The 282,094-nt window shown below is 30.1% G+C and overlaps 30 protein-coding genes and 5 long non-coding RNA genes across 44 annotated transcripts; 22 read left to right on the forward strand and 13 right to left on the reverse strand.

Moving 5' to 3' along the window:
• The first annotated feature begins 7,836 nt into the window (after positions 1-7,836).
• Positions 7,837-12,242, forward strand: LOC101248989 (probable receptor-like protein kinase At2g42960). The gene is made up of 8 exons (XM_004243160.5): positions 7,837-8,477; positions 8,888-9,600; positions 9,693-9,797; positions 9,944-10,066; positions 10,344-10,514; positions 10,626-10,755; positions 10,835-11,044; positions 11,755-12,242. The coding sequence occupies exons 2-8, from the start codon at positions 8,948-8,950 to the stop codon at positions 11,887-11,889; spliced, it is 1,527 nt and encodes a 508-aa protein (XP_004243208.1). The 5' UTR covers positions 7,837-8,477; positions 8,888-8,947; the 3' UTR covers positions 11,890-12,242.
• Positions 12,243-19,862: 7,620 nt separating this feature from the next.
• On the forward strand, positions 19,863-22,242 carry LOC101248692 (WRKY transcription factor 30). The gene is made up of 3 exons (NM_001279337.2): positions 19,863-20,326; positions 21,002-21,148; positions 21,885-22,242. Exons 1-3 carry the CDS (start codon positions 19,863-19,865, stop codon positions 22,240-22,242), a joined length of 969 nt encoding a protein of 322 aa, NP_001266266.1.
• A 7,238-nt stretch (positions 22,243-29,480) lies between these two features.
• On the forward strand, positions 29,481-33,317 carry LOC101249384 (exopolygalacturonase-like). The gene is made up of 4 exons (XM_069287127.1): positions 29,481-29,759; positions 29,837-30,145; positions 32,360-32,875; positions 32,963-33,317. Exons 1-4 carry the CDS (start codon positions 29,613-29,615, stop codon positions 33,194-33,196), a joined length of 1,206 nt encoding a protein of 401 aa, XP_069143228.1. The 5' UTR covers positions 29,481-29,612; the 3' UTR covers positions 33,197-33,317.
• A 108-nt stretch (positions 33,318-33,425) lies between these two features.
• LOC101248406 (AT-hook motif nuclear-localized protein 16) lies at positions 33,426-34,372 on the reverse strand. Its single transcript, XM_004243158.5, has one exon. It carries the CDS (start codon positions 34,302-34,304, stop codon positions 33,549-33,551), a length of 756 nt encoding a protein of 251 aa, XP_004243206.1. The 5' UTR covers positions 34,305-34,372; the 3' UTR covers positions 33,426-33,548.
• A 4,575-nt stretch (positions 34,373-38,947) lies between these two features.
• On the forward strand, positions 38,948-41,689 carry LOC101248119 (carbohydrate-binding X8 domain-containing protein). The gene is made up of 4 exons (XM_004243157.5): positions 38,948-39,577; positions 40,475-40,945; positions 41,027-41,057; positions 41,217-41,689. Exons 1-4 carry the CDS (start codon positions 39,511-39,513, stop codon positions 41,389-41,391), a joined length of 744 nt encoding a protein of 247 aa, XP_004243205.1. The 5' UTR covers positions 38,948-39,510; the 3' UTR covers positions 41,392-41,689.
• A 7,905-nt stretch (positions 41,690-49,594) lies between these two features.
• Positions 49,595-53,694, reverse strand: LOC101247838 (glycerol-3-phosphate acyltransferase 1). The gene is made up of 3 exons (XM_004243156.5): positions 52,641-53,694; positions 50,686-51,166; positions 49,595-50,369 (listed from the first exon to the last, which is right to left on the reverse strand). Exons 1-3 carry the CDS (start codon positions 53,388-53,390, stop codon positions 49,960-49,962), a joined length of 1,641 nt encoding a protein of 546 aa, XP_004243204.1. The 5' UTR covers positions 53,391-53,694; the 3' UTR covers positions 49,595-49,959.
• A 16,703-nt stretch (positions 53,695-70,397) lies between these two features.
• On the reverse strand, positions 70,398-71,549 carry LOC138337148 (uncharacterized). Its single transcript, XR_011210576.1, has 3 exons — positions 71,496-71,549; positions 70,992-71,132; positions 70,398-70,851 (listed from the first exon to the last, which is right to left on the reverse strand). It is a non-coding gene; the product is annotated as an uncharacterized lncRNA (long non-coding RNA).
• A 14,073-nt stretch (positions 71,550-85,622) lies between these two features.
• Positions 85,623-89,476, forward strand: LOC101247538 (ribose-phosphate pyrophosphokinase 4-like). Of its 3 annotated transcripts, none has more exons than XM_004243155.5 (7): positions 85,623-86,199; positions 87,320-87,635; positions 87,877-87,972; positions 88,088-88,156; positions 88,242-88,370; positions 89,022-89,121; positions 89,209-89,476. In XM_004243155.5, exons 1-7 carry the CDS (start codon positions 86,078-86,080, stop codon positions 89,337-89,339), a joined length of 963 nt encoding a protein of 320 aa, XP_004243203.1. In that variant the 5' UTR covers positions 85,623-86,077; the 3' UTR covers positions 89,340-89,476. The 3 variants fall into 3 exon arrangements, with proteins under 3 accessions (XP_004243203.1, XP_010323627.1, XP_010323628.1); XM_010325325.4 differs by having other exon boundaries at positions 85,950-86,199; positions 89,215-89,476; XM_010325326.4 differs by having other exon boundaries at positions 85,950-86,199; positions 89,245-89,476.
• Positions 89,477-89,599: 123 nt separating this feature from the next.
• LOC101247235 (protein MEI2-like 2) lies at positions 89,600-96,348 on the reverse strand. The gene is made up of 14 exons (XM_004243154.5): positions 96,091-96,348; positions 95,921-95,978; positions 94,377-94,430; positions 94,142-94,270; positions 93,599-94,062; positions 93,220-93,378; positions 93,010-93,126; positions 92,760-92,911; positions 92,001-92,089; positions 91,023-91,911; positions 90,849-90,933; positions 90,690-90,758; positions 90,375-90,554; positions 89,600-90,216 (listed from the first exon to the last, which is right to left on the reverse strand). Exons 3-14 carry the CDS (start codon positions 94,417-94,419, stop codon positions 90,100-90,102), a joined length of 2,493 nt encoding a protein of 830 aa, XP_004243202.1. The 5' UTR covers positions 94,420-94,430; positions 95,921-95,978; positions 96,091-96,348; the 3' UTR covers positions 89,600-90,099.
• Positions 96,349-107,882: 11,534 nt separating this feature from the next.
• On the forward strand, positions 107,883-113,994 carry MAPK12 (mitogen-activated protein kinase 12). Of its 2 annotated transcripts, none has more exons than XM_010325293.4 (10): positions 107,883-108,550; positions 109,594-110,002; positions 110,222-110,349; positions 110,491-110,550; positions 111,477-111,626; positions 111,713-111,868; positions 111,981-112,192; positions 112,276-112,377; positions 113,030-113,199; positions 113,307-113,994. In XM_010325293.4, exons 1-10 carry the CDS (start codon positions 108,527-108,529, stop codon positions 113,756-113,758), a joined length of 1,863 nt encoding a protein of 620 aa, XP_010323595.1. In that variant the 5' UTR covers positions 107,883-108,526; the 3' UTR covers positions 113,759-113,994. The 2 variants fall into 2 exon arrangements, with proteins under 2 accessions (XP_010323595.1, NP_001234664.1); NM_001247735.1 differs by having other exon boundaries at positions 108,362-108,550; positions 113,304-113,895.
• A 4,346-nt stretch (positions 113,995-118,340) lies between these two features.
• Positions 118,341-120,081, forward strand: LOC104648378 (transcription factor PAR1). Its single transcript, XM_010325324.4, has one exon. It carries the CDS (start codon positions 119,432-119,434, stop codon positions 119,744-119,746), a length of 315 nt encoding a protein of 104 aa, XP_010323626.1. The 5' UTR covers positions 118,341-119,431; the 3' UTR covers positions 119,747-120,081.
• Positions 120,082-120,234: 153 nt separating this feature from the next.
• Positions 120,235-124,384, forward strand: LOC104644312 (peroxisomal and mitochondrial division factor 2). Its single transcript, XM_069287523.1, has one exon. The coding sequence runs from the start codon at positions 123,252-123,254 to the stop codon at positions 124,134-124,136; it is 885 nt and encodes a 294-aa protein (XP_069143624.1). The 5' UTR covers positions 120,235-123,251; the 3' UTR covers positions 124,137-124,384.
• A 1,974-nt stretch (positions 124,385-126,358) lies between these two features.
• LOC138337592 (uncharacterized) lies at positions 126,359-127,415 on the forward strand. Its single transcript, XR_011210894.1, has 2 exons — positions 126,359-126,569; positions 127,082-127,415. It is a non-coding gene; the product is annotated as an uncharacterized lncRNA (long non-coding RNA).
• A 3,794-nt stretch (positions 127,416-131,209) lies between these two features.
• On the reverse strand, positions 131,210-136,764 carry LOC101246644 (endoplasmic reticulum oxidoreductin-1). Of its 2 annotated transcripts, XM_004243152.5 has the most exons (10): positions 136,330-136,764; positions 135,440-135,571; positions 134,727-134,982; positions 134,319-134,429; positions 133,986-134,104; positions 133,715-133,819; positions 133,411-133,613; positions 132,880-133,003; positions 132,582-132,766; positions 131,210-131,527 (listed from the first exon to the last, which is right to left on the reverse strand). In XM_004243152.5, the coding sequence occupies exons 1-10, from the start codon at positions 136,495-136,497 to the stop codon at positions 131,509-131,511; spliced, it is 1,422 nt and encodes a 473-aa protein (XP_004243200.1). In that variant the 5' UTR covers positions 136,498-136,764; the 3' UTR covers positions 131,210-131,508. The 2 variants fall into 2 exon arrangements, with proteins under 2 accessions (XP_004243200.1, XP_069143229.1); XM_069287128.1 differs by lacking the exon at positions 131,210-131,527 and having other exon boundaries at positions 132,578-132,766; positions 136,330-136,743.
• Positions 136,765-144,345: 7,581 nt separating this feature from the next.
• LOC101246359 (serine/threonine-protein kinase WAG2-like) lies at positions 144,346-149,632 on the forward strand. Its single transcript, XM_069287129.1, has one exon. The coding sequence runs from the start codon at positions 147,966-147,968 to the stop codon at positions 149,415-149,417; it is 1,452 nt and encodes a 483-aa protein (XP_069143230.1). The 5' UTR covers positions 144,346-147,965; the 3' UTR covers positions 149,418-149,632.
• Positions 149,633-151,161: 1,529 nt separating this feature from the next.
• On the reverse strand, positions 151,162-156,389 carry LOC101246069 (leucine-rich repeat receptor-like serine/threonine-protein kinase At1g17230). 2 transcript variants are annotated; one of them, XM_010325322.4, is made up of 4 exons: positions 153,281-156,342; positions 152,541-153,187; positions 152,060-152,443; positions 151,162-151,446 (listed from the first exon to the last, which is right to left on the reverse strand). In XM_010325322.4, the coding sequence occupies exons 1-4, from the start codon at positions 155,473-155,475 to the stop codon at positions 151,436-151,438; spliced, it is 3,237 nt and encodes a 1,078-aa protein (XP_010323624.1). In that variant the 5' UTR covers positions 155,476-156,342; the 3' UTR covers positions 151,162-151,435. The 2 variants fall into 2 exon arrangements, with proteins under 2 accessions (XP_010323624.1, XP_004243198.1); XM_004243150.5 differs by having other exon boundaries at positions 152,541-156,389.
• Positions 156,390-161,023: 4,634 nt separating this feature from the next.
• LOC543836 (glutathione S-transferase-like protein) lies at positions 161,024-162,779 on the forward strand. The gene is made up of 2 exons (NM_001247228.3): positions 161,024-161,493; positions 162,287-162,779. The coding sequence occupies exons 1-2, from the start codon at positions 161,176-161,178 to the stop codon at positions 162,629-162,631; spliced, it is 663 nt and encodes a 220-aa protein (NP_001234157.2). The 5' UTR covers positions 161,024-161,175; the 3' UTR covers positions 162,632-162,779.
• Positions 162,780-165,810: 3,031 nt separating this feature from the next.
• Positions 165,811-167,800, forward strand: LOC101245473 (probable glutathione S-transferase parC). Its single transcript, XM_004243149.5, has 2 exons — positions 165,811-166,676; positions 167,231-167,800. Exons 1-2 carry the CDS (start codon positions 166,500-166,502, stop codon positions 167,570-167,572), a joined length of 519 nt encoding a protein of 172 aa, XP_004243197.1. The 5' UTR covers positions 165,811-166,499; the 3' UTR covers positions 167,573-167,800.
• Positions 167,801-169,724: 1,924 nt separating this feature from the next.
• Positions 169,725-171,771, forward strand: LOC101244886 (probable glutathione S-transferase). The gene is made up of 2 exons (XM_004243147.5): positions 169,725-170,421; positions 171,133-171,771. Exons 1-2 carry the CDS (start codon positions 170,098-170,100, stop codon positions 171,475-171,477), a joined length of 669 nt encoding a protein of 222 aa, XP_004243195.2. The 5' UTR covers positions 169,725-170,097; the 3' UTR covers positions 171,478-171,771.
• A 1,803-nt stretch (positions 171,772-173,574) lies between these two features.
• LOC101245775 (probable glutathione S-transferase) lies at positions 173,575-175,319 on the forward strand. Its single transcript, XM_010325321.4, has 2 exons — positions 173,575-174,002; positions 174,956-175,319. Exons 1-2 carry the CDS (start codon positions 173,685-173,687, stop codon positions 175,055-175,057), a joined length of 420 nt encoding a protein of 139 aa, XP_010323623.1. The 5' UTR covers positions 173,575-173,684; the 3' UTR covers positions 175,058-175,319.
• Positions 175,320-175,663: 344 nt separating this feature from the next.
• Positions 175,664-177,393, forward strand: LOC101244597 (probable glutathione S-transferase). Its single transcript, XM_004243146.5, has 2 exons — positions 175,664-176,100; positions 176,844-177,393. The coding sequence occupies exons 1-2, from the start codon at positions 175,783-175,785 to the stop codon at positions 177,186-177,188; spliced, it is 663 nt and encodes a 220-aa protein (XP_004243194.1). The 5' UTR covers positions 175,664-175,782; the 3' UTR covers positions 177,189-177,393.
• Positions 177,394-178,815: 1,422 nt separating this feature from the next.
• Positions 178,816-180,618, forward strand: LOC101245181 (probable glutathione S-transferase). Its single transcript, XM_004243148.4, has 2 exons — positions 178,816-179,345; positions 180,042-180,618. Exons 1-2 carry the CDS (start codon positions 178,965-178,967, stop codon positions 180,384-180,386), a joined length of 726 nt encoding a protein of 241 aa, XP_004243196.1. The 5' UTR covers positions 178,816-178,964; the 3' UTR covers positions 180,387-180,618.
• Positions 180,619-182,016: 1,398 nt separating this feature from the next.
• On the forward strand, positions 182,017-182,963 carry BI-GST/GPX (glutathione S-transferase/peroxidase). The gene is made up of 2 exons (NM_001247450.2): positions 182,017-182,383; positions 182,457-182,963. Exons 1-2 carry the CDS (start codon positions 182,066-182,068, stop codon positions 182,799-182,801), a joined length of 663 nt encoding a protein of 220 aa, NP_001234379.2. The 5' UTR covers positions 182,017-182,065; the 3' UTR covers positions 182,802-182,963.
• Positions 182,964-183,082: 119 nt separating this feature from the next.
• LOC101244013 (probable glutathione S-transferase) lies at positions 183,083-184,761 on the reverse strand. Its single transcript, XM_004243144.5, has 2 exons — positions 184,342-184,761; positions 183,083-183,741 (listed from the first exon to the last, which is right to left on the reverse strand). Exons 1-2 carry the CDS (start codon positions 184,654-184,656, stop codon positions 183,397-183,399), a joined length of 660 nt encoding a protein of 219 aa, XP_004243192.1. The 5' UTR covers positions 184,657-184,761; the 3' UTR covers positions 183,083-183,396.
• Positions 184,762-187,889: 3,128 nt separating this feature from the next.
• Positions 187,890-188,881, reverse strand: LOC543817 (uncharacterized). The gene is made up of 2 exons (NM_001247165.2): positions 188,506-188,881; positions 187,890-188,348 (listed from the first exon to the last, which is right to left on the reverse strand). The coding sequence occupies exons 1-2, from the start codon at positions 188,821-188,823 to the stop codon at positions 188,004-188,006; spliced, it is 663 nt and encodes a 220-aa protein (NP_001234094.1). The 5' UTR covers positions 188,824-188,881; the 3' UTR covers positions 187,890-188,003.
• A 2,367-nt stretch (positions 188,882-191,248) lies between these two features.
• Positions 191,249-192,971, reverse strand: LOC101244300 (probable glutathione S-transferase parA). Its single transcript, XM_004243145.5, has 2 exons — positions 192,264-192,971; positions 191,249-191,801 (listed from the first exon to the last, which is right to left on the reverse strand). The coding sequence occupies exons 1-2, from the start codon at positions 192,576-192,578 to the stop codon at positions 191,457-191,459; spliced, it is 660 nt and encodes a 219-aa protein (XP_004243193.1). The 5' UTR covers positions 192,579-192,971; the 3' UTR covers positions 191,249-191,456.
• A 74-nt stretch (positions 192,972-193,045) lies between these two features.
• Positions 193,046-203,756, reverse strand: LOC101243726 (ubiquitin carboxyl-terminal hydrolase 25). 3 transcript variants are annotated; one of them, XR_742375.4, is made up of 9 exons: positions 203,240-203,756; positions 202,306-202,792; positions 202,123-202,198; positions 201,952-202,044; positions 200,681-200,767; positions 199,458-200,350; positions 198,696-198,821; positions 193,556-193,729; positions 193,046-193,470 (listed from the first exon to the last, which is right to left on the reverse strand). XR_742375.4 is itself a non-coding variant. In XM_010325320.4 (9 exons), the coding sequence occupies exons 1-8, from the start codon at positions 203,415-203,417 to the stop codon at positions 193,609-193,611; spliced, it is 2,061 nt and encodes a 686-aa protein (XP_010323622.1). In that variant the 5' UTR covers positions 203,418-203,749; the 3' UTR covers positions 193,046-193,470; positions 193,594-193,608. The 3 variants fall into 3 exon arrangements, 2 of the variants coding, with proteins under 2 accessions (XP_010323622.1, XP_010323621.1); XM_010325320.4 differs by having other exon boundaries at positions 193,594-193,729; positions 203,240-203,749; XM_010325319.4 differs by having other exon boundaries at positions 193,046-193,516; positions 193,594-193,729; positions 203,240-203,749.
• A 1,074-nt stretch (positions 203,757-204,830) lies between these two features.
• On the reverse strand, positions 204,831-205,372 carry LOC138337593 (uncharacterized). Its single transcript, XR_011210895.1, has 2 exons — positions 205,254-205,372; positions 204,831-205,067 (listed from the first exon to the last, which is right to left on the reverse strand). It is a non-coding gene; the product is annotated as an uncharacterized lncRNA (long non-coding RNA).
• Positions 205,373-205,491: 119 nt separating this feature from the next.
• LOC101268700 (probable sugar phosphate/phosphate translocator At3g14410) lies at positions 205,492-210,383 on the reverse strand. Its single transcript, XM_004243142.5, has 7 exons — positions 210,057-210,383; positions 208,655-208,762; positions 208,542-208,576; positions 207,723-207,835; positions 207,253-207,514; positions 206,883-207,151; positions 205,492-206,048 (listed from the first exon to the last, which is right to left on the reverse strand). Exons 1-7 carry the CDS (start codon positions 210,156-210,158, stop codon positions 205,924-205,926), a joined length of 1,014 nt encoding a protein of 337 aa, XP_004243190.1. The 5' UTR covers positions 210,159-210,383; the 3' UTR covers positions 205,492-205,923.
• Positions 210,384-212,666: 2,283 nt separating this feature from the next.
• LOC544106 (peroxisomal (S)-2-hydroxy-acid oxidase GLO1) lies at positions 212,667-217,631 on the forward strand. Of its 3 annotated transcripts, none has more exons than XM_004243141.4 (12): positions 212,667-213,213; positions 214,089-214,269; positions 214,370-214,494; positions 214,871-214,917; positions 215,662-215,739; positions 215,827-215,951; positions 216,064-216,130; positions 216,223-216,285; positions 216,638-216,707; positions 216,809-216,909; positions 217,028-217,132; positions 217,212-217,631. In XM_004243141.4, exons 2-12 carry the CDS (start codon positions 214,130-214,132, stop codon positions 217,404-217,406), a joined length of 1,116 nt encoding a protein of 371 aa, XP_004243189.1. In that variant the 5' UTR covers positions 212,667-213,213; positions 214,089-214,129; the 3' UTR covers positions 217,407-217,631. The 3 variants fall into 3 exon arrangements, with proteins under 3 accessions (XP_004243189.1, XP_010323620.1, NP_001294871.1); XM_010325318.4 differs by having other exon boundaries at positions 214,099-214,269; NM_001307942.1 differs by having other exon boundaries at positions 213,054-213,213; positions 214,095-214,269.
• Positions 217,632-218,904: 1,273 nt separating this feature from the next.
• Positions 218,905-224,134, forward strand: LOC101267909 (bystin-like protein). Its single transcript, NM_001347599.1, has 12 exons — positions 218,905-219,075; positions 219,171-219,377; positions 219,829-219,964; positions 220,157-220,205; positions 220,286-220,613; positions 221,410-221,489; positions 221,750-221,797; positions 222,211-222,357; positions 222,961-223,033; positions 223,125-223,200; positions 223,637-223,741; positions 223,841-224,134. Exons 1-11 carry the CDS (start codon positions 218,956-218,958, stop codon positions 223,714-223,716), a joined length of 1,344 nt encoding a protein of 447 aa, NP_001334528.1. The 5' UTR covers positions 218,905-218,955; the 3' UTR covers positions 223,717-223,741; positions 223,841-224,134.
• Positions 224,135-224,617: 483 nt separating this feature from the next.
• On the forward strand, positions 224,618-227,423 carry LOC104648377 (uncharacterized). The gene is made up of 2 exons (XR_742374.4): positions 224,618-225,039; positions 227,138-227,423. It is a non-coding gene; the product is annotated as an uncharacterized lncRNA (long non-coding RNA).
• A 16,418-nt stretch (positions 227,424-243,841) lies between these two features.
• Positions 243,842-246,007, reverse strand: NCED1 (9-cis-epoxycarotenoid dioxygenase). The gene has a single exon (NM_001247526.2). It carries the CDS (start codon positions 245,928-245,930, stop codon positions 244,113-244,115), a length of 1,818 nt encoding a protein of 605 aa, NP_001234455.1. The 5' UTR covers positions 245,931-246,007; the 3' UTR covers positions 243,842-244,112.
• Positions 246,008-265,988: 19,981 nt separating this feature from the next.
• Positions 265,989-267,328, forward strand: LOC138337594 (uncharacterized). The gene is made up of 2 exons (XR_011210896.1): positions 265,989-266,072; positions 267,030-267,328. It is a non-coding gene; the product is annotated as an uncharacterized lncRNA (long non-coding RNA).
• Positions 267,329-272,404: 5,076 nt separating this feature from the next.
• Positions 272,405-278,821, forward strand: ETR2 (ethylene receptor ETR2). The gene is given in 7 exon segments (NM_001247224.2): positions 272,405-272,460; positions 272,802-273,746; positions 275,238-275,606; positions 276,128-276,394; positions 276,527-276,654; positions 276,847-277,044; positions 278,136-278,821. Coding segments are annotated over 6 exon segments (2,211 nt in total). The 5' UTR covers positions 272,405-272,460; positions 272,802-272,846; the 3' UTR covers positions 278,485-278,821.
• Positions 278,822-282,094: the final 3,273 nt, after the last annotated feature.

The following is a 282,094-nucleotide window of genomic DNA, read 5'->3' on the forward strand; positions in this document are numbered from 1 at the left end:
AGCTTAATAGTAGGTCCATATCTTGACATTTGTATAACACAAATATGATTATTTTGTGCCCCTACTTAAGTTCTGATCACGATTTAAAAAATCTAAAAAAATTAAATTTATTTTTATTAAGATTTGAAACTCGTAAACTTAAAATATAATAGAAAGTTATTATGAATAGTTTGTGAAGTTCAAAATTATAGGTAAAGGTTTGCCACAAGTCCTTTCGAATAATAAACTATTCACAAATTTTAATAGAATATTAACTTGTCTAAAAAAAATTATTGATATATTTTATATTTTAAAATGGATCTATGTTGGTCAAAATCAATTCCAAGTGACTTCAAACTTATTATCAAATTTTCTAATATTAATCTAACAAGTTCACAGTATATTGACAATACCCACTTTTTATTTTTATTTTTTATAACAATACCTATTTTGTTTTCTTCATTAAGGCTTTCTTTTTTCGAAATCCAATAATAATTAAAGGTGTTTTTCTATTTTCAAGTTTTAATGGAGAAGAATGAGAAGGAATTTACCCACTCATTAGTCACTATAAAAAGGCCTGTATGGCCACGTGATTTAAAATTATAATATAAAATTATATTGATAAAAGCTAAATTTTATTAATTAATTATAAATTTTATGTTAGTAATTTTTTTCCATAAAATGAAAACTCATAAACTGTGAAAGGTTAAAATATATCATAATTTCGCCAATTAATTCTTATACAATTTCATTAAATAAGCAAATTATAAATAGATATCAAATTATTTTAATGTGTCATATTAATAACTCACATATCTCCGAGTTTCTTTGTTGATTAGAAATTTTCAAATGCATATAATTTCGTATAAATTATCTATCACCGACACTAATGATATTATTTAATATAATTCTTTATTATTTCAACAAAATTTAATTTTAAGGTCATTTAAATGGTTGCTTCCTTTTTAAGTGTAGTCTTAATAGTTAAATTGACGATTAAATTATAAAATAATTTTGAGCAGACTTTCTACTCGAACTAGCTTAGTGGAATGATTTTTATCATTATAAAGAAAAAGTAAAAAAAAAAAGAAAAAAAAGGAGTACGTACGTACTAAATACTAATTACTAGTAGCGCCTATAGATTTTTTTGTACTGTAAAATATGAACGTACAAATAATATGTACCTAAAACAATAATTCAAAAATATCTCCCACAATATATATAACTTACAAGTAAAAATAATAATTCATTTTTAATTAAAAAAGAAACGAGTAAAAAATAAATAAAGAGAGCAATATATATATATAATATATGTGTTAATTTAATTTAGCTGGACCTTTCTGATTTGAATTTAAGACAAATTCAATGAACTTTTAAAAGCTCAAAATTGTATGAAGCTCAATAAAATTGAAAAATTTGAATCCGTGCTTTGCAAAATTAATGAAAAAGTTGGTGAAATCCATGTGACGTGACTACTATTTACTGTTTGTCATGAGTTTCAATTTATTTGGTACTGGGTAATTTTACAGCGTTAAAAAAAAATATATGTTTCAGGCCTTTGAATTTAAGGAGCTTTATTTTTTTATAATAATAGGTTATAAGTTATTATTTTTTAATAAATATTGAATACTATTTATAGAAAAAGTAAACATTTCATAATAAATGAAAGAATTATTAGAAGAAATTTGACATATTTGGAGTACTATATCTAATAAAAAATAATTTAAAATAAGAATGGTTATATTATATGATGAAAACTAGAAGAAATAAATTTATATAAAAGTTATTAACAATTTAAATTTAAGGCCCCATTTGATTTTTGCATTAGGCTATTAATACACTTGAGCAGATCCTGATTACGTGAAATATATCTGAATTTTAGGCTATATCATTCTATTAGTTTTATTTTACTTGATTTTATTACTAAATAATAATAATTTTATAAATTGTATAATATTTTTTTAATTTTATAGTACACTGATCGTTTAACACATTTAAGTATGATCAGTTGTTAATTTAAATTAATTGACAACTTAACTCAATTTAATCGTGAACTTCAATCTACTTTATATAACACTAAATCTGTAGTTTAACTCAAATAATTTTTCTTATATTTAATTGGATCAAGCCGAATTCGAGTCAAGAAAAATCACAGGCCTCATATTAGATTCGAGTCTTAGATCAGGATTAACGCTAGAGTCTCAAGTTTATGGTTCAGAGTCAAGTTGAATATTAAGTTACTTCTATGAGAGGGGTGAGTCTCACGTCGAAATCAAAGTTCAAGTCCTATTAGTTAGGAGCGATTTTGTGTTGAGTGTTGGGTTAGAAACAAGTCTCAACTCCCGACTGTAGATTGAGGTCGAGCCTCGTGTTGTGAGCAAGAATTAGGCCCTGAAATTTGGGATTGAATTGAATCTCAATCATCAATTCTCTGTATTTATATTTACTATTAATTCATCGAAAGGAATATTATTATCATTATTTACCTAGAGAAGTTAGACATTTTTATATATAGTAATATAAAGCGAAAGTTTTGTATTTTTTATGTTAAACAAAATAGTTATATATGTGACTTTAATAACAAGAAAGTAATAATTATATGGTTTTTTTAATAAAAGAATGATAGTAGGTTATGTATGGTTGTGGTTTTATAACATGTAATCCAATAAGAATATTCATGAATAACCAAAAACAAATAGCAAAACTCCAACCAACTCTTTTGTTCACAACGGATTTTAAAAAAATATATATATTTATTGAGTGGTGTTAAATTAAAATCTTATTAATGGAAAAGTGCTCAAACTTTATTTTAGTGTCGAATTTTGTCAACATATAACCGTTACACGCGTCCTATTTTTTCTATGGTTTTTATTTATAAAATAATATATATGTTCTTTATTTAAATTTCTAGCCGTACTGCTCTCCTAAAATTAAATAATAATTTTATTTACTGTCTCAGAATTTATTTGACTTTTTTAATCTATATTTAATATGATCAATAAAAAAATTCATAATCATTTATTGAATAATTTAATATCACAATATTAATATTAACAACAATGATATCTCCTAACATAATGCAGATCTAGAAAAAATAAATATACGTAAACCTTATTTTTATCTAATAAAAGTAAAAATAATGCTTTTTAAAAACTATTAATAAGTAATTTTCTTTGTATATACCATATCAAAAATTATTCATAATTTATAAATGCTTAGATTCATGACTTCTTTATTGGTTTATTTTTTTTATATTTTGAATTTTGTGAGAATATTACTGGTAACTTGTTAGATTTAATTAGTTCTCATTATTCAAAAAATTGAATCTCAATTTGCTGATTTTTAATTAATTAAAAATAAAGAGTGTGTCATTAGAATTGCCTTTTCCTCTTATGCTTTTTATTATCCAAACAAATTGCAAATCACAGAGTCAGATGCAACTGACACTGACTAACTGAGAAGGCCCATTACTTGTTAATTATTTTATTAATAAAATTTACTTGTTAATTATTTTATTAATAAAAATTTAATTACCCCACAAAACTAAAACACAAAGAATGAACTACATTTAAATAAGCAATACACAATTTTATTCCTCTATTATAAGGATTTTAAAAAAAAATATCCTCTTTTATGTTATTTGTATAAAATACTTTGAACGTTATCTAAAGTGGTCATGATAACTAGAGTTGACAGTGACAGATTTAGAATTTTAAAATTGTGGGTGGTATTTAAGTCAAAAATATAAAAAAAGACATGCTAAAAGTGAGACTCGAACTCGAGTTAGATTATTTGATCATTGAGTGTTTTATGTTAATTTTATATAAATACATTTTAATTTTTACACATATATATATATATTTCCAGACGAGATTAATGGATGGTCCATGAGTAAAGGTACAAGTAGAGTGAAAAAAGAAGTAAAGAGAATGAGGTAAAATGAGTTGGATGGTGACATGGATATGCTACGTGACTTTCATCTCATTAAATAACAATTTCACATAAAATTGTCTTATATATTTTGAGACGAGATTAATAAGTGCTCGAACACTCGTCCGTGAGTGAAGGTATAAATAGAGTGAAAAAAGAAGTGAAGCAAATAAGGTAAGATGAGTTAGGATGGTGATATGATATGCTACATTACTTTCATCTTATTAAATAACAATTTAACATGAAGTTATCTATTTAATATTAATTTTGAACAATTTTAACAAAAAAGAGGTATAGTTAAACTATTTGGATAATGTCGATGAGTTTTATATAAATAATATAGTAAAGGATAAAATAAATTATTTTCATACCAATTCTTTTTTATAAAAAAAAGACATTTTGACTATATATTTTCATTTATACCAATTATTGCATAATGAGTTGGATTCCATCGTATATTTATTTGGTATCAAAGAAGAATTTAATTTGGTAAAGTAAATAATAACTTCTCTTAATTTAATTTGGCGACAATATGTAAAATATAAAAGGCAAAAAGCGTATTTATTTCTTTTTACTCCTGGCAAATACAGACACCTTATTATAAGATTTTTGTTTATATATACAGCACCGATTATCGGAATAATCCACTACTCATATGGCCAAATAATATTTAGTTGTAAAGCCTCGATTATATTACCTTATTCATAAGAATAATGAGCTATATAAATCTCAATAGTTAAATACATCAATAATATGTCAAAAGGTGCGTAAATCTTCTCTTATTGAAATTTTTTGATTACGTTCATGGCTGGTCATGGCATCATCTCACAATGACGATGTTTGCTTCACATTTTAATTTGTCGTTATTGTTCATTGCTTGTTGTACTTAGATTCAACTAGCCTCCGTCACATTTACAGAAAATTGGACATGAACGCTCTCCAGTTAGGCCTTTCAACCTCTTAATTGCCTCTGTCGTTGATGCGATCTTCGAATAGTAATAATTTGAAAACGAAAAGTTATAGATTAATTATATGAATATATATTGATACTTAATATGAATATAGATAACTTTTAGTTGATTTCGGTAGAAATGATTTTAGGAGTAAAAATCTTGATGAAATGTCAATCCTAATTTTAAGTGACGTGAGTTCTTTTATTGTATGTTTAAAATATATAGTATAAAATATTAAAAGTGATAATATATGTAATTATTTGATAGTAGAAGTAAAATTAATGTATATGATAATGATATAATAAACCATACTATGGATATCTAATGCTATCATGACACATTTTTAAGATATCTAGATGTTTCTCGTAAGATAGAGTGTTCATCTAACACAATAAAAATGCGTTAAACTGACTATATATCCATATACAACAAGACTTAATTCCACGTGGCGAACATTGTGGTGCACGTGCAAGGTTTTGTTATTGTGCAACAAGGTTATGAGGGTATCCTACTTTCCCATGTGAGATGCAATAGATTGGACGGCTAAGGATTGAGGATCACCCATTTGGGTCGGGTTGGGTCATGTTCCGGGTCGGGTTTAAGAATAAAAAACCAAAGTGGAGTTGGGGCCCATCTGTGGCAACTTTAATTAGTATAAACACATACCACATTCACTTAATTAATCTAAGGTTAAAGTATGAAAAGATAGATTAGAAAGGATTTGTCTGGAACATACTTTAATAAATAAAAGTTTATGCTTCAAATCGAAGCCTATGTTCCTCCTCTAATAGTGCCATAATCATATTTAACAAAAGTCACATCGATTAGAAGGTATAAAAAGTTCTGATCGAACAACTAATCGTATAACTCTCTTCTTTACGAAGTAATAATTTACGTTGTTCATATTAATTTACAAAGTAATTTACTAAATACATCGACATGTTTTTTTATTTAAATTTTTGTCACTTGAATTATGAATATAGTTGAACAGGAGAGTCTTGAAGCACAAAAATTATTATTTTCATATAATTTACAAGTTACTAATTTAAATCACAAAATCACTTACCAATACTTGTATTGAGGTAATCTGACTGTATTATATCTCAGCGCAATATTTTCATGTATTTTTTATTCTTTTATTACTTGTAGTTAATTACTAATTTATACACTTACTTTATTTATTTAATTGTGTAAAAATGAGATAAATTAATAATATTTCTGCAGTCTTGGGGTTGCTTTATTTTGGGTGGGTGAGTGTTTCTTTTTATTTTATAATTTCTGTTTGAGGTTAATCTAACTGTAATTTAATAACTGAAATTACCAATTTACCCTTCCGAGCCGTTGTAACGAATAATTTAAATATACATGTTTTGGTCAAAAGGCTCATGACATCAAATAATAAATTTACATAAGTTTGACAAATCGTTCATATTCTTACGAAATACTGCAATTATAATAGAATATTATATTATATACTCTAAAAAGAAACAAAAAAGATCTAGAAAGATTTTTTAAATTGACTAGGGAATATAGTGGAATAATTAGAAATTATTTCTCTATTGGAAAAAACAAATCAAATCCATCAAAATTACAAATCTAGTAATATGGCAGATAAATTTTCTATAAGAAAAACTATAATAAAATTAGAACAAACTGTATTTGCAACTTTCAATATTTGTTTCATGATTGTAAAAATGAGCTAATTTTGACATTCTTAATAGCATGTTTAATTAGAATGAGCTATATTGAACTAATAATTCCCTTGACCAAAAATTAAAAAAAAGAACTGTTACATTTTCTTTCTTTTTAATTTTCTGCGTCATGATTTTAATGGTGAGATGAAGTTAAAAATTACGATTACGTCATCTATGCGGTCATTATTTTTCTTTTCGTATCAATATGTGTAAAATTGCATGTGTCTTTAAACTATTAAAACGCGCGTTGAAAATAATACTGTCTTTTACTAATCGTAACGGCACCGAAAGAAACAAAATATTTGGTCAATTCATCTCATAAGTCATATTTTTATTTTGTATTTGCTGTAAAAATTAAGATGACTTAAATAACCCTTAATTGTGACCTCATTGGGAGGAGGAAAAAAGTCTTTGAAGTAGTAGTAGCTTTATAGCTTGTGTAGGTTGCTTAAGTAGAGTAATTGCCAGCCATGCTTTGGGTGTAAAGGTTCGTTTTCAGTGTTAAATTATTGAATCGATCTCTAATTTTATACTCAATATATATAAATTATGTAATTTTTTATCGAAGAATTCAAATATAACCCTATAGATCATCTCATTTGTTGCCTAATAATTTCTACTTTTTTTGATAGCATCAACTGTGAAAAGGTAAAATGTAATGTGTATGTATATATCATTAATAATGACAGAAAAAGAGAACTTCTTTTTTCAGACTAAAGGGTAATAAAGTAAATACACATTGATTATTACATTAAGCCTTAATTATAGATTTAGACTTATCACTTTCCTCCTCCTGTTGAGTTGACTCACTTCCCCAAAAGAAAAAGCCTTTCATTCTTTCACATTATTATGCAATAATAATAATAATAATAATAATACGAGTATTAGCTATTTTATTTTGTATAAATTAAGATATAAACATTCTTTTAAAATATTAGTTATGTGTGTTGAAAAAGAAGGAATTTAACGATTGGAACATGTCGCAGGAACAAGTTCAGCGAAGTTGACGGATGAGTTTACAACATTGTTGTAAATACGTCAGTCAACTGCGTTAGACCTGTTCTTTTGACATGTTCGAATCGCCAACTTCCTTCTTCTTCAACAATATAAGCACTTTTAAATTATAAATTAAACAACTAACTTTAAAACTAGCTATCAAACATTACATAACTTATACAGAAATTAGTGTACAAAAAAATTATTTCTTTAGTAGCTACCAAACGATAGCTTGAAACTTAATTGATATTATATATATATGCTATTAGTTGTAAGTATTTTTTACATGACTTGGAAAAAATAATATATGTATAAAAACATTATACAATATGGTTTTTATTTTTCTTCTAGAAATTGTTGCCTATCCAACCCATTAATGCATTTCTCTTCTATTGTACTCATTTTTTGCTTTTCCTTTACTATTCTTTTTTTTTTCCTTCTCTACTAACACCACCCACCCCAAATCAAGAACCTCACCTCTTTATCTCTCTCTCTCTCTCTCTAGCATAGATTTCCTCCATTGCAAACAAAGCTTCCACCTTTACAGCTTTTTAAGGTCCATATTGCCTCTACATTCACATTACCCACCAACCATTTTGTTTAACCCACCATTAAAATAAAGTTTTTCTAGTTTTTCTTCACAAAGATTGGATTTTTGTCTGGTTTTCTTTGAACAGTTGCTTTAGCTTCTGTTTTTTTTTTCACTGTTTCTTTTTGACCCATTTCAGCTGACATCCTTCTTCTTCTGAACTGTTAGCTTTCTTGGCTTTTGTGGGGTTCTTTTGGTTTTCACTTCTGCATTGGCTTATCTATGTGTTTTGGGTTTCTGTTTGAGCAAAAAGAGAAACTTTCTTTGCTTCTTTGGGTTCTTAAGGAAGAAGATCAAGGGGGTTAAGTTTGGTTTCTGTAGATCACTGGTGTAAAGGTAACAACTTTTTTTTTTTTTTTAACTTCTGTATGAAGTCATTCTTTTCTTGATTTTGTGCCCATTTTGAACAGATTTAAGTTAGTTTTTTTTGTTGGAAGTAGTGATTTTTATTGTTCATATGGATTCTTGATTTGCTGAATCAGGAAGGGTAAGTGTTTTAGTTTTTGTGCTTACTGTTCTGAATCTAACCGCTATTTGATTTACTGGAAATTCTGGAATAGTTGTATTGTGATGTCAGCTGCCCATAGTTTAGTTGATTTGTCAATGTCTAAACTTTAACTTATTGTACTTGAAAATTTAATACTCCTAATTTAGACAGGACCATCTACTTTGTTTCATTAAAAATGTACTATTGCAAGCCACAATTGTAGAAATGTTAAATCTTAAATTATTTGTGGAATTCACAGGGGGCAATGGAGTAAATCTGAGTCTGGAATTTTGATTTCTTTTAATCTGCTGTGCTGGAAATGTCTTCTGGGGACTTGAAAAGTGATTTGTCTAGGAAGACATCATTTTTGGGTCTCAAACTATGGGTTGTAATGGGGTTATGTGTTGGTGTATTTATCGTTGGGATACTATGTATGTTGTCGATATGGGTAACGTGTAGGAGAAAATCTAGAAGGACGTTGGACGGGTATTCCCATTGCCAAATACCCCATGTTTCTAAGGATATTAAGGTTGATAGAGTAGGTGCTGCGAATGTACATGATCATCCTGAAAGCTTGTTTCTAACTATTCACGATAAACCAAATGAAACAACGTCGGAGAAGATGTTAGTCCATTTGGGTAGGAGCAAATCAAGTGATGCTGATAACATCAGCCAATGTAGTTCAATATATCATCATGAAAGGGGCTTTAGTTCACAGTCAGGGGAAGAGGGAAGTTCAGGAACAGTGCGAAAACAACCATCCTATGGTATTGCAATGCCTTCTCCTTTGATTGGCTTGCCAGAAGTCTCACAGCTCGGGTGGGGCCATTGGTTCACGCTTAGAGATCTTGAACTTGCAACAAATCGTTTCTCTGCTGAGAATGTGCTTGGCGAAGGTGGATATGGTGTGGTTTACAAAGGAAGGTTGATCAATGGTACAGAAGTTGCTGTAAAGAAGCTCCTAAATAATCTGTGAGTATGATTTTGAAGTGCTTATACAGGTTCTGTACATACATCTCCATGAGTGACTATTATTTATGATCTAATGATAAATTGCTCCACAGTGGCCAAGCTGAGAAAGAGTTTCGGGTTGAAGTAGAGGCAATTGGTCATGTTAGACACAAGAATCTAGTGCGTCTTCTTGGTTATTGCATTGAAGGCGTTCACAGGTATTCTCTTTTTTCATTTTAAATCATGGCAGTTCTTTCAGTATGTTAAGTTTTGTGTGTGATGACTCTTTATTCACAATGTCAACCACCATGATTTCAATTTAGTTATACTTCCGTTAACAATTTGCTTTGTTTTGGCTATAAAGGATGCTGGTTTATGAGTATGTCAATAATGGAAACTTGGAGCAGTGGCTGCATGGAGCTATGAGACATCACGGTACACTTACATGGGAAGCCCGTGTGAAGGTTCTCCTTGGTACTGCAAAAGCGTAAGTTTCCCTGATAAAAACCGATTGACAACTTTAGTTCTGTTATTTCACTTGACATTCCGTTTTTGTGAATGACCTATTTCTGCTGCACAGTCTCTTTTAACTCATCGTAAGCTAAGTCATTGCCTTGATTTAGGCAGGTTTTTACTCCTATGATGCTATAAGCCTTTGCATTTCTGACTACTTTCTTACTGCGCTTTCTATTGTTTTAGTATGAAAAGAGATAAATGACAACTAGGTTTATTATACACTAATATGGAACTTGTTCCATTTGCAGGCTTGCTTACTTGCATGAAGCCATAGAACCTAAAGTAATCCACCGAGACATTAAGTCTAGTAATATCTTGATTGATGACGCGTTCAATGCCAAGGTCTCTGATTTTGGATTGGCAAAACTATTAGACTCAGGAGAGAGCCACATCACCACCCGAGTCATGGGTACATTTGGGTACGAACTTCTCTGTCTAAAGATGTTTCATTCCTACCCTTGTCCACCTTTGCACTTGATGAGGTGTTTCTATTATGAAATACTCAGATTTCTTTCTCATTTGAATTCCAGATATGTGGCTCCAGAATATGCTAATACTGGATTGTTAAATGAGAAGAGCGATATTTACAGTTTTGGTGTTCTAGTGCTAGAAGCAGTGACTGGTAGAGATCCTGTGGACTACAGCCGTTCTGCTAATGAGGTACCTAGAGTTAGTGATGTGATGCTTATTAATGTGTAATTTCCTTACTAACTGCACTACCCTATATTAATTTTTGAAGGTTAATCTTGTTGAATGGCTCAAAATGATGGTTGGAAATCGAAGGGCCGAGGAAGTTGTGGATTCTGATATTGAAGTTAGGCCTAGTACTCGTGCTCTGAAACGGGCACTTCTGGTTGCACTTAGATGTGTTGATCCTGATTCAGAAAAACGACCCCGGATGAGCCAAGTAGTTAGAATGCTTGAAACTGAAGAAGTTCCATATCGCGAGGTACAGTCCATTCCTGACTTCCATATCTCCCCACTCAATATGATTTCGTCTTTTCCTCTTTCTTCATTTTGGCTACAACTTTAACTTCCTTTTAAACAACATGAACCCAACCCCTGTGGATGTTTTGAAGTTACATATAGTATTCCAAACATTTGTTCATATGAAACACTTTAAGCTTTTCTAGCTCTGCCTATCCATAAAGGAGTACAATCTCTTAATTAATTGAAAAAGAATATTGGGTAATGTGGAAGTTCTGTTTTTTATGGTGAATAGTACTGCTCTTGTATTTGGTCCATGTGAACTGCTGACATAGCCTCAATAAGGTTTCATAATACCTCTCTCACTCTGCACTATGTCCAAATTTTATCTTTTTTCGTTCGAATCACTAGGCATAAGGACATTTTGTTTAGTGCACAGTCTAAATGTTTGAATACTTTAATATCCAGGTACAACTTTACCTCAACTCCAACCAAAGTTGATGTCTGTTATATGAAATCCCTCGGCCTGTGTCACCCTTTTAAGCTCATTTTACATGGTTGGACATAACATTCTATGTTTTTTGGTTCTTCCACGGGGTAGTCATAGAAAGCGGTTCTTGATCAAATAGATTTTTAACAAAGAGTTGAATCTCTGTGGATCGTGGTAGTAAGACCACTCTGTCATTTACAATACCTTGTCGCGTATGAAACCATTGTTTGATGTTTGTACAGGATCGACGAAACAGGAGAAGTAGAACAGCCAGCATGGAGATAGAATCAGTAAAGGAAAGTTGCAGCAGCTCAGCTGATGTGGAAAGCAAGGTGGGGAGAGCAGATAGCAGCACATCTGATACAATTCTTGGATAGGGACTCTGACACACATGCACATGACTCCAAGTGGAATGTATAATTGCATCATATTCCCCCCCCCCCCCCCCCCAAACCCACACCAACCCCTCCATTGAGATTTAAAAGCTTTCAGTAACCCAATGAAGGATATTTCCAAGTTGGTTTTCTGAAAAGATTCCTCTGAATGACAGAATGGTAATTGAAGCATTGGCTCTTCTTTCAGTGCTTCTGTTGGCAGGTAGTGCATGGAAATGAGGACTTATTGCTATGTCATACTAGGAAAGAGAGTAATAGGAGAGATTGTTTATGTACAGATATGTCTTGAGGATTATGTGTTATTATTGTCCTTTCTAAATACAATTTGATCATCATTCTTGTCTCTATTCTAGGTCAGAGTAGAAAACTTCTTCACAACAGTTTCCTCCATGTGTTCTTGTAAAATATTTTTGTTAAACAAGTGTGTCTCGTTAGCATTCAAGGGGGTGGCCTAATGGTCCATAAAGTGTGTCTCCACGATCCAAGCTTATGACATATATCGTCTATTTTGATCCAACAAGCCTCGCAAATTTGTCCCATGGGAGCCGTGTCATCGTCAAGCCCAATTGTGTGCTTATTGCACACTATGTGAGCTTGTGTTAAGTCTTATTGAACTTTGTACTTTCTTTCATTGTGATGTTGGGTTCGCTTAAGGTATTATATCCACTATTTTTCAAGCTTAAAAGCCTAGAAATTTTAACTATGAGGTTCCCTAGCAAGGCAAAAACTACTATACGGATTTTTTTTCATCTGCCTAAGACTTAGTCGCTCTTAAATTAATCAAGATCCACGTAAGTTGGCCAAAACAAAAACTACTATAAAAATAAGAAGGAATTATGTGATGGAAGATTAGATTTTTCCATGATTAGTGAAAGTTATTCCCCTTTTTATGGTTACAATTCAAGGTAATCTAAAATGATTACATATGGTTAATTTTTCTGATCATTGTACTTAAAGAAACAAACTTTGCAATTATCACATATCCCTATTGTAACAGATTAAAGAAAGATGGTCCATTGTACAAGTGAAGCTGGAGTTTGTTTTTCTCTTTATTGGTCCCCTCTTTTGGGAAAATCAATCAAATCACTAGTAGAATTTTTCTTTAACTTGTATCCACAAATAATATCTTTGATTCACAATGATTGAGATAGAAGAGAGTTTATCACATGTAGTTGATTGTGTATATTGCTTTAACAATATTTGTCCTTTTGGTTGTGTGGGGCACTCCTAAAGATAAGCCCAAAAACCAAATCTTTTAAGTATAACTATAGTACCTACTATTCCGTTACATGCGCGCAAAATCGACGTAGCCGATTCATCGCGGCCTAAAAATTCACAAATAATCACTTTTCAGAGAGTTCGAAACTTCACAAATACATAATCACTTTTCCGTTACTGATATTCACGTCATGATGTTGTACTTGTAGAATTCGAAACTTCACAAATAATCACTTTTCAGTTACTGATATTCACGTCATGATTTTGATTTCGTAGAATTCAAAACTTCATGGCATTGACCTTTTTCTTAATACAGGATCGAAAAGTGGTTAGTGAATGTTATTTCCCTAAGAGAAAAGGACCTAATAACCCCTCAACTTTGTGATTTAGACATAATATACGCGTTGGACAAAAAACCTATATATGGACCATTTATGTAACTCTACGAGTATATCTGAGTTATTTTTGTAACGAGGTACAATATATTAGCAAAGTTGAAGAGTATATCAGAGCCTTTTGCTTTTCTCTAATTTTGTGTAGGCTTGAGTTGGATCCTTTACATAGACTAATTTTTAAAAGTTATTTAAATTAACTTTCGATAAATTAATATATTGGATCAATTGATACAAACTCATTAGAACAATTGGGCAATCTAACTAATTGAGAATTGGTATTATTATTTTTTTTCTAAAAGAAAATTAATGCTAAACTATTTACATATTTTCTCTTTACAAGACTTAGTCAATTAAGCCTCACAAGTTTTAGTCAGCAATATACAAAATTAACATGACAGTTTAAAGTAAATTTGACAACGTTAATCTTGTTGATGCTGACAAACATTGTTCCTTAAGATGAAATTTTCAATTCGTTGAAAAAATATATGTTAAATTGTGATTAGTTTGAGATTTTAGAGTTTGAAAACTTTGTTTCACCATAAAAATATTCTAAAGTAATATTAGACAAGGACATAGCATGTCTGGTTAGGTTACTTCATGAAAACATTGTAAAAAGAAAACATAAAAATAACATTTATTATATAATATTGAGTTAATAAAGTATCACATTATTGTTATAGTTTGAAAAAAAATTATGTTGTATATAATTAAGGCGGATGATATTTTTAATGATGTAAGACCTTTTGAAAAAAAAATCATGCAAGTTTAGTGTATAATTTGGATTGTTGTTATGTATTGTTTTGATCGTATTGTTTTAATGAACACAAATATTTAAGTAGATTGTATCATTTTTCGTCATTATATAATGTCACATATTTATAATTGGAATTACAAACCTATGAAACTATAGGATACATTGTAGAATTACTATGAAAATTAAGGTAGGGTAAATGAAAAATAAAACTATTAAATAATAAATAAAAACAAAATGAGAAGGAAATATTAAGATAACGATGAAATATTACAAAATCAGTCGTTACGTAAAATAAGTCTTTTTGTCATCATCCAACGGTAGATTTAATATGATATAATAGAGTTGAAGTAACTAACAATCACAAAGAAACATTATAATTAAACTAATAGTACAATATAATACAATACAACGAGTAACGAAAATTATTTAAAGAAAATGTGTAGACGATATATTACACTGTATTAAGAATATTTTAGAACTATTTTAGTCCAATAATTTTTTTCATGATCATTACTTATTTGAATATATATATATATACCACGAAGATCACTCATTACAAGTACGGTTTAATTTTTCAACTATATTCACTAATTCAAACCTAGCTGTGTGTCCGTGTGATTCTTCATCTTCTTCTTTTTCTTTAATTTTTTTTGTCGTCTTTTATAATTCTTTATATATTATAATATTAAAATCTTAATACGCAAAGTCTGAATTTTCTTTAAATATATATATAAAAAATAAATTTAAAAAGAAAATTCAATTTCTACTATACATACATAAAATATATATTCATATTTTTTCAGCCTACGTATAAATGTTTTATTATTATAAGGTTAATAAAATACCACGTTAGATATATACTGACCTTTGCAACTTGCAATATATAGTTCCATATGAACTTTAGCTTTGTACCACTATAAATAGATATTAGGATGAAGTTCAAACGTGCCTATTTATTATTTTATTATTTTTATTGTTATTATAATAATAATATTAATAATAATAATAATAAATAACTAAATAGAAGTTGTACCAGAAGTAACCAGAAAGTTAAGAAAAAAAAAACTAATTAAGAGGTTTGAACATATTAATCAAACAAGTCTGCTCAAGTTAATTAAACTTTCTAGGATAATCATTTTTCTTGATTAGCTCTAATTAATTCCCACACACAAATAAATAATCAAATTATTAAAATTTTAAATTCGTCTCTGCTTTTTTCGATCTAAATTATATATAATTATTATATTTAACATGATTTTGCATGGAGAGAACATTGAATCATTGTTTTAACTAAAAGTCATGAATTTTAGGGACAATGTGTGCGTCTTTACCATTCTCTAAGGAATAAAGTTAACATTAAAAATTTGTATAATTTGCTTTATTTTCTCCGTATATATAGGCAATAATGTAATGCAACTGTCTCAAAATAAATAAAGGTAAAAGTGTTACGGCCCGAAGATTTCGTCTATATATATATAAAAATAAAAATAAAAGCTTAGGTACTTATGAACAAAAATTGACATTTTTTAAAATTTAGGATATATTTGGTGGGACGACTTTTTATTTTTTTATTTTAGGAAAATTGACAGAAATATTTAAGAAGTTTATTAATGAGATATTTTAAATAATTTTATTTTTGTCTCTTTTTTAAGGCTCGTTTTGTACGAAGGATAAAAATAGATAATTTTGAGATGAAAAAGAATAAAATTTGGTGATAAGTATCTGAAAAATAGCTCAATTTTAATTGAATTTGTTGTTGAGATATTAAACTTTCATGAGGACCTATTAGCTCCCTGAACTATTTAATAGTGTACTATTTTTAACTATTGGACTATTTAATAGTGTATTCTAAAAATATATATATTTATCCACGTCGAAACATTACTATTTAATTTTTATGCTCATGTGGGCAAATATACATGTTTAAAGGAGATAATTTTTAGGGTCTAAAAAAATATTTTAATTTTGATTAAATTTATTATTGCGATACTATTTCAAAATAACTCGTTTACGACCAAATTGATACTCGTCAGAGAGAAATAGTTATATTTTATTTTCAAATAGAATAAAGAATAAAATTACTTGTATTAACAGCATGGAAGTACGCCGCAAAGTTCGGGATGACGTGGGAAGAATCTATCAACAGAAGTACATTAAAATATTAATCTTATTTTTTTTAGTAATTGAAAAAATTGTATTTGTATGTATACTTCCTATTCTAATTTATTTCTCTTATTTTTTTTAAAAAAAAAATCCATTAAAAAAAATCTTTCTTCTATTTTGGTATTTCAATATTTCATGATTGCAGGTTAAAATATTGTAGTCAAGGGTAGGCTAGGTGTGATTCGTAAATTCAGAAATTCATTCATTTTCCTATAAATTATGTATTTAGATTAAAAAATTAATTAAATATATGTATATGTATTAACCTATAAACCCTAACAAGATTAATGGACCATATAGTGATCCCATTATCAACAATAGAATATTTTTCATTAAATATCACGTTAACATAAATAACTTATTGACGTAATGAAGTCTTAAGAAACTACGTAAGTTTATTATTATATTTTTATTTGTGATTTTATTTGAAGTCAAGTTTCAATAATTTTACAAAAATTGAATTATTTTAATTAAATAAATTGATCAATAAATATGATTTAATCTTTTAGCTTTCATGTGTTGGTCAAATTTATACTTTAGAGGACTAATAACTTTTAAGGATAAAATAGGAAGAATAATTTTATTTATAAATTGATTTGTGAAATAACAAGTATACTCTATGTTCATTTTTACTTGTCATTGTTTAACTTGGTATACATATTAATATATTTATTTTATCATACTATCCCTATTAACTGACGTTTAGTATTAGGTCCCAAAAAATAAGTATTTATTACTGATAATAAATCGTAGAAAAAAATACTTATCTTTTAATAACAAATAAAAATGAACGATGAAGTACACCCTCCATTTTGATCTTAATTTAATTTTTGTTTCATCCTTCAAATTAACATATTATTACTCAATTCTCAAAACTACTTTTAAGTATTTTTCGATTTTACCTTTCATTAGTTAATATTAAAATTAATAATTAATTAATATTTAATATAATTAAATATTATTTATTTTTAATAAGTACGATGTATAAATGAGAACAGACGGAATCGAAAGTATAAGTTTTTTTTTTTTTTTTTGACATAAGGCGTGGAAAACGAAAATTTGTCCCACGTGACAAGTGTGTTTATGTTTACGGGTCAAATGGCGGTGCCCGTTTCGTGACACGTGTGAAGAAATTGATTGATTACTTTACAACCAAACAGACCGTAATTCCGGAGGCGTTTGAGTTTGACCACAATTTCCACGTCGGCAACCTTTCATTTTTTTTTAATTATTATTATTATTATTTTTCAAATTGTACCAAAATTATTAGGTTAGTATCCTATCATTTCACTTGATTTCTACACTCCTTGTTATGTTTTTTCTTGTTCAAAAATACAAATTAAAAATATCAGTAACAGTAAAGTATTCGTTTATCTTGAAACTTTTGAAGGTCTTTGAAAATGACATTTTTATTATTTTTAAAAAAGTATATAAAAAGTGGAATAAGTCATAATATTTATAATTAAGATTCTAGAATACGCAAAGAGAAAAAAAAAATTACTCTAGACTATGTGGATTGAAATATTTTTCCCTCGTTTAAAAATATTTCATTTTTATATGTGTTGTTTAACCGAAAGTGTTTGAATTACAACAATAACAAGTCTATGTATTTAGAAGCCAATGAAATGTTTTATATATATATATACACATATATAATTGGAAGCTAAGGTTAAGGTTGAATCTTTTCTAATTTTTCTTCTTGATTTATAACACTCGAGATCTTGAAAGAATTATTTTATTTTATTTTTAAAAAGTATAAAATATTTAATAGATTTCTTAATTCTTACTCCAAAATTTATGGTTCATGTGATGTAGTAGTAGATGACAGAGGATTAGCCACGAGTGATAAATACTTGATTAATTTCCTCTGTATTATTAAATTATCTATTTTATAAATTAATTTATTATATTTGGACCATTTGTAAGTGTATTTCCCTATTGAAAACATGACATTTTTAGTAAGATTATTTAATTAACGGGTTCACAAGAGAAATTCTCGTGACCTAATCCCACTAAAAATCAATTAAATCTTTATTAAAAACCTTGCTTATTAATGGACTTATGTGCTCATAGGCAGCTAATTCACTGAGATTAATTAAATACGATTAATGCAAGTTGAGCTATATAGTTTGCTGTTGTAGTAATACAGATAAGTTTCAACCAAAAAAATTAAATTAAAATAGTAATTGTCCTTCATTTGTTAAAAAGAAAAAATTACTGCAACATGTTTTTTCACCGCATGTATTACTACCTTCCTTAAAAAAAAAAAGGACATAATTTGACTTAATAAGCAGTTTAAGAAAAGAATTTTTTTTTAATTTTGTAGTTTTAAATTAAAATATCAAATGTATCAAAATGCTTTTTAATTTTGTGGCGTGAATTCAAAGAAGAAAAATCATAACAAACGAATTTACTGAACGTCCTCAAATTTGAAGCGATTACTATATTTAAGTATGAAAGACCTCGTTCATCTAATAGATTAAAATTTTAGATTGGACTCGATCTAAATTTTTTTTTAATGTATACAACAGTTTTATTTTGGGAAAATGTACAAGTACCCCTTCCAATTTATGTCCGAAATCTCAGAGACACACTTATACTATACTAAAGTCCTATTATCCCCAGAACTTATTTTATAAGTAGTTTTTTACCCTTTTTCGGCCTACGTGGCACTTGTTTGAAAAAAAATCAATCAGCATTTCGCCCACAAGATAGTGCCACGTAGGCCGAATAGGGATAGAAAATTATTAATAAAATAATTTCAGGGGATAATAGCACCTTAGTATAGTATAAGTGTATCTATGAAATTTCGGGCATAGATTGAAGAAATACTTGTGCATTACCCTTTTTATTTTTAATGATAGAACTAATTTTTAATTCCGCAAAACCACAACCTCATATATCCATATTCATACTTGTAAAAAATGACAAAAAATGTTTATTATATTTATACACCAAATTGTGAAATGATGACAAAAAAGTTGTGATCCTATTCAACTATACATGTACCAAATTAATGGAATTCCCTTTGATTAAAGTATATTATGTTCCATTAAAAGGTAATCCATAAAGACTATATCTTAGTACACACACATTAAGTGGGCTTTATGGTCATTTGTTACACACTATATAGCTTGTTGTGTACCTCAATATCCCATTATTCTTGTTGAGCAAGAACCATTCATTTCTATTTTCCCTAAACAAGTTACTTTCTCTTTTTCCACTCTAAACTATAGTAATACATACACACTTCCCAACTCCCAAGAAAAGAAAAAAAAAAGAAAATTCAAGAATCAATAGCTCTTGTTAATATTGCATAAATTCAAGAATCTTGAGTTATTTTCTCTTCATCATTTTGTTCAAGACTCTTTTTTGTGTTTTAGATCCCAACAACAAAAAAGAAAACCCCCTTTTTTTGCTTCTCTATGTCTGATAATAACCCTTTTAATCATGATTATGCATTTCCTTTCTTTGGTGAAAATCCCTCAATTTATGGTAATCAAGCCAATAACACACAAAACCCTCATCATAATCATCATGATTTTGACTATTCTTCATCTTATATGAGTAATCTCACAGAGTGTTTACATGGAGGGTCAATGGATCATTACAACACTTTGTCAAGTGCTTTTGGGATGAATAATTGTTCATCATCCTCTGAAGTTGTTTGTCCACAACCATCAATAGATCATCATCAAGAATGTTCTAGAAAGAATATTAATAGTGTTGATAATCAAATTCCATTAACACCTAATTCATTAATCTCTTCATCTTCTAATAGTGAGGTTGGTGGATGTCATGAAGAAGATTCTTCAAAAATCAAGAAAGATGATGATCAGTGTGAATTAGATGGAGATGATGATGATGATGATAATAAGTCTAAGAAAGTGTAAGTCATTTTTTTCTTTGGTCCTATAGTACTAGTATAAAAGTATAGCCACATCTTTAAATTGTGAGGAAGTTTCTTACTTAATTAATAGATTAGGTTATTGACCACTATAGTCTTAATTTATTAGATTATTAATTGGCTAGACTTTTCTTCCTAGTTTTGCAAGCTTATTATTCTTCTACTGATTTTTTGGAAAATTAAAAATATCTAATGTCTACCCTTTTCCTTAGTTAAGTCTTCTTCCCCCTTTTTTAAGCTATGTAAGCCAAGAAAACCCTAATTTTATTTACCCAAAGTCTCAAAAAACATCAATATAACAAGGATGTAACCCCACATATAGGGTCTAGGGAGAGTAGTGTGTACGCAGATTCTAGGGATAGTAGAGTGTAGTCGGAGCTTATCCTAGCTATCAGGCGGAGGTAGAGATCAGACTTTTTTTTGAAAGACTCTGACTCAAGTGCATCAAAATGAAATAGTTATGTATAATAAAAAACAATAATGAAGAAATTAAAACATGGCAATTAGTCTAATTTTATTTATATACTATTCCTAATTTGATTTGTGCTTAGCTTATTTGGAAATCTTGTGTACATGCATAATGTTGTTGAGTGTTAAGATGGACTATTTTTTTAAAAAAATTATTGCATAAATTAAAGTTTGTGCTAATTATTTTAGGGGGAAATTGGCAAAGAAGAAAGGAGAAAAGAAACAAAAGGAACCAAGATTTGCATTTATGACCAAGAGTGAGATTGATAATCTTGAAGATGGCTATAGATGGAGAAAATATGGTCAGAAGGCAGTGAAGAACAGTCCTTTTCCAAGGTATATTTTCTTTAGAATCACACTCTTTTCTAAATTACTATTAGAAATGGATTAACAAGCTTAATTAATAGTACTAGCACTTAATTGCTTCAAAAGTTTACTTAAGTTTTCATCTCTATTATACATAGTTTTAAGGAAAGAGTACTAGTATAATAGAGATGAATTGCACTAAAAGAATAATGCATATATGTCATAAAAATTGCATAGGTAAATTGCACTAGAAGAATGCATATATATATACATATATCATAAATTCAAAACTGTAATTTGTTAATTCTCAAACCAGTTTAACTTCTATATACTGCCTTTCGAATTAATTATATTGATCATTGTTATCTTATTTTAGAAGATAACTACACATAATTATCCATAAAAAAAAATATGAGACTAGTTATAACCTAGCTAGAGAAATAATTAAACTTCTTTCAAATGGTCTAGTTTTAGTGTTTGGTTTTACAATAATGAGGTGATTAGATATTTAGGAACACAAAAGCTTGTTTCACGCAATCAAAATATGAGTTGTTAATAATTATATACACCTTGCTTTACACTATTAAGTTGGTCCAAGGTTTACAAATACCCTTTGTTGTTATTATCTAGGACTGAACTAGCTCATTGATAACTGGTTCAACAGAATTCAATAATTTTTGTATAGAATAGAACTGAATAACTTACTCTGAATCTATAAATTTTAAATTCTGACACTCTGCCGTTTGTACGATTATTATTGTTGTAGGAGTTATTATAGGTGCACAAGTCAAAAGTGTAGTGTGAAGAAACGTGTTGAAAGATCATATGAAGACCCATCAATTGTGATCACTACATATGAAGGCCAACATAACCATCATTGTCCAGCTACTCTTAGAGGAAATGCTGCTGCTGCTTTATTATCTCCATCCTTTTTATCCTCCACACAACAACAATTATATCATAATCCAAATGAACAACAAATTTTCTATAATCCAAATATTCCTATAAATAATTCCTTCTATAATAATAATTATCATCAACAACAACCTCAATTAGGCCCTGACTATCAATATGGACTATTTCAAGATATGGTTGCATCATTGATCAACAAAAGAGAGCCATGAGCATTTAGTGAAGTACTAAAACATTTAATGCAATTTTATGACTTTATATGTATTGATTATGATGATGTTTTAATTTATTCTTGTGTAATTAAAAACTGTGTAGCTAATTAACTAGAACTATATATAGTCTAGTGTCTTAAGTATGGAGCAACGATAATATTGTATTTTTGTAGTATATATGTCACAGGTTCGAGTGATATATATATATATATATATATATATATAGATTTAGGTGACTCTTTCTCGAACCTTACATAAACGGGATGTTTTATGTACTGAACTGGACTGAATATTTTTTTTTTGTGTGTGTGTTGCGTGTCATAGTTTGGAGGAGATGGGTTGAAGGATATATGGTTTTATTTTTAGTTATTTGCATGTGGGATGATTAACCATTTATATTAAATGAAGATGCTTATTTTTTGATGAGTTTTATGCGTCTATGTAATTTGGGGTTTTTATTATTTGAAGATATTTAATTAATTCTAGGTAAGGTGAATTGTTTATTAGTCGTATCAATTTCGTAATTATTTATGTGAATTGAATACTAATGTTATATTCTTTTCTTCTTTCTTCTTGCTTACGCATTTGATTGTTTATATTATTGCTGCTTGTTTTACACTACCATTATTGTTTCTAATATTCAAGAATATCTTTGATATGCTGAAAACGACATATACCGATTATTGTAAGATGGATAAGATTTTTTATTTTTAATAGATATTTTGTTTCTGAGTTTTCAATTTCTTTTTGTTAGAGAGTGCTTCCTCCTTAAATGAATTTTACACAATATAAATCTAAATTAATTAAAAAGCTCTAATATGAATATCTGACATAGATAAAAAATCGAATAAAGAGAAAAATAAATATGGAAACAAGAAAATATTATAATATGGTTCTTTCTGTTTAGGTTATGAAAAAAATAGTCCCTTAAATACTACTGTATTAAGCAATATTGGTTCTTTACATTTTTTTTAAAAGTGAGATATTCGATCTTCTCGAATAAATTTAACTACAAATATCAAGAAAATCTCATTGAATTCTAAAAAGTGCAACACCTAAACTGTTTCAGATATCATAAATAAATTAAAAAAAATAGCACAAATTGCAAAATTTACACCTCTAAAAGTGAGATATTGTTTTCAATGCTCATTAAATCTAACTTCCAAGGTTCATTTATGTTTGATGAAGATAAATATCCTCATATTTGACAAATTTTAAAGGACCAAATCTGCTTAAAGGTGAATATAACTAAGAACTATTTTAAACCTATTCTAAACTAATGGAACCTGTTTGTCATTTTATTTTTTTGAAAAGATTGTAAATTTCTAATGATTTTACATTCGTGTCTTGCGTGTTTTCTTTTTCTTTCTTGGAATATTTACACCATCAATTAATATAAAATTTCATTAAATTACTTAATCATGATAAATTTATGGAATTTGATAATATTTTACCCTTTAAAGAGGTCGTCTTCTGGAAGGATTTTCCCCCCCAATTACTATTCAGCATTTGTCGTAAAATTTGATTAAATTTAAATCACACATTATAGTATCTATTCGGGGACACTATCCTATCAAAATTTTCTTTATTTACAAAGCTCAAAACATGAATCATCCGATCAAGAATAAAGGGTGCTGGTGCAATACACCACAAATACAATAAATTACTATTGAAAATAAAATGTCAAAAATGAATAAACAAATCTTTAGGCTGACAAAGAAAATCTCACTTTCTTTAAAGAGATTCAAGCCACAACAACATAATCTACACCGATTTAACAGTATTACTCTTAACTTGTTTCCTCTAAAATACAACAATCCAACAACATGTACAACTTAAATAATACACCAATAAAAAGATATAACTATCTCACCATAACATACATCGATGTAAATTAACTAATTCAAAAAATTAATCACATGAAAATAATTATTGATATATCATTCTCTGCATCAAATATTTATCAAGTCAAAAATAAAAAAAAACAATATAAAGTATTATTATCTGACTAAACACTCAATGAATTGTTGCTGCCTGAACCATATAAGGTCCATTATAATTCCACATAAACTTTCCAGAATGTTACCGTTTAAGGAAACTGGAAAATAACAACTCTAAATTAAAATAATATATCTTAGTAGAAAAATTGTGCATTATTGGAATCATATTCTAAAAAAATTCAAACACGTTAAGTATTGGCTCTAGGGTCGTATTCAAATGATAGCTAGTCATTTTCCTCCTTGTATAATTAGTCGATAAATTCAATAATTTTTACTAAAATTCTATATACACATTTAGAAGCATTTAATTATAAATCCAATCACATTATCTTAAAATAGTTAGATAAATTTACGATAAAAATTATAAATTCTGAATCTGACTCGATTTTTTATGCTATTATAATTGTGGAAATAAGAAGGCTAGGAAGGAGCACATGCAATTATAATGATAGGAGCATGACATTGTTGACCTTTTATGGCCTATAAATATATAGTATTATAGGCACAAGTGTCACTAAAAATTAGTAGGTTATATATTGTTAGGTTCTGAAAACATTAAGACTCAACAATTTCGATAAGGACTACTCTTAAAAAGAAGTTTGATCGACAACATATATATATAATTTTATAAGACAAGGTTCGAAGACGTAGAAAAGAAGTGTGTACATGAAGTTTTATCACTAACTTATAAAGGCAGAAGTCGGAGAAATTGTTGAACAATTGAAAGATATTATGATAAAACATAGTCTCTGAATCAGTCAAATATTTTAATTTTTACGTGAAAAAATATTTTGTATGTTTATCGAAGATATTATGTATGTTTTTTGTTTGGAAACATGAGAATACCACGAATAATTCCTAATCATAAATTCGATGCTTAAATATATTATATAGTTATGTGTAATATATGTATATAGTTACTTTGAAGTTTGCATAATGAGAACACTTATCATGTTAGGTAAAGAGTTTCTCAAATCTACATACGTAGCTCACCTACTTTAATTTTATTTTTTTTTAGGAATGGAACAAAATACTTTTGGATTTTTCTACAAAGAATATATATATAGTCAAATGTTGCATAAATGTTTGGCAAATAATTTTTAATATTACGGCTAATATTTTAAAAATCCTTGTGAAACTTGTCTCCATTCATTTTGACCAAAACCTAAATTTTAAAAATATATATATAGAAATTTAGCCTAAATTTTGCAGCCTTAGAATATACAGATAATAATTAAATCATCTAAACACATGTTTACTTTATACGTATCTCGTGGAACATATATCCTTTGTTACAATTATTTGTTCAACGCAAATCCCCCCCTCCTCACCCCACCCCACCCACATTGCAATTTAATGGAAAAGATATCCAAACTTTTTAGTTTTGACTTGAAATACCCCTTGGTAGGAATGACAATAAAGCGGGGCGTTTGCGGGACAAATTTTAGGCTATACAGAGTCAATTTCTAAGCGGTATATATAGGAAAATCGTTATTTAAGAAAATGACTTGATACTTTACATTAATTGTGATATTCTAGACGGCGCCCTCAACCACATAGTCTCATTCCGACCATTCACACCTCTGACATTTTATGTTATTTATCTGAATTATATATAAATATTTTTTTAATTAATATTTTTATGTTTATGAATCAAACACGAAAAAATCTTTCAAAGAGTCACGACCCTTTATCTCTTTTTACTTTCTCTACAAAATAATTACCTATAAAGATTATGAAAATATCGTGTAACCTAAATCGTTCATGATTGTGCTTTTTTCTTTATTAGTCCAAAAAAAAAAACAAGTAAAATAATCATGATATTTTTTTGAGAAAGACTTTATGTTAGATGATTTAATGTTAAAGAAAATAGTTCATCTGCTCCACCAATGAATATATATAAAGTTATTTTATCCTGAAAAAAGATGAAAGGGAAAGATTAGACATTTTTAATGGCATATTAGTTAAATGTTTATGTTAATTATGACCAAAAAAGGATTGGTACACAAATTGACCTGTCCTTGTGGGTCTAATCTAATTTCTACATAATTAGTCCTTGGCTTACCAAGTCAAAATGCATTTAATTTTATATTCGTTCAACAATATTTAAGCCTTTATGTTTTTCCAATTTTTGTAAATTCTTTTTGCTAAATGATTGGTGAAGAAAGAAAAAAGTTATATGTATATATCATAGAAAGATCTTAGTTAAATTGGACAAAATGTTGAAAGTAGTTATTTAATTAGTGTGGAAGTCTTTAAATACTAACTAATTTTATGTTACAATTAACAACTTTTTTTTCCTTTTCGGTGTTTGATACTCATATTGAAGTCCGACTAAATTCAGATTCGCGCAAATAAATTTCACAGTGAAGGTAAAATGCTTCTTAATAAAGGTGATTCTGTACTCAGGGAAACTCGAATTCAAGACTGCATTAAGAATAAATACGTACTTATCACTTCACCACAGTCCTTGTTGATAAATTACGAAAAATTTAACTAAATTTTACATAACTAATTTTTGTACGAAAAAAAGTAGTAACATAGATTTCTTCGTAACTAATCTTTATATCATTAATACCTATATAACTCTGATCAACTACCGATCGAATGATGCAACCTATCTAGTCAAACTTTGAATGATGAGTTACTAATTTATAAGACCTTTTTCATGAGTAGGATATATTAGTTATAGTGCCAGTTGAAGGAACAATTTTCTGGTAAGAGAGGGACAGTTATCTATATGAAAGTATGTAAACAAAAAAAACTTTATTTTAAAAGATTGAAAATTGATTAGATATTATCAACATCATGGAGTGAAGTCTTCTTGAATGTCATGTCTATGTGGGCTCAAAATTTTGAGGGTCACATTTATATTTAAAAACCCAAGATTTGAAGAGATTGGAATATAAAATTATCTGTTGAAAATTTTAATCACATAATAAGCAAAACACATATAAAAAAAATAATATTGTCATCGACTCTGCTTTTTTGTTGAACATTTTATAATGACTACTCTGTGATAATCTATTTACGATATAATAATTTACATACCATATAAAAAATACAAATTGTATTAAATAAATTCTATGTAACGAGCTCATAACTAAATAGAAGACGGAGCTGGAGACCCACAAAGAAGGAGTTTATTACAATTGACAATAACCTTAGATTCTGTATGCCACTGACTGTTCATGACAAAAAATAAGGTTAAAAGATTAATTCAATGAACCTGTCATATTCTGAGTTGTTCTGTCACCCTATCTTTCTATAGAAAAAATACAACTACTTGATGCGGAGTACCATTTTTAGGCCAATAAACAGATGGAGAAGGTACTGTTTGATAATTTATTTCCATCAATATGTTTTATCATAGATTTTGAATTATATTTGAAAAATAGTTCTCGTAAAACATTTAAAGTTTCAAAAACTCACCAAGACCAATTTTTAGGTCCTTAAAATATCTTTTTATTTTTATTCGATGTTCGATACTTATATTAGTGTCTGACTAATTCAGATTCGCATCACGTAGGACCATATTCTGGGGAGGAAGTTTTAAAACTTATACTTACAAAATATCAATTTTTTGAAGTAAAATATATGTTCTAATATGACTTTAAATTTCAAAAACTAGAAATTAAAAGGTCAGATTTCAATTTTAAAATATATGATCAAGCGCGATATTTGAAGCCTTTCAACCGTTTCTTGGATTATCAGATTTTTCAGGGGTTTAATTGTTGTTTTGTGATGTAAATTGGGTTAATTTAAAAATTGCCACTAACTACTAGAAAATGGGAATCTTTGATGTAATTTAAGGAAAATTAATTTGTTGGAAACATTTAAAATAAAATTTTCATTATATTCTTCTAATAAAATGTTCATCGATTTTTCACATTTTAGTAACTAAATATCATGTCTATATAAATATTGCAATTGCCTCCAACCTTTTCATTCTAATCATTATAGATAGTAATTTAATTTTGCCATTTAATCCTTTACATTTGCGTGACAATTTCTTGAAAAATATCACTTAATTTTCTTTAATAACACTATTTATGAAATTTCTCAATAAAAAATGCAAAGCCAAATTCATCTACTCTTTTTTTTTTTGGCGTTATGGCCTTGTAAATTAATCCAACTCTCTCTAGCCCAATTTTTAATGAGGCTTAAAGCCCATTTCTTTTGTCCATTTTAAGACAATCATTTTGCATGATTTACACATATATTCATTTTAGACTATCACTTAAATTTTGTCCTTTTTTAAAAACTTATGTGAATAAGTCTTCGAAAAATTATCCTTCCAGACCGATAGCCTAGGGTATTGACTACACGAAATTTTTTTTTATCGACTACGTAGTTGACAATGTATACAATTTTTAATTGTTCGTCTAATATTTTCTCATAAGATTATCAATTTTTTTCAAAAAGAACTTTAAGGTCTTCGTCTAACGGATTCATAAGTCACAAAGAAAAATAAAAAAAAAATATTATTTACTAAATAATTATTTAAAAAAAACGATCGATCGAAAATTTCAGCGTCAACTATCCAACTCTTTTCGGTATATGGCCCGGCCCAATCAAGCAATTAGCTCTAAACTATGAGGAGCCCAATCTTCAATTGTGGTTTAAAGCCCACTTCTTTTGTCCATTTTAAAGACTTATATAACAAAATTTCAACTAAAAGATAATAATAGTAACAAAATTGTGTTTTTTCGATTTAGTAATTTTATTTATACAGAAACAATAACTAGGTTAAAAATATAGGCTAAAGTCGAAGGTTGAGAACAATATTTTTCTCTAATAAATGTAAATAAATTGAAAAACTCGTTTCAGAAACTGAATAAATTGTTTACCAAAATAAGAAAAGGTAAAAAAAACAGAAGTTAAACTTTCTTATTAATTTAGTTATTAAAAGTCAGTAATAAATTATTCCAACCAAAAATAAATGGAATTTTTATCCCAAATATTAAATCCTTGAGAATACATTAATGTTGGTGACAAATAAAAGAAACAAGTCCTTGAAAGTTAAATGGTACAAATATCGGTATAAATATATATATTTTTAATTATTTTACTTAATAGGAGATATAGTTACCTCCTAAAACAAAAATGTATTAGTATTTTTTATTTACAATAATTATCAGTGGCTTAATGGTAAAATTGCGTCTTTTTGGTAAGTAATCATGAAAAGGCCAAAAAGAAATCATGTATAAATCCAAAAATGGAAATAAGTCCAAAAAAGAGGTAAACACATCAATTTAGCTAAAAAGGTGTCTTGACTGTATCATTTTACTAAAATCCAATATTTGAACCTCATTTCATTTATATATAATCTTGGTTTTTCAGAGAGATTAGAGCAAATTAAAATAAAAAATGGTTACATTAGCTTATGGAATTTTTGGTTTGTGTTTTCTAGTATTCTTTAGTATAGCAAATGCTAAATATTATCATTCACAATTGAAGTATTTTAATGTCAAGGATTATGGTGCTGTTGCTGATGACAAGAGAGATAACAGTGAGGTTTGTGTTTCTTGTTTGTATCGATCGTCAGTATTTGATTTTAAGCCACTAATTTTATTGAGATGTTTTTGCTACAGGCGTTTTTGAGGGCGTGGTACGATGGTTGTAGATGGGGAGGAAGGAGTGTGATTTATATTCCATATGGAACTTATAAATTGAGTGAAGTTTCATTTGAAGGTCCATGTAATGATATGATGATATTTGTAATAAAAGGTGTTCTAAAAGCTCCAACACATATATCATTGTTTAGTACAAATACTTGGATTGGTTTTCGTTACATAGATAGGTTAGTTGTTAAAGGTGGTGGCTATTTGGATGGACAAGGTGCTGTTGCTTGGCCATACAATGATTGTTCAATAAACCCCAAATGCATGCCTCTTCCTGTGGTAAGTTTTCTCCCTTTTCGAGTGTTTCGTAGAATTATTCGGTATCTGTGTTTGAAGATAATAAGTACTTTCTAGAATTAATTGAAATACTCACAAGCTTGTGAGCGGATGCTTTCTAGATTTTATCGGAACACTCACAAGCTTGTTAGTGGACACTTTGTAGAATTAATCGAAACACTCACAAGCTTGTTAATGGATATTTTGTAGAATTAATTGAAACACTTACAAGCTTGTTTGTGAATACTTCGTAGAATTAATCGAAATACTTACAAGCTTGTTAGTGGATACTTTGTTGAATTGATCGAAACACTCACAAGCTTGTTAGTGGTAACTTCATAGAATTCATCGAAACACTCACAACTTCATAGAATTCATCGAAACACTCAACACCTTGTTAGTGGATACTTCATAGATTTAATCGAAACACCCACGAAATTGTAAGTGAATACTTTGTAGAATTAATCGAAACACTCAGAAATATGTTCCTACATCATGATTATCAAAAATAAATTTCTTTCATTTTCGTAAGTGGTGAGTTGATTTTGAATTGAACGAATTCTTGCATAATTTTTATTTTTCTTAAAATATTTGGAAGTATATATCTTAGTTTCATGATATTTAGCTCGAGCGTCCGTTTGGATTAGTAATTAGTTTGAAGCACTGAAATTAGTTTTATAAATTAACTTTTTGTAAATATAAAAAAATTTAATAAATAAAAGTTAAAAGAATGAACGACGGATATGAACAGAAAAGAAAAGCAAATTAGTTTCGAAAAATATATTTTGAGAATTAAATAAATTATTTAAAATAAATAGTAAAGATTTTTATCAAAATAAAAGTATCTATAAATTAGGAATTAACATAAATAATCTTTATTAACTTATAAGCTTAGTCAAACATATCTTAGAATTGAGAATTATGTCTACTCTTAATATCAAATGATAATTTAGAGGGTTTCATTTTTAAGTCTTTAAATCAATTTATTTTTTTTCTCCTTAAATTTAGTTTACCTTGTTAGCACTAATATCTTTTTGTAATTGCGATTCTATAAAATCCCACAAAACATGCTACTACATTATTATGTCTCTTATTTCAAAAGTGTTTTTAAGGTAAGGTTATAAACTAAACATGGTATTTAATGATTATGTTTCTTATTAAGAAAATGTTTTAAGGTAAAGTTCTAATTACCAAATAGTTGTTATCTTCCTTATAGTTATTTCTTTCTTTTACAATTTTGAAATGTTTTTTAGAACCAAGGATCTATCGAAACCGTCTCTTTACTAAGGTAGTGGGAAAGTTTATATATACACTATCCTCTTTAGATCCTACTGTGTGAAATTACATTGGATGTTGATGTTGTTGTTGTTATTGAGTCCTGATCAAATCAGGGGTCACTCAATGTCTTGAAAAATGACGCATATGTTTTAGGCCTCCAAAATCAAAGGGCCTACTTTTTTAGTAATAATAAAATTATATTAAGTTTTTGTCAACCAACAAAAATAAAAATAAAGAATGTTTTAATTTGTTTCGAAACATTAAAGAATGTTTTTTTTATGGATCAATTTTTAAATTTAACTTCCACATGATATGTTTAAGACCACAAGATTAAACAATATTTTTGATATATATATATATATATATCTTTAGTTTAAGATCATAAAAAATAAAACTTTTTTAATTAAAAAAAAAATTGAATCTCAATTATAAAAAAAAATTAAAAAAATTTAAGTCTTCCATTTATTTTTGGCTTTAAGCCACTAATTAGCTTGAGCTGCCACTAGATTTTATATTCTCAAGTTTCACTTCATGTGAAAATTCTATTACTAGTAATTTTTAAAAAAATTTAATGTATAAATTTTTTTTAGTGTATATAACTATATGTTCTCTTACCCCAACCTACCAAAAAAAAATAATAACATTACTTTGAAATGATTGTACCTGAAGATTCGATTCTAACACCTAGTAATTGCCTTTCTCATTTCTTTTTTCTAAAAAAACAAAATATCAATTTTTGCGGGGAGAGTTACTCGTTTCACGTTTCATATGCTTGTTGGAGGTAACATGTAGTAGTTGTGATAATTTAGGTGTGCTCAAGCTGACACGTCTCTATATACCTATCCTACAAGCTACTTGTTTCAATTGTCTTTCTTATTTTAGATGTTTCATATTTGTTACAATTCTGATGTTTCATCTTTGTGTAATGTACTAAACTAGACAATGAGATTTGATTTCGTGACGAATTCAAGAATCCATCATTTGAGATCAATCAACAGCAAGAACTCCCACATAAACCTCTTTGCTTGTGAGAATGTAAACATAAGCTTTGTACGATTAACAGCTCCAGATGAAAGCCCTAACACGGATGGCATTCACATAGGATTATCAACCAACATCAAAATTTCAAGAACCGTCATTCAGACAGGCGATGATTGTATTGCAATGGTTACTGGAAGCAAAGACATCGATATCTCCAATGTTACGTGTGGACCTGGACATGGAATCAGCATTGGTAGTCTAGGTAGAACCCTTGGAGAAGTTGTTACAGCGATAAACGTGCGAAATTGCACATTTATTGGTTCTCAAAATGGTGCAAGGATCAAAACTTGGGCACCTTCTTTGTCTAGTGTTGCTTCTAATATATTTTTTGGTGATATCTACATGGAAAATGTCCATAATCCGATATTAATCGATCAACAATACTGTCCAACTCCATCTTGCAGTGATCAGCTGGTACGTCTGATCAATACATTTCATATAACCAATATTCATCTACAGCTGAATTACTGAACCAGTGTTGTTTTTTCAATGTTGTGTTAGGGACAGGATAACTCGAAAGTACAAATAAGCAACGTGACATTCAGTAATATATGGGGTACGTCTAGTTCAAAAGTTGCAGTCACATTAAAATGTAGCAAACTGGTGCCCTGTAAGAATGTGCAGCTTGACAATATCAACTTGAAATACCACGGACGAGGAGGACCAGCTACGTCTTCATGTTTGAACGTGATTGGTGATTCGTATGGAAGACAATCTCCTCCTAGCTGTTTATGATCGAGTTTTATCTTTGTGCATTTCATTTTCCTTCGTTGTACTTTGTTAAAAAATAAACTCAGGATGTATAAACTAGTATCAATGTTCCATAGGAAAAGAAACAGAATTCTGTTCTCCAAAATGTGATTTAGTTTTCTTCCTTGCAAACAGGGGAAACCCTGTTTTTAGCCAAATTCAGTAAGTTTGGCTTACTCGTTAAAACTAAGTCATATAACTAAAAGAACATTCGTAACGAGTGACAATACTATTGAACTTTATAAAATTGAGTACTAGTACAATAAAATATCAAATGTCAACGTATTATGATGCCTTTATTATTATTTTTTCAACTTCAAACTCTTTAACTAAAAATCTAGGACTTTGATAGAGTTCTCCCAGGTGCCCATGAATAAACCTCAGGATGTAAAGCCCCATTAGTAATTACACTCTGTGGCAAGCCATAGATATCCGGGACATCGACCTGATGACGTTGTTGAGTCTTCTGGTAATGTTGGTTTTGAGCAGCAGTGGAAGCAACGAGATCATCATCGTCTAATGGCAAACGATCAAACGTTGCATTCATGAAAGTTGCAGCCATGATGATGACTGGTCCTGAGGCTATGAGTGCACCCACCACACCCCCACCAATTACCTGCCCCTGAGCCCCAGCTAAGTAAATTGTGAGCCCTGTTACCCCTGGTGGAGCAGGTGGTGGTAGGACTGACCCGAGTATCGAGAGGATTTCAAATCGTCCATGTAATGTCACAATGGACCCTGATGTAGCTGGTTGACGCAATGTCACGTTTGTCACACACCCTGTTGCACTCAGCACGCATATACCACGTTGCTTCCTCCTCGCGAAATTCACTAGGCTTTCGTTCACATCACACCCTGAATTTACCTCCATCGCGTGTGCTCTCAGGGCGTTAGCACTGTCCCTTGTGATTATGATTGGTGGTTTCGGCTTGTTCTTCGAGCCAGCTGGTCTGCCACGTGGACGTCTCACGGAGTCCCCATCGCGTACTTTTGGTAATTTAGCAGCCAACATTAAGCCACTTGTATCAACTCCAAGATTGTTGTTATCAATTTCTTGATTTTGGTTTATGGTCTCTTTGGTTATACAAGCCATTTTTTTTTTACTTCTACTATTTGATTGATTAAACAGAAATTCAAGAGAATACAAAGATTTGGATTAAGAATCTGTGTTTATGTAGGGGATTTTGTGGGATATAATTAATTGAAGAACCAAAAAGAATGACTAAAGATTAGGAGATAGTTAAGTAAAGCCAATCAATATTAGTATAAATCATTGGTATTTTAGTTTATTAATCCAATTCCTAATTCTCAACAGATTACCCTTTCATGTTGATTGCCTTCACAAACATTACAACCAATATTTGCCTTAATTATACTCTACATTGCAGAAATTAAGTGTAACAGAATTCATACAACTGCAAAGTTGATTTGCCATACTTTTTTCTCACAAAGTCAGTTATATATTTTGGGTGGACACAAATATAAATACACGTAGTTATCAAAATGTCATGATTTCACGTTGACTAAGTCCATGTCAATAAATAATTCGAAATATCTATGATTTTTCTTAAAACAAGTCAAAATTAAATTGCAATGATTTGAAGTACTTTTTTTATACTAATTCAAAACGACAAAAAACTCGAGATATGTAAAGCACATTATTTTCATTTCTAGTCGAATAGGGGGGAAACAGATATATTCAATTTAAAGTTAAGTAAACAAAATTTAATATTCAATCTTCGAGTCAACAATATTTTCTATCTTGATATTTTATACACATCACTTATGAACCTTTTATTTTGGGTACAAAAAATATAATTTCATAAATTGTCGAACTTAATTATCAAATAAGTAACAAATAATTAATAGTTAATCAAAGCATAGAACAGTCATTCGAATACTAATCAATCTAGGATGGCATTTAGTAACATTATTTAAGACTGCTAGTGAGATTCGAAAATGAGAGCACTAGCTCATTTGAAATCCATTCAAGGTGTCTCAAACTGTTGCCTCACGATATTTTGTTATGTCAAGGGTGTTCAAATATATTATCTAATCATTTCGTGTATTATAATTTTACTTGTATATATGGTATTTTTTTTAACGAATATGCATGTGGCTCCACCCCTGCTTAGATACACTCTCGATCTCCTACATAACAAAGCAAATGATCTCAATCTCTTGTAAGAACATAATGCTCTTAATAAAAGTCGAGAGAAGTGTTGAAAACATCTCTATACTTAACGAGGATCAAAAGATATATTTCACTCATTTTGCTAGATCGAAAATTAATATAAGTTCATTTAATCAAGTAAAATTTTTTTTTAAAACTGTCAATAATTTGAAAATAAAACTGATAATTCATAATATTTTTCTCTTAATTTTTTAATAATTATAATCTTTATTAGCGTAACACTTTTTTAAAAAAAATAAAATCTATGTCTTTAGGCAAAAGGAATCTTTTTGAGCCATAATGTCAAACAATGGCCTCAAATTTTTCACATATTCATTGACCTTTAAGAAGCATAAAAGTCTTCATGATAAATTCACCTTTATACCCAATTTTCTTTTGGCTCAAACCTCGAAATATTTTGCCTGCCCATTTTCATGTTGTTGTGATAAAAAGAGTAAGAAGGTGGTAGAAACGGCGGTATTATTAATTATTACTATTATTTTATATAATATAGTCACTAACCACTATAACTCTATAGTCATTTGTAGTCTACATCAAATGCTTACCTCAAATTAAAATAATCAAATCCAAAGAAACAACCCAAGAATTCACTTTATTTGCACATTATTAAAAAAAGCCTAAAAAAATATATTCTTACTAGTTTTTTTTTTTAAAAAAAAAGACCCCTAAGAACTTTGAATCAATTGGTCAAAAGTATATCCTTAGACTAGGATACTAAGAGATACTTGTGATCAACTTTAAATAGTTTAATTTACTGTGGGAGCAGTTGAATATTTGTGATTTTCCCTCCAGTTTACAATAAGCTTACTAAGAATTATATCCATTCGATTTGATTTATTTATCTTAATTTTTTAAATTTTTTAAATTTTTTTTATATTGATAATTTTTAATTTTAATTTTTCACGTGATATTTTAAAACTTAAAAATTTTAGTAATTTAATTAGTTGGTTTTCTAAACTGTTTCCTTGTTGGTGAGAGTTTGATTCCCCACGTTATAATTTTTTTTCTCACCCCTATTTTTGTTGTAAAAAAAGATATGTTTATAAATATAAATTAAAGAATATTTTAACGGAGAAACTATCTAAACACAAGCATTTATATCATTTTTAATAATATTCCTATGATTTGAAATAATTGCATTATATCCTACTTATTAATAATATCATATCATATTTCAAGTAACACACATCTAGATACATTTTTTTGGGAGAGAGGCGAGCTAAAATAGAAAGGGAGACGAACAAAATTTGTCTATAAACTCAAATACATATGAATTTACTTTAATATTGTGTCTTTAGAACAAATTATATATAATTTTGACCTCGTATATGCCAAAAAATACGACACAACAAAATCTAGTAAGATTCGTAATATTGTAAACTTGTATGTATCTACGTAATTAACTACTAACTTAATTGAAATTTTGTTACTTTTTTTTAATTATATGTTTTACTTATTTTTATTTTAATGATAAGATGTAATTTTCTTTTTACCTAAATTAAAATTTGAACAATAAATTAAAATAAGCTTAAATTAAAGCCACAAATATTGCCGCAATTATAGTAAAAAGTACATATTTAGCATCTTTTCTTTTCTGCTCTAATAGAATTGTAGATAAAGTCCTTCAAATTCAACAAGACATGCATGCTTGCAAAGGATTTTTCTCTCTTTTTTATAAATTTTAAAATAATAATTTAGCTATTATTAAATTCTTTCACTATCAAGAATTTAATGCTACCACTCATCAATTCTCAAATCTCAATTAGCATGAAGTAACAAAGGGCCAAAAATCCCCCCCCCCCCCCCCCCGCCCCAAATGCCATCCAAAATTGTCATTCCCTACACCTTTGACACTCTACTGGGCAGTTAACAAATTATTATACTAAGGTCCTAATATCCTTCAATTTTTATTATCTTTCAATTTATTTTATAAGTAATTTTCTACTCTTTTTCGACCTACATGACACTAATTTAAAAAAAAAAGTCAATTAGCGTTGGCCTCACAAGATAGTGTCACGTAGATGAAAAGGGGATAAAAAATTATTAATAAAATAAGTTCAAGGGTGATAAGACCTTAGTATAGTATAAGTGTATCTCTGAGATTTTTGACATAGGTTGAGGAGTACTTGTGCGTATCTCTAAAAAAAAAAATTACCACTTCAACATCTTATTTATAGTTTAAAACTATCTTGTGTTGGAGCTCCTTAGGGGAATTAAGGGCAAAAATATGATTTTTTTTTTCTAACGGTAAAAGGACAAATTGGACATAGCTACGAAATTTATTGGTAATTCCTAGTTAATCCGTAGCTTAATAGAATTAACACGTACTAATTTTTATTATTTATTTATGAAATTTTGTCCGTCAATCATTTCATTTAGTTTTTTCAAGTGTTGTAACTTCTTAGTAATTGTCAATTTTAAGCAAAAGATAAAGTGCAATTTCAATTTCAAACACTAACTTGTGGTTCATTGCAACAAAATTTGCATTAATGTAGATAGATAAAACTATATGACAAAAAAAGTTTATGTATTTTATGGATATTCAGTTAGCAAAAGTGGGCCTATCTATTGCGTGAGAAAGCAAGAACTAGTGGGGTTTAATACTGAAAAATTTAAGTGTCCTACCTACAATAACTCTGAGAGGAAGAAAATAAAGTAACATATTACCAACTTTGTACTAGTTGTGTAATTGCTTTGGAGACATGAATATTTCAGACCATGTGGCCTTAAATATAGATATTATTATTATTTCTTCCTAAGTCTTAATCTTTAAGGAAAAAAAAACCATAACAATTGATAAGACACCTTGGCTAAAAGATGTGAAGAAATAGAAAGATTAGATAATTATGTTACGTATGTATACCATGTAGTTGGTGTTTCAATGATCATTACAACAACCCAACCAAGAAAATAGATGTAATGGGATGATTATTGTGATGTGTTGTATACTTTATGTATTAGTCCCCACTTTTTAGTCATGTAACTGTTGCGTTCGCCTCCTTCTTTTTAGTTATTAATAATAGAGTATTAGTAGTAATTATTTCAGATAATCATGTTTTTAACTATGCAGATGTGAAATGGATAAGAATCAGACCTTTTTGGGTAAATTATCCAAATCGTGACTATATAAGAAAATAATATCCTATATATGGATAGTTACTACGCCTTTTGTGTTTAGCTAAGTTCAGAGAGCACTTTTACATTGATAGTTGTTCGTTCAGTTGTTTCGCGTAGCAATTGGTTCAAATACTAATTAACGATATAACAATCTCATGTTCAAGCTGAAAACTTCATTTGATGTATTGAAAAGAGTTAAACATTTATGATTTAAAAATTCTTAGAATTCGTCATGATCACAGTTGATTCTTAGCAATGAAAATCTCCTGCTCTAATAATAACTACGATTTTTATCTTTATCGATCCCGATAAGGTAACGCATTATTTCTCTCTTGTCTCTTGTAAATTATGGTTGAGTAAGGGCATATTTGGAAGAGGGTAATCAACACAAAGACATTGAAAGGAGACCACAACTCCATAAGAGCACATGACACAATAATAAGTGAGAGCCATAGAAGCATGCATCATCACTTGGTTGGCCTTCCACCAAGTATGGCTAATTGATCATTGGCTACTATAATTTTTTTTTTATAGTCCCATTGAAATAGTATAAAGTTCCAAAATCCAAATCACCAAACAACAAACAAAAAAAAAAAAGTTAAAAATTTGAACATATCATCATCATCATTACTTTCATCACTACTTCAACACCCCCACACTTTAAAAAAAAATTTCCAAACAATTCCCTCTTCTTTTCTTATACTCCTTCCACTTCCCTCTCCCCCCCTTTTTGTACCTTTTTCTTCTTCCTTCCCCTTGTTATGTCTCAACTTCCCTTTACTCAACTCTCTCACCTAAAATCTCTTTCTCTCTCTCTTTTATTTGTATTTCTCTCTCACTACACAAACCTCTTCAAAAGAAAAAAGGGATTGTAGTAATAGTTCTACTCAATATTGATATAAACATATACATATATGCACAAAAGTATTATTATGATTCGTTATCGTGAGAGCGAATTTTGAAATCGCAACATAGAAATTTCAGCACAATGAGTAGGAGGATTCTCAGGAGTTTTTACATATTCATCCAAATTTGTTGTCTTCTTATATGTTCAGGTAACAATCTTTTTTTTATCTTCTTATGATAGTGATGCATACTAATAGATGAATTGTCAGCTTTCTGAGATAATAACTATTAGTTGAATGAATAACTGTTCGAAAAAAAATCAAAATCTTATGCTTTTTTTTTTTTTTTTGTCGTTATAGGTATCTTATTCTCTCTGTTTTTATGAGGCAAAATGATTCTATTTCTTGTAGAGTACTTCTATAGGGTGTTAATTTTTTTGCCCATTTCCATTTGAGTACTATCTTAAAGAACATTGATGTTTTAGTCATAATTATTGAAATTATATTTTAGTTTGCATGTGAATGAAGTTTTGATTTTGAATTCACTGTTTGAATTATTATACAGAGATCAAGTGATTGACTATTACACTTTCCCCTTTTTTGAAAAAAGATAATGATTATTAATTTCATCTTTTTTTGACTCTCCCATCCATCTTTTACCTTTGCTCATTATGTTCCTTTCAAATTTAAATGTCTATAGTGCCCATTTTTCCCTTGTCTAATCAAATTCTTTGGGACAAACGATTTCATATCTAGAGCTCAAACAGAAGTCTAATGTTTCCACGTTTTGATCGAGGAAGCATAAAGGGTAGAAAGTAGTAATAATTACATGAACAGAAATAATTTCATTCCAATTGGTAAAAGTTATATAGGATGTCACTTTCATTACAGGTAAGTAATACTTTTCTTTTAAGCTGTTTACATAATTGCAGTTAAAGTGTCCCTAACTTAAGTTTTTTCGTTCATTACTTTTATCTGATGAAACAGTTACTATCTCATCTAAAAACTTAAACTGTTAATAAAGAACATATTTTTAGTTAAACTCGATAACATATTGAAGTGTGTGCTCATAACACACTTTTATATTATTGTTTTGTAACTTTGCAGGTTCAAATGCTACACATACAGGACATAATTCCAAGTCCATTTCCAGTAACCAAAAGGACATAACAACTCCAATAACAACAGTTCCAACTGGAACTCCTCTCACCACTACTCCCACTATAACTACTCCAGTACTGAATCCAACAATCTCTGATCCCGATTCGACCTCTAACGGTCCTTCCAATCCTGTACTGACACCATCTGTAACCAATTCCCCAACATATTCATCAGGATCAAGCAGCTGGTGCGTGGCGAGTCAAGCTGCCTCACAAACAACCCTGCAAGTCGCTTTAGACTATGCTTGTGGATATGGTGGCGCTGATTGCTCTGCCATTCAGACTGGTGGCACTTGCTACAATCCCAATACGCTTCGCGCCCACGCGTCCTTTGCATTCAATAGTTACTATCAGAAAAATCCAATTCCTAATAGCTGCAATTTTGCTGGTGCAGCTGTTACTACAAACACTGATCCTAGTAAGTCCAAAATCAAAATCGAAAAATTCACTCTGTTACATGTTAGTAATCCAAATTTCCTCATTTAATTCGCGTGTGCAGGTACTGGCTCATGTCAATATCCATCAACAAGGTGAATAAATTTGTATTACTTTTTGCTGTCGCGAACCTACAATCTCAGGATTGGAGGTGAAGAGTGCTTACCATCTGAGCAACACGCTACTGTCTATTCTTTCGTTCAAATTAGCCTTATAATACTGCAATATTTTCTTATAAATCTTGTGAATTGCAGCACAAGTGCATCCATTTTGAATACGACGAATTCAAGTGGTTCAACAGTATTTGGCGCTGGGCCAATTACGCCTACTACTTCAGCAGCTGTCTCACCAAATATCATCCTGAATTATTACCATCACATTTTTATTCATCTCGTGATACTGCTAGCAGACTGTCATAACATCCTCTGAAGCCGAATTTTTTCATGGCAATTGTGGAGGACAACATACTGCTGCTCGATTTACGACATTGAGTTAACAGAAATGGTGTGATCAGTGATGTCAAATTGGTAACAAGCTGTTGCTTTTTTTCAAATCAATTTGCTGAAATGACATGTTGATGTTGCTGGATTTGTAGTGTAGCTACTTTGTTAGCTAGAAACTAAAGGTTTCTTATAAGTTTTGTAAAAGCATATAGGACTAATAAATGTAGTTATGTGGATAAAAGAATATGATACACATTGCTTTTTGTTTTGCTAAACCGAAGAAATAGTGACAGAGTCAAAATTTTTATTTTCTGAATAATTTTAAATGTACGAATATATTTATAGGTTGCTTAGACAACAGAATCTAACTTGGGAAATTGTGTAAAAAGTAAGAAGTTTCCACTGACAGATTGTGAATAGCTGATGAGTAGATGTGAGAGTTGCAATCTGAAAAAAATAAAAGCAAAAGAAAGAGAGGATAAGAAAAGCAAAAGGGAGAAAGAAAACAGAACTTAAATGATTTGTGATTTAAATTTGAGTTTATTTAGAGTATATTCAAGTTTCACAGATGGAAAATTCAATGATAAAACTCATTCAAATTACAAGTATTAGTTAATAATACGTACATTCTATCCTTTTCAGATCGTCATTAAATTTGATTTTGCTCTCAATTTTTCGAAAGGTCCAAATCTGCTCTTTATCTATTGAAATTAAAATAGAAGTCGTTTTTTGGCGACCCTCAATTTCTACAGGAGGAATTACAATTTCATTGATGGTGAGGGTTAAATTGGTTCCTATTTTGGGCATTCTCACCTCTTAAACTAGCTTTTAAGATTGAAGTAAATTAATTATGGCTAGGTATTTAACAGGGTACTTTACATTGGTATATTTAAAGAGTGATACAATGTGTATTTATGTATCTATGTTTCAGTTTCAAAGCTAATATGTATATATGTGTAGGGTGGTAATTGAGCCGGTTGAGTTAAATTTTGGCGGATCAAATGGGTCAAGATAATAAACGGGTAAAGACCCATCCCAATCAAAATTTGTTTGGGCCAAAATGGATTGGGTCAAAACGAGTTAGTAATGGATCATAACCCAATCCGTTTAATAGCATTATTTGTTATTTTACAAGTTTTTAGTACCTAATTAATATTTTTTTACTGTAACTATATATAACATATAAAATAATATAAAAATTAAAAATATTTTGATAAGATTTCTCAAAAATCAATTAGGCTTACATATCAATCTAGTTTTAATGAGTGGATATGGATTGGGTTGAAATGATTGAGCTAAAATTGGACGGTCAATAAACAATCCAAACCTAACTGGATTGGGACGATTTGAGTTTGATTTTGTCACTCCTATTTGTGTGTTTGTGTGCGAGATTGGGAGAGAGGAGATTGTGTATATACGATATGAGTATCTCAATTACAATTGTGATACAAGTTTCATTTGAGATATGGTGTGTTGTCTCTCTCATATATCTCTTCTGATCTCACTCGCTCGCCTCTCTCCTCTTTAAGACTAATGCAATTAATTGTAATAGACACTTAGATAATAATGATCCAAACTATAGCTATTTATGAAAAAACCCAGGACCAGAAGAGCAAGCCCATAGTCTGGACCTGGTGGATGACCACAGCCCACATATAAGAGTGGGCCGAACAGTATCACAAATTCCAAAAATCATCTCTGTGATACCACAACTATGTTCATAAAATATTGTGTCAAGAGAAGGCCTTATCTTTAATTGGCTTTAGAATTAGTGTATTCCCACCATCTAATTGAGAGGCTAAGGTACTGAACTCAACAGCTATACATGTATAATGATGTATTCTCACCGTCTATGTTTATTTGTTCAGGTTTGATTTAACATATGTACTCTTTTAAGAAGTAAGAAATAAAATGGTAATTTACTATATTACTCCTAATTACACCATTATAAGTCATTTAAATGTTTAAAATAATTAATAAAAGTAAAAGAAAAGGTAATAAAATAATAAATTAATTATCTCTTAATTTGAAAATTTTTCAAATTAAATAAATAAAAATGAACGAATGAAGCAATATACAAAGATAGTCAAACAGGTGGATGTCTGAGAACACTGAATAAAAAAACTATGGAGCATGACACAACTACAGCTAGTAAAGAAATATTACGTCATTCGCACCTCAAGACTTGGGCAAGGCATCGAAATATGCAGGGTGCACCTCCTTTGATAGAAAATTATGTTATTCATACGAGTTGAATTTCTTAATTTTTTCATGTGTTTATTTCTTTTTATATTGAATTTTCTTAGCGAAAGATTTTCAAATAATATTTGACTCAGATTTCTAAGAAATTATTACTCCATCGTCTATTCGATTTAAGGTGTGTTGGTCAAATATTGACTTGAATGACTTCTTGTTCAGAGGAGGACCAACTCTCGTTAAAAGATTCGTTCGAAAATTACGTTGTATATATAGATCAATTTTTTAATATATATGTATTGACACTCTTTGAAACAAGTTAAAGGTTTAGTTTTCTCGTTAGATGGTTGCAAAATTTCTATGAGGTAATTCTGTATTCAAGCCTTGCTATCCTCATTTTAATTTATTTTACTACAACCATTGACACCCCATGATGAAAATTCTGAATCCACCACTAACTGTACAATGTTGCATGTTTTGACTTGCATGGGGCCGATAATTGTTCCCTCTATCTTTATCAAAGCGGAATAAGACTCGCATATAGTACATTTCTTTAAACATTATTAGTAAGATTACGCTGAATATGTCGTACTCTTATGCAAACATTATTTGTAAAATTACCCTCATTGTTACTTTAAAGCTACAAATATCTAAAACTAATAATGATACGTATACCCCTGATAATAATTATTTTAAAAAATATGTCTCATAAGTCTTCATCTACCTAAATTTCAACAGTCCTACGTCAGAATATTTAAGTTCGTGTACGTTATGGTTTCATAAACCTAAACGTAAAAACTAGTAATATAAAGCCATGTGCACCGAATGGGTGTATATCATATGATAATATAAATATTCGTATTAATTGGTATATAGTATCAGCACTCAATTGATTTGAAAAACAATTTAGTGAGTAGTTAATGATAAGGGTAATATATGAAAGAAGTGAAAAAAAATATTTTTTTTTTAAAAATAGATAATTAAATTTTGAAATTTTATTTTTATTGTAGCGGAAAAGTAAAAATATATCGAAAAGAACTATACCGTTTTGTTATCTTCTCCAAAACAAATAAGTATGAAATATTATGGTATGGGTGTTTTAGTTGTTTACTTATTTTGCTCAGACGTACATACGAAGGCAATGGACGTATCATATCATTGATGCATGCACTCTCAAGATGCCTTGTCTTTTCGTTTGGTGTCGATTATTTGTATTGGAGTCTGAAACCTTACCGTGAGTGAAAAACGCTCCCTATAATGATAATGTCATACTTGAAAGAATTAATCAACTTCGAATGAATTATTTAAATAAAAAAATAAGATCATATATAATTAGATAGTTGACGATTTAAAAATGAATTAAATATCAATATCCATTTTATGGTGAGAAGCAATTGTTTCTTTTACGTTTATTAATCTACTATAATTATATGATATTTACTTTTTACGAATTACTGTGTTTATCAATTAATATTTACTTGTCAACTTATTATTTTTTATATATATGTTCTTGTTTTATGAAAATCTAAATCTATTTTGATTTTTATAAACGAATTTAATATTTCATTTATTTTTGTTAATATTCGATCTGATTCGCTCATCTATGTTTTCTTGATCTTTCACAGACTATATATAATCAAGTACTCCTATATTTTTTATTTTTTTGGGAGCTAATATTATACTCCACAAGATGTACTATATATGAGGTTGTGTAGACTACATTTATTAATAATGATAAATATTTTCAGAAGAGGAAAATACGAGTCAGGGAAATCAGACTACGTACTCTGTGAATAATTAGGCGTTAAGTAGGTGCGGAGCTAACTTAAGACTAAGGAATTTGGAAAAATTATATTATTTATAAATAGTTGAAAATATTTTTTGTCTATATATTATAAGTGTTAAATTCTCTTTGTTAGTTCGTGTGATTAGTATTACTCTATATTTTGATTTCTTTAATGAAAATTATGACTCTATTAATATATTTTTAAACGTGTAAAGGGGCATGCAATTAGATTGATCGTATTGAAATAGATATATTTTGTACGATCCGGCTCCTCTCCATTTCTTTTATTTCCATTTTTTCCAAGTTCCTATTTGGATTAATGACACGTGTCATAGATTAAAATAAATGGTTAAGATTTTATTTTTTTAAAGTTAACCTCTAATCATGATTTAGTTAATAAATACATTATATATTAATATTAAATATTAAAAAATATTATAATATAACTATCTGCATATTATCTTGTCCATAAATATAGGGGGAAAAATTTTCTTCCTAAATTTCTTTTATATGTAAGATTTTTTTTAAATTTTTTTTAATAAAAATTTCTTTTAAATAATTTTTTTAATTTATTAACTAAATAGAAGTATAGAAACTCTAATTAACTATCGTATGTACTGTATTTGTAATCTTATTTTGAAATTGAAATTAGTTTGTTAAAATGGTTTAATTATCTCTAGGTAATTTATTAATCACGGATTAATATGCTTTTAACAAAAGATTACAATAAAAAATATTATATAAATGAAGAAAAAAAAGATCCTACGGAAAAAAAAAAGAAGAAAACTTTTCTTTTCTATATTTATGGACAAGATAATATCTTGCTAAGATTGTGAAATTATAATAATTTTAATACTTGATATATAATGTACTTATTAACTAAATCATAATTAGATGTTAACTTTGAGAAATTAAATTTTAATCATTTATTTAACCAATAACACGTGTTATTAATCCAAATAGAAACTTGAAAAAAAAATGGAAAGGAACCGAATCCTATTTTGTACATGCTCATTTTAATGTACTAATGCTGAATGTACAAGACTAGTCAATTAATATATATAGACAAACAAAAACTAGCTGGAGAAGTTTTTTTCTTCTCTCTCTCTTTTTTTTTTTCCTTGCTTATATTGGCTTAATATAAGGAAGAATTAATCATAATATAATTTCTTCAACTACCAGCAGCAGTATGATGACCCTATTTCTTTTAAATTTTATTGATGACACATTTTCAAAAAGCAGTCCAGTACAATCAAATTATTAACAAGACTGATCACAATCATTCAATATTTACAATCAAAATGTAAAAAAATAAACGCTGTGGATGGAAGCAGAGGCCGAGCTAGGTAGAGGACGAAAGATAATCTCAATAATTTATGTGATATTAGGATCAGATTTATCTCAAATCATTGTTCACTAGGGTTAGATATCGTCTATGTTGTACTGTTTATGGTCCAGTTAATAAGGTTTGGATGTGCGAGAATTTTAAAAAGCCTCACATTGGAAAAGAGAAGAGAAATTGATTTTTTTTATAGACTTGGACAATTTTTTCTTCATACACTAACTTTTGCGATTAAGTTAGATTCAAGATACTTTTTTATCGATTGAAAAGAAAAAAATAATTTATATATCCTTTAACTTTTTCGTATATTTGTCTTTTTATATTTTTGATTAATCAATAAAAATTTTGTATCAATTACTTTCGAACTAAATGACGATGGTTCTGTTTTAGGGAATCCAAAGAATTGTGTGGGATCGGATAGATTTATGTTTATGCCCTACATTGACAAATTTCACATTTTAGTTTTTATGTTTTTGTCCTATTTTTTCTTATTGTATTTTTTGTTATTTTATTATTTAAAATTAATTTAATTTATTTTAATTTTATTCATAAGTGAGTGATGTTTCAATTATAACATGACTAATACGTTTTATTGATTATTTTTTTTTATAAAGGAAGGTAAATTCTAAAATAGGATTAAAAAAATAATAAATCTTAAAGAATTGTGACTCTTTTATCGTTGGTCATTTTTTTTAAAAAAAAATTACAAATGTATTTCTTATAATTTTTGTATCATTATACTATTTTACTACATTACAAATTAAAAAAAAAGATTTATGGGACCGTTTGATAACTGACTAGAGTAATGTAGGTGTTCATATTAAAACATTGCTTGAAAGAAATTTGATACATGTTCAACCCTAAGGAATCGTTTGATAACTGACTAGAGTAACGTAGGTATTCATATTAATATTATTGTGATATATTAGGTATGACAATATATATGTGTATGTTTTTTTAATCAGTAATAATAATTTAGTATTAACTACTTCATCTTTTATCCTACATGAATAACTTACATTTTATTAACCTATGAAATATATAAATATTAGTTATACAGAATTTAATATCGATATAACTCACCTCGAAATCAATTATTAAACGACCCGTAATCAATTTTTTGTCTATATTTTTGACATATAATGGCTAAACTTAGGAACCATAACATCAACAACAAACTCAGCAAACATGATGACCCTATTTTTATTATTTTTTTGAAGTGTCATGTTTTCAATAAGTGCCGTTGAGTACGATCAAATTAATTACAAGTCTGATAACAATCATTCAAATTTTACTATTAATGTGAAATGGGAACCTTAGACAAAGGCACATTCAAATTAAATAAAGATAGTTCTGTTTTTGGGTACCCTATGATATAGGATAATTATTTACTTATTAAGAATAATTTAATAATTGAATTATTGCGAATTTGACTCTTTTGCATACTTTGTTTTTATTTATATTAGAAAAAGATACACGTACCACACGTATTTAAATCAATACCAACTCATACAATACGGCACCAGCAAATAATCTGGACCTTCAAATAAATGACTTTTAAATCGAATTAATTTGGACCAAATAACGGTGGGGTCAAAAATTAGTTTACTTTCCTTCCAGTTATACCCTTAGTTCGCCATGGACGTTTTGAAAAGTCTGAGGACATATCAAGGAATTTTTAATTTCTTTTTTTTTGGGATATATAAGGAGAGCAAGTTATGATAGTTAAATAACTTACATAAACTGTATTTAAATTTTAATGGGGTAATTTTCTAATGATATAATTATACTGTAAAGGAAAAAGACTCAAATATATCGAACTTATGAAAATCATTAAAGAAAATACTCATTCATGTCATTATTTTTTAATTGTGGTTTTAAAAAATCATTTTTTACACGTGGCCAATTATAATTTGGTCACGTCATCAATTTTCAATAAGAAAATCCATAATTCTGAAGAAAAAAAAAGAATTAATTTTTTTTGATTTTTTAATTAAGTAAAGTAATGACATGGTCAAATCATTGTTTGTCACATCATCAATTTCTTTTAATAAAAAAAATTAAAATTCTGAATAAAATTTATTTATTTTTTGTTTTTTTATGATATGGCCTAATTATAATTGACCACGTGTCAAAAATGGTTTTGCAAAATCACCGTTAAAAAATAATGGCACAGATGAGCCTTTTCTTTAGCGGTAATAGCATAAATGAGTCAAACTTTTAACTGATGACATAAATGAGCCTTTTCTGAAAGTTCAATGGTATATTTGAGTCTTTTCTCCACTGTAAATGATAACAATTTACTAACGAAAATAATACCCTTCTCTCCCTGATTATTTGTCCACTTTTGAATTGACAGTTATATTGAGAAAACAATAATTGACATAGTGAGTTTGTCATTTTACCCCTATTAGTTATGAAGTGGGTTAATAAAAAATTTAAGATTTTGAAGAATATTTTTTTTATATTAATAATTGAAAATATAATAGGTAAAAATAATTTATTTTTTCTTGATTTGTCAAAGTGAACAAATAATCAAAAATAATTAAAAAAACTAAACAATTAATTAGAGACGGAGAAAATATAGAATTAGTATTCCAATTGCATTTACTTGTGAAAGATATGTGTGAGATGTCTAATTATACAATACATTCCTAAACATCATTTTATTAAAGTCGTACATAATTTTTTTTTTTAAAAAAAGAATAATATTACTCCATTAATGAGGATGGAAAAAATTACATATATTACCATTTTAAGACCATAAAAACAAAATTAGTATCTAATCGCATTTACTTGTGATAGATGTCTCAATTACTCATTTTCAATCCATTTTTAAATATCATTTAATTAAGGTCCCACATGAATATTCAAAATAAAATAATATTACTACATTTATCAAGATGGAAAAAATTACATAAATTACCAATTTTAGATCATAAGAATGGAATTAGTATCCAATGCAATTACACTTTCCCATTCATTTTTTAATATTATTTAATTAAGGTCCCACGTAAATATATTATTATTTTTTTTAAAAAAAGAATATTATTATTCCATTAATCAAATGAGTACTAAGATAGAAAAAAATTACATACATTACCACTAATCGCATAATAAACATATACTCACAATTATATATGTGCTACTCAATAAAGTGAATATAACAAAGAAAGATGTTTTTTTTTTTAAAAAAAAACACTAACCCTATATACTCCTTAATAATTAAATTAATTAGAGGTATTTATTGTTGAATTATGATCTTCAACTACCCCTTCATTACCAGCAAGCATTAAATATTTGTCCCTTCTTGTAAGATTAGTACACTCAAATCCCAATGCAGCACCTAATTGTCTTTGTATATAATTAGCCACTTCATGACTTGATTTTCCACCAGCACACGTCAATTCTTTTGGTAATTTGCCTAATATTTCAACAGTGTAACAAGGCCTTGGATTCATCAAGAAGAAAATTGGGTCCAAACATTTAAGCCCACTAGCTGTTGTACCATAAAACATGCTAACATTTGTGTTCATAGCCACTGGTACTATTTCATCTGCTAATTCTGCAAATAGTGAACTGAACCTTAATAGATATGGCTCCCTACATGTTGTTCCTTCTGGACATACCACTAAGTCACCTATAAGAAAAATTGAAAATTGTAAGTTTAAAGTTATATATAACGAAAAAATAAGAATATTTTTTTGACATAACCTTCACAAAATGAATTTTTGATGTTTAGTAACAAAAGTTATTAGTTTATACACATAGAAAATAGAAAATTGTATGTCTGGTCAAATACTTTCACGTTGAATAAAAAAAAAAGACAGAAGTAAGAAATCATTATGAGTTTTTTATGTTTAGCGACAGAAGTAGTCCACATAGAAAAAATTATTATATGTGTAGTGAAATATTTTTACGTAGAACGAAATAAAATATGAGTATTGTGACATTACCTTCACTAAGCAATCTTTGCATGGCCTCTCCATCTTTTTGTCTTGATCTTGTCAATCTCACAGTTTTAATAGGAGCAAGAATTTCAGACATTTTGCTTAAACTATAAGTCACTGCTGTTAAAGGTTTTCCCAAAGAAGTGCTAAGAAAGACAGGGTCCAAAAGTGTTCTATGAGTGCAAACATATAGGACTCCTTTGTCATTTTCAGATCTTGGAGGGTCAGTACCTTTAACTCTAAGTCTTATACCACTTAATTTTCCCAACAAAACAGCTACTTTGTATGGCAAACATATGCCAATTAAGATTCTAAAAATAGCTAGTGGAATTCCAATTGGTAGCCACATAAACATGGCTAATGTTGCAAGAGGTGTAGGTAAAAATGCTAGCCTTCCATCATGAAAAATTAATGGCTTTGGGTATTTTTCTCTTGGTAATATTGAACTTGTAGTAGTAGCATCCTCTTTGCTCACCACATAAGCTTCCTGTATCAAACGCGAAATTAGAATTTCAACTTTATGTATCGTTATGTATTCAGACTAAAATTTTCATGATTGTTTGAGCAATAACTAATGAATTTGACTGAATAGCTTAAAATTAAATTATTTCACTCTGATGATAAGAATATTGAACATAAATAGCCAATGACATGACATGTGAAATGAATGACAAGTTTTGATGTTTACGAAGTTGTGTAACAAAATGTTGATGAATTTAATTCTATTTTATTTTTTTTGTATAATGAAATATTCAAAAAACTAAATGCAGAATAATTATATGCCTTGAAAGTGTCAAGTCACTACAAAGTACTAAATAAATAAACATCTGGAGAATAATGGGACCAGATTTAGTTGAAGGTCTTTTTCATTAGCAGAAACTTTCTTAAATACCCTGGCAAACGAATACAACTGTAATTAATTAGTGTAAGACTTGATAAATGAAAAGTGAGGTGGATGGAAAATTTATATTTCCCCTGTCTAATTCAATAATATCGGAGTTTGATTGTATATAAAGTTTTTTTAAAAATAAATAAATATATTTGTACATTTCTACAGAAATAGCGTGAGAGTGTCGGCTACAAGATTTATCTTGAAAAGTCTACTGAATATGTAGATATTATTGATTTAAGAGTAACTTCAATAATTATAAAAAATAAATAATTGATGATCCCTCCTCTGCATACCTATAAGGAAGGAGGGAGATTACGATGAATTCAGCCAAACTAAATAGCCTTAATTTAAAATATAGTATTTGACTTAAAAGTTCATTGAATAAATATATATAATAAACTTAAAATTTTAAACTCTAGAACTCATAAATTTCAGAGACATAACTATAATAATTCGTATTAGTTTGAAAGAAATTCAATAACTTTTGCTAAAAACTTGTGTTTATATTAGAAATTTCATTAAATTTGTATAAATTTTTAAGTGTGAACACCATAACCAAAAAAAAGTCATTAATTTAATCGCATATTTAGGATACATAAAGTTCGAGATCTAGCTACACCTATTCATACCAACCAACATCCTTAAAATTTATAATTTATTCCTATCATAATATTTCTATAATTATTAATTATCATAATATTTCTATAATTATTAAGATCATATCACTAAAAGTAAAACAAAAAAATCAAAATTTAAAATAAGAAATCACAAAAATATATATATATCAAACATCAAAAGAGCATCATCAAAAGTTGTGATGGAGTGATACGAAATAGTATTTGATAAGAAATATTTTACCGCTTAAAACGAGAAGTTCAGGCACAAACATGAATAATTAGTAACTCAAAACAGATGTCAAACACCAAATTGAGTTACGATGGATTGATAGAAATTATAAGCGTTTTACCGCTCAATACGAGTTTTTCATGCACAAACACAAATAACTCTATCTCAAAACAGATATCGAACGCCAAAAAAAAAAAAACAGAGGAAGGACTGAAGAACATACCTTGCAAAGTGAGATAAACAAATGATCATGAAAACTTGAATTTCCAATACCAATATCTGGTTTTTTCTCACCAACAACTTCCATTAAAGCTCTATGCTTACTCAAAATCCCAGAAGATGAAACAAATCCACTAAAATAATTCCCAAAACAATGCAACTCAGTTCCTTTAACACAATCAACACTCAAATAATCCTTCAGAAAACCTTCCACCATAACTCTAGGAACACTCGTAAAAACCATTCTTTCCCCTGCAGATTTCATCAACTCGTAAACACGAACATTCAAATTTTCAAGATAAAATTTAGGCAAGACAGCTCTACCAACACATTCAACATCCTTAATTTTCATCCCACAGAAAGATATGAACACCATAACTCTCAGTTTAGCTTCGAAATCAAGAACGAATAACAGGGGACTCGATAGAAGTAGAAACAGAGCTCTTAATATACCACCACCTTCGAAAGCAATTAACATGAAATACGGAAAAAATGATTCAGATCTAAGTAATGTAGATTGAATATCACATACAACTGTTTCAGATTTTCTTGAATTTTTACATTTTGAAATATTGGGATGAATCGGAATTTGATGAGATGATCGGAAAGAAGAAGAATTCTTGAAAAAAATTCGCGAATTTTTAACTTCCATTGCTGCTTTATAACATGAATTTGCAAGGAGTTTGTAGACAAACCATTCTGCTAGTTTAAGTAAAATCATTGGAAAAACTGTGTTTTTTACTGCAAATGTCATTTGTGAGATTGTAATTAATATTATTATTTTTTTTGAAGAGAAAAGTTGTAAAGGTTTTTGATGAAAATAAGAACAGAGGAAGAAGGAATTTATAGGGGAAAAAAAATTTAAGAACGTTGACTCTTTGCATTTACTTGCCGCCCAAATTAAAAAATGGTTACTTTCTTTGATATTTCGTTTTTTTTAAAATAATATTTTATGAGAATTTTTTTTATATATAAAATAATTGGTATTTTTATACCTAGGTGATCTAATTTATTTATTTTTTTGTTATATTTGGTTAGCAACATTTGGGTAGGTTAGAGTGTTGGTGACCGTCTACCTAGTTTTCTGTTTTTGTTTGAAAATATTATAGAGCTTTTTCTTCTTTTTTTTTGCTAGTTTTGGAAAACAGCACACTTGCCCACTTCTTTACCCTAATCATGGTTGAATTTTTATATTAAATTATATTAATTTGTTAAGAGAAAGTTTAAATGAAAATTAGTATTGACTAAGTATGGTATAAGAGTAGGATTGAATGTAAGCTCCAAGAAAATTAGACGGTAGTTGAGTGGAGATATATTTTGTTGGTAAATGTGTGTGTGACGAAAAGGTATTGTCTTTTATATTTTTTTAAAAACGACGATTAATTTATGGTTTTAAAAGTTAGAAGGTAATTTTAGGATTTACGACTAGACTCTTTCGACAACCAGCCAAACTTTTGCGGCTACTCTAAAGTCCAACCAATACATATTTCTTCTTTTCTTCTTCAAAATTCTTCTTTCTCCGTTTCTTTTTCCTTCTTGTTGGATTTCTATATACTATCTATTTTTAATTTTTGAGTTAAAATATTTATTGATATGTAGTTGCTCTCTTGAACTGTTGATTATTTACATAGGGAGTTGAAGTATTTCAATTTTTGATAATAATTGGTGATGCATTTCAAAAAGGCGGACGCCTCACCGCTCGCCTCATCTTGTGGCGAGGTAGACTCTTATCGTCTTTTGCCATCTAAAACACTTGTTTGAATTAGTGCTCCTCCCTTGACATTAACTTTTAGAGTGAAACTAATACCTAAAGCCTTATTTGATATGGTATCAAAGTCAATATTTTAAGTCCCTCCTCCCTTTGATCTTATTTGAAGTCTGAGTTATGTTCAGATAAAATTTGATAATATTAAATTATAAACTCATAATTTCAATAATGCAAGTGAGTGTTGATTAGAATGATCCTCATCGGAGTAGGAAAAGAAAGTTAGGCTTCTTATAAAGTTTAGGTAATCTTTCTTTTTATGAACTTATGTTTTTTATTCTTCTATAAGCTAAGCCTTGAATCAAATTTTTAATAATATTAAATTCTGAATTCAGATCAAGTAAAAATATAAAAAATGAATTCCTCATTTACATATGTGCTTACCTATAGATGTCCTAACATTAATATTACGATGTTAAAAATTAACGATATATATGACTTAAACTCGTATGATATGATGTAAACATCAAAGTAACATTTCCTTTTTCGTCTCCATCTTTCTTGTTTGACTTTTCTTTGCATGAATAGGTCGTGTGTTGAAGTGTGTGCAATATATATTGGTATGTATACCCTTTTGGGGCCCTACAATTACCAATATCCAGATAAATATAAATAGAAATGACCATCATTAATTCCCTCTGAATTCAATAAATCTATATCAGAAAAAAAAAGAACAATTAATTAACAAACTTTCTTAAGCAATCCAGTTAATTTATTAATTATTTAACCATTTTGAACTTATTCTTTTTTATTTTATTTTATATATAACTCAAAAGAAAACACGTCTATTAACACGACATGCAGTTAAATTACAACCATAAACTACCCCATAGTTGACTTTATTACTGCTATATTAATTAATTAAATTGTAAAAAGATATTTAAAATTAAAATTAGTTTTTGTCAATTCTATTTTCCTTTTCGGTTGGATGTATTCAATTAATGTAAGTTTGAATATTGAATGATATCTGCTAGTGTATCTTGATAAGTATATAGTTATCACCATCCATAATTTAATTCTATAGAATATTTTTGTATGTGAATGGCCTAGATTTTCGTTTTTAGTATTTCATGTCGAGATGTGATTATTTAAAGTAAATTTAATTTTTTTTAATATATATCATAATGTAACGAAAGATAATGAAATAATTAAAGATTGATTTTTGAAGTTTCATCTAGTAAAACATTTAAGGATGTCACTTCGAACGAGTTTTTAGAGGGAAAGACCCTCAAGAATCAGTATATTATCACGGGAGAGATATTTTTTTGAAAAAATTTCATATCTTCTCTCGAATCTCGATTCAAGACTGAGGAATCAATTTCGAGTCCTTCACACATATACAAGTTCCTGCTCATTTACGTTTGAATTCAAGATCCCATCATAATATATTTAATTTATTGACTTTTGTTGTTTTATAAAGAGGTCACTAAACTATCGAAAATAAGTTTATAAAGTCAATTTTTTACTTTTGTATAAAAGAAAAAATAACATATATTTTGTTATTTCACTTTATATACAACCTATTATCTGATCAAAATTCCACTATACCTCGCCTCTACAATATCTTTATGCGCCTACAAATGCCTAAAAGCGACTACGGAGCTAAAATTTCAATTAAAAGGCGTTAAAATAAAAAAAATCGTAATCATATAAAAATTGTAGAGCGTATGATTAAATAATATTTTTATTTAATTATATCGTTATAATTTTTTGATGAAGGATATATATGGCTATCGCATCTGTTGACACCCTCAACTATGTCCGGCTCTGTTGCTGCCTAAAAGATGTGAATATATACATTTATCTATTTTACTAAAGCTAACACTTATTTTAAAACGAATAAAATGATTATATTAAGTTTGATAAATCCATAAAATACGCATTTGCATTCAGCCCTATATTCATATACGTATTTAATTTGGCCACCTTTAAAGAGAACAATGCGTTTATTGAGATCCTAAGGTGCACTAAATTAATATATTTTTAGAGTGATAGATTTGCAATTTTCCAAGACGATTGTATTGTCCAATTTGGGTAATTTTGTCAGACTGAAACTTGGACTTCATGTTACTACTGCATATAATGAAATAAAATAATATGAATTAGATTGTGTGACTTACACTTTTTCAAATCTGGAGCAGGTACACATGTATAGGCTTATTCAAATTTAAAAGTTTATACATTAAAAAATATTATCATTCGATCAACTAATTTATTAATATGGTCTAAATATACACAACTTATATTATCGATGTATTTGTTGTGTATAGGTTTCTATAGTATATGTATACACTTTATGCTTAGTTCCATTTGTTGATTTGATCCTTCTACTTATGAATTTGTCAACTGAAATCCTAAATTCACCAGAACACAATAATTTAATCTTAAAATACATGAGTCTACCAGATTACAAATAGAGACAAGTATATAAGAGTCAAATTGACCAAAGTGTGTAGGGGCGTAATTAAACCTAAAAATACGTATGAAAAGAGTAGAAATAACAAGTTTAAATTTAATTGATCAAATGGATTGTATTATACGAAAATTTGAAACGCGAACTTGTTAAGTTTAATTTTTGAATCTGAATTTGTTCGGATTGTGGGGGGGGGGGGGGGGGAGGGATAATTTAACTTGGATATATTCTTGATTGATAAAAGTAGTTAGGATCATGCAATTCCAGTTAGAAGTTTGGTAAAGTTTCAATCATTTGGTTTGAATGTTTTGATTTTTTCACTTTGCATAAGATTTGTATGTATTCTAAGAAAGTTTGAATAGTCTGTCCACACTATACTCATTTTCTATTTATTTCAAATGATCTTTAGAACATGCATATATAGCCACTAATTAATCTGAAGTACTAATAAAACTATAGAACATTAATTAATAGTATAATATACGTTTTATGCAATTCGGTGACATGCCCAAATATTGTGACGTATTAATTCTTTAGTCCATTTTTGTGATAAATGAAAAACTAGTAAAGATGTGTGGTTAATTACTGCAACAAAAATGTTATGACTAAGGTTTAAATTTGATTAATACTCATACGTTTATCATGATATTTCATATTTGGTGTATCACGGCAAGAGTAAAATTTATGTCAATGTAGTAGTTATTCTCTTCCACTCAAATTATTTATCAGTTTAGTAATTAAAAAATGTTTTAATTCTTTGTCTATGCTAAAAATGGAAGCTGTCAAATCAAATTATATCGAATTTAACCAAGTATGAAAGAAAAGAATTATTAGTGAGACTATAAAACGCTCATTTATTTAAAAGCTTAATACGTAATTGCGTGTTTAGGTAGCCCTAACGAAGCTACTGCGGTTCCCTTTCAACTAATATAGTGATCAAGATTGAAAATTAAACATATTTAAATTATCGATTGATCAAATGATAACTTAAAAGTTACATAGACATCTTAATAACTTAATTATGTAACTTTTATCTGAGTTTGACTTTTATTGGTTACGATTTGATTTTTCACTAAATAATTTTCTCACCCTTTTCCTCTCACAACCCCATGTTTGTAGAATTAAAGGCTATACCATTATTACCACCAAATAATTACCTTTAAAGGTGTAGACAAATTAAGAATAATAAATAACAAATTGACAGTGTTAACGAAATTTGAGTAATATATTAAAGTCTAATAATATTCCATATTTAAGTGTTTGGGAGAGAATTAGTTTTTAAACACCATTTACAATTATTATTTCTTTAATATATATATATATATATATTTTTACACATAAGATATCAGGGAAAAGATATTTCTTCTCACCAGTTTGTAAAAAGGCCAAGGGATCTTAGTTTCTTGTTAACTAGTTGGAGGGGATAATACGAAGTTAGAAAGTTATTGGAAAAAAAAATTTGATGTTTAAGTTTATCTGAAGATTTATTATATATCATATTTCATCATTCGAGTATTTCACAATATACATACCTAAGAACTATGAGTAAAGATATACTTCATTTATTTTATATTAAGGGAGTTTTTGAGATATCGCATCTATATTTTAAAAATTATTTTTTTTGAGACATTACAACTTTGCTTTACCTTGGTGGATATATTCCAAGAACTAAAATAAGGAAAGGACAAAATAGGTGGGTCTATTTCTATCATTAAATTAAAGTGATATTAACTATTACCATATATTTTGGATATATATATATATATATATTGGATGCATGTTTTTAGACTCACACCGTGTTGGCCCAAAGAGCTCAATTACTGAAATGTTCACCCTATGTACAAACCTAGAAACTACGATAAATAAGGGGTATTTGAACTTTTACTCGTATATTGTATTGGTCTTCGATTATTTACTCGTTCAAGCTAAATATTTTTTTTCTGATAGGTTTCGATGGCTATATACTTTAGAAATGCATAAATTTTTAATTTTAACTTCGCAAAATGTCTTACATTGAGAATCCCTCAAATACAAATGCACGCGTGAACAACTAGACATATTTAAGAGAGGAATGGGAAACAAACATATAGCATGCTACTATAGAATATAAAAGAAACTCAGTTGACTACATATATATATATATTTTTATTTTGTATTCTTCTATATTGCCATGCACTTGCTTTTAATGTTTGTTAGTACATTAACATGATACATTGGTACTAGACTTTGTACATTTGTTTCAATTTTTTTATCCTTTTCCCCAAAATATAGAAATCATAGAAACAGTGAACACTGAAGAAACAGACGAGTCTATTTCTATTATGATTTTAATTTAATATGGTGCCACAGACCATGCATGCAATATTTATAGTAAAGTATTGTTTTCCATGTCCATTTTTGGAAGTTAAATTGGTAGGCCATCTTTATATATAGAATTTTTGAAAAAACTAACTCATTATATAAAGCAATTTACCAAAGTATTACATTATTTTAAAATTTTACAGAACTAGTATAAATGTATTTCACGGTAACATTTTAGGGTATATTTTATTTTTTAAAAACGAACAGTGTTAGGTTGATATACGTTACTGTAAGTAACGTTTACTCCTAAAACGTTATTTTCAGTAACATTTTACTCCTAAAATGTTATTGTGAGTAACGTTTTAGGAGTAAAACGTTACTGTGAGTAACGTATATCAATCTAACGATGCCAGCTTTTAAAAAATAAAATATACCCTAAAACGTTACTGTGAAATACGTTTATACTAGTTTTGTAAAATTTTAGAAAAACATATTATTTTGGTGAATTGCTTTATATAATGACTTAGTTTGGTTAAAAATTCCACTATTTAGAGTATCCAACATCTTATAAATAGATATTTCTTTTATTTTATATTTATGATTGTGATGTTTAAAGCAAAATTTCACGTTTTTTAATTAATTTCATCAGACATATACGTGTCACTTCCCATCAACAGAACAGTTAAATTGTATCAAGTTGAGTCCATTAGAGAAAACTTGTGAATAATTGAACAATAGTTTACACTTCGTTATCCACTTTGTATCACTTGCATAGATGTTGGTAAATATTATCTGATGTGTTAGAAAATCTATATATATGCTGTCAAAGGTCGCCAGCAGTACTCATTTCGCGTTCTAACGCGTTGCTTAATTAGTACTTGACTAATTCAAGAGGAAGTAGATGGGCGTTAAATGAGAGTTGATTTATACTTTACCAATAATATATATGGGCAACTTTCACATATAACAAATAAAAAATTTATATTTGTATGCTATAGCAAAGTTTGCATAATTGTGCTCCATAGCAAACATAGAAATTGTATAATTAGCTATACATAAACAGTTGAAGCAAATTGTATAAAACGAAGTGTATAAAACAAGAAAGAGAAAGACACTTGAGCAGAGAACTGTATAAAAATGAAGTGTATAAAACGAATTGTATTATTATAAGTGTATAGAACGATTATATACAATTTGAATTTGTATAAATGAGAAAGAGAGAGAGACAAAAGAGACTTGACAAAGAATATACAATTGAATCGAATTGTATAAAACGAGAAAGAGAGAAATTAGATACAATTTGAAAATTGTATAAAATGAGAAAGAGAAAAAGGCAAAAGAAACTGGGCAGGGGAGTACTTTTATTATATAATTACAAGTGTATAGGATGAAAATATATGTAATTGTATGTGTATATACAATTTTCTCACACTTTATACAAACAAAAACACAATTTATACATTTCGCTTTTGTTTGTATAAGTGAGAAAGGCGAGGGTGGCGACCGAGATTGGGAGAGTGGCGAGCGAGATCTGAAAGAGGAGAGAGAGGAGAACAAAAATGTATATATTTATACAATTTTCTCTGCTTTATACAATTAGAAACAATTTTTATACACTTGTGTTTGTATAAAAAGTGAGGAAGCAAGCGAGAGATTGGAGGAGAGTGGCGAGCGAGATATTTGAAAGAGAGGCGCCTGACAATTTTTTGCAAACGTTTGCTATGGAGCACAATTAAATCAAACCCTAACTACTCCATTTATTTTAGGTTATTAGTTTGTTATTATATACAATTTTTTCTAATATATATATAGAGAGCGCCATTTAGTATGAATTATTTTCGATAGAAAATTATATTATTTATATATGGTTAAAACAAATTTATATGTATATATAATAGATATCGAACCCCTTAAGCTATTTATTTTTATAAATTCGAATCCTCTTTTTGAAAATCGTAACTAAACCTTTATATATATGACGATAAATAATAATTTTAACATATTATGTCAGGGACAAGATAAGTAAACTGAAGATAGTATCAAGTTGTGACAGTCTAATGTCTAGCAAAATTAGTGAACAATTGAACACATGTGAGATTAGTCCGCCTACAAAAAATTGTGAACAATTCAACAAAGATAGATAGGAAAAAATACGTAGTATTAAATTGTAACCAACCAATATATATACTTATAAATAATTGACCAATACATACGAGATTTGTCATACACTTGCTTTTAAATTTTGATGTTCGTTAGTTCAATGCACTGGTACTAGACTTATATATACACTTGTTTGTTCTTTTATATTTTAGGATTATCTTTTTTTTTCTCATTTGGTCTCAAAAGTTTATAATGAAATTTTAATTAAATTTGAATCTCGCACTTTAAATTCATTTGAAGATGATACTTTCAAAATAATTTTTTTCATATCTAAAACTTGAATTTCAGAAACTTCTGATTTAGGTGGAGTATACCCTCCCCTCCCCCCCTCAAAAGAAAAACCCCATACCATAACATTGATAATTTTTAGGATATATATCTAAGTGTGAAGATTTTTTTAAAGTTCTGGATGGAAAAAACTTATCCCTACCGCATCAGATATTTACATAAAAACAATGCAATTTCTATTATCATGTGATTTACTAAAGTAAATACATATTAATTAATTATGATTAAGTAAAATAAACTATAAATTTAAACACATGACATGTATGTATATTGATTTCGTGTAAATTCTCAATGCAGGTGAGTTTTATCCGTTCTGGACAGTCGATCCTTTTTAGAATATCTTTAAGTCTATTTTCCATTATGGTTGTTATATGGTAACACAGACCATGCAATAATGTTTTCCATTATCCATTTTTTGAAGTTAAATTGGTAGGCCATCATTATAATGAATTTTATCAAGTGTGGCCAGCGCAAAAGTGGTGGAGGTCAAAAATTTTATACTAAAAAATAATTAAAAAAGACACATGAAAAATTAAGTGAAGTCAACCTTGAATTAATCAATCAATCAATTAGATTATTTGATTGAATATAATTCGAATTCAAAAAGTTTATCTTTCTTCCCCTCTTTTAAATTAGTGTAGAAATGTTTTTTTTTAATGTATGGGCATGAATCATGATAAATAAATATACCTTTTTTAATTTAGTTTTTGTTTTCATATATGTCTTTTAACTATGCGAGTGCAAAATTAGGGATCGCAGTGCTCGATCTAAATTTAGTCGGAGCTCTATTAAATATTAAGTAGAAAATTAAAAAAATATAAATATTTAAACTTGTATAAAGTTGTACAAGTATAGACATATATGTCTTTTGTAACATAATACACATAAAACGTTACATATGATGTCAAATTACACATAGGACGTCAAATAAAATATATATCTAATTGTTCAATTTAATAAAAATTTAAATATCTATTTATACATAATCAAAATTAAAAAATATATATATCAAATGAAAGAAAAATAAAAAAGATACGTTTATATATTACGTCTTGCCTTGCGTATCCAACTGATTCTTCTCTTTTCTCCAATGTAAGACAACATCTTTTCGTTTCATATTCACAACCTAACTCAAAGGTCACCAATTCAAAATCTCATTCACACCAAAAATACAATAATTTGTGCAAATTAAATTATACATCCAGCTACCACAGATAAAACTTTTCCTTCTTACCCTACCATGTCGACTGGAGACATTAATTTTATAAGATGTCACAAAAGCTTTACAGCTCAGCTATTTTCTCCGTCTCATATTACTTATCATTTTGTACGGTGCTTAAGAAATCATGAATGAAAAGATAATTTTATTTATTCACCCTTGGGAAATTTCTCGCAAATTTTATAAACAGATGTGGTCACTTTCAAAAAGAATTAATTATAAGAATAATATAAAAAAAATTAATTAATATTTTCTTAATTTAGTAAAATAGAAAATTAATATGAAACAACTATATTGTGATCAACTAATATAAAATAGAGGGAGTAACATTATATTAAACCTTCTCGATTTAAATGTTTTTAATGTTTGTAATCATTAATAACCTTACTAAATATTAAAAAATAATAATCTTTTTTTACATAGTTTATATTAAAGAAATAAGACACTTGAACTAGGATGGATGAATTATATATTATGAGTGTTGTGTCACATATTGTACTTTAATCTAATTATGATTAAAGTAGTACCGTTTGATATGCTAGGAAAATAATCCATTTTGTCAAAGGGATGAGCTTGACTAGTTCCAAAAGTAATTAAATGATTGGAGTATATATACTGACTTAAATAAGAGGTGAATGATTATTATCCAATTTATCAACCATAATTAAAATTTTGGACTAGTTGAATCATGTTTGTTGGGAAAGTATTACTTTTCAAAACTTTAAATTACATTAAATAAGGTGAGAAATTAAGGGCTTAAAAGAAATAACGATTGCTCCTCCATTTATATATGACAAATGTTTAATTGGATTATATTTATTTTTTTTAAAAGAATTTTGAAACTTATGAATTATAATTTTTTTATTTGTTGATTGTAAATATTTTTTTTAAAAAAATGAAGTATTAATTGAGTAATCATATAGAAATCAACTTTGATAAAGTGAAAATTAGGTACATAACATTTTTTTATAGTAATATTCTTAAGTTATAGCATTAGAGTCTGACTTTCAATATATAACATTTAACATCTCAAGTTATAACATATTATTAAAAAATAAAGGTTGATTTTAAATAATTGAAGATATTTGTTTTTAAAAAAAAAAAAAAAAGAAAAAAAATGTTTCTACGTTTAATTGGAAAGTAGCACGATTTATGAGGTTTAAGTTAATTTCAATTAATGATTGATAATTAACAAACTAATATATATTAAAAAATTCAAAAAAAATTAGAATTATTCAGTTTCCTTAAATGCTCATAATACATTTTGTGTTGTTTTTGTTTCATAACACGTTTTGATAGGTACCATACTTGCAACAATATGGTACATTATAGACGTTTCCTTTTTATTAATATTGAAAAATCGAGTAATATTTTTTTTCTAAAAAAATAAAATAAATGAATAATGTTGAGTTAATTTACTAGTAAAAAAAGTAAACGAAATTGATGTTACAGTCTGTTAAATAACGTGCAAGAAAAAATTATTTATAATTTTGACAAATTGTATGAAAAATGTTGTAAGATTGTATTTTTTTTGTTTCATAATTTATATTTTGTTATTTGTGGATATGTGTGATATTAATAGATTTTTTGGTATGAAAAATCGAATAAAGTTGGTAAACTTGATGATTGTTGTATGAATTTTGTATTAATAGGGTATGAAATATAAAATGTTAATTTGTTGTGTGAATTATAATCTGAAAAGCACTGTTTGTAATGTCTTTGGAATTTGTTATATGAAATGTTTATTAATTGGGTATGAAATGTGTAATAATTGGGCATGAAATGTCATATTATTTTGTTTTTATGAATTCTGAGTTGTATTAAATTTTTTGTATTTTTGTTGGTCATGTAATGCAGTTCTTAGAATATAGGAAATTGCATGAAGCAGATTTCTGTTCTGCTTTTTATAACTTGAAGAATTTCAAAGATGCATATATCATTCCTGTTGAACCTATCCCCTGCAAGAGTACATGAGATATATCAAGTTATATTTTAGAGCCTAAATTGATGTCATCGGGTCCAAAGAGATCAATGTGGAAAGACCGCAACTTTAACGCTGGAAGAGTTTTGCTGATGTGAAATTCAAAAGGTCAAAGATTACTTGTAATAGACGTCGTCAAGTTGGACACAACCAGAAGACATGTTCAAATTATTCTCTGCAAAAAAACTGATTTCTGTTTTTCACTTTTTGTTACACAATCTTTATGTTGTTTTGTCTGTTAGACATATGTTTTGTTTCATGAAGTGCATTTGGTGTCTTTAATATTTGAGTAATTGCGGATTCTGAATATTGTCTAACTATAAATAACGTTGAAACACTTTATATCAATTTTATTCAAGTTTTATTTCAATACTAACTTTATTTTATGTCAACCTTTTTCATACAAGTATTAATGAAAATACATACATAGTTCATAGAAAAATCATAAATAGTTCATACAAAGTTCATACATATGGATCCACTATTTTTAACATATCAATGGTACAATGAATAGCTAGTTAAAATATGTTTAAAATAGTGAATCCACATGGTATGAACTATGTATATTGAAAGTATCTTGAAAATAAAATAATCAACAATTGAAAATGTATATTCATACATATATTTTCAAAAAAGTATAGATTGAATGTATGATATTTTTCATACTAAAAAGATAATAAATCAAAAATATGATGTCATGTTCATACAAGTAGTAATCGGACTTCATACATATTTCATCCAAATAAGGGTACACTGACAGCCCATTCATATATGGTATCATGAAATTAAAATAATTAATAATTGAAGAGAGATCCATATATATTTTAATCATATTTGATACATATCTCATCAATTAAATTGTGCACTTTGAAATGAAAGTGATACTTTGAACTGTTGATGCAGATGTTATGATTTATGTATAAATACTAGTATCCCATAAATGACCTAAGTCATCTGTAGCCCCTTAATGTTGTCTGCATAATTCATTTAGACACCTTAACTAGGACCTATACCTATTGAACAACTCTACCCTCTAGAATTTGAACCATTAAAACACTTTATGCAGATGTGGCATAAGAAGTGTGATGCACGCTTGGTAAGCGCGTGAAATTGTAATTTTAACATTTTCCTTTTTATCTTTCAATTTTTTCTTTCTTTTTCCTTTTTATTTTTCTATATTTTCTTTTTCTCTCTCTCTCTTTTTTTTTTAAAAACAATCTTGTATTTTTGCAGAATACTGCCGTCATTTCTGTAGCCATTCTTGAAAACAATTTGATGTCACTTTTTTTCTTATATGAATTTCCATTTTTTTATTCTTAATTTTGTTTAATTTATTTTCTTATCATTATATTATTAATTCCGTAGATGTAGAAAGAGCTTTCCTTTTTTTCCGAAAAAATAAAGATCAATACCAGCGATTCTTTGCCGAAAAAAATGAAGATATAAATCTACATCTTCTTCGCTAAGAAAATGGAGACCAACAATTGTGAAGAAGGGTGAGTATTAGGAAAAGGAAGAAAGGGACATTGGAGTTGGGATGCAATGGGAGGTGGGTGAGAGGTGTATAATTTTTTTTTTAAAAAAAATAAGTTGGGAAACTTTTCTTTTTAATTTTTGACTTATTTATATTAAGAAATTATAATTATATTTTTTTTAAAATTAAAATGCCACGTGTCTTTATTTGATTTGCTATATTGACACATCATATGCATGTGTATCACACGCACTTTCTTTTTTTACCCAGTGTCAGAAAAATGTTCAATAGATATTTATTTTTTAAGATTGAAGTGTCTAATAGGAAATGTGGTCTGTTAAGGTGTCTAAATGAATTATGCGGACAACTTTAAGGGGCCTCACATGACTTCAGCCATCCATAAATTATATAAGTCAATCTGTAATTCATATGAAGATGGAATAATTGAAAAAAATATATATAATATTAAAAAAATAATAAAATACTTAAACATAAACGAATTGTTCAAGAATTAAAAAAAACATGTAGTCCAAAAAACAGTTTGAATTTCAAAATCTTCAACATTCTTCATAAAAACATCAAGTTTTTTCCTGGTCTCTTCTATAGTAACCTTAATAACATCTTCATCAATAGTAAATTCAACTTTCTTTAAGAGTGATCCAATCTCGATGCCAGTCGATCTATAATCATCTTGATACTGTCTAAATTCTTAATTGTGATAAAGTACCTACATGCATTGTATTGATTAATTCTTTCAGTCCTCTGACAACATTTTCATAGTTCTATCCATTTGCCTATTAAGCCTCTTATTAAGCTTGTTCTTTTTCTGATGCAGCTTTTAAAGCATCATCATTTGCTGTGTATAATCTTCGATTGACTTGTGATAGGGGTGGACTATGATTGGGGTACGAGTGATTGGGTAACGGTAAACAAGCAATATGATAAATTTAAATCCCTAAAAACATGGAAATTGAATATTTAGTTTTAAAAAGGTAACTGTAAAAATATATAGTTAATTAAAGTAAAAATTCAAAGAGGTGATTTTTAAAAAGGTAGTAAATTAAAAATTTAAACAGATTAATTAGTATTTAAATTAATTGATAATTGATTTTTAATTAAATATAATATTAATTGATATGCTATAACTCAAAAATAATCTGCTATAAGTAAGAATTTTTTAAAAGTATGCTTATAACACGATATATATAGCCTTAATTGTGCATATATTGTTATTTTTATGTTTAAGAATGAGGTCGCGTGTTTTAGCTCTGCTAGCCTCATAATTATTATTTTTATTACAGTCATTGATACCCCTTAATGAAAATCATGTCTCCACCATTGAGTGAAACCATGGAAATTACGAGGCCGAAATAGGGTTATTAGTATATACACTCTCATAATGAGAAGTAGTTATTAAAGCCTATCTAAATAGATCACATATGATTCATTTAGGATTAAGAATACAAGTAACTGAACTTACTTTTCACATATCTCTATTACGACCCTATTAATCTCTTTGAGTGAATCGAAAAATTGGTTTTGATTGTCAAATCTTTTTTATGATAAAACATATTAGGCTTTAGATTCTTCGAATAATCTAAATCGAAGCAATTATATGTACAACATTTGACTTGGGCCTATATACACGTTATTATTATATATAATGTACTTGTGTTATTATATATGAAAATCATTCATTATTAGAAGTTAATAAACTGTCGACGGAAAGTTATCATCGATTTGAAACTCAAAAAATATCAATCACATAAGAAGTAAGATCAATCCAAATTAAAAATTAAAAATTATAAAAACAAAAAAAACATTGATTTACTTTTTGACAGAAAAACTAGTTTTTCTTAGTTAGTTTTGTGAGTTATCATTTTTTTTTATAAAAAAAAATTACCCTATTTGAATTTGTTAAAAAATTATGGTATTTTAATTAGTTACCTATATTTTAGACGTTACTATAACTATTTCCTTAAATCAAAATTTAAATTTAGAAACATTGACATGTCTTCGTTTTTCTTTTATTTTTTTACAAATCTATTTCTTTGTAACTTTTACTTTTAAAAAATACCGTTTTCTTAAAAACATATGGAGTTTGTTATTTTGCTTTACAAAATAACTGTTTTGTTTTTTAAAATATTTATTATATAATATAACTACAAATAATTTATTTTAGTTATGTAGAAAATTGAAAGTCTGATGTTGATTTGAATTTTAAATAAGTACAATATTAATAAAATAGAGAAAAAAAGGAAAAAATTATATATTTATGTTTTAGTTGCAATAAATAAGGAGTATTTTTTTGTGTATAGTATAAAAAGTGATGTTAAAACTGTTTTAAATTAACAATGGATGATTTTTAATATTCAATTGTTGATTATTTATTGTTTAAAATTTTGAAAATTTATTGTGTCGACATAAATAATTTTTTATTCTCCTTTAATATATAGATAGAAGATTACTAATACTATTATTATTATTGTTATTTTTATTATTAGTATTATTATACTATAAATAACAAGGTTTGAGAAGACATAAAAATATTCTTAGAAAAAAAAAAGAAACTGCACATTCTTTCTCTCACACACACGTTACACATAACTATATTTAAAATAATTTTAAATATAAAATATTAATTATTATATTATTATATTGAATTTAGTTTTAATTATTTCAAAAATTCGTTTTTGTGATGCTGACATGTGGTGTTTTCACTTTTCCCATTCTATATAGATAGATTTATATATAGATAAAGATTATTATTATTATTATTATTATTATACTATAAATAACAAGGTTTGAGAAGACATAAAAATATTCTTAGAAAAAAAAAAGAAACTGCACATTCTTTCTCTCACACACACGTTACACATAACTATATTTAAAATAATTTTAAATATAAAATATTAATTATTATATTATTATATTGAATATGATTAGTTTTAATTATTTCAAAAATTCGTTTTTGTGATGCTGACATGTGGTGTTTTCACTTTTCCTAGAATATAGATAAAGATTATTATTATTGTTATTATTATTATTATTATATAAATAAGGAGGTTTGAGAAGACTTAAAATATTTCTTTAGGAAAAAAAAAAGGAACTGCACACTCTTTCTCACACACACGTTACATATAACTATATTTAAAATAATTCAAATTAGTAATTATTATATTATTATATTAAATATAATTAGTTTTAATTATTTAAGAAATTGTTTTTTTTTTTGGCGCTGATCACCTCTTCTAATATATATAGATAAATTTGAACATTTATTAAAAAATAATAACTCCTTCATTCTATAATAATTAAATTATTAAAATATTTTTATATATCAAACTAACTTAATTATCCGATCTTTAAAATTACTTTTAGAATATTTTTTTATTTTTATCTTTCATTTGGCATGAATTATTCTCGTAGTATGCTGAGATTTTTTAAAAAAATAATTAAAGTTTTATGGATAAAATTTACATATATCGAGTGATTACACAAAGTTAATACATACATGTCATGTAAACATATATGATAAATTAGTGCAATCACAATTTGTTAAGGTAAAAAAGTATGGATAAAACTTACATGTATCAAGTGTTTACACAAAGTTAATACATGCATGTCATGTAAACGCATATGATTAAATTAGTGCAACCATTAAGGTGAAAAAATATGTGAACTTATATAATTATTTTCTTAGTGAGTAAATTATCCTTAGTGAGTAATTATTGGTAAATATGAAAAAAATATCTTAAAATGAGAAATATAAATAGCAATTTTAGAAGAAAAACAAGTCGAATAGTAAATAGAATAATTAACAATTTTAGAAGAGAAAAGACGAGGAGGAGAAATGGATGAAAAATGTTGTAAAGAGTTCAAAAATAGAGTGATGTATTTGGTTAATTTGGCAAATATTTATTTGATTAGTTGGGCCAGGTTTGATTTTTCTAAGAAATACAGTAATTTCATAAAATTAAATTATTTTTGTTGATTTTTAGTTTTTCATCCAACTGAGGGATACAGACAAGTTTATAGATAACAAGAGTATAAATAACTCAATTTTAATGGTAATGGCAAGATAAATAAATAAATGAAAATTGAAAGGTATTTGTGATCATTTTTCTTTCTTTTCCTTTGCATTTCTTTGGAAGACAATATAACATTCAAATTAAAGGTGTACATAGAACAAATAGGAACAATTTTCTTCAACTTCTTTCATTATTTAGAAGATTTTCTTTTCTATTAAACATCTGTACTTTCACCCGGTCTCCCATAAATAAAAAAATATTTATTTTGTGTACCACGTGAAAGTAGTTTAAATTCACCCCTGTACGGATTATCGGTATGTGTGACTGTTGTATCTACTTCAATTATTTTTCCTTTCTCATTGACAATTGTAAGATCAGTGCAATAAGAATCATAGGAAGTGTTTTCAATAGGAAAATAGCTTGAGCCCATCGGAGGTTTTGGTATACCTGACGGACTATATACAACTCCTCCCCAATCGACATTCGTAGCAAAACTTTTCAAGTCAGTGAAGAGACTTTGTGGCTAGAAACCTACTCGCGTAAAGTCGTCTCTCAATAAAAACCACCAATTTCCGGACAAGTCCTTTATTCAAAAAAATAAAATAAAAATGATAATAAGTTGTCAATAACAATATTTATGTTATCCCCTAATTATAATTCCTATATCTGTATAAAACATTCAAAGACTCTAAATAAGAAAAATAAAGGCAATATAAAATGTACCCGTTCAATGTGTACAACCAAACCCCAAAGTTTTCCTCCACGTACTGAAATAGTATCATTGAGTGAATTATCAAGGGGTATGTCATGGTTTACTTGTACAAAGTCGGGACATAATGTATTGAAGCAACGAATTTCACCAGCCTACAAAAATAGATATGTCTAATTTAGGGATTGGGGATAAAGTTAAAAAATTATTTAAAATTAAAAAGTAAGATTGTTTTTTTGATGTGGAGGGTTGGGTACGAGTGCGGGGTAGGGTAAAAAATATTGTAATATTAGAATGAAGCAGGCTTTTGAAAAAAAAATTTCTTTATTTTTTAAGGAAAGTCATTTTCATAAATGTAAGAAAATTAAATTAATTTGGAAAACATTTAAGCCAATAGACAAGGAAAAATTAGAAAACATTTTCAATAAAATATTTTCCTTCACACTAAACAAACACTAAAAGATTTACTAGTTTAATGAACTCAAAAAGGAAATCACCATGGTACGAAAGATAGTTACCTGGAAATGTATAAACAATCTAGTGTTTGTATCCCCGTATAATGTTGGGTCCACCTAAAGCACGAAACAAAGATATTATATTATTGTTATTAAATATTCATCATTTGCTAACAAATTTTCTAATATACATCTTTAAAACACAAAATTCAATAGTTAACACACATCCTTCTTCCACAAACGATGGAATAATGGAATAAAAAATTGATATAAACTTACTCTCCAACCAACTTGTACGATATCTGATCCTTTATGAATTTTTAGTCGAGATCCACTGTGTTGTTATCCATTAACTTGAGGATTGTACACAGTAGTATCCATTCCAGCTCCCGCAAATTTATTATTGGGATTATATGAAATATGAGTTATTGCAACCTAAATAAATTTTTTTAATTGTTTTTAGTAAATCTTATAGAGAATCCAAATTAAACTAAGAATAATTTGTTTCTTTATTACTTCAAACCCAATTAAATAAAACATAAACATTGAAAAATAAATTTTATAGCCATATACCACCTTATATACTTGTGAAGATATGTATCTTCCATTTGGCCTACTATTATTGTTGCTCTGCATTAGAAAAGGAAATTATTTTTAGGTTTGAAATACGCAAGATACATAGAAGTAAATTGATATAAATTATCTTACAACATCATATTCATTGTCGAATGTGACATCCTCTGGAGGGGGCATACGATTTAATCTTATAAGATCATCTTTTGTAATTCTCTTAACAGGAATAGTTCCAAAAGGGCATCCTCCATCTTTTGACCATATTGTCGATGACCTATTAGTTGTTGATGAAAAAGTTGAATCTTGCTTGATTCTAGATAAAGTAGGTTTCATCTGTTCAATCAGATGTTTAATTGCATGTCAATAATATTACATTCAATATGAACAAAATGATAATGAAATGAAAATAGAGTAGAGATATGCCTTAGGATGAAAATTATGATCCTTCAACAATGGATGATCAAATGCACGTTGTTTGTAGAAATCTACACAATCGTATGTATCTCCATATTTAGTCTGTACCCAACCAAAATTAATAAAACAAGTAGACTAAGTTAGAACAAGATATACCTTTCAAAAACAAAACATACTCACGAGAACAATTCTTAGTAAATGGTAATACTACTACTTTGTTTTTCTTTAAAAAAAAGGAAGAATTTTTTTTTTCAAATATGTTATCAAACTTTGAGAAAAGACTTATCTAGGTCATTCGTTAGTATTTTATTCATTTATTCTACTTTCATTGAGAAAATGTTCATCTATGCCATTACATATTAATGAAAAATATTTCGATAGTTGTGTCCTAAGCCATTATTATACCCTTGACTCCAATTTTCAAGATCAAATGCAAAAATTGTGCTTAATCCGTTTTAGTTCATTTGTTTGATTGAATTTGATATGAAGTTTTAAAAAGTAATTTTGTTTTGAATCTTGTGATTTTAAAATAAATATATACAGAATATATCAAAGTGCTCTTAAATCTTGTTGTTTAAACATGTTATGGAAAAATTAGTATCAAATAGTTTTAAAAAATGGAAAAACATTTTTTCTCAAATCGAATTAAAAGAAAAAGTAAAACAAACAAATCGAAACAGTAACATGCTCAATATTCAACCACAACAAAGTTTACATTCAAAGAAGGAATTAAAGGGAATGTTCTCCATTTCCAGCGAATCATGTGACAAATAAATGTTTACTCTAATACAAAAGTGATATTATCAAATAAAATGTCTTTTGCGACTTAGAAGTATAATAAAATATTTTTTTTGAAAAAAAAATACCTTTACTGTTTTGACGGCTGGCTTGTTCAAATTTTTTAGTTGTTTCTCTAACTCCACATCCTCTAATTTGGATAGCTTTTTTTTGCCCTTCCACCCTATTATAACTTAACAAAAAATATAACATTAATAACGTTTTATGAATCGTTCTTTGATGTATCCTGAATTCATTTTTTTTTAATGACATGAATCTTAGGTGTTTTTGAAGAAATTAAACTAATTAATACAACATGAAAGCTCAATACTGAATTTTATTTGCTAGGTGTAAGTATTGATACCTCTGCTATTATAAGGAAGACATTGTTATATAGAGATGTAGAAAAGACTAAGTTGACTATTATGTACAAGATATTGACTTTTTGAAAGTTAAATAAATGTTGATTGGTCGTTTGTAATTAATAATCAAAATAATAATTAACTTCATTTGACCAAATCTAAAAAGACTTTGAATGCTTTTTTGTTGTTCATATCCACATAATAAAATATTTAAAAATATTTTTGACCATAGACCAAATATATTGTTTAGTCCGAAACCGAAATTAGATTATTTTTTAATTTTTTTTTTGAAAAATATAAAGTAATGTGCAAAAAAAAGATGCCAATGTAATATTTTGAACAAAGATATAATTTGAGGATAATTATAAACGATAATCGAAAGTTGAGGGGTGTTTTTTATTTTTGATAAATTTAAATAAAAATAAAAAAGGATGATTATACGTTCTTTGATCATAAATATTGTGTCAATATCTTTCGTTATATTTTAAGGTTGTATATGTCTTTACCTTCATTCTTTGGATTGTATATATCCTTGAATCTAACGGATCAACACGTGATATCATCTAAATGATTTGCTCGATTTTATTTATTTTTTTACTCAAAAATAAAAAAAAATTCACCCGACCCACAACCAAAATGGGTGGGACCAACATCCACTCTTCATTTTCATTAAAAAAAAAACCATCCTTTTTTTCTTCTCAACCCACCATAACCACAGAATCAAGAACACATCTTTCGAAGAAGAAGTTGACTAAACCTACTATTTTCTTCGCTTCCACTTTAAACATTGTTTCTTCCATATTCCAACCAGCTTCAACATGTAACATACCATACAAGTTATGTCAATATGTCTTTCGAATTTTTTAAAATAATGTGTAGCTTTATGCTTGCTAAAAATAAATCTTCATCTTCCTTTAGCACAGTAGAATCTAGTTTTATAGGTATCTTGTACATCATTTATTTCAAAAATAGTTTCGATGCATTTCAATTAGGGGTGTGCATTGATCGGTTCAGTTCGATTTTACTTGTTATTTGTTAAATATATCAATTTTTGATTTCCAAATAATTCAAATCAATAACCAACCCAATAACCTATTTCTAGTCGTTTTTAGTTAATCAATTTATGGTACTTAACGGTTCGATTTTCGATATAATCAATAAGAATATATATACATTTTATATATATATATATATATATATATATATATATATATATATAACCCATATGTTTTAGACACTGGACACATTCAAAGCAAAAAGTGTGAAAGTAACAAATGTTTTTCAGCAATTGACACATTCAAGTTAGAAGTGTGCTTGAAATTACAAAATGAAACAATAATTAGGATTTTAAGTTATAATGAGATTAAAGTAATAGGGTTTGTAAAATATTATATAATTAATTAGGGTTTACTGGTCTAGGAATAAAATAGTAAATTAGTATAGTGTTATTGGGTTATCGGTTTAACCATTAACAAAAATCATAAAATCGGAAATTGAACCAAGAATATTATTAAATCAATAGTGTTTTTTTCGATTCGATTTATTGGTTATATCAATTTTTGCACACCCCTAATGTGTATGCAGATCGTAGAGACTGTTTTGATAGATCCCAATAATTCAAATAGTAAACTATTATATGAAAGACGCATATTCGAAAAGGAGATACAATGATGAAGAAAGCACGATGATAATACTAGGAAAAACAAAACTAGCAATACAAATTATACGAAAACTGAAACAAATAAAATAACAAGGTAATAATAAGTGAAGAATAATATAATACGAGCGTAATGATAATATTTGTTTTATAGGAAAAAGGCATTTTTAATAAATTCTCGACTTTTTAGAGTCACCACTTCTATTTTGAGAAAAATTAAGAAAACCTTTATTTTCAAAAGACTTAAACAAATAAAATCATTTGAAAATATTTAAAAGGGTTCGGGGATTCTTATTAACGTCTTAAGAAGGTTTTGAAAGCACTTAAGACGTTCCGCTTAATGACGGCTATCCGACAACTAACTTTATATTTGGCTAAGACTTACAATTGCGATAAAAATACTCTTTAGAGTTGTTTGAAAAATTAAAGCCAAAAAATCATTACGGATTGCGTTTGAAAGAGAAAACTATTTATCTAAGTCAATTTTAACTTGTAAAATTTTTAGGCCTTTAACTCGATTTGATCGAGTCGTTAAAACCAAAAGTGGCGTTTTGCGGAGAACTGGATTTTTCTAACTTTTAAACTAACGACAAATAAAATAAACAAGTAATTAAAAGCAAGTAAAGAGAGACAGGAAAAGAGATTTGGTTCCAAATCCGGATTCTGTTCGCCTTGACCGTTTTTTGGACCCAATTATTTTGAGTTTTTGACCCATTTTCTTTTTGGGTTTCGACCCATTTTGTACATGTCCTAAACTAAATAAATAATTACACAAAAATAAATAAAGTAAAAGACGACAAGGACTTATTCCCGAAAATAAATACAATACGAAATGCGAGAAATAAAATGATCTAATCCATCTTCTCCGACTATCTTCAATTTTTAAAACTTCGGATCTGTACTTCAATTTTGGGGTGATTCGATGAAAAGAAATTGATTCTTAATGACTCTCTCATGTTGCAAAGGAGAAGGAGTTCATGACGAGCTCGGATAAGTTTCACATGTAACAAAATGATGGTAAAGATCAATATCAAAAAATAATAGGGTAATAATATGTGTAAGGCGAACAATGACAAGTACCAAAACTAATATGCAACCAAGGACTTGGCCAAACATTAGATACCTAGCAGAATATTACAACTCCAATCAAGCATGTTTATCCAACAATAGAACAATTACAGGATAAATGAAAAGGCTGAAATATATATATATATATATATATATATATATATATATATATATATATATATATATATATATATTGATATATAAAATTAATTATTTTAAATTGTTTAACTCGAGAAGATCGCTAGTTAATTATATCGAGGAGGTCAAAATTTGGGTGTCAACAATATTAATAGTGATAAGGAACTAGACAATATTGCTACTAATTTTCTATCTAATCATTGACCTCCATATCCTCCAATCTAATGTTATATCGTTCTCATTAAGTTGTAGGTCTGCGATCTCTTACTTAATTACTACTTCGACTTATCTCTACCTCTCCTTAGACCCACCATAGGCAACCTCTCACACTTTCTTATTGAGGCATTTGTGCATCTCCGATCTTCATGTAAAATATATTTTGATATATCTTTAGTTTAAATCACAAATTTCAAAAATATTTTTACTTAGAAAATTCAAACAAAGGAAGTAGTAGATGTTGGATAAATAGATGGCTAGCTCTCTTTGGTCCATACATGAAACTAACATTTATCATAATTATTATTTTTTACCCAATATTCGATATAAGTTTGATCAACTAGTTTAAATTCGTGCCTAATCTTTTTACCTTCTGAAATAAAATACTTTGTACTGAAAACAATTTTATAACCAAGTAGCTTATGAACTGAATCAAAGATTCAGACAAAACAATGAATAATTTGGGCCTGAGTAATTACGATCTGCTTGGGCTAGGCTAATGGATACATGTGCCTTGATCTATTGATTTATGGGAAAATTACATAGATAAAACAAATTTATATTATTTAATTATTCATCATAGTTATAGTTTGCTATAATTATCATTTGCGATTAACATTATACATTAATTACGTGGACTGGTTTCGAGTTTGTATAATTAACTACGTTTGTATATGTATAATTCGCCAGAATATACAAATACATATGTATAATATACAATTATTTAACATATATACATATACAATTCACCTCTCTTCTCTCTCTTGCTCGCCTCTCTCCTCCTTCTCTCAATCTCGCTAGCCTCTCTCCTCCCTTTCCCAGTGTCTTGCATATATACAAATGCATATGTATAATATATAGTTATATACAATTATATACCTACACAATTTACCTCTCTGCCCTCTCGAACTTCAAAAATACAAGTTTTTTAATAATTCGAATACATATCTACGTCATTTGATGGAGAATCTGTTAAACAATTTCTCCAAACTCTACGTATTGAATATCGTAGTTCATCTACGAAGAAGATGAGGCAACAACTTGTCAAATGACTTCAATCTTCCCAATAATACTTAGGATTGTGACCTATTTTGGCTATTTTAATTTGCTTTTCCCAATAGCCAAATTAAAATGACGTAGAATTTTTTTATTTAAAAAAAAAAAATCAAGCTACTTTTGTACTAATATTATTACCTTTATCACTTCATAAATCATAAGTACATAACTATAACACTCAAATCGAGCTTGCCTAATCTTTTTTCGAATAATAAACTATTTTTCTAAAATTTGCCTCAAGCAAGCCATCTAATTGTTCAAAGTCACATGATGAATTTATCGGATATAATTAAATGAAATTTGAGATTTGTAGAGAGTAACGTGTATTCAGATCTTACCTCTATCTTGTGAAGGTAGAAACTATTTTTTATAGATTTCAATTCAAATAATAGAGAATATGAAAGCAAATTTGGAAAGGAACAATAGTCAAGAAAGCACAATGAAAAATAAAGGGGGAAAAATAGCAACAATGAATAATACGATAACGGAAGAAAGTGAAATAGCAATATTATGGTTCATATTACTAGCTCTCTTTGGACAAGACACGAAACTAATATATATAATAAACCTTTCTTCACCTGATATTCGAATATTAATTTTGAAATCAACTAATTTCAATTTACACGACATTTCTTACCTTATAAAAATAAAACACTTCGTACTAAAAATAATTTGTCATACCCAAGTAGCTTATGAAACATTCAAATTTGTGTACCCAAAATTCATGTGGGCCTGAGTGCTTTACTATCTTCTGGGCCTGGGCTAATGGATACATTTGGAAAGCGAGCAACTTACAAAAATAATAGTCATAGGATTATTGAATTTTAATAGCTATAAGTATGATATTAACCAGAAAGAAAGAGAGGCAGCGTTAAATCGTAAAGAGGAATTATATGCTTGAATAAGATAATAATTTCAAATTTAATATTAAGGCAATTGAATATTAATGTGCAATTATAATTGTTATTGTTACTTTAATGTTGAATTGGAAAGAGCGAAACACGGAAAAAAAAACGAGTTGAATTGGAATGGGAATATAGAAGAAGGGGAAATTGGTTTATTTGCATAAAATAATTTTAAAAAGTGGTGTTAACATTAGTGGTCAATTATGATATCATGATAATGTAATTATGAGGTTATAATTAGGCAACAATAGGTTTATTGTTTAAGATATTTAGTGATTTATAAGGCGATAAAGTTGTGATACTGCAAATATAATTCCCAGTTAATGCACTGATGACTTCTTATTCTTCGGTGGTAGTTAATTATTTTTTATGGGATTCTTATTCTAATTATAACATTATAATTCAAGTTTTGTTTTATTGAAATGAGTAGTTAAATATTAAGGGTATTGTATTTTATGAATATTATTAATATTAGGTTATAGAATGAAGACTTAATCCTAAGCTTGAAACTTGGATAAATATGAAAGTTGACATCTAGCTAGTTGACATCAATATTAGGAATTTGATTATAGATTTGAGTGAGTTTTTGGGTTTAGGTTAGACTTATAGTAACATGATTGTTGTTATTTTTGAAATTTTATTGTGATTAATAATGTGAATAGATTGCTTTGAGTTGGAAGCACAACGAAAAGGAAAGACTCAAGTCTCATAGTGATTGTTCAACTATTTGATGCAAGTGGATTTCTAAACTCTTGCTAAGTGTACGAAATGCGTGTATTTCCTTGTGGTATATGTTTGGGAGTAATGAGATTTGATGATGGGTTGACTTGTCTACATTGATTAATTATAATGATAAAAAGGGGCAATAAAACACGATGTGATTAATTATTTGTATGCGATGTGTTAAGAATGGTATGAGTATTGGTGTTAAAATGTGAATGTTTACTACTATAGAATGCGGATTGTAATCCGAGAATGCCAAAGCATATGAGCTTTAACTGATGTATTATTTGATATCATATTGTGCACATGCATTGACATGAGATTGGGTATGAGTAAAGGTCTAGCACGTGGAGATCGTCGATGTAGAGATCGAGTTATGATTATTTGGGCATGTGGAGATCGTCCGTGCGATACAAAAGTTATGATTATGATTTGGGCACGTGGAGATCGTCCGTGCGAAATTTGTTTGATTTATGATGGTGCATTGAGATCGTCCGCACAAACACGTGGAGATCGTCCGTGTCGGTATATAGACCTCGCGAGTCCCCCATGGGTCATAAACTCTCGATGATTTCCGAGGAGTATTATGTATATACGGTTGAGAAAGAAATTGGTACTCTGAGACATATCACTTCATCGTGTCATATTGCATTGCATCCCATGAAATCCTTCATTCTTGATGATTATGTGTTTTATTGATAGTTGGAAAGCACTTGATATTTAGTTACCTGTATTGGACGAACTTGATCTTGTGTGTTGTTGATATTGTGAGCGCCTTTTTGTGAAAGTTATGATTGTTGAATATTGAGTTTGTAATTGAGGAGGTATAATTTGTTAAAATGATTTTGATGAGCTAGGTGCTACGAAAACTGTGAACTGTTAGGTTGGGCTGATTCTTATGCAGGTTGTAGTTGTGAAGGTTTGGTTGGTGTTTAAGGAATACTCGTATTTTATCCCCTTAGCTTGTGTTTAGAAGTTTACTTGTTGGGTACCGTGTGATTTCGTACTCACCCCTTGCTACTACAATTTTTTTGTAGGTTACTAGCCCGGATTTTGTGATATTTTTTTTCTCCTTGTCTGAGGCTTCTTGGAGATTTGTGAGGTAGCTGTTTCTCCATAGTTATGACCTTGTTTAATTCTAGAAACAAGTTCATTTGAGACTAGCAAAAGAAGCTTGGCAGGGGACTATTTTTATTGTATAATTACAAGTGTATAGGACGAAAAATATATGTACTTGTATGTGTATATACAATTTATTCACGCTTTATACAAACAGAAACACAATTTATATATTTCGCTTCTATTTGTATAAGTGAAAAAAGCGAGGGTGGCGAGCGAGATTTGGGAGAGTGGCGAGCGAGATCTGGAAGAGGGGAGAGAGGGGAACAAAAATATATGTATTTTTACAATTTTCTCTGCGTTATACAATTAGAAATAATTTTTATACACTTGTATTTGTATAAAAAGTGAGGAAGCGAGCGAGAGACTGGAGGAGAGTGGCGAGCGAGATATCTGGGAGAGACGCGCCTGACAATTTTATAGAAACGTTTGCTATGGAGCCAATTAAATCAAACTCTAACTATTCCATTTATTTTAGGTTATTAGTTTGCTATTATGTACAGTTTTTCCTTAAAAGAAGAGTTATTGTGTGATCACTAAAATTAATTAGGATAACTAATTATTAATTAGTCTAAATTAAGATGTTAAAATTTAAGATTATAATTAATATTATCCTTAAGCGGCTATTATTAGTTTTAAAACCACATATTTTGTTTCTAATTTTATATTTTATATTATGTAACTGCTTCCAAAAAATTGTTTTTATAATTTTTAAATAGTTATTTACTTTCTTATTTGCAAGAGTCACTTTCGAGCAATGCATATGCCTCATGCCCCCATTTGATGAGGGGAATTTTTGCTATACAGAATATAGATTCTTCTGCATAATTTTTTTAAAAACTTTTTGAGATTTTAAGCTAATTAGATAATTATTAACATTTTTTCCACAATTCATGTATGTAAATATTGGTTGGAGCCCACCACTTCATCATTGTCCTATATGTTCTCCTTATTTACCGCTTCTGTAACGTAATTTAATTTAGGAAAAAGGGTTTGATATATCTCTCAACTTTGTCATTTAGAGCTGATATATCCCTCGTTATAAAAGTGGCTCATATATGCCCTTATCGTTATATAAACGGCTCACATATACCCCTGCCATTACAAAATGGCTCACATATACCCTTTATTTAATGGAAATTAAAAAATTAGTTTTAAATTTATATTTGTTACTTCTAATTTTTTTTAAAAAATTATTTAGGGGTATATATAATTCTTTTATCAAAGTTCAAGGTATATTTTTTTTCATACATAAATTATTTTTTTGACTTCTTTTATTATAATTATTTGAGTTTCTTATTCTTAGTTTGTTTTTTCTTTCATTCCTTAGTTTAAAGAAAAAAAATTATTTAAACTATTTTTTTTGTGTGTATTGTAATTTAATTTCGTATTCGAAGAAAAAGTTTGGTCATCTATAATAAGTTTTACAAGAATATTAGTGAAACATAAATAAATTTGATTATCAAAATAATAATTATAAATTAGTCATTAAAACAAAAAAAGTCAAAAAAAACTATGTTTGACAAGGATTAAGTTTACTCATATGGGATTATATTTTTTAGAAAAAAATAATAAAAATTTAGATTAAAATTATTATTTTTTTCATTTTCGTTAGAAGAAAAGGGTATATATGGGCCATTTGTTTACAAGTAGGGGTATATATGAGTCACTTTAATAACGAGGGGTATATCAGCTCTAAATGACAAAGTTGAGGGTATATCAGACCCTTTTCCCTTTAATTTAATTTTATATATTTACAAATGATCTAAAATTTAATTTTAATTTGAAAATTAGAAGTTATATTCGTTAAAAAGGCTAAAATTTAAAAAATATTGCAACTTAGATTATAAAGCTAATAAAATGTAGTAAAAATTTAAGAAATCCCATACTGTAATTCAATAATTATACTTTGTCCCAACAAATTTAGTATTTACTAAAAATCCCTTAAAATTTTTGTGTCGTGATACTTTAGACTCTAGTGATACATGGTAAATTTAAACTGTTAAGAAAAAAATGGGGAAAAAATGGTACATTTAAACTTGTTAACTAAAATAGCTTAATTTACGGTAACAGATCATTAATCAGCATTAAAATAGCACGTAATTGAATATTAATTTCAAATTTTGAAAATCAAAGATTATATCATCTATTTTGAATACAATTTTCAAAACCGCATGATACATAGAAAACATTATGATACACAGCAAATTCATGTATCAATGCATCGTCTAAAACACTATACACACTGATTCAAAATGTATCAACAAGCACACTTGATGGATTCAAAATGTATCAATGCATCATCTAAAACACTATACACACTTGATGGATTCAAAATGTATCAGCAAGCACACTGATTCAAAATGTATCAGCAAACACTTCATGTATCAATGCATCGTCTAAAACACTATACACACTGATTCAAAATGTATCAGCAAGCACACTTGATGGCGCAGTTATTGAAATTAATCACTGATACATGATAAAAATTTACGATAAAAATTGGGAATAATTTCAGATTGAGTTAGTAGGTTTCTTTTTTTTAACATTAAAGACAAAAAGGAACAGATTGATTTTTCAAAGAGTTCAAAACTATAAACAAATATATATAATTTAAAACTCTTACATAGAGAAGAATTAAGAAGAAAAATTGGGATCGTCTGTGATAATTGGGTCGGCATCGACCCGATTTTCAGCAAAATCATCAACTTGGATTTGATCAAGCACAAGTACTAATCCCATGGCAAAGGCACAATCAAACCCAGGCTTTATTGAGAGAGAGAAAACGTTTTTTCCAAGCACCACAAGAGCACACGCATCCAATTTTCAGAAATTTCAAATTTTTTGAATTTTGAAATTCAAAATTTCATATTAAATGTTGTGAAATATTTTTAATTAAAATTAATAATTCAAAATTCAAAAAGTGGAAGATTGAGTGTTTTAGTGGAGAAAAAATAGGCATGATATGGGGAAGTGTGTGTTAGAGGAGAGAGAAGAATATGTATCTCTAAACTTCTACTAAAATTAAAAAAAAAATTATGTAATATTTAAAAAAAGAAGGAAAAATTAGAGAATATTAAACTTATAGTTGTGTATTTAAGTTATTTTTCCTAAAATGTACATCTCTATAGTCCTTCTTTCCTTATTTGTGAATCATGTTATACGGCAAATAAAGGCACACATATACTTATAATATACAATTTTATTAATAATTTTTCTTTATAGATGTATCAAGTATCTACATGTCATTCATTTAAACTACACAAAATAATTGTAAGAAAGATACATGTAATAAGGAAAAATTATTGGTTAAGGAAATTATCAAAATTTAATGTTTACACACAATAGAAAATAAGTACAAAGTAAAGAGAATTTGCTTGTACGTTTTGTCTATGACACATTACACTGTTTGTATAAATTAATATCACTTTAATAAAAATCTATGTTAAACTAATTGTTATCAAATAGATAACAAAAATATATATATTTTTAAGTACTCATTTCTCAATCTCAATCGAGATAAAACTTTTTTGCAAGAGTGACCTTTCTATAATAGCAATAAATATATATATTTTCATCCACTTACATCTTTTAAATCGATCGATACTTTAATCTCTCACTCGGTAAATATTTTTTGATTACAATTGATACTTTGGTCTTTCACTTTATTGACACTCTTTTTATTGTTTCTTTAAGTGATTGAAACATCTAACGCTAAACTAATGACCAATCACGACTTTTAATAACTTACCATACGAAACAAAGAGAGCTGGACAAATATAATTAAGAAATTTGATATCTATTTTTGATGGTATTTTAAATTAGAAGATAAATAATCACAAGAATAAATGATAAGAGGACTACTATATATAGTTGTAAGGTAAAAAACTATATATATGTAAAATTGTAAATTGATAACTGCACAATAGCGGTTATTTGAATTTTAAATTTTAAATGATATATTGTGATCGTTTTTATTATGTTATAAACGATACGTTTAATTTTTTGCTATATATTTATTTGTTAAGAAAATTAATTTTTTTGAATTTAATTTTCTAGATTAATTGATAAATATGCATGTGAAATATATCTTAAACTGGTTTTATTTTTTCTCAGGGTAATTATTTTAGATAATTTAGTTATTCTTTTATGGTGTATCTATGATTTAGGAGCATTTTAAGTATAAAATTACCATACTTTTTTTCAGAATTTACCCTACTTGTAGGGGGAAAGAAGTTATCATATTTGTTTTTTTACCGTATTAATAACTTTAAATTATTACCTATGATACTTTCAATTAATTATTTTGAATAAAAGGTAGAATTTCTTAAAAAATTAAAGTTTTTAATTCATTAACTTTATAATTAATAGGGGTATAATAATGAACTTATTATGTCATTTCCTAATAGATATGTCAATTCAAAAGTGGACAAATACTTCGAGATATAAAGAGAGTAAAAATATCTAGAATAAATTTCTTTAAACATATTAATAACTTTTTTTAAATCTTAAATTTACGACAAATTAATTGTTATAATAAGTAAGATAATGTAATAATTTTAAGAAATGTTCATACATAACTTAAATTGTTTCGATCATAAATAATGTGATGAAAGGATAAAGGAAATATCATTTTCTAAACTTCTTTTTTTTTTTTTTTTAAAGGAAGTTAGTTAATTTATACAAAGATATGATATTCTTAGCAAGAATCAAATTCTATATTCGAATAAAAGAAAGTAAATTTTGCGGATATAACAAAAAGATGAGTTCAATATGTGTCACAGAATATTGTCTATTTTTAATATGATTAATTTAAGTAAGCAAGTTTTAGTAGGTTAATTACTAATTAAAAAAATATTATGAAGTATTTATTTTTACAAATTAGTCAATGGCTAGTTGATTCATGACTGATTGAATTAGCGTGAATATTGTGCAGAAGAAAGTCGTTTTGCTTTATTATTTTTATTTATAGAATAAAATATAATTCAACGACGTTTTGATGATTACGAATTGAAAATTTTCTTTTTAGAAAATAATTATTCAGATAGAAAATACGGAAAAATAAGTTTCATAGCATTTCATTTCAAAATAATTAATAATATCATTTTGTGCTGATTCCAATTTAAATTATTTTATTCTTATAGTGTTTACTTATACATTATATATAATTACATTATCAAATACCAAAAAGTATTTTTTCCTTGATAGTAATTGTCATTTTTCGCTTCTCTTAATTGAAGTGTTATGAGAAAATTATAATTTATACAATTTATTTTACATAATTTTCATTTTTATTTAAAAATATTAGTTTAATTTCAAATATTATTCGGATTAACTTTTTAAAAAATAATCTCTTTGTTTCGATTTATAAAAAATTTCACATATTTTTTAAATATTTTAAATTATCAATTATTATTATTTTTAATATATTTTAATAATTTATAAATATATAAATTTTATTTTCTCGTGAACAAATTTTTGATAAATTTAAACGGCTCAATTCTCGAGAAACGAAATAGGGAACAAACATCTTATAAAAATTTAGCTAAATAAGCAGCAGACAGTGTTGCCGGCAAAAGTGAGAAAAAAGCTCTGTGAGGCAAAAAGTCGCCGGCGTTTTTGACTGTAAATTTTCCGATGGAGAACGGTACGTCAACGAAGAAGCAAGTGCTTCTATACTACTGTGTTGAAATGGAAGATGTTGCTCGCAAAATCGCTGCTGATTCTGACTGCATTCACCTACATTCCATTAACTGGAGGTAAACAAAAACAAAATTCTCCCTTTTTCATTTCTTCTTGTTACTCAGTTGAACTGTGCTATGTCATTTATAAAAGCTTAAACAGTTTGTACATAGATTTCGAAGTTGAAAATTGAAAATTTGAGTATTTTAAGTTTTTGGAATTTGAAATTCCATTTTGCGGGTAAACAAATTGAAGTTTTGTGAGTGGAGGTTCCGAAAACCCGAAAATTGGTTTGAACCAATTTTTGGGAACTGGAAAGTATAATTTCATGGCCAAACAGTAAAAAAACTATGGACAAACGCTAGCTTAGTTCATATGTTCTGTAACACAGTATCTATAAACTATTAAGTTAATATATTGAGTTTGTGTGTTTATTATATTTCTTCCACATACCTAAAGTTCAAATCTTCGTTACATATAATTTGCTTTAAAAGATTAAGTGATAGAGGAAATGGAATCAAAATTCTCCTGTTTTGCGTTTGAAGTTACTATTTGCCTCTTTGGTGACTGAGATACAGTTTTTGTTGACATAGAAGACTGACATGGTTATCTTGACTAAAGAATAATCTACTCAAAATAGTGCTGGAAAAGTGAGTTAATTTTTCCAATTACATTTTCCTAATCAAACATTGACGCATTGACTAGTAAAGTTTCACTGAGAATCGACTTAGCAAGACTTGGGGAAAACAACTTTGATGAGATCTTTCAATGTAATGTACATCAACTGCCTCAGACCCAAATTAGTGTTACTTGTAGCTGAGATCTTGTAGTGTTACTTGTGGCTAAGATGCTTTTGAGCGGAGGGTCTATGGGAAACAGTCTTTCTACCTCAAAGGTAGGGATAAAGGTCTGCATTTATTCTATCAGACCCCCACTTATGAGATTACATTGGGTATGTTGTTGTGCGTATCTTTGAGGGGGGAAAGGTGGTAGTTTATTGTTTGCAAAGTTAGTTCAAGGCTTCAATTCCTGCCCACTTAGTTTCTGAGACCAAATAATGATCAATTGGCAATGCGTATACTTAAGAACTCATCTACCTTGTTTACTGATGGACCTACAAACGATGCTGATATTTGTTAAATAGTTTGCGTTGATTCTTTTTGGGACAAAGCTAACAAATATTTGTGCATGTTCCAGGAGTTTCGAAGATGGTTTTCCAAATCTCTTCATAAACAAAGCACACAATATCCGTGGGCAGCATGTTGCTTTTCTGGCATCTTTCAGCTCACCAGCAGTCATCTTTGAACAGCTTTCTGTGATTTTTGCACTTCCGAGGCTGTTTGTTGCGTCTTTTACGCTTGTATTACCATTTTTTCCAACTGGGTCCTTTGAACGGATGGAAGAGGAAGGAGATGTGGCTACTGCATTCACCATGGCTAGAATACTATCGAACATTCCAGTCTCGAGAGGTGGTCCAACCAGTGTAGTTGTCTATGACATCCATGCATTGCAGGTTAATTTTACTTCTTTCACATAATTTTAGGTCATCTGTGCTCTGCTTAACATGTTTGCTTAGGCTACATGTATGTCAGATTCTTTAATTGACCTTCGCAAGAAATGGTATCTTTTCGCTAGTTTGCTTTTCTATGTTACCCGATACTCCAAAAGCTAGGTTGATAAGACCAACTGGCCTCATAATGTGTTCTTAGCTCAATTACTTCTCGAGATATTTATGTTCATGTGTCTATCTGCAGGAGAGGTTTTATTTTGGAGACCACGTTCTGCCTCTGTTTGAAACTGGAATCCCGCTGTTGAAGCAACGGCTTCAGCAACTTCCAGAATCTGAGAAGGTGGACAGATTTGATGTTAAATATATTTATCCTAGTTTTTCAAGATGAGGACTTGCCCTAGTAAATATGACTATTTGTCCAGTAAGTTGTCGTCTTAACAGTTGTTTAATTCCAGATTGTGATAGCCTTTCCTGATGATGGAGCTTGGAAACGGTTCTACAAGCAATTGGGCAACTATCCCGCTGTTAGTAAATAATAGAAACTCATTTCCTTTGGTTTCTCTCTACTAACTTATATCATCTCGAACTTAGTAGATTTTCTTCTCCTAGGTAATTTGCACTAAAGTCCGGGAGGATGATAAGAGAATAGTCAGGCTTAAAGAGGGTGATCCTGCCGGCTGTCATGTGGTCATTGTTGATGACTTGGTCCAATCCGGAGGTACCCTGATCGAATGCCAGGTAATCCTGTTTCTTGAAGTACAAATGTTCTGATTATTGTGTTTTGAGTCCTCAAATTTGCATCACGATGATGATTTTAATTCTTACTGTTCGTCCAGCGTCTATCTTCTTTAGTTCTAGGGTTGTGAAGCAGTCATATGTATAGAACTCTGGTTATTCCTTCCCTTATTTCATATTCACAGAAATGTTTGAAGAGGTGTTATTATGTGCATTCAATAAGTTTTCTGATTGCTTCTTGTCCCTTGTTACTTGATTTTGTATAGCAGTAGGGAACATGTGTTTGTTCAAATTCCGTATACATGCTAATTTCTGTATATTTAGCTACACCCCATGTTTTCTCTACCCACTTCATTTTTGGGTAACCTATCCTTCTCAACCTGTTAAGTTAAACCAACCATTAGTTTCTCCAAGACCGTCAACTTGCGATTTTCAGCTACAAAATTTCATAAATAGACACAGATCAATATTCCTCAATAGTTATGGGACTGATTTTTAAAGGTAGAGTATATGACAAGCATCACTAATTGGACAAGGCAATATTGAAGCTCCCAACATGACAACTAAATGAACGTGCTGTGTTTACTTTTTACTTGTATCAGTATTTCTGGCACCCACTAATGCTTTGTTTCTTTGGCCTTTTTGGTTCACCAGAAAGTTTTGGCAGCTCATGGTGCAGCAAAGGTTAGTGCATACGTGACCCACGGAGTTTTTCCAAAGCGGTCATGGGAGCAATTTTTGCACAAAAATGATGGTAACTAACTACTGTATTTCTATCCTTAGTTCTCTCCTTTAAAGTTAACTAGTTTCTAACTCTTTCCAATACGCTCTTCGACTTGAGGCTCAGAGAAGGCATTCACATACTTTTGGATCACAGATTCATGTCCCGTCACGGTGAGAGCCATAGCTAATAAAGCTCCTTTTGAAGTTATCAGCTTGGCTGGATCAATAGCTGATGCACTTCAAACCTGAGATCATTGTTTGCTACAACATCTATATGACTGTTAAAAAGTTGTGCAAGAAACTTGTAATATGCTGAGTCCCATTGTAATAACATTGTTCACTATGTCGAACTCATTTACTAGAAGCACAACTACAACTTGCATTCACTAGTTTCTTGCACATATTATATTATCTAAGATGTTTGGTCTTATCCGGAAACGCATTTACAAGATGAAACTGATATCTGATCAGACAAAACTATAGGGTTAATGAAATAACAGCACATTCAATTTGTAATTACAACAGTTGCCTTCATTAAGTCAGCAAAGAAGTGAAATCCATACAAAAGTGCAGGGTCTGTATTCCATATTATACACTTGGAGACAGTCCCTTTACACTCTAAAACATGTATACTATGTGGAAAAACAAACCCACCACAAGTATACAAGACAACCAAACAAGTAAAAAAAGAGGTTCTATACAATTATAGCAGCAAAGCATTATCAACAGCAGAGAGACTTCACATGTTGCCTGAATGCTTTATCAAACTCCCATTGGATAAAACATCAATTATCATCACTCAAGGTACAAACAAAATGCTCTCTGCCTCGGTAACATATTGCCATCCGCATGTTGTGGAGTGTCGTTTGATCAAAAAGCAAGACACTGCCTAGCGCGCACAAAGATTATATGGGATGTCCGGCTCAATACGTTATTATGTACTACTATTCCTATTCACAGTTAGAACTCATTGCCACCATGTATCATAGTTACGAGTCAGCCGATATTCTCAGTGCATGTAGAGCTTCGCATCCACATCACTATTTGGACTATCCAAAGAATCTCCAGAATATGATCCATCAGGCAGACGAACACAAATGTTCAGATTGTTGGTTGGCAACAGTTCCTAGAGAAAAACGAAAACAATACATCATTTTGATTGATAACACGACTTGATATTACAAAAATTTTGATAATACAATAATTATAGTTAAGCTGGAGTTGCAACCCAACAAAGTTGATTCAACTCAAGTGCATGCAATCATTTCTTTAAACATTCAATACCTGGTCAGCTGTTTCTTGACCCTCTGACCGGAAAAGAATTGGCCGGCACCGCTTGTCTTCGTTCATTAGGCTTGAGTTCTGGAAATGAGCAACCAAGGCTACCTTTCCTTGGATACGCGCATAAGCCAAGGAGGCAACCTTTTCACTGTTGAACTTTTCCCACTTCTTCCCATTGAATACCTGCACCAGTATCTCAAACCAAGTCTATGTCAAAACTGTAAGTAAAAACCACATTCAGCTTATGAAGATGGTTACAGATCATCCATCACACAAACTTTAGGTACAGGAAAGTGGTATTGTCAAAGAATAACTAACCTCATAAAAGGAGATGATATGTGAAGGAGACACCATGTTGATGAAGGCGTAACCAACGTTACATTTGTTCTGAAGCAGCAAAACCATAGAAATAAGTTTCAGGCTTCAAATTTTTTCAGTAAGATGTGAAAACATAAAAAAAGAAATATACTGTACTACCTTGAAGTCAATAGGCAAGTAGAGGAAATCATATGTATTCTTATGAGTCTCATCAATTGCTGTGAGTAGCATCCTTGAGGTATACCTAAAACAAATGGAAGAACATGAATCATTGAGCATTGAATAATCACACAAACTTAAAGTACGCTAATTCACAATTTATATGGCTCTTACTTGTTTGGGATGTTTTTAATCATTAAAGTAGTCCTAGCATCTTCTCCACTCGTGATCTTCTCCAAATCAAGCAGATATTGTTTTTTGTTGTCTATCTCACTTCCACTTTCAACTCTTCGACTCCGAACTTGTTCGATTATCCCTTCATTGTTAGTCGTTCCTGTTCCTCCATATGAGCCATTTCCAAAAAATATAGGCCCGTTCCTAGGCAGTGGAATCATTCTAGAGATAGGAGAACCAGCCATGTTCATTGACCCAAGGCGACCTATACTCATACCATGACTATGACTAGAACCTGAACTACCATATGCAACTTGGTTCATATATGAGGTTTCAGGAGACTCGGAAAAAAAACCCAAACGCCTATCCAGAGGAATTCCTGATGGAGCAGATCCCACATGATGTGATCCGGGGAACAAGCCCTGTCGATGGGAATATGGATAGCCTTGCCCTTGTTCGTTTGCTGCAAATGGATGTGCCAATGATGAGTTTGACCAGACAGAAGAGTCGGTACGCTCTGACTGAATAGGGGAGCTTCCCCATAGAAATTGCGGGCCAGAAAGTGTCCCAATCCCAGATGACTTAGGCTCACCATGCGACATAGATCCAAAGCTTAAATGTGGTTTATGATCAGGAACTGAATATGATTGCTGATAACCCATTCCTTGCACCGACTTGGGACTAGTAATTGCATGATTCAAAGAGCCAAATCGTCCTGGATCTTTACCAATGGGTGCAATCTTAGGACTTGAAAAATGGCCAGGAAGAATAGCAGCCAGCCCTGGCATATGGTTGCCATTTACAGGGCTGAGATTTCTCATATCACGTGATTGATTATAACCTAGCAATGAGCTGTGCTCAACAGGACTGCCAAAGTTTGACCAGTTGCCTGTTGGATGAAACATCAATTTTAGGCTTTTAGCTCATCACATGAACTCTCCGTGATTAGCATGAGTCATTTATAAAAATGAAAAATACCTGGAGGAGAGGCGATTGGAGAACCAACCGAGTGCCTAAATGTTCGAACTTCTTCATGTTCATAGTCTTGACTAAGTTGCTGCATCAAGCTATACGTTGAATGCAAAACCGTCAATATTTCTTCTTAAAGTTTAATCAAAATTGCATCGTAATCCACACAAATGACTGATCATCTATAGTGAAGTGCAATAATAAACAAGTTTCTAAGGAGAAGGGCATGGACTTGGTTACACTGACTGACACGTTATTAAGGAATTTAACCAAGTTTCTCACAATGATTTCATCAACAAGCATCACCTATTTGCAATTACAAGGCAAAGAAAAGAGAGCACAAATAGCAGCATAGAACAACGCCCTCACCCATTATGCCTCTAACAGGGAAATCGAATTCATGTATAAAACCTTGTCTACCATGTGACAGAAACAAAAAAACAAAACTCGAATACAACATAAAATTCTACCAAATATTGACCATAACAATAAAGACTCGTAATTAGAGGCATCAAAAGTCAACTGTCTGACGAATACTGCCAGAAGAATGTAAAAAAAAAAACTAATTTTGTTCACCAATCAACACACACAAAGATCCATAAAATCCTACCATGGGAGTTCTTTTTCCTTTTTCTCCCTTAATGTTTCACTTCTTCTGTTCTTCTATTTATTTTTTGGCACGTTTGGATGTCCACAAGCAACAGTACAGGGTAATTTAGCAAATAAAGTTCATCAAAAGGTTCCATTAAGAGAAGACTAAGGACATACCTTCGACGGGCTCCACCGGGTCGGCTGGGTTCAAGCTTGATCCGCTTACCAGCTATGTCACTCCTATTTAAAGCCTTGAGGGCCGCCTCAGCTGCTCTAACATCGTAAAACTCTATGAATTTATGATGGCGCTTATGCGGTGTCTCCCTTATCTACATTTCCCATGCAACATGAGCAACCAAGTTCGACACAAGCACATTCAATGTTGCACATAAACACAATCAAAGTGAATAATTTGGCAAAGTTGTACCTCCTTCACTTCACCATAATCCCCAAATATTTGGAGGAGATCCTCATTGGATACTGAAGGATCCAAGTTGAAAATGACCAGTGTTCCTTGGTTAATATCTTTCTCCGATGGATTTTCCTGGATGCAGAAATAAATGATAATAGTTAAAAATTTGTCCCTTAATCATAGGCATGTCTAACAGTTAAGAATGAACATTGTCTTTTTCCTGACCTTAGGAATTGAAAAATGAATGTCTAGCTTTCTCCGTCTTAGAGGCTTATGTTGCAGCATACGCATTGCGGTTCGAGCAGCTCGGATATCATAGTAAGATATCATCACGAAACCCCTATGCTTGCATGAAGTGTACAAAGTTCTGATATCACCATATTGCTTCAAGGAAAAAGCAATTATATAAAAGGTCAGTATTACTTCTAGACAAAGTGTATAATACGTACAATTTGTTCAAGCATATAATGTTGGCCAAATTTCCCTCAGGAACAAACAGAATCAGTAGTGACCAGTGACAATACAAACAGCAATAAGGGAGACCACATAAAGGATAGCTAATAACAGACGTGACCATATAGAATAGATGTAGTTAAGATATAACCTCAAAGAGAGATTGCAGCTCGGAGTCCTCTACATTGCTGTTAATATTCCGAACAAACAGTGTCCTAGAAGGATGCTCTCCGTACGGGTGTTCTCCCGTAACAGTTCCAGCACTGTTTGAGAAGACATGATGTCCAACAATACTTCCAAGAATACCATCAGACATGCTTAATTTTGCAAAACCATTAAGTGAATTATCAAGAGTCTCAGATTCCAATTCTAGTCCTCCGCCACTGCCAAAAAAATCATCTTCCAAGTCCTCCAGCTGAGTTGGCAACCCACTAAGATCAAAATCATCCATTAGGCCTGCTAGTAGCTCATCTTCATCCCCAGGGAGAAAACACCCATCTGAGTTTGGTTCCTCTTCCAGTGGATCTTTAATTTCATCTTCTAAATGAAGTCTGTTTAAGCTAGGTGAGCTATCATCAGTGGAGTGACTGTAGTTCTCAGATTCAGCGAAGTTCACTGCAAATTGGACAAATGAGTCAAAAGCAATCCCTCTTATTGAATGAAGATACTAAGCAGAGAAGAAACTTAAACATACATTTTGCATGTGGCAGAACAGGCAACGAGCTAGAAAACAAGCTTGCATCAGTTGATGGATGATGTGCAGCTGTTCCGAGGTGAATTTTCCAAGCATTCGTCTCTACACCAGAAGTCTTTGCTGATGGAACTATTTAGATAAGCAAAAGACGGGAACACATCAACATGTTGAGAACACAAGAAGATTGAGCCAGACACTGGTTACTGTTTCTATACGCTATAGAGAATAACTTTACCTTCAGAATCATCTGAAATGAGTTTCTTTAGAGACTTCTCCATCTAGTCAGTTTCTGCAAATATGAAGAAAATGAAGGCTTGTTTCACAAACATACAATTAAAATAGGGGAAGAGCACAATATCCCCTGTAGCTCAGTACTCAATTTATTAACAAGCATCATATATAAGCAAGATTTACAAATAAAATAAAATTGCCACATCCGTCTACATTGTGAATAAAATCAACTTTATAAATTAGAAATGATGATGAATCATTTTCAACTTCGTCAAAAAAGTTTTTTTAACAAAAAAAAGAATCCAGTTAATTATTAAATTTAGAAACAGCTCAATGTTTTGATTAACCCACAACAGAATTTAAAGTTCCAGACAAAAGAGAAAAGAGTAGTATATGTAATTACTTTTTGGTATGGTCAACTCTACTCATAGCAGAAATCGAATTTCATAGGCATATAAACAAAGAAAACCTAAATAAACAAATAATTGACATCACAATCATTACCTTCCCTGAGAAATAAAATAAACCAAAGCCCAAAAAGATCACATCTTTAGCATTAGGACCAAAGAAAATCACAAACCCAAAAAGGAGTATTCAGCACGAAATTGTACCCAAATTAACTTTTAGAAAAAACACAGAATGATTACCATTCCTGGATAAAAAGTTAATCAAAACCCAAAAAGATCAAAACTTTTACACTGATACCAAACGAACTCACAAATCCACAAGCAACACAGGTGATATTCAGCAAAAACTTCAACATGCATTAAGATTTTCAGGAAAACTAAATAAATAAGGAATTGAAATCACCATCATTACTTCCCCAGTAAACTAAACCAACCAAAACCCAAGAAAAAATCACAACTTTTGCACTAGGACCAAAGAAAATCACAAACCCCACAAGCAAACCAGGTGATTTCCAGCAAGAAATAGAGCACCCATTAAGTTTTTCCACAAAAATCAAAGCAATTAAGAATGGACATCACCATCATTACTTCCCCTGTAAAAGCTAAACCAACCAAAAATCCAAAAAGATCACAACTTTACCATCATGACCAAAGAAAATCACAAACCCACAAGCAAACCAAGTGGATTTTCAGCAAGCATTTGAACAGCCATTAAAATTTTCCATAAAACTCAAAGCAATAAAGAATAGACATCACCATCATTACTTTCCCTGTAAAAACTAAACTAACCAAAACCCAAAAAGCTCCCTATTTTCCCATCAGTACCAAAGAAAATCACAAAACCCACAAACACACCAGGTGATATTCAGCAAGAATTTAAACACCCATTAAGATTTTCCAAATAAACCAAAGCAACAAAGAATCAACATCACCATCACTACTTCCCCTGAAAACTAAACCAACCCAAACCCCAAAAAGACCACAACTTTAACACCAAACCCAAATAAAATCACAAACCCACATGCCAAAAAGGCTTTATTCAGCAAATTATTGATCACCCACAAAAAAATTCAACAAACCCACAACATAAGCCCCAGAAAAATGGCCAAAAGAGAAAATAAAAAGACAAAGGGGAAAGTACCTCATAGATGATGAAAAGTTGATTAAAGTTGGGAAAATCACAAACTGCCAAAAGAACACTGCACAGAGAAGGAAAAGTGAGATTGTGGGAGCAGAAAGCATAAGAAGAAGAAGAAATTTTTTAAAAAAATGTTTCTTAGAAGCAGAGAAATAGCTTTCTTCTACTCTTACACTTCCTTCTCTCCCGGCGGGACACTAGTTAAGAGAGAGAGAAAAATGGCACGAAACCCCACCAATTACACAACACAGAGTCACACGCGGTGGAGAGATAGAGCATGAATTGATTGGAGGGAAAGAACTCATAAAGTATATGTACAGTATATCTCTGTATTTATACTAGCAAAGTCACCCTAATAAGTAATTACAACAATCAAAATAGATAAGAACAAGCTACTGTCTTTTTTTTCCTTTTTTGACCATAAGAAAACGTAGTTGTAATCTAATTGAAGTTCATATATAAATAAAATGATATAGTTAATTATATAAAAAAGAAAATGTATTACGTAATAATTAAAGCATAAGAGATAATAAATAGAAATAAAAAGTGAAAGTGAAGAAATTATGAAAGTATGTCGTTATAAATTATATATGAAACGATAAATAAGTTTGGTATGTTAAACTTCTGCTTAGGGATGGATCAACGTGATTGGGAATCTAAAGCGAAATTTTAATTAGAGGTCTAAAATATAAATAAACTTCATATGCGTATTTATTTTTTTTAAAAAAAATCTTTACAATATTTAGATGAAAATAATTAATATTTTAATTTTATTTTTTTCGTTATTAGTTTTAGGTAAGATTTTATCAACTAACATTGAACAACATATTTTCACTAGGTAATTATTATATGAATGGACAAAATTTACTCGCATCGATGTTTACACCAAGTCAATAAATGCATGTCATATGTTTAAATTTATTATTCATTTTACTCAATTAACTCACATACTACTGGAGATTGCATTTGTTTGGTGTAAAATTTTGATTTTTTATTAATATGAATTGTTGATATAATTATACAGTAATATGTTGAGAAATATTAAATAAAGATAAAAATTAGAATCATAGAATTTGATGCAAGAAGTTGATGACTTGATATACTCAATTTTAAAATGCTTGTATTAATGCTTGAAATTAAAATTAAAAAAATTAAAAAGAATTTGTAATCGCTTTGTTCAACACTTTTCACTATTAATTTTTATTTTTAACAAAGAACAAGAGATGTTAAAGTGGGTAAAATAATATACTTTAAAAAATTATATTCTTTATCATAAATAATTAATTTTTCTATAGAAATTTTAACACATATTTTATTCTTGACAAAAATTTGAGGACCTAAGACAAAACCTTATTTCTTAAAGCATAGAGTCGACACTACTTTCACTAAGTTTGTTCAGCAAAAAAGCGAGACAATCTTCCACTAGCTACTAACTTTTTATGTTAATCTACGACCTTCGTAACCTCTAATATAACGTCATGTCTATGTAAGACAAAATAAACATATACATTTATTTAGTCATCTCTCTTTTAATACTTTTTCGATCTATCTTTACCTCTTCTTAAATCCACCGATATTAGCCTCTTGTACCTTGTTATTAGTGCATTTGTGTCATCTCCTCTCTTATGTCGAATCATCTCTAACTCAATTTTATTATCTTATCCAATATAAAAGTCATTCTCAAATTATCTCAAATATTTTCATTATTAATTTTCTCTCTCCTAGCACATGTGTACTCCCTCATTTTCATATTTGATGTCTTTGTATTCTAACATAAAATAAGTTTAATAATTAATAAAATTTTAATATTATTTCATCACTAATAAAAAATTTTATATTCATTCAATAAAATCGTGTTCACCTAAAAATACTTTTTTTTCCTTTCTCAATGTATAAAATATTAATATCGACAATGGAGCACAATAAACTCACGTTACCATATGAATTGAACTTAGCACTTCAACCTTATCTTAATATAATAATATAATAATCAGTTAATCACTATTCACTAAGCCAATTATCCAAATCCTCATATAAATTATGAGTACTAATAAAATAATAACTTTTTCTTGAAAATTAAGAAATATTATTTAGAATATTCGGCTACATTTGAATTTGGCTTGGCGTCCGTTGATACAGTGGGGCCGCGGGTCTGTAAAAGACTAAAATGCCCTCAATTTCAGTATGAAACTTTGGGTTGCCACTGGTTTTGAGGAGGAAAGTATTTCAATTTTTATTCAAAATAAGTTTGAATTGATTATATGATTTTTTATTAATCATGTTACTTTATTTAGATTCATTTCAAAATAGTATTATACATTATTTATATATATATATATATAAAAATTTCTGTATCTTTTAAATGTAAAATTCTCCAAGATACTAATCAATGTTATAACCATAATAAGACGCATGATAGATTATTCAAAATAATATATATTACTTATATAATGTGTTAGTTTTATAATAAAAGAAACTATTTTTAAAAATATATATCTTTGATGAAAATTGATAAAACTAATACATATGAAAATAACAAGTGTGTGTTATTCTATATCGAGTGTCTGTAAAAGTAAATTCGATCACTCTTCTCTCAGTTAGAAATTTTGAATTTATGAAAATAAATTAAAAGAAAATATTTTTTTGCTAAACAGAATCATACACAACACAAATTTGTGTTAGTTAAAATTAAAATATAAATATCTAACATTTATAATTTTTTTATAAATAATATAATACACAAAATAAATTTATATTAACTAAAATTTAAATATAAATATCGAATCACTTAAAAGGTATGACCCACAGTATAAAAACAAAGAGGGGCTGAGATTCACGAGAATCTACTGTTTTTTTTTTCTTTGGGTAGAATGATTGAGGGAATCTAAATTCTTATCAATTATTGAGTTTTTAGTGGCCACTTGCATCATTTTTTTTATTTCAAACTATTATTATTTTTTCGGCGATGGAGGCCCGATATGATTACAATAAAAGTATTGGCTAGAAGATGACGTTTTATAGTGAGTTGTTTTATTTTTATTTTGCTCGATATACTTGATATTTATATTTAAAATTAATTAAATTTACTTTAATGCATGATAAAATTTTATTTTTATTGCAAGGTTTTCAATATTATTATTTATGTATTTTTGAGATCTGAGATTCAAAATTTCAATTAAAAATAGAAGAAGCTTCCACCATATATACTCCTCTCTCCATATTATTTATCCAAATTTTCTTTTATATGTCTTATTCATGAATATCAATATTCAGAATATATAGAAAAAAATTGAAGAATTTTACGATATTGATTAAAATAATTAATTTTAAGGAAAAATAAGAATTATTTTTCTTTTAATTTTGTTGGTCGATAAATAATTTAAAATATATATTTATAATAATATGGACAAATAATACTATGAAATATGTACTAAAAATTAATAAAAGTAGAGCAAATGTTTCTCTTAATCAAACATGATCAAATCAATGAGTGCTCAATATTTTCATGCAATTAATAATAATAATACAAATAAATATGGAAGTGCATAAGCTTTTAATGTCGTTTGAATTAGCTTTTATCTTTTTATACGAGATCAAAATTTACAAACTAGGACGAGTTTGTCTTTTTAGTCAAATATCTATCAAAAAAAAATTTGTAACATATAATTTATTTATTTTTTTACATATAATGCATGGTCTATTTGATTGTGTTTTAGAAAATTCAAAAGTTTTTTTTATCCTAAAAACGTAGTAGTTTATTTTTTTAAAAAAAATATGTATAGCCAAGTACTTTTTATGGAGATAACAAGTTTTTGGGAGTTGTATAAATTATTCTTTCGTATTATTATTTTTTCTAATACATTTTACGAAACAATCGTTATCATCTACGAATACAAAATACTTTTTACATCAAAATTAGGTCATAAATGAAAAAAGGGGACCAGTAATGTGGACATATAATGACAAAAATGGCTACATATCTTTGTCAAAGTTTTAGGAAGCAAGCAACACAATAAATAAATTAAGGACTCAACACGTCACATGTGATAACTGAGAATTTATTTTGTCTTCACATGTGTTCTTTTATTTTTATTAAGTCGATTGTGTTTATATTGAAATTTTAATTAAATTAATTAATATTGTATAAAATTTATTAACACAAAAGTGTTTATCTATCTCATTGCTATATTTGATAATTTAACTATTTGCTACGTTTGCTTCCAATGGATTTTGGTTTATTTATATCTTATTGTTGATTTTTTGTCCTCCCATTCAAGATTTCGTTGAAATTAGCTTTAAGTTTCCAATAATGGACCATTTTTTATGTTTCATATGCTCTTTTTTGGCAAGAAATATCACTTGTAGTTGGTGGCTATTTGTTTATTGAAGAAAAATAATAATATGACATCAGCATTTGCTATATATATATATTTTTTTGTTTCCCAAATGAATCCAATTACAATAGATAGAGGGAAAATTTAATATATGACAAATTGAATTTGTGAATAACACTATATGAATATAGTTTAAATAATTACATTATATGGGTATAGTTTAGTTTGTTATGTGGCTTAATTTGTATAAAATATTTACTTTTAATTTGTACTATATTTTTCCATTAAATAATAACAGTAGCCCTAAATACCGTAATAAACATTCACATAATTCTATAATTTAAGCTAAACATTTAAAATTAAATATCTTTCTCAAAAAAGAATTCTATAGCGACAGAAAAATCATACAAATTTGTTTTCGAGAAACTAAACTCTTTAATGTATATAAAGTTAATATATGAACGTAAATAAATTGAATATAAATAGTTTAATTTGTACCGAATTGTAAAGTAATTATTAGATACATATATAAGTAATTGTGTATGTATCAATAAAAAATTAATATAGTACTTCTATATACACAAATCTCTCAGGCAGTTTTGTATATAATAGCGTAAAATGAAAAAAAAAAGTTGTGATTTAAAACAAATTATTATATAAATAATTGTACCAGATTTTTAACAGTAATTACTTATATAAATATATAACTAGTTGAATATATAAAAATTTGTATGCGTATAAACAAAGTTTATATACGAATGTATTGTTTGATTGTATCAAATTGTAAAGTAATTATTGTATACATATACAAGTAATTGTATAAATAAAAATATGAATAAAGTACTTGTATATACACAAATTCCTCAAACAGTTTTGTATATAATGACGTAAAATACAAAAATTTTGTGATTTAAAACAAATTATTATACAAAAAATTGTATCAATTTTTTAAAAAAAACAAATTACTAGTTGAATATACAAAAAAAAAAACTTAAAATATCAATATAACAACACAAATACCTTGATTAGTTTTGTATATAATCATCCAATGTACAAATAACTATATACACAATATTCAAACAGGTAATTCTTGCATATGGAGATGAATCTTCCATTTTGATTCGAAGAACTTGTAATCTGACGAGAAAGAAATATTAAAAAAAAAGAAAAAATAATAAGCATAATACATATACAATTGTTTATGAAGGAAAAAAAATAGATTCATGGGTTGATTTTGGTGATTAGCTGTGAAAACTGAGAGCAAGACGGGAGGGAGAACGTGATCTTCCAAAATTTAAAATTAAAATAGAGTGAATGAGTGATTTTAGGAGAAAGAGATATAATCGGGATAAGAGTGATAAAATTGATTTTGTATAAAATTAATACAAAATCATAAATAGGTTTTCTAATGTGAATATACAAATAGGTGGTGGATCTCATTAATTATGACAAAAAATATAAAACTATAATTACCGAGAATAAATTAATTAAACTGTATTATTATTAATTGATTACTTAGTATAGTTCGTGCTCCCACTTAATTTTCTAAAATAAAAATAGTTATGTCCTTTTTTCTATTTTACTTTATGGCAACTCTTTTTTCTCTTATGTCCTTTTTTTCTATTTTACTTTATGGCAACTCTTTTTTCCATAATTCAATAGGGACATGTGAGTTCTTTTACGATTGTGAAATTTAACAAATAATAGTACTTCGAGCCTTAATTATCAATCATTGCGAGAATTTGATTATTTACCAAATAAAACAATAGTTTACTTTTGAAATAAATTGTGATACAACATATTGAATGCTCAGTGTATTGTTTTGAATTGTATCCATTTGTTATGTACTAGAGCGAACAAATACATAGTAAAGTGAATTGATACACTGATAATTCATATAGAGCAAATCAATATCAATTTTGAATTGATACATTTTCAGAAGTATTGAAAACTTTAATTTGAATACAAATCCTTTTATTGGGCCTGCGAAGTCAAAGTGTAATTGATTAAGCCCAACAGAGATAGAGTCCAGATAGCCCAATTTGTAACATGGGTTTTACTTTGATCCAATATACAGAGCACGAGCCATAAATTTAGCTACAAACGACATAGTGTTATGAGCTAATTATGTCTTATTCTTTTTTTTTTTCAAATTATAAAAGTTGCTTAAAATATAAGGATTTCCGATATATCGCTCAACGTTGTGATATATCGTAACTTGATTTCGGATACATCACTCAACGTCCCTATATATCGTATCTTAATTTTAATACATCAATCATCGTCCCGATACATCACATCTCGATTTCTGATACATCGTTCGACATCTAATAATTCGGGTCCTGATACATCGGTAAGAGTGTTGTATCCAAGAACAGGTGAGAGTAGAGATTTAGGTAATTTTCCAAATAATTTTTGGTATTTCCCTCCTTCTATAGACTTTTATAGTTCGAAACAAGTTATTCTATAATTAACTATTGCAGGATAAATTATCTCATCATGTATATGAAATAACTTGTCTCATCACTATGATAAAAATGGTAGAATTAATAATACAAATACTACTTAATACCTTCAGACCAAACGCAAAACAAAATAGTTCTTCATTTTATTTCTGAATTATTATATCTTATACCTCACACCAAACGATTACTGAGAATCAAATATCTTGGATCAACCAGCATTACAGTTCAGCTAACTAGAAATCTTAACAAATGTCGCTACATTCATTGTGTAGTAAAGTCAAATTAGGTAATGACAATTGAACTTCGCTAGGAATAAATCATGTTTTTGACACTTCGCCAAATAGTTTGAACCAAACAAAAAAACTTAACTAGACGATAAAAATAATATATAAAAAATTATTCATATGGGTGACTGAGTTGATTGAACATGTGATCTTCAATGAACAGGTTACAAGGTTTGAATTTTCTTGCATATTTTCTCAGTTGAGTTCATCGCACGAAACTTTCCTAATATAATTTGCAAGCTATCATATTACATCGAAATTTATAATGTGCGGAATCAAATAATGTCTTTTTTTATGGTTGAAATGTTTTCACTCAACACAATCTTTTTACCAGAAGATCTGATTAGAAAAAAAGTAAAATATTTTGTGGTTTGTTCCTACGAATTTTCAGCTTTCATTTTTCCAAAGTCCAAACTTAAAGAAACAGATAACACATTCCTTAAATGAAAGAAAAAGTTGGTGTTTAAAAAAATAGAATTAAAGAAGCCGTAAATCAATGAAATAAGCAAGAATATTATTTTAATAAAATTACCCTTTACAAAACTAAATATTCATTATCAATATGTTTTTCTATCTTATTAATTATAATCCTAATATTTAAGCTAGTTTGTATCTTAAAATTACTATAGATTTTTAGGCAACAGGAAAAGAAATGATTCAGCTTCCACAATTTTAAAAAATTGAATGAGTCTTTTGGATAATTAAACTTTTTTTTTAGCACATGGTTTTGTTTTTCTTTAAAAAGAATGAATAGTTGCACCATTCATTCTTTCACGTCAAAAGCTTAGTGATTGGAGCAACAATTTGTATTTTTATTTCAAACTTATCCCATAATTTATTGATAGTTTCGATATTTGATATTAAATTTTGATTGAATTAAAATTGTATATTATATGAGTTATTTTTAAAAGTAATATGTTTAATTTTTTTTATAGAAGGTCAAATATAAGATTTATAATATTACTAATTATTTCTGATTTCACCACTGATCATATTAGCGATTAATTAGTTGTTGCACTATGCATGATATGAACATCATGCTAAAGTTGATTAAGATGTTTTATTTTATAATATTTTTTGTTGGTTGCTTTATTTAGGTTGGTTATGGGTTTCTATCTTTGCTAGGAAGTAAGTAACTATCCAATAATATTTTAGGGGGTTAATAACTTATACTAACACTTTTATTTCCTTAATTAGGATTTTAATTCGTATATAATATTTAATTAAATATATGTAATATTTAATTAATTGAAAGAGAGATGGAATCTGCCTTTTTTCGCTTAATCAATATTTAGCCCATAAACACTTTGATTAATTTAGCAAACTGCATGCATATGTATCTGTTGCTACAATAGAATTATGAAGACAAAATCTATTAATTGCAGTAACTTTTACTTTTAGAACATAATTGTCGATGACTCAAATCAATTTATTAATTACTAATTAATACACGTTTGTGCAGAGGGGACAAAGAAAATTCATATCATTTCACGTTAATTAAGGAGTATGAGAATTATCATAATTTTGTTTGTATCAGTCTCTAGTGCTTTTCACTATTTGTGTAATCATGTAATTTTAAAGTCAATATTTCAATTGACTTAATTACATTATTTGTTGTTGCAAAAATGATTCTCGTATGTGTTTAATATATTTTAATTAAGACGATGGATTATTAGAAATAATATTTTTATTTGTATAAAATATGAATAAAGTCGTATACACACTACCCTATTAAGAATCAGACCTTCACATATAAAACTTTATTATATTTATTATTGTATATTTTGTAATTAGATAAAGAAAAAAGAATTAATTGAAATGAAAGGGGAAATATGACGGTAAGTTGTATATCACGTCACATGTGGCTTTCACCTCACCCAAATATTAGGTCAGGTATCTTGTACACGGTGGGAAAATGCTTAAAAATTGTGCATTTTTGTTAACTTGGATGGCGATATAAATAAATTGATCGAATGATATAAATAAAAACAAATCTCAACTACTAGCGAAAATTAAAAAACTATTTTAAACGCTTTTCCCCTAATTATTTTGACGAAAAGAAAGGCATCACTTTCACACCAACCCCTTTTATTGCTTTATTATTCATTTAAGCAACTAATTAAAAAATAGCTAATATTGACAAACTCCTTAATGTAGCTAATTACAATTATTAATTAGATTACTGTGTTGTGACTTGACAACTTATAATGACACTTTTTAAAAGCCAGCTGGAAAATTAATTAAGCCCCATCATATAATTAGTAAAAATCCAATTCTATTGACATGTTAGATGTCAAGAGAACTTGATTAGGACCTTACAATAGAGGATTAATTTATTTTTAAGTACACATAGTCTTGTGAAGGCACGTTTTCAATTAATTTTAATGATATAAATAAAAAATAAATATGAAAATAGATAAGCAGACGCAATTATTATTCTCGAATACGATAAATATTATTGTCCTTGATTTACATACTATTACATTGAATTTAGTAAAAGGTGCTTACGATGCATGTGGTTCCAATTTAATGTCAGATAAAAAGAATTTCGATAATAGTTTTTCGTACGATGGTCCAGGATGAGGCGATTCTTGTTATATTTCGGCACAAAATGTGTTTTATTTGACAGTTTTTTTGAATGTTAAATATTACTGGATGAGTTACTTTTATTGACATTGGAAGCACACAATATTATGGCCTCGAGAGATATATTATACAAGTCAGACCTCATGCATTTAACTTAAAAAATATGTTTGAAAATTTCAAATATACGATCCTCATCTGATCAATCACCTTAACGATAAATTAACTATGTACTATCAAATATCTAATAGTTATAATAACTTGTTTTTTAATCCAAAGTATTTTTTGTTAGAAAAAAAACTAATCGAACCACTATAAAAATTAATTTTACCAAGCATATTAGAAAAAAGTTATATTACTTCATTGTTAGATCTACTAAATTATTTTATCCATATCGAATATTCAATGAAACCATAGGAATAATCAAGAAATTACGTCAGCACACAATCAATCTTTCAAATCGTCATTTTCTGTTGTTTTCCGCACCGTCCGATATTACATTTAGAATTCGATTATTATAAATTTTTTTAAAAATAATTCTCTATATTAAAAATCAGCTGATTCTTTTAAGAAAATATAAATTTAATATTAAAAAATACAGAGAATATAAACCACGTAAATTTAAAAACTGAATTTAATTTTTTTAGAAGTATATAAAAAGAAAGGCATATAAAGAAACAAATCGGCCGTAGAATCTTAGAAACAGAGTTAAATTTATTGGAACCGACACATTATAATAAGTACAAAATACTAATAGTTGGCAGGTTGCTGTCACTCATTTTTATCATCACTCTACTAATTGTGATGTGAATAATAATATGTATGGATATCGACGAAATTTGTGATGCGATAAATAAGATATTTTTATATCAACTCAAAGTTTTGAAAATAAAATATACTATAGTATAAAATATAATTTTATATGATCTTATTTCGACAATCACCTTTTCTACGTGTTCCCTAATTTCATGGCACTGCTTCTGAAATTTTGTCTTTGGTTACATAATTAAAGTGGAATACAAAAAGTTATTGCAAGTTGCTTAAACTATTTCTAATACAATTTTTTTTTCTCATAATAAAATGTATATTATAACCTAAAATTTCAATTACTAATGTTTTGTTTACATTATTAAGTTGGATTAGAAAAAAAGAAACACAACTAGACAACATTGTAGTTTGAATGTCACATCTTAAACAATAGATTAACTCTTGATATAAATAATGTAGTAATTTTTTCCCATAATAATTGTACTCTTTCTTCTGTATTGAATTATTAAAATTAAATTATTTGATTTGATATAATTATTTATCACGAATAAATAATTACTATTCTTTTCATATCATTCATTAATAAATATGTTTTCAGTTAAAATGAAATGATGATATACACTAGTCATTTAGGAAAATAACTATTTAATATCTTTATTAATTTGCTATATTCAAGCGTCTCGAAGATTTTTAAAAACAATTTTTTTATTTAAATTAAAATATTGTCATAATTATTAATAGTAGACCAAGTTGAAAGGTGCATGCAACCACAATATTACTCAAACTTTCCAAACTAATAACACACCAACCAATTTTGTGGTGCTCTTATAAGCACGGAGATACCTTTCTTTTTCATTATTTTATGTAAAATAGTAATTTTAGTACTCATAAAAATAATTAAATTTATGTTTTTAATCATTAATAAACTTCTAACTCTAATTAACAAAATAAGAATATCTTTATGTTAATCTACTTCTCAAAGCTATTGCCTATTAGTATTAGTATTTAACATAAATTAATATTAAAATTTAGAATATATATATATATATATATTTTTTTTTTTGCCTCTTTTGCGTGTGTTGAATGCACACGCCGCTTGGATGTCACTAATGTATTGTATATACAGATAAGATACACTCACATCACATGCACCTAATAAAATATAATACATGAAGTACTTTATACTAATATTATTATTCTATTATTAACAATGAATAATGTATTATAAATTTTGTCCTTTAATTTACTTTCATCTAATATTTATGTGTGTATTATAACAAGATATTTTAATTTGTATAACATTGAACAAATAAATACAGATAATTTACTTGACGTTTTATGCAACATTTTATGTAATGTTCTACACATATTTTGATATACAGAATAAATGTGTCTAGTGATTGATTTTTATAAAGTGTCTAATTATTTCATTAATTATCGATGTGAGACCCATCACATTAATCACACAAGAGACTTTTGTCATTCTTTAAAACTCCATCTCACACTCGGTGCTTGATATCATAAATGTTAATTGAGACAGATTTAAACTATTTGAGTTTGAATCTCTTAAAAAGGTCCCGAATGTAAATCTTATAATTTATAATTTATTTTTTTCGTATTCTAATATGAATATTTTGATTTTTTTTAAATATCGAACATCGAATAGATAGATTAAAATAAATATAGGTGCTTTATATTTGTATTGTATTTCTCCTTTCTCTTTCTAACACAACCACCCTACAGTTCCAACCCCACCTCAATATTGTCGGTGTCAGATCTCCCTCTTCCCCACCAGCTAGGGTTTCTTCAGATCCACATATCTCTTTGATTTCATACTCCATTATTAATTATCCCATCCCGGAGTTCTTGCAATTTTGAATTTTGAGATTTAGGGTTTTGTTTTTTGGAGGTATTTTTGTGGAAATGTTGAACCCATTTCTATGATTCTTGTTGAGGGAGAGTTTATGAAGGATCAGGATAACGTGATAATAATAATACCAGTTTTGGACAATTTGAAGAGGATTAGGTGGGACTGGGACTGTTCTTTCGCCATCCGTAGCAGAGGACGTTGGGGTAAATGCGGCTGAATTTCTGAATTCAACACTCTTGTCTACTTGGATCACTCGATTCGGATTTATACTTGGATTTGTGGGGTTTCTCGAATTATTTAGAAAAATGCAGCCTGATCACCGAAAGAAAGTGAGATTTTTCTTCTTTTTTTTTTTGGAAATTTAGCTTTATGGCTATTGTTTGGTGCATTGCTTTCTGATTTCTATGGTTATTTTCTTGTGATTTTGGGATTTGGATTTGTTAGGTTCTTCGTGAATTTGTTGGTTAAATAGTAATTTTCTTGGGTGGGTGTGAAAATGATTAGGTGGGTTACAATGTCAATCTTGAGTGATAAGCTGAAAAGAGTTGATAATTGATACCTTCCATCATTCCTATTTTTCGTCTCTGTCAGGCTCTGGTTCTTTTGTGCCAAGTGGGTGTTTTTGTTTATTTCTATCTTTGTTTTTATTTGTAAATTGGATCACTTATTCCGTCAACTAACTGAGATTCGGAGGCATGATTTTGTACTCGAGTCCGTTCGAATTACTTCAAGTGGGTTCCGGATTGTAAATTTGTGCAGATGGAGTTATTTGAGTTGTTCTTTGAATGGACAATCATCATTCTTTAAGCATGTTGATGATTTTGTAGTTAAAAGTATAATCTTTTCTGACACTTTTAAATTTCACAAGATGGAGGGATTACTTCCTGCATTGGTTATTTTATTTACTATGAGTGAATTCATTACAGACAATATTCAAGTTATATGCAATTCCACTATGAAAAGATACAGCGAACAAATGTTTTACTTGCTTTAAACTAGGTAATTTTTTTTATGTAATCCATCATATTGTAGTTCTGGCTATATGCTCGTTTTACTCAAATTAAAGAATGGTATTTTGCAGCATTCAGGTTTTGACTCTTCTATATTGTTGAATCATATTTTGGAAGGGTGACTTTTATTTGTTAGATTCTGTATTTGTACAAATGTTAGTAAATGACATGTGTGCTAGTTGTGATCTTGTGCATTTCTTCTAAACCGTTGCAGAACTCATAGAATTGGATGAAATATGACAATTATTTAGGGAATGTCTTGTATGATGCGTAAAGCTGTGGACGTACCATAGACTGGCAATGTTGAATGCTTGTCTATTTTATCTGAAATGAATAATCTGAGTTTATGTACCATATTGCAGAGTTCAGCAGAGATGGACTTCTTCTCTGAATATGGTGATGCAAATAGATACAAAATTCAAGAAGTCATAGGGAAAGGAAGCTATGGTGTCGTTTGCTCAGCCATTGACACGCACACTGGTGAAAAAGTCGCAATTAAAAAAATTCATGACATCTTTGAACATATATCTGATGCGGCACGGATCCTCCGGGAGATAAAGCTTTTGCGACTTCTGCGCCATCCTGATATAGTTGAAATCAAGCATATTATGTTGCCACCTTCGAGGAGGGATTTTAAAGATATTTATGTTGTTTTTGAGCTCATGGAGTCAGATCTACACCAAGTTATCAAGGCTAATGATGACTTGACTCGGGAACATTATCAGTTTTTCCTTTATCAGTTGCTTCGTGCCTTAAAATATATACACACAGGTAAATCAGTCTGGTATTTTGCTGCATCTTTTGATCCCATAGAATTTTGAGCTCTTATAATGTTACACATAATCTATTTCCCCTTATTTTCAAATTTCGGAGAGGATTATGTTTGTGTATCTCTAAATGGGGCACTGACCAGTCCTGTTGGCATCAGTAAGTGGACTAATCATTTCATGTGGGTTATCATAATTTTGATGATTCTTTGTTTTCCTGCAGCTAATGTCTACCATAGAGATTTAAAGCCGAAAAATATCTTGGCAAATGCAAATTGCAAGCTCAAGATCTGTGATTTTGGATTGGCCAGAGTTGCATTCAATGATACACCTACCACAATATTTTGGACGGTAGGTGATATTGAATGTTCGCATATTTCTTCCTCCACCACTCCCCACTTATCTGTTGAATGCATTTTATATTTACCAACATGTCATATTCATCTTTACAGGTTTTCACTCTTGTAGTAACTTCACTTGTGAAAATTGCAGGATTATGTAGCTACTAGATGGTATAGAGCTCCAGAGTTATGCGGTTCATTTTACTCCAAGGTACAGTTAGGATTTCCTTAAAAGTTCTTTCATCAATAGAATATATTGATCATGCTTTTGTGAGTTTGCAGTGAAAAAGGTCATGCAAGTATGTGGATTCTTCTTTTAAAGAGGATTATAGAAATAACAATCAAATTAAAGCGATGAAATAGGAATACAATTTCTTCTTGTTTGTATTTTTCTCTCTAATCCAACTCTTTTTTCATTGTACTTCTAGTAAGCAAATAGTTTGATGTCCAGAAAACTTGACATGTAATCAATGCATTGGTTTATAGATTGAAATGTTGTATGTTAGGTGCTGTCACAAGCTAGAAGCATTTCTCACTGTTAACCCATTGATTTGTTTCTCGTTATGATTAATAGCACCCAAGGGTGTGGCTTAGAGGTCAATGAAGTGGGTGAGACCTATGAGGTCTCAAGTTCAAATCCCAAAAAAGGACAAAAAAACACTAGGTGATTTCTTCCTATTTGTCCTAGCCTTGGTGGATAAAGTTGCCTGGAAATTGTTGTTTTGTTTTTTGGAAGTGGGGGGGTATCTCATGGATTTAGTTGTGGTGCGTGCAAGGTGGCCCGCATGAACACCACGGTTATGAAGGTAAAAATTAAAATTTTGCAGTATCTACATAGGGCGGCGGTGGCTTTAAACGTGGGATGTATATGTGCATGTCTCGTGTGATATTTCTGATTGTACAGCTTTCTTATTCATGGATCAGAATTATTGTTTACATGCTCTGCACTTGCTGAACACTTTGCATTTTACCTTTTCTATCAAATTTGCTGATCCTTTTGTGCATTATGGATATTTTGCACTGTTGTGAGGTCAATCACCCTTCATAGTAGAGTGTCAATTTTCCTGGAATTTGTTTATAATCATTGCACTGCATGTAGTTCTGACTATCACAAATTTTGATGGTTTCTGCTTGCAGTATACCCCTGCAATTGATATATGGAGCATAGGCTGTATCTTTGCTGAGGTTCTTACGGGGAAGCCGCTCTTTCCTGGAAAAAATGTAGTTCACCAACTGGATTTAATGACTGATCTGCTTGGAACGCCTTCAATGGATACAATTTCTCGTGTATGTGAATTCAATTAACATTACGTTTTTGACAATTTTTCCTCAAAACTTGTGTTTCTCATTAGACTTTTTTATGGCTGTTGCAGGTGCGTAATGACAAGGCTAGGAGATACCTAACTAGCATGAGAAAGAAGCAGCCTGTTTCTTTTGCTCAGAAATTTCCAAATGCTGATCCTTTGTCCCTTAAACTTCTTGAAAGATTACTTGCTTTTGACCCCAAGGACCGACCCACTGCTGAGGAGGTTCGTGTTAGCATGCCGATCATACTAATTTTGAGCTTTTCTTTTGGATATTTTAGTATAATTTGTTCTCTTGCATGGTAATTACTAATACACCCCCCACCCAACAAATCAGGCACTAGCTGATCCTTATTTTAAGGGTCTGGCTAAATCTGAAAGGGAACCATCATGCAAGTCAATTTCAAAAATGGAGTTCGAATTTGAGAGGCGAAGAGTGACGAAGGAGGATCTCAGGGAATTAATATTCCGGGAGATACTAGAATATCATCCTCAGCTGAGGAAGGATTACTTGAATGGTGTAGAAAGGACTAATTTTCTGTATCCGAGGTAGTATATTTTTCTTGACATTTGTGCATCAGCTTACTCGTCTAAACAAAGGATTACTGACTACATATTGCTTTTCCTTGCAGTGCTGTTGATCAATTCAGGAAACAGTTCGCTCACTTGGAAGAGAACGGTGGTAATGGCGTTCCAGTGGTTCCGATGGACAGGAAGCATGTCTCTCTTCCAAGGTGATTATGAGTCCTGGTGCTCAAATTTCCTCCTTTATAACATCGTCTAATCTAGGAAGAAGATCAAATATGACAACTTGGTATAAAGAATTTGAGTTGACTGGATGTTTGGTGCTATTAGGGAAACCAGTTGATGTTTCGGCTTGGGACGTTCCCTGCATGCACTTGTATTGCAATTCTGTGTTAGTTACCATTCTAGGAAGAAGATCAAATCTTTCCTTTTATATGACAACTTGGTATAAAGAATTTGAGTTGACTGGATGTTTGGTGCTATTAGGGAAACCAGTTGATGTTTCGGCTTGGGACGTTCCCTGCATGCACTTATATTGCAATTCTGTGTTAGTTACCATTCTCCAAAAAAAAATAAAAATAAAATTGCAATTCTGTGTTAATATCCTTCTATATATTTACATAGTATGTTTAATCGGGCCATCACTAGTTCAGATATTCAAATACTAGATTGCTTATTAAATTCATGCTTTATATGCATCTTAGTTTTGGCTTCAGATGTAAATTTGTATATGCAATCATACAATATCTGTCAGTCTTTGGTTTGCATTTTTTAAGATGAATGAATCAAAAGTTTATTGTATAACTTGTTTGTTTGGTGTTATTTTAAGTTAGAAATGATAACACGGTGATTCTATTGCAGGTCTACAGTTGTACATTCAAATCCAAACCCTTTGAAAGAACAGCCTATTGTTGCCAATATGAGAGACCGACAAAATGGTGAAGAGTCTTGCAGTAGAAACTGCAGAGATTCTGAAGGCCTTGCAAGTAGTCTAACAAGAACCCTACAGGCTCAGCCAAGAAATGCTTTAGGTATTTTCCGTCAATGATGAAATACTTTTCTACTTTGACTTTCTGTAATACTGTGATGTTTCCAATGATGCTCATATGGTTCACAATCTTCTATTTAAATCCAGCAGCCAAACCAGGAAAAGTTGTTGGTCCCGGTTTGGCTTATGATTCGGGAAATAGAGAAAAATATGATCCTAGGTCTCAAGTCAGGAATGCAGTAGGCCCCCCTCAGATTATGTCTTCAGTTTACAGCTACGACAGAAGTGGGGTGGTGAAACAAGAAAGGTCTGTTGAGACAGAGAGGGATATGAATTGTCATTCAAAGCCAATGGCACCATGTGGAATGGCTGCTAAGTTAGCCCCAGATATTGCTATAAATATTGATAGCAACCCATTCTATATGATGCGAGCTGGAGTTACAAAACCAGATCGTGTTGATGACCGAATCACCATAGACACAAACTTATTGCAGGCTAAATCCCAATATGGTGGAATTGGAGTTGCGGCGGCAGCAGCTACTAGTGGTGCAGCTCATAGGAAAGTAGGGACTGTTCAGTATGGTATGTCCAGGATGTACTAGAAAATACACCTCCAAAGTGGTGAAATTATGAATACATACATGTTGGGTGGGGTTGGAGAAAGTCCATCTCAGGAATGGTGGCAGAAACTCTTTGGACAAAAGGGTATGGTGGGTTGTACAGGCAGGAGAATCTGCAGGGGATCTAGTCCTATTTCCTAATTGTCAGTTTTTCCTAGTTGTTATCACATGAAGACTATATCATATTTTCATCATGAAATTCATTTTAGTGATGGTAATGTCCCCTCCCCTTCTCCGCAACAGCGAGTCTCTTTCTGAAATTCAACGAAGCGAAAAATGTCCCTCGAGTTTTCTTTTTTCGATCACAGTTCGTTCCTCTCATCACGAGGCATCTGGTTTAGTGAACATATAATTTCCATGCTAATTGTTTAGGTGTTCTTTGCTTATTTGTGTACATTCTGATGCTAAAACAAATTAAAAATTGTGGCTTAATGAACCACTTTAACTACCCATACACTATAATGTACCTTCTTTTTAATGCTATAATGTACTCTCTTTTTTTTTCGTTAGTAAGTTGAATCATTTTCTAGTTCATCACGAAACATCTACCAACCAAATCAATAAAAAAAATATTCATGAAATCCAAATTAATTTAATATGTATTGGTAGCCAAAACTCATCTTACATATCCTCCCAAATTAATTTGTCCAGCTATGGGGTTCAGTCTAATACACAAATGCATCTTTATTTTATCTTTGTATGGTAGAAAAGATAATTTCGATAAATTCTCAATTCAAAAAAATACAATCAAATCACGATAAAAAAAAAAATTAACAATAAAATAGCAAGATAAACTAGACATATGAAATAACATGTAATAGGAAATTAGGAAAATAAAATACTACACATATACTAACTAATATAATTACGACACTCGATTATCTATAATTCTTGACCTTCAAATCTTCCTATGTAGGGCATGTCTTTATTAAACTGGCATATTGAAATATAAAAGTTTTTATCTTCCTCATTTTTTTTTATCTGTATATTTCTTGATTGAATTTTCTCTCTGAAATGTTATAGAACACATTTAAGATTTATGTATTTTTAAACATATATAAGGTCATTGACATGTTTAGTCAGATCTATGCATGATGGAAAATGTAAGTAAAATAAAGTGTACAATATTCTGATTTTGATGATTCTTGTGTCAGTATGTAACATGACTTGATATGTTAGAATTATATTTTTAATGATTGAAATTTTATAATATATCACTTAGGTGCATAATTCTAATTAAACATAAACACCTCAACTAAGTTCCCTTCTCTCACCACTCATGTATCAACCTCACCTCAAAAAGCTAAAAGAAAAACAAAACCATGTATGTATTTGGGTTAAATTATTCAAAGTGTTTGAGTTCGTTTGTACGTAATTTATCTATTTTTAAAAATATCTACTATCTTCCGTTTTCAATATAAACATCGAACAAAGTAAAAAAATCAATTTCCAACCAAATAGTATATCATATGCCAAGTAGGATTGGGTTGGGGTGGTGGAGTAGTGGGGTGGGGGACAAGGCACATAATTTCATGGAAATTGCATAGCATGTGTTTCTCCTCATAGCTATGATTATTCAAATATCCTTTTTTCAGCCTGCTATACATAGTATCCATAATGTGTGTTGTGTGCATTGTCTCAACAGGAACCCCACATTGTTTCAGTGTCTTTTTTACCCACTTCATCCTGTCAATACCTTACACACTTCATATAGTTGAGTAACGAAGGAAAACCTTCACGTAATTGATAAAATTGATGCTCTTTAATTAAGAGTTTAGAGATTTAATAAAAAATAGTCGCGTGAAGATGTTATTAGCTGTGCCAACTAATACTCTTATAGCCCTTAGATCAGCACGAGCTTGTCCGAGCACGTGAACGTTTTGTCATCCCCCCCCCTCCCCCAAACTTGGTTTCTTTGTCCGGTCTCTCTTTATTTTTTTCTTCGAGTGTCATGTGTATTCAATCAATTCTTACCTTATACCACAAACTTTTATAGTCAGATTTTTTCACAATATCTTTTTAAATGAATAGAACAAATTGAATTATTTATAGGTTACAATAATGAGGCAATAGCTAATAGAAATGTCTCAATTGAGCCCTAAAATACTAAAACTATTAAATTAAGGATGCATCGAGATATCGCTAATGATGCCAACTAATATTCTTATAGCCTCTAGATCCGTCCAAGATAGCTCATCTCTCTTTGCCCACGTCATAATTAAGCGTCTAAACCTTCCTAGCCTTTGGAGTATTTTTGCTTTACCTTTTATTCTTCTCGAGGAATCAACTTTCCTCATCTCTTTTCATTCTTTTCCTAAAAAAATACTACGTATCTGTGTTCAATCAATTCTCACCCTATACAATAGATTTTTGTAGTCAGATTTTTCTGGAAACCCTACATATATAGCGAAAGCTTAGTGTATCAGATTTTTTTTATATAATAATTCGATATTTTAAGTTAGTAAATTTTGATGGATTTCGTATAAACTACTAGTAGCGCTACATATTTTCAAAAAAATATTTAAAGACCTGCAAAACATGTTAGCGTTAGTAAAACTTTTAATGTGTTTCACATATTAGGTACTAATTAATTAATCACTTGTTGAATTTTCATCATTTCCTAATTGAATAATAATAGTTGAATAAAGGTACATTATGTACTAACTAGATCTGTATTTATATTCTATTTTCAACACCAAATACATGAAGCTTTACCTAATTATCTTTTACTTTTTTTTTCTTACTTGAAAGAGAAATTAGTGCGGTTGATTTGATATTAATTAGAAATTTCCTTAATTGGTCCCATCATGACTTTGTCCTAACACAACAATCTCAGTAATTGAGATTAAGAATTAATTAAGATACATGACAGGTGGATTAGATTTAGATCAATGAACTAATTAGTGGGATCAACTCATGAACAAATTATTTTGGCTAATTTGTATGTTGGTGGGATGAACGTAGTCACATGCGTTCTACTACAAGACAATTTTGTCCAATTTTTATATAATTAATGTTTCATTATAAGAACGAATTTAACGACACAAAGATAAAATTTATCTCATAATTTAATCTACACTAACTAAACTTTCAACCGTAATTTTCGATCTCTATATCTTCTTATAATCAAACCATGAATATTTTAAAATGTTTTGTTCCTTTTTCACTCTTTCCTATTCACGGCCCACTCAAACAAAAAGAAATAAAAAGTAACATGTTCAAAAAGGTTTAGCTATATATATATCTACCAAGATATAACTTATTAAAAAGGGGTATATCTACTACCAGTAAAATAAGATCAAAGTTAGATTTTACTTTTGTACAATAAATCTAGTAGCTAGTCACATGATTTTTTTTTGAAAATTCACAGTACAAAATTTATAATTTTTAAAAGGAAAAAAGTAATTAAAAGTGAGATTTGGGGAATCAACCTGGCTAAGTGTGAGTTGTAGTTGGATCACGTTCAACAATTTATTATATATATATATATTACAAGTGATCCAAGAAAATTTGTACTTCCCAACGTACACTATATTACAAAAATTGATACAATAAATAAATATTAAGGTGTATAAAATATAGATAATGTGTAAACATGTAATCTTCAAGGTAACAATTTTTTTGGCAGCTCTGATCACAATCCCAATTCCCCTACAAAGTAGTCACCCCCATAAAATCATATAAATATATATATATATATATATATATATATTGACTATTTATTGCAATAAATGTACTATTTAGTTTGTGTAACATATTATAAAAATGAATACTCCCACTATTTCATACTATATCATTAATACCTTTATATATATATATATATTTAAAACGTAAATTAAAAGTTAGGTTCTTGACTTTTAATTTAATTTAAAATTGATTTACTAGAAAAATATAGAATAATTTAGTTAGTGTTTCATTAAATGAAGAGTAAATATGATAAAAAAGTCTCAATAATTGTCTTGAGTTTTGAATAACTCACTTGTTTTAATTATAAAAATAATTTCAAACTTAATGGAGTAACATTTTTTTATCTTCCATTCTTTAATTATTTAGTAATATCAATTCAAAATCACACTGACGAATTTAAATTTATAAAAAGACATATTGACATTATCTTGCACTCTTCCTCCCTATATGCAGTGTACTAATTCTGCTCCTCGGGATCTTATAAATGAGATAATTAAATTAAAATAAAATGATAAATAAGGAAAAAATTAATCCACATCAAATCAATATATATATATATATATAATGTATTATAAATTTACAATTTATTTTATTTAATTATATTTAATTTATACATATTTTATTTTATAAATCACATGCGAATAAGTTTTTTTTCGATAAATAATATTACGCCGACTAATGTCTCCTTGTTGGAAACATGATTTGAGTGACTAGTCTCCAAAATTAGTGAGCCACGTCATCAGATTATTATTAATATTATTTAAAGAAAAGGATTGTTGTGTTGTGTGGTGGGGCTCAAGGATAAGAGGGGGTAGGTAGGGCCCGCAATTAAAGATTGCCACGTGGATCCATGATTATTGGGTGTTGTTAGTGATAGAAAGAGAGAGCACATGGGTGTGGTGTTACCTTCGAGAATTTCATGTGATCACATGTGCTTTTACTTTGTTTTTTTCCCTCTTATTATGGACCCCACCTTCTGCGTCCTTATCCTGTTTTTCATATACCCTCACTTACTCGATCACACTCGATCTCTACGTTTTCGCTCGCCTCTTTCATCTACGTCATATTTTTCACGAGATTAAAATGATTTAAATATATGAAAAGAAGACGTATGAATGCATTAATTAGAAAAATGAGTGGCGTTGATTATAGAAGGTATAAAGAGAGAAAGAAGCAAATTGAAAAAAAGAAGAAGATGATTTGACATATTTTTAGGTTTCTGAATGACGATAAATAAAAGGGTGCTATTGTTTTGTTTAGGGTGACTTGTGTTTATAATAGTATTAGTTGTATTATTATAGTTTTTATTTTATCATTGTTTATTTTAATGATATATCTTGTTCTGTTGTTCATGATATTTTGATTATCAAAATCATTGTTTTTGTTTATGTCTATTATATTTGCGCTATTTACTTGATATTTGTTATATTCTCTTCATTATCTTCTTTTTTTTATATCATAATTTTTGTTACACTTAAACCGAAATTTTTCTAAAAATAATCACTCTACTTCTAAGTAAATATACAATCTGTACATTTTACTCTTCTCATATCTTATTCGTGGAATTTCATTCTGTCCAATAATATTTTAGAGTTAATGATAAAACATGCTTATGTATAGTTGCATTTGAGGCGTGAGAGTTACTGGCGGTGACAAATAACTAAAGATGGAAAAATAACTTAAATGCACGACTATAAGTTTTGTATTCTCTGTTTTTAAAAATATTGCATAATTTTTTTTTTTTAATTTTACTGAAAGTGAATAGATAGATAACATTCTCTCTCCTAAAATACACAATTCCCCAATAAATATTGATCAATAAAAACCCAAAAGCCCAAAAAAGTAGGCCCAGCTTCGTTGGCATTGACATTTCTATAACACAAACAATAATTTAACAGTCCACCACTTTCACCCTATAACCATTCTCTTCTCTTCACAAAAAAGAAAAGAAAAGAAAAGAAAATTTCCATGGAGAGTAGTTGTAATAGAGAAGAATCAAGTGCCACATTTTCAAGAAAAGATAAGAATGTGTGTAAAAGGCAAAAGAGAAGGAGAGAAAGTGGCTATATTGTTAAAAATAATGAAGAAGAAGAAGAAGAAGTGGAAGAGAAGATTTTGGCATTGCAAAAGATAGTACCAGGAGGTGAAACACTTGGAGTTGATAGGTTATTTGAAGAAACTGCTGGATATATTTTGCAATTGCAATGTCAACTTAAAGCACTCAAAGTACTTGCCAACTTTGTTGAAGGAAATGACAAACAAAGGATGAAACTTGGAGGTTAAAATTGTCTCTCTCTTTTTTTTTGGGTACATTTTGGTTAGTAATCAAAGATCAACTTTAGTTTTTTTTTTAATTGTTTTGTTTTGTTTTGGAGCTAAGGAGAAGGGCAATTAAAAACTTTGCACCTTTATTCAATTGTTTGGTTATCTTAATTTGTCCTTTTTTTTTTGGTTAGGGTTGGGGGTGGGGGTAGAGAGATCTTAGAGATTTCAAATAGGAATTAATTTTCTTTTAATTAAATTTATCATAATATTGTGTTACTTTGGAGGAATAACTAATAGGATATGTACTATGGAGATTTGGGAATTATTTAGTAAATGAAGATATATATAATCAATTGTCATGGTGATAGGTGGAAAGAGATCTTGAATTTGAGCTCGTGAAATGAAATTTTATATGATATAGATTTAGATAGTTGGAGTAAAGAGTCCAATTAATTTTGATATAATCTTTAAATTTGTTTTGAATTTAGATTCAATAATTTAAAATTTTGTACCTATAAGTTTTGATTTTTGATTTTGCTTCTGTACCAATAACAACAATGACACATCAGTAAAATTATAAGTGAGTATGAAAAAGATAGAGTACATGCACACAAATTTTATTTGTATTTTATAAAATAAAAAGTTATTTCATATGTTTCAAATAATATATTATCTAATAAATTTAAGATAAGATATTGAACATCAAAGTAAAAAAAGAAAAAAAAGAGTAAGGAATGTCCTTGGATCATGTAGTAAAAATGTGGTGATTTGGAGTTATCTCCAATTCTCTTTACCAAGAAAAATGGTCCTTAGTTTGTCTTTGTTCCCCCCTCCCCTTTTGTTTCTGATTTTAAACGTATAATGTTAGATCCAAAAAATGATATTATCAAATTAGAAATAGAAAATCTAATAAATTTGATAAAATGATATGGATAAATATAAAAATTTTATACAGCCTAGCCTGAGTTTTGGATTTAAGTGCAGTGATTGTTATGGTATTTACATGAATGTGGGGTTGAAATCTATAAATCATGTGGTGTAGCAGCAGTCAATTTCCTAAAATAGGACAGGTAATATATATTATATATATATGAGGTACAACACAGCATCCAATGTCTGACAACTTGTACCCCATTTAGTACGATGGCTATTCATTTCTATCGATCAAATTTGTTACGTTCTTGAATCGATAATTATTTTTTATCGTGATCCTTTTTATTACATACAATACATTGTATAATTGAAGAAGTTTTTGAATCGATAAGTGTGTTTCGACGTGGACTTTCTTATTACACAAGACGAACTATATAATTGAAGAAAATATTTTTCGTAAAATAATTAGTGCCTATGTTATTATACCACGTGTAATATAGCAAAGAATATATATGCCTTGTTCGATTGCAGAATTCTGAACATGAATATATATGGATCTCAATTGTTCATGTGGAGTTACTGGGCTTTCTGATCCATCTCACTAGTGGGGCTTTCTTTGAGGCCCAAATAGTTATGTTAAATGAAGAAAGAGAAAAGTAATGTATAATAATAAATTATTAATTTAAATTAAATATTATATTTATAGTTTGATTTAATTGTACCCTACAACGAATAATTGCTGTTTTGTTTCTCTCCTGGTGAATCTTGCTCGCCACTCTTTTTCTCGCTGGTAATCTTTCACGTCTCTTTCGCTTTTATATAAAACAAATGTATTAATGTGTTTGTTTTTATATAAAGCGAGAGAAAATTATATATATATACATATATTTTCGTCTTCCTCTTCCATATCTCGCTCACCACTCTCCCAACTGTCGCTCACTACTCTCACTCGCCTCTCTCACTTTATACAAACACAAATGTATTATACATAGCGTTTGTGTTTACAAAGACATATCTTTTTGTCTTATAAACTTATGATTATACAAATACGATCTTTCCCTGCCTAGTTTTCTTCTGCATTTATCTTCTTCTCGTTTTATACAAACAAAAATAATATAACTGATCTTTTGTATATGTATACGAAAATAAAAACAAATTATATAACTAATTTCTTTTATATACGTATAACGAAATATACATATTCATGTTTGCTATGGAGCGAAATTATGCAAATTATAGTTATAACATATAAATATGACTTTTATGTTTGTTATATGTGAAAATTACTATAAATAAAACTACATGAGAGTTGATTTTTGTAGCACGTCTTAGTTTTGATCGAATAGGACTAAAACAGAGTACATAAAGTATAAATTTGGTGTTGTGTTAAGGGGAAATGAGATATACAAGTCAGTAGCAAGAAAGGAAGTTTCACATATCTTACCTGGAGTATATAATCCAAGAAAATAAAGTGATCGATTGAATATTGAATATCATACTAGAGGATGACAAATGTAATGGAGGTTCATATTTGATGTCATATATAATAAGAACGTGTCATCAATACTTACAAAAGTAAATATAAAAGAGTTACTAACTTGTAAGATCAATTATATTGCTTTCGTCCTCTTATATTATCATATCATCTGTAACCAAATATCATGAACTCCTATAAATTGTTGCTACCATTGATCTCCCCCACAAATGAGGCAAAGTTTTTTAGCAAAAGAATAGTAAGATGATTGGCACTAATGTATGATTTTATCTTATCTCGTAAAGGTAAAAGACTATTTTCGATAAAACTCGATTCAAGTAAATTATATTAAAAAATCATCATAAAACATAAAATACAAAACATGAAATACAGTAAGAAAAGATCAGGGATGGACCCAAAATGTTTACTAAGTGAATTCAAAATTTGAAGATATACAAACCTGAATTAATCAAATAATGTTCAATATCTACTATATAAATAAATAAAGTTTTTTATTTAAAATAAATAATATAATTTTTTGTCAAAGGAGATTTAAATAATTCCGTAAACATATGGTGGCTCCACCTCTTGAAAAGATTATTATAATTGCGAAATTAAAGAATGAATAGTTGCAACAATCTTGTTCAATTTCATTTGATAGTTATTAAAGATGAGAAGGAAGATCGTGAAAAATAACAATAAAAATTAATATAATATAATAGAAACATGTGTATCACTAGAGTGATTATGTGAAACAAATAATGTCACAAAAGATTGTTATCTTTATATAATAAAAAATATTGAGAAAATAATTGTCAAAAACAAAATTATTTCAAGAAAAATTCTCCTTAGAGCTAGGACTTGATGGGCTGTCCAATTCACAATTATGGCCCAATAGTTATACAACACCTACAAACTCAATTGCTTTTGGAAATGGGTTAATATACACCGTCCGATTCAGAATAAAGACACGTGTCATCCATCTGCTTGAAAAGTGAGGTTTCATTTTATTCTTTTTTTTTCCTTTTCCGACAAGATTTTATATTCCACAAAAAGATATATCTTTTCTAACTATTCTCATTTTTTCTACAATCAAAAACCCTAATTTTGGCTGCTTGGAGTTCATTGAAGCTCAGTTTTTTTGATTAATCTGTTTACTGTTTATCTGATTTGACTATGGCGGATGATACCGTTACCAACGGCGAGGTTTTCGACGATGCGCCGGTGGAGATCGCCGTTGACGAAACTACCGATGCTGCGTCGAAAACCTCTGCACTGAAACAGAAGATAGCGGCGCTTGAGCAAGAGAAAACACAGCTTCTTCACGAGAACGATGTGATCAAACAGAGAATCGAGAAGCTCAAGAGTTCAATCGAGGAATCTCAGAACGAAAAGGATGAGTTGTTGAAGAAGGTGGAGAATTTCGAGTCGGAGAACAAGGCTTTAGGATCAGTTGCCGCTAGAGCTGCTCAGATGGAAGGGGAGGTATCTCAGCTGCAACATGATCTCATTACTGCTATGAGTGATATACAAGGTTCAAATTCTGAGTTGTCAGAGGTGAAATCGGCGTTGGAGGGATTGAAGAGTACTGTAAATGAGAAGAGTGTGAAGCTGGAGGCTGTTGAGAGTGAGAAGAATCTGTTGTTGTCGAAATTGGAGAAGTTAGAAGCTAGTGGAAACCATCAGAAAGAAGAAGTTGAAGGGAAGGAAGGAGAAATTAGGATTTTAAAGAAGCATATTGAGGAATTGAAGGGTACTGTTGTGAACAATGAGGAATGGGAAGAGGAGAAGAAAGGGCTTCATTTGGTGAAGGAGGAATTAGAGAAGAGGGTTAAGGAAATGATTGAGAAAGCCGCAGAGTTGGAGAAGAAATTGATGGAGAAGGAAAGGATTATTGCTGAAAGATTTGTTGCTAGCAATATTAATGGCATTCCTGTGGGTGATGATAGCGTTGGTTTTCTTGGTGGTGATGTAAACTTGCCAGTGGTTGCTGCATCATCTGTTGTCGCAGTTGCAGTGATTGGCGTTATTTGCTATCTTCGATACGGACGAAAAGCGTAAACCCTTAGCTTGATCTTCAATAAGTTTTAGTCTTTTTGGTTTTGTGCTGATCAAGCTTTGGAATTTACAGTTTTGATAGTTCTTTGGTTATGTTGGATTATTAGTTAACTTTTTGATCATAATCAGATAATAGATTACACTATTATGGTGCTGAAATATGTTTGTTTGTTAAGCTGGAGATAGTTGACATACTTGTAATAGTGCTTCTTTCTCATTTCTATGAATTTGATTACAATGGTTTTGTAGTTCTTTCCTTGGTGATGTAATTGCTTATAAGAGTTGCTGAATCTGTATGTTATAGTGTGTTTAAGTCGAATGATTGAATTGCTTAAACACTTTATTGACTGTTTCTTTCTCATTTCCAGTAGTTCGATTACAATGGGTTTTTAGTATTACCCTTGTGATGTTGCTGAATCTGTTTGTTGTCATGTGTTTTCGTCGAATTGAATTTGCTTAAACACTGTATTGATGTTTCGTCTTTATATAGTGTTGGAGTTATATCACTGTGAAGCAAGGTTGTTGCTATTGCAACACATAACAACATTTTTCATAGTGTTCTTTCTGGTTTGATTAATTACTGATGTCCCTTTCTACAATTAGTTGCGTTGCAGTGGAAAAATCTAGAAAGATAGTCCGTAATTTGGTAGTACATTCTCAATTGCTATGAACTTGCTACTCTAGTTTTTTTAGATGATGTTTTTCTTATGAAATGGTAGGTTTGTATTCATAAACAGCACCAAGAATGTACAGTGTACATTGTGCCAGAAGTGTGAAGACTTAAGTATAGCCCTATCTAAATCTATAGGAATTCTAGGAGCTCTAAGATAGATTAAAGCTTCATCTGAAAGTTCCATGCTACACCAAAAGTAAAACAAGAAATGTTAATTAGCCTTTCATCTTCTGGATGTGATTGTTCTCATCTTTAAAGCATCTCAAGTCCCTCTCTTTCCAGATTGTCCATCTACAAACTTGTATAGTGTTCCACCATGTTATCTTTCTTCTGCCTGAACCTGTCCTGATCCAGCTTCTCAAATTATCAGCAGTGTTGTTTAGCAGGACCATTTGACTCCCAGAAAACAATAGCCAAATTTGATCTGTAATAGGACAGTAAAGAGAACGGTCCCTGTTGCGTCTCTTCCCCCACAATACTTCTTCTCTATAGGTTGTCGCGGGCTTAAAAGAGATGTTTTCGCAACCAACCAACATAGACACCTGCTACTCTCTGATTTGGTTCTATTTTCCATGCGGATTGGGGCTGGCTGTTTTTTTGATTCAAACCTCAGTATTTGCACTGTATTTTAGTCTGAAAAGTGCTACTATGTGGATGGGTAATGAGACGTGATGGTTCTCAACCCACTTCATTATGTAGCTTGATAATTATTATATATACGTGGTTTATGCAAGTTTATCCATCACTTCTCAGTGTTAGTTATTGACTCCATTTTTATCACTTAAATGTATGGCCTCACATTTTCAACCTTACGAGTTGTTAGTTCTGTTGCCTTTGGAATGCACAGTAGCTAGAGCTCATCCCTATGTGGCTCTGTTGGGAAGTTATCTTATCCCATTTCTGTGGTGCTGTACTATAACCTCCTCTACTATGAAAGATGTGGTCTACTGACCACTTCAGATGAAGACCAACAGAGATTAGGGTTCAAATCTCACGCTGAATGATTTTTTTTTTCTTCATTTTTCTAAGTTTTGGTGCGCGATGTTACCTCGATATCATATTGACAATGCTTACCTTTGCTTATAGTGTCCAATTATAAAGTGCAATGAATTTGGAATTTTTCCCTTATTTCAGTTTTAGAAACTGATCAATTCCTTAATATCTTGAAAGTGACACCAATCTGAGTTGACCTGTATATAGTGAGCCAAAATTTATTTTCATTTAAACGCAAACAACATGCTCTATGCAATCCTACCTTAACTATCTAGGAAGGATAGTGTGCATGCATACCTTGAGAAACGGAAGTTATTTCCGAAAAATCCAATTTCCATCAAAAGCAACAATACATGTTTTGCCAATAATACACTAATTTCATTTATTATTTTTAATTATTTATTAGAATGTTAATCTTCCTTTATTAAATAAAACTGAAATATTCAATTATATTTTCTTTAGTAGCTAGTCAATATTTTTTTTTGTTTTCTTATGAGAAAATATAATTATTTTCAACATGGCGACAAATAAAAGTTGGTAACGTAAAACAAAATAGTTTGAATAATGTGAATAAGCCTCTTCCTCGTAAATCGTGCAAATGTAGAAAATAACCCACAGAAAATAAAGAGCTCTTTAAAGAAGAAGATAAAAAGAACAGAGCTTTCTTCTTCTTTTCTCTGTGAAAATGCAAAATTCTCACTCGTTGTGAATCTGTGGATTAGGGTTTGTATCATCAGGGCCATGGCAATGCTGCTGCCTTTTCTCCCAAGGTATTCTTTTCTTCATTTTTGGTTAATAAAATCATTAATTGAGTTCTTTTTGATGTTTTACAATTTGGGTCTTTTTGTTTTGCTCTTAAGTTTCTGAAAAATGTTACTTTTTTCTTTATCTCCCAATTCATTCTTGACAATCCATACAGAAAGATTGTTTTTTTAACCTCTAGTGTGAAGAATTTACAGAGTTAAAAATAGTAATTCTGATTGTGTAATGATTAAAAGTAAAAATGCTCCCTGTGTTGATCGTCTTTCTAATTTCGTAATTTTCTTTACAAAATGGAGAATTCGAAGAGCCAAAACGATAGGTTATGTGTTATCCATGTGTGCACAACTACGATACATGCGCTTAGCTCAACCCGGTGAGGTGCTTATACTCTCTGTGTACTTTGAACCAATCTAGAGGTGTTACAATGGGCCGGCTTTATGTCTGCTTGATGTAATTTGTAAATGAAGTGTTCCTTCTCAACTGTCGATGTCATTTCTTATTTGTTTTTCTACTTCTGCAGGCCAAGTAGGATTTAATCTTGCTCCAGAAGTTTTGAGGTATTCAACTGCAAAACCAAGTTGAATTTACTGGTCCTTTTGCTTTTCTGAAGCATGTAACCCTGAACCCCTAAGTACATTGTACTTAGTTAGGGAATGAAGCCATCGGTCCGTATAGCATATAAATCTTTGTAATTATAAAGAAGAAAATTTCTTTTGCATATTCCAGTTTTTCTTTCTCTGAATTTTGTCCTATTTATTCAAATTCTGTTGCTTAATCAGTGCAAAAGCATTGTTGTACATTTAAACAATATAATATCCTTTTAGACCTTTCATCAAAGGAAGAGCCAGAGCCTATGTGAAGGGTGTTAAATGTTCAATTTATATTCCTTAAAGCAGAATTTGACCAACATGCATGCTCCGCCTAAGGGTGGTCAATGGACCATCCATGGTAAGGTGGGGTGTTGAATAGTCCCATATTGACGGAGTAGATACAATTTAATTCTTCTTTTTTATGATTAGCTTTTTGTCCCCCATCAATGGGTGTGAGACAATTTATCTTCTTATTGCAAAATCTAATACTAGCATGACTCACCTGCAAATCCGCCAAACAATAGTACAAAAACGAGAAGGTAGAAATACAATGCCAACCATTAGTTGTCAGTCAAGTATTGGACTACAAACTCAACACGTTACATTCAGATTAAATCATAAATCAGCGCTTGAAAATTCTTTAAGTTTAACTTCAAAGTATAATGTGGACTATTAGTTGTCACCTTAGGGCACAAAATTAAAAAAAAAAATCATTGCTTTTTTTTTTTTGGGTAGGTAAAATTTAAAAAAAATTGTTTTTTCATTGCTTTTGTTTAATTCGGAAGTTAAAATTTTAAAATAACGTTTAAAATTTTTCAAAAAACTTACATTTAAACTTCCCAAAAAAAAAGCAATGAAAAAACTTAACTTCCAAAAAAAAGAAATGATAAAACTTTTTTTTTTAAACTTAAAAAAAAATGCATTGAAACTACTTTTTTTTTTATAAAAAAAAATTAACTTCCAAAATTAAAAAGCAATTGAAAAAACTTTTTTTTTTTTAATTATAAGGAAGTCTCAAAGTATGCGCGTTAGCCGCCGTGCGTCTTACAAGCGCATAATAATTTGAGTCTTACCCAATTTGCCCTTGATTTTTTAATTTGGACGTTAAAATGTTGCCTTTAATTTTATGATCGTTTTAAAATTTTTGACAAATTTTATTGCTCTTTTGACTCTAAATTCTACTTTTTCTGGTTGGTTAAATAGTTTAGTTTAGTTTTTTATGTTCCCTTGCCAAGTTAAAATCATACATTGAGTTATCCTAATAATTATATTGATAAGCAATCTTACTTCGTCCATAATTTTTTCAACGAGAGAATCAAGTAAGTCCATATATACTGTAACTTTTAGAGTTAAAAATACATTAAAAAAATATTACATTCTTCATTTCCAGGAGCATTCTGTATTTTGTTGGGTGTCTAGCAATTAGCATCCTCAATATATATATTAAATAAACTATTTCTTGTTTTTGCTAAAACCTTTAATCAAATAGAGCTAAGTAACGAAAATGTCAAGAATATATATATATATATCATCATCACGTCAATAAAAATATATATTGCAATATTCTTGTAATTCTTTACATTTTCTACAAAATTTGCAATTTATCTAATACTAATATTTTTTGTTCCTAATCCACATTATCTTGCATGCTTAGGATATCTAGCATAGGCAATGTGACTCATGTCAGCTAGAAGCCATTGGTGCATAAAAGGTGGTGGATGATCTAATATCACTGAGTTTTGACTTTGTTTTCTTCCCAACTTTGCTAACTGATCTGCGCAGTTATTACCTTGTCTCAACGTATGAATTAGACATGTCTCGACCTCAGACAATAGAATCCTACAATCTTCTATCACCTTATGATCAGGGTGATTTGCATCTACTTTTTTGGCACGACTTATCAACATCAAGGCCTCATTCGAGTCGGTTTCAATAATCACTTTTTTCAAGTTGCAATGTTTGACTTGTCTTAGGGCCTCGTGAATAGCCCACAACTCTGGGGTCAGACTCGACGTTGACTTCGTATCAAGTCGACCATAGAATCCACCTAGCCACATTCCTTTGTCATCACGCGCAATGACTCCGTATCCCGCTTCTCCTGATTTAGGCATAAAACTGCCATCTGTGTTGATTTTCACGTACCCCGGAGGAGGGAAAGACCAACTAACTAAAAACGGGGAATTTCGTTTTTCGATTGTTGATCGAAGGTGACAATATTGAGTTGTGTTTTGTGTCGTGGAAATGGGATCATGTTGTAGGTTAAAATTAGGCATGAACATTGCCATTCTTATTAGATTTGGCTTTATCTACTTACTACTAAGATGTAATCGAATGGAAATACGAGTGCTAATTACTTTAGCTACCACTAAATGGAATGGAATGGAAATATGAATGCTAATTACTTTAACTACCATTATATAGAGTAGTTAAGCCAAATCCTAGATGGTTTAGGATTTGGAAATAAATTAAATTTGGTAATTTACTTTGTTGAAAACCGGATGCTAACCTTTATTCATATTAGAAGCAATAATTAAGTGACACAATACTACTTATTTCCAGTTTACCTAGTAATTAATGGATTCCCTCTTTCCAAATTTCAGATATCTAACCTGCTGTAGAAATCTTCACATCTTTTAATAGTTTAGTTTTATTCATTCTTTACTCATACTCCCTCCGTCCACTTTTAAACGGAACTCACTTGCAAATACATAGTTCCTTCGTCCTCTTTTAATCTCACACTATAAGAACTTTGATCAACATTTTACGATATATTTTTTCATCATCATATTGATATGCGAAAAATTGCAACTTATAGTACTTTTCATATAGTTTTTGAATATCTAATTTTTTAATTTAAAAATCAAAATCAATATAATCTAATTTAACTTAAAAAATTAGTCAAATTGACTTTTGATAAGCGCAATATGACAAATCATGTGACGAGGTATTTAGCAAGAACTTAGACTAGGTAAAAGTGTGTAATTACTTGAGATAACAATTGTGTGTAATTCACAAAGTAAGAAGGTATATTTGCTGTACATGCTTGTCAAGAAAACGATTCATTATTATTTCTATTTCATGATTACAAAAAGAATAAAGAATATATTGCATATACACAAATAATTACACTATGTTCTTTTTTTTTACCTGAACAAAATTAAAGAATAGCAAAGTGAAACAAACATAATGTCACATTCATATAAGCCTTGAGAGAACCTATTGGCTATTAGCATCCGCACAGCAATTGTAGATCATGTACTCTCTCCCTATATATAAGATTTTTATGAAACAATTTAGGTTGCATATCAGCAAAATTTTAAAACGGATAGAATTAAAGCAAGTTAAAATAAATCGAGTCAAAATACTAAGTGGATTATTAAACTGGATCGGGAGGAACTTGGTTTAATGAGCTGATTTTATGACCTTACTATTCTATAAAACATAAAGAAATTTTGTGTAAATGATTAAAATCAATTTTATCGTTTTCAGAATTGCCCACATATTGTCGGTGATATGGGTCTTCCTTTATTATTATTTTTTTCCCGCCATGAAAAAAATTAATAAAGATTTACTGTTAAATTATTTGGAGTTATTTTGGGTAATAATACTAATATATCATTGCCTGCTATGATATTCGAGCTGATTTGGCATAGACATATCAAATATATCACATTTAAAGTTAAATTCGAGTAATGGTTCCTCAATTTTTAATCTTGAATAAACTTGTGTTTATCGTAACTATAGTACAGTTAAATTTATATGAGGTACATGATTTAATCCAACTCTTTTTAGGTTCATTTACTAACCGTTTAAATATTCTATTAGTTATTAAAAGAAGTAAATATAACTGAACCCTCAACCCTCTAAACCCTAAACCCAAGATTTACATCCTATCAATGATATATATCAAAGTCAGATCCATTCAAAATTGTGGGATAGTGTTGAATTGTCAAGGCTTTGGGCTAATTATAGTATAACTAAGAGATAATTGTGTAATTAGGCATGATAATCGTCCTGTCTAAATTTGCTGATTTACTTCGTCCAAAACAGAATGATACTGAGAAAAACATTGTCTTCATATTAGGAGCAAAATTGTCACTTCTCATTGAGGAAACACAGAGATATAGTTTCAACAATAATGTTACAACATTTCAAAGTTACACATGATCAAGTGACAGAACACTACTAATTTTCCAGTTCACCTAGTAATGGATTCTGTATTTCCAAATTTCGAACACTGTTCCCGCGATAAATCCGTGTATCCCTGTATGCTATCCGGCTGTAGAAATCTTCTCACCTTTCAATAGTTTAGTTGTATTCATTCTTTACATCATTGTACACCAAAATTATATCAATATCATGTAAGCTTCCTCAACCTGAAAATAGAACACCAAATATGAGAATCTGACACTTCACCTTCATCATCAAAATTTGAAGTTAAACAAATTGTATGGCATTCTGTTGCTAATTCCCTTCTTCCCACATTACCACTTGATCATCATCGATAAAATGTTATTTTCCAAACCATTCCCACATAAGAAGTACAAAGAAAACACTAGCAATAATGAACTCAATATTTGCTTTTGGGAGGAAAAGGGTTCTCTAGGGAAAGATCAAAATTCTGTGTCATGAACTACTTATCTTCATAAACAAGTGATTGCATGGGGAGGAAGTGGTAGGAGAGACATTATCAATGAACATGGATTTTTTAGCATTCTCGATGAGATGTTTGTAAATAAAAAGTGTATAATGTGTTTGACGCGACACAACGGTGTGCATGGTTCCCGATAAACTAAAACACAAGAACATACCCTGTTTGACCCCACAAGTGGAGTCTGGGGAGGGTAGAATGTACACAGACCTTCCTCTTACCTCGTGGAGATAGAGTCTGTTTCCGAAAGACAAAAATCAAAAAAGAAAATGGAACTACAAATAGATCAGCTCAGTCTTATTCTTCCTTTTCAGGATCCTGGAAATGACAGCAATATATTAGAGAAGTTCCAAAGAGTGACATGTGAAACTTCCAATCAGTTCTCAGTTTTCAGGGGCTTGAGTCATTGCAGAAGTTTTTGTCAAGAACACATATAATTAGCAATAGCATCAAACTACTTGGCCCCGAAAAATATTTTAAAAGTGGTAAAGAAACACGAGTGGATGTTGAATCATGGATGCACCGGAGGGGAGGTTTTTGATTCCTCCTTCCTCTTTTTATAATTTGACAAATTGAAATTTGGTCTAGACTTTAAAAAACCATTCTTTCCAATTTTCAGCCAACAGAAATATTGACATAATAACCAGATACTTGTCAAAGAGGTTAAATCTAAATTTATCTTGTTTCAAGCTTTAAGAAGTAAGAATGGCAAAGTTTGGTAATGCACTTTACCCTTGGATTTGAATCATTAATCACAAACAAAAGAGAGTGGTGTTTACCTATCTCCTAGTACAGTTTTCAATAGTCTATTCCACGAACTTATAAACTTAGCAGCTGGCTGTAGACTTAGCCCCTTCATTGTCTTCTCATATGTAGGGCTCATTTCCTGTACTAGCTTGATAGATTCTGATAGCCGATTAAGTAGGTTTACAAGAGCAATCACTTCATTTCTTTGCAACTGCAGCTGTAAAATATATAAGAAGAGAGAGAGACTAAGAAACATAGTTGGCTGTGAATAACATGTAGTTGTTCCAGAGAGAGAGGTCAGCAAATGAAAAAAGAATAAAGAAAACTCACATGTTGATCTTGACGATATTCACCATCAACTGAGAAGAGAATCTTTAATGCAGTTCCAAGACCAAGAACCTGGAGCTTTCCCCACAGTCGACATTTCTCACATCCTACACAATCCATGAGAGCACTGCAACATGAAAAGTGAATAACAAATTGTTCAGTCATATGCTCAAGTACATAGCAACAACTACTTTGAACAGCATACACAAGATTTTCAGCTCTTTCTGTGGTGTTAACAACAATACAACATCTCACTAAAAGAACATCTTCCCAATTCTTTCCAGGTGAGCCAGCCATGATCACTAAACTCACCAAAGCAGCAGCATATGCAAATTGGAATCATAGGTTTCTATATGCTTAAAGAAAATGGGATTTGCATACATTTGAATACATAGACTGAAATATAAATGTACTGATGCAGTCAACTCAAAATAGAGTCCAAAGGGGGTGCCAGCATGTATAAGCAACATAACATCCTTTAGGCCTTTCTTTTCTGAATTTACGAAATTAAATTGAGAACAGTTCAATTGAAACCTAATATTCCTGAATTGCTTTTGAATCTGCTGCTTTAGCTCAGGTCCACTTTGGCCTTTCCACAGTTTAGCTTCGTCAAACGGAACTGGACATGCAGCCTGCAGTTTGGGGTTGTATAGTAGCTGTCGAATAAGGGACTGTGCTTTAAGGTCTTCCTCAGGATTGCCAGTATCATACTCAGCTTGCTCCAAGTAATCTTTTGCCTGTATAGCATATCAAGAAGGGAGTAGCCCAATGAATAAATCTATACAATGTTACCATTAGAGGAGTTACCAAAATATAGACATATGTAGCAAGTACTCACTTTTGTTACAGCTCGGAGAACAAAGAGGAAAGTAAAATACAAGTTTCGGACACGTTCAGGATATTGTAGAACACGATCATACATCAGATCTGGATTTGTACCCCACTGAAATTTGCAGCAAAATAGTCAAGTTAGAATAGTTCACAATTCATAATGAATTATTTTGTGAATGTAACAGGTTCGCCCTGCTGTTGTAAACTTAGCAAGTGTTATTTATCCATTTTCTGGCAAACCATAATAGAAACATGCTACATATTAAATGCAAACTAACCTGGTTTTTAGTTTCATCAAGCAGGTAATCAGCAGCTATGTGTATTGAGATTGAGGAGTGGAGACCAGATATAAGTTTGTATAAAACCTTTTTCTCCTGGCAAATCTCTCCAGATGCATCTGCCCATAAAATTGTAACTTCTGTGTTCAATTCACAATGATAATGCGTATAATAGTAAACAAATACAATACTGCACCACAAGGGGAAGGTTAGCTTAAGAAAGTATTTACACATTTCAAAGCTCTCCCTTCTGAATGTAATTCTAAGAATACGACTCATAAGAAAATTGGTAAAACAAATAGTTCTAACCAATTGAAAGCATCATTTACTCACATTTTGGACAATTCTCCGAGTATATAGCATCCCATATTCGCCTGGCCGAGGGACCAGTGTAGCCAGTGTAACGCTCCGGGTTCAGCAAGAGATTGACATATGTCATCTCACCTGCAAGGAAGAAGTTCAGCAACTTAGTACTCTAAATAGAAACCTTCAAGAAGTAGTGATATCATACATGACATTATATAAGTTTTAAACTCCCAATGCAATATAATCGTTGAGTTTAAGAACTTCAATACAACTCAAATTGATAATAACTACAAATTGCTTCATCTTATGCCTGATCATACAATTGTTTATTGGTGAAGTCACAAACAAAAGTTTGGAAAGGATCGAAAGATATACCAAGACTCCAAAAATGTAGAAAGGAAAACCTCTGTGTATTAACAAAGATAGATCAATTACCATTATCTGTTTCATCATCAACTGTCCAAGGATTATCTACCTCTATCCATCCCCTAAAAACCTTGGAGTCGAGAGTGCGGTCAACAGCTGCCTCTGGTTTTCCCTCTTGGCATTTCAGATCATCAGCAGCAAGGCCAAGTGGAGGTCTCCTAAAAGATTCGGGGAACTCAGTTTCTGGACATTCGCATACACTGCAATCTCGTAACTTACACATACCATCATCAGGCCAAAAAGGGCAGTCACACCACAGCTTAACCTGCAGCCATTAGATATGCATCAAGTTGTCAAATCACCTTTTCACGATTTCGAAGGAAGGCATGATTGACCTTAGTTTTGGGCTTATTATAAAATAAATGAGAGAAACTTTTCCTTAGGCTTCTTTAAGATGTCCATCAAGTTCAAAAGTCACTTTCTTGTACATAAAGGTTTGGAAAGAAAAGGCAAGATTTTAAAGGAGAAGAAACCGTTTTCCTACTTTTTTTTTTTGGCACAGTTGGATAAGTTTTAAATTGCTTAGCCCACAACTTTCCGGATAACCATATGCCGCAAAATTCAATAGAATTAACTTTGTGACACTATCTCTTTCCTCTCTTGGCAATCAAATCAACTTTAGAACAAGAATGTAGAGGAAATTTTTTAAAACCATCAATTCAATTGAAAATACGATCATCAATTGGTAAGATTCCTCATATTGGTTAGATTTTGCACCATACCTTAAAGTATCTAAAGAAGGGAGTTGTAACAAGCCCTTGGAGTAAAGGATGCAGCACAGCGCCATTAATAGCGTCAACGGTTTCATAATCACAACAACAGTCTTCAACTATCCCAGTATATTTTCTAGAGTCCTGCATTAAGGTCAAGAAGCAAACAGTCCGTCAGAATTGTATAATTCAAATAGCTAGAAGCATACACAATCTTTTAAAATTTCAGTAAACATGAGATTCCTAAAAATCAATTTCGCCAGCAGCTCTGCCAATAACTAGATTCTTGTTCATATAAATTTAGGGAAGATACTCACGAGCCGGAGTGTCTTCTCAATTATCAATAACTAAACCAAAACTATGAATTAAACACTTTTACACACAACCTAATAACTCCATCGTAGAACCATACCACTTTGGTACCAAAGCAATCATGGTTTAGCTATCCACCACCAACAACAAAAACAACAACATACCCAGTGTAATTTCACAAGTGGGGCCTCGAAAAAGTACACCCTCACCTCAGAAGAAGCGCAATCAAAGCAGGATTGAAAGGAACTTTATCCACCCACCAAAACAAAACAATACAGTGATCAGCACACTTTTTTCAAAAGCTAAATGCTCATATTCAACAAGAATTACTAATGCAACATGGGCTATTGATATTTCCAGTTTTAACAACTCGTACAAACTCAAAACTTACTTCAACATCAGAAAATCCCACAATTAAGCATTTGATTTACAGTTTCACAATTTTATAAGATTCTCCATTCTACCAGGAATTTAAACAAGTAATGATCAACAAACTTCAATAAAAATCTTCACATTTCTCTAATCACACCAAAACTATACAATAATAAGATAAACAAACCCTAATTTTAATGAGCGAAAAAGAAAAAAACCTGAAAACAAGGACATGATTTTCCCTCCTCTGTATACAAAAAAGTCACACCAAATGCTATCATCAACACCAAAATCGCTGCAATTGCTGATCGACCCAATCGCCACCCACTTCTCCTCTTCTCATTCTCCGTCTTCTTCAGCTCGTTAACTTCATTTTCTTCCACCATCACAACAATTCTTCCACAAAACCCCTAAAATCTTCGACCCAAAAAAATCAAAAAAACACTAATTAAACTCTTATTCGTTGAATTATGAAACGAATTTCAGTGTCAACTACTGTTAATTCGCAGAATCGAAGCCGTTATATTTGAAGAACCGATGAATCTGTGGGATTTAATTTCCTTTTTTTTGGGTCTAATTTCTGAAATTTTTTTGGGAAGGTCAAACACGTCAGCACACAGATTTTAGAACGTGGAGAAATGGGAAACAGCAATCGCTTTATGTGCGTTCGATTAAAACGCGCGATTTGAGACTGCCACGTGTCTATTGAGGAAGGAGCATTGGTTTGCACTCGCGAGGAGGCGAGTAGGAGTTGTTGGAAGGTATTAAATTGGAACCATTTGCATGTAAGTGACGTTTTTTAACCAATAGAAAGCTTTGGGATTTGCTTACGTGGCATATTGAATTGGAAATTAAATTAATTTTTTTACTTAATAATACCATTTTAATTGATTCTTCAAGTAATATGGAGGATCAAATTTGGTAAAATGAAAAAGAAATGGGAAATTTGACTTTTTATGTTTTTGTTTTTGTTTTTGTTTTTATTGGGTGTTTTGTATTCATATTGAAATTTAATTATTTTTTATGTGTGTTAAACATTTGAATCTGAAACCTTCGTTTAAAAGATAAAAGTCTTGATTCACCGCTTCACATTTTTTTGATTGTCTTTTTATGCTAATTTATGTCTTAAAATATATTTTATCTTATTGAGGTATTTATAGTCTTCACATATAATTATTACTTAAAGATGAAATGAAAATAATAATTTATTTTATATGAAAATTTTTAAATAATAAATTATTTAAAATTCTTAATTTTAAAAATAACGATAGATTATATGAGACAAATAATATATAATTTGACCATAGTTTGAATCAACCCGTTGTTTTGAAAACTACGTAGGAACGTGTAATACACTCTTTTGAATTTCTAGAACATTAATTCTTATTGTATAGTTTGAAGAAATAGGAAGATAACTCTGATAGGGTGTGTTTGGGGGTTAGGAAAAAAAATTTAGGAGTAATTTTTGGCGTTTTATACGTACGATAAAAAAGAATTATTTTTTATCGAAATTATAAAAAGGAATCTATTTGTCCTTTTTTTATTAAAAAAATTATTCTCAACATAAGTTATGTAGAATTAACTTATTTTGTTATACTTTTATCTCACTCTATACAAGTTTTGTAGAATTTAAGGTATGTAATTCGATATAATAAAGTCTTTTCTAGGATATGATTTGTGTAATATTACTATGATGTGGAAATATAAACTTATGATTCATAAAGAATTATTTATTATTCGACTTTAAAATTCATTTGGACACTTTTTTATTACTTAAAATGATGAAAGATTAACAAAAATATAAATTTTAGAGACAAAAATTAGGAGCATTTATGTGGATCAAGCCTACTAATTTAATTCTTAAATATACCTTTTGGGCTCAATCTGGGCTTTCATTGCTGAACTTTTGATTGAACTTTCCCAAATATACATTGGGCTTTATGCAATTGCACTATATAAGGATTAATTTCTCTAACTATTTATATTCGTATAAGAGAAAATTGTGAATTATAGCAAACTATTAATTTAAAATAATTTTTATAACTACAGTTTTATTAAATTTTAATTCACAACAAACTTCTTTCCATTCGCCTCTCTCCCCTCTTTTTGGAATCTCGTTGCCCACTCTCCTCTTTTTCAGTCAACTCTCTCTCGCCTCTCTCACTTTATACAAATACAAATGTATATTGTATTTGTTCTATGCACTTATAATTACAAATACATATTTCTTTGTTCTATGCACTTATAATTACATAAATACAAATCTTTCTCTGCTCAATTCTCTTTTGTCTTTCTTTTGTCTTTCTCTCTCTCACTTTATACAAACACAATTATATAGAACATGATGCATAATTTGCATTTGTATAAAGTTAGAGAGAGATTTTATATGCAAATACAAATGTTTTAACTCGATTCAATTATATACAAATTCTAATTTTATACGGACATAGTAATTACATATATACAATTATCTAACCGATATACATATACAATTCACCTCTTTGTCTTCTCTCGCTTGCCTCTCTCTTCCAATCTCGCTTGCCACTCTAGCCTAACACAGAGAACTTATACATATAGAAACACAATTTTCATAGAGACAGATGAATTAGTGTTCGATATATACAAATCGCTGCAATTTATATAAATCAAATGCTCCATAGCAAACACAATTTGGTTATGGAGAACAAATAGCAAAATTGTAGCTATAGAATGCTAATATGATTTTTATCTTTGCTACTTTTAAAATTCACTCTTCGTATAATATCAATTTTAGTTGAGATTAAAATAATTCAGGATCCTGTTAAAGCTAATAAAAGTAAAACTTAAACGGTGTTAAATTAAAGGACAAAGAAGGTATACTAAAAGAGATGGAGTGTTTTGATTAATATGATTTAATCAATTGACTTTATATATAAGAAATTTAATATCCCTAAGAAAAGTGTGAGAAATAATCTACTGGATGTTATGTTAGAACGAAAAGATGTTCAATTTTTTTAGAAAACAAAAGATTTCCTCCAAGAAAAAATTAGTTAAATGTGGAAAAGACTTTTTCCCCAAAAAGGATATATTCTAGCTAATTATAAGAGAAGATCAGGGAAAATCATAACAATTTTAAATTGAGATTACAGAATAAAAAGGATAATTAAATTAAATTAATGTTTTTTTTGTTAAAGGTGTACAAAAATGACAAGTGAAAGAGAGTATGATCTCTTCCAATTGACTTAGTCTTGAAAAGAGATATGAAAATTGATTTGGGTTTTCTTTTCAATATTACGTAGGTAAAATTAAATATTTTTTTCTGGATCATTACTTGTCATTATTCATATTCGTTTCACAGATTTATCAATTTTAATATCAATTATTATATTCAAAGAAATTAAAAATACGCTTAATATAATGTGATATTATTTGTTTTGAATTAAGCCCTCAATTATGTGGCAGTATGAGAACAAAAATGTTGCTATTCCAACCCATCTTCTAAGTATAAAAATAGAGTTTGATCAATGATTGGATATTATGACATGTTGTGCCTAAGTTTACCTGAGACAAGATCAATGCTAATTCAGCTTTGTCTGTAAATAACTAACACATCATTTACATTAGCTCACACAGCTCATGCAATCTTCATTACAAAATCATGTCTGTACTTTATATAAATAAAAATCTTGTAATTGATGAAATATTACATTTTAAAATATCTGCAAAATCAATAGTTGCATAAGAGTAAAATTTGTCCATGAAAACATTATTCGTGTAAGTTTTGATGATTCAATGATCCGTTCATTTATTAGTTCAATCTACTTACATTCATTTGACTCAATTCATTTAAAAGTAATGCTAATATATCTATTTAACCTAAATTGATCCATTTCGTCAATAATATTTTTGAGAAAATATGCACCCCATAGATGAAAAAATGAGTGTATTAGTAATGGTTATGATCTACTACATAGCCCATTTTAACTCGTTCCATTACAACGCATGTAATTATTGAGCGTCTTACGTGTGAATGATCAATCCATTTACTAACTTAGCTTGTTTTCACCTGTCCAAATTAGCCTACTTGATCATTAACACCCCTAGTTGCTTCTGACAACGAGTACTAATTTCACATTTGATTATATCTGTCTTATATATCACAATTAAATCAAAATATTTCATTTAGTATTTATTATATTATAAAATTACTGTTTGCGTTGAAATAATTGAAATCGAAATGAAGATTAGTTTCAATAATTATTAATTGAGTGACGTTTGAAAAATCAATCGGACTCTTAACACATAGTCTAAATCAATTCAGTACCTTAAATGTACTTATTGAAATAACAACAATTTTTCATTTGAGAAATTTAATTTGCACCATGTGAATGTCATTTTCACTCCAAAATTATTGCATCTACAACTTTGTGAAGTTGTAACAATTATGCTTTATTTCTACCCCATAGACAACACAACACAAAAGACATTAGTCCTTTTCTTCTTCAATAAATTGAACATCTTAGATAAGAGGCTCTTCTTATATAACTATAACAACTACTACATAAAAACTTTATTCACTTGGAATTTGATGATTTTGTTCTAATTAATTGTAACCTTTTAAAAACTTTAGGGACACTTTTTAATAAATTAATTAATCTATTGCCAATCATGGGTTGTCTGTTAGTTGACAATTCAATGAATGTATAATTTGGTGGGGCAACAGACAAACAGAAGCTCAAAGCCAACTGTATTTGATAGAACAAAAATTAATTTGACACAATCTCTATATAGTCTCTTTAAGTCATTTCTCTTTATTGAAAGAGTCCAAATATACCACTAATTAGGATTCTGGTAGTTTGAATGCATACAAATCAGTCGCGAAGCCAAAATTTAAAATTTATACGTATTAAATAATTTTTTTAAAAAAAAGACAAATATAATGTTTACACCAAGGTTAGTGGATTCCGCCGAACGTGTACCTTGGTCTCTAACACAACCACTATTAAGATGCCTTCATCCTTTATCAGATGTTTCAGATTTGAACACTAGATATGGATATTGTCATAAATTTATTTTTACTCAAATAGATTTTACGCGACACAAATTTATATCAATCAAAACTCTAATGTATCTGACACTGACGGATGAAAAATAACGAAAAGAGTCTAAACATGAGCATCTTTTGTAGTTGTGGTTGTTATTAAGGTCGTTGGTTCTTTGTATTCTCCCTTTTCCCTTCTACTCATTGTCTGCGCAATAATAATATAATTAAATTAGTGAGGGAACTAACCAATCATTAGGAGTTTATAAGAGATGATTAAATAAACACAAAGTTGAAAATTTTAAGTCATTGCATGTGGCAATGTGGGGAAGCATAAAGGGATCAGAAGAAAACTATCTTATTTTTTTTAGAAATATATTAATTGAGTTTGCCAGTAATGATATTGTTTAGTAATTGGTGTTTAATAATATGAGTATTCTACATGTGATTAGTCTTCTCATAATTGTAAACTGATACATTGCATCATTACAAAAGAGAGACCAAAACTGTTTTAGCCAAAAAAAAATTATAGAACTATTAAAACAACAGGTAAAATAATTTTTTTATCTGTAGATTACGAGTTTGAATTGTGAAAGCAGTCAAAATGTCTATATTAGAGTAGACTATCAATATCACATCTTGTGATATAGACAGTCTACTCTAATATAGACATTAATGACTGCTTTCACAACTCAAACTCGTAACCTATAGATTAAAAAAAAAAAAATTTTACCCTTTCCTAAATTTTATTTGTACGAAATGTTTTCTATATCGAACCACATTTTCCCCTTTAATACTCCTGTTCACATTTCTAAGGTTTCAAAATATAAGTTGAGCCATGCACAAATATATTCCATCTAAGGATTAAAATTAACCTAGCAAATCAGAGAGTATTTTGATTAAAATTAGTGCAAAATATTATTGATAATGTTTAATAACAAATAAGTAATATAAAGCTAATAAAAATAATTGCAAGTAAAATAACTTTCTTAAAAATGAATTTCTTCTTAATCACATCCAACAAACTGCAAGAAAATAAGTCGATTTATGCAAAATCGTCACTTATAATTTTTTCATGTTTTAAAAGTTGTACAACTATAGTCCTTGGGACCAACGAAGTACAAAATGTCTGTCTAACTTTTATAAAATTTTATATCGCGATCTAAATTATCATCATAAATTATTTAAATTTATTTTTAAAAAAATCATTTATCATAAAATAATAATTTACTAAATAATTGTCGCTATCGGCCCATTTACGAATCGTAAGGGCCCAATGATTAAATCTTGATATTTAGTGGTTGGCCCAATGATCTGGAGCCCATAGGGGGAGGGACATACAACGTCACATGCCTTTCATGTATATTCCTATAGCCAACATTATGTCATGTTGAGGTTATAATGCAAAGCCATACAAGTAGGCACATGTATTTGCAACAAATAAAATGTTATTTTGGGTTGGGGTGGGGAAGATAGAGATATAATGAAACTTGGAGTGATTATATACACATACATAGACATTTTAAAATAATGACGGTCGAGATAGAAATTTCACTGTGATATGATGTTCTTATAAAAGAGGATTCACACCATGTGTGGCTCTATCAATAATGAGCTTGCTTGGTATGAGGAATAAGAGATAACTGATCTCAAGATTGATTCCGAAATGAGTTTATTCGATATTTAACTGAGATAAAACCACTAAATAATTATCTCAAGATTGTAATGTTATTTTTTATGAAATCCATATTAAAATTGGAATATTCAATATAACGTATTCCCTAGTCAAATGAATTGTAAGAGTTTGGATACATACTAAATTGGAACCTACTAAATATACCCTAAGATTTAACCTTTGATAAGTTCTTTTCTTACCTTATTCACTTGTAAACTCTCGAATTGAAATCATACTAAATGTAGCAAATATCAGAAATATTGGAGGTTTGAATAATTTAGATTATGTATTTTTTTGTTTTATATTATTTAGCTCGTATTGACTTAACTCATTTCTTTAAAATGCTATTTATTGGGAGTGTATTACTAAATTAACTTTATTAATAATACTTTGAAATTCTAAAATTTACTATTACTATAATTATTTAATACTAAGAATAGAACCAAATATTTCTTTATATAATAAAAATCTCTTTATTTATCGAATCAGACTAGCAAAAGAAAACATCTTTTAATAGAACTAGGGGTCAAGTAATATAAACAATAATAGTATATTAATAAATCTAATAAATATTTTTTTTAAAAATTAATTCTTCAATATAAGTAACTCCTTTTTTAATATATCTAAACCCATAAGTTTCAAAAATATTTCAATGCATACATATACTTTTAGTTAAGATTAAAAATATTTAAAACTCTTTATTTTTAAATATGTATTTGAATGTTATTAAAATAAATAAATAGAAACCACGACAATAATTTAAATATCAATTTTAGGATGAAAAATAAGGGGCCACAATTTAGACACTTTGACTGAAATCACATTCTAATACAGTAATTGAGACTTGAGAGGGAAACATACTGAGAAAAAAGGGAAAAAAAAGAGAGGGAAACATCAATTTTTCAAGTTATTATTTTTATTGCCTAACAAAAATATATAAAAAAAAAAATAGGACTGGCAAATTCAGGTCTCTATCACGTGCCAATGGCAGGTTGGTACATTACTCTAATTATTTAAAAATTTATTTAATAATTTGATGAATTATTAAGCATTAACTAAATAGGTAAGGGGCCATTATTATTGACAAATAATGAGTGAAAGACTATTTTATTTTAGTTTATTTTGTACTATTATTATTTTTTTTCTTATTATTCTATTCATTTTTATTACAGAGATTGAAGCTGATAGTAGTGATAGTGTAGGGCCCAGTGTTCACCACGTGGCAGACAGCATCGTATAAACTTTCCAACTGGGTCCCATGATATTGGGCCCCATCACGTGGGTCCATTAACCTGGCCACTTTCTATATCTGGGGTTCTTCTCTAATTAAAAATTATTGAAGTTTAAGTAGTTTTTTTTTTTGTTAATTTTATTTAATTAATGAGTTCTTAGTTATATTCTTAATGGGTTAGTGGCACAAAGTCGTCTGCCTAATGACACTGGCGTTGGGTCCGGTAACTTTCGACAATAATTTTTCAATTAATACAAAAATTATTTTACCTATCGCTTGATATAGTAAATTATATTAAAATTATTTTTTATTGATGATTTGATTTGATTTGTTAACTATCTTTAATCTTGCTTATATGTATATTTATATTCATTTTATTATTAATATCATTATTTATATCTATGTACTAATTATACAAAGTAACACCAAATAAAATGTATTAATTATATGTAAATCTAAAATCTTATCAAATAAAGGTTTGAATAATATCACGACTACTATATATATTCTTTTGTTTCAATTAATTTGATTTGTTTTTTCTTTTAAAAAATTACGTATAACAATGAGTTTTCTAAATCAAATATAGACTAATTTTGTTTCATTTGCTCAATAAAACTCGTACGAAACCTTTATATTAAATATAAAATTATTGGTACAATTAATTGTCAATTATAGATACTCTAATTAAGATTTTATCAAGTGTTCAATCAATGATGGGGGAATTAGGAACAACTCCTAATTATGGCACCGTTCTATAAGGGATATTGTTTAGACTTTAGAGTCTATGATATATAAGCAAAAGATTTCCAAGATTTATTTGGGGGAAATGTGAAAATAATTAGTACTCAACATAATTAAAATATTTTTATAATGACAAAGTTTGTATGAGAAGATATATGTATACCACCGCATAGATTTTATTTAGTTGTTATAAATCTAACTATGTAAAATTAGAAGAATCGAATACGAAAAAGTAAACATTAGTAACATTTTCTAGTGAAGTTAGGACCATATAACTTATGGATACTACTTAAACATAATTTTTTACTTTTTAGTGTCTTGAGATTTACTACATGCATGACATCAATAATAACTACTATAAATATTTTATTTTTATAAATATTTATTTACACTATATGTGAATATTATGTAATTAAGAGAGAATTTTACAAAAGTGAACTATCATAATGAATGTCATTATTGATATAAGTAGAGTGTTACTAAAGAAAATATATAATGTGAAAAAATTAATTATGGAAAAAAGGAGAAAAAATAATTTTATAAGAAACTACAGTTATAAAAAAAAATCGACTGTATTTAAATTAAAAAATTGTAATTATATTCTATGAAAAGACTTCCTACCATTTTTTTTAAAATTTTTCTACCATGCAACTGCAAACATATTTCACGTGTGATTAAGATAACCATATGCTTTTGGCCATTTGATTTAATTTGCACCAATAATTTTTTTTTACACTATTTCGAAAGTACTACTCCATAATTGGAAAAGATGTATCAATAATTTCATTTTTATTGTACTGATTTGTGATTAATGCCGAAAAATCAACTCTATTTTTTAAGTATGATTAGATATGTCTGCATGACTTAGAAGAGTTTCACACTATTTAGAACTAAATTTTATCGAAAAATGGTTGATAACTGATAATAATCGTAAATAGCAATATAAATTATCATGAGATAATTGAATTCTCTTGTATTTTTAATTAGATATCTTATATTTGAATTCTTAGAAATAAAAAGAATATTCACTATCTCTAAAATGATGATAATATACAAATCCAAATTTAATAGTTAGAGTCGGGTGAATATAATTGCTCCATTTTCAATAGTTCATAAAATCAAATCCATGTATTATATGTCTATTCTACCTGGCTAACAATAAATATATTACAAAAAAAAATAATCAAATATTCAGTAAAATCTCACTAAATAAAATTTATTGAAAATAAAATGTACGTAAATTTTATTATTATTTTGTAAAAGTGAATCTACAAGAGCGAAACAATTATAATACAATAAACAGTCTATGAAAAAAATTACTAATGAACAAGAATATTATTGTACTAGAATGCAATATTTTTAATAATTAAGAACTTATTTATTAATAAAGGTCAAAAATCGAGTAATATAATTATAATTTCTAGCAATCTAAGGAAAATTCTGAAAGTTATCTAGAGAATGGTAGACATAGAACTAAAAAGAAATAATTGATTGGAGAATACAAATCCCAAGATCATCTGCTTTTAACTGCAACTATTTTAATATATAGTCTGAATTCAGAGAACTCATTTACTGCTCCTACATGTATGAACAAAGTATTATTCATTTATTATAAGTTGTGGGAAGTCAGTTTTCAAAATTTATTATTTATTGTTAAAAAAAGAAGAAAAAGGACAATAATTAGATCAGTGAGAAACGTAGACTATAGACTCATACACCATGCAAAGCCAAAAAAATAAAATAAAAAGTCTTCATTTTTCTTACCCACTCTATACGCTAAACGCCGTTGCCGCACGGTAGTTTCATAAATGTACTTATATTTTTCTTTTAAAAAAAGGTTATTTGATTGTGAAACAAATAAGGGTTTCTACGTCTTCTATTATTTGTAGCTCGATTCATTGTTTTTACTTAACTTAGGAGTTAAGAGATAAAGAGACGATATTCAAACAAGTTAATCGGATTATCTAATAATGCAAGTATTCGATGTCTCTTCACATATTCGAACTTGACAACTAAAGCGTGAATATAATATGTGATCAATAGCAGACTCGGGTGTTTTCAGAAACTCGAATTGAGGGCATGCAACTTGACATTCAACGGACTTGCCATTGAATCATCTATTTCTATTTATTTTTTAGGGGGTTCAAAATGTATATATTTATAAAAATACAAAAAATTTACTTTTTTATATATATTGTGTATATTTGTATCGACTGTGTGAATCAAGAATTAAACCGAAACGAATTCCTATATTATGATAAAGAAATTTATGTTGGATCTAATTTAATTCCTCATAAGTTAAAAATTATTTGAGTTCACATAAAAAAGATAATCACATCCTTAATTAGCAAATGTGAAAACTCAACATATATAGCCTTTCTTGCAAACACATGTTAAGTAAATTTAAGTTATATTTTAGACCTGAAACTATTGATTAAAACGATAGCGAAATATTTTTAAATTTATAACAAGGTTTATATTCATTCATTTTCTCAATCTCTAATCTAAAATAATTTAAGTTTGATGTAAAGATGCTTTAAAAATATAATATACCTAATTTATTTATTTCTCATAATAAAAAAAATTCACAAATCACTAATTTTTAGGCAAACATAATAAATGTCGCTCATATACACTAATTTTCAAATTATATAGAAAAAATAACTCACACCAAACTTATCTGATGTGGCAAGCTCGAGCAAGGTCATCAACACTCAATAACGACTAGTTAAACTTGACATAGTGCATTATAAAATCAACGTTATTAATATGGTGTTACTGCAGAGATCCCAATGTCAATTAGGCGGCTTCCATTACCTTTCTAAACTCCTTATCACCAACAAGGTAAGAAGCATCCTTCCATTTTATTCTCTTTTAATTAAATTATCTCCTTATAAGTCAACTTTTCTAAAAAACCTAACTTTGTTACCACTTTCCTTCCTTTGTCTCTATCTCTCTTCTTGTTGGGTCAACCAACCACGTTATTAACATTAATTATATGTCCCCTCTTCATTTGATTCTCAATTTTTTTTATTCGTTAAATATTTATATTAAAGTCCGATTAAAAAATACTTTATTATTCCACGTAGAGTCATGTGATTCTTCTTTATAAAATGTAGTGCCATTCCCTCTTATAAACTCACCAACATTTTTCCAAAAGCACAAAGTTTTCTCTCTGAACACAAAAATGGAAGAATTAGATGCTCTTTATCCACCAGATTCTGATCTTGATCTAAGTTTCACAAGTTGTGCTTCCATTACTACCACCACAACGGATCGTACACTCAGTGCGAGAAGCAGTTTAGCTCGTAGTAGTCTTACATTGAGCTTCAACGATCGTCTTTCATGTACGTCCTCAACAAACAATCCATCTGCAGAAATCCCCAATTTCCACCGCCGTGCACACCGCCAGCACGACCCGAATTGGTCTGCTATTAAGGCGGTGACCACCCTTTCCTCCGATGGCTCTCTCCATCTCCGCCACCTTAAACTCCACCGCCTTGTTGGGTCTGGAAATCTCGGCCGAGTTTTCCTCTGCCGTCTCAGGGATTATGACCATGCTAATTTTGCCCTTAAAGTTATCGATCGGGATTCGCTTACAGCGAAGAAGATTTCTCATGTTCAAACGGAGGCGGAGATTCTCTCCTCTTTAGATCACCCTTTTCTACCTACACTTTATGCTCATTTAGAAGTTTCACATTATACTTGCTTGTTAATCGATTTCTGCCCTAATGGGGATCTCCATTCCTTGCTCCGAAAACAACCTGGAAACCGTTTACCGGTTGATTCAGTCAGATTCTACGCAGCTGAGGTACTCATAGCACTAGAGTATCTACATTCTCTCGGAATCGTTTACCGTGATTTGAAACCTGAAAACATACTTATTCGTGAAGATGGTCACATTATGCTTTCCGATTTTGATTTATGTTTTAAATCCGAAGTTTCCCCGAAATTAGATTTCACTACCCGTGTTCTAGAAGGATCTAGAAGAAGAAGAAACAGTTGTTACGGTGACCGGCAACGGGAAGAAACAGTGACCGAGTTCGTCTCAGAGCCAACATCTGCATTTTCTAGATCATGCGTCGGGACTCATGAATACTTAGCGCCGGAGCTCGTCAGCGGCGCCGGCCACGGCAATGGTGTAGACTGGTGGGCGTTTGGGGTGTTACTATACGAGTTGTTGTACGGTACGACACCGTTTAAAGGAAGCAGTAAAGAGTCTACCCTGCGCAATATAGCATCAAGCAAAGGAGTGAAGTTTTACGTAGACGAAACTCAAGGAGAAGAAGCTGAATTGAGAGATTTAATAGAGAAATTATTAGTTAAGGATCCAAGGAAGAGGCTAGGATGCACCAGGGGTGCAACGGATATTAAACGTCACCCATTCTTCGCCGGAATAAAATGGCCGTTGATCAGAACTTACCGGCCGCCGGAAGTACGGGGAATAACGATAAAAAGGACGAAGAGTAAGGCGCATGTGAGTCACGTGACTGGATTCTCGTCATCACCAAGAATAAGAAGGCGTTGTTTATGGAAAAAATTGGGTTATCTAATGAGGATTAAGGGATCTAAGTACAATTTAAACTCTAATCATAATTATTATTGTCATACTAATCACAAGGTTAGAAAATGTGCTTAAATCCATTTCAACCTTTTGTAAAACCATTTATATTGTTATAATTTTCCCCTTTTTTTTTGGGTATAAGTTTGTAAAGGAGGAGTTAGAGAACATCAATTTTGGGGGGAGATGTTCAAATTTTTTTCCTTTTCTTTGGTTTGTTTCCTTTTTAAAGGAAATTTCATACATATTTGTAAATGAAAAAGAAAGTTATGGAAGAAAAAGTATTTATTTAATTATGTATTATTTGCTTCTGTAATTCTTTTTTACATGTTTTCTCATTTTATAATGTATTAAATGCTTACATTAGGCTAATAGGTGCATGACAGATACGATAAGATATACGTAAATCTAACTACAATCGATATATAGAAAAGTTGTTCTGAGTAACAAACATAGCAATCAAAATGAATTTTCATTTCATTAAATTACATTTTTATATATATATATATATACATTGACAAAAATATCTTTGATTAAATATGATTGTCTCCTTTCCTTTTATTCCCCTAGCAACAATATAATCTTTTTTATAAGAAAAAGAAAAAAGAAAAGAGAAAAACAAAACTCCTAATTGCTTTCCATGTTGTAATTTGTTGTTGTTGGTGGACAAAAAATGTTTGGTAATTTTGTAAAATATGCCATTGAAAAGAAGAAAAAAAGTTCCTTAACATGATATATTCCTCACATATGCTAATGATGAGTTTGTAATATGATATTTTAATAATTAAATGAATGATTTTGTCCCATTCTTTAAAATTGTAAACTCCTGTTAGAAGTGAATATGCTCATCATAATAATGTCTTGATATTATTGATCAATCTTTATGTTATTGAAAACTTTACTTAGGCTGGAAAACATTATTATGACACATTGAAAATAAACAAATTCTTACCGTCTTTATTTATATCAAGTATAAATAAAAAAATGTACAACTTACATATATATTAAATGATGAAAAAAATCGAGGAATCATATTGATTGTTTTTTTTTTAAATACTTTATTTAAATATGTTTTTAATTATGCTATTATATTGATTCTTCTCCAAATATGAATAGCTAGACGTTCATTCAGTTTTTATGATAAAAGACTATAGATCATTGATCGTGACATTTACGAGTATCAGATAATTAACAGTTAAACGTGGGACATCAAACTAAACATGAACATATGATGGCATGTGGGAGCAATATGGTGTGGTTACCATAATTCATGCAAATTGCATATGGGTTTCCAAGGTTTTGACTTATAATTAGTCAGCAATATTTATTATTATTGTTAATTATTATTATTAATTAATATAATATGAAACCTAACTTTGGTGGATGGTAACTGGGAGAAGGGACCAAATTAATACTAGTAAAATAATTTAAGAATGGATAGAAACCTAATTATTCCAGAAGGTCTATAATTAATTATAAAGCCTATTTGCATATTAAATAAAAGTTGCTAGTACAGCTCAACATCGACCGACCACAAGAATTTTTTTGCAAAAAATTAAGTTACAAGTTGTGAGACATAACTATGGTCCCTTTACTAGAAAGTAACATTTATCATTAAATATTACTAACTATATAGTCAAAATTGCATATAAAAATTGGAAATTTTGTTTTCACATAAAAAGATAGTTTTTGCTTATATATAACAATTAGCTGATAAGATCTGATGTCCATTTACTATAATAGCCAACAATAGTCTAGACAAACGGCGCTACTATAAAGAGGTCTGATTGAATATCCGTTAATTCAAGCACAAAATATGTTCTTTATGGGAACCAAGAATGCCAACTCTGACTATATATTATAAGATTATTTCAAAAATAACCAAATGATTAGTAACTGAATACTAATTAGGCAGTTAATGTGTAGACAGATCATAAAAGTAGATATTATAATTTAGAAGATAAATAGATAAGAAATGCCAACTAATAATTATTAGAGGGGAAGTATGGCATCAAAGGTAGTTGTGTGTATACATGAATAATGAGATGCTTCTAACTCTACAACTTCAATTTTCTTTTTCTTTGGTCTATAGTTGGTTAATTAGAACCTGCAAAAAACAGAAAGTGGATGCATTTTAGTTTTCTATGGATGATAATCTGAATTTGTGTTGCTCCGACTCTAAAAAAAAATATCACTCGATGCATGTCAGATCTTCCGAAAGTAGTGTTTGATGATATTATGGAGAGTTCGCGCAACATTCTGAATCGAAATTACCAGACATGTATGGCAGGAATACAGAAATGCTACTAAAAAAATGTAGAAACTGGTTCTTGTTAGTAAACAGACATGTGATTTAGCTGATTTTTCTTTGTGAACATCCCTTCAGTATAGAATAATTCCTTTTATTATTAACTAAACTTAGAATTATGGACATGAAAAATGAGATATCCTTTCTTTTGGGGCTGCTATAAACACAGGTATCGATCAATATGTGTTTAAATGATATACAATCAATCATCTGTATAACTGTGTTAGTTGTTCCAATATTTGGATCCTATAGCGAAATGTTGTTATAGAGAATATGTGATGTAACATAACATGAAAAATCGGTTACATAGGAAACACGTCTGTTATAGTGAAATGTTGTTATAGAGGATGACTGTTATAGAGAGGTTTGACTGTAAAGATTGAAAGTTAACGAGGAAAATGTTTTTATGTACCTTTATTAGCATCAGCTTCACTCAGAGGAGTTTCGGAGGATGGTGATGGTGGTGAAGTGCACACAGATTCCCGGGCTTCAATCAGCATGGCGATGACTTCTCGCATAGTAGGCCTATTGGCAGGGGATGTATTGGTGCAGAACATAGCAATCTTGAGAACTAGAGACATCTCCTCTCTTGTTCTTGCAACACTAACATCCAGTCTTTTGTCAAAAAGCTCAGTTAGTGCCACTCCTTCATGAATTGATCTCCTTACACAAGTCACCAAATCGCCTCCCTGATCGAGGGGTTGAACTGGAGACCTACCAGTAATCAATTCCAGCAAAACAACGCCATAACTATAGATGTCGCATTTCTCTGTCACTTTCATTGTGTATGCATATTCTGAAAAAAAGAAAAAAAAAAAAGAACTTAGTTAGCTTCTGCATTTAAGTTATGCTAATATAGAGTACCGTTTTAAGTGCCTCAAGACCGGTCTTACCAGGGGCAATGTAGCCGTATGAACCAGCAACTGCGGACATGGATTTTGAGTAAGGGAAGTCAATTAGCTTTGCCAAGCCAAAGTCTCCAACATGTGCCTCAAGCAATTCGTCCAACAAAATGTTGTTCGATTTTATATCCCTGTGAATGATATGTGGCTTACAGTCATGGTGCAAATAGCATAGTCCCTCAGCAGCTCCTAAGGCAATTTTGTACCTGCTATTCCAGTTTAGTAAACTAGTTGTCTTATTCCCATGAAGTACTTCCCCGAGGCTTCCGTTTCCCATGTACTCATACAAGAGAAGATTGCAATCTTGATGGTAGCAAAAACCATATAGCTTGACAATATTTCTGTGATTTATCTTACCAAGAGTACATAATTCAGCTTGGAAGCTGCTGTCAACACTCGCAGTTTCTCCTTGCGGCTTCAGCTTTTTAACTGCAACAAACTCACCATCAGCCATATGAGCTTTGTAGACAGTGCCACAAGCTCCCCTTCCTATGATCGCGCTGTCTGAGAAATTTCCAGTAGCATCGACAAGGTCCTGATATGTGAACCCTTTTCGTGGAAAGTAATGACCATTCAAGTCATCCGGCTTTACTTGATTTTCCACGGAAACAAAAGCTGCTTTGTGGCCTCTAATGATCCTGCATATAACTACAATCAATATCAAAGAGATCACCCCAACAGTCGCAGAAACAGTAGTAATTATTTTTTGCCTAGAAGAACCGTGTTTCAACCAGTTTGACTTTGTAGCGATCAAAGGGGCCGGAGGAGGATCACAATGGATGGAACCAGACGTGCATAACCCAACATTTCCAGCAAAGTTGCTCGAGTCCATCCTTTTAAAGGCAGGCGTGTTTGGAACTGATCCCACAAGATTATTGTTAGAAAGATTGCATACTATCAGACTGATCAACTGCCCTATTGAAGTTGGAATCTCACCAATAAGCTGGTTATCATTTAAGTACAATGTTTCAAGCATCTGCAAGTTCCCGAGGTCGCTAGGAATTGATCCGTTGAGAGCATTGTGACTCAGATTCAGAGAAATCTGAAGAGTTCCAAGGTAGCCAAGCTCAATAGGAATACTACCAGAGAAGAAATTGCCTCCCATTTCCAAATCCGTTAGTCGTGCTAGTCTACCTAAGCCACCAGGTATCTTTCCATTAAACTTATTGTCAGACAGCTTAAGCAGTTCCAAGTTGACTAGCCTGCCAAGTTCATCCGGGAGATTTCCAGTGAACAAGTTCTTGCTAAGATCAAGCCTCTGGAGACTTATACAATTCCCTAATTCATGAGGAATATAGCCCGTGAGTCGGTTGGAGGAAACATTAAAAGCAACAAGCTTCACAAGTTTTCCAATATCAGGAGGGATTTTCCCAAAAAAGTTGTTATTTGACAAGAGCAACCTCTCTAACCTTCCAAGGTTGCCTACCTCTGGTGGTAGCAATCCTGAAAATCTGTTGTGAAAAAGCTCAAGAGCTGAAAGGTTCTCCAGCTTGCTAAGATCAACAGAAAAACTCCCAGTAAGCAGGTTATCTCCTAGCATTAGCTGCTCGAGGGACTTGCAAGTCTTTAGGCCATAAGGGATATTTCCCGACAACTTGTTAGACCCGAGGCTCAGGAATGTTAACTTCTGAAACTGACAAAGCTTTGAAGGTATTCTTCCTTCAAGATTATTCTTGGACAGGTCCACTACAGTGAGATTGCTTTTGAGGCCAATAAATCGCGGAATAGGACCTTCGAGGTGATTGTCAAAAAGTTGTAAATTCTCCAAGAATGCAAGATGCTGAAACACTGCTGGAATTCTACCTGTCAAATTGTTTATAGACAAGTCAAAATTCTTAAGCAGCTTCAACTCTCCAAGCTCCTTTGGGATCTTCCCATGTAATCTGTTCTCAAAAAGGTGAAGCAACCGCAGATTAGAAAGCTGCCCCAAACTTTTCGGAATGTTTCCTCTCAACTGATTTTCAGATAAATCAATCTCAACTGCACTCAAACAATTTCCCATTTGCCATGGAATTGTTCCATTTAACTGATTTGTGTAAATGTATAGCCTTCTCAAATTAGTTAACTTTCCAATCTCTTTCGGAATTTGTCCACTGAATGAATTCTCATGCAACGCGAGTAATTCCAACTTACTGAAGTTCCCAATCTCAGGAGGAATTGCACCAGAGAATGAGTTAGCCCAAAGAATTAAGTTGATGAGGTTCTTAAGCCTTTGTAACTCTACTGGGAAAGACCCTTCTAGCCTATTTTCCGCTACACCAAGCACTTGTAAACTATCACATTCACTAACTTCAGCAGGAATAGGGCCAGACAGATAGTTTCGCCCGGCCCTGATGATCCTAAGTCTTTTCAATTTACCTATTGAAACAGGTATTCTTCCAGTAAGATTGTTACTATAAACAACAAGCTCCTCAAGAAGTGGTAAGTTTCCAATATCCTGAGGGATTTCACCAGAAATGTAATTCTCACACAAGTAAAGCTGTCTAAGTGAGGTAACATTGCATAGCTGGACAGGGAACTCTCCATGGAACCTATTGGTACAAAGGTTCAATTTCTCCAAACTACGACACAACGCGAAATCATCAGGAATTTGACCAGAAATGAAATTTGATGACACATTCAATACTGTCAAGTAAGGAAGTTCACAAATTTTTGAAGATAAACTACCAGACAAGTTACGATTATCGATATTGAGAGAAATCACCTGATCATTTTTGCTACACTTAACACCATCCCATTTGCAAGGATTCAAGTCTGAAGAATTCCAACTTGAAAGATTGTTATCAAGATCATTAAGGGATTTTTTGAACTCCAAAAGAATAAGTCCCTCTTCATTTAAAGATTGAGCAAAACCAGTAAAGAAAAGAGGAATCAACAGAACAAATAACAAATGCTGTTGGATTGCAGAGTTACTATAACTTGCCATTTCCAAGGATAAAAGAGCATGAATGACATGCTGTTTAGTTTACACTAAAGTCATGTCAATATTTTTTTTAATGGATGAAAACTAGGAAACTTATGAGTATGGCAATGCCCAAAAGTTGTAACAGAGCTAATGGCAGACCAAGAAACAGATACCATTAAGCAAGTTTTAAGATTCCAGGGCCCATAATTCTCAGTATACAACCCAACCCATATTTCAAGAATCAAAAGATCAAAAAAATGAAAACTTGAATTATTTTAACCTTAATGACCACAAAAACATGCCACTCAAGACATGCAAATCACCAAGATTTTACAATATCAAGAAATGGGGTTTAGTTATAACATGAAATCTTGGATAGTATGCTACTCAAGACATGCAAAAGACAAAATACTACAAATCAAGAAATGGGGTTTAGCTATAAAATGAAATCTTGAAAAATAATGCCACTCAAGACATGCAAAGGACTAAAGACCAAGATTCTAAAAATCAAGAAATGGGGTTTAGCTAAAAATTAAATAAGAAGATAAAAAAGGGATGTGAAGACAGAGAAAAAAAATTGGCTAAAAAAAGTTGATTGATTGATAAGGCAAGAAAATGGAAAAGGACTACAAAGGGAGAGTCAACTAGAACTTTACAGAATGGAAGGAGTACTAGAACATGTGAGTGTGATATGTGAATGAATACAACTATATGATGATGATGATGATAAAATTGTTAACCACTTGTTGTTTTTTGCTTCTTCTTCCTCTTAATTTTCCATCTTTTTCTTGTTGTAATTCTAAAAATCATGATTTTATTCTCTTAGTTGGTCACAAATAGTAGTATTCTGTTGCTTTTTACACTATGTATGTTAAGTGTTGTTGAAATAAAGAGAGATAGAGATTGGTCATATGAAGTATTTTTTCTTTGAAGTTATCTTTTAGCCAACTATTTTTAAGCCTAACAATATGGGATTGTTTTGATGTGGAATTCTTTCCCACTAGGACTCTTGGAATTTCCAACTTCTCTAATTACCTCTTTTACTTTTTTCAAACTTTTCGATATTCGGTATCCATATTTTATGGTAAAAAAGATTTCTATCATAAACGATTTTTATTTATTCTTTTTTATTTTTTTCATTTTTCACTCAACATTTTTTTGGTATGTCTAATTTATAGTTGGGCTAAGAAGTCCACTTTGACACTCTCTACCAAAGACAACTTTATTTTCCAATTACTCAAATCATCCTTTTTAACGTTCTTATTTTTTATTTTTTACCTGATAACTTATATACACTTTCTAATTTGACTAATTTAGATTAGGGCGAAAAAGTCTAGTTGTCTACTTTGGAGAGTAGAACGCTCTTTATCAAATATGATTATATTTTCAGGATTCAAATCGATTTTTACTTTTTATTTTTTTCTACTTTTCACCTCATGTTCGATATTTGCTTCTGGTTCTTCTAATTCAGAAAGTCATGGCAAGAAATCCACTTTTAACACTTTCTATCAAAAGACAATTTTATTTTTGAACTCAAATCATCTTCTAAAATTTTTTCTCTTTTCACTTTTCATTCGATGTCCTATATTATTCACTTTCTAATCAGATTTTTTTAGATTCAGACGAAAAAGTTCACTGTTAAAAGTATTAAAATTGATTTTATTTTTAAAACTCAAATCGAAACCTCTAATTAAATGATGAAGAAATACTTGTCACTCTATCACGACTAATTAATTGCCTCTTTGATTTTTCACTAATTTGTCTTTTTTCCTGTTACAAAATTGGAACTAGTCCACAAACGTCATGATATCTTTAAAGAAAATAGTCATGTTAGGGATATAGTCCATTTAGTAGTGGGTGGATGAATTGGAAAAGAAATGTAATGTTACATTGTATCCTACCACAAGCCAAACTTTCAGTAATGGGTTTGGCAGAAAAAATATAGGTTATTTTGGTAGGCACATTAACAAAAGTTCAAACAATCTTGTCTCTATCATAAAAAATAATTTTCTTACTGAGGTGCGTTCGATACAAAAAAAATACTTTTTAAGAAAATAAGTATTTTTTGATACGTATATAATATAAATGTAATTTAGAGAAATATTATAAAAAACGAAGATGAGAGATGAGAGTGTGGGTTAGTGGAGATGAGGGCTTCTCAATCAGGTGTGAAACGTATAATGTTGTTCAACCTTTTCCTTTGTCTTATGAAAAAAAAAATTTACTAATTGAATTGAAAAAATTTAATTATTTTTTTTTGAAAAATGTATTTCAGCACACCTTTAATAAAAATAAAAATAAAAATAGGTAGCTTGTGGTATGCACGCATCAAAAGTTCTCTAATAAAACTCTCATCCAAATGACCGCCAAATAATTTTATTTTATTTTTCACTTTAAATCACTTGTGATTGATGACTTGGATGATATCTAATCATTTAGATTTGTCGTTAAAAATTTTTAAGTAAATTTTACTTTTTTTAATTCCGTTTTACATTATTTAAGATTTTAACACACTTGTTAAGAAAATTATTTGATAATACAAATAATAAAGGGTATTTAACTAAATAACTCATATCTTTGAAATGAGTAACAAATGAATATATGTTTTTATTTTTTAATGATAAAAAATCCACAGTTTTGTATGGATGAGGTAAATTTAAATCAACATAGTAAAAGTAGAAACTATGCTATTCAAGTTCTATATAATAAACTCGATTCAAAAGATTTAATCCTCTTAATAATGCAAAAAAGAAATTTTGAACTTTAAAGTTCCATTATGAAAATCTGAGTCATCACCCCAAAGGGTGAAAAAAAAGAAGTAAATTGAGGTTGTGAAGGAATAAACATTATTTTGGACTAAAGTTTTTATATTAAAGTGATAGATAAAAATGACTGAATATTAATAAGTTAAACACATTTGGTGTAGCATTTTTGTTAGTTACTATAAACTAAAGTATATTGCGATTAGGAAAACAACTTCTTTTGCATAATTTAATCGAGTTAGAATGTAACAATATAATATATTCATCAACATACCTTATTTTTCGTCCAACAAACTTCAAAGCAGGACGGAATTAAAGATGGTAACTAGTTAATTCGATAAAAATTCAATAGTTTTACCTCAAACTTTATATTATATTAAATTTTTTATTTAACATAAATAAATCATTTATCAAATATTCAATAAACAAAATAATTATTTCAAAATAACAGGTTTATTTTTTGAACCCACTCCATATGGTTGACTAAACTTAACAGAAATAACATCACCACCTATATAAATATATATTATTATTTTTTATATATACATAACAGTGTTCGACTAGCTATCCTGAGCTATATGTGATTTAACCATTGCTCGGGGTGATACGTTTGAAACCCTAAGAATGGGAAGAATTATGTTGAAACATTCACACGCAAAAATGGATCTCCAATGTAATCCAAATTAAGTTGTGCATTAATTGAACACCGAGTGTTAAAAAAAAGAAAGTCAAGACACTACACATTTTTATTCTTATATGCGTTATTCAAAATATGTATTTTACAGGACATGGGCTAAAGTATTTAACCCATCAACCAAACATGAAGAACCTGTGAATTTGTTTGTGGAGCAGTAGTCCATTAACATTTTTTTAGCAAGCTGTTTACAATATTGCTGTGTGAATTAAATTTTACAGATGTTTTATAAATAAGTTGTTGTGTAGTTTTTGGCATTGAACCTTTTGTATGCAATATTTCCTCGAATAACTTATATATATTGATAATATAAAGAAATTATCATATTCTGTAGTCAAGAAATGCAATCTCTTATATTTATTTTATGATCATAAGCTAAAAAAAAAAAAAAGCAAAGAACAAGAGAATCTCTGATTTATTAATGTCCTGTACAAAATAAAAATAAAAAGATGTGAAACTTTCTTTACATAATTAGACCAGAGATTATTAATTAAATAAAGGAAAGTTTTACATTTGACTGTTCGATAAAAAATATTTAGTTGTTACACAAGTATAACATGTTATGTATCACCTTAATTATGTGGCATAAAATTACATAGATTGCTCTTGAAAATGAGTTGATTTTTAATTTATGTCCCTTAACGACTGAACTTATGTCTAATAAAACAAAAATTCTTTACAAATTGTTATATGTAAGACAACTCGAGGATATTAAATATACAAATATGTACTTATGTTCCATGGATTTTTATTTTTCTTAAATTACGAAGACATAAGTTAAAAGACCAACACAAATAGTCATAAGTGAACTTTTGGGCCAACATGTTTGGAGTAGAGAGGAAGAGGGACTTGATGACTAATAAAAGCCCACTTCATTTAGAGAAGAGGATAGTCTCCAGCCCATAATAAAGATTTTTATTTTGAAAGAGAATTGAATAAATGAATAGAGAGTTATCGGTTTGTAGAGATGTTAAATCGTTATAGAACGATTAAGATACTGATTTATTGGTTTTTGCTTGTTATTGGTTTTTTTATCGATTTAACTTTAACCGTTAAGATTTGACATAACAAAAAAAATTTTGAAAATCACTTAGAAACAAGGTGACAAACCAAATAAACCATGCATATGAGTTCACAAGTTACATCTTGCTCAAAAGTAAACACTTTTAGATTATAGAATAACCAAGTGTTTGAGACAAACAAAAATAAAAGTAGAATATCAAAACTCTAAGTCAAGGACTTTATACACAAAATAATATAAATATAATTATTTAATTTACTACGGATTATCGGTTAACCCGTTAAAAAAAATCACAAACCATTAAAAATCGATAGCCCGAAACAAAAAAAAATTAAAATCGTTATCAGAACTACTAAATTAATAACCAATATGAACGAATTAATAACTTTTTTTCAATTTAAATTATCAATTTTGATTTGATTTCGAATGACTCTAGTCCAAAATACTTATCAATCATCTTTAATCTTTCCTCTCTCTTTTCTTCAAATTTAATTTATATTTGACTACAAACTTTGATATTGTGAAATATCATATAATTATAATATAAAATATAAATAAATAAAAAGTCTAGCTTGACAGTATTATTTTGGAATATATTTCAAACCTCCAACCATTTTTCTAAAATTTTTGCGAAAGGGACTTTGATAAACTTTTTTTTTTTTAATTAATATATAAAAGAAGATACACATATTGCTCCAGACAATGTCCACCACATACTACACTGTGCCTTAGTACATCCCAAAGATATTTGATTTAAACGTGTGATCTTAAAGCAATTTGTGAATTCTTGTATTATTATACATATTATCTAAACTTTTTTTTTTCAAATTAGTTGTCAATTTAAACAAGTAAGAGAAAAAAATTAAAACTTTAGCCTTAGTATTAATTATTCTAAAATTAAGAGACACAAGATAAAGATTAAACAAAAGTTATATAAATTGACCTCTTTGTGACGAAAGCAATGACCTATAGGCTATAGACCAATTTATTGACGAGTCAGAAGAATATCTTCGTTGAAAAATTATATTGTATATCTAAAATAAATTTTTTTTTTTTTTTTATATATGTTACATATTTTTTAATTGCTAACCTATTTTTATTTTTTTATATTTTGATGTTAAAGTTCTGGCTTGGCCAACTTAAGGCATCTACACCCCTATATATACTTCGTGTATGTATATACAACAAGCAAATCAATACTTTGGCAATTTTGAGATTTTTTTTCTTAATTCATACAAAATAAAATGGCTAATGATGAGGTGATTCTGTTGGATTTTTGGCCTAGCATGTATGGTATGAGGCTAAGGATTGCACTTGCTGAGAAAGAGATTAAATATGAGTACAGAGACGAGGATTTGAGGAACAAAAGTCCTCTGCTTTTGCAGATGAATCCTATTCACAAGAAAATCCCTGTTTTGATTCATAATGGCAAACCAATTTGTGAGTCTATCATTGGAGTTGAGTATATTGATGAAGTGTGGAAGGATAAAGCCCCTTTGCTCCCTTCTGATCCTTATGAGAGAGCACAAGCTAGGTTTTGGGCTGATTACATTGACAAGAAGGTAAATTCATAGCCCTTTCCCCTTTTCATTTTAGTATTTATTAGCCAATCTAAACTAATTTGGGATTGAAGCATTTTTCTGCTGTGTTTGTGTTGTTACAGTGGGTTAGAGTTCCACCTCGATTTGAATAGATTAGTTGTTTACTTATATGAACATAGATAATTCTCTTGCCGTGAACTAACTTTTGAAGTTGACTGAGTTAGACATATGTGTTACGTCTTTACATGATTTTAGAGTCAGATTCATTTTTGTTTGTGCTTCTAATTAATTTGAACTCATGTTGAATCAAGACATGAAGGGATGTAAAAGTGGGTTAGAGTCGCACATTAGTTGGAGAATGAACTTTCCTAATTATGAGCTAACTTTTAAGATTGAGTAAGGTTTAAAGTTTCATATAATATATGATATCAGAGTCAGATTCATTTCTATTTGAATTTCTGTCCCAAGAACTAGTTGGGCCTTGATGTGAAGAGTGTGTTAAGAGCCCCAAATTGTGTCGTTTATATAATTTTAGTTAATCATCACTTCACAAGCTAGACAACCCCCACCCCCCTTTCCGCGCTCTAGATGCTAAGTCGTGGTGGTGTTAGAGGTTAAATTAGTTGAAGAAATGAAATATTGTCTTGGTTAATCCTATTCCCCACTTTGTAAACCAGGACCTCCTACTCCAGATGCTCAGTCTTAGGCGTGAGGGGTTCAACATTAGTTGAAGAAATAGAATACTGTCTCAGTATAAGTTCATGTTTTGTGGCAATAAGTTTTGACCGTTTTCTTGTGTTTGTTGAAATTTCAGTTATATGCTACAGGAAGCAAGATTTATACAGCAACGGGAGACGAACAAGAGGCAGGTAAGAAAGATTTCGTAGAAATCCTTAAAGTGTTGGAGGGAGCACTTGGAGAGAAGCCTTATTATGGAGGAGATAACTTTGGTTTTGGGGATATTGCTCTCATTGGGTTCTACTGCTGGTTTCATGCTTATGAGGTTTATGGTAACTTCAGCATTGAGGCTGAGTGCCCAAACCTTGTGGCTTGGGCCAAGAGGTGCATGCAAAGGGACAGTGTGGCTAAAACTTTGCCTGACCAACATAAGATCATTGAGTTTGTAAAAATTCTTAGGGAAAAGCTTGGACTTGAATAAATAAACATATGCATATCATAGTAGTATTGAAGAAAGGCACTTCATTCTGCCTTTATCTTGTGTTGTTTCAAGATTTGAAATGTTTGTTTGGTTATAGTGTAAGTTCTATTTCTAATAGTAATAAAGGATAAGCTTGTGTCTTGTTAAATGTTGGCTTTTGTGATGAGAAGTAATTACTTTTTTTTTATCTAACACAATACTCTCTATGTTGTGTAGACCTTAGTCCATAAGTGTAGAATGTCGATATAGCGTCTAGTTATGTTAAATTATTACTCTAATATTCGACATATATGAAGAGTATAATAGTAAATTACTATCGTGTTATCTAATAACCTGATACTAAAAATCGATAATTCAATAATTTTTTTTATAAAATCATTAAAAATCTAATAAATTAATAATATTTTTTCAATTCATTTTAATGGGAGGTTTAATTTTTGCATACCACTACTTGATGACTATAAAACCCACTTCTATGTTAAAAGAGTCTACTTTGTGAGTCTACATTCTATAAGTGTGAGATTGATAATTTGATTCAAGTTGGTAAGGAAAATGTACCACAAATACTCATTTTTTTTTAAAAAAAATAAATTTATCCAATTCGGACACAACTTATGACTTACATGATAAGAAATAATAAAATTTGCGTATCAATTTACAATTTTGGCTGGTGTTGGGAAGTCAAAATATATGATTGAAGTGCAATCAAATTTTTATTCAGGTACTTAAGGCATGGATGTCACAAGTGTAAATGTTGGTTTATTGATTATTTCTTTTGACTATAAACAAAAACTTATTTTGTTGAATTTCAACAATTTAATACGTACACGATTTAGTGCACAAATATACTTCAAATGATTATAATTTGAAATATAAGTTTCAAAATTTTAAAGAACGAATTCCAATCATTTTACTCCTTCCGTCCGGTATTGTTTGTCATGATTTCTTGTTTTAACGTCAAACTATAAAAATTTTGACTAACGTTTTAAGATGCATTTTTCATCATATTTATATGCAAAAAATAGTAATTTATAGTATTTTTCATCTAATTTTAAAATATCTAATTTTTTTGTTTAAAATATTCAATTAATATAATCTAATTTACCTTTGAAAATTAATCAAATTGATTTTCAATAAACGTAACACGACAAACATTTCTGAACAAAACGAGTACAATATTGATCTATTTAAGATGCACGTGACTGAAGTGCATTCAATTCTTCCATGCAGGTAAAATATGTCTACTTATTTTACCTACCAAAAATAAAAGTAGAGAAAATAGTTAAAAGTCCCTAGTATTAATTTATAGTATGATTTCAAAGTGAAAAATGCCAAAAAAAAAGGGTACATTTTAGTCATCTTTTATCTTTCGTCTCTCTCTTTTTATTTAATTTATATTTAACTAAAATCATTGACAGCATAAATATCAAATAATTGTGAAATAAAATTAAACAAAAAGTCAAGCTTGATAGTGTAGTTGGCATACATTTCAAATCCCAACCATTTTTCCGTTTTAATTAAAACCTTGCGAAAGGGACTTTGATATTTTTTTGAAAGTAAAATTATAAACCTTAAAAAATATACACATTGTTTGTTTGTACAACTCAAAGATATCTATATGAACGTGTAATCTAAAGTAATTTATAAATACTTGTATTGATTGATAGACGTTTTAAGTTTTATTTTTCGTTTTATATGTTTTTTTAATTGTTAAGGTTTTCGTTATTTGTACATGTGAAACTAGTAGTAACTTTTTTACAATTTATATATAACTCAAAAAAAAAATTTGTCCTATTTTCGTTTATGAGCAGAGCTAGAAGATGTAAGGAGATAATCTGAATCTTATTTGTTAAAAATTTACATTATATATGATCAAAATTATATATCTATACATCTAAAATCAAATATTGAATCTTCTAATTGAACTCTTAGTATATTTATTTATTTATATTTTTGATTCTTCTTTTTTTTTAAAAACAAACAAATTAAATATGACCCTATCGCTATTAAATGATGTGGTATAATATAATTTTTCTACATGATAATTAGTTAGATCTCTTTTCTACGTACTCGATAAATTCGGAAATTCATAAGTATGGTTAATAGTCTCCATCGTGAGAAATCGTGTGGACGTTATTTGCAAGTTCTATTAAGAAGAATCTTGATATTTAGAATTGTTAAAATGCTTGAAAATAGATGTTATTTGGCCATAGTAAATTGTAATTCTCTTTTCTTTTTCTTTTTTAAAATGTTTTAATGACATACGATTAAAATCAAACATTCTTTTATTTGATTTTCAAAATCTAAATAATATTATATAAATTGAGATAAAAATATTTAATCGTAAACATATTAAAAGATTTTGATGTCTTTTTTTAACGTTTTTAAAAATTTATTGTAACAAATAAATTTTGGAATAAATAAAACATTAAATTTGGCGGAGATTTCCAAGATAAAAGAGGAACAGAAAATAAATGGAATATTAAAATTGGCGAAGATTTCGAAGATAAGAAAAGGAACACGAGAACGTATAGGAGCCTCTATTTTCTGAACTTACTATTTTAAGCAGATATTTCGAATTTGAATTTCAATTAAAAAAATATTTTTTATACACTTCTAATTAAATATTTAGATATGAGTTTAAGTTTAAGAAAATACTATTATCAATCATGTTTTAGTCAGAAATAAAGATATGAATTTTGTGGGACTCTATAAGACATGTTTAATTTGAGTTGGTATTCTATAAATTGTGTTCAATTCAAATTAGAATTCTTGAAGACTATTCAACCTAAATTCTAATTTATGCCTGTATAAGGGGTACTAAATTCTATTAAAAGCATCTCAAAAATTTCATAAAGAGATTAATATCTTGAATACTCCACAAATTGATGGTTTGTTCATAAAGAGAGGCCAAATTTAAATAATCCTAATTCGAGAAATACGTCAACGGTCCTCGAATCAATGGATAAATCCTAAGAGAGTAGAATCAATGAATCAACAGAATTGCACCCGCTATTTTAATTAATAAAATTATGTTTCTTCATATTTTATTTGTATGATTTGTTTATTTTTCATATGTTTAAAATTTCTTGCAAACAAATTGGCATGTCAGTGGAACCAAATTTGTTCTTCATCTCTTCTCTTTTAAATCAAATCTGAAAATTTGAAGTCGCAAAAGTGAAGAATGAGTACTTCAAGCCTCTTCTTTGAGTTTAATCAATTCTACGCTCCGACACACCTCGAAGCAGGGGCATTTGTAGACATTGAAATTTAGTGGGATTCTACAAGACGTGTTCAATTTGAGTTGGGACTCTACAAGACAAGACGTGTAAACTACGCCACTAACGATCCATATCGTAAGAGAGTAGAATCAAGGATCAACAGTACCTGCTATTTTAATCAATAAAATTATGTTTGTTCATATTTTATTTGTATGATTTGTTTATTTTTCTTGCAAACAAAATTTACTATATATAAAATTAAATTAATCAAATTTTAATATAAATATGATTGTATGAATAAATGTAACTTTGCAAGAGACCACGTGACGAAAGCGATAACCTATAAAACCTTAGGCCGTCCAGAGAAGTCTCGAAAGACTAATGAAACTTTTTTTTACGCAACTGCAGAATCAAGTGTGAACATTCCAAATGGACCACTATATATACTACGTATATGTATGTGCTCCGTACAAATCTATACATAAAATCAAACTTTAGAATTTTATTTTATTTTCCCTTGATTTTCATACAACAAAAATGGCTAATGATGAGTTGATTTTGTTGGATTTTTGGCTGAAAAAGAGATTAAATATGAGTACAAAGAAGAAGAGGGGCTGATCAGTAACAAAAGTCCTCTGCTTTTGCAAATGAATCCTATTCACAAGAAAATCCCTGTTTTGATTCATAATGGTAAATCAATTTGTGAGTCTATTATTGGAGTTGAGTATATTGATGAAGTGTGGAAGGATAAAGCCCCTTTACTCCCTTCAGATCCTTATGAGAGGGCACAAGCTAGGTTTTGGGCTGATTACATTGACAAGAAGGTAAATTCATAGCCCTTTCCCCTTTTCATTTCAGTATTTATTAGCCAATCTAAACTAATTTGGGATTGAAGCATTTTTGTGTTGTGTTGTTAGAGTCCCACCTCGGTTGTGAATAGATTAGTTGTATCACTACTACAAGAAAAGTGTGAATTACCTAGAAATTTCATATGAAAGTTTGTAAGAAAATAAGTTCCTACGGATTTTCATACTAATCCTCATGAAAATCCCTATGTAATTCACACATTTCTTATGGTATATATTTATATGGATATGGACAATTCTTTTCTCATGAACTAATTTTTGAGATTGAGTTAATACATATATATTGTATTTTTAGTTATATGATATATGATATCAGAGTGAGGTCCATTCATGATTGAGCGGCTTAGCTAGAGTCACACATTGGTCGGAGAATGAACGGGTCATAATCAATTCATATGAATTTGGATAATTATTTTGATGGTCCAAGTTTCATATTTTTATGTCGTATTAGAGTAAGGTGTCCCTATTTACAGTTCCGGTTTATAACCATTTTCTTATTTGTGTTTGTTCAGTTGTATCGTTCTGCAAGGAAGATATGGGGAACAAAGGGAGAAGAGCAGGAGGCAGGTAAGAAAGATTTCATAGAAGTAAAAGTGTTGGAGGGAGCACTTGGAGAGAAGCCTTACTTTGGAGGAGATAATTTTGGTTTTGTGGATATTGCTTTGATTGGGTTCTATAGCTGGTTTCATTCTTATGAGACTTATGGTAACTTCAGCACAGAAGCTGAGTGTCCAAAGTTTGTGGCTTGGGCTAAGAGGTGCATGCAGAGAGACAGTGTGGCTAAGTCTTTGCCTGGCCAACATAAGGTTCTTGAGTTTGCAAAAATCCTTAGGCAAAAGTTTGGACTTGAATAAAGATATGTATATCATAATATATTAAAATAAAAAGGCACTTCATTGTGCCTTCTTATGTTGTTGTTTCAAGATTTAAAATGTTTGTTTGGTCATAGTGTAAGTGAGATCTACTTTTACTTGTTATAAAGAACTCTTAGTTTGTCTTGTTGAGGGTTGGGTTTTCTAGTCCTTGTATGTAATTCTGGGGCTTTTCCTCTTTGTATTTACAAGAAATCACTTTTTTCATGAGCATTGCATTGTCTATCACCAATAGTAACAAAGGCCCAGATCCAAACAAGTTAAGGATAAGACTATATGGTTTACTCGATTAAATGTTGTTTTGACATAGGTGCAAGTTAATCCGGAGTTGGAATTATATCTAATGATTTTGATAACTTTTGATCAACTTAAGAAATTCAAATTGCACGTCCAACATTAAACACAACTTGAATTTCACATTAATTTGATTTCAAATCATACAAACCTAAGATATTACAAATATTTGGGGAGCCTCTATTATACAAGTCCTTAATTGAAATGTATGTTTTGCCTTGTAATTCGAATTTTACTTTCACCGATGAAGGCATATATGAATAAAGTTAGTGTCAATTTGTAAATAATTTGTGACAAAAATGAGTTCTTTAACAGAGGATGTTGTATGAAGAAAAACAAAACAAAGATATGCAGGGTGTGTTTTGGTAAAAAAAAATAAAAATACTTTATACGGAGACAAGTGATTTTTTTAATTTCAAGATACGTAGACATTGAAATTTTGTGAAAATTTACAAAATGTGTTCAACTTGAGTTGAAACTCTACAAATTGTGATCAACTTAAATTAGGATTCTTGGAGGTTACTCAATCCTAAATTATGCCTATATAGAGGGTACTAAATTCTCTCAAAAATTCCATAAAGAGATGAAGATCTCGAATACTCTGCAAATTTCATAAAGAGATCGAATCATCCTAGTTCGAGAAATACAGGAGCTTTCGAATTATGGATAAATCCTAGGAGAGTAGATCAACAGAAATGTACTTGCAATTTATTTTGATCAATAAAATTATGTTTTCTCATATTTAATTTGTGATTGCAATTTATTTTCTGTCACATTAAAATTTATTACAAACAATATAATCTAATAAAATAGTATCTGATGGGATACATGGGTAGAGAGTGGAGGTACAGAGGCGGTAGAAGTGAGATGGTGAGGGGTAGGGATTGGAGATGTTGGATGTGTGTGGATAGAAGATTATGTCATATTTTAATTTCGAACTTAATATTGCATAGTTTGATCTAAATTTTGTTTTGTACACTCAATCATCGGAAACATAAGTTATTTACTATTTAAAGTTTGAAGACTTTTTATGAAATATATTTAGCTATGACTTTAGATTTGAGCATATGTGAAGAAAATGTATAAGTGATTCAACAAAGGTGTAGAGATTGTAATAAGTAAAATAAGAGCTAGAAGTAGGTTTAAGAAATCTTGGGGAGTGGGGGGTGGGGGATTAAACATAATATGAATTATGATAAACCTACCATTTACTAAATAGAAAATTTAAGATTTCTCCATATATAAAAAATGGAAATTATGAAACAATATTAATAGATAGTTGAGCATGTCTTTTCAATTTTATTAGTATTATATTAGTCTCTAATTTCTTTTTTTCAATTGTTCTAGAGACCGGTCCACATGATAAAGTGATAGCCTATAGAAAAATTATGAATAATACCAACTTAAACGTATTAATGAAAAAAAACATAATAATACCAACTTAAACGTATTAATGAAAAAAAAAACATGCAAAAAAATAATTATGTTTGTTTGATTTGCTAGCGTAAGTTCTACATTGTTTGTACCTCTTGAATTTTGTGATTTCAATTGAAAGTTTGAGTGATTTTATTTGATCGCATTGGTTATGCAATTATAAAGTATACCTATTTTTTTAAAAAGGCACATCCCTGTGCATTTTTGAAATTTAAGTAGCAATCGGGGTTCTTTCGAACCTTATTTACTGAATTTTTCTTATATTTTATATATATATATATATATATATATATATATATATATATATAAAGATTTAAATTAACTTTTAATATACATAGTAAATATTAAATTCCTTTTGATTCTTTCTATGTTTACTTATCTATATTTGAAATTTTTAATTAAAATCATGAATATTTATTGGTACATAGTTGACAAAGATGAACGACAATAAAATTTCTATATCAATTTGTTTGACATAGATAACAAGATTTTCTTACCATTTTAACTACTTCATTTGTTTTTTCTATTTGTCCTTACTAATAAATTTCAATATCCTTTACATGTTTTTTATAATATTAAATTTTATTTTAATCAAATAAAGAACTATTTGGTGAGCCTCCATTGGTGTAGATCTAGCAGGCGACGAAAGCGCTGACATATAGGTTACACGAATCCATATATTTATATGTACCACAACCATATCAGTACCACCAATTTTGAAAAAAAATATTTCTTTCGGATTAATTCATCCGCAGCATACAAAGAACTAGTACAAAGTAATGGCTAATGATGAGTTGATTTTGTTGGATTTCTGGGCTAGCATGTTTGGTATGAGGCTAAGGATTGCCCTTGCTGAAAAAGGGATTAAATATGAGTACAAAGAAGAAGAGGGACTGATCAGTAACAAAAGTGCTCTGCTTTTAGAGATGAATCCTATACACAAGAAAGTTCCTGTTTTGATTCATAACGGGAAACCAATTTGTGAGTCTATTATTGGAGTTGAGTATATTGATGAAGTGTGGAAGGATAAAGCCCCTTTGCTCCCTTCTGATCCTTATGAGAGGGCACAAGCTAGGTTTTGGGTTGATTACATTGACAAGAAGGTAAATTCATAGTACTAATTAGGATTTAATTTAGGCCAAATCTGAATTGATTTGGAATTGATCTTTCTATTTTGTGTTGTGTTTCACATTGGTTGGTTGAAGGTGAAACGTTTTTTTCTTAAGAGTCTTGGTTAATGGTGACCTAATGAGGATTAGCTTTTTTTGGAGTTAAATTAGGTGAACTCCACTTCTCTTTTGGCCCTCTTGTTGAAAATAAATTTAAATAATAAAAGTAATGTAATATCTCTTAAATAGTTTAACTTTTAAATGGATAGTCAGTCACACACTATTCGAGTCAGCAGAGGTTCTGAGATTAAATTTAAATTCCATCCATATCGAAAAGAATTTCACGTGCTTGGCACATGAAAAAAAAAGGAGATCATGATGAAAATCTAATTAAGTGATAAAATTTAGATGAGATATCACATACTTCAAACATGTTTAGTCCTACGCGTGTAGGGTATTAAAGTTTCAGACAAGTAAAAATGAAAGTGTTAATCCACACTTCATAAACTAGTGTTCTCCCTACTCCAGATGCTCAATCCTAGGTCCCAGATCCAAATGCTCAATCCTAGTTGTGTTAGAGTTTCACTAGTGTTGTCTAAGGTCCATTTTCTTAACATGAACCTGACTAGGGCTTTTATTTTAGTTTTGTGGCAATTAACAAGTGATAACTTCTTTTCTTTTTCTGTGTTTGTTTGAAATTTTCAGTTGTATGTTTCTGCAAGAAAGATATGGGGAACAAAGGGAGAAGAGCAGGAGGCAGGTAAGAAAGATTTCATAGAAGTACTTAAAGTGTTGGAGGGAGAACTTGGAGAGAAGCCTTATTTTGGAGGAGATAATTTTGGTTTTGTGGATATTGCTTTGATTGGGTTCTATAGCTGGTTTTATGCTTATGAGACTTATGGTAACTTCAGCGCAGAGGCTGAGTGTCCAAAGTTTGTGGCTTGGGCTAAGAGGTGCATGCAAAGGGACAGTGTGGCCAAGTCTTTGCCTGACCAACATAAGGTCCTTGAGTTTATACAAATGCTAAGGCGGAAGTTTGGAATTGAATAAACATATGCATAATAATGTGTATTTGAATAAAGCACTTCATTTTGCCTTGTTGAGTTGTTTCAAGATTTGAAATTGTTTGTTCTTTTGGTCATAGTGTAAGTTCTGCTTTTACTTTTGAATTTTGTGTCTTCATCTGAACTTGTTACTTTGACTGGATGATTGATATGAGTGATTTGATGTTTGGTTTTGCGATTATTGCATCATAATGATTTGCTTTTTTTTTAAAAAAAAGGTTCTTTGATTTGTGCCTTTTTGAGTTGTAATTTCAATGTTTGAAATCTTTTTTAGGCCAAATTTTTTCTTTTTTACCTTTCCGTAGGAGCTTCTATCCTTTTGATCCGAACTCATAACTTTCGAGTTGAAAGTGAAGAGTACTTACCATCTGAACAACTCTCTCTTATCGACTATAGTGTAAGTGATCAGTTTTAAAGTTTTAAATGACTGGCTAAACTCTAAATAAAGTTGAACTTTTGATTGAAATCTAAATAGCAACCCTAAAAGGACTATCCATGTACTCCCAGAAAGGGGAGACAAGGAAGAAGACTGGGAGTTGGAAGTTACACCCAAGGATCCTCAAAAGTCTGGAACTTGTTACATTTGAATTTTCTTTTGTGAAAATTACGACTCTTCATTATTAAATTATGAGATATAATTTATTAGTAATGACGTTGTGGTTGAGAATGATGAGTGAGTTATATAAATAATAATATTGTATAATACTAATGATAGTCAATAATAATGAACAATTGACAATAATGATAAAGGAATGAAATTTGATGTACTACTCTTTTTATCAAAACCAATCTAGTCAAGTAATTTGGATTGAAGTTTAAGAAGGTTATTATTTTTAAAATTTATGATTATAAAATTACAACGCTTATATGAATATAATATTTTCACACCATGTGACGAAAGCGGTGACCAGTAGACTAATTATTACGGAACATATTATAAAGTAGTACGATGAAGTATATAATGAAAAATAATGGACCACGTGACGAAAGCAATTTAAATCTATAGTCTATAATTAGACTTTTAATGAAAATTCTAAAATATTATCGACCTCGAGATACTCTTTTGATTTATGTAAAAATATTTAATTTGACATAATATTTGAGAATGTGAAAATTTATTATTTGAAATAAGTTATACATATTTTATAAAAAAATAGATCTAATGATCTTAAAATTAAGTAGTCTTGAATTTTTTTTATCCGCGTGCTATATGAATAAACATCCTAGATTTAAAAAAATCAAAACTGGTTAAATTCGAAATTTTACCCAAAAAGACAAATCAGGTTAAAAGTTCAAGATCATATATATGCCTTCAAAACCAATAATGTAAATCACTTAGATATTTACACGACTAAAAATTAATTTCATCAAATATAAGTTGAGATTGACTGAGAAGGAAATAGTATACTTTTTCCGTTTTAAAAAGATTGCTTAGTTTGATTTGGAACGGAATTTAAGAAAAGAAATAAGACTTTTTAATCTTGTGGTTCTAAATTAAAGTTATGTCAAATGTACCAAAATACCCTTTAGTCTTGTGGTATTAAACATGTCACGTGGAAAGTTAAAGTTAAAGTGTTGTCAAAAAAGTAAAGAGATCATTCTTTTTGAAACAAATTAAAAAAAAATAGGGACATTCTTTTTGAAACGAAGGAAATAACATAAAATATGTATAATGAGAGTAGTAAAAAGGTTTAATAATATTCGCAACCCTATAAAGTTGTTTGTACCATCTGTTTCAATTGATCACTTGAACGCATGATAAAACGTTTCTATAGGCATTATTCAAACTTCGAATCATTTTTTTTTTGTGAATTTCTGAAACGACTATTAGATAATTAAGTTAATTATACGACAACCTCAGTATAAAGACATAAAATTTTATAAGTTATAAAGGCTAATACATATAATAAAAGAATATCACATGTTTTAAGTAATTAACTTATTTATGTTAAATCAAAAGTATTTAATAAAATTATTTTATCTATATATTAAGATGCTCAATTGAAACAAAATCTTGACTATTTAAATGAAATTTACTTACAAAATTAATGATTAAACACCCATATTGGACCACAAAGTGCTACTAACAGTACACAAAAGCTTCCACAGCACTATATATCTATTACTTGTATGTACAACTAACAAATTAGTATTAACAATTGTAAAGAAAAAGTTTGTTTAATTAGCACAAAAATGGCTAATGATGAGGTGATTTTGTTGGATTTTTGGCCTAGCATGTTTGGTATGAGGCTAAGGATTGCACTTGCTGAAAAAGAGGTTAAATATGAGTACAAAGAAGAAGATGTGTGGAACAAAAGCCCTTTGCTTTTAGAGATGAATCCTATATACAAGAAAGTTCCAGTATTGATTCACAATGGAAAACCAATTTGTGAGTCTATTATTGGAGTTGAGTATATTGAGGAAGTGTGGAAGGACAAAGCCCCTTTGCTCCCTTTTGATCCTTATGAGAGAGCACAAGCTAGGTTTTGGGCTGACTACATTAATAAGAAGGTAAATTCATAACCTTTCCTCCTCTTTTTGTTCATGAATTCACTAAGATTCTTAAGCCAATTTGAACAAGGAATTAAAATCAATGTTATCTTGTGTTGTATATATAATGGGAGTGAAATGTTGTTTTTTATAGTCTTGGTCAATTATAGCACGTGAGATGATGAGAGTTGTTTTCGACCATGTAAAAAAGGTCAATTTCCCGTCCCCACAATCATGGGGAAGTCAACTTTCCTATCACGCCTAGAATTGGATATTTGGATTCTGAAGTGTGAACAATATAAAACAGAAAGCCAACATCATGTAAGTGGAACGAGATGAGATTTTTTACTATGTTAACAAAATGAACCTTATATTTAACTCAACTGCAAAAGCTAATTCGGTGAGAATTTCCCTAAACCATCCCACAATAATGTGAGATCAACTCAACAAGACTTTCCTAGGGTTCCAGGTCCATTTTCTCAACATGAATTTAATTACTAAGATATTTATCTTAATTAGTTTTGTGCAAACAAGTGATAACCTTATCCTCTTTTGGTTATCTGTTGAAATTTTAAATTGTTTGATCTTGGAAAGAAGATATGGTCAACAAAAGGAGAAGAGCAAGAGGCAGCTAAGAATGATTTCATAGAATGCCTTTAAGTGCTGGAAGGAGCACTAGGAGAGAAGCCTTACTTTGGTGGAGATGATTTTGTTTTTTATGGATATTGCTCTCATTGGGTTCTACTGCTGGTTTTATGCTTATGACACTACAAAAAAAAAATAACTTTTAGCGACATTAAATATTGACACTAATAAAGAGTGTTAAAGTCTTTAACTGACATTAGTTTAGTGCCATTAGAACCAATGTCGCTGAAGACTTTAGGGACATATACAAATAGTGACAATTATCACTAAAAATACATATTTAGCGACAATTTAGAATTAAATATCGCTAATGATCATTTTTGTTGTAGTGTGAGACCTATGGTAACTTCAGCTTAGAAGCCGAGTGCCCTAAGCTTGTGGCTTGGGCCAAGAGGTGCATGCAAAGGGACTGTGGTCAAGTCTTTGCCTGACAAACATAAGGTATGTGAGTTTGTATCAATGGCAAGACACAAGTTTGGAATTGAATAAAAGTATCCATAATGTTTTCTTGAGTTGTATAGTTTTGTATTTGCAAAGCAAGTTTGTTCATAGTGTAATAAGTTGGTTCTACTTTTACAATTGTAATAAAGGACTCTAAGCATTGTTGTGTTGAGTGCTTGTTTTTTTACTCCTTGTGTGTAGTTTAGTGCTCCTCTTCGTATACTGATCTAGAATTTAAAGATTTTGAAGCTATACTAGAGTAAATAGATCGGTTTGTTTATTTTGGACTTCGATTCAAATATCTACATAATAACTAAATTTAAAATTTTAAAACATCATTAATAACACGTGTTAAATAATACAAAACGAAGCAAGAAACGTGATTTATGTTTCAAAAGTCCTTTTCATATTACATTACTCTCGGTCTACATTTATTTGTCATATTGTGTTTTTCTTAAGTTAATTTAACTAATTTTTAAATTTAAATTAAATTACATTAGTTCAAAAAATTATATAAAAATTGTCATTTTTGAATGGTCAAATTACAATTTTTGACTCTAATAGTAAATGTTAGTCAAAGTAGTAAATTTTGTTTTTACTGAAAACAAACATTTGGAGAGCCTACACCAACCAAGAAGCTACAAACGAATCTATACATTTATCAATTCAGTAGTTGCAATTTTGGGGAAAAATTGAAAATTTTCTTACAACAAAAATGGCTAACGATGAGGTGATCGTGTTGGGTTTCTGGCCTAGCATGTTTGGTTTGAGGCTGAGGATTGCACTTGCTGAAAAAGAGGTTAAATTTGAGTACAGAGAAGAGGATTTGAAGAACAAAAGCCCTCTGCTTTTGCAGATGAACCCTATTCACAGGAAAATCCCTGTTTTGATTCATAATGGCAAACCAATTTGTGAGTCTATCATTGGAGTTGAGTATATTGAGGAAGTGTGGAAGGACAAAGCCCCTTTGCTCCCTTCTGATCCTTATGAGAGAACACAAGCTAGGTTTTGGGCTGACTACATTGACAAGAAGGTAAAAATTCATACTTTTTTTCGCCTTTTTTAGGCCGATTCGATACTAATTTGGGTTTGAAGCATTGTTGTTAATGTTGTATTAATTGAGTAGTTTCACATTGGGTTGTTCAGACTGAAATGTTGTTTTCTTAATTGTCTTTGTCAATGGTGACCTAATGAGATTGACCATTTTTTTTTGTGGTAACCCAATGTGAGCCCTTTTACTATACTATTCATGCTCCGAATGTTCAGTCTTGGGCGTGTGGAGTAGTACTAGAGTTTCACATTAATTGTAGAAATTAATTAGTCATGTTGTCGTTTGGTTATGTTTTATTGTGAAATTTTAAAAGAGTAAAATTTACGGTGAAGAATGATATTTGAAAATTCGAGTTGTGTTTGACTAAACGCCTTGTTATTCTCACTTCATATGCTAGGACTCCCCCCTATTCCAGATGCTTAATTCGAGGTGGTTGATGAAATGGAAATTTATCTCATTATATAGTCTTGGTTAATCCTTGCTTCATACAGCTACGTTCCATGCTTTATATGTTCAGTCCTACGTGTGGGGTTGTTAGAGTTTCACACTAATTGAAGAATTAGAACTATGTCTTGTTATGTAGTATTAATGGTTCCTCACTTTGTATGCTACGTTTCGCTAGTGTTTAAGGTCCATTTCCCATGAACTGACTGGGACTATTATTTTAGTTTTGTGTCAACAAGTGATGACCCGTTTCATTTTCTGCATTTGTTGAAATTTTTCAGTTTTATTGGCCTGCAAGGAAGCTGTGGACAACAAAGGGCGAAGAGCAGGAGATAGCGAAGAAAGATTTCATAGAATGCCTTAAAGTGCTGGAGGGAGTACTAGGAGACAAGCCTTATTTTGGAGGGGATAACTTTGGTTTTGTAGATATTGCTCTCATTGGATTCTACTGTTGGTTTAGTGCCTATGAGACTTACGGTAACTTCAGCACAGAGGCTGAGTTCCCAAAGTTTTTCGCTTGGGCTAAGAGGTGTATGCAGAGGGACAGTGTGGCTAAGTCTTCGCCAGACCAACATAAGGTCCTCGAGTTTGTGAAAGTTGTTAGGCAGAGGCTTGGAATTGAATAAAAATATGCCTATGCATCATAATGTAGCCATTCTTGAGTTGTTTCAAGATTTGAAATGTTTGTTTTCTTCTACTTTACTGTTTTGTTGAGTGTTGGCTTTAGTCCATGTATGAAATTTTGGGGCTTCTCCTCTTTTGTAATGAGAAGTAATTACTTCTTCACGAGCATTATGCTTCAGTTCTAAACAAGTTTGAGATTGGCTATAAGATTCTACTCTATACTATGAGGAACACATATAATAAACTGATGAACTAAAGATACTCCCTCTCGATTTATGTAAAATTGTTTAATTGAGTATGACGTTTAAGAATTTCAAAATTTGTATTTGAAATAAGTTGTAAATATTTATAAGAAATGATATCTAATGATCTTGAACTTGACTAATCTCAGAACTTTTTGACTTCACTTGTCATATGAATTCAAGATCAAATGTCCAAACTTGTCAAACTTGAAATTTTGTTACTAGACAAGCTAGGTAAAAGTTCAAAGATTATATGCCTCCAAAACTAATCTTGTAAATCTGTGACTATAAAAAGTTCCTATTAGACATTTTCAACTCAATTTTTTTTGTGTGAAAATTCTTAAACGTCTATTAAATAATTAAGTTAATTATATAAAATATATTAACATATTAGCCTCATTTGTAAAGATGTGATTTTTATGACTTATAAAGGCTAATCCATATAAAATATCTCATATTTTAAGCAATTAACTTATGCATATAAAGTTAAAAGTATTTAATAAAAATATTTTATCTATATATCAAGGAGCTCAATTAAAAACAATTTTGATTATTTAAATGAATAAAAGTATGCATAATGTATTTAAAAAAAGGTACGTCATTGTGCTTTCTTGAGTTGCAGTTTTGTATTTGAAAAGTTTCAGATACTGTAATAAGTCTATTCTACTTTTACACGTAAACTCAACCTATGAACATATCAAAAACTAAATATTACTACTAATATTTTTATTTTATTCGATTCTCATGCTATTAAATATTAAATATCTATATAAAATATCAGTAATCAAACTTAGAGTCTCAAAAAAATAATAATAAAATTAAATTAATAAATGCACCTTTGATTAAAATTTCTTCGAAGATGTGATATTATCATATTAATGCGTGTCAAGTAATATAAACAGTTTACCTTTAAAGATTCTTTTCATTTTACATTACTCTAGTAGCAGAAGGAAAAAAATACTACTGGCGGGATTCGAACCCTTGCCGGTGGCTTCGCACGTCTCTTATTGATGAAATTTAAACCAACTCACCCACAGCTGCTTCTGTTTTATGGGTGCTCGTTTAATTTATAATAACATATGTATCATATTTTCTATATATATACAAAAAATTTCAAAAATCAATGGGTGCTCGAGCACCCGCGTCTGACTTACTTGGTCCGCCCCTGATTACTCTCTCCGTTCTATATTAATTGATCATCTTATTAAAGATAATTGTGTTATTATAGTTGTTCACCTTAATAAATTAAGAAAACGTTAAATAAATTTTCTTAAATTATTCTTGCAATTTTTCTGTTTGGAAATATTCACTTATAAAAAATTCAAAAAGTATTCTAACGGATGAATTAATAAAATTATATTTGTACTTATGATTTATTAAGTACAATATGGACAGACGTAATAATAATAAATTGTTTTTAGTAAAAAAAAGAACATTTGAGAGCCTCCATTAGTGTTGACCGACCAGGCGATGTAAGCGATGACACATATATAAGCTACAATCGAATCTCCAAGTGCTATATATAGAGCTCTGTATATGATAATTTATCAAATCAGTACTAGCAATTTTATTTCTTTCTTGTTTATTCATATATCAAAAATGGCTAACAATGAGGTGATTTTGTTGGATTTTTGGCCTAGCATGTTTGGCTTGAGGCTGAGGATTGCACTTGCTGAAAAAGAGGTTAAATATGAGTACAGAGAAGAGGATTTGCCGAACAAAAGCCCTCTGCTTTTGCAGATGAACCCTATTCACAAGAAAATCCCTGTTTTGATTCACAATGGTAAACCGATTTGTGAGTCTATTATTGGAGTTGAGTATATTGATGAAGTTTGGAAGGATAAAGCCCCTTTGCTCCCTTCTGATCCTTATGAGAGGGCACAAGCTAGGTTTTGGGCTGACTACATTGACAAGAAGGTAAATTTTATTAGTTTTTTTAAGGCCGATTTGATACTAAGTTGGGATTGAAGCATTGTTGTATTATTTGATTTGTTTCACATTGGTTGGTTGAGAGTGAAATGTTGTTTTCTTAATTGTGTTTGTCAATGGTGACCTAATGAGATTAGCTTTTGGGCTTAGATTAGGTGATCATCATCTTGGGCGTGGTGGTGTTATTAGAGTTTCACATTAGTTGTAGAAATGAAATAGTCTCGTTGTCTTTTCGTTATGAAATTTGAAAAAGAAGTACTTTGTTTCCAAACTGAAAAATGAGATTTGAAAATTGGAGTTGTGTTTGATCAAACGCCTTGTTATCCTCATTTCATACGCTAGGATTCCCCCCCTACTCCAGATGATTAATTTTAGGCGTGTGGTGTGTCAGAGTTTCACCTTGGTCGATGAAATGGAAATTTATCTTATTATAGAGTTAATCCTTATTTCATAAGGTATGTTCCCTGCTCCAGATGTTCAGTCCTAAGTGCGGTGTTGTTAGAGTTTCACATTAATTGAAAAATTGGAATTATGTCTTGTTATGTAGTATTGCTTAATCCTCACTTATTTTTCGCTAGCGTCTAATGTCCATTTTCCATGAACTGACTATGACTTTTATTTTAGTTTTTGTGTCAACAAGTGATGATGACCTGTTTCTTTTTCTGCATTTGTTGAAATTTTCAGTTTTATTGGGCTTCAAGGAAGCTGTGGACAACAAAAGGAGAAGAGCTGGACGCAGCTAAGGAAGAGTTCATAGTATGCCTCAAAGTTCTGGAGGGAGCACTAGGAGACAAGCCTTATTTTGGAGGGGATAACTTTGGTTTTGTGGATATTGCTCTCATTGGGTTCTACTGTTGGTTTAGTGCCTATGAGACTTACGGTAACTTCAGCACAGAGGCTGAGAGCCCAAAGTTTGTCGCTTGGGCCAAGAGGTGTATGCAGAGGGACAGTGTGGCTAAGTCTTCGCCCGACCAACATAAGGTCCTCGAGTTTGTGAAAGTTGTTAGGCAGAGGCTTGGAATTGAATAAAAATATGCTTATGCAATTATGCATCATAATGTATTGAAAAAAGGCACTTCATTGTGCCTTCTTGTGTTGTTGTTTCAAGACTTTAAAATGTTTGTTTGGTCATAGTGTAAGTTCTACTTGCACTTGTAATAAAGGAGTCTTAGCCTGTGACTTTGTTTAGTGTGGCTTTTGTTGTCCTTGTATGTAATTGTGGAGCTTCTCCTCTTTGTAATGATAAGTAATTAATTCTTCACGGGCATTATCTACTATCGAAAAATTACACTTTAGTTATAAACAAGTTCGTGATTGGCTATATGATTCTACTCTATACTACGAGGAACATATAATAAACTGATGACAGATCCATTATTTTACTTTTTCTCGATTCTTGTTACCTCTGTTTTCCAAGTGTTTCGAAGAGTAGGGCTCGTCGCACCATTTATCTTGTTTCAGTTCTGCATGTAAAGCAGGCTCATTTTTATGATGAGTACAATACATATCTTGCAGCAGTCTGGAGGCATATGTACTCGGATGTTGTGTCTTCAGTTGAACTCATTACTTTTGGCTCGATGGTGACTTAATTCTTTGTTGGATTGATCTTTGGTTGTATAAATAATAACATTCACTCACACATCAAGATTTGTATTTTACAGGACATGGGCTAAAGTACCTGACCCATCACTCAAAGAGCCTGTGAATTAGTTAAAGGAGCAGCACCCCAATTCCAATTTTTTATCAAGCTGTTTACAGTGTTGGTGTGTGAATTAAATTTTACAGATGTATTTATATAATTAACTTCTTGTGAAGTTTGGGGCATAGTACCTTTTGTATGCTATACTTACTCGGATAATTTGTATACATTGACAGTGTAAAGAAATTATCGTATTCAGTAGTCGATGTTTAAGTCTTTGTTAATCCTTACTCCATAAGCTATGTTTGTTCTTTTCATAATGTAGTGTAGCTCAGTTCTACTTTAATCGTAGTAAAACACTCTTAGCTTTGTTTTTGTTGAGAGTGTTTGTTTTTGTAATCCTTGTGTGTAACCTGGTGCTTCTATTGTTCTATTCATTGTATTAAAACGTAATCGCTCTTTTTCATGAATATCATATACTACAAAATAGTTACGTCTCAATTTCAAATAAGTTGTGATTCTGCACGTGATAAGCTTCATATAAGTAATTAAGTAAGGGCTTGTTTGGTTGTTCAGATAAGAATTACAATTCCTAATACTCTTTATGTTCGACCATTAAAAACTCAAATATCTTTGTTTAATTTAGATTTATGAAATTGAAAATGAAATCATATTTGATTATACTTTTTGCAGAAACAAGATACCGAACACTCATAAAAGATTATTCCAAAACTTTTTTTTTTCCCGTGACCAAACATGATACACGAGTCCTAAAATTTGTTTCTAGTAAATTAAAAAAATACATCTGACGTATGTAGTGACAAAATGCAAAGATTTTGAAGAAAAAAAATAAGAAGGTTGAGGGCCCTCTATAATAATCCACGTGACTTGTGAGTCCCGTGATGTGACGAGAGTAATGACATAAAAACTCGCGTTTTAAAATGTGTTGTTTTTAGATAGAGAATGGACCACAACAGCACTATATATATATATATATATATCTTGTGCTGTACCATTAGCATATCAGTATTACCAATTTTCTTTCTTTTTCTTCATTCATACAACAAAAATGGCTAACGATGAAGTGATTCTGTTGGATTTTTGGCCTAGCATGTTTGGAATGAGGCTAAGGATTGCACTTGCTGAGAAAGAGATTAAATATGAGTACAGAGACGAGGATTTGAGGAACAAAAGTCCTCTGCTTTTGCAGATGAATCCTATTCACAAGAAAATCCCTGTTTTGATTCATAATGGCAAACCAATTTGCGAGTCTATTATTGGAGTTGAGTATATTGATGAAGTGTGGAAGGATAAAGCCCCTTTCCTCCCTTCTGATCCTTATGAGAGAGCACAAGCTAGGTTTTGGGCTGATTACATTGATAAGAAGGTAAATTCATAGTCCCTCTGTTTCAGTTAAGACGGTAAGTAACTATTCTCTTTTGGTTTGTTGAAATTTTCAGTTGTATGATTCTGGGAGGAAGCTATGGACAACAAAGGGAGAAGAGCAAGAGACAGCTAAAAAAGATTTCATAGAATGCCTTAAGGTGTTAGAGGGAGCACTTGGAGAGAAGCCTTACTTTGGAGGAGATAATTTTGGTTGTGTGGATATTGCGTTGATTGGGTACTATAGCTGGTTTTATGCTTATGAGAGTTATGCTAACATCAGTGTAGAGGCTGAGTGCCCAAAGTTTGTGGCTTGGGCCAAGAATTGTATGCTGAGGGACAGTGTGGCTAAGTCTTTGCCTGATCAACATAAGGTCTGTGAATTTGTAAAAGTGCTAAGGCAGAAGTTTGGAATTGAATAAACATATGGACCATGATTCTGCTAATAAAGGCGCTTCGCCCTTCTTTTTATTGAAATGTGTGTTTGGTCATAGTGTAATTGAGTTCTGCTTTTACATGTAATAAAAACTCTTGGATCTGTTTTCTTGAGTCTTGTCTATTGTATGATTCTGGGATTTTCGAAATCACCTTTTTTTTCCATTGGCATCGTATATAGTACAAAAAATTGATTCTACTTTATCCCATCAAGTTTCGATATATCTAGCAGTCTGGAGGCAAGTCTATTTGAATATTGTGTAAGCAGTTTAAGCAAGCATCAATAGTTGATTTCATCGCTCTAATCTGTTATCAATAGGGTTACACAGAGATAATTTACCGTTGATCCAAGACTTCCCTTCTGACTCGAATGTTATACATGTGCAACATAAGTATACATATCGTAATAAAGCATACAGAGTCATCAACACAAACACAACTTTTTCAGGCTTCGTCTCTGTGTTCAAAAGAACAACACAGGAGGAGCGAAGGGAAAGAACATTTATTCATAAACATAATATGAACTAGAATCAACAACTTCTTCCAGTTGAACCTGCAGAACCCGCTCTAGATCCGTCTCTTTTAGGCAATGCCAATCCTCTGTCTCAACATTACAACAAAATCATAGATTTTGTCAGGATCAGAAAGATACTTAGAGACATTCTCCTTTTGCATACACCTGTTGGCCCAAGCCACAAACTTAGGACACTCTGGTTCAATACTAAATTTGCCAAATTTTTCATAAGCAGGGAACCAGCTATAGTAAGGAATGAGTGCCAAATCCACAAAACCAAAACTTTCTCCATCGAAGTATGGCTTGTCTCCCAATTCCCCTTCCAACACCTTCAAACACTCAATGAATTCTTTATTAGCTGCTTCTTGTTCCTCCACTTTTGTTGTCCAAATTTTCTTTCCACCATCATAAATCTGTATTCTCCCACAAAAAAAAGAAAAAAAATTACATCCTTTTCAATCAAATTTAGCTCATTAATGAATAAATCTTACACTACACCTCAATTTCAAACTTTTTTTTTTATTATTTTTTGATGATCAACTTTCGTGCACCTCGAATAATTCCACAGGATAATTGACACCTCTGACTAGCAAGAGTTGTAGCTCTCTATCTAAATCTATCTCAACCTAATTTTATTTTTTATTTTTTGAGTGTGAAACTCTCACTTACTTCGACTAATTCCACGGAATACCTTCCACCTCCCACCACAACAAGAGACATGATACCTTCTACCTCCCACCAGCAAGACATACTAGTTAACGCTGTACATCCAGGCTAGAACATATGAAAGAATCAACTGGTATTTTTGTTTCAGCTGAATTTTGAACATCAGACCTTAGAATTTTCAACAACGGTTGATTGGCCACTAGGCTACTCCCTAGGGTAGGGTGTATCTAAACCTAAATTTATGTTAGCATAAAAGTCACACCCATGAGTAAAACATGCTCTTACAAATTATAGGATCTAAACTAAATGTACTAAGATGACAAACATATTTTATGATAGTTACATACCTTTTTGTCAACATAATCAGCCCAAAACCTAGCTTGAGCTCTCTTATAAGGATCACTAGGCAACAAAGGTGATTTGTCATTCCAAACTTCATCTATGTACTCAACAATTATGAGTGACTCACATATTGGTTTTCCATTATGGATCAACACTGGGATTTTCTTGTGAATTGGATTCATTTGTAAGAGTAAAGGACTTTTGTTCACCAAGTTCTCTTCTTTGTACTCATATTGGATCCCCTTTTCAGCCAGGGCAATTTTTACCCTCACAGCAAACATACTCACATAAGTTCCCAGAAGGACAACTTCATCAGCCATTTTTTTGCTGAAAATTTGTAGTAAGTAGAATTGCAAGAAATAATGTAGACTCTGTTTGTTGAAGATAAGCCATAGGGATAATACTTACTATGCAATATACAATAAAAAAGGGGCCCTACCACCAAATGTTAGGTCAGACTTTAGACTAACAACTAACAAATATCAATTTAATACTATTCCAAAAAGAATGATCTAATATAAATTGAAACGAAATTTAATAAAATAAAATAAAATTAATTTATGATTCTAAACAAAAGTTATATTAAATGTATTAAAATATTCTTTAATTTTATGATCTTAAATATATCACGTGAAATGTTAAAATTAAAATATTATTATAAAAAAAAGAAGATATTTTTCTTAAACAAACTAAATAAAATAGAAACATTCTTTTTAAGATAAAGAAAATATTTAATCCTGAATCAAAATTTTTATTAAAAAAATAAAAATATAGAGTAAATAAATAAACACAAAAAGAAATCAAATGATTCAATATATAGTATATTAATATATCTAGATGATAAAAAGGGGATTAACCACTACTTGTGTTGGGTAAAAAGTAACATCCATCTAGTGATCATAGTAAAAAAAAATTCACTAACTAAAAAAATTTAAAATCTAAAGTAAACCACCAATAAATCAGGAGGATATTTGAGATTGTTGCATTTTTAGTACTTACGTGAGACACACGTGCATTGCACATACTCACAACTAATATATATTACCTCAATTATAAAGTATTGTTTCAAGAAAAGAATGTTTGGATGAGTCTCTTTTGCTCCTTCTAGTTTCGTCCATACCTTCATATTTTACAAGAGTTGATGAAAATTTAAAATATAGTTACGAAGTTATGCGAATTTAATTTTTTTTATTCTCTTTTTATCTTAATAAATAAATTAAACATTTATAATTTTAACTCATTATTATTATTATTATTATTATTATTGTTATTGTAATATTAATTTGAATTCGATGTACAAATTCATAAATTTGCTTTTAAAGTGTGAGTCTTAAACATGAACATATATTTAATAAAAATTACTTTATTCCTAAACTGAGATTTCTCAACGCGAATTTGAATAAATTAAATTTCAAAATTAATGCTAGACACTTTATTATTAAGAGTAAGAAGCCAAAAAATATTATATTATGTCGTGTGCGTACCATGCTAGAAAAGTCTCATCTTCTTCTTTTGGCCTTACCATACACAAAAAGTAAATACGTACTGCTTTCTTTTAATAAAAATCATTATTATTATTATTATTATTATTATTATTATTATTATTATTATTATTATACTTTTTGAATAAAGATTGTATTTGTTGTTAGTTATATTTTTGATATATTTACTTTTATTATTTAAGTTTATGATTATATTATTTTTTATCTGTTAAATCTCTGTATTACAAAAAATTACCTATATAGTGTCTACATGAGTTTTATTTTTCTCTAATTAAATTTAATTACTATTTAAATTATTTTAATCGGTCTACACAATTAAATTCGATTCACTAATCAAAATAAATACAATTTGATTCTTCACTTAAATGTATTATATGCAGGTGTTTTTATAACAAATATAGATAACTATACACTTCCTTTCACATTAAACAACGATCAGATTAAGAATGAATGCATATTAATATTCAATTTAATATTTTTGCTAAACGTATTAGAGTCAACTTTCATATTTAATTTCGACGCACAAAATTAATTAAATAATTTATTCAAAAAAAATATAATTTTTTTGGTGAGAATATGATCTTCTATTAATTATTTTATGAGATAAAATCTTTAAATATATACCACAATTAAAAATTATTTTTTGAACAAAAAAAAAGCTTCAAATAGAAAGTGCTACGATTGATCTGTTGTTTCGACAAGTTTCTTTTCAAATTAACCTGGCATTTCCATGAGCTTTTAGATATCTCGTTGTATTAGTATATGTTTTTTGTAAATGTATTATTGTTCTCGCTTGATGTTTCTTTTTCGCTTATGTTTAGCCATATAAAAAATAGGGTTATCTGATTTATAAAATCAACATTAAGCAAGATTTGATTAAAAAAAATGAAACATATTCCCCGCGACCACTTCAAGAATACTCATACCATCATGTTCATAATAAAATGATTTGTCGTTATTGAACCAATTATTATTTTAAATTGGCATTTTCAAGAAGCTTCAATCTCACGAGTACTCAAAAGGATTTTCCAGGTATATATTCATTTGCAAGAGTGAACTGTTTATCTCAAAAAAGTATTATGCCTTTACTTTAGTCTATCACATATAGTAATATCATATTTTTAAAGTTAATAAGATAGGGTGATAGAAGAATAAGTGCTTGCACCAGAATAGCAAGACCAATTGTTGTAATATAATGCTTTGATTTTTATCCTTAAAAATCTTTTTGGGAGATAATAAATTTTAAATAGTTTAATTCAAAGTTTTAAAATATTAAATAAAATTATTATCATTTTTAAAATTTATCTTATCATTAATTTTATAAATTTATTAAGGGCGTTCACGACAAAAATAATATTTTCATCTAAATACCAATTACTTTTTAGGAAAGACTTGATTTTAGATTGAATTTTTTATTTGGCCGAACTTAGTGATTCTTTTATTTGGATTAGACATAAATAGCATACATTACGATCGAAATTACAGAAATACACGTTAGCTAAATTAAGATTCTATTACTTCAAACTTTTTTATTTCCGATAGTAAGGACATTTTGATAGTTATAACAAAAGTATGTTTTTACTTGCCCAACTCCAGAGGAAAAAAAGATAAATACTTTTATCTATATTTTTCTACTTGTTTAACTCAAGTAATACTACTTTTATAACTTTTACTTATTGGGAATTAATGAAATGAGAAAAAAAACATCGTGAAAAATGTAATTTCTGCATATTTTAGAATGCTTTAAGACAAAAGAAATGATAGAAGTGCATAGATTAGATTTGGAATAAATCACATGTTATTATTTGTATAAAAAATAATTCCACAACTTCAAAAATCATAATTAATAGGTCACACATAGACAATTTAACCATGTTTCAAACTCCCATCTGATATGTACAATTGCTAAAGCATAAAATTTTGTTGTCAAAGAGACATTAGGTTATTTTGTATGTTATTACCGGCATACATATATATACTCAAATAATGACATGTTCTAATAACTGTAAAAAAAAAAAAAAAAAAAGAGCCATAGAGGAGAAATCTCTTTGTATGGAAAACAAAACCTCCAATTTTATTACTTCATTATTCAATAGATATAGCAAATCAGAATGACGGTAATCTTATTTCATACATACATAATATGTATCCGCAGATCCGTCTTTTTAGGCAACACCGATCTTCTGCCTAAACAAGACAATAAACTCATAGATTTTGTCAGGATCAACAAGAGTTTTAGAGACACTCTCCTTTTGCATACACCTTTTGGCCCATGCCACAAATTTAGGACACTCTGCTTCAATATTTAAATTGCTAAGTTTTTTATAAACAGGAAACCAACTATAATAAGGAATAAAAGCCATATCCACAAGTCCAAAATTTTTTCCATCAAAGTATGGTTTGTCTCCCAATTCACCTTCTAACACTTTCAAACACTCTATGAAATCTTTATTGGCTGTTTTGTGCTCTTCCACTTTTGAGCTCCAAATTTTCATTCCACCATCATAAATCTACATATTCTCCCAAAAAAAAAATAATCATATATCTTTTTCAATCAAATTTATCTCATAAAAATATAAGAGAAAAATTTCCAAATATAAAAAAGTTCAACTACTTAATCAACTGAGTTCTTACGGTTCCTCGATTTGTGATATATTTACTACATACCTTTTTTCCAATATAATCAGCCCAAAACCTAGCATGAGCTCTCTTGTAAGGATCACTAGGCATCAAAGGTGTTGATTTGTCCTTCCAAACTTCATCAATGTACTCAACAATTATGAGTGACTCACAAATTGGTTTTCCATTGTGAATCAACACTGGAATTTTCTTATGAATTGGATTCATTTGTAAGAGTAACTGACTTTTGTTCATCAAATCCTCCTCTTTGTATTCATATTGAATCCCTTTTTCAGCTAGGGCAATCCTCACCCTCATCCCAAAAACACTCACAAAAGTATCCAAAAGAACAACTTCATCACCCATTTTTTTATGATTGTGTTGTGTAATGGAATTTGCAAGAAATTGCCCTAATGTTGATTTTAATTTGCTAGTTGTGCACAAAAAAACATATATAGCACTTGGATGACTTCAACTTTTTTTATTTTTGCGTGTAGGAATAGTATTGTGTTTTTTTAGTAAATGTGTCATTGCTTTCGTCAAACCAATGGAGCCCTCACTCTTTGACAAATTATACAAATGCTATGGACATATGTTTTATTTTATACAAAAATAATAATTCTATACATATGTTTTATAATGAACTAACATATGACTATCGCTAATTTCATTCACTTTTTTTATTTTTAATCAGAAAAAATATTTAGTTTAAAATTACTTACTTAAATTTAATTGTTTCTTTTTCAAACTCCTTGTGAATATATATATATTATTATAATATTAACTTAAAGTCGATGTATGAATTTATAAATTACATTCTTCTAAATTTAAAGGTCTCTAATCGAGTTTTGAGAATAAAATTATATATTTACCCAACCAAAGTAACAAAAATTTAAATAAGTTACCTCTAAGTTAATACAAGAAAAATAACAAATATCTCTAGAAGGGCACAATATTTGGTGCAAAAGTTATGGACCATACTAGAAATTCAGTGTACCATTTACCATTTGGTTGTCTTTTTTCTGATTTTGTTGGTGCATTTACCATTTCTTTGTCGACCACTCAAAAAATACCATGTACGTATTGCTTTTTCTCTTTTATTCTATTAATAGCTAGATATTTGCGCCCGTGCTAGTACGGGTTCAATATCTGTTATTTTCTATTTTACTTTATGTGACACAGATAAAATTAGATAGTCAATTGAATTTTAATATAATTTTAAATACTTTATATTGTTTATTATTATAATTTATAGTACTTTTACGTAATTTTTAAATAATATATGTTACTTTTTTTGTTCCAATATATGTGACACAAATAAAATTTCAATAGTCAATATGTTGTTAATTATAGGTGTGGTTACATGTAAAGTAGATATGTTGGTTGTCTCATGTGTGGTTAAGATGGAATAACTAAAATATCAATAAGAAATATATTTACGTAATACAAAATGTCAAAAGTCTTAAATCAATAAATAAGCTGAAATTAATTAAAGACCTCGACTAATTAAAACACAAATTTTCAAGCTGAAAATCTCGTAATTATAAAAAATACTATCCCCTCCGTCCACCATTAATTGTCGTATTTTTTATTTTAAAAGTCAAATTATCGTATAGTCTTTGAATATCTAAATTTTTCATTTAAAATATCAAATTAATGTAATTTAATTTAACTTAAAAAATTAGTTAAATTAAATTTTGAAAATGTAACATGATAAATAAAAATAAATGAAGAGAATAATTGATTTACGAAAAAAGAAGAAGTTGAATTTAAATCAGAAATAAAAAATAATGTTTGACAAGGTAATAGACCTAGACCTTGGGATTGAAATGTCAAGCCTAAATCAATAGACCAAACAACTATTATGTAAATAAGCACACAACTAAAATACACGTCTTGACCTTTCAGTTGTGTGTTTATTGACAAGTTAGATAATTATAATTATCTCACAAATTTTATTTAAAAATTAAAACTTATCCTTAAGTATTACAAGAAAAATAATATGAAGTTAGGGAAGAAAATTTCTCGACTGATAAGTATATATAGTAGTGGTTTATCTTATTTTCGTATTAGGGCCCGTTTGGCTATGCGATATAATATCATGATATGAAATAATTTGATGAAATTGAAATTTTATTTGAACACGCGATATAAAATATTTGTGTTGTATATTTTCTCATAAACATAAAAATTCCATAAGTTTTAAAACAATTAAAATAACCCCAAAACATTCAATATTATTAAATAAATAAAAAATCATAAAATCGTATAATAAATTATTATAAAGTTATTTGTTCACCACTTAAGTAATTGGTCATCAATATATTTGAGTAAAAATGAAACATCTTTCAGGGGCGCTTCAAGATTTTATTACTCAATAATCGTGAAGTGTGAGTTAAAGTGACTATATGTTGAGAATAATAAATTTTAAAAAGTAATGATGTGATTATAAATTTTCTTTACATATGTGAAATAAATGGTTAGTAAATACAAATGTGAAGTTGTTTTAACAAAATATAAACTTGTGGATCAATTTTTGTATTGAAATAACTCAAATCATGATATGGTATTCTCATATGATTCCATATCATGATTTTTGAAGAATATGGTATCACATCTCATGATATAAAATCAGCGTAAAATCACATGTCTAAACGTTAATTCTATCTCACGATATCATATCGTGATAACCTGTTTCTTTTCTTAATGTTTATGTAATTGAAAATTCCAAGCTTTGGTACATGAAATTAAGATAAGCTAACTTCCGCTAAGATTCTAGAAAAGACCAAACTTATTGAATTCTGAATAAATTATTCATACATATCAAATGAACCTTTTAATACAAATACAAACTCTTGGACCAAAATCACAAACTCTAACTTTAATCAAGCTCAAGTTTTTGTTTTTATTTTTTCAACTACAAAATGAAATCATAAATGTTCTATGGAACCAAAACCTGTAAGCAGAATTGGAACTCTGCCTCTATTGAGGTTTGATCTTTAATCAAGATCAAGTTTCTTTTTCAACTCCAATATGAAGTCATAAACTTTGTACTGATCAGGTAAAGAAGTTGAAACACTTTCCCTTTCCATGCATCTTTTAGCCCATTCAACAAGTTTAGGACATTCATGAATCATACTAAAGTTTCCACAAGTTTCTAATGCATAAAACCAACTATAAAAAGGTATAAGAGCAATGTCAACTAAACCAAATTGATCTCCTCCAAAGAAAGTCTTGTCACCTAACTCTTTTTCCAATAGTTTAAAGTGATGTATTAGTTCTTTTTTTGCTGCCTCTTGAGCTTCACCTTTTGTTGTCCATACCAATCTCCCTGTACTATATATCTGCATTAGCACATTCCAACAACAAGAATGTTACTTCTAAAGGTGGTAAATTGACAGGTTGAATCAAGTTCGACTAGTTAAATCAATGTCATGACTCAATTCAGGAGCGAATCTCTTATACAATCATTGGATTCACGTGAACTCAGTAACTTTTATTCAAATTCTCTATATATACAAAATATCTATAAATACATAACTAGAAACATTTGTTATTGTATTTTAACTTGATATCAATGCAATAACGCATATACTTCAAATTTGTTAATCTACTTTAGTGAGGTTGCTCATAGATCAAATTATTTTGTTATTGGATTTCAATATTTGACTGTCTAAGATTTCATTGTGTTTATTCAAGGTTGAACTTTTGTATAAATGTTTCGTCTTATTTTTATTTAAGTTAGGATCTTGTCAAATTAAAAACAAAAATTGAAACGATACAGAGAATACGATACGATACGTTACCTTTTTGTCAACATAATCAGCCCAAAATTTAGCATGGGCTCTTTCATAAGGATCAGAAGGTAAGAGTGGAGCTTTGTCCTTCCAAACTTCATCAATGTACTGAACAATGATGAGGGATTCACAAATAGGCTTTCCATTGTGAATTAAAACTGGGATTTGCTTATGGATAGGGTTCATTTTTAGGAGCAATGAGCTCTTGTTGCTCAAATTTTCTTCCTTGGATTCATAATTTATGCCCTTTTCTTTCAGGGCAATTCTCACCCTCATACCAAAGGGACTAACCCATAAATCAAGCAATACTACTTCATCTCCCATTTTTTGAGAATGTGTATAGTTGATGATACTGAGATTTATGTTTCTTTACTCTCTATATATAACAACATAGGCATGGTCTTAAGACTGTTGGGGAAGCTCTATCATATTGTAGAATTTTCTAGGTAGTGCTTTTTTTTGAATAGGTCTTTTTCAGGAGCAAATTCAGATTAGTCAAGCTCCAATGCAGAAAATCCTCCAAATCCAGATGGGAAAACAAAAGAAAAATATCGTAGAATTTTCCAGCACGGCAGCATTTTCTAGGGACTTCTAGATCTGTGTGACCTTTCATTCCTTCATACGACTGTCTTTTGTAGTCAATGACATCACAGAGTACTCCAGAAAATTGTTAACAGTTATAACAAACTCATGAGTTTAAACAATGGTAAGTGACTATTCTCAATTTCTTCGTGATTTATTACTACAGAAAATTCGCAGACCGATAATTTTCGTAATTGAGACGAGACACATATCAAAGCAGTATCTTATAGAAATCTGAGATACAAATCTATGAATATGGAATTCCTTCAACAATTATCTGATGATGGATGGTATTATAATGTATGTATGTTCGAAAGTGAAACCTCATCTCCAGATTCAACAATACAACCTCGACCACAATTTTATGGAAAAAAATTGGTAAGCATCCATAAAATGAGGATTACATGCTAAAAAACTACGGCAAAATGGGCATATATCATACATCACAAAAGGAATTTACGCTGCTTCTATAGGCTCTCCTACCTCTCAAGAAAATATGTCTACCGGAATAAGATGTTGCCACTTTGATTTCCTCTTTTACCTGAATGAACACATTTGGTGATACAGTACAGCTGACTGAAGAAAATCAAAGACAACTTATAATCGTCTGCGCAAACAGACATTCCATCTCCAACTGACAAAGAATACAGGCCAAGAAAATCAGCACCTTCGTCAATGGACTGCAAAATTTTCAAGGGTAATTCACATGATTTGTGCACCTTAAAACCTGAAAAGACCATTCTGCTTCTGCACATACCATGTCCAAGTGTGCTTAGGTACTGGAGGGTGGTGTTCCTTGACTAAATGATGTTAAACGTTCAATAAGACTGCCCTTCAATGATTGAGGAATTTGTGAGATAAACATTGATTTGGCATCTGCAATCAACAACTCCCTGCAAGACGAACAATATTTAGCACAAATATTCGAAGATAAAAAGAAAAGAGAGTATAAAGGCATGTGTAAGCATCATCACACTATCTATGTAATAGTCGGTAATGGACTCTGATAATTGTTCATTGACAATACAAGTACTAGCCATAGATCAGTGAACCTTTAGTCCACCACCATCTTATCCTTATTTTCCTTTTCTGATTGACCTACATGCACTTGTTTCTCAGCCAAAAGTTCATCATGACCACAACAATGACTCGGAAGGGAATTGCATGTCATCCTCATTTCTAATCTTTTCTAAACCAAGACTTTTTAATGTTTCCAGAAACCTCATTAAAGGCAGACAAGATCACAGATGCTGCTCTCATTGCTACAGAGGCCCACCCTTGACTGGAGATTTAAGAGTGGTGTTTCTGGGCTGCTATTTAAACTGGACAGAAAAGGCCTTTGACAAATTAAACAGTAAGTACCTATTATCTATCTTGAGGCAGATGGGCTTTGGAGACAAATGGATTATTCACTACAGTTAAATATTCTGTGTTGGTTCACAGGAGTCCAGTTGGAATTTCTCTCTCAAGAGAGGAATAAAGCAAGGGACCCCCATCCCCCTTTCTTTTCTTACTAGCCATGGAGGGTCTTAGCAGGATGATAGACAAGGCTTAACAACTCAACTGGCTGGAGGGTTTTGGTATTGGCAATGGGACTAATACCTCAGCCTCTGTTTCTCATGGGTTGTCTGCTGATGGCACTCTCACATCTTCTGTTGTCATGAGAGGTCAGAGGTCTAACACTTAAAAATTATTTAGATAATCTTTGAGGCACTCCCTGGGCTTCACATCACATATTTAAAGTGTCATTTATCCTGTTAATTTGGTTCCTGAATTGGATGAGCTAGGTGAGACTATGTGTTGCAATACAGATTGTTTTCCAACCACCTATCTGGGATTGTTCAGAAACTGGAAAAAGAGGTTAGCTTTGGAAACAACAATATCTTTCTTTTGGTAGCAGCATCCCTACTTAATTTATGTCCCTAATCCCCACCCCTTCAGAAGTTCTTCTGCAGCTTGACAGAATTTCGGCTGTGACCAATCACCAATGCCCCATTAGCTAAATAGGTGTAAGAAAAAGCACTTAGGTGTTGAAGGGAGCTTACTCCAAGATCTGACACCCCCCATGTAGGAGTTTGGGAAGGCCAGAAGTAAACAAAGAGCGGTAGAAGAGAATAAAGTGTTGCGTCCATTCTTTTCTCAAGAATTCATCTTTGCAGGTGGATGATGGGAATTATATTCTTTTCTGTAAAGATCTATGGTTACATCAATTGACTCTGAAGGAAGCTTAAGCGTGCCCCACGATTTTCCCCATTGCTTCCAATCGTGACTACTCTTATCGAGAATTGAGAGGGAAATACTTGGCATCCAAGCTTGAGAAGAAATATGAATGACTGGGAGTTCAAAGAACTGTCAGGCCTCCTTGGCATTTTACAGCATATTGCCATCAATCCTCAGAGGACATGTTCAGATGGGGCAACAACTTGGATGGCTTATACTTGGTCAAAGCCAACTATCAACTCATGAGCTCCAATAAAGCTCTAATTGATCAGTGGCCTTGGAAGCTTGTATGACAGGAGAAAATGCCTCCCAAACTCCAAGACTTCTGTTGGTTAGCCTTACGAAATGCCTTCTGAGTTCTGACTAAAGCTAATCATAAAAGAAGGAGATGTCACCTAGCTAACAGATGTAACATGTGCATTACAATCAAGAATCTGTCAATCATTTATTCTTACATCTCCATCACTCCATGTTGCTTCAGACATCTGGTCTATCATCTACGTACTTATCCTTCCTTGGCTTACAGTGGGTTTATGCCCTTTAGTATTAGAGAGATTTTTCATTTTTGTTAACTGGAACTAAAGGTTAGTTGAGAAATCCATCAAAAAGATCTGGTTTATCAAAAATCTATGGTTCCAGCTTCTATTTTGTGGTGCTTATAGACAGAGAGGAATCAACTGTCAACTCCAAGCTCCAGGCCAGATGCTTAGTTCTACTCTTATGTTGGGTTAATCTTACACCTGCTTTTAGCACTGATATTTTCTTGGAATTAGTAAGCTCACTAGTCCTTAGATAAGTTTTTTTTGTCCATTATTTGAGCTGACTCTTCCTACTTCTGTAATTATGCATCTGCTGGATGCTTTGCTTATTAATACACTACTTATTTCATCAAAAAAAGAATATGAAAGAATCTTAACACTCGTTGACATTGTTGTGTTCACCCAAGGATACATTTCAAGTCAAGTGCACCATGTTACAAATACTAATAATGCATTGAGATGCAGTGACAATCTTACCTCCAAACAACAGCAACAAGAAGGACAATCACAAGAATAAGCAACAAAGATCTTGACGTGCTCGAATGGTACTTTTCCTTTTCATTTGTAATCAAAAAACATTTTGCAATACAAGCTACAAGAATTATCACGAAATAACATAATGGCAAGCAAACAGCACCGGGCACAATTAATTAGGGACACACTTCTCTCTCAGTTCATATACTGCACATTGTGAAAAAGAAAAAAGGAACAGGACAAAAGTGGGAAGACAGAATTGTGTTGTGGAGAGGACAAATAGAATATGAGCCAAGGCAACAACAAACAGTACATGTGGTGAGTGGTGGATGCAGTCAAAGGAGTCGGGGAATTCAACAATTAGATCTGGAATAGAAGAGGCAAAAACAGAATATCTTCAAACAACACACTAAAGCAAGAACACAGAAAAAAGAGCTTGCAGGTCACTTACCTTGTTTAAAAATGGAAGGAAACACTTGTCAATCACTTTTGATAAAACCAAATTTCCATTCACTGTCAATAAAACTCAATCAAGTATGGCTCAGTGCTATTAATTCGAGTTGAAACTATATGAATCCTCTGTAGTTAATCCACTCAACGTATTGTTATTGAACAGTACTTTCTCGTCCCAAGTTAAATTATGTATTGCTGGAGAACTTTTAGCCACAAAGTAAAAAGAGCCAAAAACGATGTCTGCTGTGTTATGTTTACCAATCTTAGACAGAGTGGTTTAGATATGCAGCACTATTGGGTAGACCATGAAGCACTACTGGGCCGATTTGCAGGTGAAGCGCTGTTTGGCTGATTAAATAACACTCAAGTAGGAAAATGGAGGAGGGAAAATAGAGGTGTCTTTTCCCTGTTTCACGAAAAAAGATGAGGGAAATTGTATCTTTCCATCTTTTTGTATAGATTGTCCCTAAGCTAAGTCCAACAACCACTACACCTCAATCCCGAGCAAGTTGGGATGGACCTTATGAATTCTCACCGACCATACTGCTCTATTTAAGCCCAACCATTGACCCCATATTGTGCAATAACAAAAATAGTAAAAACAATAAAAATAATAAATAATTGTTGACATATAAATCTCAGCTAAGAACAAAAGATAACTAGAAAACAAGACTCCAGTTTCAAAAAAAAAAACCTCCTAGAAGACATAAGACCTAAAGTAAATATACTACTGTAGCAAAAACATGGTCTCAACTGATAGGTATTCACCTATTCAGATCTTTTTCCTCCAGTCTGTCCTACTTTTGCTAGGTCTTGTGGATCCAACAGATCACATCATTCGAGAAAACTCTCATCCAAGTGATTAGTTCTAACGCGACCCCTTTTAACACCTTCAGAATCCCTAAACTAAATCCACTTTCTCAAATTAAAAACTTCTTGTGCAGTTAGCAAAATACTTTTTCTGCATGCTTCTCCATGATTTCCCCATAATTCTATCATAGAGAGATATTTCGGGACCTACTTCAATGTTAATGATGTTAAAATTTTCCAGACAATCAACTTTATGCTCATTTTGGACCATTTACATTTTAGTAGAATAATAGCTCAAATTTTCCTTGATAATTGCACCAAAATGAAAAGGGACAACAATACACCATCAAGTAAATATCAAAGTTAACCAATGACAGAAATGAAATTGGGAAAACTCTCCAACACAAGAGAGATTTTATTCTTTCTGCTACACCCGCTTATTTAGGTAAATTACTTAGTACTATTCCAAACCCAAATAGAATCAACTCTACATATACATTAAAATCTTAAAAACCTAGCTACAATATTGGTGACCAAACAATTGCCCCCTCCCCAGTCCCCCCCCCCCCCACTCATATTGGACCACTTACATTTTAGTAGAATAGTAGTTCAATTTTCCTTGATAATAGCACCAAAATGAAAAGGGACAACACTACACCTTGATAGAGTAAATATCAAACTTAACCAATGACAGAAATGAAATTTGTACTATTCCAAACCCAAAGAGAATTAACTCGACGTATTCATTTCCAACTATTCTTTTTGAAAATTGGTAATTCATATTCCTCAGCATTAGATCCAAATATTCTTTTTTGAAAAGTACAGGAGCTAGTCTCACTGAGAGATTTCTCAAAAAATGCAATTGTTGGAACTTAAACATATCCTTTGGCAGTTAACTTTATCATGTTCACATCAAAGCAACCTCTTAATCTTTTCCCCTTGCAAGACAGTCCACGTCCAACTTGAGCAACGTAGTTTAAACACGAAGATGAAGAAGAAAGTTTGGATGTACTGTGCCTTTCTTTTCAGTTTGGTAGGAATACAAAGATAGTAGAAAATATATGCAACTATGCCCCAATACCTAAACATGTACACAGAAATGCTAAGTTTACTTTTATGATGGTAGTAAAATACTGCATCATCTAGTGAAAAAGACAAAAAGATAGCAGGCCACACAACTTTGGAATAAACAATGATAAGAAACAAGGTAATAGTACCCCATACATATTTTAGTTTTCCAAAGTATCTATTTATCAAAATTTGTACTAAAGCAAACAAAGAAGAGAGAAATAACTTCCGACCTCAAGGACAAATAGGTAGTCTTAATTAAACTAATTCAAACTGCAAAGCTAGAGGAACTTACTTCATCGCATTAACATCTGATGCTTGAAAGTTTGATTGTGTCCCCGACTTTTTGGAACGCATAAAAGCATAAACTTCTTCTGACCAACCACATGTTCTTAGAAATGATGAAGCTTCCTGATGGAGCCTGAAACTCATTCGAAAGATAGGGTTAAATAATCACGTTGCGGATATAAGATAAAGTTGTGAACTGTTTATTTAGCTAGTTGCCAGTTTCATAAAAAAAGTTTATTTAGCAGGACACTGGAAGTAGAAAGCACTTCATGATCTCTAACCACTAGAGGAGATGACAGCAAAAGGGAGCTTCCCGATTGTATAGCTTGAGAACAGTAAGAATCTGAACTTAACAGCTAGGGTCAAAGTCCTATTCAACCTCCTTTCCCAGAACTCCTCAGTACATTGTTAGTAAGGCCAACATAAGATATGTTAACCAATATCATAGAGATGAGCGGTCCCAGTTTATTAATTCTTAAGGATATATAATATATGGCCCTAATTAAGAGAAATGACAATAAAAGCAAAATGCATTTGCATCCTATGTTATCAGGAGAACCCCAGTAAAAGGCAAGATCAAAATTCAGCTAAAGCTACTTTGCAGCAAAATACGTAAAAGAAACCCCTAGCATTTTCAAACCACAGTCTCAAGTTCTAGCAAATGCAAGGACAAATATAATGAATTCAAAACTTCTGTCACTGTGTTATAATAATACTTAAATAATACTAAGGCAAAGGAATGCAGGTAATCAAAGAAAGAGTAACATACTCTTTTTTTAATTCTTCCACCTTTGCACGAGACTGAACATCATACTCAAGCAAGATGCACTGATCTGGTGATTTTCTCTTTGAACCTGAGATAGAAGACGATTCAACATGGCCATTGGATGTATCCCTGTATGCAGAAGATATTGCTGCCAGGCTTTCACTATTCTCCCCATTATTTCTATGCAGACTTCCCCTCAAGGTATCCGTTGCAACACTTTGAATTTTACCATTTCCATTTGCTAAAGATGATGATCTATTCACCTCTTTGTGGTATGAATCCTTTCCTGCAGCCTTTCCATTACTTCCACCATAATCTTCATGGGGACCGTCTGCTACAGGGCTGGTTGCTACAATTGGAAGTTTTCCATTTCCATTTCCATTTGTTAAGGCATGTGATCTTGTCCCTTGGCCATTACCACAACTTTTGCTAACACCATTCTTGTTTGATAATGATGTAATCTTTTTCTCTGTAAGAACTGATGCTCTCACATCACCAGTTCTATTGCCAGATTCTTTTGAATGAAAAACCATTTTGATATTACCAGAGGTAGGTCTCTTGAAGGAAGATTTTTCAAATATGCCCAAATCTCGCACTGGGCTCGAATGCACTTTACTGACCTTAGACATCACTACATTTTCTTTCTCGGAGGGGTGGCCTAAAACTTGCTTTTCGTTTACTGTTTTTGCTAAGTCACTGGTCAAGATTTTGGATTTAGCCAAGCCATTGGAGTGATTGGATTTTGATCCATTAATTGATAAACATGTCTTGGTGGATGGTGACCTCTGTTTGGTACGAGAGAAGAAAAGGATGTACACCTTTTCTGACAACACTTCTTGCAAGATTTTAGGAGAAACCTGAGAATCATTACAGCAGTACCAACGACCCACAGCATCCTGTTAAATAGCCAACCAAAATCAAAACACAAACAATCTGGTAACATAAAACTATGATTGCCTATATCATCTAACTACTATCATCTTTTACAATACCAAGTAAGGAATAAAGAATGAAGAAAAAGTTGGGACTCTCGAAGGTCTGGCTAGACAAGACAGTTTTTCCCCAGTAATGCTGTTGACAACACAGCAACTTTTGCATGTGATATATAAGGCAACTTTTGCTTGTGAGATTATAAGGCAAATGGTTTGACTTTTATTTTTAATAGCTTTCTAATACTTCTCAGGAAAAAAATGTAAGGGGCAATTAATACAGAATGAAGCTGTCACCTTAATATATGCATAATAGTGCCCTGAATCTGGTGAAAAGCCTGAGTGGACAATAGTTCCAAAAAGATTGTATTCTGGATGCAGATCCTGCAAATTAAAGAACATGAAGTAACTTGACTATGAGAGAGATGTAGCTTATTTCTCAAATTATTTACTAAAAGTTTATTGTTCAATCAGCTAGGATGAACACTATACCACAACTCCACATCATTAAATTTATATAAATGTGAACAGGCACACTGATGTTCAGTCAGCAAGGATTACTAGTATAATTCTGAAAGAAGACAGTTCAAAATACACCTATGTGCACCATATACTATTATGCCCAAATTGATGCAACCCATTATAAATCTTAATTCATTGTACCATGTATCAAGAAAGCCAAAAACAGTGTCTCCAAAAAAAACATATACACAATGAACGCTCTCAGACTCACAGCCTCAACCCCAATAAAAAATTCATATTCAATCACTGTTAATATGATGAGATTGCCTGAACCTTAAGTTGTGTACATATGAGACCACAAATTTCCCAAATCAACGATCAGAGAACATGCATAAGTTAGTGAGGAAGAAGGGAGTTCACTAGTAGAATTACTATCTTAATTTTAATGTAAAACAAAATACTAGTGTAATCTTTTTATTTATCAAGTGTCTTTTCATTCATAAGCATGGCCAAACTGGTTTTATACAAGAGGTATACCAAAAAATAAAGGATCTACGGAATATGATACTCTACAAACTCCACTCAAGCATCTATACAACAGGGAACTTTTTGTTTACACCAAAAGAAAATAAGGGATCGAAGAATACTCCCCAAAAGAGAGGAACTCAACTCTACTCCTTCAAAAGCTCTCATATTTATATCTTGCTCTCTCCAACTACCCATATTAACACAGGCGGGACCATATTCAAACCACTTTTAAAAATACCAATTACTATTTTATATCAATAGTGCAGGGTTCAGTCCTTTCTTCTATGCAGATTTTACTGACAGGTACAGACTCTACAGAGAGTATGACCAAGCAATGCATGGAGGTTATAACAACGACAATATACCCAGTGTATTCCCACAAGTGAGGTTGGCAAAGAGTAAGGTGTACATAGACCTTACCCCTACCTCGTGGACGTGGAGATAGAGAGGCTACTTCCAGAAGACCCTCATTAGAAGATAGCTTCATTAGAAGATGGTCTGAATTTAATTGGGGAAGAATAAATCCAGTGGTGGAGAGCAAGACAGCATATATTGAACTTAATCACGACGGCACACACCTGGCTTGCTTTGCACATGTAGCTTGAAAGCACTAGAACCTCCTCAAATGCAATGGGCTTATCAATCTTCCCACCATATATTCCTTCAAACCTCTGATCACAATCAAAAATAAGTTAGCATAGGCAGTTGACAGTAAAACAGAAAAGACAGAAATTCCAACTGGTTTGTACCTTGAGCTGAATGACAAGAACATTCGGTGCTTGAAGAATTGACATTTGCTTCCTTGCTGTCACCAATTTCTTACAGCTAAACAAGTATAAGTCATTACTCGAACAGGTGCGAAAACACGAACTTAAAACAGCAGATTATCATACAATATGAATTAAAGGAAAAGCAAAGAGGATAATACTTACTTCTCACACTTGTACTTGTTGTTTCCATCCAAAACTTCAGGCTGAAAAAATCTCTGCAAAGCATCTTTGAGTGAGCTACTGTGCAGTACATCAAGACTTAAATCCATAATCTCATCCACCTTATTTGATTCAGCACCACATGACAAACACTTGACCTGGCTCTGCAGAGCACCCCCAAAGATCTCCTTAACAATGGTATTCCCATTCCCATCTACACCACCTCCACCACCCTTCTTTGTCTGCTGCTGCAACTTCTTCAACCGCAAACACGTATTATGACAGGCGTCAATGACATATCGCAAGAATTCATGAGCATCCTCTTGCCTCCCAAACCTAAAATGCTGGGCGAAAATCTTTAAGCAACTATTAATCTTGGCCGGAGTATCTAGTGCTGATTCAAGACTCAAAGACCTAGCTATTCTCTTCTCTAATATACAAAAAGGACATTCACTTTTCTTCCCTGAAGCAGCTGCAGCTTCAGAATCACCTGCACAACATAATGGGATTCAAGAAAAGGCTAAAAAAACCAGGGCATCAATCAAATAATCTACCAACTACACCTCAACTATCAAAAACAATTAGTTAATACTACAAATACATGCTTCGATTCAGAACTAGTTGAGTGACTTGAGACAGCTATATGAATCCTCAATAACCACAACAAATACCTCAATCCCAAACTAGTCAGGCCTATACTATGTGAATTATCAATAACATAAGTGCATAGCAACTAACACCTCAACCCGAAACTATTAGGTAATCAACAATAACCATAACAATTATCATGCCTGAATACCAAATCAATTAGAGTCAGCTATATGTATCCCCAATAATCACTCAGCTCCAATTGGGCGAAAAGGGGGAGGGGAGGAAGTAAAATAAGAAAAACATAAAGAAGATGAGTATAATCATAATAAAGAGAGAGAAGAATTACAAGAAGCGGAATGTTGAGATTTGAGGCAGAAATAAGCAAGAGGAGGGGTATAAGTAAGGCACTGAAGAACGGAGTTGATATAACAGGTATTTCCGATGTTTTTAAGCCCTAAAGGAGGACCAGTCTTGCGTTTGTGGCTAAGCAGGTTGGGCTGCCAATTCATTTGCAAATAGGCCATTAACGACCTGATTCGTCTTCCTCCGTCAGAACCGCCGCGTATGGGCTGCCCCGAAGCTGCAGCCACCACGATCGCATCGCCTCTACCACTTGAGTACACCTCCTTTCTTCTCTATATCTCTTTCTCTTAGGTTTTGTAGTAAATTCGGGTTCAGTGAGGAGGGAGATTTGGAGAAGAACGGAGGTTTAATTGTGGTTTGAAAAAATGGCAAATGTGTTTTATTAAATTTGGGGTAAAAATTTTAGTGTGGCGCTCGCTATTGCTGTGTGTATATTATGTTTGCGCCAAAAGAAAAAAAAGAGGAGAGTAGGAGAGTGTGGAAGCGAACAAGTTCCCCCACCCACGCCCCATGAGGCGTAATGCACATCTGGCATCCGTCTTTTGTCCTTTTTACCCATTTGTTTATTCCTAATTTGGATCATCTTTAAATTTATAATTTTTCCTCATATTTTTCGTCTTATGGAAATTTAAGGGAAATAATTTTAACTTAATTTTACATGTTTGAAATTTAGAGAATTTTTATTATGTCTCACATAAATTTTGTAGAAATTAAATTATGTTTTATGTGTCAAAATTGAGATTTCTAAATTGAATTTATGTTTTTATTAGCGTAAGTTCAATAGGAATTAACCATATGATTTAATATGTTTTGTAAAATATGATTTGTATTATATATTTTTTTTGACAATATAATTTGTATTATATTATGATGTAAAAATATAAACTTATGTTGAAAGAGGCTGTTTCTAATTAATTTTTTTTGTTTTATTAATTGTAATGAATGAAAAAAATAAATAATTACATATTGACAAAAATTAAACAACGATCTAAAATATGGATATATGTGCAAATAACCCCTTATATACGGCCGTCTTTCATATTTGTCCACCAAACTTTGATGGATTTGATCACGAAAGTTGCTAATATCAGAAAAAAATATATTTATTTTCAAGTTTGAATTAAATAAATATTAAGAAGTCGAAAATTATTTCCTTAGAATAAAACACACCCTTAGTCTCAGCTCTCGAGAGTTTAAACTAACAATGGGTAATACTTTGTTATATGCTCTTCTAAAAAAAGAGAGAGAAAATAAAGAAACTCCAAATATATGACGAATATATTCGGGAGGAGACAACTGAGGCAAACCAAGCCTTATCCTCTTTGTTACTTAACAAAGGGTGGCACTTTGAACCAAAGTCAAGGTCTACACTAAAAACAATATCATTTGATAATTGATCTCGTGTCAAGTGTACTATCTCGACCTTTAATTGGCCCTTGTCCTATACATAGAAGAAGTTAGCATCACTTAAACTCAATAAGCTTTCAGAATTTTTTGTTTTCTCACCTGCTTTGATACTCCAGTTTATTTGAGATCTCTGATTAAGAAAGCTGTGAGATTTATTTGTGCACATATAGGAGTATCAGATCAGTATAAACATTATATCTTTTCTTTAATATACAAATGATTTCACCTTGATGAGTTTACATCAGCGACTAAGATCTACCTATTGCACCGGTACTGGACTAGTGATGGTTTTGAAGTTCCAGTGTCCAGAGTCGTTGAAAACTATATTCAGAGAGTACCAAGCACAGATTAATAGAAGTTAGAAGTTTCTGCATAGGAAACAACTAGATCTAGCACAAGAAGATCTGGAAATCAGACAAACAAACAACTCATGAGAATAGAAATATAGAGAAACTGGTGAAGGAAATTTGAAACAAAATATCTGTCAGAAGAGTGAATGATTTGATATCAACATAAATTCAATAAAAATTACAAAGCAAATCCCATGTTAATGAACAATCTGAGCAAACATATTTTCACCTATTCATCACCTGTCAACCCTTCAGTGTCCTTTGTGTCGAGGAGTTCCATCAAAAGCCTGGTCCATGGGATCTTCCACTTATCAGTAGGCAGTAGCCGAGCAATGCAATCCTGCAAATCTCATTTTACCAACATGAACTCACAATTTGTATATATATAAGTTCTATCATTCTGAAATATCCTACTTAGGCATTGAAAACATTGTCTCATACTGAGCAGAACATAATACAGAAGAAGAATAAAACTCAATTGCACCAACAACAGCCTTGTATATAAAAGAATTTCAACCAAAAACTGCTGAAACCCAAAATGTCTGCAATACATTGTAGTATGTTAACTGTCAGCGTGTTTAATTTTGATGTCAGTCCAGCCTATTTTCGTCCAGAACAAGGTCCGAACTCTCTATGTCATACAAGTATAACTTTTTTTGTTTCGATCATCACATGTATCACAAAAATCCTCCAAATTCAAAAGCAGCAGCAATCAGAAAAGGTTGCATCCACAAGCATGCTTTAGAGTCAAATATCACTGTGTTTCACGATGGCTTCTCATAAGAAAAATCTTGAGCCAGTATGTCAAATCCCATCCCCAAATAAGAGATTACAAGAACTTGAACAATTCCCATCATTTACATGCAAGACCTCACAATAAATTGTGAGGCTGTTCTTCACATATATCTATCTACTTGTTGGAATTTGAAGATTGTATTAAAGGTACAGATTGAGTGGGTTCAGACTCATCTGAACTTGCTTGGGAAGTTCCCTTTTTTAGCTTGTGATTATTATATGCTGCTACACCTGCAATAGCTGCACAGAACACCACAACTTCATATGTTATTAAGGGCTCATGAAGTAGTACCATGAATCGTCATACTTCTTACCACACGTATAAACACAGTAGGCAGAAACTTTTGTTTAGGTAGACTAGCTTGAGAAATAATTAAAGACCGTCCCGACCAACATGAAGTTCAGTTAAGCATTACACTTATAACCCTCCAAGTAACAAGATGATGTACTACTAAGATCATAACCATCAGTTGGCATCTGTCTCCAAAGAATCACTAACTAGAAGTGATGATTATGTCGGTCCAATTTAATACAAATTCTGAAAAAGAAAAAAATCAATTGCACAAGGTCAAAAGAAATCTTAAATATTCTCCATGGACTAGCGGCAGCATTGATATTTGCAGTTATGGTAGTTGGTACAGTCCATTCTCAAAAGCTCTAAAAGTTTTGCACAAACCCACAGATATAAAATCAGAAGGATTGTGCGACTTCGAGAAGTTAAATTGACCCACGGCAGGAAGAGATGGAAGATTTAATGGAGGCTTTTCAATATAAGGGATTGATCCATCATCTGGGGACCACAAATGACATACTATTTCTCATCACAAAAAGAAGGCAGATAATCCCGGGAACCTAAACAAAAATGCATTCAATAATCTAATCTTTTCATGGATTGATCCTATTTGACTGCACAAGAATTGTGGAACTCAGCACAGGAGAACATTGAACATGTCTATAATGCACTTAAAACAGTCAAAGCAATATCTTGGCAGTAAAAAAAAGAGCAATATTTCTGCAGTGAACCACACAAGAGGGTTAGGAGAAGAATCTTGAGGAGGAGGTTAGAAAAGTTACCAATAGCATAACCAAAAAGATTAATCAGTGTCAATTTCGTATCAGCAAAAAGAAGTGCGGATAACAGCACAACCACCCAATCTTTGACAACTCCAGCAACACGAATTGTCAGGGCACTTGTGTGTTGAATCACCAGAAAAACTGACAGATTCAAGGCAAAGGTACATAAAGAATTCAGGGTTAGAATAAGAGGTTGAAAGCTCCATGTCCTCTGTTCATCCATCTTAGGTTTCTCCAAAAAGATCCATGGAACTAAAAGACAAAGAGCACTGCATTTGTCAAGAAGATTCCAATTAAATAGGAATCTATAGTGTTGAAACAGAAATAAAATTATCAATACATCAAGCTTTTAGACTATAAAAATACATGCCTGCATGGGCTAACATAGTACATCACAGATATGGGATTGAGCTTCAGGCCTTTCCGTTTCACCAGAATCTCCATAAATATAAGCCTCAAAGCTTCTCCAACAACACCTCCCATTTGATAGACAACACCTACCCAGTTAATATCTATTTCCCCATAAGAAGCCACAAGTACACCCAAACTGATTACTGACATTATGAGAAGCATTCTGCAGCTCATCATTTCAAGTCCGGCTGCAACCCCCAGAATGAAAACTGCTACTGGCACTGCAGAAGAAACCAAAAGAGAGAGAGATGATGCCCTTGGCACAAATTAAAAAAGTACTTGAGCAAATGGTCATCGGCCGAGCCTCTAAAGCCATCTATCAAGCATGAAGTGTCGCATGACAGCTCCCCTATCATATCCTAAAGCTGTATTTACCTTTACCTTCTATAGTCTACAGTACATAAGCCAGCTAATAACAGTACTACTTACTGATTGCTTTCAACATTTGAGCAAATGAAACAGAAATATAAAGGTAGGCAGTGTTCCCAAGCCAAAGTGTCATTGCAAACATTGCACCAATTGGTATGACCGAACTAATGTATCTGCATTTTGAAACCACAATATTTTGAATAAATGAAATTTCAGAAACAATTGAAAGAGAAAATCTGACAAAAGAGGACCACAAAAAAAGAACAACAAGAAGAAGAAAAATGACAACAAGAGCAAATAGTTGTCTTACATGGATGAATTAGAATGCACGTATAAAAGATAACGAGAAGCCCACACTGAAAGATTCTTCAACATCTTGATCAAGTTCACACAAATAGGTAAATAAGGAAGTTCACCATTAACTTTTGATTCTCTCATTATTTGGTAAAAACCAGCATGCTGAACTCCTTTTTTAGCCTAATTTGATTACTCCATTTTAGTCACAATTGAGTTGGCACATTTCTAAGGTCAGAACTTAAATATGTAACAACTCTAATAAGAACACGTGGAGGCTACAAATTGACTTACATTTTTGTTAAGAGTTGATGAAAAGGAATAGTTTTTTTTAGGTTCAAAAAGGCGGATTCTTGTGTAATTTCTTTTGAGATAAAATACTTGGTATAATTATTTCATACAAAAGTGAAACCCGCTGTCACATCAAAAAAAAAAGAAAAAAGAAAGCTAGACATATAACTTGGGAACAAGTAAATGAGCTTAAGTACAATGTCAGGAAAGAAAATAATTCCTCTGGTAGAAGCCAATCAATATCCATAATAAGATAAATATTTGACATGAAACTCTTTTCACTTGAATACTCACATATCTAGAGTCATCCCTTCCTCAACTTTCATTATCTGCATGAAATCCCCTAAATTAGCACTATAAGGTGGCATTCATGTAACCAATAAAAACAAAAAGGGAATATTATTTACCTTGAGAACCTTGGTAAGCATAAAACATAGAATTGAGGAGAAGACCATGTGAAGCAGAGTCAATCCAAGGGGATAAGGAAAGTTTACTTCTTTTGAAGACAAAACCCACTGCAACACACGTCACTATAAGTCAGATAAAGTCTGAAGGAGCTACAACACGTCAGAGATGCGAACTAGTCTTAAAATGCTGCAATTGTTAACTAGAGTTGACTTAAAATAGAGCTAGATAAGCAAAGAAGCAGAAATCCATGATCAAATAAAATCAGTTCAAAAGAAAATCCCAACCTCTCTCTCTCACACAGTAACAAAAGATTATTTTATAGGTAGTTATTTGACTAAGATGTTGCAGGTTCTCAAAATTCTGTAAGTTTTTATTCTAATAGATCACTCCTTATGTATATTGAATGTCACTTCTATATGTTTACTTAACAATCTCTAAAATGAATTCTCAACTAAGTTGTAAAATGAACAAAATATAGACAGTCAACAGCACAAAAAGAAATACTAGAAGAAAAGAATCTTTTTAGTGTTTACACTTCTGTAACTTCTTTAAACTGGTACAAGAGACATTTGACTGATTAAAAACATAATGCAACCTTAAGTTTCTGGTTAAAGGGATAAAATGTTTTCACAATCAATACACTTAGAACAAACAAATTAATGAATTGATGAGATTTATAAAATGTTTTCACAAAAAACAAACTTGGAACAAACAAACAATGATTTGATGAGGCTTATCAAATGTTTGCACAAACAATACACTTGGAACAAACAAATTGATGAGACTTATGAGATACTACTGCTTCCCATGAAGTAATATGAAGTTCTATATCATTGAACTCCACCTTTGTGACTTCAAATGTCTAAAAACCAGTTCATTAACTTGATTACCTGATTTTTCAGCCTATCTTATATAACAACTCAGAAAAATACATAAATGATAGAATTACGGACAGGTTGAAGTGCAATTGGCCTTATGAGCGCTGACACTACCCTTAAGGCATAATTTCACAACTTTGCAACAATGTATGCTCCGTGTATATCACTCATAGAAAGAGACATTTCTTCCAACTGTCAAAGACAGATCCATGATTTTAAGTAAACGGACGCTGCACCGGGACAGTGTTGGTTCAACCCGTGCATTTTCCTTAAGAAACTCTATGTACAATTTATTTATCTACTCCTCCATCAATACTGTCTTGTTATTATGGATGCAAAATGAGCACAAACAACAAACACATATATTACGAAACTATTCAACTATAAATTGAAAGCAGTGGCGAAAGTTGCCATTATATCCAAGGCACAAAGCATTACTCCAGTATCAATTACAGTCACAGGATAGACAACGAATCCGAATTAATTTATAAGCAAATTTACGTGGTTAATTAGAAGGGATTACCTTGTTGAAGAAGATCTGACCACTAGAGAGTGCAATGTAGAGGAGAAGATATGCGTATGTTAATACATCGTCGGTCACCCATTTTCTCTGCGGATCCGCCATTTATGAATCCCTCACAAACTGGTGGGAATGTTAGATATTTGAAGAAAAGTTTAAGAAGTGACAGATTGTTGGAGTAGAATGGTTAAAAAGTGTGACGAGAAAGTCAGAGGAGTGTAGTGTTCAGACTTTTAGCGCGCCTGCCTGACTTGATGGATTTGGCTTTGGTTGCTTATTTTCCCACTTCTCTTTTTCATGATCCTATTACCGACTCCGCCATTCTCGTTTACTTTCCTTCTAATGCCATTTTTCGCATTTACCAATGGATTAAAAAAAATAAAATTTGACCAAACATAATGAAAACATAAAAAAAATAAAAATTATATCAAATATAACAAGATTTATTGATATTTATCTTGTATTACTGATATATATAATTTTTAAAATTTGCTTTGTAGTAGTGTTGTTTCTTAAATTTGTTTTATATTAATGATATAATAATTAATTTTGTATCAATAATTTATTTTGGATTACATGTTCTTTTTTAATTTTTAAGTTAAATGTGAAATTATTTTTTTTATTAAGAGAAATAAATAAAATTAAGTTCACGAAAACAAATATAAAAGAAGAAAAAGCTGCGGAAGAAGACGAGGAAATAATTGCATAGATATGAGGAAACAAGGGTCTTCGTCAAGTGATTTTTTTTCACGTATCATATTTTTTAGAATTGACTATAACCTATTTTTCATTCGATTAAACGGTAGAATCATTATTCTTTCACCAACAAAATATTTAGTACTATATCGTGTTCTTAAGCTTTGTTACTCATTTTCTTAATTAATGTCAATAACAATAAATTTATTTATTGATACTGTGAAATGATAAGTCGAATCATAGAGTCTTTATATTTGCTTGACTTATTATTTTATATCAATTCAATATTTGTTATTCATTTTGTCTTATTCACATAATTTGAGCAAGTTATATTATACGACTTACATATTTTGATAATTTCAATTTCTGTTCTTGAAATACATCTATGCCTTTGAGTTTTGATTTTCAAAATTTCAAGATTCTTATAGGAGGAGAATGTTTTGTACTTTTCAGTTGCTTGACCGTATTTTGGATTGAGAAAAGTCACAAATGTGAATTTTGAATTTAAATTTTATGAATATGATTGTTTACGATTTTTGAAATTGAATCAAATAATGTTTAGAACTTCAATTTGATCGTAGATTTTGAAGTAAGCATTTGAAAATTTGAGTTTTTGATATTTAAAGTTATGTTTAGATATTTGAAGATAAATTTTCAAAATCAAATTCAAAACCTATGATTAAACTCTAGCTAATATCATTAATTTAGATCTAGTATTTATTAGTATAATTCCGCCTAGAACATGCCTCGATAAACAACACTTGGTTTGAAAACAAATTGTGATAGGATTAGTTATAATGAGATAAGTCATGCTGAGATTATTTTTCATTGAGTGTTTGATTTATTGTATTCGAAAATCAAAATAATATGAATTGTATAGATTTTAAGAACAAATTATTCGTTTACAAAATTACACATCACTTTATTTATTTATTTTTATATATTTTCTTTGTAAGTTTTACTCATTCATTACTAAAAATGAAATATTCATCTTACTTAGTTTAAATATATTTGTGTGTGCATTTCACGGTGGTACCGTACATATATAAACATAAACTTTTTTCTTTTTAGCTTAAAGATAAAATTTCCAACTTAAATTTTTTTAAAGCAAAAGAAGATAGATGAGAAATCTAAATACAAAAATTAATCAGAATAAATTTATAAACTATAATTTTGTATTGCACAATATTTTAGTAATATATTTTTTTATGTAAAAGAATTATTTAAAGACCAAGGAGGTTAAAGACTATCAAAAATAGTTATATATAAATGAAAAAAAAAGAGGTATAAAAAAGGTTTAAAAGGGACACATTTGTCATTTAATTTATTTATTTTATTTCGAAATAAATTATTCTAAATTTAATACACTACCTTATCTATATTAATTATTAATTACGAAATAAATTATTACATGCTTTACAATCAAATAAGATATTAAAAATTAATTAAAATTTATCAGGCAATTACTAGGCCATTTTAATTGTCAAATAACTGTACAGCACAAAAGTTATCTTTTTCCCATTTGACAAATGCAACATGACATATTACTCTACTACTCAACTGCCTAACCAACATGACTTTTTATAGTTAACAATACAACCTTTAAGTACTCAAGTTCACATGTACTCTTGCTGCACACATCCCACTGTATTCTCACAACAAGTTGCCTATATAAATAATCTTTGCCTTATCGCCGATAAATAAATTCAGTCGAATTCAATAACTTTTACTAATTATTTTAATATTAAATATATCTAAATTTATTTATTAACACTTGAAATCATAGCTATTGATGGAATTATTGAACTTTTAGCAGTATCTATTTCGGTAGAAGACAGTGACTCTCAGTTCTCATCTTGCCTTATCGTTTTGTTTCCCTTCTTATCTTCATATAACCCTCTGTTTTTTTGAAAGGACAAGTGGCACGGTATTATTCGGATGACTTTATGATAAAATTAAAAGATTCTTTTGATAATCAATAAACATATAAGTTCAAGATATACACCGATCTAACACAATTCGATGTATAAAATATCTCGCGTTTATGTAGGTTCAAGAGAAGGGTAACACTCGTTGAACGCGTGATATATAGGTCATACAAAGATAACTTTAGAGTTGATTTGAACTTAGATGAATGATATTTTGGATATTATCGTGGGGATGATAGTGAAGGGAAATTGTGTAACACAAAAGAGGGTTATGTGATAGAGAGCCACACATTTGCATACCCCTAATCGGATGTGGTTTAAAATATTCACCTCCAAAAACTGATCCTCAAATTTGTGCTTCTCTATTCATCCACCCCATATAATTTTTGTCTTTTTATTAATTCCTATTTAATTAATTTCTTGCCCCATTTTTGTCATTATTATTATTGTTTTCTTTTTTCTACTATTTTAGTAGCAATTTGTTCACTGGTTTTCACTAAGCACAAAGTGTTCTCAACACAGCTTGGGAGTCCAAGGTCTGTTCTTAACTTCTCTTACACTTTTTTTGTAAAGGTTTTAATTTACTTTCAAGAATCTTGTTTGTTTGAGTCTTATTAGATGATATAGTTCTCTGTTTACTGCATGCATGTATGATGTTTTTTCTACTTTTTTGATTCATTTTTCATGGGGTTTGTTCTGTTTCTGCCAAGCTTAGTTTCTTTATTTGTGTTCTTGTTTATTGTTTCTTGATCAAACATGTTATCACAGGTTCGAGTTGTGAAAGTAGCTACTTATGCTTGCATTAAGTTAATTAACGTGGGATGCTTTGTGCACCGAACTGTTTTGTTTTTTGTTTTTATCAAATTTCTTGTATCATTTAGTCTCATAGGGAAGCTATCGTTGTTTTTACATTTATGATGCATACTGGTTCTTCACTAATCATGACGAAAACTTCATCTTGGAAAATATTTTACACGATGAAGTCATTTTTTGCTGTTTGATTGACAGAGGAAACTGTTTTTCAGCAAGGGTTCGATGACTTATAGGTGGAAGTTATCTACTTTTATAAGTATCGATTCCAGCTCCAATTACTTCGTAAAACTTGTTTTGACTAACTTTTGGACATTATAGGTAGAAATCATTCAGTCTCAGAGAGAATTTGTTGTTTATCTAAGTTGTTTTTCACATGTTTGATGTATACTTCTTTATCTTCACTAATTAAGGCGTATTTTGTATGACGAGAACATTTTCTTGAAGAACTTTATGGTACTTAGTTTATACCCAATCAAGTACTAGAAAATGATGTAGATGAAGTTTCTTTGAGTAAAATATTTTCCTTGGTTGCTGTCATATGATTCAACAGTAATATGTATCTTCAATAAGGCTTGTCAACAGTGCTAATTTTGTGTAGCGTCAGGAAGTTTGGAAGGGGAGCGTGAAATACTGCTAAAGATGGAGGAAGTAACCAATGTTACGGAGTATCAGGAGATCGCCAAGAAAAAGTTGCCAAAGATGGTTTATGACTACTATGCCTCGGGAGCTGAGGACCAGTGGACTCTGGCTGAGAACAGAAACGCCTTCTCAAGAATTCTGTAAGTAGCTCTAGCTCTAGCTCTAAGACCTGAATTACATAATATATGACTCTTAAGTTATATTCACATGTATAATTCTGTTCTTTTATAACCGATACAGGTTTAGGCCCCGTATTCTCATTGATGTGAGCAAAATTGACATGACCACCACAGTGCTAGGATTCAAGATTTCAATGCCTATCATGATTGCACCAACAGCCATGCAGAAAATGGCACATCCTGAAGGTATATCTTGCACTCATACAAGTTTTTAACTGTATAATCTTATTATCTGGACTCGTTGGGTGTAACCATGAATTTATATCATGTTATCGTAACTAACCTCAAAGGACATAAGTAATATGTTAATGGACTGTTTCAAATAAACTGAAGATTTGTGAATTTTCATCCATGCATATTTGAGAGGCTTTGAGCTCTGTCTACTTGAGAAACTTGTTGGTCACATTTGGTTTAACTATTAATTATTAGAAGTGATTCTAGAATTCAGATGGCAATGGTTTTACGTGTAGTACTAAACATCTTTTTTGAAGGCTCGAGTATTCTTTATGTGGAAAAACTCTAAGGTGTTTCGGAAGTCTGATTACTTGGTTGCTTTATGCAGGGGAGTATGCTACAGCAAGAGCAGCATCAGCAGCAGGCACAATCATGGTTAGTTTCACTTGGTTCTCAATAGTAACTCTAATTTTATAATAATGCCTATGGATTGCAAATATGATGGATTCATAGCTGATGTTAAATAATGTCGTAAAGCAATTTAGGAGTCTCGATAATACTAATATCGTTTCAGCCAATGGTTAGTGACTTTAAATCTTCTTTAGAAATGCATAGTACAATTGAGAGAGTTGAGTCAACTTTGGCTTTGCACTCCATACCTTGCATATAATTATGTTATAATCACAATGAATGAAGCTTTAAGTTTCTGGAAGTGATCAATACATCATATTGTTTCCCCTGCATTTATTTATTTAACGTGTGCGGTCAATCCTCACAAAACAAGTTCTTTTATATTTCCATTTGGTTCTCTTCTTGTGATTAGAAACCTTGGAATTAGTTGTTCATTATGAATAAATTTAAACGGGGTTCGACTTCTTGGTATTTAGAGTATTCATGAACAGAAAAAAGACGTTTCAATGAAAAAGGAGTATATCTTGCACCCTTAGATTTCATGTATGATTTCTGCCTCTTCAGTGCAGCTAATTCAAGCTTTAGTTGTTGTTTGTTACTGTAATTACTATTCCCGGGAGGCAGAAGGATTACGTATTAGGACAACAATTTACTGGTTTCTCAGAAGGCTCTTGAAGCCTCATGAGCTGTTATGATCTAAAGTACTTGTATTTGACTTAGAGTGTGGTGTTTTTCACTTTGTTAACGCTACACAAATTTGTCTTTCAGACATTGTCATCCTGGGCCACTTCCAGCGTTGAGGAGGTTGCTTCAACAGGACCTGGCATCCGTTTCTTCCAGCTTTATGTGAGCATGAACTTACTGTTAAAATTTAGGAGAAATGTACACACACCACATTATGCCTAAACTGTATCTATCTTCTCATATATTCAGGTCTACAAGGACAGAAATGTTGTTGCTCAACTTGTGAGGAGAGCTGAAAAGGCAGGTTTCAAGGCTATAGCCCTCACAGTTGATACCCCAAGGCTCGGACGTAGAGAAGCTGATATTAAGAACAGGTATATGTCTTAATATTACTGTCACTCTATTAGGTTGTGTTGCCCTTTCAACCAGATAAGGAGCTTAATATATGAAGCTGTTCAAGTTAATTTTATCTTCATCCCCTTGCAGATTCGTGTTGCCACCATTTTTGACATTGAAGAACTTTGAAGGATTGGACCTTGGCAAGATGGACCAAGTGAGTAGACGAATAGATATTTCTCTGATCTGTGCATCAAGTTCTTGTAAGAATCTGTTTATGTATAATCTTAAATTGTCTTCTTGTTGCAGGCTAATGACTCTGGCTTAGCTTCGTATGTTGCTGGTCAAATTGATCGCACTTTGAGCTGGAAGGTATAATACCTTTCCTCGGGTCATCCTACATATTCCATGTTTTATTCCACTTTCCATCATTTCTTAAGAATTCAGTAGGCCAAGAACTATTCTTTAATCTTAAAATTGGTAGAAACAGTAAACATATGAAATACACGTATATTTTTTGGCCAATGAGGAAAAGAACATCAGTTTTGTCAGTAGTTCAAGTGCACTGAGGTTAGGATTGAAAGTTGAAACTCAATTTGACATGACAAAAAGAAGATTTGATGAACTTGCATTGCATTTGAAACTGTGATGGACCATTCTGTGCTTAAAAATGAATCTCAAGAAAAATTTCATACGTCAATGATTTCTTTCTGGACTTGAACAGGATGTTCAGTGGCTCCAGACTATCACTTCAATGCCAATCCTGGTGAAGGGTGTAATTACGGCTGAGGATGGTATATGATTCAATACTCTAAAAAATTTACCCTCTTTTATTATTCAGTCCAATTGTGTTCATGCATTAATGCTGAAACAATTTACCATCTTGGACTTGCAGCTAGGCTTGCAGTTCAGGCTGGAGCAGCTGGTATCATTGTGTCAAACCATGGTGCTCGCCAGCTCGATTATGTCCCTGCAACAATCTCGGCTCTTGAAGAGGTATATGACTTGTTTCTAACCGTACTTGTTCTTTTGTTGTTCCTGTTACCTGTTCTTTGCCTTCTGTTGGGAGCTTCTACACACATCCTGATTTTCTCCGTTCATGCTGTTGTTCCAGGTTGTGAAAGGTGCACAAGGCAGGATCCCCGTATTCTTGGATGGAGGTGTCCGCCGTGGAACAGATGTCTTTAAAGCTTTGGCACTTGGAGCTTCAGGCATTTTTGTAAGTACCATATACTGATTGGACCTAGATTGGTAGCCACATAGCTCAATCTTTTATCTTTATGTGGTGGTTTTCGCAGATTGGAAGGCCAGTAGTTTTCTCATTGGCTGCTGAAGGAGAAGCTGGAGTGAAAAAAGTGCTGCAAATGTTGCGCGATGAGTTTGAGCTAACTATGGCATTGAGTGGCTGTCGCTCACTGAAGGAGATTACTAGAAACCACATTGTCACTGAATGGGACACCCCACATGCTGCTCTTCCAGCCCCAAGGTTGTGAGCATGTACTTGAAGTTTCATATTATTTCATCAAAGCAATATTGCTTCACTGTCTAAGAAGCTTATAATTTGATTTGAATACTCGTTTCTGTTTAATGAGTTTACGGTTATGTTAAGCTTTTCATGGTATTGGAAAACTGATATATTCTGATAAATGGCAAGTGATGCCTCCACTGTACATCCTCTATTTCTATATATCATCATATCGTGGAACTTTGCGCGTAAAGTTCTCTGTTCAATAGCTCAATACATAGCAGAGGTAGAACTTGTCTAGTAGATCTACATCTTCAAAATCAATGCTTAATTCAGATAAAGGAGCAGGATTATGGTAATTACTCGTTCAATAACATATCTAGAGTGATTCCACTAGTGTACTCTGAGGACTGTGGCCATACATACTTTACCTCTATCTCAAGGAGATAGAGACGTTGTTTCCAATAATGATAACTAGTTTGGGGTTTATGTTGTTAGATTGAATTATGTGTGGTGCACATAAACAATACAACAACATTTTGAAGATGATACTACAGAAGCCATGGCTTGTAGAGTTCCTTTTTTTTTTTTTTGTAGGTAATCATACCAAAGAAGCCAACCCAGTCTGCTTACAAAGCAGTATCCTCAGTTTAACTTTAAAATGTATGATTTAACTGCCTTAGAACAGTTTATGGAAAAAAATAAAAATCAGTTTCACTCGCAAAAATTTCAATCTTTTTTTAAGTAAAATGCATGTCCAAACACAATTTTATTACTCAAATTTTCAAGTTTCAACTTCAAAATCTATAGTCGAACAGAAAATAACATCGTAATTGTTAACAAGTAACATACTATAATATGCCTAACTTTGGATTAAAGAAAATAACTCTTATTTTGAGATGAAAAGAGCATAAAGATATAGTTAAAAACAATATATAAGGTATCATTTACTAAAATTAGAGCTAGAAACGATACTTATTTTGAGAGAATAAACTATAAAATTAGAGTTAAAAATAAATACATTTAATTAGTGTTTTGAATTTCTAAATCATTGATTAATCCGAGTTAGAAAGGGTATAACGACATTTCAGTTGCCTTAGAAAAATCGGACATTTTTTTTATTTGGAATAAAGGGAGTATAACAATATTTTCCTTGCTTTAACAAAAAAATGATTATTAACATCTTTGCAACACATTAACTAGTTATTATCAATTTCTAACATCTAAAACTATTTTTTCACTTTTAATGCTAATTTGCTGATTAATAATAATCAACAAAAATATAATATATATATATACACACATATACGTTTAATTAGTAAAAATATTTTTTTCTACCGAGCAAGTAAATATATAACTTACCTCTATTTTTATTCAACTAAATCAAATACGTACTGAATTTTAAAACCAGAGTAATATTTTTTGGGTTCAGTAATATTAGTAAAAAAAAAACACTTTATGTGGAGGAAGAAAAAGAAAAAAAAAAGACATCATATATAATAGATTATTAGACGTTGGCGCAAATTAGTGTAGCCCTAAAAACCCAAAGAGCTACAGAGGTTTAAGCAAAAGCAAAAATGGGGAAGAAACGAGAACGCCTCACAAATCCAGAACCCTTCCTTGACGATGATTCAAAATCCAAAGCTTCCTCGAAGAAACGCTCCAAAGCTCCTAAATCTCACCAGCAGCAACAACAGGCAAATCGCACTATACGATTTCGGCTGAAATAAGTAGTTAAGAAATTGATTGAATAAACTTAAGAACTAATTGTGGATTTGTTTGTTGTTGACAGGTTATATCGTCTAGTATTAGTTCGAAGATATTGAAGGAGGCGTTACTTCAGCAGAAGGAAGTAGATGAGGAGGAGACACGAGAGAGAAATCCTAATGCTATAGTGTTTTCGGAGGATGTTGCAACTAGAGCTGTTGAGGAGGATGACGATGACATTGATAATTTTAGTGGGTTTCAGGAGACTCAAAGTCAATTTGGTGATTTGGAGGTAACTACTTTGTGAAATTAGCTTAGTGGCTGCTAGGAAGGTTGATTGATGTAGTAACTATTCAATTGCTTAAACTTTTTATTGTGTTTCATTGACATGGAACTGTTTAGTCTGTATGAGCTTCACAAACTTCCTATAACTGGAACATAGAGGATTCCTTATTGAGCAGATCTGCAGATGGATATAGATGATTTATAAAGCCTATCTCGACTAATTTTGGTTTGAGGTCTAGTTATTTGCTTAGTTGATTTTCATTGACACCGGTTATGACTGGACCTTTTCTAGCTACAACAAGAGCATCATTTTATCTGTTTAATACAATAAAAATTGGATCTTAACTGATATCTACCAAGACAAGAAAAATCCAATTTTCAAGAATAGAAACGGGTCATTTCTTATGGTATCAGTTCACAACAGTTAATGACTTCTTTTTTTCTGCGCCTCAACACAGGATGAGGTTGACAAGTTGCTATTGGAGGATGAGAAGCTATTGGAGGCTTTTTATTCTACACAAAATCGCCCTGAACGCACATTGGGCCAAATCCTTATTGAAAAGAGCAAGGAACAGAACGCACAAGTTTCTTCAGGTTTTATTCCGTCATTTCAGAATAGAAAACAACTATCACCAACATTTGACTTGCGATTGTTCTTGAGCAACCGAAGCTTTAATTACATTTATTATCAAACTTCTTTTAAGCAATTTGACAATGTCCTTTATCCAAAATAATAATCATAAAAGCTATTTAACTATGAGAACTGATTATGTTTGTTTGTTGCAGTGCAACCAATGCCTAAATTGGATGAATCGATCATTGAATTATACAAAGGGTATGTTTCTCCTGGTCCTTATTTTATCAGTTCTTTATCTGCAAGCTTAGCTTGCCTGACTGGCGGTGGTTGTTTTGCAGTGTTGGCAAGCATCTTAGCAAATACAATTCAGGCAAGATGCCAAAAGCGTTCAAACATATTCCTTCATTGCAATATTGGGAAGATGTTCTATATTTAACAGAACCTGAGAAATGGTCACCAAATGCAATGTACCAAGCCACAAGAATATTTGCTTCAAATTTGGGTGTCAAGAAGGCAGAACGCTTCTACAAGTTGGTCTTACTCCCACGAGTTAGAGATGATATTCGCAAGAATAAGAGATTGCATTTTGCTCTGTATCAGTCCTTGAAGAAATCTCTTTATAAGCCTGCTGCCTTTAATAAGGGAATCTTGTTTCCTTTGTGTGAGGTATAAAACTAATGTGAGAAAAATCTTTAAATTGATTGGAGGATTGCATTTATGTCCAAAGTTTACAACTTCTTTTGTAGAAACTAACAATGATTAGATTAGCTATATTGTCTTGATTGCCTACTGATTGTTTACATGACTTGCTTTACAGCAAAATATAGGTCGTGACTCAGGGATATTGAAAAGTGGGTTAAGGGTTTTCCGTTTATCTGCTTCTCTATTTTATGGGTATTTTGTTACAGCTGTGCAAAAAACTTGGTGAAGTCTGGTGTTACATGCATGCTGAGAATTTTGTTGTTAAGCAGGAGTTACTCGAGAACCTGACATTCTTCTTGTATATTTTAGTTAACCAAAAGCTACCAAAAGTTAGTAAGTGGATAGATGAGTCAAAAGTTACCTATGTGGTTAATGTTTCAAAGCCTTGCTTGCAATGAGATATTACAATTGTGTGCTGCCTCTTTTTTTCTTCCTCCTTTTTGGGTGTCTGGGTTTCATACAATTTATGTACTATCTGACTCTTTTTCTTTTGTTGTTGGGAACTTTCATTATGCATAAATTCTCAATGAGAAAAAAGAAAAAGAAAAGAAAGTTTTGTTATGTGCCTGTCTAATCTCTTAGTAACACACGGCCATCCTGTAGTGAGATATGACTTGAGTGTCTGTTGAGATCAGTTTTCTCTGATTCTCTTATGTACTTTCACATTGTCAGGATTTAATATAATTCTACCTCTGTATCATCTCTTTGTATATGTGTATGATGTGTATCCTGCTTTCTGAAATGTCTATTTCTGATCCAGTCAAGGACATGCACCTTGAGGGAGGCTGTGATCTTTGGGAGTGTTATTGAGAAGGTCTCCATTCCGCATCTTCATGCTAGGTATGGTTGCTTGAAATATTTATCGATACACTAAGAGTAGTCAGTAGCTGAATAACTAAACTTTGTATTTTTACTGGAAATTTTAGCTTAGGACAAGATTAGAAACAGAAAGAGTAGTACTCTATTTCTATATCTTATTCTTGTTGCAACTTCCTCTCATCTTTTGCTAATAAAGACAGTTATTATCAAGGTATTGCTGCTGTCTCTGTAATATCTCATTCTTTTAGAAGCCTTTAACTTTTAATCGTTTTGGTATGCAGTGTAGCGCTGCTGAAACTTGCAGAGATGGAGTATTGTGGCACAACAAGGTATTCTACATGTTGTGCTATCTTTTGAACTTTTTCCTTTTAGTTTACCCATGATTCAAGTGCCAGTAGAAAGCTGTACACTAGGATATTTATCCTGGTTAATGTAAAAGTAGCATTAGTTTACGTCAGTCTGCATTCTTTTGAACTGTATACTAGGATATTTATCCTGGTTAATGTAAAGTAGCATTAGTTTACATCAGTCTGCTTTCTTGGAGGGAAAAGTTCTGGATTTAGTTTTTAGGGATGGACCTACATGAAATAATTGCTTTTATTGATATCAATGGGAGCTAAACTATACAGCTGGAACTTTTAAGCATCAGGATATGTTCAATCATGCAAGTCATGCTGTGTTATGCAGAAATTATTTTAGGCTACAACTAGTCTGATCATTTTATTCTTTCTTTTTGCTGCAGTTATTTCATCAAGTTACTGATTGAGAAGAAATATGCTTTGCCCTATCGTGTACTTGATGCCATGGTAGCACACTTCATGAATTTCTTTGATGAAACAAGAGTCATGCCTGTGATCTGGCACCTGTCACTTCTTGTATTTGTGCAGAGGTTAGTTTCACCCTTCCAATCTTGTGGTGTTTCTTCCTCTCTATGTCAAATGGTAGTTGAGTTCGAAGGTTATTTTCTTATTTTGAATGATAAAAGCTTCAAGGTTACTTCTTATACTTAACCCAATTGATAAGCTACATATTAGACTCATTTACACGTCTCGCCTTCTACTGATCATCTTTTCTCTCAAGTAACCATACACACTTTAAATTCTTTTTAGTGTCCTTGTGGAGTAAAATTCTTATTTTGAATATATAATTACAAATTTATTGACAAAATGGGAATGTAAAATGATGATTAACATCAATTTCTTTTATACTAAGGAACATGATGTAACAATTCTTGTTAATTCCTAATGTCTACTTTACTATGCTGTATGACTGACACTGCCTTTCTAAGTATACTTTTAGGTAGACAAGTGTTGTCACTTATTTAGGCGATGTTATGTTCTTTTCTTTTAATAGCAATTCAATGGTAACCTTGATATTGCTTTTGAATCATCGAGTCTTTCTTTTTTACATTCTTGTCAATTTGTTCAATAACATGATAGATTTTGCAGAGTTCTGAATGTTGTTTATACTATGTGGGAAAATATCGTTATAGGTACAAAACTGAGATGAGGAAGGAGGATAAAGCTAACATAAGGGCACTTGTTGAAAGACAAAGACATAGATTGGTATGCTTTTGTATTTTATTTTTTCGTTGCTGCTGTTCTGTTTTCTGTTGATGCAAGCAAATTCAAGTTATGTTTGTGCTTCCAAATGCAGATTACACCAGATATATTGAGGGAAATCGAAAAGAGCAGAAGTCGTGGGGAAAAGGAGGATGATCCAATGTTAATTGATATCCTCTCATTGATGGTTTAAATCTTTCTGTTACATATCTGCTTGAGCTTAATTTGGTCTGTTTATACTGTGTCGCCTGCTCTTGCCATAACATAGTCGGGTTCTTAATGTTTTAAAAACTGTTGATGAAATAAAAAATCTTTAAACCTTTCGTGCCAGTTCATGCTTAAATTCTGCTATTTCCTGTGAGTGCGTGCATATCTGCATCGATGGAATAGGTTGTCATGCACAACAACAATCTTCTGTTTGTAAGTTTTGTGTATTGTTGAAGTTTGTTGCTTTTTGCAAGATGGATAATTTTTAAATTGTTTATTTCCTGTTGTTCTGTAACGACTGAAGTAAAATAGTAGATGTAGCTATGATTTATTCATGTTGCTATTAATATTTTTTCTGCTGCATCATTGGAAAATATATTTTCTTTAACTCTGTATTACCAAGTCCTCTTTCTGTGATCAATAAAGCAATTGAAGAAGATAGGTTTGATATCCCCGATGTTCCTATGGAGGAGGACTAGATTTTCTCAGCAACCTCTATACGTGGTAAGATACTCGCTCATGTGAATGAAATTTCTTGGTGTATCTATATACGCGTGAAGCTCCAAGCCAATACTGCAGACTAAGTTCCTTTTTTCCCTTCAGATGCAGTATGTGATGGGGATGGTATACTAGCAGATTCAGGTTTCAATATGTAATAGAGATCGAGCTGTGTGATAAGATAGATGAGCATACATGTGTGGGCTGTTGGAGTTGAGCTAGAGATTTTGCAATATATTCTTAAATGATATTTATATTTTTTGATTCCTGTCTTCATCGGCATATGCCTAAGCAGGTTTATGCAGCGACGAACCAGAAAGTTGTAACCGCCATGTTTTTTTGAAGTTTAGTGTATCAATGATACTCCCCTGAGAATACATGGGTTAAATTTTACTATGACTCCGTATTCAACTATGCTTTGGTCCAAAACAAGTTGAGGTTGGCTACAATTCGTGTAGTTACTCAACTTTATCCATCGAATTCTGTGGTGAATGATTTTTTCGTTTCAATTGTTTATATATTATTTTGCACAGACTTACTTTTACCCACCAAGGTATGGATGAATGAAAAAATAAAATAAATAGAGAACACTTTGTATTTATCTCCCATAGAGGTAAGGATAATGTCTTGCGTATAATCCACTCCTTCAATCCTACTTCTGGAATTGTCATCCAATTGATTCCACAATTAAGTATTTCTGTCTGATACTTGATTACACAAAAAATATACCTTTTATAATAATGAAATTTGATTTTTTTTTGGATAGTTCATACAAAAATTAATATACTCTCTACAAAAATTGGAGTTATAATCATATTTCATACATACTTACGTAGCATAATTATGAAATATAAACTTCTTATGTCTCATTTATTGCATCTTGATAGTTAAATTTTTATTAGTCAAAGACTTCAGAGACATTAGAGTGACTTTGATATCCAAAAAGCAAGTACATACAAAATTTCTGTATACTCGTTATTTTAATATATATAAAAACGTATATATATTAGCCGTTATTATTTTGATAAAGAATATATCGCACGAAAAATCATGAATCAGCCAACTATTGGGCCTCATGGCATAAATTTCGAAGAAAATCATTTCTGAGCCTGGCCCCAAAAAAGGTTGAAATCGCCGGGACAATTCACACAGCCAATTGAATAGCGAGCCTTGTGTGTCTGCAATGGAAGAAGCGAAAGAGATCCAGTTAAGGTGTTTACAGTGGTGGAGTATTGATGGATAACGGATGCTATTGTTCCGGAGTTGTAATTCTTCGTAATCAGCTGAAAACCGAATCCTTCATGGTAATTCTATTTTGACCTCATTGGTCTAAATGTTTAATGTTATGGATGAATTTATGAAGCAATTTGAATTCGTTATTGCTGTGATTACCACTAGAAGAACTAAGGAAACAAATTTTAGTATGGAAATGCTCCCGCTGTAAATTCCTTCATGTAACTCTGACCATATATTTTGGTGTAGTTTTTAAAATTCATCTTCAAATATATGTTATAATCATGAAACTTGATTAGATTTGAAGAACTGATCTACAAAGACCTGTTTTCGGATTTCCACTGACAAAATTATTTCCAAGTAGAATGCATGTCCAAACACAACTTTAAAAACTCAAAATTTGAAGTTTCAAGTTTGAACTTCGTACTCCAGAGATCAAGTTTAATAGATAAACTTTTTAGGTATTTTGAAACTGTGGTAGGAGTAAGCTCACTTTAGGGGACTCTACTGTGCAGCTTTATTGAATGGAGAACACTTGAGTAACACATTGGGAAATTCTTTTAGCAGTTCTACCCCTTGATTCTCCCTTATTATCACCAGAATGACACTTGATTTGGTCACGTGTCTAAATGAATGGGGAATAGAGGTCAACCCGATCCATGAATTCAGCCCAGGATGATGTCTACCTTTAGCATTGTGAAGTTGAAAATGAGATCCACTTGACATATTCCTTATAAGTTTGATTCTAGCTGATGGAATAAAGTCCTGTGCATTAACATATTGTTCCTATTCACTCTCTCTATATGTCTTCGCCGCTGGTTTTATGATCATCTGCCATAGTACCTCTTAGCGGATTTAAATTTTGATGGTCAGACGGAATTTGACATCATAGACTTCATTAAAGAACATTTCCTCTTGATCTTCACCCTGCTCCTCTTTAACTGACTTGCCATCATCCTTCCCAACAATCTCTTCTATATCCTCCTTCATTTCCACAAATAATGTTGAGGTGTTTGGCCTTGCATCAACATCCCGGAAAGTACTTTTAGCTTCTGTTTACATAGTAGATTGTATGTGAGGTAACAGAAAGTTGAAAGTTTTATCGATGGAAGACTAGATGGCTTGAGGACATGGCTGGGGAGTTTTGTGTTAGGTGCTTGGTTTCAGGCTTTTTATTGGAAAGAAGTTGGATTATGGAGTAGAATTGTGCTTATCGGATTGATGGATCTCATGCTACTTGGCTACTTCATACACGTCTGTAAGAGTTGTAGGATGCTTATAGCAATGATACATTCTCATGAAACTTGGCTACTTAATGCACATCTGTAGAAGTTCTAGGTATAATATCCTAGGAATAATCTCTAATGAAATATGAATTTCACTTATGTAACTGAAGGGTTTTACAATCCCTCTGGAATTCTGGTTTCCCGCCATTGCAATTGAAAGATAATTTCAATTGTACAAACCTCTGATTCAAAATGTTGTGGTTTGCTCAACTAACCAGCCATTAGAAGAAGGAAAATAAACTTGAAGGAATGAAAAGTAATTAGAAATAAGGAAGAAGGTTAGAGGAGCAAAAAAAGAGCTAAAATGGGGTTCAGATATGGATTTCAATCCTTTCCTTTGAGACGTCCCTGCTGGATATTCCTCTTACTGACTCTAACAAACTAACAAAAATGCAAACTGACTCTCCCCTTAAACATTTGCAGCTTAGCATCCATCGCATCACAACAATGACCAAGCTATTGAGTTAGGGGCATATATAGATTGATAGCATAACATATGACAATATTAAATCTTTTTCAATAGTAGAGAGGTAACTATGACCCTTTTTCTAAAATATAAACAGAAGATTCTCCTTTCTCCAAGAAGAAACAAAATGCAGACCATAGACAAAACTCAGAGCCTGAGCAGAAAAAATATTATTCTTGCTTTTTCCCAAAAGTGAACTGAAAGGAAATAGAGGAAATAAAAGATACGGGCAGTCAAACTTGTTTGCCAAAGTAATTAATTTTTTTTTAAAGAAAGAAAGATAGATTAATCATGAAGGCCACTGTTTCTTGTGCTTTGTCCAACTCTGATATTTGGTGATCTTCTCATGTCATTTATTCTCTGATGTTGTGTGTTTTTGATTGTATTCTCAAGAGTACATCTCTTTTACTCTTGCAGGATATCTCTTTTTCTCTTGGATTCTAAATTCTTGATTTTTTCCTTACTTGAGGTGTGCACTTATTGATCGCTTGTGTGCCGCACCTCGCCTGAAGTGTGGTTAGGCGCCATTCTGTTCATTGCATTGCCTCAGGACCTGAATCTTGTCTTTGTTTTCATTAGAGGCATGAAATGCTCAAAGTGTAAAGTCTCTTAAATTTGATTTGTCCTAGCTCCTATAATTAACAAACTATATGTTGTATTTTGTTTGACAGATATATAGGTGTTATACATCAAATTATATGCACTTCATTGCTTATTTTTTCACAAATAGTTTAGATATACATGCAAACAGGGTGCTTCCCTTCAGGTTGGCGGTAGATGTTATATTGAATATGTTTCATACATTTTCGAAAAGTATTTCTTTTTTGTTCATTTGGACATGCTCTACTGGCGTTTTAAAGTTTTTGGATTTGTTTCTCCTGTGGGTTCTTCTATTTTCTGATGAAAAAGTGATGCTATAACAATTGTGATGTCGGGTATGATAATTTTGGGTTATATCATATAATATAGCTATCAAGGTGAACCCACCTTGTACCGAAGGGGGTTAATCTAATCAGTTTTATGGAAAATAATTACTCTATACAAAGATATAATACATAATTATAGATAGCTAACCACTTAATACAGATGGATTCCAGTATGCTCGTAAAGGGGTTAATCTGTTGCTTATATCATGCATTCAATTCCTTTGAACTTTTCTTTTCTAGAATTTATGTTTCCAGCCAGACCCCTTTAACTCTCCCTGTCACACCCCTTGTCTGTTTTTTGATGTATCCAAAGCTTTAAATAAAATAGTAAGAAAGAAAAATGCAGCTGGCCTGATTCTGCATTCTGCTTATTTCAGCAGTCTCCCTACTTCTAGCATCAACCATGCAGTGATACTTTGTTTTCTTTTTCAGAGTAAGTAACCGCAGTAGTTCTTTGGTCACTATTTTTGCTATAGTAAGCCAATTTTTGAATTTCTTTCATGCCACATTGGTTGGGTAATGAAATAGTGATCTGCTTATATGAATTTGGATAAACTTTCCCTCATTTGCTAGCTTTTGAGTTTGAGTTTGAGTTAGACCAAGTGTCATGTTACATGGTATAAGAGCTTGGTTGTTCCATGTTTGAGGCCCAATGCTATATTGTCCACTCTCCAGTTGGGAGAGTTGGCCCTGAGCATTGGACTTGGGTGTGAAGATGTGGTCAGAGAATGTATTGGTGGTCTGCTTATATGACAATCCTCCTCATGAGCTAGCGTTTGGCTTGTAAGGCCCTAATACCATATGTTTACCGGGATTGTTTCGTAGGCTATCATACAGATATTGGAAATCTTATTCCAACAAATTTTATATTTGATGTTTTACCATCTCATCCAGCAATTTTAAGTTTGTGAATTTAAAACCTCTGTAAGTAGCATGCTTACCTCCAAATTTTAATGATGTGGTGCTCTCAGATGTTTTACTAATATACGATCTTGGAGTAACAACAACAATAACATACCAAATGTAATCTCACAAGTGGAGGCGGGGGTGCGTTGAGTGTATGCAAACGTTATCCCTACCTCATGGAGGTGGAGAGGCTATTTCCTAAAGACCCTCGGCGCTAGAGCAACAAATCAAAGTAGCTATGGAAAAGGAAACACAACATTAAATATACACAATCTTGGAGTTGCTAAATGATTATTGTGTCTCTTTCTATTTCTGATTATTGAGTTTTGTGATGTTGCTTATCGCTTTCTTTGTAGCTTTCTTCTAGTGAGAAATAAAAGTGGTCTATTGATGTTATCAAAGTCACAAACTGCGAGTCTTAGGTGTTAGGTCTAGTGGATATCTCATTACAAGATAATAAAAAGAATGGTGAAATTTTTAATTTCTTTGCTTTATCTATTAAGGAAGGTGCTAGACTTCAAGGAATTCAGAAAGACTCCTCATTGTGTTGGGCATCACATTGATAGTTGAATTGAGGAGTTCAACAGAAACTCTGCATTTGCATTAGCCTAAGGTCTATAAATGTTCAATTTGTTAAATTGCTTGTGTTTAGTATTTGATTAGCAGAATCTTGAAATTTCTTACCAACGTTTTCATCGGTAGTTCTAGATAGTCTTAAAGAAGAAAGTAGGAAAGTAAGTTTTGGGGGACTAGCTGCTACTGTGCAGATGAATACAATTTCATTGAGAAGTTTGTGAAGATAAATACAACAGTAGTAAGAAAATAAAAATGATGTTTGGAAATTGAGATAGTCAAAGCTGTTGCCTTGGTTTTATTCTATCATAAGCAAAAAGACATCAAAACCATGCCTTTTGAGCCTAAAAGAATTTTATTTAGGTGGAAACAAATATGACAGTCATTTTATCTTCAAGTTATTAAGAATATACACTAAGTTGTCTTAACAAACCATAAGAAGCATCCAGCAATTATGAGGTCGCTTATCTGAAATCCTATCTGTATTGTTTATTATATCTTATGGGTCACGGTTTATGATATTCTTTTTCCATTTTTGGCTTCATTTATCAAATGAAACAGGCATATCTCTGGTTTGTTAGATGCCACGTCCAAGCTTTCATTTCCCTATTTAACATTATCTTGTAAATGTGGGCTATCCAGATGTACACATGTGCAATGCACATGTCATCTCATATAAAACATAGACAACACCAAAGACTTAGTTTTGCTTCCTTGCAACATATTATATCTGTTATTTAAGCTGTAAGGTAGGTGGTTCAAAGAGATCATATTTCCCCTTCCTATAATTGAATTTTTGTTCAGGATTTTGAGTGTTGGCAGTCATGTGGGTGAGGCACGCAATGATGTCAAGCATTATTGCAAAGAGGGTATCCCCAAAAGTTGATGTTATGTGGGTTGGACCAGTAACAAGATGACACAAATCAATAGCCTCTTTACTGAAAAGGACACTCAAAAGTTTTTTCTTTTAGATTTGTATCAAAATCTATGTCACCATTGGTTCCTTTGGGGACCCTTTCTCATTGGTGTTGACACGTTATTGAAAATTGGTCCCTTGACTTAATCTTCTGCAGCTTTTTGAGGAGATATTGGTTTGTTGGTTCAATTGTTTTCAGCTGAATATGCCTTTAATAAACTCCTTTTTTCACAAAATCCAACTTGTGTTATCTTTACTTTTTTGCATTTTGATGTTCTTGGAACTTTGTTAGTAAAAAGTGGACATGGCTTCTTGTGGGCCATTTTTAGAATCTGTATTATGTGGGTGTTAGAGAATTATGATATAGAAAGCAATCTGATAGTATCTTCATGAAAAGGTGCTTTTTTATCTGATTACTAGTTTTGCTCTATTAACTCTCTCCTTGATTTTTTCATCTGGTCCATATGCTTGTTGTTGATGTGTTGTACTAGGTATCCCCAACAGGCAAACTTAGTTTTAACATTATTTGTTTCCTTTAGTTGACTATAAGACTTGGTCCTTTAGGAACTTGAGAAGCCAATATGATGTCAGTAATGATTTAGCTTAATGAAGTCAGTTACTAGTAAGTATTATTCATAAGAAATCCTGGGAAAGTTCTGGAACTTCTAGAAGCGTCACGAAGTTTCCGAGTCAAAGGATATGTGCAAATCAGGAGTTTCTTGTTGCAAGTATGACTCAAGCACATGTTTGAAGATTCTAGGTTTTTGTATAGATTGCAGTTGTTTCAAACTCTGTGAGCTGTAAAAAAAACTGGATATGTGAGCTGTAAAAACTGGAGCAAAAAGAAAAACTTGCTTTTGGTGACTTCAGTTCAGTAGCAAATGCAGGATTTGTGCAATGCAAGAATCTGTTTGCTGGGAATTTACAGACAAAATCCCTGAAATTTGGCTATGATAATGCACTTTTAGACAGTTCTAGAATTGAAGCAGCAATGATGATGCTTGCTTTTGCATACTTTAAGATATTAGAAAAAAATAAAATAACATGAGCATTTCTATTTTTGGTATAGAAGCAATGAGAGAGGATGAAATAGACACCAATACTTAGCATGTTATGGGGAAATGAGAACCTTTTTAGCTACCAACTTAAATCAGGTATTAATACTTGCATCAGGGTATAGGCTCCTAAATCAATGTATCATGTCCTTTGGTGTGCGATCACCGTCCTTGATTGCACTTTAATGAACTCAGATTATTTTGTACATTAAGTTACCCTTATTTAGTCCAACTTGTCACTGGCACAAGTATCAAATAATTTTGCTCACTTAAAATTTAACAAATTATAAGAATCACTTAGTATGTTAATAATATTTTTACTTATTTTTAACTTATCGATTGATGTCAACTGCTCGAACCAGCCTCACTTATTATGATTTTTTTGCGTGTGGACCTCCCTTGTCATATCCACACACTAAGGCTTCTACCAGACCATAGGTCACACTACCAATAAAATGATAGCGACTGTATACATATTTCATTCAGTTTTAGCCTTTTAGGATTCATTAATTATGCTGTACACCTATCATATTGTCTTAATCCAATGAATTTGTTTTTGATTAAACCTTAGAATGTCGACATGTGTACTACTTCTAAAAGTGTGCATTTTATTAATTTGTTAGTGGACAATGGGCACATGCATAGACTGAATAAATATTATTATCTGCCTAATAACAAGGTGGAAATCTAGTTATACAGCAAAAATAAAATAAAAATGCTATCCCTTTTTATTTAAAATGCTAGATAATGCCACAGCCCCAGAGAACCTAATTAAATACCAGTGATTACTAAGAAAAAAGAACTAATTAAACTTAATCAGCTAAGTACTAATGTACTAGTTTATTACTAATTGTCTAACGTGATGGTAAACCTAAACATTGGTGGAAATTGGAATTAGCATTTTTGAATAGGAAGGTATTATTATACTTATAATATGCATATCATCCTTAAAGTTAGTCCGAATAAAATTAAGGAAGAATATAATCCTATATTAGTCCGGTCAAAACTCAAAAAATGAAAAGTAAACTTATATGATCGACAGATAGAAGCGAATCTCAGATTTAAACTTAGTCGATTCGATCTTTCAAGTTTTTGCTTAAAAATCTTACTCTACTATTAGAGGTCTTTGATTCATATCTAATACTTTTCAGGTTTCAAAATACTTGTCATTCTTCTTTTCTTGGAAGTAAATTTGATTATCTTTAGATTGAAGCTTATAAACTAACTAAAAATCAATTTAATATTTCAAAACTAAACTTTAGGTATCCGACAACTACACCAAAAATATGATAAAATGTGATCCTTTCCATAAAATATGATGATAACATACATCTTAAATCTTTGTCAAAGTTTACATAGTTGTTCTTCCGGGAAAAGAAATGTGGCAAATAATTTGGTATATATTTGTAAAATTTAGGTGGAGATATTATAGATATATTTATGTTCTACATCGAAAAAATTACTCATAACCGAAGAGTTGCATCCACCACTGAAACTAGGAGAGTACGTAGGATTAGGACTATATATTAATAATAATTATACATCTTACATCATTAGAAAGTTAACCGCCCATCAACTAACCATGCACTTTACAAAATTATATATCTTTAAATACCTTAATGTAATCCTAATCCTACGTACTCTCTTTAAGCATATGAAGAAGTTAATAGTATATGCTATAAATTATACTAGTTAATAGATTGTGACTGATGTAACTATATAAAATTTAATACCTTATGTCAAAAAATTATAATACGTATATTAAAAACTATATTGGAGTACTATATATATAACTATTATTTTTTATATCTAACCGGTATATTTGAACGTTGAACGTTCTTGTCTACTTTATATCGTGCAACTCAAATCTTGAATAGTTTTAAACACTTACTCTCCTATTAGACATTCACATAATAATAGTATTGGGATGAATATATTTATATTAGTTGAGCTAGGACCAAATTTTTTTGTTTATACGTGAAAAACACATCATGATATCCGTCATGCTCCATTTACTATACATTACTTTTAGATACCAAAGGTAATGACATTTTTTGTTCTTTTGTAAAGACTCTCTCCACATATTTTAATGCCAATATTAAAGGGAAGTTTAGACTAACGATAAAATAAAATTTATCGTTATCTGATTTATAAATCATGAGTTTAAATTGTGAAAACACTAACTAATTCTAACGTTAGAGTGGACTATCCAAACGGGAAACGACTTTTCTCTTGACTTTACTAACTTAAATGTTTTACGCATACACACAATTTTTTATTTTATAATAGCAAAATTATATATAGCACATCATATGTAATGTTGTATATCGAGTGGGTAAGTAATAGGTGTGTATTGACCAATCATGAGCTTAATACTCCATGCATTTTGGGCATCTACTATGGATCAATAGACACCTGCCTTCCTCTTTGACCACATAACTTTGCTTATTATTTTTAGGACCCACCTAATAATTCATGCTGTTTCTTTCTCCATCTTCTTTAGCTTACCCCTTTTTTATTACTTTTTTTTGGCCCATTGGGGGGTGGGGGTGGGGGGGTGGGATGGGGGTTTGGTAAAAATTTATTAACTCGATGTTAATTGACACCGTGAGTGGTTTTAATATCCGAATTATCAGTTCATATGAATCCAATAACTTAATTTAACTTAAATTCTTAATTTGAAAATTCGTTAAATAATATAAATAACGTCTCAATTCTCACACCTATTAGATCAAATGAATTGTGCTAGGGTTTCAAATTTAGATTAATAATTTTAAATTCTGAAATTATTTTTGGTTTAGATTGGATTTTATCGATTTAAATATATTTGATGATAATAATGTATGTGTAGATGCATGTTGAGTATTTGATTTGAAGCTTTATTTCTCGTTCTTTTTTTGTGTTTTTTTTTTATTGGTCTAGGGATTATTTATATTCCGTGCTTATATTAAGAGTACATCAAATTTAAGTGTAAATAAGTTCATTCGAATTCAGTATTTTAGAAGGTTTATTTGAAAATTCACTAAATATAATTATAAAATAATAGATCCTTGAACCTACCTAGTACATCAAATTAGTTGTGATAGCATTTTAAACTCGAATTTATAAATTCAAATTAAATTTATGTAAATACTAAGTGTGACTATGTTTTTTTCTTCTTTAAGAAGGAAATGAAAGTAACTTTACTTCTAATTAAAAAAAAGGGTTAAGTTTGGGATTACTTTTTAATTACAGACGAAAAAAATATTATTGTTCTTAACATTTGGATTTCTTGAAGGGTCTTATTCCCTAAGTGGTCCAATAAATTTAATCAAATTTTAAAAAAATAAATTAAAGGAGTGAGTGTGAATCTGAAAAGCAACATTAGTTGATATATCATTATAGACTAATTAGTAATTACTCATAATGGGAAGCAAACCTAAACACTTAACTTATTGGAATGACCATTTATATATAAGGTACTAATTATAAGTAATAACAATGCAATATTATAAACAAATTAATTAATCCCTTGTCAAAGGTGACAATATTATTGAGAGTGCAAAATGATGTCTTCTTTTTATTATAAAATAAATAATTTTGTCTTTTTGTCTCCTATGTAGAAGAATAATCTTTCTCTAGTTTAATAACCCAATGAGAATTTCTTAAATCAAATCCCAACAAACAATTGAAACTATATCATCATTTTCCACTAAAAACATTTTAATTTTTAATTTTTTTAGAAAGAGTAATTTTGAGCATGCATGTTAGAATAATGATATTATAATTTATTAAAGGTCAATTTTTGTGTACGTATACAAGTTTAATTATCATTACATCAACACTTATATTAATGTTATGTAATAAAAATGTGAAAAAAAAATTAGTGCTATTATTATATTTATAAAGGTTCAATTTTTGTGTACGTATACAAGTTCAATTATCATTATATCAACATTTATATATTAATGTAACCATTATCATTATATCAACATTTAAATATTAATGTAACCAAACTATGTAATGAAAATGTGAAGAAAATAGTGCCCGGAGGATATAAGTCCTCGAAAAATGAATTATTACAATTTTGTGTTACACAAAATGAAAATACTTACAACTTTCATAGTACTATGCTTCATCAAGAGGTTACAAAATTCCAGTCCCTTTTTTTTTTTTATAAGTATCAAAAACACATTTAAATTATTCACTTTTTTTTAGTTTCATATCTAAATATTAAAAGTGTGAGTTTCATACATAAACTATCACTTTTTAATTTGAGAAACACACTTCAGTGGTGTGTGTAGTGCACTCTCTCTTTTATATGAAAAAACTTTGACACATAACATTCCACATAGATAAAGTATTTTATCTATATAAAAATTAAATAATAAAAAATTAATATTAATTAAAAAATAAAAATTTACTATCCATATAAAAAATTAAATTATTTTTCTTATCTCACTCCACCAATTCCTCCACGTACCCCCTCCCCCCGCGATAATCCCATCTTTTTTAAAAAAAAAAAATCATTGATAAAATATTTTTAAAATTTTCATATTTCATCCTTCCCCTTCCCTCCCCCCCCCCCCCCCCCGGATAGAAATTGATTATTATTTTATTTAAAAAAATCTACCCCATCCTATTAAATTTTTCGCTCCTAATTTTTTTTAATGTTTTTCTTATTTTGTGTTAGATATGCACGTACATATATTTTTAGAATAAAATTCTACTAGTGTAATGAATATAACATAAACAACTAAAATATATAAAAAGTCTTGTGGCGGCAAGTAAAAAAATATTTTTGATATGTATACTCAAACACTGAAAAGAAAATTAAAACGGAGGGTTAAGTGGGATGGGTATAATTATATTTTTAAGAAAATAAAATTATATCTAAATTAGTATTTGATGAGGGGGAGATGAAGTAAAAAATGAAATACTTCTATAAAAGAAATTTAAATAAAATAAAAAACTTTAGAAAATGGTGTGGGGTAAAAAAAAAATTTACGTTTTATTTTATAAAAAAATATTATTTTTTTATTAATAGTTTTAAAATTTTTAATTTCAACTAATACTAATAATTTATTTATTTTTTGTCAAGATTGAATATTTTGTCCATATGAAGTGTGATGTGAAAATTCTTAAAAATAAAAGAGAGAGAGAGTATATTACATATACTATGATGAGAGTGATAAAGAAGAGAAGTGTGTTTCTCAAACTAAAAAGTGATAGTTTAGGTATGCAACTCAAACTTTCAATAGTTTAGGTATGAAACTCAAAAATAAAATTAATTTAAATGAGTTTTTACCACTTATCTCTCTTTTTTTATATATAGTAAAAATAATATTCTAAAACTAAACATCGATCATTCAATATAAACATTTCCACGTCTTGCTGGATAATAAAGAATGTATTAATTTCCTATCATATTAGTTGTCATATCTTCAAAAATCTTTCGAGCAAATTCTTAAAAGTTAGGTTCATATTTACTTCGAAAAAAGGTTTAATTAATTCACAATTTTCACATAATCCATTAATCATCTAGATTGGAATTAAGATTATGATAAGAATAAAGCAACTCTGCTGACTAAAACCTAACTTTTTGTAATTAGTGTTTTATACGTAATACGTTAACTCATTTTAAAAGAATTTCCATGAGTTTAAATAGTTACAAATTAAAATACGTTGATGGAGAAAAAGAAAAATTGGTTAATTTAAGAAAAATATTTCCACCAAATAATTGCTTCTTTTTAAAGAGCATTCATTATTCACATTAATAATTTATACTTTTTCTATTCTTATTTATTTGTTCATATTTTTTCTTTTAGACATTCTTATTTACTTGTTTAATTGGACAAATCAAGAAAGGATAAATTTTATTTTTTTATTATATTATTATTTAAATTTCTTGAAAATTTCTAAGCTTTAATATATTCTTTTTAAAATCATATTTAATAAGTATAAAATTGTAAATTTACTATAGTAATTATTGTTATTTTAATATGTATATTTTTTTTTAAAAATAGACAACTAAATAGGGACAGAAGAAATATTAGACGCCGCCATTTTGCACGTTTTCGTTACTTTGAAGTTTCAATTAATGTTTTGTTTTATTTATTTTTTCAAACATAGTATATGTGGCAGATAAATAATGGCTGCTTTTTTGAGTTATGGAATAATCGTAAATTCCCCCATAGAAGAAAGGGACTTCAATTTTTATTTTTATTTTTAATTCGATATTTGATATAATATCGCATTGAAATTTAATCTAATTTAAATTTAAATCTGTACAATGTAAAATTCATTTAAGCGAAAAATTCTCAAATAGAAATATTTATTTTTATTCGATGCTGATTAAAATTCAAAAAATACTATTTCATTCCGCGACAATCTGTATTAACGAGAGGGACTTGCAATTGCCCATAATCAAGTTGAAAATAGAAAGAGACACACATGTGACTTTGTCTTATCTAACAACTCTTTCTCCAACTCAAAATTTTAGTGAGTTTACTTAATTTCTAATATATTGAGTGATGGGTTGAATATTCGTAAATAAAATTTTATTTATTTAAATTAGAATTATAATTCAAGAATTATAATATTATAATTCATTGTCAATACATTACTACTGAGTACATAGATATTTTTTAGGAATGTTTGTTTTATTGAATTAAAAAAGGGAATTTCTGTTTTTATATCGATGGAAGTTTTTTTTAAATGCTTTTATCCTTATTTTATAGTCAAATAGTGAAAAAGAAATCAATGATTATTTTTTTCTCTTAGGTATTTTATTCAAGGATTAAAAAAAAGGGAAAACTTATAATACTAATATCGCATATAGATTTGAGATTCTACTTCTTTTATTTAGTAGTATTTTTTTTAAATTACGTCTAATTAATACATATTAATATTTCAAGACAAATAGAAAATCTGAATCAAAATTGCTAAGTTCAACTTTTGACTATAACAAAACAAAGTACATTTGAATTTTGAACTTAATTATATACCTTTCGTTTTCACAAAAATAACTCATTAATTTTTCTTGATTTGAAAATTAAATTAAAGATGGTGTGAATTTAAAAGAAAATGTTTTTAACATTTGAGAATATTCAAGAAGATATGTTTTGTGGTTATTAAAAGAAAGCATTTCATTTTCTATAGTGGTGTTATCATGTGGAGGAAAATAATTAAATGAGTATAGAAAATATACAAATCACTATTTGACCAAGTTGCATGAAGACTTACAAAACAAATTAAAGCTGCTATAATATATTTGTGGACAAATTAAAATTGACGGCGTAAAAATATTTGTCCACTCGAATTATTCATAATACAAGTATAATAAATATCTATAGGAGCCATTAATTGATAAGTTGTTCATCAAAAATGATAATTTATCTAAAGTAGGGTTATGTATAAATCGATTCAATTTTGATTTTTATGAATTTAATTTATCAGTTATTAATTATGCCAAAATGTTATAAAGTTATTAAGATGTTGCTTATTGGGTATTGATTGTTATCAATTTAATTATCGATTTAATAGTTAAGAATTGACATAAAAAGATAAAGCAAATGAACTATGCACATGAGTTGACAGATTACATTTTTCTTAAAAGCAAATGCTGATACATTATAGAATAACTGAGAGTGATAACCAGTAATAAAAGTATGAAACTGAATCTAAGTCTAAAACTTTATAAATCAACTGGTATAAATATAATTTATTCAATTTTAAATAATCTTAGTATAATTTTGTATCATGTGTGGTTTATTATTAAATTAAAAAAAAGTATTACGTGTCAATTCTTTTCTTTAGCTAAATTGAATTTGAGACTCATATGTGAAACATAATGTGAACGTACATAGCTTTTATCGTTCTAAAAGAAAAATTAAGAAAGTATTGTAATGAAGCTAAAAATTGGGTAGAGTTCAATTGCCATCTTCAAAGTACCCTTTTTCTTATTCGTGTTTAGCGTCCGTAATTTGATTAAATTAAATTTACATATTATAAAGTCTTTAAAATGACATTTTTATAGTCATTTTCATTATCAAAATTTGAATATAAAATACCTTATTAATTTTCTTACTCTTTGTTTCTTCTTTCTTTTTTTAATTTCCAAAAAACATGCACGATTATTTATATAATATATACCGTCTTTTTCAAATACGCATGCACATTTTTATACTTCACAATCCGCACACATACATAAAAACTTTTAATTTAAATTATTTATTGGTGGTGTTGATGATCTACGAGGACCAAAGAAATAATTATTTATTATATTATTTTATCTTTATGCCGTAATTTACTCAATCAAAGACTGACATGAACAAATAAATCTAATTAATTCAAATTCAATCCTATTTGGATGATAATGGTCAAGGATTAGTACCTAATTAGTTAACTTATTTTTAATTAATTAATAAAAGTAGCCTATGGCCCAAAATCGAATTAAAAAAAATTAATAAGACTTCTTTAATTGTATACCTCACCTTTCATCTTCAACAATAATCATCTCATGAGTGGTCCTTTTTGTTTATTTATTTATATTTTTTATTAAAACAAAAATAATTTGGTTATCACTATTATTTCTACTGTCTAACACTTTTTTTCTAAAATTTTTATTATATTTATTTACTCATAATAAGAAGTAAACTTATCGAAAACAATCTCTTTATCTGTCAGTAAGTCAATTTTGTTTTTGAGAGGTACGAATATAAAAGAAAGTAGATACACAACAAAAATAAGGAGAATCAACATGGTACATATAAAAGTCCAAAATTTTGACCTAGCAAAAGGTGTAATATAATTTCCCGACAAATTAGCTAAGAGTAGCTTCACTACTATATATATATATATATTCTACAACACGAAAATAAAGGTAAAATCTATAACTTTACATATTACATCCTGTTCTTTTTAGACTTCTTTGTGAAATTACATTATGACTATATTATCGCTATTAATATATATATATATATTATATATATACTATAAAGCAAATCTGCTCTAGAGTTTCTTTAAAGATTCATAAACAAGATCACTTCAATTTTATTGTTTAAAAAACTATAGCACATAGTTACTTATATAACCACATGGATTATATAAAAAAAAAATGGAACAATTAAAAATGGGAAACATTGACCACTAAATAATTATGTTATGGTTGGAGCTAAGACATAATTTTTTTATAAACTAAAAATGATTTGACTCATTAACCAATTAAAAACCTTTATTGGACAAAAAGTTCATAAAAATTCCCCTTAACCAATGAAAAGAGCTCACGTATACCAAATCACAATTGCTGCGGTCTAAATCTAAAATATCTATCCTACTCCAACATGATTGATAATTTTATATATATAATAAAACTATAGATTATCTTTTATCTTTCAATCTTGTTATTACTGTTATTTCGTGTACGTTGATTATGTTTACTTTTTATCAATACTTTCTTTTATCGTTATTATAACTTTAGTTTTTTTAGGTAAAAATAAAATAGATTTATGTTTTATTCTTTTAATCATATCGAATATAATAGAATATGATTTTATTTTGTTTTTCTTCAATATAGGTGTTGTGCGGAATTTGAGATAATACGAGAAAATATAAACGCGAAAAACAAGACAACAGATTTACGTGGTTCACCAACAAATTGGCTACGTCCACGGGAAGAGAGGGAGCGGTTTTATTATGGAGAGGCAAAAACAGAATTACAGAATAGGGTTTCCCATAGCGTCTATATATAGTGCTAAGCTACGCCCTAACAGGCTTGGGCCCAACATACAGAATCAACAGAAAATTAAGGGCCCAATACAACAACATTGTATACCGTCGGCCCGGGGGCGTCTCCGCCCCCCCGGACCCCCAGGCCAGGGGGCGCGTCGCCCCCCTGGACCCCCCGACTCGCTGACCGGGCAGCGAGACCCCCGTCCTTTCTGTTTGTAGCGGGTCCGATTCAAGGCATTCAACAATAGGATTTATCAATTCTTGAGCATGTCCATTATAATCAAATAAATTGCTTATGAATATTTTTTATATTACTTTCTCCGTTTCAAAAAGATTGTTCCCATTTTTTTTAGTTTGTTTAAAAAAGAATGACCTATTTTCTTTTTTGGCAATAATTTATCCTTAACTTTCCAAGTGAAATGTTTAAGACCACAAGATTAAATGACATTTTGGTACACTTGACATAACTTTAATTTAGAATCACAAAATTAAAATTCTTTTTTTCTTCTTAATCTACATTCCAAGTCAAACTAGATCAACCTTTTTGAAACGGAGATAACAAGACTCCCTCCCACCAGAAGAAAGATTGATCGCTTTCGGTAACCCAGGGCTCCATTGCGTGTGCTCGAGGTAGAAGTTTTTTTTTAGAAAGATGTGAATGGGAAAAAATTCTGAAACGGAGATAGTAATTAAAATTTTAAAAAAGTAAAATATTTTGTGTTTTTATAGGACATGTTAAAGGTTACAAGAATCCTCAAAACCATCTGAATATTCTTCGGAACAAAAGTACTAGAATTACACGACGTGATTTAAATTAAAAATTCTAATTTTGAGCTTCAATATTGAAAAAATTTTCTTCACAAAGCCTTTTTTCGTTGTAATGAGACTACTAAGCAAAAACGCCAATTGTTCAGGACATTTTGTTACTATCACCATGGATCCCCTTACTTTCATTATATCGCCGTGAATTGTATCGTAAAATAAATATATAAAACGGATAATATAATTTAAGCAGAAAAAGATTAATATAATTTTTAGTCCCAAAAGGTGTACTGCTATGTTGCATGTTTTGATTGGCTAACTATGTTTTTTTCCAAAAAAAAATATTTGCAAAAGGTACCAATGAGAGAGTGCCACAATTAACAATATTACAATTTGCATGAAAATTAGGAAGATAATGACATTGACCTCTTTCGCTAATTTGCTTCCAATTATCCGCAATAACTTTCGGAAAGGATCAACCCGTTAGTGATATTATACGATTTTAAATATGTTTACTTATATATTCAAACGTAATAATACTCCTATATTACAACTTTGATATCATCTATAATAACTTAGTTCACTAGTAATACAATATGTTCTGATTCTAGACAAGTAAAATATTAAAGTACAGTTACTATTGTGTATGATCTGCTTACTTATATATTTAATATATTTCTTGTGTTTTATTTAGTTATATATTCAATGTATTTCTTGTGTTTTATTGACATGAAATATCTTATTTAATTATGTACTACCTCGAAAAGCGGGAGATTTCTAAAGTATGAGTTTATATTTTCTCAATAACTTCAATTTAATGTAAAATAATAACTAAGTTCATTATTGATAATTTATAAGTATTTTCTAAATTTTTAATATAAATACAAAATATGATCTCATATCTTTAGATGCTAAAAAAAATAGACTTTCATGTCACCGTATAATAATAAAAAATGACCAACTCTTAGTCTCTCACCTTTTTCACATAGTGTATCACTTTTCATCCAGTATAGGAGAAAAGTTTTGTGCAAGTAATAGATCACCTAGATTTAAAATTTGAAATCACAAAAAAAAAAATTATTGCTTTTTTGGTAAATTAGTTATATCTAATCTAACTATTGATTCTGTCGAAATAGAATAGAAATTATTTAAATTATCGGTAATGTACACGTCAAATTCATGGTTTTGAAACATAGTGGTTAAGGACAAAGATTTTTCTTTATTTATTCTCCCAAAAAAATACATGTAATTTTAGGGGATAATGCACAAGTACCCTCTTAACCTATGTCCGAAATTTCAGAGACACACTTATACTATACTAAGGTCCTATTACCCCTGAACTTATTTTATAAGTAATTTTCTACCCCTTTTTGCCTACTTGGCACTAGTTTGAAAAAAAAAGTCAACAATCGTTGGGCCCACAAAATAGTGCCACGTAGGTCGAAAAGGGGTAAAAAATTATTAATAAAATAAGTTCTAGGGGTAATAGGACCTAAGTATAGTATAAGTGTGTCTCTGAGATTTCGGGCATACGCTAGGGGTACTTGGGCATTATCCCTAATTTTAGGGTGGTAATATACATAAAAAATTGGAAGAACTTATTTTATTTTTTATTAGAATTTTTAAATTTAAATATGAATGGTCTTTTTTTTTTCTTTTGATTGATTAATCAAGTGCTAATAATACTAAACACTAGATTAAAAGCCAAAAAAATATCAAACAAAAATTAATCAAGTACCAGTAGTGATACTAATGCTAGCATTGAATACCATATTAGAAATCAAGAAAAAACAAACAAACATCATCGAGTGTCAATATTAGTATTGAACACTAGAATAAGAAATAAAAAAAACACACACAAAAATTATTAGAGCGACAAAACCAAATAACCCAAACAAAGATTAGTCGAATATCAACATTAATATTGACAACCAAATTTAATAACCAAGAAGAAAACACAGATAATAATTAATCTAGTTGCAACAGTAAATTAAAAATCAAAGAAGACACAAACAAAAACACTAATATTGAACGCCAAATAAAAAAACCAAAGTTAGTCGAGAACCAAACATCATTATTGAATACCATATTAGAAACCACAAACAAAAATCAGTATCAATACTGAACACCACATTCGAAATCTACCAACATGAATATCGAACGAAACACAAGCTAAAAACTAAAGAAACAGAAACACAATCAAAGAGAAAGGGTGGAAAATAGTATAAGCGATGATTTTTTTTTTTGATATACAAGAAAACAGAGAGTTACAGGAACATTGTATTGTATTCCTATAATAAGGTATATATACTCTCTCATGCACAATCAAATGTGAAAGAATCACCAGAAAAAAACCAGCTGAGCTCCCATTTTCTAACTACATCCAAGCTACTAACTGGTTCTCTGAGAATCTCTCACACTATATAAACAAAGAAAAAAGATGTAGAAATAATCAAAGAAACGAACTCCATTAAAGAGGAATATTCCGGGGACGTATATTCTAAACCATCCCTCTGGTAAATTTTCCTCAGTAATAGTCACAATCATGCCTGATTTGCCAAATCATTGGCGTTTATGAATGTTCCATGAAATCCATAAGGAACTCTTGATGGAAGCTTCACAGTTGCCTCCAACTTCAAACTCATTGCGTTAACAATTTGCAGTTCTGATTTCCATTCTTTCTCATCGTGAACGAAAGCTAAAATATAACCATCGTCTTCTTCCTTGCTGTTGGGGTCTCTTGGTAAAAAAAGAGGTTCCCCACCATATTTGTTGTCACCATAAATGAATTTCTCAACTTCACCGGTGAACAGGTTTACTTTTGCAAAACCAGAAACTTTTGGCCATGGTTCAGCGATAGCCAAATAAGCATACTCTGTTTTCCTTCCGAGTTTGTTTCGGTTCACCATTCCAGCTTCTAAATTCACTTGTTCATCCGGGTTTTCGATTATGGATTTTCTTGTTGATTTCCCTGTTTTCAAATTGAGACGGATTTCGGATAAAACACTCTTTAGCCCTTCATCACATTCATTGAAAATGGAGTCTGGTGGTGTCATACATGAACCAATTACAACGATTTCATCTGTTTCTGCTTCTTCCCAAGCATTCCAGAGGTGGAAACAGAAACAATCAGGTACTTCAACCCATTTCAAATCAGACCCATCTTTCGCGTACTTATCCAGAATACCAAATCGGGAAACTTTGTTCTTGTCGTAAACCACCGGTGAACCTCCACGGATCATTTCAGACATCTTGAAAACGACTTGTTGATCAGGAATGACGACGAAGTTCTCAGTAATTGCGAAATCATGCATCATTGTTGGGTCTTCAACTGGAATTTCAACATCATTTGATTTTTCCCCATTTTTTGAAAATCTGAAGTACTTGAGGTATGGCTTCTGAATCACATCGTAGCTAAGAGCAAATAGCTCACCGGAAACTGGGTCGAGCTTTGGGTGAGCTATCATGGTGGATTTTAGCTGGCCGTCGAAATCGAATCGACCCTCTGTTTTAAGATCGCCGGTGGGTGTTACCTTTACATGGTAAGGCAAATCATCTTCAGACATAGCAAGTAATCGGTTATTGAAATAGACTAAACCGGCGTTTGCAACACCAGTTCCTTTACTGTGATCAACAAGTCCGAAGAGCCCACGAGCGTAAAACAGCATAAGCCTTGCAATTCCAGAGTGACCATGTAATTCACCAATGGCTTTAGGGAAAACAGGGCGACCCAAAGCTTTTTCTTGAACAAGCCTCTCTGTTTCAGTGAAACGGCAAGCGTAACTAGCCGACCCATTTTTGAATTGAACGGCGTGAACCATACCGTCGCCGTCGAAGAAATGGTGTCCGGCGGTTGGTTCAAAAAGAGGGTTAGCTCCGTTTCGAACGTAAACGCCTTGAACACATTTGGGTATTTTTCCGGTGACCGGAAGAGATTGACAGACTGGATTTTCCGGTACCGGAGCAAAATTCCCAGAAATCTGGACTCGTGGGTCGGCTGTTTTCGGCAAAGGGTGTTCAAGTTCATGTTTAGTTAAAGCACTTTCTACAGCATCTAAAGCCATTGCTGCTGCTTTCTGCACTAAATTCCACTTGGAAGTTGAAGAAGAAGAGGAGTTGTTGTTTTCTTGTTTTGGGTGTGAAATTGTATTATTCTTTGGTGTTTGATAATTTGAAGATTGTTTAGGAAAATGAAGTATAGGTGGAGCTTGAAGAGAGGAATTAATGTTGAGACTTTGCCTATTATGTTGATTTTTGAGTAGAGAAATAGAGTTTGATGCAAAACCAAACTCCTTTGATGATGGCATTGACAACTTAGTCTTAATCCATGTATTTGTGGCATGTGAAGTAGTAGTTGCCATAGCTACCTATTTTCTTTTTCTTTTTTTTGGATGTTAATAGTACAATTTGGTGTTGTGGAAAGGGGATTTTTTTTTTTTTTTTGTAGAGAGAAAAGAGGTGGGAAATGAGGAGAGTTTATGTTTAGTTTCCTTTTGAGTTGAGTTTATAGAAGAGAGAAGGGGAGGATTTGTATATATAGAGTTGGGGAGAGTGTGGAATTATGGTCCACTTCTAACATGTAAGAGAAGACCACGTGTTGGATATGTGAAAAATGCATATTTGGAGGATTAAACTCTTTACTACTACTATATATTACTACTAATACAACAAATGACCCATGTGGGTGTGGGGAGAAGGGGTGGGTGTCCCTACATTTTTTGTTATGAAAATAAATTTGACAATACTACCTAACTCTCTGTGTTTATGATCGATCACTGAGCGTCTATTACGATTAATTTGAATTTGCATATAGTAAAATTTATTTTTGAAAATGACATTTTGAATATTTGTTTTTTTTCATATGTAAAGCTTAAATTGAAAGATAATTAAGAATGAAAGAGTCTTTAATCATTTCATCACAATTCATATCGAAAAAATAGAAAAATATATGGGGTGAGAGAGGCTCCATCCTAATTAGCACCCCATTTAATTCATGTTAAGTGGATTGTTGGGATTTGGGGGTACATTCATTGAAAAAAAAAAGTATTTCAGGAAGGTTATTTTTCATTATGATCCTTCTTATTATTTTTAAATTATTCTAGTAGTAAATTTAAAATAGTTAAAAACTCCATAAAGAAGGATGATAAATTCTTTTTAAATAATTACGTAGACATATAAAAGAAATTGATTTATTTTGAACTCTGAAAAATAATCTACTCAATGTGAACTAGAGGGATTGAGGGATTATCATCTTATGTTGTAAACGTGTGTTTTTATTTTCTTCTTTCCTACAAATTAATAGTAAAAAATTTGAAAAATATATTTAATTTTGTATACAATATTTTTCGAGTGAAATTGGCTTATTATTACAATTCAACTTGTATATACTTTTGAGTTTAGCGTTTAATGTTGCAAAATTTAAAACTTTTATTCTAAATTAATGTCTACATTGTATTATTTTAAACTTTAAAGCAATAACTTTAGTTCACTCTCCTTTAAAAAATGAAGTTTCATATATATGATTTTATCAATAGAATAGTCAAACGATGTTTAATTATATTCGTTTATAAAAGAATATCTCCACCATTGATACTTAGAAAGGACTTGTCAAGCTCATTTGTATTAATGATACTATAGTAGATGTGTGAAGTATATAACTTATTAATTACGATACTATAGTAGATGTGTGAAGTATATAATTTATTGATTTCTGAATTTTTTTTGACACATGTATATGTTTCTCTTACATCATATTTGTTGTTTGAATTTTTTTAAATATTTCATCCTTTATTGTGAATTTTCTAGTTTTTATTTAGATCTACTTTGTACATATAATGTAACAATAATAATAATTTTCATCAAAATCAAAAGTTGACTAGTGGAATATTCTTGTTATCCAACTCTCAATTCTCAACACTTAAAAAAGGAGGAAATTAAAATAAATTATATTGAATATATATGACAAGAGTTTATAGTTTAAATATTTAATTTAATGTAAGTATATCTAATCCATAATTATATGCTAGAGAGCTACAAAAAGATACAAGTCTTTTCAAATAAGTCAAAAGTTTATGCTAAAATAGGGAGTATCAAAGAAATTTAACACCGAAAGATTAACAAATAGAAGGAAAAAAAAAAGATAAAGTTATTAGCATTATTATTTTCTTTAACAAACTTATTGGTCAAAGATAAACATTTGATGTGAAAAGAAAAGTTGACCAATATCAGTTATTACGTGAAATGTTTACTTATTAATAAAACATTTCTAATTTAAGTATTTGAAAATAGAAAAAGCATTATTGAGAACGATATCTTGCAGAATGAACTTTGAAATATCAGATTCCAATAAAATTATCAGATATTGAATGAAAAAAAAAAGAGTTTTAGAAAATGGAAAAAGCACTACTTAGGTAGTTAAGTTTGATTTGGATATAAATTATACAAAAATTACGTCGTGTTTATTCTTTTTCCTTTTAGAACTTAATGACGAAATATCACTTGTATTCAATGTTTACATTAAACAGGATAACTTAGTTATAAAAAGCACAAATAAAGCGAAATATCCTATTTTTTCTGGTTAACGAAGTATTATTTATACTGAATATTTATATCAAACTATAAAAATAATATAGTAAATAGAAATATTTACGTTTAATAACAAAACTCACAAATAAAATAAAAATATATACCACTTGTATTCTTATCTTTATTATCTATAAATAAATGATGAGTTTAGCGTGAAAATAAATAACAATTGTACTTCTCCTTAGCAATCTCATTTATCTTAATATCCGTTTTGTTTATATTAGCAAAATGATATTATAGAAGCACATAATAAATATGACATAAACATGAAAGTCATGCCCAAAAAAGAATTAGACTATTCCAGTAAAATGTTATTATAAAAGGCGAATCATACTATGTAACATAAAAGTTGCACTATCAAAAGCAAAAGTTTTTTCTTTATCACATATCAACAAGAAAATTTATATTATAAAACATGATTTTCTCAATTCATTTGTCTTAATATCTTTTTTATTTATATTAGCAAAATGATATTATAGAAGCACATAATAAATATGACATAAACATGAAAATCATGCCCAAAAAAGAATTAGAGTATTCCACTAAAATATTATTATAAAAGGCGAATCATACTATGTAACATGAAAGTTGCACTACCAAAAACAAAAAAAAATTCTATTTTCTTTATCACATATCAACAAGAAAATTTATATTATAAAACATGATTTTCTTAATTCATTTGTCTTAATATCTTTTTTATGTATATTAGCAAAATGATATTATAGAAGCACATAATAAATATGATATAAACATGAAAGTCATGCCCAAAAAAGAATTAGACTATTCTAGTAAAATGTTATTATAAAAGGCGAATCATACTATATAACATAAAAGTTGCGCTACCAAAAACATAATTTTTTTCTTTATCACATATCAATAAGAAAATTCATATTATAAAACATGATTTTCCCATCTAACTCATTCAGAAATACTAGAAAGCTTTCTATATTTTCCGAATGAGAACACTAATTCTTTTCCTAACTAATTTTATCAAAATATTTATGAAGTTAGTCTTTGAACGATTTTCAGTAAAAAATCTCAATGGCAAAATAGTAATTTTTCAATATTGTCTATTCGTTTAAAAAAACTTAATTGTTATTATGAAGTATAATTGTTATCCATATATATTAATATTGAACGTGAATAAATTTTTTCGACTCAAATCGGTTGGGTGGGTGGGGGTGAGGGTGGGGGTGGGGGTGGGGGCTGAAAGTTAGAGTGTTAGACCAAGTTTCCCTAAATGGGCCAAGCAAAGGCAACTTTCGGTTAAAAGTGAAATGTGTTATATTTGGGTGCGTTCTAATTGGTCCATTCCCACTCGGCTTAAAACCCGCGTTCGACCCAATTAACAAGGGTCACTTCTTAACCACGTGTCGGGTTTAATTTCTCCACTTAACCTAAATCTATGTCCCTATCAATATATGTCCCACACGTTTCTCTTTTATCCAATTAGCCCCCCTATTTTTACTTTTTTCTTCTTTTTTCATCCATTTTTATTACTTTTTGGTGGACTCTCACATTCACCAATCATCAATAACAATGTTTTTTTTTCTTTCATACAATTTTTAATAACGTGTGTGTGCAATGTATGTTACAAATCTTCACCCTTTTGATTCAAACATGTCTATATTTTACTATTTATAGAAATAAAGGCAAAGAGAGATCATTTCATTTTTATTGTTATGTCCCAAATGAATGATGTAAGCTTTTTGTGTGTTATTAAAAAAAATGTACTTACTTCACTTCATAGTGTTGGAGGATAATTTATGTCCATGTAAATGCTTGACATCATGTAGAAGATGGACATCTTCAAAAAAATTATACTTTTTCACTTGTATATTGTCAAGTGGGAAGTTTAGCAAGTTAAATCAAGTTTTTAAGTTATTAAAAAGTGAATATGAGGTAAGCTCATTCATCTCAATCATATATAATTGAGCACTTAGCTTAATTATATAAGAGATATAAATGATTCAGAAAATCGAATAATCTTATAATAAAAAAAGAAGCTAAAATTATCAATATTTCTGACTTGAAATATCAAATAAAAGTAAAGATATACTAAAATTACTAATTTTTATCATTTTACCTCGATATGTATTATCTACCTTCGAGATAAGTTGTTTTATTTTGCGTTTCCTTATTCCTAAAAAAAAGAAATGAAAAATAATAGACACAATATCCTTTTTGTATTTCCTTGCTACGTACAACCAAAAAGACAAATTAGGAAATGAAAATAATAATAATATCTTGAGAAAAAGTTGAAATGAAAATGGATGAAGGTGCATGGTGATTAATGGCAATTAATGGTGGTCTTAAGTTTATCTTCTTAATAGTTTAATTAAGTCTCTTATCCCTTCTTCTATTAAACAATGTCACCCCCTTTGGTGTAGGAATTTTCTAGTTTAGTACACCTGAAAAATGTTCCATTAGTAAGAATTTTTGTTAATTAATTAGTGCTGCCTATCCAATAAGATTAACATGAATTTCAAGAAGTGGTTCATATAATTAAATTAAAATAAATTAAATTAATGCCCACGAGAAGAATAAAATCATACAGTAGGTCAAACTGCACCCACATCTACCTTTACCTATAAAAAAATAATTCAAATTTATTTGAGTACAAAATATATTTGGTAAAATTCACAAATAGCAATTTTCTAACTATTGTAATTAAAAAAAAAAAAAAGATAATGCCCAAGTACCCCCCTCAATCTATGCCCGAAATTTCAGAGACACACTTATACTATACTAAGGTCCTATTACCCCATGTACTTATTTTATAAGTAATTTTCTACCCCTTTTCTGGCTATGTGGCACTATTTTGTGAGGTCAACATTGTTTGTTTTTTTTTTTCAATCTAGTGCCACGTAGACCGAAAAGGGATAGAAAATTACTTATAAAATAAGTTCATAGGTAATAAAAGCTTAGTATAGTATAACAATATCTCTGAAATTTCGGACATAGATTGAGGAATAATTGTGTATTTTCCAAAAAAAAAAAAAGTTATTATGAAACTCTCACAATGGTCATATGGATGTTTGACCAATGAATTTTAAACTCTAAAAAGAGAGCAGGGCAGAAATATTATTATAGGTACATATCCAATTGAATTTATTACTTTCATGGTAATAAAACATAGACATGAATTTATAACGTAAATAATATATGAAATTTTAAAATATCAAAAATTTGAATTCGTATTAAATTTTGAATTTATCTTGAAAAATGTTTCATAAGTTGAAATGAAGAGGGATCAATAAAGGTTATGTAAAAAGACCACCCTTTGATGAAACATGAATATACATAACATTTAAAACCGATGCACACTTGTGTAAATCGTGCCTAAGGGTGTGCTTTAAATAATATTTTCTCAAAATAAGAAAATTGACCTTACTAACGAAAGTATGAAAAATAAGTTTCGTAAGTGATATATCAAATTATTATCTTCTTCCTATCCACTCAAATCCCATGCTTGCAACCACCAATCCCGCCTCTTCAATTCATTCTACCTGGCCTCGTGATATTTACTAGATTATATATGAATACTTTTAACTTAATTCTTTTATATACCAAAAATAAAAATAAAAAAGTAAGTGAAAACTTCACTAAGAAAACATTCTCATACGTACCAAACACAACCTAAAATCTCTACCTAGAATGAACAAATAGACAGAATAATTTGATGGTATATATGATATCCTATGAAAAAATTTAAAAAGAACAAAATGTTGACATTAAGAAATAAGAAAATAAAATATAAAAAGAAGAAAAGAGAAACTACTATTAACTTCTCGAATGAAGCAAGTGATGGTTAGGTCCATCTATAAATTTATAATTATTAAATACGTTATCTTTTGTATTAAGATTTGCACTCTTAAAAAAAAGAAGTATAAGGGGAAAACTTTATATTATAAAAAATTAATATGGCCGCAATTAATTTCTTTTGATTATTATAATTGGATTGCAGTTGAAGATTCTTTTTGCTTGGACTTATAGAGTTGAAGAGATCACTGATTTTACCGTTAAAATGATTACTTTAATTAATTGATTTCAAATAATAGGTTAACAGCCATATCTTTTTTATGCATATTTAATAATTGACAGGGTATTAGTCCCCTACATGTCATGAATGACTCCAAACCCCACAAAAAAAAAGTAGGCGTATAATATTAAAAAAATATATTATGTAATGACCATATACTAAAAAGACATTTAATTAAACGGCTGATTTTTTTTTTATAGATAATGATCCTTATGCACCAATAAATACATTAAAACTCAAATATACGTGTTCAATTATGATATCAACAATCTTGGCTGTCAATCTAAACTCAATCGCAATTTCAAATCACTTTATATATATTTTTTAATTAATTTTACAAGTTATTAATTATATTTAATAAATTTAACGTAATTCTACATATCAAGACTTGAATATAATTGTGATATATTGTGCCATAGGGTGACATCATTTTCCGTACTTTATTAAGGGATTAATTGTGACATGGACTATCATTAATGATTTTGCTATCTGGTCCTATATGTTTTGAAAGATGCAAATATGGCACCACATTAATGCAAATATGACATTGACATATTGTTATATGGACCACTTGATATTTAATTTTCATGATTTATAATAAGTGAACATGCTTCTATGAATGTTTAACTAAATTGATGATAAGGGCCAGAAGTCAGAAGATCAAAATAGTGCACATGGAGTCGCAACTACGAGAGACACGAGATTCACGGGAACTTAATAATTTTACATAAAAGGCATAGATGTTATATTATTATATACTAATTTGACTTTAAAGTAGAAACATATAAATTTAAAATCTTGAATTTGCATTATACTCAAGAGACTCGCATGAGATTGATTACTAGAAGTACTAATACAGTAACGAGTTTAAGTCACATTTACGAATTATTTACGACATTTATAAGAATTCAAAATTGAAAATAAATTCACAATTGAAGTATATGAATTTAAGATTTGAATCTTATTAAGTTATTAAATTCTTAATAATTTGTACAATTTGAATAATTTTGTTAGACGGATATGAAATATAGGTTAAAATTAGTAGATTCTGTTGAATTAGCTAGTAGTCGAAATGTCAACTACTGTGGCAGATGCAAAATCTGAAGTACTGATTTACGAAAATTAATAAGAGTAACTTTTATTCGAATCTTGTATATGTACTGAAAAATTCATTAAATATCAAAAAAAATTTGAACAATAAATTTGTTATTATTATATATTACTATCTATTAAATTTAAATTTTAAATCCGTCTCTATACGGCTTATGCACGCGACAAGATGCTCAGATGACACTTAGACCATTGGGCAGGTTTTATGATAGGAAAAAAAAAGGTGAAAAATCCCAGTATATAGGATGCCAAGATATTTGTGTTTGACTTAAAGTTGAAAACAACAAAGTGATAAAGAAATTAAAGAAAATAACTTCTTCTTTTTTTAATTTGGAAAAATTTAATTAGAAGGTCATTGGCAATATGACAAGAGCAAGTTGTGCTTCTCTTAATGTAGATCTTCCCATCCTCTCTACATGTTGCAGAGGCATGTTCTCCACATGCATCCTCATTATCAATTACCATCTCTCTCCGTTGCTCACGTTATCTTAATTCATTTTCACACGTTTCTGATTTAAATCTAAAAATATCAAAAAGTACTGATAAAAAATAGATATAATGATTCAAAATTTGAATTTTTAAAGATTCGAGGTGTCTCTAGACTCGTTAATTGAGTTAACAACTTCAATATTTGATATTTATAAATGTTTAGTAGATTTCTAAAATGTATATATATTGTTTGAAATGAAATTATCAGGCTCGATCAACTTGGAGGATGTATGGTACATATACATGTATGGACCAATCTACGCGAGACAAATCTGAACAAGTTGAGTCAGTGGAAACAAATATTATATTCTCTTCCTCAAATTTCATGTGGCGCCCCTTTTTTTTAATCTGTCCCTAAAAGAATATCACCTTACAAACAATTTTAAAATAGTCATTTTACATCTTAATGAAATGATTTTTTTAACGATACAAATATTTAAGGATTGTTTTAGACCACAAGTTTAAACAATCTTTTCTTTCTTTTTCATATAAATACCATGTCAAGACAAACCGTCTCACATAAAGAGTATATTTAGTTAACCCCACATTCATTCAGCCCCCACCCCCACCCCACCCCACCCCCACCCCCAAAAAAAAAACTACATTGCCTTAAAATGAATAATAAAATAAGCTCAACTTGGACCAATCAACTTCAAAAATTTAAGAATATTGTGAAGTGCTCCTACTACAAAGGGATTCGAATAAACTCAATTTTTACTTCATAATTTTTTGTTAATTGTTAATTACAAGTTGTGACACCTCCTAATCACAAATCGACAGAGCAAATCTTTAACTTAATAAAATAAATATATGTGTAAAATTTAGTTTTAATTTAGTGATTTTTGAAAATATAATAGTGCTACTTGTGATTTCCAAATAATTTTTTTATTTGTCGCGATATTGGACAATAAGTAAAGTATACATGTGCAAATTAAGGCAACCGACTTTACCAGAAAAAACTACCAACTGCAAGAAAAGAACCTGAACCAAAACAACAAATATTTTTATTTAAAATAATAAATAAATTACTAGTATAGAGCATTAATGAAGCTGTTTTAAAAGCAAAAAGTAAGGCTACATGCTTCAAGAAATTAAAATTAAAAGTAAATTAGCAGAGTTTGGTAGGAAAGAAATTGATTTTTCCCCTTATTTTTGGTGTTTCGTGAGCAAGTAAGGAAATATATATATGTATTAAGCACAACACATTACATTTCAAATGATCTCTGCCAGCAATAAATTAATCGTAATAGTTTTATTATCGCTAAATATGTAATGTTAACAGTTAATACTTTTTGAAATGTCTCTAAAGACTATAGCGACATACAAATGATAATAACTAATTTCGATAAATGCTCTAATACTCTTTGTTAATATGCATATTTAGTGTCGTTAAAAAAAACTGTTTTTGTAGTGGCATTATGAGAGTGGAATGGGGTGGGAAGTAGTGTTTCGGGGTCGCGAGAGATTGGGATGGTTAAGGATCCGGAGTTTGGGAAATTTTTCATTTTTAAAGAATTTGTTTAATTAGAGGAAAATAGCATTCCCTATGTAATCCCATAAGCGTACACAATCTTACCTTTATTATGCGTACACAATCTTACCTTTATTATGCGAAGATAAAAAAGTGATTTCATATTCATCATATAAATAAATGTGAACAAAATATTTTCTTAAAAATATTTTCCCATACCCAACACACCATAAGACAATATATGCCCTTTAATTATTCAAAGACTTAAGTTTTCACATTGTTCATGTATTAGAGAGGGTCAAAGTCATTACTTTTTTTAGCCAGAGTTGACATGATGATGCTTTTATGGTAAACCAATGTGAATACAGTATAAAGCCATACTCCAGAGAATAATGACAATTATTTTTCCCTACCAAACTTTATCTACACACACATAAAAATAATTTAAAAAAATAGTAAACTCAAAAGAGATAGTGCCTTCAATCCATTTCCCCACACCTTAAAAGTGGCCCCATTTTAAAGAGGATTATATAGGAAGGGCACATGGAGGCATAAATAATCAAGGGTGCTAGTGAAAGGCAATTGGATATTTGAGCCAAGAATGTGGGGTCTTTTCTTAATTCAAGCATTTGTTGGTATAGTTAAATAATGACAAGGCTAAGGACAAATTCATAAAATAGCCCTTTTGTCTTATAGATTAGGTCAAAAGAAAATTTATTCACAAACTTTATAACAATTACTCTCATGTGATATTGATTGATGAGCAATTATTCAACCAAATCACCATAAATTAACTTGAGTAATTTTCATGGGATTCTTTCTTGTTAAAACAAATTAGGTAATGTTAATCCAAAACAATCTCATTTCATTATCAATGAATTAGATGGGGTTAAGTATTTCACATTGGATTATTTGTCTCTTTAGGAAGTAGAGTTTGGTATGTTTAGTCAGGTATGTTAATGCAATTGTAATAGAAATGACACGATGTAGCTACCTATGACACTACGATTTAAAAGTTATCGTACATAAAAGAAATTATTTAAAATTTAGTCAATTTTAACATACTTCAGACTAAATAGATATTTTCGTACTTTGTATACTGCAATTAGACCCTCATGTTATGTTGTTCGATCTCCAATTGTCAGGCCAGGACGTACGTGGGGTTGAGAGCTAATTAAGTCATTTGGACTCTTTTTACATGGTCTTAACAATACTTGCTATTTTGACTTAGATTTAACGTCCATTTCTCAAAACAAACCAATATAACATTGTCATGGATATGTTAAATGGGTATATAAAAGTTGAAATGATGAAAAAGATGTTATGATCAATTAAAAAAAAGGAAAAGAAATGCATGAAATGGGCTATTGATTAGAGTTGGAATACATAACCCCCTTCTCCATACTAGCATCGACGTTATATCCCTTTCTGGTGACACTCTTCCACTAGTTTAAAATGACAAAAAATGGTCCCTTATGTTGGAGGTAGGTTTAAAATAATTTATTAAGTATGATTTGAACAAATTTAGTCCTTTAAGCTTGTCAAAAATAATATTTTTGAGCCCCATCAAATATTTAACAAATTTTTTTATTAGATCAAATCTTGAACCTGTCTTATCGATGAAACTCAATAATCTCTAATATACAAAAGAAAAAGTCACTATTTTTCCATTAAATTTTTTCAATCAAAGAAGTTTAGTAGCTATTCACATGGAAAAATCAGTAAATTTATTTCAGTAAGCATTTTCCTATACGAATAAGCAACATATTTTATCACACAAACTTTCAATTAATTTGCAAGGGAAAAATCTTTTTTTTTCCCTTTCAATATTGTATATTTTGATCCATCACTCTTCACTAGTAAAATATAAATATCTTATGTCATAAGAGTCTAATAGTGGAAAGGCAAATTGTGGTATAATGGTCGAAAGAAGTTTCTTAAAAACACGTAATTTTAATTTTTAAAGACTAAAAATAATAATTACTAATTAGGTTAAATGAATAATCTTATTGGATAGAAACACATTGCTGGTCCTCTACATGCAAGCCACGAGTAATAAATTATTCACTTTTCTTTTTTTTCCTTGTTTATTATTATTAATTATTATTTTGGTGAAAAGACTTTAATAAAGTGTGAAATGAAATGAAAATAATTGGAAGCAAAATGATTGTTATGGTAGAATATTATAAAGAAAAAGAAAACTAAGAGACGGCAATTCCCAAAAAGAATGGAACATATCAAGTTGGCCACGTCATGACATGTCTATAATAGAGAGTGTCTTACGTGGACAACCCCATAGTATCACAATTTGACATTTGGATTCCTACTTATTCCTATTTCATACGTACCTTAGTCTGCGCGCTCTCTCTCGGTCCAGAAATATTTGTAATATTACATTTATCGAAAGTTAATTTCATTAATTTTTAAAGAAAAATTAGATCATATTAATTTGATATTATTTTTTTTAAAAAATTAGATATTTTAAAACTATATGAAAAGTATTATAATTTACAATTTTTTTCATATTAATATGATGAAAAGATGCATATTAAAATGTTATTCAAAGTTTTAATAGTTTGACTCTAAAAATAAAAATCATGACAAAAGATATCGGACGGAGGGAGTATTTAGTTGTCAACCTTGAATCGTTCCTTGAGCTTTTAAGTGTGACTAATTAGCTTCACATTATGTTTTGTTAGACGAGTTTGCATACATCTAATTTTAACCTAAACCTTTTTTTGTTGTTGTTTCTCAAGCCTTTTGAGTGTCGTGAATCATAAGTTTCTTTTCCTTATCAAACAAAACACACCTAATCATTCTTGATGACAAATGTTTCAACGTAGTTTATATTATATCATTTTGTTGTGGTTATAGTCTTTAGCTATCACGTGAGTCTGGTAGCGACTAATTGAGACTTTGATTTCTCTTGTATAATCACTTACAAATCGATATAATTCAACAAGAATCTTTGAAAAAAAATAATTAATGGTATTTCAGGTAGAATTTGCCCAAAAATTAGATAAGGAACCAAACAGTACAAGACATATATAGAAGACCTATTCATAGACTTAGTGGTTACTATACACCACCCCCTTCCCCAACTCATTTATTCAAAGTTCAAGCTGAATTTTTATTGGTAAATAAAATTTTCTATCGGTAAATAAAATTTTCTATCGTATTACATATTTATTGTCAAACTATTTGAGGAGATACTAAATATATCGAATCGCATTGGCGCGCCATGTGTTACACCATCCATGTAAAATTTTACATGACACATTATTATTTTGAAGTTGACTTATAATAGACAAAATTCTTATATATAATTGATTTTTTGGAGTGGAAAGTAAGTTGAAGGTTGCAAATTTCAAAACAATTTTGTGCAAGTTGTTGGTATTGCCATTTGCCAATGCCAAGAGGGTTGGACTATAATGGAATATAACTCATTTTTTAAAAAAATACAAACAAATAAATGCATGGTGACAAAATGATGACTCTTTAATTAAATTGACGATGAATATACAAAGTTTAAAAGAGTAAAAAATTAGCATGAAAATGAAACTTACCATCTTTTGGTGGGCCTAAGTGGGCTTTTATAGACAGGTCTTCTGTTTGTCGGTTAAGTGTCTTGGGCCCCATAACTTATTGGTAGGTATTTGACCCACATATGTTGGGTTTTACCCAATGTACTAGCTGACTTTGAATGAGTCTCTTCCAACATTTTTTCTAAATCAAACAAACATAGGAATATTAATGACATTATTGTATAATAAAATATTTTGTCATAAATTTTTTATTCTAAAATATCTAAGGATTCACCCCCCCCCCCCACCACTCTATTTGGTTAGAGTAAGACATGAAATTTAAAGAATATAAAGAGGTCCTATAAATCCTGTGATATTATGATATTGAATTGGCTTAAAATATGAGTCATATATCAAACTTTTCATGGAAATATGCGGTCAAGATTAATTAGTGAAAGATATACTGATTTTGGCGAGATAAGAATGATCTTATTTTACCTTTGTTAAGCACGAAAATCTTTTTCTTGAATTGAAAAAATTTAGTTTTTATTAAAAAAATATTATAATCTTAAACATATAAGGGGCTTCATTTAGGATAAATTAAGAATATTATAATTAAATGCTTACTAAATATAAAAAATAATGTTTTCTTTTGAAAGAAACTAAAAAGTGAAAGTAAGTGAGATACTATAATTAAATTGGAGTGTAATATGTTTCCACATGCTCAATAATTCAATGAACTTAAATTCCTTGACCTACACAATTTAAAGTTTAATATAAAAATAATCAAAGCAAATATTTCAACACTTTATATAGATTTACCTTTTAAAAAATTTAATATTTTTTTAGTATTTAGAAATGTATGACAATCTTTTTATTTAAAATATGAAATTCATACTATTTTGTGACTTCCGAAAAGAAAAATAGGAGAAGCATATGGGGAAATTATAAAATAATTGCAAAAGTGATGAAAGTAAATATACTTTATAGCATATATAATTATGTTATATATATAAAAAAAAAAAATGTAAATGACCATTATTATAACGACGGCATATAAACTTTTTATTGTTTGCACAATGAATGATGCATTAATTAAAAAGTAGGAAAAGACATGAGATATCATGATATGTTGGGTCTAAATTAAAGTAATAATAAAATTTTCAACCCTTTTCCACTTCTATGTACATGCTAAGCTAAATTATTAATGGAACTTTTGGTGGAGTAAATTAAAGTGTTAATTAATTAGGATTAAGTTAACATTATCAAAAAAAAGAAAAACTTTAATAATTGCAAGAGGGGAATATCCAATTTATGCTTTTCTAGTCATATTGGGAAAACTTGGTTGCACCTCTAAATTACACTTGTCCATAAGAAAAATACTTTATGTTTTATGCCCTCAGCCACAAATTGCAACAAATTGGAACATGCAATTGCTTCACCCTCTTCAAAATATTGATGGGACTAAACACTAAAAAGATTCTATATTGTATTCAAATAAAAAGAAATGTTTATTATTATTTGTGATATCATGTTGGGAGTATTCAAGTGCCTTTTTAGAGTGTGACACACCATTAAAAAGTTTTACTTAATTATATTAATTAAAATAAAGGGGTCATTTGAGTACTACATTATACCATTAATCTTTGTCTTGAAAAAATATATAACCTCCTACTCCTTGAATATGTAAAGAGTAGTTGAAATGCCTTTTAGAAAGTTACACACAAGAAAGTGAGTTGGAAAAAGAAGAATTTAATAGTGTATTCTTGATTTTTTTTTTAAATGTCACTTATTTTAATTTATTTTTAAATGGTTAGAAAGACACTCAAAAGGGATCTAAGGGAGTATACAAAGGGTTGATCACTTGTAACCTTTTTAATATCGAATACTGAGCCAGAATTTGAAGTTTATGGGTCCAAATTCTAATTCTTTTAAGTTATTGAATTTTAAATTAATCATTTATATATTTCATAAATTTCTTACTACAAATTCAAAAATTTAACTAAAGTTATTGAATTCAACAATATCTGTAATTAATTCATTTGCTCTCCCTTATTCAAGAGTTTGTCATTCAAATTTGAAACATCAAAAAGTGAGCTATATTTTTGGAGGCAAAATTACCAAAATTACCGCGTTTCAAGAATGATTAGTTGAATATTTGTTATCAAAAAATCATACTATATATATGATTAGTTAAATATTTGTTATCGAAAAACCATACTATATACATCCATAGAAGACAAATGTTACTTTAAGTAGTGGGAGAATGAAAGGACCTTATATCATATAACATATATGTAATGCACACAACTTGTAGGTTCTTGATATATCAACTTGGTAGGTTTTAGGGACAAGTGTTTACCATGGGAATTGAGATATATTGCACAACAATTATATGATGGAATTGGGGTACGAAAGATAAGATTGTTTTTGTTTTCCTTTTTCAGAAAAGACTCCATATTGTTGTGCACATTATCATAGCAATGCTTTTTAGGAGAAGTTTATCTTTGACGATAAAAAATATTTGTTATTTTCTATGTGAAATGTTATGTCATGTCAAAATTAATCTTGACGTTCCTAGTTTTAATTTCAAACACTTTGAATCCTTTAGTAAAAATCCTATATTTTACATTATCTATAACTCTAAAGGTTATCGTCAAATCACATTATATTTTGAACATATTTAAACACTTTATACGAAATTTTTGAGATCATTAGTTTTCTTTTAGAAGTTGAGCACAAACATAGAAAAAAATCTTCTATTATGTATCCTAATAAATATATATTGGTAGGACATTGATATTGCAACTTGCTAAATGCTAGGCTATAGGGACAAGTGTGAAGATAAACCACATGATGTGAAATTCATTTGAAGGTATTTGTATTGATGTACAACAATTATATATGATGGAATTTATCAAGGTACGAAAGATAAGACTATTTGGAAATGAAAGCCATTTCAAAAGCACAAGGGTCCCAAGTAAAATAGAGTTCAGTTGCACTTCTTCTTTTTACTTTTTATTCGATATCGTGTTATACAGATAAATCATTCTATCATATAATTAATTATTTCATATTTTTAATTGTTATAGCTAAATATCGTTATAAAATATATAACATGAAAAATTGATCCCATAAAAAAAATACAACTACTACGATAAATTGTAATTATATTTGTTATATATAGAGCGACTATGATTCCCTATTTAATTTCTCCATTAATTCACCACATTAGATAGACTTAGGTGCACTATGATATTTTATTTATTGACATCCAGCTTTTACAAAATTATTTTTATCATGTTCAATGTACTATAGTACATATTGAAAAAAGTTGTACTACATCGATCTGACTTACTCCCAAGTGCCAACAATAATTCATGTATAAGTCTATAAGAGAGTAAGATATGACTATAATAGTGTGTCACTTCAAGAAGATCGAATTTATACGTAAAATATGAAGTATGTGAATTTTATCTTTTTTTTATATAAAATTAAATATTTTATATATATATTTTTAGAAATTAATATAATATTATTTGTTTGCATCAATAATACAAAAATACTAATGTTGCTCTTGGTTGAAGTTTGAGCTCGTTACTTATCTAGATGACTAAAGATCAAATCATACAAAATGAATCGTTTCCCTTAGTTTTTTTCTTCAAGATAAGTAGATAACTCAGAAGTACACTTATGTTGTCCCTTAGGTTCAGGAGATATCAATAGATAAGATTTTCCGAGCTATAACTTATTACATGCGAATTCATAATTTAAAGTTTATACAATGATCTACAATAATTATAATTGGATTCATAATAAAATAGTCTTAAATATTTACTAACTTTTTCATTAAGAAATATTTTCTTAGACACAATAGTTACATCATTAATTACAAAACATAGTCATAATTTATGAATTTACAAAACATAGTAAGAATATATTTCAAATTGTTGCGGAATATATAATTGTGAGATACATTAATCGTTAAGTAAGATATATCATATTTTATACATGATACACATATTTGATGTACATTTTATACGTGATACACTAATCTGATGTACAAGATACATTAATTTGATATGCGTAATACATTAATTTGATGAACTGATATATTAATCTGATGCGTGAAAATGAGAAAGAAATTTGTAAAATTAATAGGAAATAACGATAATAATAGAACTTAAAGGTGAAAATTTCTGTCGTTTTTCCTATTATTATATTTACTGTATAATACTTATATTTTATAAAATATACTTGCATCATTTTTAGAAATCATTTCAAACTCCACAACAAGTTACTTGTATATCGCTCTATTTTACAAGATACATTTATATTTTAACCTTCAAGTAAGAAGACAAACATATTATAAGGTCCATTTGCTAATTAATTTAAATTCTCACTATATGAATCGCATTTTATTAAAATATAGGTGCTATATTTGTTGTGATGTGTAATTTTTCCTCCCATATATACATACGTACACACTACACACATTAAAGATCATTAGTGGATTTTCAAGGCATAATTAATAAATTAATTGCTAAAAGTAAGTAAATATAGTCAACAATTACATTATCTCTGGAAACATATAAAAAGACTTAACTATGACTAGTATAGATCCCATGTATCTAGAAGATTTCAGATAGAAGCTAATGATAAATCTTTCATATAATTAATTAGACAAAAGATTGTGTTGGTACGTAGATTAATCTTATATATCCACCCTGATAGGAATATTTTGACTATTAAAAGTTTTGATTGAAAATGTTAGGTAAACATTATTTAAGAGTATGGTATAAAATTGAATAAAAATTTTTTGTCCTTAATTAAAAATTTTAAATCAAGTCTAGAAATATGAGAAATACGTGATAGGAAGTGATTCCCTCTTTAATGAGCTTTATAGGTGAAGAAATTGAAATTAGTCGAATAAGTAAATTTCGAATATCAATTGTTATATTAGAAAAGAAAACAAAAGTAAGCATGGTATTTTTGAAAGTAATTAAGTACCTAAGTTGTATACCAACAAAGATGTTGATGGAGGTGGTAATTAAGGACTCCGGAGCCTAAAGGGTATAAAATATTGATAAAAATTCTAAAATGGTATATAAATTTTTATTTTAATCAAAAGAGCAAAATCACTAGAAGAGTAGCGATTTTACTTGCCGGAAAAAGTAAAATAGCTGCAATAATAGCGATTTGCAAAATTTGATTTTTTATATTAAAAAAAATTTAATAATTTTTTAATAAATCGCTGCCTAAGCAACGATTTCTTTAATTTTTTTAATATTTTATTTGAAATAAAAAAAAGAGAAATTAAGAGGAAATCGCTGCAAGTGCAGCGATTTGTCTCCAATTTCTTTTATATATTTTTTTTAAAATCAAATTTTTAAAAAAATTTGAGTACTACTTATTTTAAAAAATCATTAAAAAAAATTATTTTGAAATATGTAGCAACAAAATTTTAAAACTAAAATTTTTTTAAAAAATTAAAATTTTATTTTAAAAAAAATTAATCTAAAAAAATTATTTAAAAATTTGTAGACAAATCGCTGCCCTTGCAGCGATCTGCTCTTCATTTTATTTTTTTTTAATTTCAAATAAATAATTAAAAAAATGAAAAAAATCGTTGTTCAGGCAGCGATTCATTAAAAAAATTATTTTGGAAATCGCTGTCAAGGCAACGATTTCTTTTAAAAAAAAATTAAATCAAATTTTGCAAATCGCTGCTATTGAAGCGATATTACTTTTTTCAGCGAGCGAAATTGTTGCTCTTTCAGCGCTTTTGCCCTTTTGGTTAAAATAAAAATTCATATACTGTTTTATAATTTTTGTTAACATTTTATACCCTTTAGGCTCCGGACTCGATAATTAAGTACTGTTACATTATATATCAGAGTTTTTAAATTCTTAGTCCTATTCAGTACAAAATTACTATGGATAACTCTCATTACAAATTCAAATTTAATCAAATTTCAATATATATACTGACTTACGATAAAAATAAAAAAAAAAGAAAAAGAAAGTAAGCTTGGATATCAAGCAAATAAACTCTTTGATTTGACCAATATTCATATCGATAGCTACCTTCACTAAAAATACAAATCACCAATGGACCTGCATTTTCCTACTTTATGTGTTAATTAATCTTGAAAAAATTGGAATAAACGCGTTATACTATTGGAACTTTTGTTATAATTAAATCTTAAGGTTCATGCATGTCAACTAAATAAATAAAATATTAAGAACTTTTTAGTCTGGTAGGTAATTTAAGGACAGATATATTATCCTCAACAACATTTTTTAACTCCCCTGATCTCCCACTTAATTTTATTATATTTTGCTGATTCGACTAATTTAAATTTGTATCACATAAAATTTAATTTAAAAAAATAATTTAATTTTGAAATTCCTTTTATTTCCAGAACTTGAATTAAAGACCACTCAAATCGTAATAGGGTGAACATAAACATGCATAGTGACTCATCATCTAGTTTATTTTGATTTAAATAATATGACTATACCTTGATATTTGTAGATGCACTTGAATAAATATTTGCATGCTTATTTGGATTAATTTTTATCTTATATATTTTTAATACTCATATCGAACCTAACTAATTAAACTTCATCAAATCACATGTATCATCAACTTAATGCCACGCAGCATCACTAATTTAGCGTGTGGTTGCCACTAATTAAATAAATAATATCAACAAACTCATCAAATTAATTAATTAGTTGTCGTGATGATCATTATCTTGTTGATTAATTTAGAAAATGTTGCATATTTAATTTAACCGCAAATAATTTTGTTATTTGATTTTATTATTAGTTTCACTACCACACTTCTCCTTTTTGGCCTTTGTGTTATTGTTTGTATTTGTAATAGTTATGATGAGAAGAAAAGATGGAGAGTATTACTTATTAGTGTCGAAAGTGATTGAGGGTATGCGTTTATTGTCTTTTTATATAGTTTGAATAATCATTATTTCATGAATTAATTTTTGTAGTTGAATATATTGGACGTAAAACTAAATAAAGTCTTAAACAATTGTTGATATCCTAAGTCCCTAACTCTCCGCGTTAAACCATACAAAAGACAACTAGAATGTTCACTCGTACTCATTCAATTAAAATTGTATTATATATATATATAAGATAAAATTTCATATCTCAAATACTATATTTTTAATTTTCGGCCCCTTTAGCAAAATCTTAGAGAAATAAACGAAACGAAAAGTAATTGAATTGACTTCATTGTCATTGTTTAAGAAAAAAGGTAAAAAAGTTATCAATCTATTTATTACTTGTCGTATTTTCTTCCCTTTTATCATTAATTGTTAAGCTTCACTTCAAAAAATCATATTTTTTTCGTTTCATATTACTCGTTTATATTCTAATAATAATTATTTTAATTTACTCATTCAATTTATAAATTGAGAAACTTTTTACTATTATATTTCCTTTTATACCTAAATATTAGATAATTACTCCTTCGTTCTTTTTTAGTAATTATAATTTTCTTTTTGAGAGTCAATTAACATGAACTTGATTTAAAATTTTAAGATGTATTTTTTATCGTATTTATATATTAATGAAATTTGCAATTTATAATATTTCGATATAATTTGTAAATATCTAAAATTATATTAATTTAATTTTAAAAATTAACCAAAGTAACTATCAAAAATACAACATAACAACTAAAATAGAATATAGAAAATAATATATCAAATCAATAGAGATCGGGTAATATAAAACCGCGGAACTAATTTAAAAAAGACAAAGTAAGGAATAATGCAACAACTCCCAGGGCTTAGGTAAACCTTACAAAAATGAACACGTATAATTATTAGAATCTTCTTTTTTGGAACATTCACAAAACGTGTTTAATTAGAATTAAAGCTACAAAATCTTACTTGGTCAACTGAAACGTGTCTCTCACTCCGCGTTTTTGACACCCAAATTTATCTCAAAGAAAAAAAAAAGTTTCAAGTTAATCGGGCGTTTAAAATTTATGAGCTGATAATATAATAAAATAATATATTGCTTATAGTTATCGAACAATTTTTTGGGGGTCATTATCATCTATTGTTTAGTTATATAATTTACTTTTAATTAGCGCTAGTAATAGATTGGATTTGATCTTATAAATTTAAATCATACTGAATATGCTATTAACGTATGTAGTTTAAATTTTGACTGAAAATGATATCTAAGTTTTGTGTCTTAGTAGGATGAATGAAAGTTGTTTGAACGAAGGAAATTGTGACATGTAGCAAGTCAAAAAAAGTTATGGTTTAATTTTTTCTTTTTAGAATATAATTGTGGTTTGTTGGCTTTCACTTTCAATGAGATATTTTCATGGTGAGAAGTGCAACGGTTTTTTAATGTAATTTTATTTTTTTATATTTTAGCTTTTAGTTATTATTTCACTTTGAGGTGATCTTTCAGATCAAGTTTCATTTGTGTGTTTTCTATTGTACCAAAAAAAAAGTATTTGTTTTTAGAAAAATATATGTGATAGTACAAAAATGTTTAGTGTAATCAACCTCTAAGAGTCTTATGGTATGAACAATGAGATTTAAGATATAATAATTTCAGGAATAAAATATTATTTTACATTTAATTGGATACAAATTCTCGTATAAAGCTAGTTTTGATAATGATATAGCGAAGTCTAGACAATTAAAGTCAAAATGAAAAGATCATAAAAAACAAGAAGAAAATTGAAACTTACATAGTGATCCGATAAAAGAAATAATGTTGCAAATATATAATATAATAAAGCGATTGTAAATATTTTTAATCAAAGATCAAATATATAAATTCTTTCAAAAAAAAAAACCTTACATTAATCTTACTTGTTAGGAGCTAATTACTTAGATATACTTTAATTTGCATTTTGCAACATTATGAATCTTACTAGATTTTGATACATCTACACGCATCTCATGATATATTGGATCAAAATTAGGTGTAATTTAATCGAAATTGTATCTAAGTGAATTCATGTGTATTTGGGATATATAGACGTATCTCGCTTGCTTCCCTTCCATATTGCCCGCCACTCACATTTATCTGGTATTCAAAATACATGTGAATTACACCAATACATATATATACATGTATTTAGTGTGATTCACATGTATCTAAGTTACATGATTATCTCCCTTCCTATATCGCTCGCCTCTCTCTCTTTCTCCCTATTTAGTGTATTTTAGTAGTAAAATATATGTATTTTTCTCAACATATAATAGAGAAGTCTTAATTTAATGATAAATTACATAATTATTTAAAAATATAAATAGAATTAACATATATGATATAAATGTATATCTAAGAAGATAGTTTTCTCGAAAAGGAAAGTCTCAATTTATGTACAAGAGCCCATTTCCATCCCGTTAGCCCAACCAAATTCAGGACGCCAATTTAAGTTATAGCCAGAGTGTTTATAATCCTTATAAGTTTAGCACCTTGAAATGAACTTGTGACAAACACAACCATAATTGCATAATTTGCGTATTTTAGAAGATTTAATTTTATAACTTTTATAAATTTGATTTTAATTTTGTGTCCCTTTTACGAGAATAACCAATATTAGGAGGCCAATTTAACTATAATTGCAGTTTATATAATTTTATAAATTCAGTACTTTGAAAACAAGTTGTAACAACACGACGATGAAATGCAATCATTTGTACTTGAAGTCCGTTCATGCATCTGTGCCTAAATTTTAAAGACATGTGTGCTTCAACTTCAAGTTTGTATCTGAAATTCTGAATTGGATTTATTATTAAGGAAAAGTATATAAATCAACCATAAAACTCAAAAAATTTTATGTTCATATTCTAATCTAAAGTAATTCAAGAAATATATATTCTCTCGAAAATTATTACAGCCCATATCTTCATTCATTAAGAATGATAATTTTCACATAATTGATATTAAATCGATATCATTAGCTAACTAGTCAAAAAAATCAACTTATTTAGTGATAATATCCATACTTTAATAATATTAGTAAACATGTCAAAAATGTCATTATTTTAAAAATAAATAATTATTATGATATTATTAATATTTTCTCTCTCATTATTTACAGTTTTTCTTTCTCTCTCATAGATTACACATTTTCCTATATTTATGTAATTGGATAAATATTAATGTCATTTTAATTTTTTTCTTTCTTTTCTTAAGTTTATCAATTTTCTTTCTTACTTTCTTCCGAATCAAATTTCCAGATTTTTTTCTCTTTTCTTATTCTTCTTTTAATTTTTCTCTCTAACATTCTTCCAGATCAATTCCACAGATTTTCGATTCAATATATTAATATTTTCTACTATTCTCATTTAATTTCGTTGCAAGATTTGATTTGAAAATTAACAATGATTTAGGTATTATGTTTTTCAAATTCCTTATTTATTTACTTACTGATTTTAGTGTTTTTTTTTAATTTTGTTGTTGTCCTTAAAATATTTTTTAGGGTTTGAGACTACATAATTTTCTTTTAAATTGACGTTTTCAAGAGAGTTACTAGAGTCATTAGACAAAATAATCAAAGTTCTTCCGATTTTTCATCATTTAATTTTTTTTCACTAAAGAATTAAACAACAATGTAGGTTCCACTTCTAAGGAGGATATACGACGGAGAAAAATGCTTGAATCCGTTGTGCAAAATCCCACACAAATTTATAACCATGAAATTGAAGAAGACCAATTTGTTGGAGAAGAGGTTTTTTTTTTTACATGTTCTGTGTCTTGCATGTTAGTTTAATTTGTTTAGTAATTTTTAAGATTAAAAAAAATTCATGTTACAATGCGTTTGGAAGTGTATATGGAATTTTTATTGTGTTATAGTTAGTATTTATTTTTATATTTCATATACTTATTGTATTTTGTGTTCTATTTTTTTTTTTGTTAGTTATGTCAATATAACACATTATATGAGTTTGATTGTGTATATTTCATAGTTTTGATGTTTTTTTGTATTCATAGATTTGGAAGTGTATATTGAATTTTGTTGTTGTTTTACATGACGTATGTATTTTTGTATTTCATTATTTTATTGTATTTTATATCCATAGATTTGGAATCGTATTTCATATATTTAATTCATTTTGTATTATGTTTTTTTTTTATAGTTATGTCAATGTACCACACTTAGTATTTATTTTTGTATTTCATATTTTATTGTTTTTGTATTCATAATTTTGAAAGTATATATTGAATTTTGATACTATTTTAGTAAGTATGTATTTTTACAATTAACAGTTGTATTCATTCAAAAATTATGTTGCATTGTTTCTGAATTTGACATTTTTTTCTAATTTATATTTATTCTAAAGGTATGTCAACTAGTTATGTATTTTATTTAAGAATGAGTATACCAAATATTCAATTATTTCTTTTCAATTTTATATTTCATTCACTTTTTCATCATACTAATTTTTTGTATTTTATATATTATTATACAAAATTCTAAATAAAAACTATTTTAAATAAAAAAAAATACAAATAAAATACATATTGAAATGAATACGTACAAGATTTTTGATGAAAAATTAACTATATAGGGAAAAAAAATATGAAAATATAAATATATTTCTTAAATGACTATATAGATAAATTCGGCATACCTATTGGAATGAATACAAACTAATAAAAAACTATAATAAATATAAATAGAATATATTGTGAAATGAATATAATTTTAAAAAGGTAAAAATTCTGGAGAGAAAAAAAAAATTTAAATTTTATTTGAAAATGTAACTGATGAGAAAATTAAGGATCCTTATTTTTTTTTGAAATATTCTCTCCCTTGATTTTCTCCCTTTTGTTATTAAATAATAATATTCTTTAAATAAAAATAAATAATAAAAACATAAATAAGATACATAACAAACTAAAATTTGACATTAGTACTAAATATTGAATGTGTTGCTAATGAGCTCTCTTAAATGCTAAAATATTGATATTTTGAAAAATTTCCCTATATTGTATTGGTATCATTAAGACTGATAATTTTACTTAACTGATATATATATTAATTAAGTGAATTATCTGCTTTAATGATACCAATACAATATATGATATTAATTTAGTATCCGTTCAAAAGACTTTGGGGGCATTTCCCCCTTTTTTTCTGTGCGCATGCATTTGATCAAATAATCTTTTGGTGTAAAAGATTCTTATCACCCTCCTCTAATTTACATGTCCTATTGTTTCGTTTTTCTTTTTTGTTAGTTTTAAGCGAATATTATTTTAATTTTTTTAATTATTATTTATATATTAAAAAATACAATATTAAAGTATATTTTAGATTTAGTAAATTTCATCTATCAATCGTTATTTGCTTATATATAAATTTAACACATATTATAAAAAGAAATTCTATTTTATTATATTATTCGTAATTACAAATCATTTAGATGCTAGAAAACAAAAATGAAATAATAGTATATTAGTAGTATTTAGTAACAAAACTAAAATTACTACTGGATAATAATTTTCTTTTAATTTTAAATTTAGATGATAATATTTGTACGAACAAATAAAGAATAAAGATGGACAAAAGAAGCCAAGAAGGAGTATTTAATTTTGCTTATTTTTCGTGTACCCTATTTCAATAATAAAATTTCATGTTTGATTTTTCACTTTAATATCTCTACTATTTTGAAAAAAAATATATTATTTTTTCATGTTTTACTTTCAGCATTAGTTATTTATTTCACAGATAATATTTCAAAAGTTAATCCTAAGCTAGCGTTTGGTTTCAAGTTTTCAAATATTTTCGGTAAATCATATTTTAGGTGAAGTTTCACCTTTTGTTGGTCCCAATTTTTCTCAATAATATTTGACTATTTTCAAAAAATATGACTAATAGCCATAAGTTCTAAAAATTATTTAAAATATTCATAAATTTATATCATCATTTTACAATGAATATGTTCTATATAATCTTATAAATTGATAACAATATAGGAAAAACAACACATTAATCTCGCATACTCAGACTTGTCACTGCTTCAGTTATAATTATAACCCATTAAGCGCAAATTATTCTTTTTTCTCAATTTTATCACTCAGTTAGAACTCAAACCATTTCGGAAGATTTAGTTCAAATATTAGATAGAATTAATAAAAAATATATAAAAAATTGGAGTAGTTTTTGAATTTTCTATTCCCAAATTTTAAAACTTGGCTCAAATACTAGTTTTTTCTAGTATTTGGAAACTTGAGATATTTATTAAATATATTTGTTAAGTTATATTACCAAACACTATTTTTCAAGTATTCTTAAGGCCAAATGGATCCTAAACGTTAATTAAAAAGATATATGTAAAGTGTTGTATTAAGTCCAAATATAATAAATAAAAATAATATAATTTTAATAAATAAAAATAATATTTTAAATCAAATTGCAAGTGAAAATACAACAAACAAAATTGATTATATCATTTGACACTAAAATCAAACTTGGATTATTGAGTTATTGTTATGATGTCACTCAATTTTACTAAATTTAGCACTTCACCGAATCAAAACGGTTGGCCATTAATGGAGGATCACTCTTACTTATGCTTTACTGTATTAGTGGTCATTTATCCTCCACCTCTAGCTCCGGCGACCTCGTCGCGTATCTCTTTTTCCGGCGATATTCAGTTGTAAGTTCTTCTATCGGTACTCTGTTTCTTATATCAAAACAAACCCTAATCCCTTTTCTCGTAATTTTAATAGAGGAATACGAATTGTGTTCTTATGATACTCTGTGTAATATAGCGTGTTAGTTACTTCCTCCGTCCTATTTTCTATGATGTGATAGATGTTTGTGTGATTATAAATTGTTTTATTAGGGATAAAATGAGTGTTTTGAAGTTAAATTTGTTAATTATAAATGTGTTAATTTTTTTTTGAAACGTACTAAAGTATTAAATTCTCAGTGTTTTGAGACTAACGAAGTACATTTTATTTGCTGAATTGTTGGTTTTCATCTATTGTGCTGCAGTGGTGTTGATAAGATAAGAGTGATTCATTAAGGAGTTTGTTCATCATGGATTGTAACTGCTTCGATCCACTGTTGCCTGCCGATGAGTTGTTAATGAAGTATCAGTACATTTCTGATTTTTTCATTGCAGTTGCTTATTTTTCCATCCCAATCGAACTGGTATACTTTGTCCAGAAATCAGCTGTTTTTCCGTATCGATGGGTGCTTGTGCAGTTTGGTGCTTTCATAGTTCTTTGTGGAGCAACACACCTTATCAATTTGTGGACTTCTACTCCTCATACAAGGACTGTGGCAATGGTGATGACTACGGCGAAGTTCTCCACTGCTGCGGTATCATGTGCAACTGCTGTCATGCTTGTGCACATTATTCCGGATTTATTAAGTGTCAAAACTAGGGAGCTATTCTTGAAAAACAAAGCGGCGGAACTTGATCGTGAAATGGGTCTTATTCGGACACAGGAGGAGACGGGTAGATATGTTAGAATGCTAACACATGAAATCAGAAGTACTCTGGATAGACATACTATTTTGAAGACTACACTTGTTGAACTTGGAAGAGCATTGCAACTGGAAGAGTGTGCTTTGTGGATGCCGACTCGAACTGGAGTGGAGCTTCAACTTTCTTACACTTTACATCATCAAAATCCAGTTGGATTTACAGTACCTATACAACTCCCTGTAATTAATCAAGTTTTCAGTGCAAATTGTGCTGTTAAAATTTCACCTAATTCTGCCGTTGCAAGGCTTCGACCTACCCGGAAGTACATTCCAGGTGAGGTGGTTGCTGTTAGGGTCCCACTTTTGCATCTCTCAAATTTTCAGACTAATGATTGGCCCGAACTCTCGCCGAAGAGCTATGCTTTGATGGTTTTGATGCTTCCTTCAAATAGTGCAAGACAATGGCATGTCCATGAATTGGAGCTTGTTGATGTGGTAGCCGATCAGGTTTGATTTTTTTTATATGTGATACAATATCTGATAGCTTCACTTTATTACCACAATGAGACAACTACATTGATGCAGTTTCATCTGCACTGATTACAACAACACTAACAATATACCCAGTGTGTTCCCACAGAGTGCGGTTGGGGGAGGATAGTGTACGATCTTACCTCTACTTTATAGGTAGAAAGTCTGTTTCCGATAGACCCTCGGCTTAAGCAAAAACAGTCAAGAAAAAGAAATAACGGAAGTGAAAGCATGACAAAGATTTCTGAACAGTGACTATAGCAAAATAATTCAATAATCAAAGTACAAGAAACAATAGATAGTAATAGTAATTGACGTACAAGAAATTTCATCTGCACCACGCTGATTATCTTCATACATGTTATTCCTCTTGATTCACAAAGTTTGATAAATGCTTGGACTGAATTTTCAATCTGAGGTGTATGAGGCTTTTAAGCAAAAAGCACAAGTATAGTGTAGACAATAATTAAGAAGTAAAAACACTCAAGAATAAAAACTATTAACGGAAAAAGCAATTATATGAGTAAGGAATTGGAAAAAATACAATAAAAAGCAATTGTATGAGTAAGGGATTGAAACAAATACAAACTAAGTGCATATTTACCTCCATAAGGTAGTGGTACGGTTTGCATACACTCTACCCTCCTTTGACCCCACTTGGTGGGATTTCACTGGGTATGTTGTTGTTGTAAGTGAAACATTTATTATTTTGTGTCGCCTTCTTCTAGGAAGAGCTTATTGGTGATGAAATTCACACTGTAACTCCTTGTTGCATATGCATTGTTTGATATATGCAAGTCAAAACACTCAACTTGTTTTTCTTAAGCCGAGTGTCTATCGGAAACAACCTCTCTATCCCACAAAGGTAGGGGAGGGGTAAGGTCTACATACAATGTACATCTCACCTTCCCAGACCCTACTTGTGGGACTATATCGGGTATGTTGTTGTTATAACACTCAACTTACTATTAACATTAGCTTTTAAAGATGGCAGTTGACTAAATCTGGCTTCCACGACTGTTATGCTTTATGAGACTTTGACGTTGGATGTAGGATCTAAACAAAATGGGACCTACAATTTTGATTTGATTTCATATACATACTGTAGACTAAAGATCTATTATGACTGTCCGAGTAGTATTTTCTGTACTCTTCATATAAAGTGAAAAGAAGGGAAAAGTTAAGAATGTCCATAAAAGAAAAGACAGTATTGTACTGTTGAGATTTCTTCAGAAGGAGTTGTTTTCTGAAGGAGCAGCCCTCCACCCCTCAAATTTTCGCTGGCGCCCCACTTCTCCTAGTATTTGTGGAGTGATTGCAGTTTCCTCATTGAAGTAGATAGATTCAAGCTTCTAGTAGACTATGATTAATCAATCAACTGGGCTCAAACGGAAGCAGCTCATGCATGTGGGACTTGAATGTGTGACCTGATGGAGTGACTTTTTCCTATATCTGTTTTCAATGCAGGTAGCTGTTGCTCTCTCCCATGCTGCCATCTTGGAGGAATCAATGAGGGCTCGAGATCTTCTTATTGAGCAGAATGTGGCTCTTGATCTGGCAAGAAGAGAAGCAGAAACAGCTGTTCGTGCGCGTAATGATTTCCTGGGTGTTATGAATCATGAAATGAGAACTCCCATGCATGCGGTGGTTGCACTTTCATCTTTGCTGCAAGAAAGTGAACTGATACCCGAGCAGCGTCTGATGGTGGAAACAATCCTAAAGAGCAGCAACCTTTTAGCAACTCTCATTAATGATGTCTTGGATCTTTCAAGGCTAGAGGATGGAAGCCTTCAACTTGATGTTGGGACTTTCAATCTTCATGCTCTCTTCAGAGAGGTAAGCCTAATTTTCCCTTTTACTTGCAAATTCTAGATTATTTGAGTAAAAGAACAATTAAAATATGTTCTCATTACTTATGACAATATTGGGTTTTTTTTTTTATCATGTTGTGTTGGAAACTAGGAGTGACAAATGGGCGGGTCAGTTTGGATATGAGCGTTGGAAACATGCTAAACAAAAATGGATAAAAATATATTCAACCTGCCCATATTTTACGCGGATAAAAAATGGGTTAACCGATGGATAATATGGATAATTTCAATATTAGCTTGGTGAGAACACAAGCTAAAAGTCAAAATGAGCTTAGACTCCCAAAAGTAAGAACTCATGAAATGTAACCAGCAGAGAAATGGGTATTGCTAATATGGATACTTTCCATATGTGATCCATTTTTAAATGTTCAGTTATCCAACTCATATATAGTGGGTTGGATTGGATGGTTACTTGATTTTTTAAAACCATTTTGCCAACCCTTCCTGAAACTATTCACTGATTCAGGTTTCTGCTTATTGCTTTAGGTCCTTAACTTAATCAAGCCTGTTGCAGCTGTAAAGAAGCTGTTTGTCACGCTTAGTTTGTCTTCGGATTTTCCGGAAGTTGCTATTGGAGATGAAAAACGGCTCATGCAAATTCTTTTAAATGTTGTTGGCAATGCTGTAAAATTCTCAAAAGAAGGCAGTGTGTCAGTTTCTGCAGTTAATGCAAAATCAGAATCTCTAATAGATCCTAGAGCTCCAGAGTTTTTTCCTGTGCAGAGTGAGAATCACTTCTATTTGCGTGTACAGGTATGTTTATAGGTTTATTTTCATGCTTGATATTTAGTGTTCCCAGTAAATGGTAGTTGCTCTGTAAATTCTTCTTGGGTAGTGATTGTTATTGTTTTTTATTTTTATTGCTACTTTTTCTGTGTAATTTAGGTAAAAGATACAGGATCAGGCATTAATCCTCAGGATTTCCCCAAGTTGTTCTGTAAATTTGCGCAAAACCAGGAACCAGCAACTAAAAATTCTGCTGGCACTGGACTTGGCCTTGCAATTTGTAAGAGGTATCTCACTTCACTGGTTTTTGTATTGAATGCAGTTTTCGGTTTGCTATGATAATTGAGGACTGCAGATTGAGACATTGAGTTCTTTTTTTTTGGCTGATGCACATTCCCTGGAAATTTAGTACCATGGGATGTTGAGACACTTACAACAGTGATCATTTTCTGACGTATTGTTCTCATGGCCTGGATCAGGTTTGTAAATCTTATGGAAGGACACATTTGGATTGAAAGTGAAGGTGTCGGGAAGGGTTCTACTGCTATCTTTATTGTTAAACTTGGCATTCCTGGTCGCTTAAATGAGTCAAAGCTTCCCTTTACGGCCGGATTGCCTGCAAATCACATGCAGATGACTTTTCAAGGACTAAAGGTCTTGGTTATGGATGATAATGGGTGAGTGCTCATGCTACCTCGTTATCTTTTGTCCAATCTTGTTCTGCTATGTGTTGATCTGTTTTACGTGAGACTGGACATTTACAAGTTGAAAAAAGTGGTAGTCATTGGACATCACTTTGGAACAAGGAGCCTGACCGTCTATTACTGTCTATGGAAGTTAAGAGTCCAATAACTTTTATGTATAGTGGGATGTTCTAGACTTAGATATAGTAGGAGCATAAGATGATGTGCACCTGAAGGATAGCGACTGCGGGTTTGCTTGTCATTAAAAACAAAGGTCCAAGATAGGGACGGTAAAAACAAGAGATTATTTTTCCTAAAAAAGTTCATTCAGCTATTTCCTGCAAAAATCATTATCTTTTTGTTCTGGTTCCACTAACTGCTAAAGTTTGGTCCTCAATGTATGCCTTGTTAGCTTGTTAATCATTTCTTGGTTTGTAGTAATTAAATGCATGAAGTTTCATATCGTGTTGGTAGCAAAACTTGATAAGAAGCTCATAGGTCTTATCATGCTAAAAGGAAAGTTGAAGGAGCTTAACAAAAAGAGGAAAATGAATGTGGTCTTTATTGGGAAAAAAAAAAAGAGGAGGAGAAAGCAAAGTAGAAGGAAAGATTGGAGAACCCGAACCTCTTAAGCTTTGGAGCCTATTTATACTTTGAGGAGTCATATTTTTACCGACCAGCACAATCGGAAAATGTGATTTATTGTACTTTTATGTGCTTCCAATTTTTCTTACTTTAAAGGGTTAAGAAATGAACAGAGTAAAAGGATTCTTTTACTTTGTCATTCTTTAAGTGACGAAAGGATTAATAAATATTAGTTATAGACATCTATAGGAGCAAGTTCCAGAAAATTCCTTTTTATCAAATAAAAAGGCTATAGAGGATTCTCTTTTAGTTATTTGATAAGTATCCATACCTTTTGCTTTTTTCTTTATTCTCATTCACTGTTGGTGGCTGTAGATTGATTTACCCGAATCTGTCCCAGTGACAACTCTGTTTCTCAGGTTGTTGCAAATGTTGCATCTTTTGAAAATGATATATAAGATGAATAATGTAGTTGCAAATTTTGAAACCTTTTTATGTAGGTTTAGCAGGATGGTAACGAAGAGTCTGCTAGTGCATCTAGGGTGCGATGTAACAACCATTGGCTCCGGTGATGAGTGCTTGAGAATCCTTACTCGGGAACACAAAGTACTAATCATGGACGCAAGTATAACAGGTATGAACTGTTATGATGTTGCCGTCAGTGTACATGAGAAATTTGGAAAACGTCTCGAGAGGCCACTTATTGTGGCACTAACTGGGAACACTGACCAAGTGACAAAAGAAAACTGCTTGAGAGTTGGAATGGATGGAGTTATTCTGAAACCTGTTTCAATTGATAAAATGAGAAGTGTTTTATCCGGGCTTTTAGAGCACGGAACTGTTCTTTAATCCCAGTAAACCAAAATTGTCTCAAGACTCGTACTCTTGAGTCTCAGAAATCAGAATACAAGTGTGTCGTAAATACAATCTCCGATTTTTCGCAAAAACAACGATTTGTTCACGATGATGATGCAGTATGGCTGATTGCAGTTTCATTTATCTTATGTAATCCTCAGTAGCTTTGTATAAAGTAGTTAGGTCTACAATCTATGCATATATATAGGACTAGTTAATGTCTTTCCTGTAAGGTTTGATGTAAGAAAAATACAATGACAGTCGAATTCAGCTCGAGTTTTAATTTGTTTGTCTTAGTGTTCTTTTTAAAATATTGGCAATTAACACCCTACATGTGAAGGAAAGGAAACCAAAAAGGAAAGGGAAATAAAAAAATGTTTCCAACAACCGATATATAAATTATAGTATATGATATGTATGCTACCAACTTTGGTAAGGTTAATAATTAATTTATGAAATGATTAGTCAAAAAAGTAGGGAATTCTGAAAGGGCACTAATGATAGGGCAGACAATTTGCTTCCTCAATTGTCAATTTTTTATACAAAATATAAACAATAATTTAACTTCTTCTTGAAGAGTCTTATCAATTTAATATTACACGAGCAGCACTTTTTAACGTTAGAGAATATATGGTGAGGTCTCGGTCTCGATCATAATTATAATATATCTAATATAATTTTATTATCGAGTTAAAAAATATGTATCAAGATTCCACCAAAAAAGAAATATGACTACTTAAACCTCATCTATTTTTGTTAGGAGTCTCATTTATTTGTTTCTATGAGAAATGACTTAATATTCAGATCTCATAAAATATATATTTATTTCTTAGATTTAAATTTTAATTTGTCAAATATCAATTAAAGGATTTATTTTTTCATGTTATACCATTTAACTGTTTGGATAGAGATAAATGATTCAAAACTTTAATATTATTAAGATGTTTATTCAAGGACTTGTATAACTACGAAACATCATCAATTCAATTCATTCATCGACATGACTCTATGTAGTATATCAAGTACGTACTAACACCGCCGCCCACACATCTTATCAACTATATATCACTATCCACAATTACTGTCATCGTTATCAATCGCTATGATCAATTGTTATCATTACTAGTCATCATTTATTATTTGCAATTATAATCATCAACCATCATTATTACAACAATCACTGCAATCACCATCACTATTATATATTGTCAACCACCATCACCATTAGCTATCACTATCATCCATCACAACTATTAGTCGTCACCAGCAACATGACTATCACTATTAACCATTACTATTACCATTAACACTACAACAGTATCAATTACCATTAATTAGTTAACAATATCCCTATTTGAAATTAGTTATACCTTTCCTTTTTGCTCATATTATATGATATAGTTCTTTGTTATTAAGGAAAGAATACACTTCATTTTATTTTGGCATTCCAGCTTTACTTGAGAGAATCAAGAAAAGAGTAAAGTTGCCTCATATAAGTGACTTTTTATGCAATCTTTTTTATAAAGGTTAAAAGGCATAAAATGTATAATAGATTTCTTGTGTTGTTTTTCTCACTTTTGTACTTGGTGAGTGGAAATAAACATTTCCCTTGCCTGTAAATCATTGTGTTATGATCGTAATTTAAATATTCTTTTTTATATTTCAAAAGAGATATTTAAATTACGATCTATTTTGATTGTACATTTAAACTATTATATTCGACATTTTCAATTTGAATTTTTGAAGGAAAAAAACCACATTTATTTTCAAGGGCATATTAATATGTAGATAAGATAACTACTTAAAGTATATTTTTTAATTGAGGCTAATAAGTATAATTAGGAGGTGATATATTGCATATTGTTTATTTATTTATATAATATGCACTTGAAAAGATATGCAAACTTTTTCAAATTTAAAGTGAAAATATCGAGTATAGATAGAAATTATATTTTCAATATCTAAATAAAATTTAGTTTACCGATAAATTGAAGTAGTTATTATTGATGTATTCAACCTAAGATCATTGTTCTGATATCAACTATTTATGATATAATGGAAAGAAAAGGAACAAATCTTTTTTTACTATATATCGAATATTATAATACTTAGATAACAATTGATAGCGGAAAAAGAATTAAGTAAATTAAATGAAATTTATTATTTTAAGATTCAAATTTGACAACAAATTTGCATATTATTTAAATTCACTTGTAGCTCAAAGAGGACACTTCTTTTTTAAGACACTTTTTTAAAAATATTATGATTGATCAATTGAAATAAAATTAACTAAGATCATGTGAATCATGTGCTCCCACATATTTAGTAGATCGAAAAAGTTAAGCTTTTTACCCTAAAATTAATATTTATTGAATCACTTGGCCCTAGTCAACTTATTTTTTTCTGTCTATTAAGTTGAATAAAATTATTTAATATTTGTGTTTGCAGAAAATAGGAGAATTAATACCTCGTATTAAGCTAAATACTTATACAATATAACAGATGACAAGTAAAAAATATCATATATATAATTAATTTAATCGAGATTACATCTAATGAAAATATTAATATTAAAAGATTAGATATACAATAACAAATATTTATGAAATTAATCGAGATTACATGTAATAAATATGTTAATATGGAAAGTTGTAGGTTATCTAGTAGATATACATGTACTAAATACCATATATATGTTAATATATTGATGTGAAAAGTTGAAGGTGATGAAGTATCATATTGTATTAGTCGAGATACATATAACGTGTATTATGTTAGTGAAAAGTTGATGAATATGAGTATTATGTGAAATTAATTGTATTTATTTATTTATATAATATAGAAATGTATACTCCATATTAATATTATCTCATATATATAAACAAATTCATATAGTTCCAATTTTGATAAAAAAAAATCTTTTTAATTTGTTTTTTATCTTAAAAAAAATCAGTTTATTTTTGACTTTACCCATGATTAGAATGAGCAGCGCATGTATTTATGTACTTAAAAAAAAAGGAAATTTCCAATCATCACGCACTCCATTGTGTGCAGCATCACCAAGAGAACTAGACAAACAACTTGTGTTATTAAAAATATAAAATAATGTCACAACTAGTATATACTAAAAAATAAAAATATATTAAGAAATCTAATAATAAATTTAATATAAGAAAAGGTACAAAGGAAAAGTTACAATCCCAATAAACATTAAAGATGCAGTTATGAATCATATGAATTTTCATATCCAAAAACAACCTCACAAACTAACAAAAACAAAGGCCGACTCGTTCTTTCCTTAGTTGTATTTTTTCTTCTAATATTTGCAATCTTCGTTTGTCAAAAAAATCAACATATTTATTTATTTTCCACTAAATATATCTAATTTTAACTTCACCTATTTTTAATAAATATTTTTTTATTTTAAATAAGAGAAATGAGTGTATTCACTTCTAATCTTTTTTTTTTGTCATTGTATATTATTAATGTATGTGGTAATAAACGAATAACTTCACCCTTAGTCATAAGTTTCTGGTTTAAGTAATGAGCACGGAGAAAATTTTTGGTGGAGCAACACACCTCTGAATGTACTTTAGAATATCCA

Source organism: Solanum lycopersicum, chromosome 7, assembly GCF_036512215.1.
Source record: "Solanum lycopersicum chromosome 7, SLM_r2.1".
NCBI classification, from domain to species: domain Eukaryota; kingdom Viridiplantae; phylum Streptophyta; class Magnoliopsida; order Solanales; family Solanaceae; genus Solanum; species Solanum lycopersicum.

Excerpts from the sequence above, each read along its gene's own strand:
- LOC543836 (NM_001247228.3), top strand. The coding sequence starts at position 161,176 with ATGGCTAATGATGAGGTGATTCTGTTGGATTTTTGGCCTAGCATGTAT. Across the intron at positions 161,494-162,286 it reads CTGATTACATTGACAAGAAG|TTATATGCTACAGGAAGCAA; the intron begins GTAAATTCATAG and ends TTGAAATTTCAG.
- LOC543817 (NM_001247165.2), bottom strand. The coding sequence starts at position 188,823 with ATGGGTGATGAAGTTGTTCTTTTGGATACTTTTGTGAGTGTTTTTGGG. Across the intron at positions 188,349-188,505 it reads CTGATTATATTGGAAAAAAG|ATTTATGATGGTGGAATGAA; the intron begins GTATGTAGTAAA and ends GAGAATATGTAG.
- LOC101248406 (XM_004243158.5), bottom strand. The coding sequence starts at position 34,304 with ATGGCTTGTATAACCAAAGAGACCATAAACCAAAATCAAGAAATTGAT.
- LOC101244886 (XM_004243147.5), top strand. The coding sequence starts at position 170,098 with ATGGCTAATGATGAGTTGATTTTGTTGGATTTCTGGGCTAGCATGTTT. Across the intron at positions 170,422-171,132 it reads TTGATTACATTGACAAGAAG|TTGTATGTTTCTGCAAGAAA; the intron begins GTAAATTCATAG and ends TGAAATTTTCAG.
- LOC101246069 (XM_004243150.5), bottom strand. The coding sequence starts at position 155,475 with ATGGCAAGTTATAGTAACTCTGCAATCCAACAGCATTTGTTATTTGTT. Across the intron at positions 152,444-152,540 it reads ATACGGCTACATTGCCCCTG|AATATGCATACACAATGAAA; the intron begins GTAAGACCGGTC and ends TCTTTTTTTCAG.
- LOC101246644 (XM_004243152.5), bottom strand. The coding sequence starts at position 136,497 with ATGGTGGAAGAAAATGAAGTTAACGAGCTGAAGAAGACGGAGAATGAG. Across the intron at positions 134,430-134,726 it reads TGATGATGAAACAGATAATG|GTGAGATGACATATGTCAAT; the intron begins GTAATTGATCTA and ends TCTTCCTTGCAG. Across the intron at positions 134,105-134,318 it reads CTCGGAGAATTGTCCAAAAT|ATGCATCTGGAGAGATTTGC; the intron begins GTGAGTAAATGA and ends TTTTATGGGCAG.
- LOC101249384 (XM_069287127.1), top strand. The coding sequence starts at position 29,613 with ATGGTTACATTAGCTTATGGAATTTTTGGTTTGTGTTTTCTAGTATTC. Across the intron at positions 29,760-29,836 it reads ACAAGAGAGATAACAGTGAG|GCGTTTTTGAGGGCGTGGTA; the intron begins GTTTGTGTTTCT and ends TTTTTGCTACAG. Across the intron at positions 32,876-32,962 it reads CATCTTGCAGTGATCAGCTG|GGACAGGATAACTCGAAAGT; the intron begins GTACGTCTGATC and ends ATGTTGTGTTAG.
- LOC101244013 (XM_004243144.5), bottom strand. The coding sequence starts at position 184,656 with ATGGCTGATGAAGTTGTCCTTCTGGGAACTTATGTGAGTATGTTTGCT. Across the intron at positions 183,742-184,341 it reads CTGATTATGTTGACAAAAAG|ATTTATGATGGTGGAAAGAA; the intron begins GTATGTAACTAT and ends GGGAGAATACAG.
- LOC101248119 (XM_004243157.5), top strand. The coding sequence starts at position 39,511 with ATGAGTAGGAGGATTCTCAGGAGTTTTTACATATTCATCCAAATTTGT. Across the intron at positions 39,578-40,474 it reads TTGTCTTCTTATATGTTCAG|GTTCAAATGCTACACATACA; the intron begins GTAACAATCTTT and ends GTAACTTTGCAG. Across the intron at positions 41,058-41,216 it reads TGTCAATATCCATCAACAAG|CACAAGTGCATCCATTTTGA; the intron begins GTGAATAAATTT and ends TGTGAATTGCAG.
- LOC104648378 (XM_010325324.4), top strand. The coding sequence starts at position 119,432 with ATGGAGAGTAGTTGTAATAGAGAAGAATCAAGTGCCACATTTTCAAGA.
- LOC101243726 (XM_010325320.4), bottom strand. The coding sequence starts at position 203,417 with ATGGCCTATTTGCAAATGAATTGGCAGCCCAACCTGCTTAGCCACAAA. Across the intron at positions 202,045-202,122 it reads TTCTTGTCATTCAGCTCAAG|AGGTTTGAAGGAATATATGG; the intron begins GTACAAACCAGT and ends GATTGTGATCAG. Across the intron at positions 200,768-201,951 it reads ACATGTGCAAAGCAAGCCAG|GATCTGCATCCAGAATACAA; the intron begins GTGTGTGCCGTC and ends TTTAATTTGCAG.
- LOC101245775 (XM_010325321.4), top strand. The coding sequence starts at position 173,685 with ATGGCTAATGATGAGGTGATTTTGTTGGATTTTTGGCCTAGCATGTTT. Across the intron at positions 174,003-174,955 it reads CTGACTACATTAATAAGAAG|TGTGAGACCTATGGTAACTT; the intron begins GTAAATTCATAA and ends TTTTTGTTGTAG.
- LOC101248692 (NM_001279337.2), top strand. The coding sequence starts at position 19,863 with ATGTCTGATAATAACCCTTTTAATCATGATTATGCATTTCCTTTCTTT. Across the intron at positions 20,327-21,001 it reads GATAATAAGTCTAAGAAAGT|GGGGAAATTGGCAAAGAAGA; the intron begins GTAAGTCATTTT and ends TAATTATTTTAG. Across the intron at positions 21,149-21,884 it reads AAGAACAGTCCTTTTCCAAG|GAGTTATTATAGGTGCACAA; the intron begins GTATATTTTCTT and ends TTATTGTTGTAG.
- LOC101245181 (XM_004243148.4), top strand. The coding sequence starts at position 178,965 with ATGATAATTTATCAAATCAGTACTAGCAATTTTATTTCTTTCTTGTTT. Across the intron at positions 179,346-180,041 it reads CTGACTACATTGACAAGAAG|TTTTATTGGGCTTCAAGGAA; the intron begins GTAAATTTTATT and ends TGAAATTTTCAG.
- LOC101248989 (XM_004243160.5), top strand. The coding sequence starts at position 8,948 with ATGTCTTCTGGGGACTTGAAAAGTGATTTGTCTAGGAAGACATCATTT. Across the intron at positions 9,798-9,943 it reads TGCATTGAAGGCGTTCACAG|GATGCTGGTTTATGAGTATG; the intron begins GTATTCTCTTTT and ends TTGGCTATAAAG. Across the intron at positions 10,756-10,834 it reads ACAGCCGTTCTGCTAATGAG|GTTAATCTTGTTGAATGGCT; the intron begins GTACCTAGAGTT and ends TAATTTTTGAAG.
- LOC101267909 (NM_001347599.1), top strand. The coding sequence starts at position 218,956 with ATGGGGAAGAAACGAGAACGCCTCACAAATCCAGAACCCTTCCTTGAC. Across the intron at positions 220,614-221,409 it reads TCTTGTTTCCTTTGTGTGAG|TCAAGGACATGCACCTTGAG; the intron begins GTATAAAACTAA and ends TTTCTGATCCAG. Across the intron at positions 223,201-223,636 it reads GGATGATCCAATGTTAATTG|CAAGTCCTCTTTCTGTGATC; the intron begins ATATCCTCTCAT and ends ACTCTGTATTAC.
- LOC101246359 (XM_069287129.1), top strand. The coding sequence starts at position 147,966 with ATGGAAGAATTAGATGCTCTTTATCCACCAGATTCTGATCTTGATCTA.
- LOC101268700 (XM_004243142.5), bottom strand. The coding sequence starts at position 210,158 with ATGGCGGATCCGCAGAGAAAATGGGTGACCGACGATGTATTAACATAC. Across the intron at positions 208,763-210,056 it reads GTCAGATCTTCTTCAACAAG|TGGGTTTTGTCTTCAAAAGA; the intron begins GTAATCCCTTCT and ends CGTGTGTTGCAG. Across the intron at positions 206,049-206,882 it reads TCTTTTTGGTTATGCTATTG|CTATTGCAGGTGTAGCAGCA; the intron begins GTAACTTTTCTA and ends TGTTCTGTGCAG.
- BI-GST/GPX (NM_001247450.2), top strand. The coding sequence starts at position 182,066 with ATGGCTAACGATGAAGTGATTCTGTTGGATTTTTGGCCTAGCATGTTT. Across the intron at positions 182,384-182,456 it reads CTGATTACATTGATAAGAAG|TTGTATGATTCTGGGAGGAA; the intron begins GTAAATTCATAG and ends TGAAATTTTCAG.
- LOC101244300 (XM_004243145.5), bottom strand. The coding sequence starts at position 192,578 with ATGGGAGATGAAGTAGTATTGCTTGATTTATGGGTTAGTCCCTTTGGT. Across the intron at positions 191,802-192,263 it reads CTGATTATGTTGACAAAAAG|ATATATAGTACAGGGAGATT; the intron begins GTAACGTATCGT and ends GTGCTAATGCAG.
- LOC101247538 (XM_004243155.5), top strand. The coding sequence starts at position 86,078 with ATGGAGAACGGTACGTCAACGAAGAAGCAAGTGCTTCTATACTACTGT. Across the intron at positions 88,157-88,241 it reads AATTGGGCAACTATCCCGCT|GTAATTTGCACTAAAGTCCG; the intron begins GTTAGTAAATAA and ends TTCTTCTCCTAG. Across the intron at positions 88,371-89,021 it reads GTACCCTGATCGAATGCCAG|AAAGTTTTGGCAGCTCATGG; the intron begins GTAATCCTGTTT and ends TTGGTTCACCAG.
- MAPK12 (NM_001247735.1), top strand. The coding sequence starts at position 108,527 with ATGCAGCCTGATCACCGAAAGAAA. Across the intron at positions 110,350-110,490 it reads CTACCACAATATTTTGGACG|GATTATGTAGCTACTAGATG; the intron begins GTAGGTGATATT and ends TGAAAATTGCAG. Across the intron at positions 112,378-113,029 it reads AAGCATGTCTCTCTTCCAAG|GTCTACAGTTGTACATTCAA; the intron begins GTGATTATGAGT and ends ATTCTATTGCAG.
- LOC101247235 (XM_004243154.5), bottom strand. The coding sequence starts at position 94,419 with ATGGAGAAGTCTCTAAAGAAACTCATTTCAGATGATTCTGAAG. Across the intron at positions 93,127-93,219 it reads TTCATTTTTCAATTCCTAAG|GAAAATCCATCGGAGAAAGA; the intron begins GTCAGGAAAAAG and ends TTCTGCATCCAG. Across the intron at positions 90,555-90,689 it reads ATATCATCTCCTTTTATGAG|GTATTCAATGGGAAGAAGTG; the intron begins GTTAGTTATTCT and ends ATACTGGTGCAG.
- LOC104644312 (XM_069287523.1), top strand. The coding sequence starts at position 123,252 with ATGGCGGATGATACCGTTACCAACGGCGAGGTTTTCGACGATGCGCCG.
- LOC544106 (XM_004243141.4), top strand. The coding sequence starts at position 214,130 with ATGGAGGAAGTAACCAATGTTACGGAGTATCAGGAGATCGCCAAGAAA. Across the intron at positions 215,952-216,063 it reads GAAGCTGATATTAAGAACAG|ATTCGTGTTGCCACCATTTT; the intron begins GTATATGTCTTA and ends ATCCCCTTGCAG. Across the intron at positions 216,286-216,637 it reads ATCGCACTTTGAGCTGGAAG|GATGTTCAGTGGCTCCAGAC; the intron begins GTATAATACCTT and ends GGACTTGAACAG.
- NCED1 (NM_001247526.2), bottom strand. The coding sequence starts at position 245,930 with ATGGCAACTACTACTTCACATGCCACAAATACATGGATTAAGACTAAG.
- LOC101247838 (XM_004243156.5), bottom strand. The coding sequence starts at position 53,390 with ATGACATTTGCAGTAAAAAACACAGTTTTTCCAATGATTTTACTTAAA. Across the intron at positions 51,167-52,640 it reads TGTTTATCTCACTTTGCAAG|GAAGCTTATGTGGTGAGCAA; the intron begins GTATGTTCTTCA and ends CGTTTGATACAG. Across the intron at positions 50,370-50,685 it reads GCAAAGATTGCTTAGTGAAG|GTGACTTAGTGGTATGTCCA; the intron begins GTAATGTCACAA and ends TTTTTCTTATAG.
- LOC101245473 (XM_004243149.5), top strand. The coding sequence starts at position 166,500 with ATGAATCCTATTCACAAGAAAATCCCTGTTTTGATTCATAATGGTAAA. Across the intron at positions 166,677-167,230 it reads CTGATTACATTGACAAGAAG|TTGTATCGTTCTGCAAGGAA; the intron begins GTAAATTCATAG and ends GTGTTTGTTCAG.
- LOC101244597 (XM_004243146.5), top strand. The coding sequence starts at position 175,783 with ATGGCTAACGATGAGGTGATCGTGTTGGGTTTCTGGCCTAGCATGTTT. Across the intron at positions 176,101-176,843 it reads CTGACTACATTGACAAGAAG|TTTTATTGGCCTGCAAGGAA; the intron begins GTAAAAATTCAT and ends GAAATTTTTCAG.